The following is a 237,185-nucleotide window of genomic DNA, read 5'->3' as shown; positions in this document are numbered from 1 at the left end:
TTGATTCCATTCAAGAATGACAATAATCACGTTATCATTATGATTATGTTAAACGCAATATTTCGATCAAATCTCAAAGAAATGAAACTTCTGATATAGTTACGTTAGGTCTGTTGATAACCCCAGTGTATCAATGAGGCTCGATGAGAATGAATCTTTAGGACAAATGAAAAAAGGGATGATCTCATAATCCTAATGTTGATCTTTCCATTGTGATGTAGCACCATATCTGGGGGAACTGCATATGACGTATGTGTATCCCAGTTTCTACGATAATGTTTTGCTTGTGTTTATCATGATACCAGGATTGGTATTTTGTATTTGAGCCGGACGTGTTTTTCGTCTACAATAAGACTCATCAGTGGCGCTCGAATAAAAGTTTAAATAGGCCAAATAAAGTACGAAGTTGAAGAGCATTGAGGAGTCAAATATTGACTTCTAGCTGGAACTATTGAAGTACTAGTTTCAAGTGAAGATAACGTTGTTTCTGCGAAAGTTCTACGAATGCCATAACCAATTGGTTGACCGTTGTGGAATATCTGTCACAAATTACCATGGATTTCTTAGCATTATAGCAAGCACAATTCCGTGTTTCTTTCTACGATTTTAACACCACTGAATCGGTAAATCAAAGAATTTGTAATTGCAATGATCAACACCAGGGAAACAGGATCTGTGTAATCTTCCGGAACACATGATATCACTTAGAGTCTTTTGTGTGGTTTGAGTTTTTCAGTCCTTAGAGTTTATGCATTGTTTTGTTGAATTGTTCTCCTGTCGTCCATAGTTTTGTAAATTTATCTTCGACTTGAGAGTTATAAACGTTCCTTGGTATGCTTTGCCTCATTAAAAAAATTGACATAAGACTGTATAAGTAAGCATTTATTTATTAGTGTCAAATTGTATAGTTCTGCCGAACTGGTTACTAGGATAATCGTTCAATTTGTTAACCGGTTAACCGGTAGTTCAAGTCGGTGTTTGAAGGCCTTATTTATAGTACCCTACACATGTACGTTTTTATAGAACGATGAATTGAAGTTTGTTTCGTTGTCATTATAAGTAAACATGACGAAGATTGACTTTTAAGAATCCATTAAACCGTATAGATCTACTATGTCGTTCGTAATAACTTCTAATTGAAAACAAATCTTCCTTATCTGGTCGAATACAAAATATATGTGAAACCGATGATTTTTTTTTCTCATGATGTCTACAAAAATAATGTGGAGTGTTTCTATTCGAAATAATAAATAGGCCGGTGATCAAAGTCGGACTTATGAAATTTTAATCGTCAAAAAAGGTTAACGCCTATATCAAATATCATTGGATTCGGAAATATGTGTATGTGAAGTCAAATTTGCCGACGAAAAGTTGAAATAAAAAACCATACGACTTTTTAGCGATCAATCTTAAATGCAAGTAAAATCATTTTTCTAGGACTGTGCCAATTTTTAGTCGTATACCATAAAGTAAAAATAAACTCTTTTAATAATCGACTTTTTCCTATTCTGTCACCGCACAAAAAGGCCTGTTAAACGCATCATCATGTATACATTAATCACATTCACGTTGAGTTTGCATTTTACTATTTTGGAGCTGTCATTTTGTTTAAAGACAAAGCCTTACACGATGGAGGTTGTACATTCAGATGTAGATCTATGCTAGATTAGATAAAAATATAAGTTAATTGTAAAATTTATTCGGGCTACTGATTTAAAGTAGATGTTTAAAAAAAAACATGCATTCTAATTATGTTTTCTTAAGATGTTGCCCCGAGCTGATAGACAATTTGTTTATGTTTTTGGATTAACAATTATAGTTATCAACATACTGGACAGTTGACTCCAATTAATTACCACGACGATATTTTTTTTAAAAAGAACAAAATAAGTTAATGATGATTTCAGGTTGCATTTCTGTAAATATTGACAATGCAATTTCTCATAGGAACTCCTTTTACGGCTCAAACTGTACCACTTTTACTATGAAGTCTTTAAAAAAAATCTTATCCTTGAATTGAAATTTTATATGCATTACAATTGTTTTCAAAGGTTAAAATATAGGACTATGCGGCATATTTTCAACGTTTATATGCCCTGAACTTTTTAGAGTTTAAACTAATTCTAACTTTCTTAACTACCCCTACCTCGAATAAAGGGTTACCACAGATTTCAATGTAAACAATATGCACATGTATATTTACTGGTAACATTCCCGATTATGTTCCTTTGAGATGGAACACAGGGAGCATAACTGGAAACCAGTATGTAAACACAATTAATTTTCTATGAATATTCTAAATCTCCCCAAAAGAGGCGTGGATTAAGAAAAAGCTGTATTTACAAAGTGCAACCTTCGCTTCAATACACATTTATATTTAGTCTATTGAAAAAAGTACGGTTAACCGGTTAGCGGTTTTTTGGTATTCGGTTCATTCAACGGTTAACCGTTTACAACACTATTATTTATGCAAACAGTTATATTTTCCAAATGTTTGCAGTTTGACCGAACCATAATTTAAGTGATTTAAGTTGATAACATACCTATCATTATCTGCTCTTGTTCTGTACTTGCATTACTTGTGATTGAATCATCATAGCTTGTAAAAAGTCTGAATTTATAATTTCCTGAAGGAAGAACTTCCGGTGTTTTGAACTCAAAGACATCTTTTGGAATTTTTTCAACATTTTTGGTTTGCCATTCGCCACTTGTATATTCGATTCTGTAGTATTCGATTTCGTATAATGATTTTGCAGGCTTTGTCCAAGTTAGTACAAAGCATGTGTTTTCTACGACGACACTTATGTTTTGTGGAGGTTTAGGTTCTAGAAAATAACAATGACATTATTAATGACAACGCATACAATGTAGAGAAACTGTTAATTGTTTGCGGCTAGAAGTTAATCTTGATAAAACTTTTCAAATGATAACATGCCTGTACTAAGTCAGGAATTTTACAGTTGTTAATCAATTCGTTTGGTTTGGTTGAGCTTTTTATTTTTCCCACTTGATTAATAACTTTCCGCTTTTAATTTTTGTTTTTTGATACATACTTCGTTGTTTTAGTGTTTGATGTAGTTGCATCGTCAGTTTAAGTGTGTTCATGTAATCATTTTTGCATGCTAGTATAGTATACTTTATCCATTTCTTAAACAAATAAACTGTGTCTTAGTTTGCCATGATTTTTAATTAAACAATTTACTACTTATTTCTTTAAAATGTCTTTAAAATTAGAATAGCAACTATTAGTGTAATGATTAGAGAGACCAACATTCGATTTGGTTTTTTTTTATTTTCCTTGGAGTTCAGTATTTTTATGATTTTGCTCTCTATCGGGAACAATATCATATATGTCGAATTAGAATGATTGGGAGTATTAGCGTATGTTTAATCAAGTTTAGATTTTAAGTCGTTGAAATTGTGATAACGCAACACGTATTTTTTATTAAAAACCCAAGCATCAATATTTTTGGTTCAGGTTTGCTTTTGTTGTAAATCAACGTTTGTGTTGTTTCTCTGTTTCCATTTTATAATAGATAAGTTTTGATTGGTTTAAGTTTATTACCCGTAGATAAGTTGGCTGGATCAAATGATGGCAGTTGTCAACCTCATACGTATAGACCAATTTTCCCCGCATTGTTTTTTTTATTAGATTACGTAATAATGAATATTACTGTTATTGTGTAATAAAACATATTGCTGATTACTTATTTTGTAATAATGCGTATTGCATTTATTGCGTAATATTCTTACTTGACTTTTGCATAATAATACATAATATTAGTTTGATGAATTAGTTTAATATGATAGTTTTGAATTAAAAAGTAACTATTAACAATAATAATTTTAACATGTTAAACCTAATTTTATTTAACAGATCATTATCTTTACATGTTTATATTTCCTTTTAAGTATGATATTCTTCTTTCAAGATCTTTTAAATAAAGCAAACACGATCAAAGGTCGAGTAAAAAAAAAGGCATATATAATGTACTTATTACCCTAATTACTTTCCATACATATATAACATATTTATCCTACTAAAAAAGTACAGATGTACGTAAATCTTATCATATGCATTATTATGCAATAAGTCAATTATCAATATGTATTATCACAAATTACATCCCAGCTCCTTTGTTCTAACAAGGGTGATCTGAGCCGGATCACCACTACCAGATCACCCTAGTTTAAATGTCTGTGTTATGCATGCTTTCCTTTGTTCTGTAACATTTAGGCGGGAATTTCAAATCCACTAAAAAACTTATAATTAATTATAGGGTAAGGACTATCTATCAAAATTCACGTATAAAAAAATCCAGTGTATGCTGGGATTCGAACTTAATACCTTAACTATATCAAGCCACGACACATACCACTACAACAGGACAACTTTGATCCGAACTAACAAAAATTGAACATACTTAAAGGAATCAAGATCTTTTTATAAGTGGGGCGAGTTGGCAGACCTTTATTCAGTTGGGTTTAAACATTTTTTGTTAATAAGATTGTTCAATTTGATTTTACACTTTTGAAAAGTGAGCGAGTCGGTAAACAAGAGTCGGGCGATTTTTTGTAAGAGGCGATACAGTGTGGGCCGATTTGCATGAGGGGCGAATTGACATTGTTTGTTATCTACTCATCGTGTTCGGGGTCATAAAGGGTATACATTATATAATAATATATTAAGTATATTATAATGGTTGTATGGCGTTCTAAACTAGATTTTATGAATTGTAAATGTTTTTCGTCTAATCTTATACAGCTGGGATATAAAATAGTTATCCCACTCGGACTTGGTGTGTCAGTATGGGATAACTATTAAATAACAGTAACATGCATTATTACGTAATTGAAAAAAAACGCGGGGAAATGTGGCATATCCGTATGAGGTTGACTATTTATTCCAGATTAACAGCGGTATACTACTGTTTATATAAGATAATAAATTTATCTTGAGAGCAGGGGATGTGTTTTCGATTTCATTGTTTTTTATGAAGTGTAAAGCTATTGAAACGTATCTTGTGATTATTTCTTCGTTCAAACATTTGACCTCACGCGTGTATGTGAATATTTCGGTATCACGTTCATGGAAAATAGTTTCATACTTTTCTAGTTTATTATGCTTTCGGTGGTAGTAGTGTTGATACATGATTTTAGTGTATTGCAAACCTTGGTAGACCGTTGATAATTTTTCTGTTTGTTACTTTTATGGAAGAGTGTTAACCATGTTTGAATTATGGTGGTGATTGCTTTTTATTTAATTTAATTGATGATTCTCAAAAAACAATAGAAAGCACGAAATACGTGATGCGGGATACAAACTGTAATTGCTGATTAAAATTCTGCTAATATCACACATAATGATGTTTATTAAAGTAATAAGCATCAACAATATGTACTCTTATAAACAAAAACCTACTGTTCAACACTTTAAATGAAAAACCTTTGTGGAAGGTTTTTAAGCCACCCAATTTACCACTCTTTACAGGCTTTTCTATTGTTTCCCGTAAAATTGCTTCATCGTGATATCCATCAGAGGTTAAAATTACAACAGCAATAACAGAGCCCTTCCTGTAAATATAATAAAAAAAAACATGTTTTGCTACTTTTTTTAGGTATATTTGAGATATATTTCGGAACTTGTATATTTTCGGATTTCAAATGTTTGGTTTTGAGCGTTCCTGGTGAAATTAAATCTAGAAAAGCGCGTCGGACGCAAGAAATCATTAAACGTGTTGTTTTCAACTTTTAGTATATCAATCTATTGCAATAAATAGGTATATACAAGTTTCCATTGTTTGTTTGTTATTGCGAAGGTGATTACCTTTCTGCAGTTTAATACCAATAGTGTAATTTGTCAAAATTATATTATCTGTATGTGTTCCTGACACGAACGCTTCAATAGGATTATGGTTGCGCGCCCGTTCTCAATCCTTTTGGAGTACATGTGATTCCCTCAGATTGATGTGTTACCTCGATTTGTCTTCTTTACCGATTTGCATATTTGAATATCGACAAAGCACTGTTGTCCAAAGATAGTAGAAAAACAAACAATTTGTACCAAACATTTGGATGGATGCATTTATTTGTTCCAGCTTCAAGATTACTCATTTAAATTGAAAGTGATTTCAAAGCCATTACAACTTTTTGTTAGAGGGTGTTGTTCCTTTGATATATTTTATATCTTATATTTGGTTTGATATTTTGGCTGTACGGCATAGCAGATCTAAATGTTTACTGAGCCCTAAAATGTATATACTAGCTGGATAAACTAATCCGTGCCTTAAATAAACTTTTTCTTAAAGTTTACCATTTCGATATTTAGTTTTATCTTCAAATATTATTTTTTTGGTAGAAAGATTGATTATTAATCAGTAAAGTCAAACCAAACTAATATTTGTGATATATACAGATACACACAGACATTTACGGTTCAAAGATCTCTCGAAACCTGTCAAGAGGAAGCCGGAGTGCTAAGATAAAACTAGAGACATTCATCAGAAAAGCAGACAATGCTAGTCAAATAAATACAACAGAAGAAAACCGATTATCAAAGTCATAAATCGTTTGAAAAAAACTAATCCAAATTTCAAACTAAAACCGAAGACTACACATCAAAAGAGGAAAACAAGCTAACAGAAACACAGCAGTGCAACAAAATTAAAACCAATCGACAATGCAACATTCATAGAAACGAAATATTAGATAACAAATACCATATTCCTGACTTGGTAAAACACATTATAAGAAACAGTAAGATCTATACGTGTGAGGACGGCGCGTAGCTTCACACTTTTCTATAATTAGGATTCGACCAGCACAGTTTTCACTTTGATGCTTAAAAATGAAATGTTCTTGTTAATAATTGCATATACAAACTTATTGCTCCTAAGATTCTAGTTTTCACCACTATCCATTGATTTGATGTCATATTATTCTATTATTATTGTGAACTACATTTGTGTTATATCGTTTGAGTATAATGACACTACAATATATTGCCAATCAATATAAACTCACCCAAAACAAACATCTCTGACTCTTTGCAATCCCGGCAGTACTGTTTGGTATACCTTTTCTACTGTACTTTTTACGACATTGTACATTTTCTCATGGTCTTCACTTTCCTTGTTGTTTAGTTCTTCACTGTACTGTTGATGAATAGGTATATCTATTCTATAGCAAACTACAAAGGAACATCAAATGCTTATAATTTTATTGTCATCTTATTTTTTTTAATTTCAACGTTTATGTTGCATTTGAAAGCCTTGTTTTTTTTTAAAGACAATTGACCATCATATAGGAACCAGTCAGATTCGCTTCTTTTCATTCCTTATACAAATGGTTTGGCAAAACAACAAATCTTTTTCAAAGAACTTACCACCAGTAAAAAAGAATTCTTCAACTGGTTTGCTACAAATTTCAGGTGTTGCACAATTGTAAATTTTGAATCGATACATTTGTGACCTTTTTACGTTTTTCACAATACACTGTAATGTCTCGTTAGCTAACTGTAAATCGTCGTCTATTGTAGCCCATTCATCCTTTGTAACACGTATCTTGTAGTGATCAGTTGCGAACAATGTATCAGCAGGAGGTAACCAGAAAAGATGTAATTCACCATCTTTCCATACTGGTGACAATTTCATTGGTGGAGCAGGTTCTGTAATGTACGAAATTATATTAGTATATTATGTATTGTGATCTTTTATGACATTTGAAAGTTAGTTTAGTATTTGTGTGCATTATTGTTTCCATAAATATTTAATAATATTACCAGTAGATTTTTCCGTATGACACACAATTCTATATAACATGAATAAACCCTGTATGTTGGATAAGTAGATTAATGTACACAGTATACATAAATTGCACAAGCAATCTAATAGATGTACTGTATATGCATACATTGTTTGCTTTCATTGACCAAGAAAAAAATAAGAATATCAGTTTAGGAACTAAAAGTCCCTAGCGTTTATTCCAAATTAACATTTATGAGGAACGGTCAATGCCGAATATTTGAAAGACCAGAATAATAAAAACCGAAGAAGGCGAATACCCATATGACAAAAGCTGTGTAAGCTCATTAGAATCATAAATACAAATATGGATTCTCTCTGATAAAATGGAAGCCTTTAAACCTATGCATTCTTTTCTTCTCTATTTGCGGTAACATCACCATGTGTCTTATATTATTATAATGTATGTCTATGTATTTCTGTATACCATTGTATCAACATAGGTTCTTCAGAATAAAAAAAGAGAACATTGAAGTATTGTGGAAATTTGTTTCATAATCAATATACCACAACGCCTTTTCTTTATTTAAAATAATTTAGAATATTAAAATACCTACACTATAGTATACTGTTATTTAAGAGTCAATTCATTATAGTTAGTTCGTCAGAGTTATAAACACAAGTGCTACAGAATAACGATTACAGAAATTTCAACGGTATTCATAGATATAGGAAGATGTGGTGTGAGTGCCAATGAGACAACTCTCCATCCAAATAACAATTTAAAAATTAAACCATTATAGGTTAAAGTACGGCCTTCAACACGGAGCCTTGGCTCACACCGAACAACAAGCTATAAAGGGCCCCAAAATTACTAGTGTAAAACCATTCAAACGGAAAAACCAACGGTCTAATCTATATAAACAAAACGAGAAACGAGAAACACGTATATATTACATAAACAAACGACAACTACTGTAAATCAGATTCCTGACTTAGGACAGGTGCAAACATTTGCAGCGGGATTAAACGTTTTAATGGGCCCAAACCTTCTCCCTTTTTCTGAAACAATAGCATAACATCACAACATAGAAAAACATACGATAAAATATCAATTGGCAGACTTAACTCAATCAAAAAACGTATGATTACACAATGAACGAATAAATTTGATCTGCGATATCTGAATACAAATGCACAGTTAATTAAATATTAGAGACAAACATTCATGACCAAAAGGCTAACAAACAAATTCAAACACACTGAGAAATATTTAACCAATCAATGTTCACTTTAGAAAAAAAAACGTTTTTTTATAATCTTGAAGTTTATACAAATGTTGTAAGAATAAGTGAAAAATTGAAGATATTACAATTAATCCAAGCTGGTATACAGACAAGATCCATATAAATAAAAAATGACAAAAAAGCATTATAAACAGTATAAACAGGTCGAATTAACAAGAAAATACGATTTGAGAGTACTCGCAGTTACTGACAGCTAGTTAAAAGCCAAAACCAATTAATAGTAAAAAATCATGCATCAGAGACTAAAATCGACTAAAACACATCACAGGGATTTAGTATTTTAACGTCATTAATAGTCAAAGAAGACATGACTTGTGCAATGCCAAAAATAAATGTATCGACAGGTAGTAGTATAGTGAAGAGCGACTTCTATAGAAATAAAAGTTAACGTGGCTGTGTCCCCTATACATCTCGCCTCAAAAGATAATGAAATTTAGTTATGTTTTAATTTGCTAATGACAAAATCAATATTAGTGCCAATGTGAACTATATTCAGAGATCTAATTACAATATTGGTACGATAACCCTTACTTATAAGTTTGTTTAAAGGTTCGATGAGTTTACAAGGATCACATAGTGATTTCCTCGCTTTGAGTACAATATTACCATAAAATTTAGGATGAGAAATACCATTTTTAATAAGCTTTCTACAGGTATAGCCAAATTTACTAATCAAATCTTTGTATCTATGAAAGAATTTAGTAAACGTTTTAAGTAATTTATGGTATCGAAATCCCTGACACAACAATTTACCAGTGATGCATTGATTACGTTCGTTAAAATCTATGACATCAGAACACACACGGGCAAACCGAACGAGTTGCGATATATAAACACCGTATGATGGAGCCAAAGGCACATCGCCGTCTAAAAAAGGAAAATTAACAATAGGAAATGAAAAATCGTCTCTTTTGTCGTAAATTTTAGTGTGAAGTTTCCCGTTTGAAATTGAAATGTCTAAATCTAGAAAAGGACAACTGCTGCTGTTTATGTTAGATTTAGTTAAAGTAAGTTCGTTTGGGTAAATTTCTGAAGTATATTTAGAGAACTCTGGATTATTCAACGAAAAAATATCATCCAGATAACGGTAGGTATTTTTGAATGTATCAACCAAATGTAACAATGATGGGTCTTTACTGAGTTTGGTCATAAACTGAGATTCATAGCAATATAGAAATAGATCTTCTATTAAAGGGGCACAGTTGGTGCCCATAGGAATACCTACTACCTGACGATACACTTTATCGCCGAAACGTACATAAATGTTATCAAGCAGAAAGTTTAAAGCTTCAATCATATCCTCACATTTCCAGTAAGTGTATCTAGCATACTTTCCTTTTTCGTTACAGAAAAAGGCCTTAAACGAGTTACAGCAAATAAAATTACAATGAGATTTTTCGAAAGACCATTTTATCAAATACAAAAACTTTTTCTTTATAAGATTGTGTGGAAGTGTAGTGTACAGAGTAGGAAAATCATAACTGTCAACAGAATTGTAAGGACCATTGAAAGCATGTATTTTATCTAAAACCTCTAAAGAATTTTTAACACTCCAAAAATAATTAATACCATTATTTTCATAAGCTTTATTACAAAAGTTAATAACCAGTTCTTTGATAGTAGTAAGGGAGGTGGTTAGAAGCACTGATAGATTAATAGTAGAACACTTACTCGAAGCGGAGATGAAACGGAATTTAAATGTTTTTTTGTGTAATTTCGGTAACCAGTACATGGTAGGGACTTTCAAATGTTCGGAAGATGATTTAAGCTGGGCAGTGGCAGTGGTATGCTTGTTAACGATTTGACTCTCTGTGGTGCGCACTGACCTGAATGTATAATTTCGTTTTGAAGAACTTTCGTGTAGTATATGCGTCACACCACCACTACATTATTTGCTGCCTTGTCTGCCGGTACGAACACAAATCGCTCTGCGAGTACCTTGAGTTTGTTTTTTTTATTCTAGAAATGGGTATATCATGGTTCCTATTATTAATTTCAGAATTGTTTTCTAAATGAGATATTCGAATATCAACAGTATTCATAATTTTATTCAAATAACTGTCTAAAGATTTTTTATCGGATTTTTCACGTTTGCACCAATTTTATTTACTCGACAAATAGTTAGAAGATGTAAATGCGGACACTTAGTTTGTTAAAAGGTTGTTAGATACATATACTGACAATAATTAATGCATATTAAATATATTTAAGAAGGGAACTAAAGACTAATTAAGGCGTATTAGTTATTTATAATGTATAAGAAGGGAACTAAATACTATAATATTTTCATACTTTGAACGATAAATGTTATACCTGTGTGACGTTTACATTTTGACATCAAGCGCACGATTTTACGTTACAGTCGATGTTGGTCTAACCATTAGGTTCCAGTACTTTAAGACTTTTATTCGTTTATTGGTAGATTTGGTATACATGAATAAAATTCAAAAACGGGAAAGTGCTGGTTGAGGTTGTTAGATTTGATATATGCTTTTTGTGCTTCTTTATTAAATATGTGTTTGTTTTTGTTGTGTAATAATATGCTTGTCGTACTTGTACGTCCTGTCATTTGTGTTTGTGGTATTATGGCTCTGTGTTTATACATCCAGTTAGTGTGCAATTGTAAAACTAGTGTGTTTGGGTTTTTTTGCGTTGTGCTTTGTCAATATGCCTTTTTATGTTTCTTCGTTACATATATGGCATGGCTATGTTCTCATACATCGCTTCATTGGGTTATTGAACTAAGGCAAATGAATGCCATTTGGGCTTCTTTGTTACATATTTAGATTTTTTAGTGATTAAGATTATGAAACAGCGTTGACTGTTGTATATTTGACATATATACCCATTATGTCTGTTTGTTTGGTTCACGCATCGTTGTTAATATAATGGAATTTAATGCGACTGTCATACCCGTGAGACCTTTAGCTAGCTATAAACCCTGTTCAATCCAGCATTTTCTATAACAGAAAATGTCTGTTCCAAGTCAGGAATATGCAGTTGTTATCCAATCATTTGATGTATTTCAGCTTTTGGTTTTGCCATTTGATAAGGGAGTTTCCGTTTTGAATTTTCCTCGGATTTCAGTATTTTTGTGATTTAACTTTTTTCATCGTTTTCATTTCTATGTTTCCGTTGTACATTCTCAAAAAATACTATAACAAATCTGAAACAAAATACTAAGGAACATTTTTTTTACGTGACTGATATATATTTTTTGCAGACTACTGTTGTTAACATTTACAAAAAAAATGTAATTAGTATACAACAAGTTCATCTGATATATTAGTTATAAAGTATCCAGAGAAAATATTTTAAAATAGTAAATGGATATCACAATACGATATTACAATATTTTTAAGGAGTTCTATCTAACCGGAATATTCCATTTCTATCTGAAAATAGTTTACACCTTCATAATCTTTTGATGTTAATGCTCTTGATCTATTTCACTGAGAATTCGAATATTTCGGAATATAAAATTTAGACAAACTGTCCTTCCTGATTTTCGTATCGACGCAAAGTTTGCACTTAGTTGAACTTTGGGGTAGTTCTGAGTAAAATATACAAACTACTCACTAGGTAGACATAATTATTCACAGCACAAAATTACTAATACAAAAAAAAAAGAAAACCAAAAGTTTGTATTATACAATATATTAACATGTGTAAGGTATGAGATCGCGTCAAGTGACTACAGGGATATTTATTGGGTAGTATGTAAATATGTTTTGATATGTTTAAGATAGATAGGGTGTCTTCCTCCATGTTGGATTTTAAAATACCAGAAAACACGGTCTAGATATTTAATAGAATGTGCACATTTTTAGAGTAGTAGGTAGTTCAAGAAACTCTGCTTAAACTATTTACAATAAAGTATTTAGATAGTTTTTGCTGAATTTAACTGAAACAATTTACTTATCTGTTTTATATGTTTAAAAAAGATTGGCTTATACCACATTTTAGCATTGTTTGTTTACATTTCCTTGTTGTGATGATTTTCGGTTCCACTACCGTGTATGTTCCCGTAAAGTTCTTATATTCTTACGTCGTTGTTCTATGACGTCGGGGAGCTTATTCATAAAACAGCATATGGCGTGGGAGTGCGATAGGAATAACCCAGTAATTATATTCATATTTTACCACGTGTGTGTACTCAAAGCGTTTGAAGAACGTCATGTTAGAATTCCCTATATAAACTGTATATAAACTTATTTGCAGAAAGCCTTGCAGATATGTTGATGCAACCCCGGTAACTAAGTTTTTTAGTGAAATTCGGGTAAACTTTTGGAAATTGTTGGGTTTTTTTCTAAATCATTTACAATTTTTATATTAATTTAAAAAAATTTCAAAGTATTACCCAATTTATCTAAATAAAGTCTGACGATAACTGTCCAATTGCATGTACTTTTCAGAATCAAATAATTTTATTATTCAAAATGTGTGTATGAATTTTACAAACATAAAAGTGTGTATTATACAATAAAAAAAAGTGTGTATTATACAATAAAAAAAAGTGTGTATTATACAATATATTAACATGTGTAAGGTATGGGATCGCGTCAAGTGACTACAGGGATATTTATTGGGTATTATGTAAATATGTTTTGATATATTTAAGATAGATAGGGTGTCTTCCTCTATGTTGGATTTTAAAATACCAGAAAACATGGTATAGATATTTAATAGAATGTGCATATTTTTAGAGTAGTATGTAGTTCAAGAAACTATGCTTAAACTATTTACAATAACGTATTTCGATAGTTTTTTGTGAATTTAACTGTAAATTTACTTATCTGTTTTATATGTTTAAAAAAAATGGCTTATACCACATTTTAGCATCGTTTGCTTACGTTTCCTTGTTGTGATGATTTTCGGTTCCTCTACCGTGTATGTTCCCGTAAAGTTCTTATATTCTTACGTCATTGTTCTATGACGTCGGGGAGCTTATTCATAAAACAGCATATGGCGTGGGAGTGCGATAGGAATAACCCAGTAATTATATTCATATTTTACCACGTGTGTGTACTCAAAGCGTTTGAAAGACGTCATGTTAGAATTCCCTATATAAACTGTATATAAACTTATTTGCAGAAAGCCTTGCAGATATGTTGCTGCAACCCCGGTAACCAAGTTTCTTAGTGAAATTCGGGTAAATTTTTGGAAATTGTTTTTTTTTTTCTAAATCATTTACAATTTTTATATTAATTTTAAAAATTATCAAAGTATTACCCAATTGATCTAAATAAAGTCTGGCGATAATTGTCCAATTGCATGTACTTTTCAGAATCAATTAATTTTATTTTTCAAAATATGTGTATGAATTTTACAAACATATCAGTGTCTTACTTTTTAGTCCTCCTTTTTGTGTTGGCGATCATGCCACATCTCCTTTTTTTAATAAGTGTATATTGTAAGTTGTAGTACATTAGCTACCTAAACTCAAGAAATGAAATTAAAATATTTGCTCGCTCATATGTTCATGTACTTACCACCAGTATAGATTAACTGCTCTTTGCTTAGTTCACTATTGACGTTTTCTTCTTGGGATTCACAAGAACATAATATATAAAAGGCTTTGAATCTGTAATTTTTCTTTGGAAGTATTTCGTGTATTTGCAGTGATAGTTTCGATGGGTCTGCGTATTCCTCTTTGTTTGTTTTATATTCATCATACGTATATTGTATAACGTATCTCTGTATTTTCCAAATACCATCAAACAGTTGAGACCAAGTAAAGTCAATGCATTTATCATCAGTGTTGATCCTTGCATCAACGTCCATGACTGGAACTGTAATATAAAAGGAATACATACAGACTGTTGTTATTTTTTTTCTTCAAAACTGTTTAAAAACATTAGCGTCCAGTGCGTATACTTTCGTACATCGTTTAAAGTAAAATTTCGTCTTGTAAATTACTGCTATTTTCAATGATATTTTACTACTGCTGGTGATATTGCTGTCGAAAATTGATTATTGTAACCGTGCTCTCACTATTACCATAGGAATTCCGGTGTAGATGCACCAATGTGCTGTTTTAAATCAACATTTATATTTTCCATGAGATGTGTTCGATAACCTTGTTCAGAAACCCTATTTTCCTCAGTTTTAAATCCTTTTTTATACAATACAAAGAATTTCGTTGCACATTTGCCGTTTAAAATTCTATTGACATTAGTTTTAATATTGAATGTTTATGGAAAACTTATCCAAAATGAAGACGAAGTCACATTTTTCCATACTATGAATTTGAATGAAATGTTTACCGGAATACTTTCGTTTTTCTTTGTTTAGAACTATTGCAAAGTGAGATACAACATAGATTTAAATTAGTGTTCCCCTCTTGTACAAAATAACCGAATGCTAAGGAAAATTTATAACAAAAAGTCTCTTATCGAAAAGCAAATCAACAACGCAAACAAAATAGAAAAAAACAAATGTCAATTCATCTTACTTGGTATAAGCATTAGTAAAAAGACTTGTGGTTTATATCTGGTTTTATAGCCAGATGAACCTTATACTTGCACGAATGTTGCATATAATTTCATTACATTGAAACAATGGTTTATCAAAACAAACAGACATAAAAGGTAACAACTCGGATTTGCATTGGGTTATCATATTTATTACTAGAAAACAATAATAATGGCAACCAAGCAAAACAAAATTGCATAATCAAAGGTGAAGGAAAAATACAAAAAAAGCGACAAAGTATTATATCACATTACCGAGTTAGGTCAAAAGGATATACTCGATTTAGCTGTGTGAAAAACCAAAATTGATGAACGCAATAAATTAAGAGGAAACAAAAAGTTAAAAAATTAAAAACCCTGAAATTCTATAAAAACAAACGCCAACATACATCGACAAGGACTATGTGAAAATACAAGCCATATGCATGACTTTCTACTGATCAATTTTAAGAAAGAATTATTGCTTGAACTTGGTTCTTTTGCTAGCTTAACCTAACAATTATATAACAATGTTAAGAATATCGCTAAAATAATTACATTACATGACAGAAATACAGTACAAATACATTCCAGATAGAAAAATGCATAGAATCTGATGTACAGTAGTTGTCGTTTGTTTGTGTAACTTATACTTGTTTCTCGTCTCTTTTTTTTTAAACAGATTATACCGTTGGTTTTCCCGCCAAGGCTCTGTGTTGAAGGCCGTACATTGACCTATAACGGTTTATCTTTATAAATTGTTATTTGGATAGAGAGTTGTCTTATTGGCACTCACATCTCATCTTCCTATATCTAAAGATCTTAAATGAACTTTTACCAACTAAAGGTTTTAGTATGTAACCAGGATTAATTTTTCAGCATAAATTATGTTCATACTTAATATATCATAAAAAGTAAAATCACAACAATACTGAACTTAGAGGAAAATCTAAATGGAAAGTCCATAACCACATGGCAAAATCATATAACAAAACAGATAAAAAAAGAATGGAAATAAATGTCCTGACATGGTATAGGCATTTTCAACTGTAGAAAATTGTGGATTAAACCTGGTTTTATAGCGCCAACCCGCTCACTTTGATGACAGTCTCATCTAATTCCGTTATACTTACAATGATGAACTAAACAGACATAATAAATAAAATAGTCAAAATATTGGTACAGCAGTCGTCATCGTGTAACAGTTTAAAAAGGAGCTCGTTCGTCCTGTTCTAAAAAAAAAATAGCATTTACTTACTTTGTATTTTCAAATTAGTCTCATCGCTGGGAAGGCCTTGTCTCTTGCCATCTAGTGACGTGTATACAACTCTGAACGTGTACGTTTTAAACGGAATCGTATTAGACATTCTAAATTCAGATTGGTCCCCGCTAAGCATCATATCTAGGTCTGATTTCCAATCACCATTTGCGTTTTCTATCTTCATTTCTGGGTCTGATTGAAAATCAAAGTTTGCGTACTCTATCTTACAATATACCTTTTGAAAGTTCATTTTTGGTCTACTCCAACGCAAATTGACGCTACAGTCCTTATGTTGTTCGGCTTGTAGATGGTATGGACTCGGGTCTGTAAAATTATACGGCATTACATGATTATATTGTAGAATGGTTTCAAATCAGTATATCTAATTAAAAAGATATGTTTACTAAATACATGAATTATTAGTAACCAGTGCACCTTATTAGCCCTAAATGACGTACATGTATATACATATTTTTGATACGGTGACTCTTTTTTTCAAATTGAAATATGTCTTACTAATCGTTTTACCCAGTATTAAACTTATTTCTTATATTGATTGATTGATGGTTGGTTATCGTTCAGTTGCAAATATGTCATGTATATTCAGGACGAGAACAAGTTCGTAATAAATACAATAGGTAAGTCTTGTCACAATAGAGGCCATAAGGGATGATGGTCGAGGAAATTCCGAATGCCACTAAAAATGAGAGTATATTGGATAGGTACAGATATTTTGCCTTACAACAGGCCACCTACGAGCCCTCAAAGAGCTGTTGTAAGGGTTCTCAACGTGCAAAGAGCGAGGCACTCTCTTTACACGAGACATCGGAATCAACGTCTCCATTCTGACCGGACGTGACTGCGAACTTGAAACATTCCGCACAACCAAACGGACGCCCCACTCCGGCATGCGTTTAACTGCCGATCGGGAGAGGATATTTTGTGTTCTCTATCTTTAATTGGCCTTTCAAAGATGGTAATTTTCCTTCAGCCCCTCTTTCGATTCGTATATTGCAAAACTCGTTAGCATTAAGCGTATTTTGTTGTGACGCTCAATGTTTCAATTTATGACATTTAATCTTTCACAGATAGAGAAATTCTGTTTGAAGTTGTATTCCATATTGTTTTATTGGTGCTTACCTTTGTTTTTAATTATTCGCAAGGTAACACTTAATCTGCTGAATTATCATAGAATGTCTTAATGTTGTTGCTTTTTGTATTGAATTAGCTTTCAATAAGTGTGATTACTTACAAATTCTTACAATGATTCTTTTATATATAAAAAAAAAAGCAAAATTACAAAAATACTCAACTCAGAGGAGATTTTGTATATGTGTAAGTTGTTTTTTTAGTTTTTATTTTACATCGAACCAACTTTTAAAGCAAATATATGAACGGATTTTTCTTGGTTTTTTTCTGATATTGTGCTTTTACAACACTGTATCATGTTACGGGTGAGTTGAGTGCTCTCACACGTGTTTAACACTGCCTCATTATATATCTACTGGTTTCAAGTCATGAAGCTTTTTTTCAGAGAAACGGTGAACCATAGATGATCTCGTCTTTTTTTGTATTTGTTATTTTTTCTACAAAGTTATTTGATTACAGATATATTTACACTATAAATGTATTCCTCTTATATATTTCCCTTGAATGAACCAACTGTTGTATGTTATTACATGCCGCATTTGTTTTAGTCGATTCACATAGTTTGAAAAAACACAAATGACTCTCTGCGTTTTCTGTTCTGCATTTTTTACAAACTCAATCTTGATATTCAATAAATGATGTTTCCTGCACTGTCTGTAAACCAAATATCAATGTTACAGTATTCTTTTTCGGAAGGAATAACATTTTGCCCTGGATTTAAGTATAAAAATAAATGTAGGAATTGTAATTTTAAACTCCTTCGAAACATTCAAATGTGTATTGTTTTCATGGTCAATCAATCGAAAAGAATCGATCTATCATCAAAAATAATTGTTCCTGTGTCTTGTGTGTTTAGATGTTTCTTTTATATTGATATTCATCATATTTGTCAATGCAGTTAACTAAGAAATATTTAGTTAGGATTACTTACATGGTTGTTCCATGAACCAGTCTGACAGTTTACCAAAAAATATAAATGAACCTTGAAGTAGACATAGTGAAGCAAATTAAACTACAGTATTATACAGGAGGATGAGGCAATAATTTATCACTATTTAGAACAATGTTTTAACCACTACAAAAACCTTCATAAAAGTGTTTGTTTTATTTTTTTCTTGTATCATATTGTTTTCTGCAGAAAAAAGCACAATGCCAGATCTCCTTTTTTGATTTGACAAATGTTCAATGAAAATAATGTAAACAACTTTGACAAACACTCGATATAGGAATATCACATAATGTTTTGTCGTTTTTGGTTTGAATTCTATGTTTTCGGTAGATTTCACATATGTCTTATTTGTCAGTATAAAAGTGCCATGTTCCTTACTAACGTGTCATTTAGAAAAAAAAGTGGTATGACAACACAACATGACAGGAATTCAGAAAAATAACTGACACAGTTACGTATATTTGTGACGTTCAATTTATCTTGAAATTGAAACCATTTATGGAACGAAATTAACTATTATTTTTTCATTAAATCGATTTATGACTTTTGAACACCGTTATCCTTCTCTTGCCTTATTTTCAGAAATGTTCAAACATTTTACTTTCTTCTGAAAATGGTTCTGTCTTCCAAATATATGTCCCAATGCACTGACTTCGCAGAACTCCGTTTTTGTTCTAGCCTGAATAATAATAGCAGAATAATTTCTCCGCTCATATAACATGGTAATAATTATAAGATTAATTGTCTAACATTACTTTACCTATTATCAAAACACAGATAATGGTAAGAAGAATCGGTACTGTCTGAGCATTCCAATTCCATTTATCTGAAATGTTCAACTAATAATATCGAATTATGTATGGTGATGGATAGATTTTTATGTGCTTTTGAACACCGAAGATAGCAGGTTTATGATTAGATACTGCTTAGTCTTGAAAACAGCTCTTGATACCAAAACCCTTACGGGAGGGATTTTGCTTGATATTCATATGATGAAGACATAATTTTTTATTCAGGTTAATTGAGGTCTGGAGCTGGCATGTCAGTAAGTACATGCTAGTTTTCCTTTGTTAATTCATGTATCATTGTCATTTTATGGGCTTCTTTTGTTACCTATTCTGACATCGGACTCTGATTTCTTTAAATTGAGTTTTACTGGGAGTATTGGTATGTGTTCGTTTATCTACATTTGGCTAGAGGAATAGGGGGATATTTCAGATCTCCTAAAAAATGTTTAACACCGCGCTTATTTTTCGCCTGTCTCTATTAGGAAACACTTTCTTGTGTTAGTCTTGCATAATTTTTTTGTGGAGTTCGGTTGTTTTACGCTCTTTGGTCGGGTTGTTGTTTCTTTTACACATTCCCTATTTCAATTCTCGATTTAATCACTTGTATGGCAAGCCGTTTTACTATTTATTCGAATTTCAAGATATCTCCTATTATATATAAGATATCTCCTATAATATATAAGATATCTTATATAATTTCATTTTATAAGATATATCATATATTATATAAGTTATCTCCTAAAGTTTATAAGATATCTTATATAGTTTATAAGATATCTTATATATTTTATAAGATATCTCCTAAAGTTAATAAGATATCTTATAAAGTATATGAGATATCTTATGAACAACTTTTATCTAAGATATATTATATAATTTATAAGATATCTTATATAGTTTATAATATATCTTATATAGTTTATAAGATATCTTATATAGTTTATGAGATATCTTATATAGTTTATGAGATATCTTATAAACTACATAAGATATCTTATAAACTATATGAGATATCTTATAAACTATATAAAATATCTTATAAACTATATAGATTACTTATATAGTTTATGAGATATCTTGAAGTAAGAATAAATAGCAAAACGGCTTGCCATACACTTGACCCATTTTCTTATTTTCGCATCAAAACCAAAAATATAAACATACAAAGCGTTGTATCTCTTATATTTTTTTATACATCTATAGCGTGTGATAACATTTTGTTAGGGAATCTGATATTATAATGTACGAGATCGTAGGGTTCAATGAGTCTTGCATAAGATTATTGGACTTAAAGTAATATATATTGTATTCATCATTGTTGCTCATCTTCATTACTTGTCTTGGTGTTTTAAACTTCAGAGTTCTAACATCATCAACAAAAAATCCTTTCTGTTTACAAAAAATAAAGGAAAGATGAATTTAAAACAAGACCTGAATTGAGAGACTGACAAACGGATAGATAAATTACGAACATTTAATAAATACTAATAGTGTAAGAAGAAATTTGTATTACCTATAGTCAGTCTGTTGAATTCGGTATTCGACTGTTCTTGTGAAATGTTGTTTTTGTCTTTGTTCCTTTTAAAGCAAGTGAAAAAGTTATTTGTAAACGCTATATTTTATATTTCCTACCACAATTTGCAGTCTTATCCGTCTTTACACGACTGTCTAGGCTCATGCCCAGGTTAACCTAAAGCCTTTTAAATTGGTTTTGCTGCTTCTCTACAATGCACGCGGTATAAAGGAGTTAGGGGAAAAACTTGTTGGTCAGGATTTGAAAGTGTATGTTTAAATAAGTCTCCTTGATGATGTTACCAGAACGGCTTAATGTATAGATCTTGTGCAAATTAATTATCATATCAAAACTAAATGTAAATGTTAAAGTTCTATATATGAACTTGATTTGCATCTGTACATATAATAATATAGTGTTATCAACTGGCTGTTTCTGTATTGGCACTGGTATAGATTCAAAGTTTGCTTTATTGACCTCGGGACCCATAGGGTCGAGGGCCAATACAGCTGACCTATAATCTTTATCAGTGCCAACACAGAAACAGCCAATTCATAACACTTTTATTAAATAATCCAACTTTTTCAATACAGACTTGTTCTAAATGCTTTATTACATACATCAAATGCGAATATGGGGCTTATATTTCCATTTCGAACTGACAATGATGTGAATATAGGGCAATATTTCCTAAACGGACAGGCAATGAATCCTGAATTACATGCACAATATATGTTTACATGTTTACATGTAATTCAGGATTCATTGTCAGTCCGTATTGGAAGTATTGGAGCTTTGCTCTCACCCCATACGAATACTTTGGTGTTTGGTAGTTTTGTTATTTTATCCTTTTTGTGAACATACTACTTATTGTTTGTAAATGCTATGCAAATGTTATTGAGTTTATAAGATAATATTTATATTTTGTACAGTACCGGAATATTTTGATTAAACTATTTTGATCTGACCATAAAAGGTAATAGACCTTGGTACCATATGCATATTAAGATCAGAGTTTTCAATGTATTTGTAGTTAGCAGTGTTATCGGTGTTTGACTATTTACTCTTAGTTTATTACAGGTATGGTTTCTGTATTGTAAACAGATATATCATCGTTGTGTCGTTGTTCTCCTCTTATATTTAATGCGTTTCCCTCAGTTTTGGTTTGTTGCCCCGATTTTGTTTTTTGTCCATGGATTTATGAGTTTTGAACAGCGGTATACTACTGTTGCCTTTATATATCATGTTATGGAGGGGTATTTGCGAAAAATACTAGTCGAGAAAATGTTAAATTTCGCGAGCCGTAAGTCGAGGGAACTTCATTCTAAAGACTGGTATTTTTTGCAAATACCCCTCAAGAACATGTTATATCTGTTAAATTACGCCGAATGTTAATTTTTCAAAAACGCATTGATGATCGTGACGTTACAAGTGTCCAGTTGGATAGAGTATTTTTTGGCAAATACCACGGCAGAGAGGGTAAAAAAACATATTATCCTTTTTTACAAATAGCCTGGCTGATTTAAAAATGAACGATATTAATTTGAAAACAGTATATTGGTAAAAAATATACGGGCTATCAGCCAATCAAAACCCAAGATTCTCACATAAGGTGTAATTATAATTAATAGTTACCTGTATGTCGATAATAATATAAAAAAAAATAGTTACAGAAATTTAATTAATGACTGAAAACCGTAGTATTATAAAATAGAATGTAGCAGTTAATCCTGACCTGGTATATGATTGAGTTTAAATGCGTTTCTACATTTCAAATAAATACACTGTAATTATTTAGTAAGAACGGAGCCATTTGTCGTTTTTTAAACATATTATTTTTCGCTAAATGGATAAGAGTTATTTCCCTTTATACACCGTATGCAGTTATGTTTTGCAATGTATGTACTTTCAGGATTATATATGTCATATATGTAAGTCTTTTCGAATAAACAGCTATCACCCAGCAGAATGACAATAAAAGATTGCACGAACACGGTTACAAAGATATCTGCCATAGTTTTTGAATTTTATAATTGAACTTGCCGTATAATTTCTTGACTCCCCTTCAGCCAAATGTCTTTTTCCTCTACTAAAATCTCAATTGTGTACACTTCGCAGCACATAAGTTCACATTCCGATTTCGATTGAGGCTCGTGTGGGTCAATATCGAATGACCTTTGGTACAAGTTGTTAGTTGGTAGTTCGTAATAAAAACGAATTATGTCAATTTTTTTTTTATTATTGTACCGATGCTGGTGTCCATTTCTTACATTTCATACTTTTTTTTGATAGGTCACATCTTGCATATGAGTTAGAGGAAATTCAAAACCTGAAAGTAAGTCAATTTTACTCGAGACAAAAATGTAAGGTATACCACTTCGTATGTACTTGCATGTTCCGTTCACCTTTTAATGAACATTAAAAACAAATTCAATTCAAATTCCAACCTTGTGCATGTGAAAATATACTAGTGCATACAATAACTCATTTTACTTTTTTATGTCAATGCATATACTTCCCTTTGACTTAGAAATGGTGGACAAGTTGATCTTCCACCTTCGTCTTTTTTTCGACACACATATAATCTAGAATAAAAAAATAGTGAATAGTTGGATAAGGTCAGTTGTTGATTCACAAGATATGAATTACCGTCGCGAGTGCGCGATTCTTTTCGGATATAAAGCGCTACGATCGCACAGCGCTGCTACGTAGACCCTTGACGAATATTACATTTTCAACGTGATCGCACTACGCTCCTACTGCGACAATACAGCTTGTATAACACGCTGTTAGAGACAATAGTACAATTCCAGCACGTTTATGCCGTCCTCATAACGATTGTTTTACGATCTGACTACGTTCATATTACGACCATCTCGACCTAGGCATAGCCCTTGTCACATAAAAAATATATAAAAGCTTTTCGGGTTTTGTTTGAAACATTAATTGCAATAGAATCATGGAAAACAAGACTATTTAGATGTAGTAATATTTATATAACTATTAGCACAGATTCAAAATCCTAATGACCAGGCCATGACATTGTTATTGAGAGAGTGAAGAAGAAGTGTAAGAAGCAGTTTTAGACGACAAAGGTCCTGTTGAATTCGTCCGTAGTTATATACCGATGGTCATTACCGATTTGTTATTACGAGTAAATGGCAATATGTCGACTAAAAAATCAAATTCCAAAAATTTCTAAATGAACTTTTATATAAGCATTCACCTCAAAAGTAACATACTATTAGTTTATTTAAGTTGTGTTGTGACGATGGTGTATTGCAGTCATTTTACGATATTTGAGATCTAGAGCTCCTTAAAAACACCGTAGACATAAGAATGGCCAAAGACCTAGATATCACTGTACGCAGATGCAAAAAAGCTTGTTTTTCACTCGCAAACAAAATGTGTAGATGAAAAGGATCGTGCACAAATTTCTTGAAATGCAAAAAAGCCATGATACCTTGTGGAAGTGAATGTCATCAACGCCAACGTGCACGAATGTTACTAGCGATGAAAACTAACTATGGCCTACATTGGCTAGAGGTATAGGGGGAGGGTTGAGATCTCATTAAAATGTTTAACCCCGCCGCATTGTTGCGCCTGTCCCAAGTCAGGAGCCTCTGGTCTTTGCTAGTCTTGTATTATTTTAATTTTAGTTTCTTGTGTACAATTTGGAAATTAGTATGGCTTTCATTATCACTGAACTGGTATATATTTGTTTAGGGGCCAGCTGAAGGACACCTCCAGGTGCGGGAATTACTCGTTGCATTGCAGACCTGTTGGAGACCTTCCGCTGTTGTTTTTTCTATAGTCGGGTTGTTTTCTCTTTGATACATTCCCAATTTCCATTCTCAATTTTATCATCAATATTAAATTTTTACGTAGTTTTTGGATTATAAAACAAAAAAATTGTCATGTTTTAAACCATCCCTGTTGTTTTAGGTAAAGTTTTTGTATTATTGAAACGTCTATAATGTACTTTGAAAAAAATATATATCGATATGGTCCAAATACTAATATGGCCCGGCCCGCTAATAACCAAACGAGTATTATACTCATATGGTCCGACCATACGCATATGGTCGGACCATATGAGTATACGCATATGGCCATGAATATATTCGTATGGTCCAAATACTCATAATATTACATTGTTGAAACATCATTACTACAGTTTAGTAGATTTTATACCTTTTGAACTACTATATTCAGAATTGAAAACTACATTATTTATTTCACAGAAATGGTTATTATATATTATTTGCCAACCTACCTTGGGAAAGTTTTTTTCCTTCTGAACAGATTTTCAAATAGCACGAACAGTCTTCTTTTGAAGGTACACAGTAACATTTTTTGACTGGATTGGTTTTGAATGCAAACCCATTTATATAATCACACCGACATTTTGTATCCGTGTCAGTTGAACCATTATTGAAAATAATTTGTCCTTCTTCGCTCTTCGCTGCATTTTGATTTGACAAATTCACATTCATCGCTTGAGTTAGACCAAAATCGAAAAGGTTGATACGTGTTTGACGGACAATTAATGCCACGCCTACGTGAAGCAATAACATATTTCTGACCTTCAAAACAATTTCAATAGTATTTTTATTTATTTCTCTCAAATGGGAAATTTCACGGCTGTAATCTTTATATTTCATTAACTTATTTCCCTTGTTCGATATTAATGCTATTTCACTAAAAAAAAAGTAATGATTTTTGTTTATTTAAAAAACACATGAAATAAAACCATGCATTACAAATTCAATCCCAAATTAACATTCTTGTACGTGTTTATAAACAAACAAAATATGTTTTATTTTTGAAATGTATCTGTGATAATATAAAATAAACACAAAAATCTTTTTGTGATGAGTTTTGTGTACTGATGCGCTATAAATTCCTTGGAGGTGACTGTTGTCATTCTGCCATATGTATGTTTTTCTCTGTTCGAATGTTCATGTCTGTATTTGTTATATTATCCTTTCACGTAGTGTTCCTATTTAAGCGGTTTTTATAAAAGTGCCATATTAGCCGGAGGTTTGGCTACTTATTTTTTAAAATATCATTAACCAAGTCAGGAATATTGGAGACAAACCGTTTCTATAAATGTTAACGTTTACTTTTGTTGAAGTTCAGTGTTTCTGTCAATTCCATTGTTTCTTCTTTCACTTGATGTGGTATAGTTTGTTACCCGGATTTGTTTTTAATCGTTACTATAGAACAGCGCTATAGAAAATTAAGAAATTATTTAACAAAAATTACCTTGTTTCAAAAAATCTGCGTTTTCTGTACATAATTCTGTATAATGGTAATTCTTTACTGTATATTGACCTAATTCGTTAAATAAACATTGGTATCTGCTCGTAATTGATCCATTGCAAATTATTTGAGCTCGCAATCTCCATTCCGATGTGTGTGAATATGGACATTTAAAGACAAAACCCATACCGGTTCTCAAAAAAAGCAATAACTGAAAACAAAACCAATGCTTAAATTCCTTTTGAACGAATAAAGTACAAAAACCAACGCAACACTATAGTTAATGATTAATTGAATTGAATTCATTTTGTATTAAGTTGCATTTTCTTGTTTAGATACATTACATTACGACGTAAATAAGCTCAATGATTATTGAAACTTCATAATTATGAACGGTGGATATATATTTCTTTTGTGGCTACCAACTTCCGTTGATTGAGAATATATGATTTCTAGTTTTATAAAAATCAGCAAAACATATGGAAAATTAAACTGTCACAAAGATGTGTTTCCCTCGGTTTTGATTTGTTAACCGGATTTGTTTTCTACTTATCGATTTTTGGACTTTTGACTACTGTTACCTTTATTTATCTTTTCGAACGTAATCAACGGAAATTTGTACATGTTGTATATCACGAATTATAATGAAAATTATATAAGGTTAATGTAACTACATATAAATATGATCATTGTAATTCGTCAATTAACCAACAAATCCAAAAAAATACCTGTAAGGTATATTTGTATCAAATATATTTATTAAGCAATCCTTTGTCAAAAGCGTATTTGAACGAATAAAACGATCAAGCTAGGATTTAGTACGTTCTAAACTGTGAGAAATATTGGAAGATAAAGGTAACATGTCATTTCTATGTGTGTTGAAGTTTGTTTTGTTGATCTTTGTTGGACTTAGGGATTCCTGTTATTCCTTAGTTTTCTTCTAATAGTTGATGTGTTTCCACGGTTTCGAATTATGACCCGGATTTGTCATCTCTCGATCGATTAATGACTTTTGAACACCAGTATATTAATGTTGCCTTAGTTTCGTACACACTTTGAAATTATCTTAGTAAAGCTGTTTAAATACCAGAATGAATATAAGTCTTCCTGTAGATTTCTGGTCCATAGCCATACTTTGTTTGTAGAGCTTCTAGAATTGTTGATATCTACATAGCAAACAACATCAGATATAAATACATGTTAGACAAAATAACGTTAATAATTAAATTAATGACTATGGCTACTATTAATTATATCATAATAATGTATCATTGTTGACAGTTTTGTTCGTTGATTTGATTGAGTATAACTTTTCTAAAAACAAAATGTAATAATTGAACAAAAATCATAAGCGATTACCATTTTGAGACTTAGAAATTCTAGCGTACAATTATCAAATCATTCGTCAATTCTTAATTCGAATAACACAATGTTATTAAAATTTGTAAAATTTTATCTGATTATAATTTTATACATTTTTCCAATCTCTTATAACATGTATTTATAGTTTATGGTTGATCATCTCAATGAGGTTGGTTCTATCGCTTGCGCCTAACACGATTGAGATAACCAATGTATTTAACTATGACGATGTTGTTAATTTTATGTCAATTTCATTAGTAGCGCAACGTGCCTCCTTAGTTTCTAGCGATGATTTTCTTATCACTTCATTCCGTTTTCATATCACTTGACTCCGCTGGGAAAGGAAATTATCAGTTAGCAAGATCAAACGGAAAACCCGTAAAACAGCGATAGTATGGATTTTATAATATTTGTTATGCATTATAATATATCTGTTCTGATTTTTCATTTTAATTTCATTATAACACAGCAAAATTGACAAATTAATTGTAAAAAGTTCCATATTTGTCACGAAAATTGATTGTTTTTGTTGCACTTTCTGTATAGCGTTAGAACACCGGTATACTCATGTTGCCTTTATAATACATGTTCATGTAGATACGAGGTAAACCTATCGTTACGTGACCGAGGTACATTTAAAGGCAATAGTAGAATTCCGCTGTTCCAAAGTCATAAATAGATTGGGAGAAAACTTATCCGGGTATCAAACTAAAACCAAAGGAAACACATCAACTTTAAGAGAAAAACAACGAAAAAACAGAACACAGAAGTGCAACAAAAACATAAAACAATCCAACATTTATAGAAACGAACTATTAAATAATAACTGCCATATTCCTGAGTTGGTACAGGACATTTTATGGGAAAAGGGTGGGTTACCATACTATGGCAAGACAATATAACCTGTGATAATTCCCAAAAATTTAAAGTACGATATTTGTTCACAAATGCATTCACAAATGTACATAACAGATTAATTTACACAATGTAAACATATACATTGTACCCTTTTAATACAAGTCCTCCAAATATAGACTGGTTACGACTGCAACAAATCACACCATACAGTATCACAGCTGATACGTTAAATGTCAGTTTTTTGACCAGCTGACCTCAATTAAACAGTATCAATATAGACAAACAAATAGACATTGTCTGAAGATTTATTTGTATCTGACATGTTAAATTTAACGAAAGAAAATAAAACTTGCCATTCGTCAAATTAGGCTTGCGTTATTGATTTTCTATGTACACTAATAAACAGTCATAAAGTCAACTTAACTAGAGGTCAGTATTAACAAAACACTTAAATATTTATATCTGTGATTTTGCGCCTAATATACATCAATATGCTTTTAAAAAGATGAAAAAAGGACATCATATTATAAATTAAAGATTATTAATACATTTCTTATTATAACAAAAGGAGTTATAAGAAAACCAGTATTATTTAAATACTACCAAGAAAAAGGAAACCTTGTATATTTATTTCCAAAGCGATGAAAAGACATGCTCTTAAAATAAATTATTCCAGACTATATGTAGTTCTTATTTTTTAGGTAAGTAGAAACATTATATAATTGTTATTGATTTTACCGATATAGTAATTGAATAGTATAAATCATGTAATTGTTATGGTTTTAAACGTAAAATCTTTAAAAACCTGTATATAAAGGACTAAGATAGCATCAGTGTTTGCTATTCAAAATCAATAGGCAATATAAATTGTAGAAAAAAATCTACAGTGTCTGCATTATATACTGACAGACTATAGAAATGCAACATTAGATTATTAATTATTTTGATTGCAATTTTCAGATATGCAATTATCGTTACACATCTATAAACATCAGTTCCATTCATTAATTCATTGTTTAACAAAACGTTTACTGTTCGACAGTTAAATTGATTATGTTATTCTTAATATGCAAATCATGTGGTATGCATTGAAACGCTGGTTTTCCTTTATCAATGGATGTGTCATCTTCGTGGACAATGGCTTTCTGTAACCAACACCAAAATGATTTTCAGAAAAGGTCAACCAATTCTGTTGGATATATTTTGATTTCCGTGTTCCAGCTTCTATTTAGTCTTTATCACACGCATCTAAGTGCAATTTGGCAACTATGCTGCTTAAACTTTAGGGCTGTAAATGTTTGACTGCAACCGATTCTATGGCATTTAAGTTTATGTGAACCATTTTTGGCATGCATCTTACTGTCATCGCATTTGGCGAATTGATAAGCAGTTGACGTTGGGGACGTAAACATGTCGTGCAAATGACGTTGCGTAATCTCATTCTTTAGAATCGGCGTCGTCACTACATATTCATATGGTCATTGAAGGTCATCAACAAATTCCGTCTACCTTTATTGTTGTTGAAAACTAGTTTCTGACGTTACATTGCCTGATTGAGCAAGTTAACGTCGTCTTCCTGTTTGCAACATTTAAATCAGGTAATTCGGATTTTCGAGGCTCATTCACGGTAATATGGAGACTCAATATTTCTAAGTGATTTAAGTGAGGGTCTGGTTGAAAACTTGTTTTTGCGGGAAAAAAAACCCTTAACTAAATCATCGATGGGTTTAAAATGTCGCTTAACGAAATTTGGAGGACTTCAATTATTCTGCATGTCCAATAACAACCAGTAATTCAAATATTGATTTAACACTCACAAGCTCAGTGCTCACTGACTAGTGATTACAGTAGTAGACCACTTGACCACCTAAGCCCCCAGAAGACATATGAAGATTAATCATGATTTAGTTATAAAAAAATTACAAAATGTGTGATGCGTTTTAAAGTTCGTCAGTATATAAGAATAAGTAGTTTGATGCTTACAGTAGATATGAAAAAATGTTTGATCACTGTTTAAATAGCATTTGTAATATAAAAAACGCAAAAACAAATAATACTATAGAGTTGCCAGTTCCTGATTCACATGAGTCATCATATATTGATGTGTCAGACTATTGGTTTTGTTTGGAAAAGCGCTTCGGACGCAAGAAATTATTAACGTGTTGTTTTATTTTATTTTATTTTTTAGATATGATGCACTTAGCTTCGTCTTCGCTAATTACTACATGTCTTATTAAGTATTTGAAATACGTCAACAATATGTGTTTTATGGTACTGTTATATATTTTCGCCCATTTTTTATCAACGTCAGAAACATCACATTGGTTAAAATGCAATATTTTTTGTGACACTGTCTTTTAAAAACTAGAGGCTCTAAAGAGCCTGTGTCGCTTACCTTGGTCTGTGTGCATATTAAACAAAGGACACAGATGGACTCACGACAAAATTGTGGTTTGGTGTTGGTGATGTGTTTGTAGATCTTACTTTATTGAACAATATTTTTGCTTACAATTATCTGTCTATAATGAATCGGCCCAGAAGTGACAATGGAGAAAAAATAGTAAAAATTTAAAAAATTGTAAAAAATTGTAAAAAATTTACTATAAAGGGTTTCAATTGACCACTTTTGTCAAGTTGACTTATTTGTACCTTATATTTTGCTGTATATTATGGCAATTTAAAGTTTATCTCTATCTATGATAACATTCAAGATAAAAAACCAAAAGCTGCAAAAAGGAGTAGGTCCGGCAAGGACCGATTTGGCCTCAAATTTCAGGTTCATCTGTCGAAAGATTTTGTCCACTTTTTCAACACTTAAGTGTCTATTTTATTTGATTCTATTAGTTTATGTGAAAGATTTTAACTTATTTTGTCATTAAAAACGATCCGATTCAAGCTCAAATATGAAAAATCTACTAAATATGCCTAAAACTTACTTTTCAGATGGTTTTTGTCAAAAATGATAGTGGCCGCATCCGTGTTCATCCTCAATATATCCTTTATATATGTTATGTATTATCATCAAATACAATTTACATTTTAATATAAAGGATGAACACGAATGCGGCCACTTTCGTTTTACACTAAAACCGTTCAAAATTATACTAAAATGCTATAATTTTGAAGATTTCAGTGATTTAGCATGACTTCCTGGTGCTAGTTCCCGATATTTGTGTCAAAAACAGCCCGCATTTGTGTAGCAGAGCATTCTACTGTCCAAAAAATAACTAAAAGTTTACATTTTAACAATTTTGTAAAACCTCTATTTTTTGGGGCCAAAAGGGTGGATACCGGATCTTCTCCTTTCTTTAAATTACCTATTCAGGGACAGCAGCTCAACAACAAGTTGCCTGATTGATCTGACAAATTCAGGGCAGATAAATCTTGACCCTATGAACAATTTTATTCACAGCAGATTTTCTCTAAATGCTTTGGTTTCAGAATTATGAGTCAAAAAAAAAAGTTTGCCCTATGTACTATTTTCAGCCATGTAGGCCATCTTGGTTCACAGGCCGGGTCATCGGACACATGTTTTAAAACAACATTCCCTAATGGTAATTGTGGACAAGTTTGGTTAAATTTGTTTAGTATCTTCACAGAAGAAGATTTTTGTAAAAGGTTACAAAAATTTGCAAAAAATAGATAAGAAAAAAAAAAGATAATTATCAAAAACTATAAAATTTCCTTAAAATTAGAAATTAAGAGGCAGCAACCCAACAACGGGTTTTCCAATTCATCTTCAAATTTGAGGGCAGATAGAATTTGACCTGATAAACAAATTAACCACATTACTGATTTGCTCTTAATCTTTTAATTTCAGAGTTATAAGCCAAAATCTACATTTAACCCCTTTGCTCTATTTTTAGCCATGACGATCATCTTGATTGGTTGGCCGGGTCACGGGCATATTTTTTTAAACAAAATACCTCAATGATGATTCTGGCCACGTTTGGTTAAATTTGGTCTAGTAGTTTCAGAGGAGAAGATTTTTGGAAAAGTTAACAGACGACCGACGACGGACGACGACGACGACGACGACGACGACGACGACGATGGACACCAAGTGACGGGAAAAGCTCACTTAGGTCCAGTTGAACTAAAAGGGAATTGAAACCAAGTTTAATTTTCGTATTCTCTCGTTTCGGTCATTTGAAGTCACATCGTAAGAAAATATGATTATTTGTACATGTGTTTTTATGTTTGTGTTTTTGTCTATTGGTATCTGTATATATAAAGGAAATTGTGAAAATATCCAAACCCGTTTTGACACACTTATGATGTTCGTTGCAAACTCTGTGTGCAAAACGGGGGGTCGTTGTTATCAGTGCTCCATACACAAAATCGAAGAACTGAAATTGGTTTAAATAGGTCAAGAGTATATCAAGCTAAAATGAAAATAGTTTTAAAAACAATTCAAAATGCTTGTCCCGTAAATGCATTTCGTCTGATATTATGATTATATGACAGCCATCATAACTAAAGCTTTTTAAAATCAAAGTATCGTTTGTATCCCTTTGTTTCGGAGATGTTAAATAAACTTATCATGGTCGCTAGCTGGTACCTACGTATCTAAAGCCAGATCGTTTATAGATGCCTAGCAACAAACTACAACTTGTTGAGGACATTTATGCCATTAAATTATTCAAAATTTCATTTACTTAGTGTAGGCGATGAAAACATTATTTTTGTCCACATTTTTTTTACGTTTACAAACGTTTACAATGTTTTATGTCTTTTTTCAAAGTATAAATATATTCAATGAACTGTAATTTAACAACGGTACATGCATAGTTGTCTTTTTGCGATAAAAGATAATTTCTTTTAGAAATGACTATGAGCTGAGTTTGTGTTAAGTTTCATTTTGCCTGTTCGGTGTCATTGTCAAAATAAAATAGTATATAGTAAGTTGAGTTTTAGCTCCATTGTTGATACTTCATAGTGACATTGTTTTACAACGAAAGACATATTTATCTTTTGTTAAAGATAACACTAAATTAAATAAAATTAATATTTTACTTACCTGAAAGTACATATGACAGTTGCGTAGTTTTTTTAATTTCTCTTTATTTTTAAGGTTTGGTTAAACTTCACTTAATTTTCGTTATCTATACTGTATTCTTAAAGTGCAAAAAGTTGATTGTAAAACATCCAATAACTAGATTTATTATGAATATTACATATGACGATTTTGTTTCAACAGAGGTATACAGAATGGTATATGCACATAAAGGAAGTATTATACAAGAAAAACAAGAAATTAGTATATAATGGGGCAACAATAGGTTGAACACCGACCGTGCAAGGGCTTTATAGTCAGTCAAGGTCGTTAAAAACTTCCATTTGTTGTTGTTTAACATAAATAATTATCTTATAGCAATTGGATCTATTTATGGTGTTTAAATAAAATTCTACCTTTATTGATAATTCTATAATGGGGGCGAGACAACTCCATCATTTGTTATATTCCTCTACAGAGATGGGTTAATAAAAAAAAGTGTTTTTTTTCAAAATTCAAGTGCTTTTAGGGGAGGTTTGAGACCTCAAAAAACATGTTTAACCCCGCTGTATTTTTGCGCCTATCCCTAGTCAGGTGCCTCTGGCCTTTGTTATTCTTGTATGATTTTAATTTTAGTTTCTTGTGTATATTTCAGAGTTAAGTCTGACGTCTATTATCGCTGAACTAGTAAACATCTTTAGGGGCCAACTGAAGAACGCCTCTAGGTGAGGGAGTTTTTCCCATTGGTGGCCTTCGGCTGTTGTCTGCCCTTTGGTCGGGTTGTTGTCTTTTTCAAAATGTAAACGAAGTGTGTATTTTTACCAGTTAATACCAGTCATATTAAGGTGCACGTGGTTCTCCAATTTTCTTTTGCAGAATAAGTAATATATGTTTTATTCAATACTTTTGAAACCTTTTTTGATTCATAGAAAATGTTAATCTCAAAAGGGAGTATTGCTTGATTTTTCTCTCACTTACTTCAATATTGACCATGTTATACTACTCGTTAAGCGAGTGTGCTGTTCAATTTTAATATAAAACATTTTGTCTAAATTGATATAAATGTTGGAAATTTTTAAATGACATAAGTTTGCCCTGATGATCTAACAGGTCATGCACTGTCCGAATTCACGGTTTAGCCCTGTTTTTTTAGACACTTGATCCACCAATTTTAATGTTTTTCCCCTCCCATAAAGGATAATATAGAACTTTATCAAAACATCTTGGTTTTCTAATTTGATTAAGGATTGTCCAAGCATCAAAAACTGTTGCCAATTATGTAACACATTCTCCTCTGGACTAGGGGGTGAGATACTGTTTTTACCTATATTATCTAAGACTAGCCTATAATTGAAATTAATCCTTCTGTCGAGGTCAACTGAAAGAATAATTCCTAGTAGCTTAAATGTAATGGAGCCACATTTCAACCCCCACTTTTCACTTTTGATCTTTCCTTATCATTTGACGCTGGAAATTACATTTTCAAGCCGATATTTTATTATTTCATATCAAAATAGATCTTCACTTGTGAAAAGACCTTCAATTGTTCTCTGAGCTATTGGTTTTTAATTGTATTCTATATATAATTAACTGCTTACAAAACCTTACATTTTTGGAAAAATTAAGAAGCTTTACTGAAGGATATTTTGGATAGCGTTTCTCAATTTTGGGTTGTTATTGCTCTAAACTTTATTCTATATTTTGCTCTTAGATTTTTTCTTTTTTTTTATCTGAGCGTCAATAATGAGTAATTTGAAGACGAGTAGCGAGTCTAGCGTCTGGTATAAAAAAAGTGACATCTTGGTATCTTTGATGAGTTTGAAAAGATCTTTATAACACCATCTTTACATAAATGTATTGATTCTTTTTCTCAATTATCGCAAAAAAGGTCATACCACTTTATATTACATAGTATTTGAATGTTGTCTGGTGCAAATAGTTATCAAAGGTACCAGGAGTACAAACAATGTAATTTACGATCATTAATAGATATTTCCGGAAACTGTCATATTCCTACGATTATGATTCAATTACACTTACACGAAGCATTTAAATCTTGGGTTTTGTCAACGTTTAAAAAAAAACGCAGGGGTCGATTCAGCCATTATCAAAGGGGAATTCCAACCCAAGTTAAAAAGGCGGTGTGCGACCATATGTCCCTATTAAAAAGCATTGATCGGCAAGAAAAGGGGTGTTCCATCCCCCGGAATAGCCGGTGATCTCTCATTGCGACGTTGTTCATTTCAACACAAATATTATACGCAAATCTATTGGTCGTTGGGGATACAAAATGCAAAAGTGTAGCAGATGAGCGAAAATTGTTTAAAAAAAAACCAATCTATTTAAATCGGCAAGGCAACAGTTGCGGATACAAAGTTGTAATCGTGCATAACAAAAAAAGACTCCAACATTACTATTTCAAAAGAAACAGTTTGAAGAGTATCCTCTGAACAATATGTTTGATGGTTTTCTTATACTAACCATTGCATCAAAAATACCCTGTTTCGCGGGGAAAGTCTATTGATCCTGCTGATAATATATATATTATACATCTATTTACACCTTTATAAATTATTGTCTTCAAGTATTCGGCTTTGTGCGGTCCTGATTGTAAATCCAGAAAAGCGTTTCGGACACATACAATTATAATATGTTGCTTACATCTTCTTCTTTTCTAGGACACCACTTGCTATTTTGTATCTATATTATTGGTTTGTGTTTGTATTTTAGGATGACCCCTTCAAAATAGGGGTCTAAAAACAGCACAAACAGTATTTTCCAAAAGACTAAAAAAGTGAAAAAGTATATTTAAACAAAACGTATTTGACTAACAGGTCGAACAACTGATGTTCTTTAAACCCTACTGACTGCCATTGGCGATTGCCAAATAAAATTGATCACAAGATGTAACAAAATGGATCTTAATATAAATTTAATACTTAACAGATAAAAATTAATTTGTGGCCACAATGTTATGCCACAAAGATCCGAATTTCGACAATAAATGTCTCTTCAGTGATGTTAGGGATCGAAACGGTATTTGGAAGGCCATATTAAAAGTACCCTCATTTTTAGAAAAAGTACCTTCATTTTTTAGATAGACTCTTGAATTTTAAGAGTCAATATAGGATGGACATATCATATAAACCGGAGGGAAAATATGATACAAGCCCAAACGAAAAATATAAACGAGTCTAAATTGAAAACTACGTTCAAACCTATGACTGCGTTGGATAAAAACCGCAATTTTTATACGTGTGCATGAAAACAAATTTCGATGTAGAAGGGTCTAAAAACAGCACAAACAACATTTTCCAAAAGACCAAAAAAGTTACAAAGTATATTTAAACAAAACGCATTCGACTAACAGGTCGAACAACTGATGTTCTTTAACCCTGCTGACTACCATTGGTGATTGCCAAATAAAATGTATCACAAGGTATATATAATGTATTATTGCTTTTAAGATTTTTAAAAGATTTCGTATCTTTTTCCATATTGTAAGTTTTTAATTTCTGATCGGGCATTTATGCTTTATCAGTCTATACTATTTAGTGAACAGCCTGCAACTAATTGCAAAACAAAGTTTTTCTCTGAAAAACAAGTCTGTTACTATCTATGTACAACATACTAAATAAAGGCAACAGTAGTATACAGATGTTCATAAATCGATAGAAAAAAAACAAATCCGGGTCCCAAACCAAAACCGAGGGGAACGCATTAAATATAAGAGGAGAATGACGACACAACACTAAAAAGTGACACGCACAGAAACGAAATAAGCATTAGACAAAATCTGACGAGAATAAAAAGAAAACATCACACTCAAATATAAGAGGAAACAAACGACACCAAACAAAAGAAACGCAACGTTAAAATGTTACAAACACAGACACGAACTATAATATAATATATTCCTGACTTGGACAGGACATTATTTATAAAGAAAAAATGGTGGGTTGATCCTGGTTTTGTGGCATGCCAAACCTCCCGCTATAATGGTCATATTAAGTATAACATTAAAATGACAACACAAAATTACATGACTACAATTCAAATAAATAGGAGAATATATTTGACAAAGAAGCACACGAATAATAGCTAACATAAGAAACCAGATTTAAAATTTAATACGCCAGAAGTGTGTTTCGTCCACACAAGACTTATTAGTGACGCCAAGATAAAAAAAAGTTTGAAAGCTAAAATTAGTAGAAAGTAGAACAGCATCGAGGACCAAACGTTCAAATAAGTTGTGCCAAAAACGACCAGGTTCTTTTCCTGGTAGGGACCAGAAAATCCCTATTATTTAGAATAATTTATACGTTTGCAAACAATAAATTTTATAAAATGACATTATAAAAGATAAAATGATAAAACTGAAGTATTAAATAATAACAGAAAACAACCAGATAAACAAAAAACTATAAAAAAAATCTATTATGCGGGAAGTGGTTTAATTCAAGTAAATACTTTGCAGTAAAGTTAAGGTTATATGAGTTGCTTCCACTTATTTGCCATAATTATAAATAATTTATACAAAAAATATTCTGTACTTTTTAAAACAGTTGTAGTAAAAACAATACAATACATAATTATCTCTCAACTCCAAAGTATAATATTTTAAATGCATGACTTTCCTGTTTCAAAATTTGTATATTAGAATAAAAAATATAGACCGAGATGCTGTTCTGCTATTTCACACTGTCACAATTTAAGAATCTAATTCTCCACCAGAGAGTTTAAATGTAACCTATAAATAAATATCTGTACTGAGTTAAATTAGCAAACTTAGTCACCATCTTACTTTGTAAATAAAAGAATACTACCCCTGTCGTAAGGACCGGACAGTTTATTTGTAGCTGGGGGCGGGATTCTCGAAACCCATGTATTGTCCTTTATAAAAGACATATTATTGCAAGACTTAATTATTTAAATTCTGACTTATTTGTATTTTTTCCACAATTTTCTAAAGGAAACATTTGTATTAAATTTTCCATCTTGAACAAACATGTTAAGATTTAGAATTCAGCAATGTTTTTCATAAAAAAAAATGACGACTGTGATATGATTGTATGCTTAATATTTTTTCACAAATGAAAATGCAGGCTCCTTCAAGCAAATAGCTACTCATGTAATTAGCTTTCTTTCTACAGGTATAAATTGCCGTTCTACATAGGGGCACTCCTACATAGTAGGATGATTAATGCACTATATACAAGTACACCCCCCCGCACCCACTCTAAACTCATATTAACAGACAAAGGAACATGCCACCAATGTACTACAATCTCGTTACTCACACAACAGCTTTGGCTGTAAGACTGTCTTCAAAATGCGTTAGGTCTAAAATTGTAAACATAAATAACATTTTTTCTCTAAAAACACATTTTCCCCAAGTTATATCAAGTTATAATTTTAGTATGTTGTTAGTACAGGTCTATATTATAATGTGCAACCAAAAAAAATTTGTGTTGCAATTAGTTGGAGGTTGAGTGATTTTAGAGCTAAATTGACCAGGCTATAGGTACAGACCATTTATTTTTATAATTTGCTTGAAAAACCTTATAATATTCTTTATAGATGTGTATCATTGCAATCACGAGGGAAATCACATTGTATTAAACTTCATTTCTGCTTTTTAAGTACATCGTGACATATATAATAGATCAAATGTTACAAATATTATGACATTATTTTTGGTATTCAGGAAATATACAACGGAACCATTTATTATTTCCTTATGAAAGCACCGTAACGTATATTTGTAGGTATATTCATGCATCTTTTTACATATTATTAAAAAAAATGAATTCTGTAGCAACATTTTTCATCATGTGTTATGTTTCTAAAGTGTTGTCGAGTTCTGACTGCATTAATTTTGACAGGTATGTAGATTTTTTTACATTGCTTTGTTTCATTAATGTAAATATAGTTAAATGATATAAGATTAAAAGTTGATGGAATTATGTCAATAGTGAACAAGAAACGCATCAACGTCCAGGCATTAGTTTAATATAAGTGGCTAAAACATTGTGACTGATTAAAAATAATATGAACAGATATACCATAAAACAAACAAAAAATCAAAAATCATGTGAACTCTTAATAATATGTGAGACATACACGTTCGACAAGGTGAGAATATCCTTAAGATGAAGTGGACCAGTCTGAATAAATTCAATTGTTATAAATGATTGAAAAAATACATATCTAAGAAATTTGAATTGAAAAAAATGATATGGGATGTACATGTTTCTTAATTAATTATATTTTTTTAATCAGGAACAACTAATGGTAGATACCCAATCTTTTCACATTTTCTTCACAGAGTTGAGTTTTAGTACAATATTTTTAGAATTCGTTAATATTTCAACATGTTTTAAAAAATAATTCTAGAACAAGATTAATCGAGACTGAAATATCAGAAGAATATATTGGCAGTGACAAATAATTTTCTTTATAATTTTGCAGTGATGGAATAACATCTTATTGCTGCGATAATCGAGTGAGAAAGAATGATATGTGTGTTGGTACGTATATGAACGATATTTATAGTGTATATAGATATTTTATGAAAAGCATGAACCCTCTTTTTAGATTTGTTTTTATCGATTTCTATTGTACATACAACAAAATTAACATTTGCATTCAACATGACTATTCGTGTGCTATTTCTCAATGGTTAATTTATATTGGTGGAGGAATCTTGCCAGGACATAACCAATGCCACTCTTAATGACCACTCCAAATTCTTGTCAAATCCAAGTAATGTCGAGCGCACCTGCCGAACTTTAATCCTCAGTTTTACTAGCCATTAATACAGTAGTTCGACTATTTGGAAAATTCATCCAAAAAGACCCCTCTGAATGATAGAGAGAGGAACAATGTGACAACAGTCTGTTTATACAATTTAAGTATTTTCTTACTTTCTAGTGTCCAATCAATGCAACGGATTAGTAGAAAGTTGATATATTTATTCATGCATCATTTTATATGTGGCTGTCCTATAAAGTCTTTCAAGTAGCTCGCGTTTGTTGCTGCCTTGTCATATCTTTTTTAACTTTCTTCTGAGAATATAGTTTGTCTCATTTTGTTTCCATCGCACCTTTTAATGTGTACTTTACGGTTCCCAAATTAATTATTGAAGAAGACTGTGCATCGACCTGTTATTGTTTCCGTCTTTGCTCTTTTAATCTTCCCATATATTAAGATATGCTATACGAAACCAGTATACAATAGCTTAATATATAGCATGTTTTTGCCAAATTTCAAAGGACAAATGTACGTGACCTAGTCACTAGTAGTTCTTTAATCCAGTCAGTTCGTTTCTCGTTTTGTTTATATAGATTAGACCGTTGGTTTTCCCGTTTGAATGGTTTTACACTAGTAATTCTGGGGCCCTTTATAGCTTGTTGTTCGGTGTGAGCCAAGGCTCCGTGTTGAAGGCCGTACTTTAACCTATAATGGTTTAATTTTTAAATTGTTATTTGGATGGAGAGTTGTCTCATTGGCACTCACACCACATCTTCCTATATCTATTTTGTTGTCTGGTGGAAATTCCTCAAATATATAATCCCATCACAACTTCTTTTTTTACATAGCATTACCTGGTTTCAATTGTCGGAGACATTCCACAAGTAACACTAAATAAAGGCAACAGTAGTATACCGCTGTTCGAAATTCATAAATCAATAGAGAAAAAACAAACCGGGTTACAAACTAAAACTAAGGGAAACGTATCCAATACAAGAAAACCACGACACAACAGAAACACAACATTAAAATGTAACACACATGGAAACTATAATATAAATCAGTCCAGTATTACTGAGTGTGTGCTACTTTAAAGGGTGAAATAACCAGACATTCTACTTATTTCTATGGAGATGAATTGTATAATGACATCTACGAAACATAACATTAAAAACTAAAGACAGAACATCATAAACCTATTAAAACCAAAGGGTATTTCATCCGCCACAACGGCCACCTAACTCATGCTGGTGCGTAAAGTTTTCAAAAGGATGACAACTTTAACGACATGACTTGGGAACGAGATGTGAAAGATACCAAAGGAACATTCAAACTTATAAGTCGAAAATAAATAGTCCATGACATGCTTTAAAAAGAAAAGACAAACAGACATAAACATCACATAAAAAATTAAATACTAAGCAACAACCCCACCAAAAATTATGGAAATATTAAGCGTTTTCCAAAGGACAATAGATCCTGCTACATAAGTGGCACTTTTTTGTTTTTGACCTTTCTTGTTAGCAGCATACTTAATCAAGGAAATCATGATAGGTAATTCAAGCTACGGAAAATCAACTGGGATACATATATAGATTATATGCAGATGCCGCTAGGATATTGCTACATCGAAATGGACAGCTGACAATTGGGAATCATTAGTTTTGTCGCAAGTCCATTAATAGTTTTGTCCCGAAAAAGATGTGTCTGTTGAATATCAGAATAGACCCATATAAAGTGTTCGGAGAGTCTTTGTAGAGTACGTGAATTGAAGGCAGAAATTAATAAAAAATGACTTCAACAGAATCTTTACATCCATAGTAAAGTATAAAGTGTTCGTTACTGGTATATTCCCTTAGTACAATGAGTACAGCTTTGCTTTCAGAAAAAATAACTATGTAACAATATTAATCCCACTAACATGAATTAAAAAAATCCGTCGATGGATATATCAGCAAGCAGTGTTATATATGCAAGTATGAAATTGTATGCAATACAAACAGAAACATTAGTTTGACATTCTCAACTTAACTTTATAGGAAGTTATATTTTTGTCATTATGTGGACAAATTCCTTCATAAATATGAAAATTTAATTTTATGGTTTGATCTAGTAACGGTCTTTATCAGATGTGTTGGAACGACATGTTTAAATTTGCTGAGTCAAATAGGAAAATAGGAAAAGCATTCATTTACTCTTCAAAAATTTCTGCCACGGGAGATAATTTAAATTGAATTACGTAATATTGTAAAAAACGAAGCGGATCAACAGAGAATAGTAATATCAACGACGGATTGGAAAATACATTAATTCAACTTACTCATATCTACATTATACAAAAATTGTATAGTTGAAAAATATTGAAATACAATATTTATAAGATTTTAGGATTTTCGATTAATTGGTTGAACATTTATTTTGCAGCTAATTGGTCGTTTAAAATTGTGTATTTATGAATATTAATTGTTTTCATTTACACTACTGGGTCGATGTCACTGCTGGTGGACGTTTCGTCCCCGAGGGTGTCATCAGCCCAGTAGTCTACAATTCGTTGTTGACATTAATGTCAATTATATGGTAATTTTTGCACATTTCCTAATTTCAAAACTACAAATTTTCGAAAAACTAAGGATTTTCATATCCCATGCACACCTTTTGTGAATAAAGGGTCCTAAATGCTCTCCAACCTTTAACTTTTCTGATCTGAGCGTCACTGGTGAGGCTTATGTAGTCGAAACGCGCGTCTGGCATATAAAATTATAATACTTGCCCCTTTGATAACTTGTTTTCTAGAATGCAAAGATGGATATATTCCAAATGATAGAGACAGCAGCTGTAAGCCATGTGAGGATGGTTTTTATGGGCGTAAATGTGCATTACCTTGTGCATGCAATTCAGATATGAGGTGGGTTATTTTTGTGTTGAAAATTTAATAAATAAAAAAACAATTAAAATAAATGATTTGTAAACATGAAACATATGGATTGAAATATAGATTTAACTATCATTGGTGTATTCAAAATAAAAATAGGGGTGGAAGATAACAAGGCGATCGTAAAACAATCATGAGTCGAAGAAAGCCAACCAATTGCACGACCAAAAAAAAATAAAACGTCAACCAAGAAAACTTAACTAAACAAACTAAAGAATTTTCTACTTCAATGTGCTTACAATATTTATCTTATTTATCAACATTGGAGAGATTTCAAATTTCTGTGCATTTTGAGTACCGAAAAATAAATAATAAAAAATGTTGAAGAAAGAAAAACAATCCATCAGAAGTAAAAGTTACAATTTTCATAAAAAATTCAAATTGTTATCTTTAGCTCTTTTTTTTACTCTGTTATGGCATTGTTATCGTTTCAATGTCATTTATTGAAGGTGTGATAATGTACAAGGTTGTATTACAATGAAAGACTCAGAGTTGGTGACTGTATATCCAAGTAAGTAAAAAATTTTGAAAGGCTATCTAAGAATACAAATATATCTAATTGCAAGAATATATATACTGTGGATTCATTTATTTTCGTGGGTACCAATTTTCGTGGATTAAAAAAAACTTGCATATTCGTGGATATTAAATTTCGTGGTTTTGCTGAAGTCTGCATACAAGCCTAAAGAAAAGTTATCATTCGTTGAATATTTAATTTCGTGCTTTGATGCTTTGACTGTGTCCACGAAATCCACGAAAATTGGTATCCAACGAATAATAATGAATCCACAGTATGCACAGAAAGTTTGAAGATGAAAAAAGAGGGACGAAAGATACCAAAGGGACAGTCAAATTCATAAATCTAAAACAAACTGACAACGTCATGGCTTAAAATGAAAAAGACAAACAGAAAAACAATAGTTCACATGACACAACATAGAAAACTAAAGAATAAACAACACGAACCCCACCAAAAGCTAGGGGTGATCTCAGGTGCTTCGGAAGGGTAAGCAGATCCTGCTCCACATGTGGCACCCGTCGTGTTGCTTATGCGATTACAAATCCGGTAAATAGTCTAATTCGGTAGGTCACATTCATGAAAGGGAATGGGATTGTAGTTACGACGTAAGGAACATATCCGATATCATTTGTGAAACATATTTCATGCTTATTTAGAATTATTCATTGACAACTTATGTGTCTTGACGATTTCTTATTTTGTAATGTTTTAAAATTTAAACGATCACCACTTGGTCATTCACAGAGTTAAATTCTGCATCCACAAACGTAATACAACAAACTTCAAGGGACATTAACTCTACTGAATGGAATGAGACAGGTAATATTGCATATTCTACACAGCAAATATATAGATTGAACAATACAAAGCCGACTAATGTTACTTAAATCTATATAATAGCAGAATGATGAATGCCTCTCATCTTAACCGAAGTCTGTAATGTAAATGTCTATAACATGTTTAAACGGTTGGGTTAATTAAGATACGAGAGGAATCTTCGAACTCGTAAGACTAAAACGAACTGACAACGCTATGACATAAACCGAAACCCGATCAAAAGTCAAACAAATATTCCAAAAACAAAACATAATAAAATCAAGACGACTGAGAGTCGCGAACTCTACCAAACCTGGTGGTGATCCAAGATGCTCTGGATGGTTATGCATATCTTGCCCCACGTGTGAGACTCGTTGCTTATCTCATGTATGTCAAACCTGCTGGTATTTATAATTCAGTAGGTCACATTCGAGGAAAAAAGGAGCATATTTGTCTTTTAATTTGAAACAGATAATCCATAAGGGTCAACCACCTTGTGATTGCGTCCATTCAGTTTTTGACAAGATAATTTTCAACTTCGCCTCTTGAATTTCGTGGTTTAATAGCTCCAGTGTCAGAAGTCTTTTATCAAGGAAATCGTGATAGGAAATTCAAATAACTTTGACGCATCCAGATCTGTTAACTCTGAAGTTTCATTACAACCTGTCGGTATTGCTCATAATATTCAAAATAATAATGACATTACACAATGTTACAATCGAGAAAACGAGGTAAAAATTTTTATTTTCATTTTTTTTATGTAAATAACAAATATCGAATTCAAAATGAATTCAAAATAGAAAGTTCCTAATTAAATGGCAAAAAAACACACTAAACACATCAAACCATTGAAAAATCAACTGTCATATCCCTGACTTCATAAAGCTAATTATAATGTAGAAAATGGTGGTTTAAACCTGGTTTTATAGCTAGCTGAATCTCTCACCTGCATGACAGTCACATTATGTTTTATTATATTGACCATACTATGGAAGCAAAACGAAAAGACATAGGTAAAACTATCAAAATGTTGGAGTAAAACTCTCCAAAGCTAACGATTCCATTGTAGTTATGATAAACAGCAGTTGTGTTTTTCGTTTAAATCAAAAGATGGGCGAAAGATACCAGAGGGAAATTCAAACTTATTGAAAACAATTAAGTTTACAACGCCACGGATACAAAAGAAAATGACAAACTGAGAAACAGTGGTACACAAAACACATTAAAAATAAAGACGAAGCTTCACGAACCATACCAACAACGGGGTGATCTCATGTGCTCCGGGAGGGTAAGCAGATACTGTTGTGGCACCTGTTGTGTTACTCATGTTATTATAAACCCGATAAATAGTCTTATTTGGTTGGTCACATTCGGGTAGAGCGAACTGGATTGTAGTTACAACATTAGAAACATGTGTGATGGCGTCCGTGAAATTTACAAAGGGATGATTTCAACTTCACCATTCGGAACTATTGGTCTAATAGCTTCCTTGTGAGCAGCAACTCTTTGTCATAGATATGTTGTGTATGGCATTACCACGCAAGGCGTGCACATAATTCTAAACAACCGAGACAATAACCTATTGACCGATGAAATGCATTGTCAAATTTCTTTTTTTTATAGGATTATCCGACAGAGAAAGGATAATTTATTCAACAGGAATTACCATGTTTTTTGTTTTGTTCGCATTTTCGGCAGTGGTACTTGGATACTTATACAAACGCAGAACTGACCATTCGAAGGCCTATGCGGAGAAGTTAAAACCAAATAATAACGCTGATGAATTTGAAGATCAACAGAGCATTGAAGAGAATGTTTATAATGTTATAGATGAAAGTGAGATGTACGATGACAACATCTTACCAAATATGTGTTGTCGTGATAATCATTCTGTAGTTGTACCTGATACACAAGTAGATGAATGTAGTTCCGGATATCTAAAACCTATTGCTTTGACAAAACTAAAAAGAGGGCCAAGTTCCTGTATATCTAGTGTAAAAAGCAGAGACTCGGGATATTTGCATCCTTATCATTCCATTTTACCCCATCTAAGGGAAAACCCAGCCATTTATTCCACATTCGAAACAGATGTTTATTTGGAAGTACTACCTGATGTAGAGTCTGAACCAATGGAAGATGCAACACTTCAAAACAAGCTGAAATTAAAACCTATCGATTTTACTGCTGTACATGTAGCACATTAAGTTTATCATGAGATGTGTAACGTAGTCAGATCGATGGACTTTTGCAAAAATAAAACAACGTTTTACGGCGCTCGGAACGCCTTCCTGTTATTTCGATTTAAATGCAAAAAAAAGTCCTCCATGTTTGTCATTATTTTGGTTGGAAAAATCTTATTCTGTAAATCGAAAAACTGCGCGAACACCCTACCCCCAATATTCCCCTCTCCTTTTTACCTCTATTTTTTAAAATCCTTTCATGATTTATATACATTTCTATCCTCAGCCTTGGCTCAAACAGAACAGAAAGTCTAGCTATAAAGGGCCACAAGTTTGTTATGCGTCTTTATTACAAAATCATTGACAACAGACATTACTGTTGCATCATGAAATTACTTACTTCAGAAAAAAAATAGAATTATGTGTAGCTAATCTGTACAGGGCTAATATGAGCCAAAAACGTCTGACAATTTCTATATACAGTTCTTTAATTTTTTCAGAAGGTAACACAGATATCAAACAGTGAATCCACCCCATGACCTATACATGATATATTTATATTTTATATATACATAAAGATAAACAAAACAAAATGCTATTACATGTGTACAAGATTGCATAAATATAGTACAGATAGCCCAATACCACTGACATGTAAAAATATGACTACAGTAATAAAGACTTAGTAAAGGTCTGTTATAGTATTAAGTTCTTTTACCATAATTAGTTCCACATCGTTGAACGAATATATTATTTTGGGTAGATGATCTTATTTTCTGCTCTTTAACATTTTTTTTAGTGTTTTATTAAAATTTCTAAAATTTGCTCTAGCAATCGAACAGACAATATTTTTAAGATGTATTCATGACAAAAACTGTCATACCAAATGGTATCTAATCATAATTGTGAAGAAACATTTATATTTCTAAATACAACTTACAAATGATGCAATGTCAACAAAATTAACCGTTTGCAAGAGCCACCATACAATGATAACCGCTTGTTAATAAAATTATCCGTTTGCAAGAGCCACCATACAATGATAACCGCTTGTCAATAAGTTTAATGAGAAGGAAATGTTGGAGGAGTGAAAATCTGACTCTTTTGTCTTTGAAATAAAATTTAAAAAATGAGAATGACTAAATAAGTTCAATATTCTGTCGATGGATGGAGACTCACTGTTACATGATAGTTTAGTTATATTTTATAATTTATTTTTTAAATCAGTCCTGATAATAATATGCAAACATTTAATTAATGTGCTAGTTTATAACATGCAGCATATACGTACCAGTATAATCTACAGTGTAGCTGCGGAACCGTAGCTCTTATGTCCTTATGTTATTTTTTTTACTATTTGCGGATCTATGAACTGAATACCCAATTAAAATCATTACAACCTTTTATAAAAAAAAAAGACATGGAAGAGAAATCAATGAACAACTTGTTAGTGAATTTTAAAAGAACAAAATGTAAATGCAGATATCCTTTAAATCCTTTTTTTTTAATAGTAAAAATAAACACCCTATTCATATTATTACAATCTTTAACGAAAAACTAAAACATCCTTTTTAAAACTATAATTTGCTTATTATTTGAGAAAAAAATCTAAAGAGCTGTTGAATAACACATACGATACAGTGACAGGGGAGTTAATGACGTTGCTAGCGTAAATTGTTATTTTCGTGACGTTAAAGTTTTAAAATGATATTTGGTTTGATTATGTAAGAAGATTATGTGTGCCAATTTTCATGAAAACATAAAAAGTGCATTTTTTTTAATTTGATAAATATGCAGCAAAAAATGACTTGTTTTACTACATTCTTGAACATTTGATTATTTAAAAAAACAAATTGCACAAATTCATAGGAAATTTATATACAATAGAATTTACAAATAATTTAACAAAAAACAGCTTGTGTTTATCTTTTAAAACAAAAAAGTTATATATTTCTGTCGAAAGGAAAAATACGTCCACAAATCCGAATTTTTAGCAAATATATAAAATTTGGACCTCATTTTACTCAAAAAGTATCACATGAAGGTATATTTTTTTTTACATATTCAATTTAATCAGGCAAAAAACAGCCTATATGCAAATTGTTAGCAAAATTTCAATATGGGATCAAAACTGTATCGTATGCCCTTAAGGGATGACCATTTGATATTCTAGGGAGGTTTTTTTTTAATCCTGTTTCACATTTATATACACTCTGTTGCTACGCACGCTTTGTTTCATGAATTTTATGATGCATAATAATCATTTTTATTTTGACTTGTACTCAGTTCTTACCCGAATAAGTTATTTTTTTTTTCAAATTCTCCTGTCCCTCGAGAACATGAAATGGTCATTCCCAGTCTGATATCTATAAACGTTTTTCACAGATGTAACCGCCTCGCTTTGAGTAACATTCGCCGTCGTTCCACTGAAATGATTTTGAATACATCATCATGCATTTTTCGTTGTTATCATCTGGGTTACCAGGGGACCAGTTTTGGTAATTTAGCTCTGTGAAATCAGTACTCCACATCCATGTATTTCTTCCAGTTGGATCATTTCCACCTAACCAAATCTGTGTTTTACCTACAATTTCAAGGCAATATGTGTGTAAGTTGTGATGTATAAACAATATGATAACGTAGCTAAAGTAAAAAAAATGCCTAAAGGTAGTTACACTTAGATGATTGCTTAATGAAGAAGAAAATCTGGTTGGCAAACAAGAGGCTCTAAAGCGTCTGTGTCGCCGCTCCCCTGTATCTGCAACAATATCCAAGTTTTAGTAAAAAAAATATCATTAGAGGGGAATATCTCTATTTAAGGTAAACTATCAATGTTCAGTTATGTTGAGATATTTGTAGATCCTATGATATTTATTTTTAAAGTTTGGTAAGTGTTTTTAATATAGGATTTCGGTATATTTTTCTATAAATGAACCTTAAATTATGCTTGACAGAAAAATTAAAGAAAAAATGGGGTCAGCGTTCATTTAATAAAACTAATTGAGAAAGGAAATTGGGAATGTGTAAAAGCGACAACAACCCGACCATAGAGCAGACAACAGCCGAAGGCCACCAGTGAGTCTACAATGTAGCCAGAAATTCCCTCTCTTGGAGGTGTCCTTCAACTGGCCCCTTAAAAAATATGTATACTAGTTCAGTGATAATGGACGTCATATTAAACTCCGACTTATACACAAGAAACTTGGGACAGGCGCGAAATTGCGGCGGGGTTAAACATGTTTATGAGATCTCAACCCTTCCCTTATACCTCTAGCCAATGTAGAAAAGTAAACGCATAACAATACGGACATTAAAATTCAGTTCAAGAGAAGTTCCGAGTCCGATGTCAGAAGATGTAGGCAAGACTTGCGTAATACACGTAGTTCTATTTTAGCCAAGTCGGTAATTTTGGTTGGAAGACGCGCGGGGTCACCAGATAGATTTTTAACACTAGATACCCAGTGATCATTTAGAACATACGACGATGGACCATGACGAACAACTGACGCCAAGTGATGAGAAAAGTTCACTTGGTCTTTTAGGTAAGGTATGCCAAAAATATATCAGGATTAACCTAGGGTTCAAGTTGTCGGTAATGGTAAAACAAACATTTTTTAAACAAAGTATGTGCCCACAGAAACCGTCAATGGAAACAGGCATTACTATCAACCATACTCTCAATACGAATAATAGCAATATAAATGCTATTTTTTGCCATTTTGATATAATTTCATGGATGTGTTGTTTGAACATGCGTTGGAGTCACATGATCCAACACATCCATGAAATTATATCAAAATGGCAAAAAATAGCATTTCTATTGCTATTATTCGTATTGAGAGTATCTTGAATTCCTCAAAATTCAACAAATAAATCACAACTTTTAGTAAGATCAAGACGTAAATTAACAGGCCAGTAGGAAGAGATGCAATAAATACCAAAGGGACATTCAAACACCCAATTCCAAAACAAACTGACAATAGATATAAGAAGATGAGATATGGGTGCCAATGAGACAACTCTCCATCCAAGTCACGATTTAAAATAGTGAAACATTATAGGTCAAAGAACGGCCTTCAACATGGAGCTTTGGCTCACACCGAACAGCATTCCATTTAGAGGTAAAATACGGATAAAAAGGCAAACAATGTAAACAAAATTTCCTGGAGATACTACATTTTGATTTTTAATGTACTTCAAGATACTATCTTATGATCAAAAACAAGCTTCTGTCCAAGTTTGGTAGAAATCCAGGATAGTTTAAGAAAGTTATTTAAATTTAAAAAAAAACTTTAACCATGCAAAGAATGAGTATTTGTGGACGACGACGACGGAATGTAGGATCGCTATTTCTTGCTTTTCGACAAAAGTCGAAAGCTCAACAAAACTGACGAGATACGAGAAACACTGATGTCATGAACCACACTGTCAAACGACAACTACTGAACTTCAGATTCCTGAGTAAGGACATGTACAAACGCCATTTCTAAAGAAGAAAAATACCAACAATTTTAACAACAGTACACAAAATACAGCATAAAAACGAAAAACTAAGCAACGCGAAGTTGCGAACCCCACCAAAACTAAGTGTGGTCTCATAGAGGTGCTCCGGAAGGGTAAATATATATCCTGCTCTACATGTGACAACCATCGTTTTGTTCATTTTAGCGCAAAACCTAATTCTTATTCGATCGGCTAATTTGGGAAAAGAGATGTATTTGTAGTTAAGACAATTAGAACATATCCATCGTAACGTAGTAAACAGCCATAACGGTCAACCAACTCGTGATGTCGCCCGAAAACTAACCGAGGCATGATTATAACTTCACCCCTAGGAACTCTTTGTTTGATAGCTTCTTGTGAACATTAACACCTTATAATCCACCAGGAGAAGGAACGCCAAGCGTTATATTCAGTAGTTGTAGGCCAAAAGCTCTGCTGTAACCACCGCTGAAGTAATACCATCCACCGCCAGCGCAGACGATCTATACCATCAGACATAAGCCAGAACATCGCTAGAGGGAATCAAAGAGATAACACCCACCAAGACGAACCTTAGTGGATCCGATAGGTATATGAAAGTCTGCGATATCCTCTCGGATAGTCGGACTATTAAACCAAAGATAATAATAAAACAATCACTTATTGGATATCAAACTCACCTGCATTTGTAATGTTGGTGCCTACCCATCGATTTTCTTCTTCATCGTTTATTTTTACCAAGTTACCTTTCTTTGATTTACACATATCCTTTAAAACAGATTAAGTATTATTTACAACATTAGATTTGTTATCGAGGATTTTAATAAATATTGCCAGCATTTTTTTTTTTTTTTTTTTTTTTGTATTATTTTTTTTAAATCCTTAGTCACGAAAGATTTACAAAAATATCGACTATACAGCAGCTGTATTCTTGAAATTCAATACTGACGTTGAGGACTTTAATAAAACTTCACTGGTGTCATGCGGAGGACGCTCAGAAAACTTGACTGGCTCCCATGAAACATGACTGACGTCCAGTGGAGAACGTTACAGAATACGAAGTGAAATTATTTTGAAGAATTTTGTGTTCAGTATTCTTATCTTCGTCTCTCAGTTTTTCGAACTTCTTAGAATACATTTTACTAGCGAAAGGCTGTGAGACATTATACGAAAATATAATTTTCTTTACAATAAATTATGTATGGAGAATTGTTACCCTTGCATGGTCCCATGTCACGCTGGTGAATGTAAACAAATAGCAGTTATTCCTGAATTGGAACCATCCGTGATCACAATGCTTTTTGTTCGTATCTACATAAATACAGAAAAAAAAATATTGGGTAATTTTATTTATATACTAGTATGCTATAACCATTATAGGTTAAAGAACAGTCTTCACTCGAAGCCTTGGCTCACAGCGAACATGTAGCAAGCTATAAAGGCCCAAAAAAATACCTTTTTTTTTTTGCATCATCCCAAAATCTAAGATTTGTCTGTTAGGTCTGTAGTTGATGTTGATGATGATCTGACATTTATATTTGTAACAATGTTTTGAGGGTAAATGATAAAACACATCAAAAGAATGAATAACAACTGTCATATTCCTGACTTGGTACATGCATTCTCAAATGCAGAAAATTAGTTATAGCAAGGTCGTCCAAAACCAATGTTATATATGCTCTAACGTGCATACACTCGTTTCTTTTTTCATGATTCGGAAATTTTAAGATTTCTATGCGTCTAGTTCTGTAGGATGTTAACGATTATCTGACATTTATATTTGAAAGAAGATTTTGGTTATTCGCCATCTATGGCACAACATCACTACATGCACAGCAAATAAACAGAAAAAAATAGGAATTTACAGACCGAGTTCGTGGTTTGATGCGGGTGATTTATCATGCATGTTCACGATCCTTAGATAAAATTTCATTAAATTATTAGTGACATTTTTTACAATATGTCTGTTATTTATTATAAATTGCAAGAATTAAGCAGGGTATAAATGATTGCTTTAAGCTATAGCATGTGATTCTTCTCAAAACAATTGCAATTGCAATTCTATATAGTCGGGGTGTTCAGGTCAGTTTGTTTAGGTCATTTCACAATGTCCTTTCTTCCTGCATTTTAATGGCTTTACTTTGTGAAATAATCTATGATATACATATGGCACGCCGTTTTTATATTTATTCAAATTTGAAGATATCTTATTTTTTAACAAGATATCTTTTTAAGTATTAAAATATCTTTAATTTTTATAAATATCTTATTTAATTTGAAAGTAAATAAGATATCTTATTTAATTTGAAAGTAAATAAGATATCTCTATTCGTTTATAAGATATCTCTATAAGTTAATAAGATATCTCTATTAATTAATAAGATATCTCTATTAATTAATAAGATATCTTGTAAAGTATATAAGATATCTTACTTCTTTATATAGATATCTTTTAAATACATACTTTATAGGATATCTTATTAATTAATAGAGATATCTTATAAACTAATAGAGATATCTTATTAAATTATGGAGATATCTTATATATTAAATAAGATATCTTTATAACCAATTAAATAAGATATCTCTATAAGTTAATAAGATATCTCTAAAAGTTTATAAGATATCTCTATTAGTTTATAAGATATCTCTATACGTTAATAAGATATCTCTATAAGTTAATAAGATATCTCTAAAAGTTTATAAGATATCTCTATTAGTTTATAAGATATCTCTATTAATTAATAAGATATCTTATAAAGTATATAAGATATCTTACTTCTTTATAAAGATATCTTTTAAATACATACTTTATCAGATATCTCATTAATTAATAGAGATATCTTATAAACTAATAGAGATATCTTATTAATTAATAGAGATATCTTATTAACTTATGGAGATATCTTATTAAGTAAATAAGATATCTCTATTATTAACTATATAAAAGATATCTTATATAGTTAATAAGATATCTTATAAATTAATAGAGATATCTTATATTTTAAATAAGATATCTCATATATTTAATAAGATATCTTTATAAACATTTTAATAAGATATCTTATTTAATATATAAGATATCTTATTTAATAAATCAGATATCTCAATTAATATATAAGATATCTCATTTTGTTATTAAGATATCTCAATAAGTTTATAAGATATCTTATTTAACTAAATAAGATATCTCGAAATTGAATAGATATAATAACGGCGTGCCATATATACAGCAGTATAAGACGGCAACATATCATATTTAAAAACTGCATATACGACATAACAATATCATTTAATACTTTTGTTTGAAAGTTTTCATGTATATATTTGGTATCTATAATATCGTTACTTTATCTTTTAGTAAGCGTCCTGACATGTATCGGACTCGTATTTCTTTTGAACTGAGTTTTACTGTACGTATTATTGTTTTTTTGTTTTTCTACATTGACTAGAGGTATAAAGTAAGGGTAAAGATGAAAAAAAAAGTTTAACACAGCCGCATTGTTGCGCCTGTCCCAGGAGCCTCTGGCCTTTGTTAGTCTTGTTAGTTACGTATGTTTTTAATTTTAGTTTCTTGTGTATGCTTCGGAGTTTAGTATGACGCCCATTGTCACTGAAGTAGTATACATTTTTGTTAAGGGGCCAGCTGAAGCACGCCTCCAGATGTATGAGTTTCTTGCTGCATAGTAGACCCATAGATGCAGGGCCTACGGCTTTTGTCTGCTCTTTGGTCGAGTCGTTTTCTCTTTGACACATATCCCATTTCCATTCTAGCTCCAATTTATTTAAATTATCTTACCTTTCAAAAGTCTAACGTCTGTTTGTAAACCATTTAGTTTACTTTTAATTTCAGTATTCTCTAGTTGAATCTTATCTATTTTTGTGTCAAGTTTTTCTACTTTGTTAAGGAAGTACCATAGTAATTGGTTGCCACTTCCGGTATTCAATTGGCTACTTCTTTGTTTGACAGACATAGCAAAGACAACACAGAACACCTCCAGAAGTATTGTTACGATCTTCATTTTAGTCTTCCAAATGGCGCCAAATGATTTCGTCTGCACCTTCTTCTTTGGGATCTGTTTACGTGTCAGAAATCAATATCAATAATTTAAAAGTTGCGTGTTTGACTGGAAATTTTTACATACATGTTATATTTTATACCTTCAAAATATAATTGACAGTTTCTACGTTATTTGAAAAATATATTAAAGTAAGAGATGTGGTTTATTTGCCGATCAGACAACTTTCCACCTGAAACCGTTGAAAAGAGGTGTATAGAAGTCAGCAATATATATACAATACGAGTCGTCTAAACATCAACCCAACAATGTTATATCAGTAAATTTGCTTTTGCAATTATTTTTTTTGTTCTCCCCTCGCCGAGATTCGAACCCATTTAATAGATATCATGACACCAAATCGCCTGCACTGTAGCCGTCCCGCTTGACCACACGACCACCTGGGCTTCATAAAAATGTAGCTTTCGGTGGCCGGGTGTTACCTTTCCACGTCAGTTTTAATCTAGCGTCGTACTACAGTACCGTATATAATATAAAGCATGAAGATATATATATATATATATAATTGAGAAAGGAAATAGTGAATGTGTCAAAGCGACAACAACCCGACTATAGAGCAGACAACAGCCGCGAAGACCACCAATGAGAATCCTCGCACCCGTAGGTGTCCATCAGCTGGCCCCTAAAAATATGTATACTAGTACAGTGATAATGGACGTCATACAAAACTCCGAATTATACACAAGAAACTAAAATTAAAAATCTTACGACTAACAAAGGCCAGAGGCTCCTGACTTGGAGAGGCGCAAAATTGTGGCGGGGTTAAACATATTTATGAGATCTCAACCCTCCCCCTATACCTCTAGCCAATGTAGAAAAGTAAATATAAATATAAACGCCTTAAAGTGTACAAACACAACATCAATAGTTAAAAACAAACATCATAAGGCTTCCGCGGAACCAGTGTCACAGGCTTGCCGACTTTTGCTGATAATCGCAGGCTTAACAAAAATGAGAAAAAAAAAATAATAAAAATATTCCTCTTGATACTATCTTTTGATTGTAAAAAGCTTCTCTCCAAGTTTGATAAAATTGAATACTAGTAACTAAGGTTAGATTAACAACCTATAGCTATATGTGCATGTTTTGCTCTCAATATTCAGCTGTCCAGGATTATATTTTGTTCTATAGAATTGAGAATGGAAATGGGGAATGTGTCAAAGAGACAACAACTCGACCATAGAAAGAAACAACAACAGAAGGTCACCAACAGGTCTTCAATGTAGCGAGAAATTCCCGCACCCAGAGGCGTCCTTCAGCTGGCCCCTTAAAAAAATATATACTAGTTCAGTGATAATGAACGCCATACTCATTTCCAAATTGTACACAAGAAACTAAAATTAAAATGATACAAGACTAACAAAGGCCAGAGGCTCCTGACTCACCTATAGCCAATGTAGAAAAGTAAACGCATAACAATACGTACATTAAAATTCAGTTCAAGAGAAGTCCGAGTCTGTTGTCAGAAGATGTAACCAAAGAAAATAAACAAAATGACAATTATACATAAATAACAACAGACTACTAGCAGTTAACTGACATGCCAGCTCCAGACTTCAATTAAACTGAGTGGAAAATTATGATTTCATCATATACTATATTTTTACCCATATATATTTTATACAAAAAAATCCATACATTCATCTTTTCCACATCATTTTTGTTTGTGTATATTTCACAAGTGAGTGTTTCAACTTTCTCGAAAACACCTTCATGATGTTGACATGAATTTTATGTAGTATTGTAAATTATATAGACCTACTTGTATTGAAAAAGACGCCATGTGTGTAAAATTTCCCTATAACTGACGATTAATTTGAATTTATTATTTCGGGTCAATTTCGTGAATTGCAATTGTGGCCCCTAGAATATGTTTCTGAGGTAAATAAGTCATTAAGCATTATTTTACTAAATTTTAAAAGTCTATCTGAATAAATTTCTTAGGAAAAATACTAGTCCAAAGCTCATGCAGAAGAATTTTTTTTGAAAAATGTTCTTGAATTTATTGTTTACGGATAAAAGTACTCTAGTTGTCAAATTTTGTGTAACTTTACTAAGAATAATTACTAGAATCTACCTGTTACTTTTTTTAAAAGTTTTTTGACGTTCAGAAGATATCATTAATTCAAAGAATTTATACTTTTTTTAGAACTTAAAAAAGCGCGCGCTTTATTGGCTTTGGGTTATCTCCCTTTTATTCCGTTAGTTGCTTCTCAAACTTCTGTTCGTTTTACAAAAGAAAACAATATGCACTTTCTCGTTTCTTTAATTCTAGCTAAATTTCAATTGAGTTTCCACAAAATAAACCAGTTACCTTTTACGGATATACGTTTCTACGGGTAAAAGTTCAACAACCCGCGAGGTCAAAGTTCAATGAACTCTGGTTGTCAAAATCACCTGTATTCGTTTGACTTTGTTCGTTTATTTGTCGAAAAGATTTTTGGTTATAGGATGTGAAATTATCTACAAAGTTAATTTTTCTACAAGATAGCCGTTATTTTTAAGTATCAAGTTATAATTCTCAATGTTTACGGAAAAGTGTTCACGTGACCTCCGGACGAAGTAAACACAACAGATGTCTCGGACGAAACACGTCAAAAACCCTCGAAATATCGAAAATTTAGATGAATTAAAGACCCGTTTTCATGCAGATAAGGAAATGAAGGATAGAGCTATGAGATGATAAAAGTTTTTTGGTGATAAGGCGGAAGATGAAGCCTGAGACAGGTTTGTAACTCAACCCGGGGAGGGTCGTCATTTCCTGCATAACAAATGGGTCCGTACAAAACAGCTGTTTTTACAGCAATTAAAACCAATCAACCGGAAAAAGGTTTTTGTTCTATTTAAGCTATCTTTTTTGAAGAGTTAAACACTATGGTTTCAAAATATAATCACATTATAAACAAAAGAACACATATTTTGTCGGAAGACCCTGTTTTTCTGTGATTTAAAAAAATTGTGACTCAAAAGTGTACATGAGTCAGTTAACGACATGACAACTCAACTTGTATTGTACTATAATTAGAACTCTTTGTTTTTATCATCATTTCATGGCTGTATCCTGATTGTTATTTTATAATCAACAATGTTATTGGAAAAAAACAGGTGAGAACAAACTTCTAGTTTAGAGTAAGAAAAGTAAATAAGCTACATTTGTAAATTTATTTTATGAATGTATTCATGGTATTCAAGTGGTATCCACTGGGCCTTGTATTAAAAAAAATTAGCATGATGAGCATACACACTTAGACTAAGTAACTTAAAAATTATCCAGTATTTAACATGATGTCTTGTTACAAGTGATGCTTTTTCATTGATTAAGTTTTCAGATCTATTTGACGATTTATTTTTGACAAATGATAGGGTGATGCAGGGTTGTCTATTTTTCTATAAGCGTGACAAATGAAAGTAAAATTATTGTACCGTTAAAACTGGAAATGAAGTGTAGCAGGACACGACAGGAAATTACAGAACAATGAGAAATTATTACAGACATTGATAAGTGTAAGCAGTATACAGGAATCTGACAAAATAATAAGTGGGATCTGGGTTCACAACCCCCTATTACAGTGTACCTTAAAAAAGCTTCCGGTGAAATGTGCTAGCTTCTCTTCTTACATGTACATGAAGGAACAGAACCAGGTGAATTCAGAGGATAGCCCAAAAAATTAAAGAAGTGGTTCCTTAGACCAATTCATGTATTCATGTACAAAAATGTATGTCTCTAGGACACAGTTGCATTAATCCCGTTCTGATTCAACTTTACCATGTCTACACTTTATGTTTGCGTGTTTTTCCATGTAATACATACATGATATATTATCACAGTCATGACAGTACTCTTAACATGAAAAAATTAAGAAATGAATAGAAAGAGGGGTGAAGTTTTTGTCAATGATTATGACAGCAACACAATAGCCAAATTACATATTAATGCCTTTTGAATCAATTCAAACTAGAAAAAAATGCTATTAATGGTCTTGTTAATAATAAAACAAGTTTGTTAAGACATTTGTCTGTGCTCATCATTGTTGAATACTGTGTCTTGGCTGATCATGGAAATGTGTTAGGGATACATGTACATGTAGGTTTGTGGTCACATCAATTTTAAACACATCTTCACTAGCCAAGAGTTACGATCCACTTCCCTCCTCTCCACCCTTGGCAGATTAAGCCATCATTTGTGATGATGAGAGGCTGGAAGTGGATTGTAACCCTTGGCCAGCAAAGATGCATTAAACACTGAAACATGGAAATGTGATATTGTGAGTGTCATTTCATCTTGTATGACTAATGGACACATATATATACTTGCTTATATCTGGATCAATAAAACTATTAGCCCTCTTGCTGAAGGGGGAAACATGTGTCCTCTCTTGCTGAAGGGGGAAACATGTGTCCTCTCTTGCTGATGGGGGAAACATGTGTCTTCTCTTGCTGAAGGGCGAAACATGTGTCCTCTCTTGCTGATGGGGGAAACATGTGCCCTCTCTTGATGAAAGTGGAAACATGTGTCCTCTCTTGCTGAAGGGGGAAACATGTGTCCTCTCTTGCTGACGGGGAAAACATGTGTCCTCTCTTGCTGAAGGGGGAAACATGTGTCCTCTCTTGCTGACGGGGGAAACATGTGTCCTCTCTTGCTGAAGGGGGAAACATGTGTCCTCTCTTGCGGATGGGGGAAACATGTGTCCTCTCTTGCTGAAGGTGGAAACATGTGTCCTCTCTTACTGAAGGGGGAAACGTGTATCCTCTCTTGCTGAAGGGGGAAACATGTGTCCTCTCTTGCTGAAGGGGGAAACATGTGTCCTCTCTTGCTGAAGGGGGAAACATGTGTCCTCTCTTGCTGAAGGGGGAAGCATGTGTCCTCTCTTGCTGAAGGGGGAAACATGTGTCCTCTCTTGCTGAAGGGGGAAAAATGTGTCCTCTCTTGCTGACGGGGGAAACATGTGTCCTCTCTTGCTGAAGGGGGAAACATGTGTCCTCTCTTGCTGACGGGGAAAACATGTGTCCTCTCTTGCTGACAGGGGAAACATGTGTCCTCTCTTGCTGAAGGGGGAAACATGTGTCCTTACCTTTTTCAAATAAGAGACTGAAGATTAAGCAGTGTTATGTTTTTCTTCAATGTCATTGTTGGGCACTTGATGTCACAAACGTAGAGCAGTCATATTTTCTGGCACACAAAATGCAACCTTGAAAAATAACTCTCAGGAGTAAGAGGGTAAAAGGTTATCCATGCTGATTTATGGGACAGCCAAAAAGACCCATTGTATATTTTTTAAGTGTATTAGGATATATATATATTGTTAAATTTGAGTAAAAAGAAGAATATTCTATTTTCTGTTTCTATTTTTAGCATCAGAAGACATGGAAGACTGTGTTTGTGACCCGATTGATTTGTTTGTTGATATGGGAATGTTGATAACAGAAGGCAGGATACCAGATCTATCTCCTAAGAGGAGAGTTGAAGGTCCACATTGTCCTAGCCTTGATCAGAGCCACAGTTGTGATAGACATAGAGAGCAGGTAAGACTTTGTGATAACAGAAGGCAGGATACCAGATCTATCTCCTAAGAGGAGAGTTGAAGGTCCACATTGTCCTAGCCTTGATCAGAGCCACAGTTGTGATAGACATAGAGAGCAGGTAAGACCTCATGATGAAATTGTATCATGGTGTTTTGAGTTTGTGAATTAAGTCACTTATTTATACTCCACACACTTGGCACCATCTGTATATCCCGAAAAAATAGCCAACCTAAACCAAATGTCAACAGGACCAATGATATTTTCAAAAGAAGATCACCTGCACAGCTCCAAAGTTGTATTCCCACATTACTCTTCATATGCATGAGGTGAATTTTTTTCAATCAATAAGCCATGTGTGGACTCCCAAATTGATAAATGTGTAAGGTACATGGTGCTGTTTAAGCCTCATCAAAATGGATACTTACAAAGTTTACAACATAATTGTTTCTCTGTGTGTATTGCTGTGTTTTTCTTTATTTTATATGGCTAGAAATATAGGGGAGGGTTGAGATCTCAAAAAACATATTTAACCCTGCACCTCTGGCCTTTCATGGCTTTGTAGTCTTGGATATTTTTTTTAAATTTTTGTTCATTTATATGTTTTGGAGTTTAGTGTGATGTCCATCTTCACTGAACTATAACACATTTTTATTAAGGGGCCAGATGATGCCCAACTCTGGTTGCAGAATTTCCTCGCTGCGTTGAAGACCCATTGGTGGCCTACAGCTGTTTTCTGCTCTTAAGTAGAGTTGTTGCTGCTTTGACATATTCTCCATTTCCATTCTAAATTTTATCATCGTCAGTGTCAGGGCAGTGTGTGAAGCTAGGTTTATCATTAGCATGTTCAACCAGGTTAATTCCATTTATAAATATTTTAATCTTTTCAGTGTCGAAAAGCAGACCAGCTCAGGAAACAAATGCTGATGATGTGTAGAAACAAAATTCCAATGCGAGTGGATGTTTTACTACTCCCCAAATGTGATCATGGTCAGTTGGAGGCTTCAACAGTAGAGGGAGCCACTGTATCTTGCCAGGATACAGCAATGCTGCTAGAAAGATGGGATGTACAAATAATCTCTAAAAGGTATAAAAACTATTAGAGCTGTAACTATGAGGAAAATTGTGGGTATTATTACATTAGTTGCAATGAATTAAATTGATTTCCCAGTGAAATAAAAACCAAAATTTCACATGTTATTTCACTCCTCTGGTATCATACAACAAAAAGCATTAATCAACACAAATTGTAAATGCTTAGAAAAAAAGATAAAGCTCCTTACATTTTCTACTTTAAGTTCATGAAAAATGCATTTGCCAATATTATAAAAAGAATAACTAATCAAAGAATTCAAATATAAAAAAATATTCAACTTGTGACCAAACAACACTGATATTTAAGTCATGCGCTACGCACATTCATAAATTTATGTGTTTGTCGGTCATTTGTTGAATATTTTTTTATATATTTGAAAACTTTGATTAGTTATTCTATAATTATTGTCATTCCCATCACCTTTATTAATCTGCCAACCTTTTTCTCCTGTTAAGATGGTTAGTTCCATATGTTTACATTATAAATAGGCAGAAAACATGATTATCTAAATTTATATTTTAATTGAACAAACCATCTAAATAGGAGATTTGTTAATTGCAGCTGAAACAAAAAAGCACTTTTGAGACAAATTAAAAAACCAAAAACATTAAATGATTCAATTAAAATAATCTCAAAAGTTTCAATGTTGTGCAACTTCTACTGGTGTCCAGAGTAAAATATCAATTTAAAGTATTCCTCTATATGTTTCTCCTTTTAATGAATGCATATATCATGTATATATGGCAATTATAATGTGAAGAGTCAAAAATTAGTTTTATGGTTCAATAAAATCTAAATAAATTATTGCCATTCATTATAAATAAATTTTTATCAAAAATAAGGCTCAAAGAACTTTTTATATTATTTATATTAACAATAACAACGTACACACATGTTGTCGTATTAATAAACAATGTCAGAGTGGGCGTGTCGCCATCAAAATTTTGTTTGGTTAGGGGGGGGGGGGGGGGGGTAATAGTTTTGACTTGATGTTTTGGTGTATCACAAGCTAAAACGTCAAGACTGCATGACTACCATGAAATACTATTATTAGACTTGATATTTAGGTGTATCATAAGCCAAAGATCAAGACTTTATGACTACCATGAATTACTATTTCAAGACTTGATATACAGGTGTATCATAAGCCTGAGGTCAAGACTGCATGACTACTATGATGTACTATTTCAAGACTTGATATTTAGGTGTATCATAAGCCAAATATTAAGATCACATAACTACCATGAAATACTATTCCAAGACTTGATATTTAGGTGGATCATAAGCCAAAGATCAAGACTAAATGATTACTATGTACTTCTTAAATTATTAAAACACCCTTTATCCAATGCTAAAGCCCAAATATGGTTATATCATAAGGTCACATGTTTACCGTAACATGTCAAAAAGTTTACTGTAACATGAACATTAGCTAGATATAGATAATTGTAACCATGGAAAATCCCACTGGGATTTTTCACCGATTAACTCAACCGCCGGTTACCATATCTATATAAATAGGGTGCAAACATTAATCCACCATTCTGCCTCTGATGAAGGTCCTTTATGGACCGAAACCGGTCAGGCTATCAAACATCACCAGGCGCTGTTAATTATGTGTATTGGTATATATACTATATTTTTATGCTTTTAGATTTTTCTCACTGATACACATAGTTAATATGGCTTCTACTAACGAAAGCTCCATGGAGCTTATGTGTTTAGAGACTACTTATGTCAGTACACCTTTCCTATATTGCCTATTGATTTTTCACTGGCATAGGAGCACTAAGAGTAAGCCTAGCGATTACCTGAAATTGATGTATATATGTAATACCTACATTACAAACTTAAGGTGTTGAAAACTTTTTAACACCGAGGATTAATATTCATCTACCTTTGATCTTGAAAGGAGTACTAAAGGCTTAAATGAAGCATTCTCAATAAGAACCCCCCCCCCGAAACCAAATTTTGAGTTGAAAATAAAACTAATAATTTTAACCAATCAGAAGACAGTAATAACACCAAATTTATTTACCATTGAACAATCTTTGATTGAGAGCTATCATAGTCACAAACAACTGATATGATTATTTCTATTTATAGAATGGAGAAGACGGAATCTGGCTGTGTTACAGGAAGATTTCTACTACAGGCCATCAGATCGTATCTACATTTTTCACAGCTGAGTTCCTGGATGATTTCCAGTTTAGGTTGCCTCCCTTTTGAAGTTATTTACAGGTATAGGAGTTATTGCCCTTTAATGACAGATTTAAAAAATTGTATGCCCAGTCGTATCAGAGGATGAATTAAGTTGTCCGTCTGTACGTCCATTCTGGATTTCAGTTCTCTAAATAAGGTTTGCTTCAACCAAACATTATAAAACCTATACAAAATGTGTTCTACCATAAAACATAAATCAGGTGTGAATATTGGTGGCATCACTTTTACCATTCTAGAGATATACCCCTTAACAAATTAAAAAATTGCTGACTTTTTCTTTCCCATTTTCTAACTTAATATAAAAAAGAAGATGTGGTTTGATTGCCAATGAGACAACTATCCACAAAAGACCAAAATGACACAAGCATTAACAATTATAGGTAACCGTACAGCCTTCAACAAGGAGCAAAGCCCATACCGCATACTCAGCTATAAAAGGCCCTGATAAGACAATGTAAAACAATTCAAACGAAAAAAAACTAACGGCTAAACATTATGAATATCATGCACAAGGGTTATTAAAACATTGTGACTTGATCTGTAAACATGGTATATTTTTAGGTTGTATGCTCCTGGAGAGACTGTCAATTACAGCTTTAAAGTCATTCCAAATGTACACCACTTTCCACAATCAGACATGACGCATGCCACAATGAAAGTATCTGTGGCATCACTGCCACGCCCTCAGGATATTCCACATCTTACTTGTATAGAATGTGGTAAAGGTCGACAAAAGAAACAGGACAAGTTTACGAAAGCAAGAACCTCACATAGAACTTCAACAAATGTGCACCCGTCAGAAAGACCACACTCCTCAAAGTCTTTAGGATTAGATCAGTATAGCTTGAAATCATTGGAGAGTCATCACAGACGTAAAAAATCTGACCAATCAGATCACAGACATACAAAAATTGACCAATCAAGTAATGGACATACAAAATCTGACCAATCAGATCACAGACATGAAAAATCAGACCAATCAGATAATGGACATGCAAAATCTGACCAGTCAGATAACAGACATAAAAAATCTGACCAATCAGACCAAACGAAAAATAAAAAGTCTGACAAATTAGATAATAATTTGTGTCTGCCTTCTCGACCCAAATCTCCTAAAGTTTCCGATGAAGATGATGGATGTATAGAATCAATCCCAAGGTCAAAGTTAGGTCAGCAATCAAGTGAAGGACAAGTTGTTTCTGATCAAAAATTGTTTTATCACAAACCTCCGTCTGGAAGAAAACTGAAAACAAATGAAGATGACGGAACTTATAACTCTTCAGTTGCCATGGGAACAGATCTGAAGAAAGTGTCAAACATTTCTATGCAAACAGTCAGCCCCGGTGCTAGCAGTAACCAATCCCAGGGTGCTTCACATTTTTGTTATGCAAAAAAACTTTTGAAGGAGAGTCTGAAGGTCAAACCTCTTACATTTAAAGGAGACTCACATTCCAAACATTCTACTGATCCAGATACACTGATTAAACGTCTTCCAAGCCCTAAAGTCTTGTTCACAACAAATTCTAAAAGTCAAAACACAACTTACAAAAAACGTAAGATTGACCTCAGTGACCTTGCTGAGAATGTAGAAGATAAGATTATGTATTCTGATTTGTCAGATCTAATGAAACCCCTCCATTCGGAGGAGTTAGAGTCGTACCTCGCTAGTCTTTCTCACCGAGTACCAGACAAGGTCATCCATGACAGTATTGGTTCAATACCTCTAACCAAATGTAAATTCTTCATAGGTGAACATTTAAATGACATTGAGGCTAGTGATAGGAAAACAAGTTGTGATAGAATTGATAATCAAAAGGATGTTACTCAAGTTGAAAAAAGGGATTTTATTACAGACATTGATGACGGGATTATATCTGAAAAGGACAGAACTTGTGATAGTGGAGAAAATACAAATTCTTCAACATTCCACAAAACACAGGAAAAACAAAAAGTCTTTCAAGAAAAAGTTAGTCCGACATTACATGATGAAGTTATAAAATTATCAGTACAAAAATCTAGTCTAGATATTACAGACAAATGTGATAGACCTAAGTCAGGGTCTCGTGGTCGAGAAACTGTGGCAAAACGTTTGTTTAAAAGTTTTTCTGAACCCGGACCAGATTTTGAAAAACTTTCGCTATCTCTTGTTAATGATGGACACCAAAGTGGTATATCACATGATGGTAACCATGGTTGCAGGTCACATGATGGGTCTCCTAATGGTTTGTCATTGACAGACGATGAATCTAGTGATAACTCTACTCCAACCAATAGTCTTTCAGAATGTAATGCCAATCATTTTAAAAATGAAAAACAATTTACTCATAATGCATCACCATCAATAAAGGATTTTAAACCTACCTCAAATAGTGACGGAGATCTTAATGATTCTTTGGAAGAGGAAATAGCTAAGCTGCATCTTTCTGATAATAAATGTGTTGGGTTGGTACAGAATAACTCTGTCACAATGGTAACTTCAGAAAAGAAGAAAGAAGATAAACTAGCGCTCGGGAAGACATTGTGTAAACATTTAATGACGAAAGAACTCAACAAAATGGGACGGGTAAGTCATGTAAAACTTCTGTTTCCTAAATGTTCAATAGTTTGTCTGTCAATATAAAAAAGAAGATGTGGTATGATTGCCAATGAGACAACTCTCCACAAGATATCAAAATGACATAGAAATTAACAACTATAGGTCACTGTATGGCCTTCAACAATGAGCAAAGCCAATACCGCATAGTAAACTATAAAAGGCCACGAAATGACAATGTAAAACAATGCAAAAGAGAAAACTAACGGCCTAATTTATGTATAAAATATGAACAAAAACAAATATGTTACACATAAACAAACGACAATCATTGCATTTATACAGGCTCCTGACTTAGGACAGGCCCATACATAGAAAATGTGGCTGGGTTAAACATGTTAGCGGGATTCAACCCTTCCCTAACCTGGGACAGTTGTATAACAGTACAACATAAGAACGAACTATAAAAATCAGTTGAAAAAGCTTAACTCATCAGATAGATAAAAATACAAGTTTCAAGGCTATTTCAATAAATTACTTGAAGAAAGAAGAAATGTTGCAAAAAAAAGAAAGAAAGAAGTAATTAAGAACACATGTAGTTATTTTATTTAGAAAAGGTGTTTCTTTTATTACACAAGATTTCTTCGATTGTTGATGCTTATCACCACTTTCAGTACTCTCCCTATATATTGGCAGCCATTTTTACACAAGTAAATCTAAACATGAATTAGATAGATACATTTGTAAAAATTTAGCCACTGACCAAAAAAGTCTTTTGTTTTCCAGCCTGATGATATTTCTATGCCAAACCAAGAAGAAATCATGATATTCCAGAGAAATCTGGGAAAGAGCTCCAGTATGATGTTCAGCACAGCAACAGGGCTTCCAACAAGGTCTAGTCCGGTAAGTAGCCTGATGCTCTGTTCTAATTTCTGTATTTGTCATAATGATGGCACCTTCAAATTGTCTTGCTTTCTTTTGATTTGGCATTTTTTACAACTAGAAAATGGTGACCATGCCTTAAGATGTTGAATAAAAAGATTCTGCAGATCATTGAGAAAAAAAGGGTTTGCCATATATATCATGTATTAAAAAAGATTCAATAAATAAATTGAAAAAGAGAGTCAAAAATACCAATAGGACATTCAAACTCATTAGTCATAACAAATTGGCAATGCATGGCAAAAAATGTAAAAGGACCAAAAGGCAATGACATGGTATACAATACACAACTTAATATTAGAAAAGTGAAGACTGACCAACACAAACCACACATAAAACCAGGGATAACAACAACAATACAAACTAAGGTGCTCCAGTTGAATCAACCTTTGTCATGTTTGTATTATACATGTGCTTTAGAACTTTTTCCTATTCGCAATAGTTACATTTTTAATATTTAAAAAACTTGGTTCTCTTTGCCTTTTAAATTTGAAAATTGCATCTCACTTGATGATAAAAAGTAAAATCTCAAAAAAATACTGAAACTTCCGAAATTATTGCGATGTTTTTATTATTGCAAAAAATGCAACAGGATTATAATCGCAAATAATTTAAAGTCGCAATTTTGAATTTTTTTATATGAATTAAATAGGATTTTTCTCAATATCGCAAAAATTTAAATCGCATTTTAGTTGATAATGACAAAATCGCAATAATTTCTGAATTTACAGTACTGAACTTAACACTGAGGAAAATTCCACAAGGAAAGTCCCTAATCAAATAGCCAAATCAAAAGCTCAAACACATCAAATGAATAGATAACAACTGTCATATTCCTGACTTGGTCTAGGTATTTTCTTACATAAGAAAATGGTGGATTAAACCTGGGTTAAAGCTAGCTTAACCTCTCACTTGTATGACAGTCACATCAAATTGCATTATATTGACAATAATTTATATGTCTATTGTAATCTATATTTACCTTATGACATCAGAATAGCATTTACATATATGTTTTATGATGTTAATGCAAATAATATTTAATTTGATTTTAACAGGCACCGACAAAGAGAAAATCATCAGGTGGCAGATTTGATTATGATAATACTCTAATAAGTACCAAAGCTATCAAAAAGTAAGTTTATACCAAAAACACAGAAATAAAGGTATACAAGCCAGGGTTAAAATTAACATTCTTTCTAAGATATATGATCCATGTCTAAGATACTAGATGTTAAAGGTCCACACTGCTGGATATATACAATGATTGTCAGGTTTACATGTCCAAGAGGGGCGAAAGATACCACAGGGACAGTCAAACTTAAAGATTGAAAATAAACTGATAATGCCATGGCTAAAATAAAAAAAGACAAACAGACAAATAATAGTACAGAAGACACAACATAGAAAACTATAGACTAAGCAACACAAACCCCACCAATAACGAGGGATGATCTCAGGTGCTCCGGAAGACTTAATAACTTTTGATCATATATATATATTCATGTGTTTGTGTAAATATGCATCCTTAGTTTATAATGTTTGAGTTTGAGCATTCCTGAAAGGTAGATTCAGAAACCAACTTTATTAAGTGTTATTTTCATTAATCTTGTGTATTCTAACATTTAGAAGTATTGTTAAAGCTAATAATTTGTTTAATTGACTTGTATCTTTTCAGTGCTTTATCCTGCTCAAAATTAGCCTTGCAGTCTGAGAGCTCTACTGACCATGAAGAATCTCAGAAAGTTCTTAGTACAAGTGCACCTGCTTCAACAAATTGCCTTCTGGGAAATTTTGAGGTAACATTTCCAGACAATACTTAGCTTTTTAAAAATAAGATTTTTTTTGTGATTGTAAATACTGTGAAGCCTGTTTTAAGAGTACTTTTCAGGGAGAGCAAAAAGTACTCTCATAACTTTTTAAACAGGTTCAATCCATATGAAATGTACTATGGAGGTATCTGATATGAATGTTCTTAAAACACAGTTTTTTGCTTGATATGAATATCAATTATTCCATCATGTTTATTTTTTCATAACATTTTATGCAATAGACCACTTTCGAGTTCATCCGTCACCGGAAAAAACTCGTCAATTATACGCGCCTTTATGACATCATTTACCAGATAGAGGGGGTCGCCTGTATTCCTGCACTATTTACATTCATCAAGCGTCTTAGTGATCGTCTTTGTGCAGAATAAACTAGAAATAATGGTTGTTCTGTAGGTACTTAATGACAATTCCCTAATGACAGCAGTGCTGATTTTCAATTTTGAGAATTCAATTTGCAGAATAATTTGTACAATATAGAATTATAGTTTTCCAACCACTCACTCAACATTGGAATGGATGTGACGACGCCCCTAAACGCACAAACGACGTTCACTAAAACCAGAGTTTTTGACGGAAATGCATCAAACTCAAAAGTTGTCTATTGTATTTAACATTTTCATTATATTTGACTTTTTTCCAATTTTATAATAAATACACAGAACCATGTCATTTTTTTTTTTTTTTGCATGTTGTGGTTATAGTTCTTTTATATAACGTTATCGCTGTGATTTTAAAATGAATGGTGAATTTCTTAACTAACATGACTAAGATAAAATAATTCAGAATTTAATGCATGCAACTTTTTAAAATATCAAGAACTCATGAACTCTTCTTGGTGAAAAAACTGAATAAATTTTTTATAATGATAAAAACATCTAGAAAATTGAGATATTAACATTGCATCATATATATATATATATTACAAATAAAAACAACTTTGTATTAACAGTACATATATATAACATAATATGTTGTCATTTCAGGAATCTGTGTTGAATGGAAGAATAGAACCAATAGGAGTGGTTGAAGGATTCACTGCAGAGATTGGTGCAGGTGGAAGCTTTTGTCCAAAACATATCACACTGCCGGTCACAGCTTACTTCTTCCAGTTGTCTGACGACAATGCTCCCTCACCATATTTAGTAAGTTCATGTGCATTATCAGAGCACAGTATCATGGGTATTTCTTGACTCTGAAAATTAAATGTCAACTAGTGTAACTAGTTTCTATATACAACTTGAGATTGGTTTATTGGTTAATGTCCATGAGAAATATTAAATGGAAAATGAGGGGTCAGTATATGACTATTGTAGTGAAGCTGGATTCCTCCTTCTTTATCTAGTTCTTTTTTTATCTACAAAAATAAATAAATTACGTTGAGTATATTGATAAATTTGTATTAAATTTTCATATTTTTAGTACAGTAGACTCCCCCTATTAAAATAGATATTGTTATATTATTTCAAAACACTAGTTGAGGAACACCTCCAGATGAGGGATTTTCTTGCTGCGTTGAAGACTCATTGGTGGCCTTCGACTGTTATCTGTTCTTTGGTCGGGTTGTAGTCTCATTGACATATTCCCCATTTCCATTCTCAATTTTATTTACTAAACCCTTTACTTTTATGTTTAATGTAAATTTTTCAAGTAAACAAATATCTGATATAAAAATATATTGACAAAATGGAACATGGATATTAATGAAAATCCGTCATGCACAATAGGATATTGTTAATGTTTTTCACTGGCCAAAGAAAGTTACTACCAATAAAAATAAACAAGTCATAGAAAAATTGTATGCTGGTTTTTAAAGCAATTGCTTTCATGCCGTCGCGTATGGCCATCTTTGTGACCCAGATCAGAGACTCCGCCCAGATCAAGCCATAGTATTTTGTTAAACAGGCTCCTGGTCTGTCATTCTTAAACACCAATGTATGTTTTCTAATGCAATACATAGCTTGAAACTTTTGAAAAACGTTAGTGGATTTAAGAAGTTTCAGCATACGTTCTTGTAGATGTATTTATGTATTTAGGGGGACAACCGTTTGACTATCAAAAAACATAGACGTCCGAGTGAAAAAAATGCATTTTTATACCTGCGATTCCGTTTTCCGTTCGTACGATGTTTCAACAAAATATGGAATCATTTCAGTTGTTGATTTAGTATTGAAAATTTGACTGAATTATCTTTTATAATATACGGTTTTATATGTTTAATTGGTGTTTTTTAAAGGCAGTGCTTTAAGGCCTGACTTTTAAGTCATGAGGTTCATCTTTTCATACGCAATCCATGCTGGGGGTCTTTTGGCCAGAAATAGATCCGGAAATGTTCGAATTTCTCCTCTTCTTTTTATGGTATGATATGGTTTTTGTTTCTTTCATTTACATTGGGGACTAAAGAAACGATCAGTGTGTATTGTTCGTTTTATAGAACTTGTTATAAGTGTGTATTTTGCATTATAAGCAGTCAACCTGACTACAAACTATTATTATTTGTATATTCCGTGTGGAAAGAGGTCGGGTCAATTTCAAGTGTTATCTGACATCTAAAGATTCTTTAATTAGTTCAGACGTTGATATAACAATGAAAAGTCGACTGAACATGATTAATATTGCATCTTCTATAATTCAAAGCGGAATTCGGTTTATGAACGAGAAACCGTAAAGCGTTTTCAATTTCGGTATTAGTTATGTATGTTATCTACGTATTATCCTGGTTCCCGGTACTACGTTCCGGGTATTAGCTATTTGATATATTTGATGTGTAACATTACAATCGGGTACCAGCCAATCTACGTGTGTATGTGTACATGATTTACCGCCAAAATGACCGACTTAAAAAATAGTCCATAAACGTTCCGTATAATGTCATGATATGCAAATTCATAATTAATCGTAACTTTTTTTCATCTTTGTATAATTAATATAACAAAATGAATTCCACAAAATTGAAAATAGCATTATTTTACGAGGATTTCTCATATTTTTTTCACTTCCGGCGCAGTAATACGTATGTTTTGAAGAAGCTCGAAGAAATTGACAAAGTGAATTGAGAAGGAAACGGATAAATATCATATACGTTCTTGCTATCAGGTAAAACAATTTAAATGTACAGGACAAACACATTTACTTCACACAAATAGTACAGGCTTAAGCTTTTTATTGTCTAGCTTATGCACGACTGTAGTCAAGTGTTTAAACGACGGCGGTGACCTACAAGGTACGGGTCATACTGGGTCAAGTCTAAATATGTAAACATATCCACGTGCTATTAGGTAGAACGCATCGTAATGCAATATCTACAATTTTTCCTCCTTTATACATCGTTTAACCAGATATATTTCTCCTTTTTACATCGTTTAACCAGATTTATTTCTCTTTCAAATACACTTAAACACGGGTTGTATGTACGTATCTTTTCTAGTGTTTTCTTGTTGTTATTAAAGTTCATTTGTTGATGTTTAGAAATTTTTGAACGACTGAACACAGGAGTGAATGAATGCAACAATTATATATACTGAAGACTTGGGCTGTACAATGATAGTGTATGTATATCATACTGATAATCATTCTAGCAGTAATTATGTTAATTTAGGATGTAATGTCTAATGACAGGAATTCATGAGCTATGCCTCAGGCTTTCTGAAAAAATATCAATGACAATGTAAACAGGAACAAAACATTGACACGAATGATGCTCTCTTCTATGTTATATAGTTATTTAGGTATATGTGTTGCACAAGTTTAAATTAAACTTAAGTTGTAAAACTTTTTTTCAGTGCACAAACCCACTTTAAAGAGACTTGTCTACTGCAATACCCATCCTATTTTCATGCACCATTTGCAAGCAAGAGACTGAATGGTTTGCAAAATTAAAAATCTGGACAGTGTCCAATTAAAACAAAAGAACTAAACTGGATGAATATTGTAGGAGAAATCTAGACATGATAGAGGAAAGTTTTGATTTGTGAAATTGGTTTTCCTGAAAAGGCATTCATCCTAGCCTGCAAAAAGGAACTATAACTGTCCACCACCAACTGACGAGCTAATGTTGAGCTTCACATATGGAATTACTCAAATACCATCAATGTCTATGTTTTCAGCACAAATTTCACAATTTATGACACAGCTGTGCTTTTTTTTATACCGTTAAAGAGTTGTATACTAAATTTTATTTTTTATCAATAAATATATATTATATTAATTGTGTCATCTAAGAACAAAGTCTTGTATTTTGCCAAAAGATGCATACTAGTGAATGAAAGTGGTGCAGTTCATTTTGCTTTGGTATATAGAATTGAATTACAATTGTTCATGTTATTGGAATGCATATAAAGATAAGGAGATGTGGTACAATGTATATGATATTTAGTGAGTTTATCAAGCAAAAGTGAATAAGAAATAGGTATAAGCAGTTACAGGTACTACTGTACAATCTCAAACAATGAGAAAAACTCATACCGTAAAGAGAATTTCATATTTACAAGTAAGTTTTGTTTTTGCGTTGAATAATTTTCTTCTATTGTTTTAATTGCAAATATGGGAAGTGGTTAAAATGCTAATGAGACAGCTGTTATGGCCACAGAGCCTTAATTGAAAACTTCTTTTTCATTCATACCGGTAGATTTTGCCTGGAGTAAGAAACATATCTGCCAACTTTTTAAAATGCACATGGGGGTTTTACGTGAAAGATGGTTCATATAGTCATACAAAACCTTCAAGGGGGCCTTCAAATGGAAGCAGGACAAGTCGCCCCACTGGCTAATCGGCCCACTTTTTAAAAAAACACCACAAACTGATTTATCAAATCACCCCACATGTGAAATTGGTTAAATCATGTTTAATATTACTCCTGCCAACTCGCCCCACATGTGAAATTGGTTAAATCATTTTAAATCAGGGTTCTCACTAAGGATTTTTGAAGGCGAGTCCAGGGACTCGTCATTTTTGGCCACGGTGAGTCATGGTAACTGTGTTCAGTTTATACAAAATATTTCAATATTGATGTATTTGTGGACTCACCAGTTTTGATAATGGTGAGTCCAGACAGATTTTGTTGAGTCCAGGACTCATGGACTCGCCTTAGCGAGAACCCTGTTTAATATTACTCCTGCCAACTCGCCCTACTTATAAAAAAACGGTAATTTTTAGATTAATATATATGTATATATAATTAAAAATAAAAACTCGCACCACTTTAATGAAAACTAATCTACACAGAATACAAACAAACCGAAAATTAATTTAATTACTATTATTGATATACATGTATACTGAAGAATAAATGTAAGTTTTGAAGCTTAGTTATTTGCATAACAATTGAAAAGAAACCTGTTAATTGTATCATAATGCAATATAAGGAATTGAACTTATACATCTTTTTCCATACGTGGGGCGAGTTGGCATTACTAAATTCTTCCTGGTTAAAAATATATTTATCTAGATATTATCGTTTTCTATTAGGTGCGGCGAGTTGGCAGGAGTAATATTAACGGGATTTAACACAGTTCACAAGTGGGGCGATTTGGTAATCCAGGTTGGGTCAGGTTTTTTTTTTAAAGTGGGGCGAGTTAGTGAAAAAGTGGGGCTATTTGCTAATGGGGCGATTGTCATGGATTCCCTTCAAATATATTCTAATGTGGTTTTTGGCTTCTTCTTGCATTAACAAGCTTATAGCCATTGTTGAATTAATTGTTTTCTTTAAATAGTGGACAAAATTGCTCTTACAAAATTTCCATTTGGGAGCCTCGAGCTCGATGGGGGAAATACTCTGCAAATACTGACAGTTGGCAGGTATGGTCATAAAAAAAGTTGACATGTTACTATGTACATTTACCATTATGTTACTTGATGTTCTTGCTATACACACAGTACAGAGACTAGTCAATCTTTGTGAACTATTTTTTTATGGGAGTCATAGAATATGCGTATACAATCAATAATTAAAAATAGTCTATTTATATTGAAAAGGAAAAGTTCTTATATGTCTAAAGAAGAGGGACGAAAGACACCAAAGGGACAGTCAAACTCATAAATTTAAAGCAAACTGACAAGGCCATGGCTAAAAATGCATTTCATGGCGAGGCACAGAAAATATACTGTAAACAGTAGACTATAGATACATGTATAGGTGAACTAAGGTACAAAAGAACTCTAAATCTTAAATTCTACAAACCACCTCTGTTCTATGGAAGATAATGATATAACTGGACTAGAAATACACACAACCTGTAATTAACTGCCTTTACAGCGCTTTCACGCTTTGATTTAAGAAAGAGGTCAGGTGCTCTTGTTCATTCATAAAATTGTCGTTCATTCATAAATTTATCGTAAAATCAAAATCACTACACAGGTTATCAGGTTATACGTAGTGTCAAATGATTACCTGTAATCTAAAAATAGACAAAGTTAACTGACCTATTTTGTTGATTTGTTTGCGCAAATAATTTAGAGGAACGAAACCCTTGTTAAAAACACATAACAATAAGTTTGTTTTCCTTTTTTGTCATAACTCCGTAAGATTTATCGATCACCTTACTAATGAAATGTACCCATCCAAGATAGATGCCAATTAAGTCCAGATGAAGAGATATTTACAATTTGGAATTTTCTAGTTTCATAGATTAAAAAAAGTACATCCTTTTTGGATATCATATTCAAAACTGGGTATGCATGACAAATGATAAAACCATTATCCTCGTCTTTCCAATGGACGAGTCTACTACGTTTGTTGACCCTCGACGGTCCACCGTGTTTGCTATTTTATTTCACATGTTTTCGAAATATTGAAGATCATTTTCACAATGTTTCCTGAAAATTGGAAAAATATCAAAGCAACTTAGAGCTGTTTGTTCTTGTTCGTTTAATGACGATTTAATGTCATGTTTGTCTGTGATGGCCCCTCTTTTCGGGATTGCACGAGAATTATAGTTATCTCGTACCGCATGAGGATGACACATATCAACTGAGCAATAATGTTTGGGACTTAGTTTTTAAGAAATGATGACAAAGTAACATTATGAAAATATTTTTAGTCAGCTGAAATATATATTTATTTTTTACATGTTTATGTCTTGTAAAATATTTTGTTTCTTTCCCGTTTTTCAACATTTGCGTCTGGAAAGTTGAAATGTTTTTACTGAAGTGTTAAATTTAAATTAATTATGAAAATTAAATCAATAAAGGAAATTATTGCCCAGTTACAAACACTACTAGGGGATAATCCATTATAATTTCTCTTGGAGTTATATGTTTCAGCACATGTATATTTGACCCCAACTTTAGCCTGGTAAACGTGTTGTCTCCTTGTGAAATATAAAACATATTAAAAATGACTTTCTGCTAAAGACTTTAATTGATATAAAGTTAAAACCTTCTTAATTCTCACTAGACAACACTCCTGTCATGTTTAATTCTTAAATATATGTGGATGAAAAAAAAGTCCCCAAAACATAAACATTGCAGCAATTGCTTTTACAGCCTTTCAGGCTTTGATTTAGAAATTTATACAACACATTGAATTCAGATGTGTATTTGCAGTTATTATTAATCTAGAATCCATTGGAAAGGAAGGATATTAGATCCAAACCTAATTGTGTATGTTTTACAGAGTCACATTATCCTAGGAGAGGAAGGCTTTAAGATCCCATCCTAATTTTATGTTTGTTTTTCAGGGTCATCTTAACCTAGAATCGCTTGGAAAGAAAGGCTATAAGATCCCAACCTGTGGAACAGTACAAGTTGTAAGTTTTTACAGGATATGTTAAAGTAGATTTAGTTATTTTTGTTGTTACAGATTTTCATTGATAGAAGGAAATGTATTTCATGGGTATTACATTCTCCCTCGCCCTGCTCATCTGAATTTGAAGTATTTCTACTCTTAATTCAATAGGCTATAAACAAAACAAACACAGAAATAGGATAAGTTGCTGGCAGTAGCATCATATCTTCTCTTGTGATACAGTTAGTAGATAACTGTATTGTATTTTAAGCTCCGACGGCATCAATTGGGGATTTGATGGTGGCAAATAACCATTTACTGGCGACGCGTTTTAATTTGCGACCATCAAATCCCCAATTGATGCCGTCGGAGCTTAAAATACAATACAGTTATCTCCATTCTAATGAAATTGACAGAAAACAACCTTAAAACATGTAATTAAAATCTGTCATATGCTGTCTGCGCTTGCGCGTACGTCCCATAGCATCAATTGTCAATTGATGCCATGTAAAAGAGTGACGTTATCCAATCAAAATAAACGTTACAAACGTTGTTGCATTAGAATATTTGATTTAACTTTGTAATAGTTTTCTTTGGTTCAAACAACATATCAGCTGCGTCAGATAGAAATCAACCTTATGCAATTTAACAACAATACATCTTTTAACCAATTTCGGCTTTGAAAAAAAAATCAACAGAAAGTCTAGGACTGTTTGCAAGTTGCATTATTAATCGAATGCTACAAGACGGACTTAACTTCATCTTTTATTTCATTGTTTTTCGTATATAAATGTTCAAAAAATCAATCCGAGTCTTATACATGTACATATTTACATACACTTGCATAAGGTCGATTTTTATCCGACGCAGCTCATATATTAATACATGTAATAAACATAGCAGCCACTGTATATATACTTATGTGACTAACTTCGTGAAGATTCGACGGAACTGGGAGCACCTTCTATTTTTGCTACAGAATATAGACTTTTCCATAGCTGTACAAACAATTAAAAAAAAATTATTACAAACTCTGCTTAAATTTATTCTTGTTGCATGCATAAACACTATCTTTTCCTTTTATATTATTTTGTTTTTTCAAAACATTGTTCAATCCAAACAAGAAAGTGACTAAAATGTTTGTTGTTATTTTATAATGTGTTATTATATATATATTTCCAGACATTGTTCAATCCAAACAAGACAGTCGTTAAGATGTTTGTTGTTATGTATGATATGAGTGACATGCCAGCTAACTGTCAAACGTTTCTGAGACAAAGAACAGTTTATATGCCTGCAGACACAAACAGCACAGAACCAACTTTCCTACGTTATCTCATACATCTCAGGTAAAGTGCATTATGGGATATGTGAGGGATTAATCTAAAGGGCCAAATGATAAAGTTAAAACTGTTTACAGTCAATATTGCAAGAGGGAGTTGTAACCTTAACTCTCATATAAAAATAAGGTGTGATGTGATTGTCATTGAGATAATTATTCATGTATGAGACTGAAGTCCTTCCACAACGAGGAAAATCCAAATCGTATACTAACACCAGTCACCCAAAAAATGGGAAACAATACAAACAAGAAAACTTATTTTAACAGTTTAACTCTAACTAATAGATATGTCATGTTTTCCAAACTAATGGACCAAACTTCATGGTTCATACTTTAATGAATTGGAAATTTACAGATAAAAAACTAAAGTCCTATGCATTGGGTACTGTAATATCAGTTATTTAAGAAACCTTGAACTTTCTGTAACTGTCTTGAATAAATTCAGACACTTTGCTCTTTCGTTCAATCTTTCAGATTTTACTGGATCTGTTAAGCTCACACAATCCTATCTAAAACCTGTGTACCGATTTTTCTAGATTCTGGATAATAACTTGTGGATAAGTATTTCAATTGCTCTGAAATTGTACCACAATGTTTAATACTACAAGTAAAAGGTTTTGATTCATTTTGGGTGGTAAATTAGGTGCCAACAGTTTAGGAATTAAGGGCCAAAAAGAAACATGTTTGTAGTTTTCAGACAATAACTTGTGTGTAAATGTATGGATCTCTCTGAGATTGTACCTCAAGGTTCAATATTACAAAGGGAAGGCTGGAATTGAGTCTGGGGGTAATTGCCCCTAACATACAGGAATGGTGTATTACCTATCCCACAATATTTACATAATTAGAATCCTACAAATATTTGTTAATTCATATAATTATGTTTATCATGCATGAACCTTGACTGAAGTATTGTTCTTCTCATAGTCTTGTGTGAACTTTGACCTTTTTTCAGATTTGCCAGCAGTAGATCTGGTAAGATTTATCTCCACCTTGTATGAACTTTAACCTTGAATCTTACTTTCTGTTTTACAGATTTGCCAGCAGTAGATCTGGTAAGATTTATCTCCACACAGATATCAGACTCATCTTTGCCAGGGACAAATTTGAATTTGACCCCAGGGTTGCGAACTACGAACTTCGATCTTTTACAGAAGGACCACAAAACCCAAAGTTCTCCCCGAAAAGATGATGAAGATTTTATTTAGTTTTCCTAGAATTTTGTTGAATGGTTGTCAAAGAACTTACAGGAATGACAGAGTGAATATTTGTTGATTTTATTGAGTTTTTATTTATATTTATTTATTTTATGAGAATGATAAAGTTATTGTCAGAAATATTTATTATATATACATATGCATTCTTTTTATATTGATCTATAAAGGTCAAAGTTTAGTTAGAAAGGTCAAGGTCATGTTCAAAAGAAGTCATTCTCTTATTTTTTTTATCTCTTTGATAATACAGTCAAAATAGATATTTTGTAAAAATAGTGTTAACTATATTTTCATCCAAAAAATAATTGAAAGAAATTGGTAGTGTCTTCATAAAAGGCACAAATCTTCACACAGATAATGTAAATGTTTATTCACTTTTGAAAAATGAAAACCATTAGAGTGCCTTGTCTGTTGAATTGGAGTTTTTTGTTTGTGTACACTCAAGCAAGATAATCAGTAACTAGTCCAAATTTCAAAGAAGTTCTTAATCCGTAATTTTTGTTTTAAAAATCCATAATTATAGATTATCGTTGATCATCTCAACGAGATTGATTTTCTCGCTTGAGCTGGTACAGCGAAAGTGAGAAAAGCTATCGAGTTGAGATGACCAATGATAATCTATTTATCGCTATTTTACCTATGACGACGTTGTCAATTTCATGTCAATTTCGTTAGCAACGCCACGTGCATGCTTAGTTTCTAGTGATAATTTTTCCATCTCAAGCGAGAAGCATGATATGAAAATTATCACAAAAAAAGATTAAAGGAAAAATGCTCAAAATAGCGATAATAATTAATACAGATATACATGATAAGTTCTTATTATGGTAGTAAGGTCAAAAACCTTGTCAAAAAAGTTTTTACTAACAATTTAAAAAAATATTGTTATAAATGGAGAACTTGTGATTGGTAATGACCTTGACCTTTCACTTGACATTATATTTAATTTTCTGATAAATAGTATGGGAAATATGTTTCAGATGCTTGTTACTATGGTGATTGTTAATGAATACTTGTTAAGTTATTAGTGTGTTTTATTTTTGTTGACTGTTCAGAGTTATCCCCCTTGAATTATGGATGTGTTTTTTGTTGTTGAGGAAAATGCATTGATTTTTGTCAAGCCTGTGACTTTTGTCGCATAAGAGAGACAAAGTGATCCTGCATTCCGTTGGTGGCGACGGCGTCCACACATATTCATTCTATGGTGAGCTTTTTAAATTTAAATAACTTTCTTAAAACTATCGTGGATTTGTACCAAACTTAGACAGTAGTGTGTTTATGATAAAAAGCTAGTATCAAGAAGGAAATTTTGTAAATAATTATTCTTCTGTTTTACTGTATATTTCTGATAAATGGACTTCATGTTTCTTCAAGTTTACATTACATACATTCTGCATTTGATTTATTAAAAACATTTATAAGAATTTATAAACATTCTGGATTTTTACCAAATTTGAACAGAAGCTACTTACAATCAAATATATTATCTAAATGAAAGTTTGTATTTATTTTTGTTGAGTCTGCGACTACCAGCAAAAGTAGGCAAGACACTTCTTCATATTTGTGAAGAATTGGTTATGACCAATATTTTCAGTGTGCTTGTATAAGCATCTTAAAATATTTTTTATTAAAAATGTAAGACTTAAGGTGGTACCCAAAACCTGAACTAAAATTAATTTAGCTCGTTTAATTTTCTTTAAATTTTTGAAAAAAGTATTTGCTTTGACCCTTTGACAAAAATTCAAAAAAATTGAACCAACCGGTTAATCAGAAAAATTACACTGGTTATATAGCAGTTTGACAAACACTAATTTGATCATTGAGAAGATTAATATTCCTTTTACAACACAATGTAATTAAAATGTTTTGCTGATTTTACAGAGTTATCTCCCTGTAGTGTTAGGTACCACCTTAAGTCATTCTCCTCTAGATTTAATTATCTTCACTGTTGAAAGTAGATTATTTTCTTATGATCTAATTTTAAGTAGAGTTATGCAGGTGAACCATGCAGTATCGGCAAAGAGAATGAAACAAAAATTTATTAAGTGTATAAAATGATATCTTATATGCTGTCTACTATTCTAGTAAAGCGTCTTTAAACAAATTTAATTCAAAATTACTATTAAATACAGAATAAATGTTAAAAGCAATTTGTTTGAACACCTTTTAAAAATGTCTTTTTTTAAGAATTACCTATATATTTGAAGTGAACTAGAAAGACATTTTGAAAACACATTTTTTTATCTAAGGAAGATAACTCTTGTTTTGCTTTTTAAGGTGTGTAGTTATAATATACCATATATACAAATAAATGATATAAAGAAAACTTTTATTGTTGACATATTTTATCACATAGCATTTTATTGTTTACATTGGCTAAACATTATACAAACATTAGTAAATTTATCTGATTGATTTTAATAGATATAGGAAAATGTGGTGTGAGTGCCAATGAGACAACTCTCCATCCAAATAACAATTTAAAAAGTAAACCATTATAGGTAAAAGTACGGCCTTCAACACCGAGCCTTGGCTCACACCGAACAACAAGCTATAAAGGGCCCCAAAATTACTAGTGTAAAACCATTCAAACGGGAAAACCAACGGTCTAATCTATATAAACAAAACGAGAAACGAGAAACACGTATATATTACATAAACAAACGACAACTACTGTACATCAGATTCCTGACTTAGGACAGGTGCAAACATTTGCAGCGGGATTAAACGTTTTAAAGGATCAAAACCTTCTCCCTTTTTCTGAAACAATAGCATAACATCACAACATAGAAAAACATACAATAAAATATGTATTTAAGCATGTATTTAAGTTCAGTCATAAACAATAGATATAGGAAGATGTGGTATGAGTGCCAATGGGACAACTCTCCATCCAAATAACAATTTATGAAAGTAAACTATTATAGTTCAATGTACAGCCTTCAACATGGAGCCTTGACTCACACCCAAGAATAAGCTATAAAATAAAATTGAGAATGGAAATGGGGAATGTGTCAAAGAGACAACGACCTGACCATAGAAAAAACAACAACAGAAAGTCACCAACAGGTCTTCAATGTAGCGAGAAATTCCTGCAAAAATTATAAAATGTTCATTTCTGAATAAATATCAACTACAGACTTCACATGGGGTATGCACCAATGCCAAAAACCACAATGAAACAAAATACATCAAATACAGACACGAATAAAATGATAGAAGTTTCTACAACACCAATGAGACATTAACCTTACAACACAAATAACCAAAAGAGGGTAAAATATAATATTTAGCAAGCTGTCAAAATTAAAATAGCAAAATAACCAACTCTGAAGAAAATTCACTACGGAAAGTTCCAAAACAAATGACAAAATCATTAGCTCAAACACATCAAACAAATGGATAACAACTGTCATATTCCTAACCAACTATCAATGAATCGGTGAAGTCGTTTTCTTATGTAGAAAATGCTGGATGGAATCACAATGAGAAAAAACAATACTGTATAGTTGGCTCAAAAAGGCCCCAACATGAAAAATGTAAAATAAATCAATCAAGACTACAGGCCTTATTTATAACAAAACAAATACTACACAGACAGACAATCATGAACAAAAGGTTACAGGGGCGGATCCAGCCATTTTAAAAACAGTATGTCCCCATTCAAATGCATTGATCGTCCCAAAAAAGGAGGGTTCAGACCCCTGTAACCCTCCCTTGGATCTGCCACTGGGTTACTGGTTATAGGCATCAGACATATTAACTTCAATATATCAAACTTTTATGAAAAACAACAACTTCTGCATTTTATGGCTGTCTTTCCAAATATACATGAAGTGGTAACAGTGGGTCAGGGGAATGTGAAAAGTCGGAAACCTTTAAAAAATAATGGTGTTATCAATTTCACCTAGTAAAGTGACAAAGTTCAAATTAAGTGGATTTACTCCAACAATGAGGGGAAATAACATACCCTAAGGCCTGAAGAATATGAAACAATTCAAATCAGACAACTGACATTCTAATTTCTAACGAAACAATTAACTAAAAACAAATATGACAGACATGATTCAACAACAACCACTGAACTACAGGCTCCTTAAATAACAGAATAACTTGCATTATAAAATAATGAAAGGAAATGGGGAATGTGTCAAAGCGCAGACAACAGCCAAAGGCCACCAATATAGTCCATTCAACAAAATTTGCAATAATAAAGGCATACAATAATTCCTGAATTTACAGTACTCAGTATATTCTCCCTAAATAAACAGCCTTCCATTAATGCAGTGTGTTTCCAGCCATTTCAAAAAGGGGGTTCCAACTATATGTCCCCATTCAAATGCATTGATCGGCCAAAAAAAAAGGGGGTGTTCCAAATGTGGATTTGTCCCAAAGACAAGTGGTCATTCTACTGAAAATTGTAAAACAACTTTTTATGGCTTTGTTGTGGGTGCCATAGTTTTACCCTTGTCCGTAATTCCACAACAAAATACAGAGTTTTTTCTAAACGCCTTTAGATATTGGGCTAATTTTTGGTATGCGAGTAATCATGATTAAACTGTGAAGACAATCAGGTCCTTAATGCTGTTGGTAAATTTATTAAAGTTAATATGAGTTAGTAATTGTATTGTAACTGTATGTAAAATAATGTTTGTATCTATATATCTATCAAATTAATATTCTTTTTCCTTATTCATGTATGCTCTGTATGCCCCTTGTGGGCCCTTAATTGGAAATAAAATATGTTCTGTTCTGTTCTTCTGATGTCTTACAGGTCGAGTTTAAGTTTTGATCAGCTCAGCTAATTATATAATATTATTGCAGAAATTAAAGGATTTGGACTTTGATAAATTGTTGAAAATCACAATTTACATTTTTTTTCTCAACGCTTTAAGATATTGGTATGATTTTTGGCATGCTAGTAAACTAAGACAAGTTACAGATCATGTTTGAGTTTTGTTCCGCTTGGCTTATCGATGCCAAAATTACAGGCTATGGACTTAGATAAATTGTTGAAAATCACAGTTATACATTTTTCAAACGCTTTCAGATATTGGACTGATTTATGGTATGGAAGTTACTCATGATGCATTACAGATCAAGTAGAAGTTTCTTCGTTCCGCTAGTTTTTGCTGTTTTAGGTTAGGACTTTGGTAAATTTTTTTAAATCAGTTATTCAGACCTTTTTACTAAATGCTTTCAGATATTGGGCTGATTTTTGGTATGCAAGCTAACCAAGATGAGTTACAAGTTTAAGTTTCATTTGGCTTGGCTAATTTTTGCCAAAATTGCGGGGTTAATAACTTTTAAAATTATTTAAAACAGTTATACAGGCTTTTTCTATACGCCTCTAGATTTTGAGCTGATTTTTTATATGTGGGATCCATCAGGTTTGTGAAAACAATATTTTTTAAAAGTGGGATCCAATTATTTCAAGAATTCTTGCAATCAGTCATGTTTTAACAATATCAGGCGCGAATCCAGTGGGGGGGTTCCGGTGGTTGAAACCCCCCTTTTTTTAGGACGATCAATGCATTTGAATGGGGACATGTAGTTAGACCCCCCCTTTTTAAAATGTCTGACAATATTACAAATAATTATAACGCCTTGCAAGGACTTATAAAATTTTTGCTTTTGACCTGTAATACATTAATTAGCCTTTATTAAGACCTCATAATAATTTGGAATAGCCAGACAGATAAAATCCTTCAAAAAATAAATGTGTCTTATATTTGAACTAAAAAATTGATTTTACAAAAGAAATATTTTTATCACTTGAAATGTACCCACCATAAAAAGGGGAAAATCCTTACATTGAATGGTGGTTCCCAACCTGACGAAGGTCATAATCCATTCTAACCACAACTTTAAAACAAATATACAACATAACTGTACAACAAATCAGATTCTTTTTGTAAAATTTGGGTGGCCCTTAAAAGGGCCGGGATATTTTGATCCCACTCGTAACTACTCTCTAGTACTCCTGGGATTGGCTGGACTTTCCTGCTGCCTTGGCACCAGTCTTCTTGGGTAGAAGAACAGCTTGGATGTTTGGCAAAACACCTCCCTGTGCGATCGTCACTCCACCCAACAGTTTGTTCAACTCTTCGTCATTCCTGATGGCAAGCTGAAGATGACGTGGGACGATTCTGGCCTTCTTATTGTCACGTGCAGCATTACCTGCCAACTCCAATACTTCGGCTGCCAAGTATTCCAACACGGCGGCGAGGTAAACGGGAGCGCCAGCACCAACTCTTTCGGAATAGTTTCCTTTCCTCAACAGACGATGAATTCTGCCGACTGGGAACTGAAGTCCAGCTCTAGATGACCTGGTCTTTGCCTTTGCCTTGGATTTACCTTCTTTTCTTCGTATAAGCTTCCTCTGGTAGGAACACCCCTCTTTTGAGGGTAATATGGTTAAAAGTCTAACTATATACACACTCCAAGAATATATACACTTGCTTAAAATCTAAAATAGACTTTAAATAAAAAGTTTTTAAGATTGAGTGATAATTGTCAACCAGCCATTACACACTTATACTTATCAGTTTTAGCCTCGAGTTGTGCATCTTATAACACATATCTCTCGTGAGCATTTCTAGTTCCTCTATTTTGAGCTTACTTTCACTAAATATATATGAGAAGTTTGTACAGTCAATTATAAGGACTGTAATTTGATGTCTATCAAAGAATGTCTCTTTCCACTTCCTTTCTCCAATAAATTTCGTTACATAGTTTTTAATAGGGTTGAAAGTTTCTTTTCTTGTTTCACTTAATGCTGAGCAGGTAGTAAGCATATGAGTAAGGTCTTCTGGTTCTTGATTGCACATTTGACAAGTTGGAGCAATTTCATATCTGCTGAATTTGTGCCGATCAGCTTGTAGGGTGTACGTTCGTGTCATCATCCTACTTTTGATTATACCTTTTCGAACATCAAGAGTTGTAGGCTGCAATGTGGTGTAGGAGATATGCGGCTTTCCATTTTTAATTTGATTTATAGCTAAATATTTGAGTGATGTCTTTTGAATTGTATCAATTTGAAGAGTATTTTTCCAGTGGTTTGACATTTTGAGATTCACTAATGTTTTCCAACTATATTTAGTAGGCAGACTGCATTGAAGTTCCCATATATTTGGAAGATTATATAGTTGTAAGGTTTCCATCACACAAAAGAAGAAACTTTTTGGATTGTCAAAATTAATTGATGATTGTCTTTGAACAAGATCTTGAATAGTTTGGTTTTTGGCCGATAATAAAGAGTAGAGCATAGATAGTTGCCGCTTGTGAAGCTCTCCTTCAATTGGTATTGCACCTAAGAGTAGATATATTGCTGATGTAGCTGTTCTTTGCGGGAGAGATTGAATATGTCTCAAGGTATTTTTATGAAATTTTTCTAGTATTTCAATTTGCCCTTTGGTAAGTGGTAGTATTTCTAAACCATATAGAAGTCTCGGTAGAATGTATGTTTTATAGATGTTATATCCAGTAATTGGGTCAACCCCGTTTGTTCCATGAAGACCAGAGCTCATTAAGGAGTATTTTGTTCTTCTCGCTAGTTTAATGCGGTCATCGATGTTAATTTCATTTTCTCTTTTGTTTGTTCTTTGAAGACCTAAATGTGTTGTGGCATCTGTTGGTTCTATAGTTTTTCCTTTTAATACCCAACTATTGTCTTTTTCTTTCGTATTACACTGTACTATTTTAGTTTTTGTTGGATGGATGTTATATTGATGCTGATCAGCATATCTGCCTATAATATCAAGCATTAATTGCATTTCCGAAGAATCCGAGCTCAATAAGGCAATGTCATCTGCACAAGTAGGTGCACCAATATAAATATTTCCTAGTTGAAAGCCAATAGAGTTGTTTTTGAGTTCTTCAAGAAGATCTTGGACATACAATTTATAAAGATGTGTAGATAAGATGCCTCCTTGTCTTACCCCTTGTTTTATATTAAAACTATCACTGATATCCCCCATCCACTTTACTTTTGATTCTAAATCTGTGTACAGTCCCTTAATAAGTTGTAATAGATCTGGAGGAATATTTTGGTCTAGTAGTTTGTCCATTAGTATAATGTGTTTGACTACGTCAAACGCTGATTGTACATCAACTGTTGTTATAAATAATGGTATATTGTTTTTAAGTTTTTCACATTTTGCTTCTGTTATAAGTAAGCTTGCCATAAGGGGACATAATCCTTCGGTGAAGCCAAATTGTAAATCTGGTCCCGGTTGTAATTGAAGTTTCTTAAGAATACACAGTTCATGAACTTTTCCAATGATTGGAGTAACGGTAATTCCTCTGTAACTCTTGACATCTAAAGGGTTTTTGCCACTCTTTATAACAGGAGTGAGAATTCCTGTTTTAAAGGCTCTTGGAATAGAGATGGTCTCTTTTATTTTGTTGAATAAAGTTGTTAATACTGGTGTTAATACTGATTTGGCATTCTTGAGATGTTCGGCAGTGAGCCCATATTCGTCTGGTGATTTCCCTACATTTAAAGTTTCTATTGATTTTTGAATTTCTGTTTCTGTGTATGGGTCAGATGTAACTGGATTTTCTTTATAAAATTTTTCGATCAGGTTTTGACGTGTTTGGCAGAGATCTAAATAGGAGTTGTCATATTCAGAGTTTTTTGGCATACTTAAGTCTTCATAATAATTAGCAAATACTTTTCTTTGGTTTGAATGACAGTATTCCTTTTCACCATCTATTTCTATACAAGTTGTAGTACTAGTTCTGGAATTTCGATTTCTATTAATCAGTCTATAGAAAAGTTTTGTTGTTGGTTTTTCCATGATTTGTTGGTAGAGTTGTTTTCTAGCAACAGCTTGCTCTATTCTTTGGGAGTTTCTCAAAAGTTTCTTTGCTGTTTTTAATTCAGTATGTGACGGATGATTTTGTGGCCGACCTTGATTTTTCCATTGTGAATATAGCAGTTTACATGATTTCAGATGTTTTCGCACAGTTGGTGTTGCTTTCCATTTTGGCCCTTGTAATTTGATAGGTTTTGCTGGAACAGCTACCTTTGTTGCTTTCAGTAATTCCTTTGTGATTGTTTGAAGTTGGTCTGAAGTTGAATCCTCAGGTTTTATTTTAAGGAGACCCTCTGATAGATTTGAGTTATATATTTCAGTGTTTATTTCATCCCAAAGAAGTTTTTTGTATGAGGTTCCTTCAGATGGTTTTCTATTAGCAGCACTTGGAATTTTTACAGTGGTGTTTGTTTCTACTGGCACATGCGCTGAGCTGTTTGTTGCTGAACGGTCCCAAATTTTGTATTCTTTGAAGATTGATAAATTTCTTGTTAAAATGTAATCAATTTGAGATGACGATTGCCCAGAATGATGAAAGAAAGTCATTTTAGAGTTATAATTTCCAGCTGTTTGCAGGCCTACTTCCTGTACAAAGTTTTTCAGTAACCTCCTTTTCCTCGTCCAGACATGATTACCAGTTGTGAAAAATACGTTTACTAAGATGAAATGATTTTTGAGAATGAATGGGCAAACCGCGAAAACGTGGGTATTTAATCAGTTCGTTTATCCCTCGCTCATTTTTGATTGGTTGTTAAAATCTGTTACGACGTCGCTGATTAGTCAATTTACCAGTTTTCTCATTGGACATTTTTTACCGTAATTGATTGGTTTAGACTAGCGCACTTGTTAATCTATGATCTGAAGAATTCGCCACAACAATTATTATGTAATGGCTAAATAAAAAAGAAATCTGGGTTTAGAAGAACTATTTTGTCCTTTTCTGAAATTTATTCGACTATAAAAAACATCTAATAAATTTTAGATTTTAAAAACCAAAATGAATGATTTTTTTCCGAACGAACTGCATGGAAACTTGAAACTTTTTTTGTGCTTATGATGATGAAACATTTATAAGTTTTGACTGCGTTTAGTATTAAAAATTGGGAGACGTATTCCAAAAGTAATGCCTTATATAGAATAGAATAGAATAAAATAGAATAGAATATTTTTATTTCCCAAATTACAGGGCCCATAAAGGGCATAAAATCAGATACAATTGATTTACATAATTAGTAACAACAGCAATAATAGAGGCATATACATATATAATTGGAATATAAGCATTGGTCAGAATCAAGCTAAAACCCACATATATATTGTGAATAAAAGAATAATAAAATTACATTATACATGCATATGTATTTATTTTCAAATTATTTACTTGACTAAATGTCAGTGTTCATGCCTGATCTCCTTAATTCAAAACAGTCACAAATATAACAACCCAGTTTTTCCATAAGAGTAACATTTTCTTGGGTCAAGAGCCATAAAAATTGAGAAGATTTATTTAAGTTAATAAAATTATAACAATTGTTAGAAATGTCTTGAAAAAAATCGTCCCTTTGAATATCATAAAGAGGGCATTCTAATAAAAAATGAAGCTCATCTTCAACTTTACCAAGTGAGCAATTAGTACAAAGACGCTCAGATCTTTCTATATGCTTTTTTGAATATCTGTCTATATATATAGGCAAATGGAACTTTCATTCCATTATTTTTCAGTTTGTGTAATACTCTTCCCTGGTCGGTTTTCAAAATCTAATCTTGTATCGACCACTCAAACGGGACGAACAGATACAAAAATTTGTGTTCATGAAAACAGCAGCCTTTTGCTTATTATTACCAAATATTTAAGCAGTAATAAAACGCAGTAGTAAAATATAGATAATTTTGTCTGGAGTTCCAGACAAGAAAAATATAGTGATTTCACATTTTACTTTATATTCTAGATAGTGAATTGCAACTGGGCCATACAATTTGTTTTAACAGAGACGTAATGTTTATACATGTATACATGTATTTTTCAAAAACATGAAATCACTATATTTTTCTTGTCTGAAACTCCAGACAAAATTATTTATATTTTAGTGCAGCGTTTTATCACTGCTTAAATATTTGATATGCTTCATATACATGTATATATACATAAAAAAAGAAGGAGTGGTATGATTGCCAATGAGACACCTCTCCACAAGAGACCAAAATGACACAGAAATTAACAACTATAGCTAGGTCACCATACGGCCTTCAACAATGAACAAAGCCCATACCGCATAATCAGCTATAAAAGGCCCCGAATGACAATGTAAAATAATTCAAACTAGAAAACTAACGGCCTTATTTATAAAAAAAATATGTACGAAAAACAAATATGTAACACATAAACAAACGACAACCATTGAATTACAGGCTCCTGACTTGGGATAGACACATACATATTAATGTGGCAGGGTTAAACATGTTAGCGGGATCCCAACCCTCCCCCTAACCTGGGACAGTGGTATAACAGTACAACATAAGAACGAACTATAAAATCAGTTGAAAAAGGCTAAGATATGGGAAGATTTGGTGTAAGTGCAAATGATACAACTCTCATTCAAATAACAATTTATAAAAGTAAACCATTATAGGTCAATGTACGGCCTTCAACACGGAACACTGGCTCACACCGAACAAAAAGCTGTAAAGGGCCCCAAAATATTTATTACAATTGTAAAACCATCAAATGGACAAAAAAAAATAAGTTAGGTATAATTAAGGTTTATTAAAAATGCATGCAGTTCCCAATGGATATTCCTATTCTGTACTACAGCTGTGACTACTTTTATTACACATGCAATAATATGTAGCTAATGTATACCTAAACAATCAAGTTAATTGATATATTGATAAATAAAAAGTTTAAGAATACCCAGGCGCAATAAATATACAATTCCTTGATCAATACTAGAATTTTGTTGTTTGATATTTTTGATTTTTCTGTGTGTTTTTAATATTTGGTTTATTTTTACATGATCATTTCTTTTTTGTGTAAAAATTTCATAAATCATTTTCGGGGATCCAGCTGATTTCTTATAGACGTGGTGTAATAATCCTGGACAGTGTCTGAGTGTAATTAACAGTGTCACCTCCTGCGGTAGCTAATGACACGGATGTGTCATGTTAAGCCTCAGTGACGTAATGACCTTTTGTGGTTTGATATTACACAGAGACCGCCTGCCAGGAGTACTTTTATTATCACTTCACATGCCACCGGCATTAAGATACTCGTAACAATTAAGCCACCGATAATCTAAACGATTATGTAACCAATTAAAACGCAAAGGTCACTTAACTGACAAACAGGACCAACGGTGTCATATCCTTTTGAAATTTGTTTTTTATTATGATTTAGTACTTAATATAAAAATATATTTTTTCTTTGTTTAAAGTTTGTTTACCATCGCTATAAATGATGCTTTTAAAGGCATTTTGATAAATAAAAAATCGTATGTTTTGGAAAATTTTTGCATCGCAGAACGCTTTATTATTGGGCCTTTGAAACATTAGCAAATCCGTACGGATTTTTTTTTTTATAGATATCTTTATTTCTCAACAACCAAATTACATTGTCATTGGAATAGAGATACACACCATACTTATTTCATTATATATATGTACAGACATGCAAAAGTTTTAAGAAAGCAAAAGGGAGGCAAATATCATAAATTACATTATTTACATTTTTAACTAAATGATATCAAGTACATGAATTACCCAGAAGACAAAAAATCATCGTGGCATATTTACTAGTCTTATAAATTTGCACAACTAATGTCAACTTGTTAAAGATCAGAAAGTTTTTTGCTATTCATCAGTTAGTTCACTAAATTTCAATGACTGATTTCGTTAATTTGTATATCTTTTTTTTCAAAAACAGTTTCAATACAGAACACATAAGAATTTAAGGAAATCAATCTCCGATGTCGCCGGAGTTACAAAGTTAGCATTTTCTATTTTCTCTTGCAACACTTGCAATCTACCATGGCCAGTCGCAATAAGAATTTTAGAACACGTTGTTATGTGAGTTAGCACTTCCATGACAGAATCAATAAGTCACGAATATGTATAAAATATTTGCCACTGACCATTCAGTAAATGCTGATAAATCCATCATAATGTATGAGGGTCTGCGTGTGGCCGGTTGTTGGGTAGAAAATAATGGGCAAAATGTCCAGGGTAAACGGCTATAAAAAATATAAGAGAAAAATGGGCCAAAAATATGAAAAATAGAGAAAAAAAAACATTTGTCATATCAGAGACATATATACACATGTGTATATATGTCTCTGGTCATATATATCAATGAAGTTAAATATTAAGATAACAATGCCCTCAGGTAAGGATTCTATAAAAAAAAAAGAAGATGTGGTATGATTGCCAATGAGACAACTATCCACAAAAGACCAACAACATTAACAACTATAGGTCACCGTACGGCCTTCAACAATAAGCAAAGCCCATACCGCATAGTCAGCTATAAAAGGCCCCGATAAGACAATGTAAAACAATTCAAACGAGAAAACTAACGGCCTTATTTATGTAAAAAATGAACGAAAAACAAATATGTAACACATTAACAAACGACAACCACTGAATTACAGGTTCCTGACTTGGGACAGGCACATACATAACTAGTATGGCGGGGTTAAACACTTTAGCGGGATCCCGTGAAACCGTCCCCCTAACCTGGGACAGTGGTATAACAGTACAGCATAAGAACGAACTTAAAATCAGTTGAAAAAGGCTTAACTCATCAGATAGACAAAAATTACAAGTGGACATGGCCGGGTACTTATACATCCCGACACAAAAAGACACAATGAACAGATCTGAAAGTACTCGCAATCATCTGGAAGCTAGTTCAAAGATCTTCAAAGCCACAAACAACTAACAAAAAAAAAAAACATGCCTCTAAGACTAAACACTCAATGCGTACATATCCAACATACAATGGATTTAGTGTAAGGACGTCATAAACAGCCAGAGAACAACATGACCTTGTGCAATGCCAAGTTACAGGTAGCGACAGATTGTAGACCCATGAATTAATGTATGTATATAACATACTAGTAATATTTAGTTAGCTTTTAATCTACTGATAACAAAATCAATATTTATACCAATAAAAACAATATTCAATGATCTTACTACAGTGTTAAATAGGTAACCTTTTAGAATAAGTTTATTTAAAGGAGCAACAAGTTTACATGGATCATTTCTAAATTTCCGGGCACGGTTAACAATATGCATTTCCGTAAAAATGAGGATGTGCTATCCCGTTTGAAATAAGATTTCTACAGCTAGGTACAACCAAACTTCAAAACCAAATATTTATATCTAAAGACTATGGAAAAATTTAGTAAAGATTTTAAGTAATTTATGGTAACGATATCCCTGGTTTAATAATTTACCAGTAATACATAGGTTGCGATCGTTAAAATCAAAAACGTCACAACAGACACGGGCATAGCGAACAAGTTGTGAAATATAAACACCGTAAGATGGTGCCAAAGGAAGGAACATCAACATCTTAAAATGGAAAATTAACAATAGGGGACGAAAAATCGTCTCTTTGGCGTAAATTTTAGTGTGTAGTTTCCCGTTTTAAACCGAAATATCAGGAAAGGGCAGTTATTACCGAATACGTTTGTTTTTTGTGCATTGATACATTATACAAGGTTATGATAAACAAAATATATGAAAATTTAGGATAGGGTGATTGATGTCTCAGCTGCTCACCCCTACCCAAAAAAGTTTGAAGTCCCCCCGGCCAGTAACATATATATTGCTAGGTATACTGTTCCCAGCCCCGACATGGTCAACGGACAGAAAGTTACAGGACAACATATATGATTGGAAATCTTATTTCAAATTATTGAAAAGAAAACCCCTGATTAATTGCAGACTCAGTTGTTCCTGAAGCATAATATCATAGACCATGTAGACATATATATAAAACAATATAGAGCAATTGACCGGGAAAATGGTACAATTGTTTTTTGGCACATTTAAAAACCTCAGTAAAGATTAAATATATATATATTTATTTATATGAATTAAAGCAAATAACCTTTTAGGACCCTTTTAAGATATTTGTTATACTCATAAATAACTTGAAATTATAGACTTTAAAGAAATTTTAATTTCATACACTAATTAAACGATTTAGGCAATCAAAGCAATTGGTCCGTTAAATAATGATGGTCTTCGGTGATGACTTTGTCTTTTCACAAATATAACAAATTAATTTTCAAACCAAATGTTTTTAAAAAAAAAGGCACAAATAAATATAAATAAAGGGCACCTGTTTCAGCGTCATGTTGTTTGGCAACTAAATCACGTGACAACTTTCAATCAAGATGGCGGCATCATAGAAATGTGTATTGCATTGAAATGAAAACAAATCGATCAAAGCTATTGATATAAGACTGAATCAATTATCAGATCAAACAAACCTTTTGTTTGTAATGTGGTGTAAATTTGTAAGTAAAGACCCAATTATAGATTTCCAATTGTGACGTTTATTATGTGAAATACAATGTCAATGTGTTTATAAATCTGCACATCGATGTGCAATCTATAATTTGATCTACGAAAGATTGCATAATTTCAAACAAAAACTTCAAATTTAATAGAAAACAGTCTCAGACTTTCAGCAATGTACTAGAACTAATGTTAATGATAATTTCTGTAAAGTCCAAAAATAAATAAATAATGGAGTTATTTCCCTTGATTTTTACTTTTGAAAGAATTTGAAAGATGTCACTTTCTGTCACAGTTTCCTTTCAGATCTAAGGGTTTTCAAGAGTTGAAAATATATCAAGCACAATAAAGAAGCTAATCCTTATTTATACTAGGTGCGCATTATGGCATGTGTGGTGTGGCATCACATGCAGGCAACTTTGTCTCAGATTTGTTCTCTAAGGAGTACATGTATATATAAAAAAATATTTGAGACAAAGTGCCTGCAGGTCGCATAGTCCAACTCATACTCATTGTGTGAATAGGAAATTTTGGTCAGAAGTTCAGAGCTCACCAGGCATCGTCAGGAGGATTTTATTTTTTTTGGTCTTAAATGTAACCATTGTAACCAGGGTTTCTCCAGGGTCAATTATTTTTTTCGCCACCTCTTTCGCCAAAACAGTATATTTTTCGCCACTTTATTATTTTTTTCGCCAAGTAACATAAATATATTTTTTTTTTTAAATTTACCTTTTTTGTCACAACAACAGCTTTATCTTCTAAACTATCTTTTCAAAGAAAAGGAGACGTCAACAGTTTGCTTCATTCACTTGGGTCGCAAAGTTGTAAATGAATTTTGTATGTGACATTTAGCGGAAGCCATTTAACCATATCATTTTGTCAAACAATTCAATTAACACCTTTATTAATAAATCAACTGATTATTGATTTTCTGTCCAAATCTTAATGAGGTCAAGGTTAATTCCGAGTATTGTCTGATTGGGGTCTGAGAAACTCTAAAAAAAGTGATTAAACAAGATGGAGGAAAATAGATTGGTATATATATTTCTTTCGCCAAATTCTTTTGCAAATGACCAATTTTTATCGCCACAATTATTATTTTTTCGCAAATTGCGAAAAATGGCGACATCAAGCGGAAACCCTGATTGCAACTATCTGATTTAAAAAATAATCTTTTTTGTGTGTTTTTCTTCTATTCTACATCTGAATGTGTTTACCCGTGAAGACTCACTGTCTTTTTGAATGATATAAGTGTTATGAATATGTTTTTTGTTTTGTTTTTCAATGCTGAACATTGACTGCTCATGAAATATGGCTGTATGATTTTTCTCTGGCTTGCATTATCATAGACAAATTTTATATCATGTCTCTGGTATTTGTAACCAGTCTCTTCTTAAACAATAAATCTGTGATCTGTATAAGCCTTTCCTCCATCATGACACCTTTCCATGCCTGTGTAGTGCCTCAGACTCAGTTGAAACGTCTTGCCTATGAAAAATCTGTTCTTAAGATAAAATTTGTATCATATATAAATAGGATATTCATGAATTGGTGAGAATAACTAACTGAAATTTCATTGATAATAAATAAAAGATCAAAAATACCTTGAAATTTCATTGATGAATTATTCATTTTTAGCAATAAAATTGAGAATGGAAATAGGGAATGTGTCAAAGAGACAACAACCTGACCAAATAAAAAAAAAACAGCAGAAGGTCACCAACAGGTCTTCAATGTAGCGAGAAATTCCCGCACCCGGAGGCGTCCTTCAGCTGGCCCCGAAACAAATATATATACTAGTTCAGTGATAATGAACTCCATACTAATTTCCAAATTGTACACAAGAAACTAAAATTAAAATAATACAAGACTAACAAAGGCCAGAGGCTTCTGACTTGGGACAGGCACAAAAATGCGGCGGGGATAAACATGTTTGTCAGATCTCAACCCTCCCCCTAAACCTCTAACCAATGTAGAAAAGTAAACGCATAACAATACGCACATTAAAATTCAGTTCAAGAGAAGTCTGAGTCTGATGTCAGAAGATGTAACCAAAGAAAATAAACAAAATGACAATAATACATAAATAACAACAGACTACTAACAGTTAACTGACATGCCAGCTCCAGACTTCAATGCATTGATACTTTAAATCTGATATATTTTTTTTATTGATAATCCTTTGCGTATCAAGTATATGTAAATAAAAACTTCTATGATGGAAAGGGTAAATACCAGTATATACTGCCAGTCAAAGCACATCTATAGGATCTGGAGTAGGATCATTTTTATGCCCCACCTTTTATGCCTCACCTACGATAGAAGAGGGCAATTATGTTTTCTGGTCAGTGTGTCCATCCGTTTGTTTGTTTGTTTGTCTGTTTGTCCGTCTGTCCCGCTTCAGGTTTAAGTTTTTGGTCAAGGTAGTTTTTGATGAATCTGTTTGTCTGTTCGTCTGTCTGTTCATTCGTCTGTTGGTTTGTTTGTCTGTTCGTCCATCTGTCCCGCTTCAGGTTATAGTATTTGGTCAAGGTAGTTTTTTTGAAATCGAAGTCCAATCAACTTGAAACTTAGTACACATGTTCCTTATGGTAACATCTTTCAAATTAGACTTTTGTACCCAATTTCACGGTCAATTGAATATTGAAAATAATAGTGTGAGTGGGGCATCCCTGTACTTCTGACATATTCTTGTTTTATTCTGTATTTAAACTTTAGGATTGATTTTTTTGTCAACATTTCATTATTTACAATGTTGGGTTTTTACTTTGAGTCATCATGATCATTGGCCTGTGGAATAAAAAGATGCCATATTGAACAATAACTATCCTTTCAATTGTTGATTTTTTTCTATCAAATTATCACTGGTTTCTCCACTGTACTTAGCCTCAGGATCAAAGAATATGGGAAAAATTAATTAAAAGGATAAATAATTTTACTCAAAAATACATTGTGACTTTTTTTCATGTAATTTTTTTCCTAGGGATTTTGTGACTTTTGAATTTACCTGTATTGTTTTGTGGTAGTGTTTCCCCTTCAAGTACCAGAGCTTACAGCTGATACCTTCAATGTTTCCCCTGTTTCTCCACTATGAAAGATGTTAAAATGTTAATTTCCTGCTTCTATCTGATGTACAGTAGTTGTCGTTTGTTTATGTAATTATATACGTGTTTCTCGAATCTCATTTTTTTATATAGATTAGACCGTAGGTTTTCCCTTTCGAATGGTTACACTAGTAATTATGGGTCTCTTTATAGTTAGTTGTTAGGTGTGAGCCACGGTTATGTGTTGAAGGCTGTGCATTGACCTATAATGGTTTACTTTTTTAAAATTGTTATTTGGATGGAGAGTTGTCTCATTGGCACTCATACCACATCTTCCTATATCTATCTATGCTTTATATGAATGTGACATTATAAAATAAGAGCATGAACTTATTTGCTCAAGGTAAAAGACTAGTGTCTCCAAACAGAGTGCCATGTCTACTGTGCAAACTATCAATACTAGTGTATTGCACAAAAGCAAAAGAACAGGGTATTTTTTTGTATTGGGGGGTTGGGGAGGGGAGCCAATTTGCAACAGCATAGTGTATTGCACAAATGCAAAAAAATGAATATAGGTTCAAATCATATGACCAATTTGAAGTTCTTTGACTATAGTTATTCTGTGTCAAAAAGCTATTATGTGTAAAAAATTTAGTTACAATCCAAATTCAGACCTGTATCAAGCGTGAATATTTTGTCCATTTTGGCCCCAACTTTTCAGGGTTGGACTTCTGTGGTCTTATCCAGCTGTGCTCTGCAAAGCAATTAATTACTGTTGTGATTAGGGTTATACTCTGTTACAAATGGAAAAATTGCTGTTTTGTTCGTTCTTGTTCTGTAACTTATGTTTGCATCAACTTAAGGTCTTAAACAATTATTTTTTGCACTGTCTAAAAGACTTCAAAGGAGGAAGATAAAAAAAAAAGTTGTCATCTGCTCTTTGATCAGGTTGTTTTCTCTTTGACATATTCCCCATATCCATTCTCTATTTTATTTCAATGTTTATAAATCAGGTCATGAGTCCAGGACTTGGATTATTAGGGGCCCACATAATGTTGCCAGTCCTACCAACGCTGACCAAGGCAATATTTTATTTCTTACCCTCTTTACTTATGTCTATGCTTATTCTGTCACTTTGAAGGGATCTAATCATTTCTTTGATTAGTGAGCAAGATGCTGCTTTCGTGATCAAGTCCATATATCAGATATATAAGCAATAGGTTAAGTATATTTTGTGTATGGGTACATATCCAACCAACAGGTTTCATTTGAGCTTTTCATTATTTTAATGGTTCAATGTTTATATTTTTTTGTGGTTTGGTCTTTTAAAAACAGGAGGTTATGAAAATATTGCCAGTAAGGCAGTCTGATAATAATTTAATTCTTTATTTGCCAGTTGCAGTTGAGGGAAAGAAAATATTGCCAGTATGAATACTGTATGATAATAATTTTGTTTTTAATTTGCCAGTTGATGATGAGGAACAGAAAATATTGCCAGTATGATGATTTTAGTTTTTATTTGCCAGCTAAAGTTGAAGGACAAATAATCTTGCCAGTTGAAGTTGAGGGACAGAAAATAATGCCAGTATAATAAAAAATATTTTTTAATTTGCCAGTTGAAACTGAGTGTCAGATAGACTAGCCAGTTGAAGTTGAGGGACAGAAAATATTGCCAGTATATAAATAATTCTATTTTATAATTTTCCAGTTAAGCAGATGAACAGATAATCTTGCCAGTTGAAGTTGAGGACAGATAATCTTGCCAGTTGAAGTTGAAAACAGACAATCTTGCCAAGATGTCGATGAATTACGTGGGGAGTATCTCCCTGATGGACAAGGGAGATTATGACCGAGGAGATTCTCCAGCTCAGGCCGTCTTAGATAAAAATGCTCGGTCTGTCGCCCAACGAATCGCTGATGAAACCAGGGAAGAATTGGAGAAGGTTTTAGAACGAGTAGAACATGTAAGTACAGGTAGTGTTTAGCAAGCTACCAGTTGATTTTTGAGGGGCGGTGGAGGTGGGCTTGGATGAAACTTTTTTGGCTAGACAGGAGTTTTAAGTTTCAAAAGCAGGTAAGATGTCTGAGACACTTCGCCAAAAAATTAGGCTGGATAAACTAATAAAAAACCCAGACAGGATCGATAGAGACATACATAATAAATGTCAACACAGCTCGATCATGGTTGTAGCCTGGGATAATCGCTTGACAATCAATTGGAAGGGGAGATTAGGCAAGGATCCCAGGCTACTCATATGAGTTGATATCTTACATTTGACTGAGAAATCATGTTGGATAGTATTCATGGGAATATGAACCTGATGTACTTGTCTCGCCAAAATTATAGTCATGCATTCAGAAAGCTGACTCAAAATTATGCCACACCTGAGAATTGTAAATGTAGCGATTAACGAAAACAACAGGTGGTCAATTTGACTGATACCAATAAAAAAACAAACCATAGAGCTGCCAAAGGTTATCTAATGGGATTAATTGAGAATACTTTTAATCTGATTAATATTGGAGGCAGAATAGATTATGAATTTAATCTGGTTGATTCCTGACATGTGTACATGTTTACGTGGATTATAGATGGAAGCACACTGTGCCATTACTGGTATTACACCCTAATCTAACATTTGAACTTCATTTGACCAGAATACAGCAGTAGTTTAAAAACTACTTAATGATACAACTGTTTGGGTCAAATTGAGTACTAGTTCAGTGAAAATGGACTTCCCACTTAACTTTAAAACATATAAATGAACTAAAATTAAAAAACACAAAAGACTAGCAAAGGCCAGAGGCTCCTGACTTGGAAAAGGCACAAAAAATGCAGCGGGGTTAAACATTTTTTTTTAATCCTCCCCCTTTACCTCAAGCCAATGTAGAATAAAGAGGCACATAGCAATATGTACAGTGAAATTCAGTGTATTTTAAGAAGTCCCAATGTCAGAATGACAACAAAAGAAAATAAGCAAAATGACAATTGCAATGATACATCAATTTAAAAAGGACTACAATTAAACAGTTACTGACATGCCAGCTCCAGACCTCAATTTCATCTTTTACTTTATAAACTTTGTCAGCAGTAGAAAGTAAACTACACATGTACCACTAAAACTCTTTTTCTAAAATATGTGGTACAAAAAATAGTGGTGCCCTTATTCATCGAGGACTTTGGCCTGTACAGCAAATTTTGTCTGTCTTTGGGGCACTAGGTCACATCTTCCTTTAAATTATGCGCAAATTGTTGTCATGGGAAATATCTTCATGTTGAATGGCGTTCAAATCTATGGGTTCTGCCATCTTTAGATTCGTTGACTATTTGATATGGCGTTATTTCATTGTGACGCTATACACTGTTATATGTAACTTTTTACCCATAATCTGCCATAGATTTGGAGAAAACAAAAATCTCTTATAGATTCGAGTTGCTTGGCGTTTGCAACGTCACATATGCCATAGATTAGGAATATGCCATAGATTTGGAACCCGCCATAGATTTGAGTCCTACACATATGTAATGAAACAAATTATTATAAACATGAAATGAGCAAATATAGAATTGGAAAAATTGGAAATAAAATGTTGTTCATAATATTATGTGTTAGTGTTGGTGCACATATGCCATACTTATATAAAATATAATTTCTCTTTTCAGATCTATGATTCCTATGAGAACAGTATGGAGTTAATCTTCCAGACACAACACAGTGCTAATATGGAATATGTAAATGATATTGTAAGTTTACCATAGTACAATATTTACATAATTTGAGTACATAATCCCAAACTGTAGATGGACATCATCTTTGCTGAAAAGAAAAAGAAAACGGTCAACATAACACTTCAAAATAATATGAGAATAGACATACAAGAGGGGTGTAAAGGGGAGGGGGGAATGGAAGAAAGTGAAATAGAATTTTTTAATTTTTTAATGAATGAACAATTAAAAATATCTTGCACTTTGATCTTTTTACCAATTTCACGAAACACTGTGAATAACGTTAACGAAGCCTTTTCAAGGCTGCACATGAAATAAAAATGGCAAAACATGTTGTACTAAAATAACCCTTTACCACCATCATAAAAACATTACAAAAACATGAGTCAACTCATTTGTTCAGGAAGGGTAAAGAATTCCAGGTTCTTTAGAAACACCCTTCTTGTTGCCCATGACTAGAAATAATAAGTCACAACCAGTGATGTCAGAGAGGACTGGATTGTGACAAATGGAAGATATCTATGATCAACTTTGCGGTATGGGCTGTGCTCATTGTTAAAGGCCGTAAGGTGACCTATAGTTGTTAATGTCTGTGTCATTTTGGTCTCTTGTGGACAGTTGTCTCATTGGCAATCATACTACATCTCTTTTATATTTAACACAGACATTCAATAAGTCAGTGTCCGCATATAGGTAAATTGTATATGTTTTTGGCTTTTGCAGGTGCAGAAATGAACATTGTCTTCTTTGAAAATGTTAGGTCTTTTTAGTGTGAAAATCAGAAGTGTAGCCGTAGAATAGCTGCTATATAGAATAATGATAAAAATCATAAATAAGCAAATTTCAATATAGAAATAAAGATACAAGAAGATATAATCTTACCTGCTTTCTCAAGTTTTCAGCCAAATTCTTTTATAAAACATGATGATTTCATCCATCCAATTTCATATATAGTAAAATTTGTATCATTTTTTATGTAAATATCCACCGAAGGAAGTTTCCAAAGACACATAAATTTTAGATCCAAGACAAAAAAGATTGGAATATCTGAAAATTGGAAATTATTTATATTACCAGGTATCTTTTCAATCTTCAATTAAAGGGAAGTAATTTCATCAAGTGGTGCAAATCATATGAATAAAATACCTAGGATTTTGCCATATGCAGTTTTACCCTTTGAGTAAATATTTTGTCAATGTTTTCTGAATTTTTCTATAATGATTGTGTTTTATAGAATGAACTTGAAGAGATAATGAAAGATCAGATCAAGAAGAGAAAGGTATGTATGCTGTCTGTCTGTCATCTATTTCCAGGAGTTCTTAGAGATTAAAGGTCAAGGACTGTTTGGATTTATAAATTAATAGTCCATTTTGGAAGTCGATTATCAGGTTGTTGAATTCACTCTCAAACAACAACTAGAAGTTCCATGATATTTTTGTCCATTTTTGTCCGTTGGTTATTTTTACTCCATGCAACTTTGCAACAAAATTGCGTTAGGTATAACGTTTTTGACTTGTCTGTTGGTCGGTCGGTCAGTCTATCCATCAGTCTTGTTCTTGTTATTGCAAGTCCTCTGAAACCACACAACATAATTTCATAATAAATTGTAGATAATTAGGACATACTAGTAAGTAGATGTGCATATCAACAAGAAATTATGATTCAATTTTTATCTTTGAGTTATGCCCCTTTTGTACATTATTCTCTATTATCTTTTTTTTGCCTATAGATAATTGTTATAATTTCAGTATCAACAAGGACTGACGATATTTATTGTTGGTTATGAGAATGTTTGTGGCCAGAGGTTAAAACTTCTACAAAATGTGAATGAGGTAAACATTAGTTATTATCTATATAATTTATCTCAAAATGAATTCGTAATTTTCTATCTTGCCATGTTCAATTCTTTCACGAACTTGAAAGACATGTAGCTTCTTTGAACTTAAATGCATTAAAAGAATAGTTGTATGAAATATGAAATGTTGTATGATTTCTAATCAGACAAACCTCACCATAGACCAACTTATACTAATGACATAGAAGTTAATGTCTGGCTAGTATTTGAATTGTTTCAATTTTCTAAGAGATCTTCAAATTAGTAAAAAGACTTACAATTTTTACCTTTTAGGTCTTGTTTGTGTTTAGTTCATGATCCAGCATTTAATGAATATATTTTTTCTTAAGCATTATAGTTGTTTAAAGTTTACACCAAACACACACACATCATTGAGAAAGTGAAATGCAGTTTTCTATTTGGATGTCTACACAACAGCTCTTACCAGCTGTGATACAAGGAAGATAACTCAGTTTATTTTGATTATTGTGTTTTTTCTTCTTCTGATGAACACCACTTTTAACAACTAAAATTAAAAATGGAAAAACACTCTTTAAAAAAAACTGTAATGCCTTAATCAACCTTTAGATTTAAGTTTTCAACAAGGTACTTATTTTCTATAGGCTTGTATATATAAAAAAGAAGATGTGGTATGATTGCTAATGAGACAACTCTCCACAAGAGACCAAAATGATACAGAAATTAACAACTATAGGTCACCATACAGCCTTCAACAATGAGCAAATCCCATACCGCATAGTCAGCTATAAAAGGCCCCGAAATGACAAAGTAAAACAATTCAAACGAGAAAAACTAACGGCCTTATTTGTATAAAATATTGTATGTTAATGTTGACTAAAGCATATAATCAAATATCTACATTAATTGAATTTTTCCTTACGGTTTTACACCAAAATTAGCATGCACGAAAATCCACAGTAATAAACTTATTTTACAGTTCTTCATGGAGAATTCTAAAAGTGTTGAAGAGGAAGACTGGTTCCCTAAGACACCAGATCTAGATCTGGACGATGCTGCTGAGAATATAGACCAGTCTTTAAATAAAGCAGAAGATCTAGCCAATCGTCTGGGAGAGATTAACCAGGAAATGGTTAATTGGCTATCTAATTATGCAATAAACAAAGCATCAAGCAAGTAAGTTGGTTTTGTCTCTTTTTACTCAAATTAAGGAATAACGGTACTCTATTTGAAGAGTTGCCACTGTCAATTTGGGATTTGATAGTCACAAATATAGTTTAACTGTCAATGCTTAGCAGATTTCATAAAAAGGTTATTTTATAATGAACAATTTAAAATTGATGATGGCTGAATCAAATATAGTACTGTTATTACTATGAGTATACATCAGAATACTCTCAAATGTGCAAATTAAACATTCCAAATATCTTGTTAGCGTCGTCTGCAAATTGTGCAGCATTGTTGCCAATAACTCTTACTGTCAAGTTTGGAATTTATGGTTGTCTTCATCCAATTAAAAATGGTGTTTTATACCTTATGTCTCTAGAATTTTGCTTTGATCTCGTTTAATGATTTTTATCTATCTCAACGTACTTGAGTAATAATGTTTTTTTCTCAGTCGAGTAGAGTGATAACTTAAAAATGTTACACATTATAATTAGTACATTTTCTACTGTAATAGCCCATTGATTTTATTATTGCAATGCATGTTGTTAATATAAGCTGTTTTTCCCAACTAGAGCATTAGCATTTGTAGATGCAAAGTAAGTCGTGTGATCGTGTGACCTTGATTCACTTTGTCTCCTGATGCAGTCACATGACAAGTTCTGTCCTATCAATGGCTGAGTTAGTCATGTGATTGTTTGACCTTGATTCACCCTTGTCACCTGATCAGACTTATATCACCTTTGCTTTTTACACATATTTTACTTTTTGAAAAATACACCACGATTACTATGCATAAAACTAATTGTTGACAAAAGCTACAGTGTGTGTGACCCCTTTTCAGATTACAATTTCCAGGTGTAACAATATCTCAGGTTGCCTTTTTTATAAACAGTTCTAACTTATTTTTCAGCAAATTGGAGAAGTATGTTAATAAATTTTTTTTACTAAACAATTATTATTTCTTCAGATATTTTTCTCTAACATTTTTGGCCTTTTTCAAAGATTTTCTTCATCTCCAACAATAGCTTCCTCTGTGCACTTTTGAAAGAGCTTTTTTTTTGTATAAATTTACAATTGTACTGCAGGCATTTGTGAGGTAACATGTACACCAAAAAGCTTTAGTATGTTTGTATGGCATATGTGTATTTCATACTTATCTGTGGATTCAATGTTAATCATGGGATATCAATTTTTGTGGATTTCATTGGTACAGGGAAACCAGGAATTTAAATGTTCAACAGAGTTCAAAATTACTAAAAGTTTGTATTCAGCGAAAAACAACAAAATCAATTGCACTCTTCAACAATCTATTAAAATTGGTATCACTGAAATTGGAATCCACAGTATTCATACATTTGTGCTAGTTACTGTGGATACAAAAAAATCATTGGATACTAATTTCTTGAATTTTATGAATGCAGATAAACTTAAGGTGGTACCCAACACCTTAACTAAAATTGATTTGGCTCGTTTAATTTTCTTAAAATTTTGACAAAGTATTTACTTTGACCCTTTGACAAAAATTTCAAAATTTCAAAAAATTTGAACCAATCGTTTAATCAGAAAAATTACACTGGTTATATAGCAGTTTGACAAACACTTATTTTGAACATTGAAAAGCTTAATATTCCCTTGACAACACAACGTAATAAAACATTTTGCTGATTTTACAGAGTTATCTCCCTGTAGTGTTAGGTACCACCTTAAATGTTTAGCAAAGTTAAAAAAAATCAAAAGGCTTGTATGCAGACGTTTGCAAAACCAATAAATCAAATATCCACCAAAATTAGTACCCATGAAAAAATAAATGAATTCCCGATACATATTGTAGCAAGATGCCGACATTTGACACATGTTGATTGAGGTCATTTGTATCCCCCATGGTGACCCTCAATAGTAAGATTATATTATAGTTATGTATTTTGATATCATATTAAGCTTATTTATATTTTATAAATTTTCAAGGTTAAAAGAGTAAGTATCATCACAAACAGGATATAATATTGCATGATGGGAAATGATTTGCATATTTATTTAGAATGAAATAAAAAGTAAAATCACAAAAATACTGAACTTAGAGGAAAATCTAATTGGAATTGCATGCTGGGAACTTATTTGCATATTATACACTAGGCAGATATTAGAAAATATTGCATGATGGGAATTTATTTGAATAATATTTAGAATTAAATAAATAGATTGAAATTGCATGAGGGGACAATATTTTCATATAGTACTTAGGCAGAGATTAGAAAATATTGCATGATGGAAATTTATTAGGCATTATGTAACCTAGACTAGCTTCATTTTATTTAATGCTGTTGCTTTTAATTTAAGTTTTGATATTTGGTTTTGTCTATTGCCTTTTGAGTAATCATTTCTATTAAATGATATTTTAATTTATATATATATAGTAGATTTCTGTTCTGTAAGATAGGTTTGGGCTACTGTAGTTGTACTTTTTTTCGCAGGTACTTATTTTTCGCAAATTGTGTATTTCAAACAGATGTTTCAAAGTATGTGAATCAGGAACATATATACTGACAGGACTTGACACTACCTAACAATAGAGGATTGAATTGTCAGGTCAAAGTAAATAAATTACACAATATTGAAACGGACATGTGTAAAATATGCAATCGCTATTATCTTAATAATTTCTAATAATATCAATAAATGCCATTATAAGTGAGCCCAGTGTATAAACGGTGAGCGTAGTGTATAAACTGTGAGCCCAGTGTATAAACAGTGAGCTCAGTGTATAAACGGTGAGCTCAGTGTATAAACGGTGAGCCCAGTGTATAAACGGTGAGCCCAGTGTATAAATGGTGAGCCAAGTGTATAAACGGGGAGCCCAGTGTATAAACGGGGAGCCCAGTTTATAAATGTGGAGCCCAGTTTATAAACCATGAGCCCAGTGTATAAACGGTGAGCCTAGTGTATAAACGGTGAGCCCAGTTTATAAACCATGAGCCCAGTGTATAAACGGTGAGCCCAGTGTATAAACGGTGAGCCCAGTGTATAAACGGTGAGCCCAGTGTATAAACGGTGAGCCCAGTGTAAAAACGGTGAGCCCAGTGTATAAACAGTGAGCCCAGTGTAAAAACGGTGAGCCCAGTGTATCAAGCTTGATTTCTGTCACTTCAAATTTGTCATAATCCCAAGGGTACAGAATGCAAGCGGGATAATAGAGTAATGGCGATGATGGCATTCTCAGTCACCATGAATTTCACAAACCATAATAGAGAAATGGCGATGATGGCATTCTCAGTCACCATGAATTTCACAAACCATAATAGAGAAATGGCGATGATGGCATTCTCAGTCACCGTGAATTTCACAAACCAATATAATGGACTTTGCATCAAATTAATCACACTTATACTGGTAATTCAATATGATTAAGTATATCTACTTTAAAATAAAACTTTTATTTGTTAAATGTTTGTTATAATGTGGTTAATTTATTGAAAATTCTCAATGGTTTTGCAGTCAGACGCTTCTAAAATCTATCAATCTTGCGAAGTCTTGGGAAGTTAAGGATTTTATCAATTTTATACTGAAAAGCCTATCAGATTCATTTCCCGTTAGATATATTGTTACTAGTGTGAATGGTTTATCGATATAAACATATATATCTGTTTGTATATATATTTGTTGTATATCTTTTTCATATAATTTTATATAAAAGTTGGATAACCTTCAATATATCATTCTGAGGTCAAATTAGTTGGAACTATCTCCTTGTAGACACATATAACCTCTCATAAGGATTTAGCTTTCTCCACCTCTCCACTGTAGAGAGCAGACTCATGTCCACTCAAATTTCACATAACATTTAGTTGAAATATTGAATTGATCAAAAAAAGTTTTTCTTAATTTTTGAAAATATTGTGTTATCAAGTCTTATGATTAAAAAAAGAAATGGCAAATTTACGTTTTAAGGGCCTAAATTAATATATTATTTGTTTCCCCAATCCCAACCCTGCCAAGCTAGATGTGGGTAGGTAGGTAGGGAAATAATTTTATTTTTCCAAAAAGCTAGAATATTATCGGACAGTTGGGCAAACCTGAAAATCCAAAATGAATAAAATAATATTTGACTTAATTATAACAATAAAATTTTATGAGTAGGACCATTTTTGCAGGGTCGGTTGGGATTTGGGAAACAAACAATATTTTATTTGTAAGGTGGGACATGTGGGACATCACATAGTTTTGTCAGAAATAATAGAGTCAAATGGTTAGTCACTTTTTAAGATGGGACATCTCAAAGATTTTTCTGCCATGGATGTGTGAAATGGCAAATCCACTTTAAGGTGGGACATCTCAAAAGTTTTTTTTTCTGCCATGGACAACTAAAATAGCATAAAATCACTAGCTATACTATAGTACATATATATTTTCATACAGATGTTTGCAAAGATATCAATGCTATGATATATGAATATTTAACTCATATTGTATTAGAAGATTTAGTTTTATCAATGAAGATTATTGTTTTTAGGAGAAGTTTAAGTTTTATGAATGAGTAAGTCTGGATCACAGAAATGTTTTGTTGCATGTACAACTCACATGCTTGAATATACATCACATTTTACTATAGTTTTCAATAATTTTCCTTTACAGAAATCTTCACCATTATAACTACCTTACACAAGTTTAGATACATTATTCAATCATACAATCATTTTAATTTGTTCTTTACTTACTTCTTATTACTGATACAGTTATATTTTGTTATCAAGATTTATTTTCAGGCACCATATGAGAAGCAGACATGAAAGACTCATTCATGTTTGATATTTTTTTGCTGTTTTTTTGTTGTTGGATCATTGAAGTTTTTGAAATTTTGTAAACTTGACTCTTGTGGAATGCAACAGCTCATTGGCAATATTCTTATTTTCATGTTACATTTGTATTGGTTTTAATTTTCACAAATCCTAAGATTGTCAGAGTTATCTTTCTTACTAAAGTCTACTTTGACATTTCAGTGTACAAGAGTTATCCTTCTTACTTAAGTTAACTTTATCATTTCAGTGTACATGAGTTATTTTTCTTACTTAAGTTTATTTTGACATTTCAGTGTACATTTTCCATTGGTGTCCTTTAAACTGTAGGTTTACATCTTTGGTTTTACAGGTTTCAGGGCAAAGCACTCATAGCCTTTTTCATATTACCGACTTTTTCTTTGATTCAGGAGTTTTTAATTTTGACAGGTATAGCATTTCTGTGATAGGACAGTTTGTTTCTTGGTCAAGTGAAAGCAATTCAAAGAAATAAAATAATGCTTACAATAATTTGTTATTTTAAAGAATCACCGTTTTCACTGTAGATAATCCGCACTTACTGCACATTCCAACATGTACATAAAACAGTACAATAATACTCCCCTGGGAGGCCTGTACTATAAAGGAAGAAGAAGAAGAAGAATTTCAATTTGATGAAAAAATTAAATATTTTATGTTTTCTGTACACAATAAAATATAATTAAACAAGTAATTGTTTGCGTACAATGTATAAAGCTTGATTCTGTTTGTTGCTCTTACTTGACTAAGTAACAACATGTCATACCACAGAATAGATACCTTATCAAAAAATGATTTCTCCCAAATTTAAAGTCAGTAATATGAATATTGCCTAATGAACACTGAATTGATATACCCCATATATATTTTTTATTATTCTATGGAGGTGCTTGCTTTAGTTTTTTGGGAAAACACATGACACAAGTTTAAATGCACCTGTTTAATTTTAGTTGGAAATTTATTATTGTCCAAGATAATATAATTTCAGGTTTAGGACTATTTTTTAGGTGTAAGTTTACATTATTGTATGAGTGGTTTGTTTGGTGGTAGGTGTTCACAGACTTACCTCCCTTATAGGACATTTTTAAGTTATGTGTGCAATGATTTAATATTTGTTTTAATCTGTGTTCACCTAATTGCTAATTGACAACTTTACAGGCCCTGATGATGCATAGTGTAGAATTTTGCTGTCTTTTTTATTCAGATTTTTCACCTGCTCAATTTTGATAATAATAATTTTAGATGTGATTATTTTTTTATGCTTTTATCTCTATTTAAAAACCTTAAAACTTTACCTATTTTTACCTAGCTTAATGACTATCACAAAAGCAGAGCAAGAAGGAGGAGAGTTTCTAGATGTTCCAACCCTTTCATTTGAATTTTGTGTGTGGAGGATAAATATGCAATGCCATTTTGGAACTCCTAGAACCCCTCTTTAAAAATTTCTGTTCACCTTATCTTTTGGTAGTTATTCACCAATTTTCTAGTTTTCTAGAATTTCTGGTTAATTTTTTTTTTTAAACTCATTGAAATTTTGATAACATGCATACATACAAGATTTTGTATTGACAGGTTGCTTGAATGTTTATTATAAAACACAATTAAAACCTAGAATTTCAATAGAGCTGTTGTTGACATTTGAATGGACAGGATCAGATTCTGGTGTTCATGATTTTTTTTTTTTCATAAAATGTTTGTTCCTGTTTTTTCATGCACCTAGTTGTTTGTACATAAACTCAGGTGGACACACTGGTTTCATCATCTGTGGCTATGAATATAATGACAAGTTGTGTTAGGAACCCAATTAAGATTTGCAAACTGCACACAAGGATAAGTATTCCCCACAAAGGATTACCAATTTTTGCATCAGCAATGCATTACTGAGACATTTGTAGATGATTTGAATTTTTTAACATGTTTAATGAAAAGAAACAGTTTTTTGTCACATTACATTCACAGTTTCAAATACACTAAATTGCGAATGGAGGTATGCTTGCATTCTTGTATTAATTCTGTTATTCATCACCAGCAACCAAACAAAAATTGTCAGTAAAATTTATCAATATTGTCTTTTGAACATGTCACTATCTAATTAATGCAGATGATTTTGATTTCAGAGATAGAAATATATTACCTCATTGGCTTGAGCAATAGTCCATGATTAAATGATCTGTAGTTTTATTTTAATGCTATACTATATCATAAATGTGCTTGTCAATTTGAGAGAAGGTTGATTTGAATTTCTTTTTTTTTGCTAATCAACAAAATTACAACTTTTTTATTAAATTTATTAAATATTTATTTAATGATTAGTTTTCATAATGGCAAGGTCAATTGTGATGGATTTTTTTTGTTTAAAGTTGTAAAGAATATAACATTGATATTACTGCATAAATTGAGTTCAAAGAAATTTGCTGTTACTGTACAATGTGTAATTTGATTATGATGATTTTTACAGGGGAAAAAAGAAGTTAGAGAAAGCTCTAGAGAAGGCAAAGGAAGATCTGGGTTCTCTGTCGGAAAAACTCCATAACTTACAATTAGGTGAGTCTGAAATCTTCAGAGCCTGAAGTCTCTGAAAAACTCTATAACTTACAAGTAGGTGAGTCTGAAATCTTCAGAGCCTGAACTCTCTGAAAAACTCTATAACTTACAACTAGGTGAGTCTGGATTTAAGAGCCTGAACTCTCTGAAAAACTCCATAACTTACAGTTAGGTGAGCCCGAAATCTTCAGAGCCTGAACTCTCTGAAAAACTCTTTAACTTACAACTAGGTGAGTCTGAAATCTTCAGAGCCTGAACCCTCTGAAAAATTCTATAACTTACAACTAGGTGAGTCTGGATTTAAGAGCATGAACTCTCTGAAAAACTCCATAACTTACAGTTAGGTGAGTCCAAAATCTTCAGAGCTTGAACTCTCTGAAAAACTCTATAACTTACAACTAGGTGAGTCTGGATTTAAGAGCATGAACTCTCTGAAAAACTCCATAACTTACAGTAAGGTGAGTCCGAAATCTTCAGAGCCTGAACTCTTTGAAAACTCTATAACTTACAACTAGGTGAGTCTGGATTTAGAAAGCTAAGAACTGAATAATTAAAAAATAAAAAAAGAAGGCCAAAGCCATGTTTGTAAAAAATACTTACAAAAAAAATGATCAGATCTGTCTAAAAAATGTTTAAAGTTTGTAGTCAAGGCTTAAGAAAGATCAGTGTAAGCTCTATCTAAAGAACTTTTTTTTTATTACATTGAAACATCTTAAATATATTTGTGGGTTATGCCTTTCTCTCTCTCATTGTCAAAACCAGAAATAATCTATAAATATGACATTGGACAAATTTCTGTTTTATTTTCAGATTTGGAAGACAAAGAATCCAAATACCAGGATTTATTGAAAATGTTAGAGAATAAAAATCTGGAAACTCAAAAGTATAAAACTGCAGCAGAGATCGCTAAGGTAACAGAGTAGCCTGGTACTGGGTAATAATGAGTTGCCAAGGTAACAAAGTAACCAGGTACTAGGTAATAATGAGTTGCCAAGGTAACAAAGTAACCAGGTACTAGGTAATAATGAGTTGCCAAGGTAACAGAGTAACCTGGTACTCGGTAATAATGAGTTGCTAAGGTAACAGAGTAACCTGGTACTATAATAATAATAATAAATTCTTTATTTAAAGAGGGTAAACTCAGTTAGTTACAATAAACTAATCTTCCCTGAGGCCCTCAGGGAAGATTACTAGGAAATAATGAGTTGTCAAGGTATCAGATTAACCTGGTTCTAGGTAATATTCAGTTGCCAAGGTAACAGAGAAGGCTGGTATTGAGAGACGTTATTTTCTATCTCATTATAGAAAAGATTTTCCATCCAATCAAATCCATACCATATATTTATTCTTTGGCACAAAACCCAAAGCAGACATAGTCTTATATTTTACCATCCAATTATATATAGTTAAAGCATTTTTACATTATTTTTATAGACATTTTCACATGTGGTCATGTGTAATGGGTTATAAATACAGTTCTATATATACCCAGCAAAAGAAGTATTTTTCTAGTATAGCATAAAATTTATGCTTTCCCAATGTAAAAGCACAGCTTATATATATTTCTCATGTTATACTTTTGACTTTATATACACTTACAGTAGTCATGTAAAAAAAAGTAGATATTTATATATTAAATGTGTTTCTTCTCCCCCATGTTTTTTTTCAAAGCCATTTTTCATCTTTTATCTTTCTGCTTGCGGTTTACATATATAATATTTAATTTAATATTAATGAATAAGAAATGAGCCTAATTTTTAGCATGGTGTGTGATTTCTTGTGTAGCTTTCTTTCTTGAATTAGAATTTTCAAATTGTGTGTTTATTCTCTATCTTGTATTAGTGTGCACTTAATATATTTCATATATAATTTCACTTTTACAAATATACATATATGCCTTAATTCAGTAGATTTTCTTTTCAGGTTGAAGTTTGTTTGAATAGAAATATATTCTGTGCTGTACTAACAAATTATGTTATATATTCTATAATGGCAACTTTTAAAAAAATTACAGAAAGTTTTACTCTATAAAATGATGGGCAGTTACTCTGTTAGTCCTATATGTCTGTTTATATGACCATATGACAGTGAACTGTGCTTACTTACTATAGGAAATAGTTGCAAATTTTCATTTAACCTTTGTCATTATAACTTGACCTTTGCCATTATTATTTTACCTTTTACATTACCATTTGACCTTTGGCATTATAACTTGACCTTTGACATTATAATTTGACCTTTGCCATTGTTACTTGACCTTTGACATTATAATTTGACCTTTGCCATTATAATTTGACCTTTGCCATTTTTATTTGACCTTTGTTATTATAATTTGACCTTTGCCATTATTATTTGACGTTTTACATTATCATTTGACCTTTGCCATTATAATTTGACCTTTGCTATTATAATTTGATCTTTGCCATTATTATTTGACCTTTTACATTATAATTTAACCTTTACCAGTATAATTTGACCTTTGTCATTATTATTTTTGACCTTTTACATTACCATTTGACCTTTGACATTTATTAATTTGACCTTTGACATTTTAATTTGACCTTTGCCATTATCATTTGACCTTTTACATTATTTAACCTTTGCAATTATCATTGGAACTTGGCATTATAATTTGACCTTTGCCATTATAATTTGACCTTTTGTCTTTACAATATAACCTTTGGCATTATCATTTAACCTTTGCCATTATAGAATAAACAGATGTAATATTTGAATCTTTCTGTAGCTGCTTTTCTTTTCATGCTTTTCTTTACTAACAGAAAAATGTGACGGAATTAGAGATTGAAAATGCCGTCATGAAAGAGGACCTTGAGAAACGAAAGAATTTCATGAAAGATTTACAAAGAAAACTGAATAGAGCAGAAAATGAACTCTCCCAAAATGATATGTTGAAAGACATTCAAGCTAATCAAATATCTGATCAATATCAGGAGACTCAGGTTTGTATTGAAGTTATCTCCCCTTTAATACAAAAAATATCTCAACTTGATTACAAAATTATTATCTCCCCTTTAATAGAAAATTATTATCTCCTCTTTAATACAAATTATTTTCTCTTGTAAATGCAAAATTATTAGGTCTTTTTCATATTAAGTTTATTATTTCAAATTCCAAATCAATTATCTTCCTTCCATTAGTTTTGGCAATTGATTGTCTCCCTTTTGATGCCAAATCATTCTCTGTTGTTTGTACAAATTTAGGAAAACCCTTACACTCAAAATTACTGTTACATCCTATATTAAATATTATGATTCTCCAAATTGATATTGCAGTAAAACTTCCCAATTTGAATTGTCTCCCTTTGAAGTAATTTGAAAAGGATCTTTCTTTAATATTTAAATATAATTTGCACTGTCTGTTAAAGTTATTTTCATCATTGTCACAGCCAAAATGATGCCATTGTTTTCCCATTTACAATTGTGAACCTAAGGTAGCTAGTATAGAATGGGCCATAAATGATATACATTGTTTGATTGCTGATTTTGGTTAAGGGTATTTTGGGGTAAAAGATAGTATTTATGGAACCCAAACCCTTATGTGGCTGGCTTGATAACTTTATCTTCCAGAGTTTATCAGTACCAAATATAGAAACGGAAGACAACTCAATTTTGAAATACATGTTTGAGCTTTTAAAATGCCATACAATAATGCTGTAAACCAACTAATTTTCACAAGCAATTAATTTTTCGCAACTTTTACAAGAAAAAAAATAACGCAATTTATATAAAGCTTCATGAACATTTGCAACTTAGCGAATTGTGAAATTAAATCACAGTGAATTGGGCAAGAAAAAGCTATATGCAAAATAAAATGTCTGCAAAATAAGTTGGTTTACAGTATATTGTTAGTTCAAATCATAAAATGAAAGCAATCTTTACCCTTCAGTGCTAACAAGGCATTTTGATTAAATTTAATGAAGGATATGATTTCATGATAACATGTTATACATTTGTTACATTAATGCTAGTCAATGGAGGCACTCACAGCTAAGGTAAAGTATAAATTCTCCTAACCTAGAGCTTGCCCTAAAACATTGTGTACAGATTCTCCTTACCAGAAGCTTATCATAAGACATTAGTTAAGTACAAATTCTCCTAACTTAAAGCTTATCTTTATACATAAGTAAAGTACAGATTCTCCTAACTTTAAGCTTATCTAAATACACAACCCATATTTAAGTACAGATTCTCCTAACCTAAAGCTAATCTTAAGACATTAGTTAAGTACAGATCCCTAAATTAAAGCTAATCTTATTACAGTAGTTAAGTTCAAATTTTCCTAACTTATAGCTTATTTTGATACATTAGTTAAGCACAAATTCTCCTAACTTAAGGCTTATCTTAGGGTGTTAGTTAAATACAAATTCTCCCAACTTAAAGTTTATCTAAAGTTGATAGTTAGGAAATCTTCTCCTAACTTAAAGCTTATCTTAATAGTGTACATTAGTTAAGTACAATTTCTCCTAACTGAAAACTTATCTTAGGATGTTAGTTAAGAACAAATTCTCCTAACTTAAAGCTTATCTTAATACATTAGTTAAGTACAAATACTCCTAACTGAAGGCTTATCTTAAGAAGTTAGTTAAGTGCAAATTATCTAAAACCTGCCAGATTACCAAGATTTTAATGTTAAATCAAAGAGTTCTGAAACCAGGAATATTTGAATTTTAAATGATTTCCAAATTATCAGAACGTATGAGGATTCATTTTATAAAATACATTGTGCTCCTGTTTTATTGTTGTGGCTCAATTGCAGTGACTGAATTCAGATTGAATAGATTTTTTTAAATCAAAAATGCTTAATACGTGCATAGCTGGAGATTGCTAAGATGCCATGTTTTTTTAAAAAGGAAACATTAAAAATGTTAGAGGAATATAAATAAAAATAGCCATTAACAAGCTGCTTATCTGATACAAACTGCATGCCTGTATTCATTTACCTCCCTTTATTTATTTATTTGCTTCATTAGGATTCTCTAAGGTAACGCATGGCTTATTCTGATGTCAAACTGAGGCTTTACTCATTAATTTATCGGACATCAACTCTGCAACAAGACAAAAATATAGTCATGCTCATTGACTCCCCATTTATTTTCAACTTACTTAGTTCATTCTGTGGATTCTTTATCGTCAGAATGACAGATACCAACTTTGCTGGTTTTGTGGGTACAGGTCAACTGAAAGTTCAAATGCTGAAGAAATAACAAACTTTTCTAGAGGCTCTGAGGCGATAGACTTAACCACCAAAAAGGCTTTTTAAAAACAACTTTTACCTCAATCCAGGAAAATTGATACTTAAGAAAATGATTGAATCCAAAGTTATTACAAAAGGTAAGCCCAAGTGCTGCCACCTTTTCTTCATATATATTTTCTAGTGTTGCAGAGCTTGTTGTCATAGTAACAAAGCCTCTGTCTGAGAATTAGAATTCTGCTCAGACTGTCTTGTCTGTCTATATGTATGTTACTCCACTTTTCCGTAACATTTCTATGATTATTGTAACTCTTTGTCATGTATATAGTCAGAACAAATGTGTCGTAGATGTAGATTGCACCTAGTTATCTATGGTATAGTTCTTTTATTCAAAAATTCCAATAGGGATGTCTATGTTCCATGTTGTTGAGTAGAAAAATACAGAAACTGAAGAGGGCCAATGGCTGAAATGTCTTTAAAATTGGTTTATTTTAAAGATAAAATAGTCAAACTAAGCAATATGGAGTAATTGTTAGTACTTGTTGTAAATCATCACAGTTTAATTTAATCTGTTTTATGTGTAGTGTAAATGTACAAAGAACCCCATACCCTAAAACAAGATTAGATGATAACATCCTCCCCTCCCCCCCAAAAAATAAAAACAGTATAACAAGTTTGCAATAGCACCACTGACCAAAAAGAGATGTAAAAAACGTAAGTATATACTGAAATGCCAGTGTTAAGTACAAATGTAAAATATACATATATTCTTGCAGTATTAAGAAAAAAGTTTTGAATGCACAAAGTATATGTATTATTCTGGATTTATCACAGACTGATTTCGGGATAAACTTTTTAGGCCTAAATACTTTCACTTGTTAAGTATACTTTGTAGTCGTTTAGGAAGAATATATTTATACAAGCATTTGTGTATAAATAGTTATTGGGTATACATAATTCAAACAGAAAACAGATATATTACTACAAAAAAAAAAACATGTGGTCACCCTGGCATTTGTCCTAATTCTTAAGATCTGTGGTTACAAGATAGGGTGTTTTAAATTTTAAGAAATGTAAAGGATTGTGGGTTATTTCATATAAACTGACAAAATGAGGAGCAAACTGTGCAATTAGAAAATACATCCAAGAATACTATAATCTATGCAAAATGAAAGTCCAAGTTGTGAAAAATGAAGATAAAGTCATTCCATTGGTTGACTTTCCATTGTTGAGGATGATGTCACCCAATCAAAATGATTTTTAGTAACAAGATTTGATGTTCTTGATTTCCAGAAAAAGATACAGGAACTTCAAGAGACGGTTGACAAGAATAAATCTAAAACAGAAGAAGTTAAGAGGGGTAGGTTTTTATGCCCTGTCTATCTGACAAATAATGTCCCAAAGTTGGTTTCTGTATTGTATGTTTAGTTAGCCTCAACCAAATGTTTTAAAACTTGCACACACTTTTAACCAAAAAACGCAGATCACATTTTTATGGTGTCTCTTTAATCTTTCTAGAATTATCCCCCTATACAAGTGGATAAATCTCTAAATTTTTAGTTTCTGTTCTCTAAATTAAATTTACCTCAACCAAATTTTATGAAACTTGTACACAATGCTTATTACTACAAAACTCAGATCAAGTAAACATTTGAGTAGTGTCACTTTTACCGTTCTTCAGTTATGTCCCTTTATAACTTTATATGATATACAAGCAGGGGCATTATCTGTGTCCCATGGACACATTTCCCATTTATTTTTTAATCTCTTTAATGACTTATTTAAATATGTATGGTTTTGTTCTTTATTGACTTTTTTTACCCCTTTGTACCTTTTTTATTCAATGCAAAATGAAACATCACTATCATCATTGTTTTAAAACTTAGTCTGATTTTTGTCAGGTAATTCTACTGAATAAGATCCTATTAAATTCTTAGTAATAACTACTGATAATAAATTCTATAATAATAGGTAAAGCTTCTACTGCATGTGTACTGAGTTTGAGTTATTTATTCAATAGAAATAGAGAAATTTCATGAGACACAGATTGTAGCCATAACTCAAGCTCATGCTGCTGAAGTAGACGCAATGAAGAATGAATATGAGGAAGAACTGAAGAAAGCCAAGGTAAGTTGTCTCCCTTGCTGTATAAGATTATCTCCCTTGTTGTATTCAGTTTGAGAGTAGATTATCTTCCCTTTTTCTGGCATTAAAGTACTGTTGGTAAAGGTTGTCTTGCATGTTGTAGTTACTTTCTATCTTTTGTATGTATTAAATGTAATAGCCAGTTGTTACATATTTGTTAGCATGATTTATTTAATATTGGCTCTATGTAAAGTAGTAGTCAAATTAGTTTTATATGTTTGCATGACATGTTTCCCTGTGTCTGTATGACATGCTTTATTTACTGATGTCTAGATTATGTCCCCTTGTCTTTTAATGTTACGCTATTTTCATGTGCATGTTTGATATGTAGATTTTCTTTGTTTTCCTCACGTTAAGTTCCAAGTTAGGAGTATTTTGTCCTCATTAAATTTAGATTGTTTACTTTTGTAAGTTAGAGCCAGACTCTATTGTATTGCTAATGATAATTCATATGAACTCTGGATTTATTATAATTTGTTGTATACCAATTTTCTTGGACTTTGTGGGTCTAAGTGAAAAAATGATGAACAATATTCAATAAGCTTATATGCTCACTTGAGCAAAACAACGAAATTAAATATCCACGAAAATGTTAGTTTTCCTCACATTCACGAAAATTGGTATCCATAAAAATAAATGAGTCAACAGTATTTCTTATATGTCCTAATAGATGACAACAACATATCAGTGACCTCCCCTTAATGTTTTGTGACAGATATGTAATTATATGTTTATCTGTACAGATCTGAATTTCCTGTAATAATTTATAAATGTAAGCTGTCTGTGAACAAAATGTGAAGTTCATCACTCAACAACACATTAGTTATCTCCCTTTACTGTTTTGTGACACATATATATACCTAATCCTGTAACTATTTATAAAGTGAAAACTGTCTATAGACAAGACATCACTCATTACTTTGGTGCTTCAAAGAATAACCTCTACCTGTTCATGGTGTCATGCTAACTGTTTAACACTTGTACACTGGTAAATGAAAGTTCTTCACTGAATAGGGTGTGGACATTTTTTTTAAGTTCTTTACTGAATATAGTGTGGAAGAAAAATGTAAGTTTTTTGCTGAATATGGTGTGAAAAAAAACGGTAAATTCTTCACTGAATAAGGCGTGCAAAATAATGTAAGTTCTTCACTGAATATGGTGTGGAAAATGTAAGTTCTTCACTGAATTAAGTGTGGAAAAGACTGTAAGTTCTTCACTGAATATGACATGGAACAAAATGTAAGTTCTTCACTGAATTAAGTGTGGAAAAGACTGTAAGTTCTTCACTGAATATGACATGGAACAAAATGTAAGTTCTTCACTGAATATGGCATTGAACAAAATGTAAGTTCTTCACTGAATATGGTGTTGAACAAAATGTAAGTTCTTCACTGAATAAAGTGTGGAAAAGACTGTAAGTTCTTCACTGAATATGACATGGAACAAAATGTAAGTTCTTCACTGAATATGGCGTTGGGCAAAAAGCAAGTTCTTCACTGAATATAGCATGCAAAAAACGTAAAGTTCTTCACTGAATATAGCATGCAAAAAACGTAAAGTTCTTCACTGAATAAGGAGTGGAAAATAATGTAAGTTCTTCACTGAATATAGCGTGGAACAAAATTTAAGTTCTTCACTGAATATGGTGTGGAAAAATGTAAGTTCTTCACTGAATAAGGAGTGGAAAATAATGTAAGTTCTTCACTGAATATGGCGTGGAAAAATGTAAGTTCTTCCCTGAATATAGCATGGAAAAAACTAAGTTCTTCACTGAATAAGGAGTGGAAAAAACTTAAAATTCTTCACTTAATATTTGGGTGAACAAAATGTAAGTTCTTCACTGAATATGGTGAGGAAAAAAATAGTTGTAAAATAATGATATTTAAAAAACATAAATGTCATATTACAAAACGCATTAGATGAAAGTATACACATAATGCGTTAAAATTTTGAGTTTCATCATGTGATTTTTCTTAAAACAAAATAGAATATAAAAACTTGTTTACCTTCAATATGAATTTATTTGGTTGTAGGTCACATCAGATCAGATACCCATAGTTTAGCTTTCAAATGTTAGTTGATTGAATTATCGATTATATATTTTTTTCATTATTTTTTTTTGCGTTCAATATAAAATGGAATATTAAAGATTCCTTTATATTAGTGTTTTGAATTCCTTTATTTAAATTCAGTCCATCTTCAAAATGTTTATTTGGAATTCAAACCCAGGAGGTCTGTTTTAAATCTTTATTTGATAGAAATTCTCACTAAATCAATTGAAATGAACATCTTTATGTAAACATGCTACTTTCATTTTTAAACTGAAAGTAAACAATCTACTTCATATTTTGTTTAAGATTTGTTAAAAGTTTTAAGATTTGACACTTGCGTGTCATTAAGGATTTGTTGAAGAACTTTGATAAAGTGGAATTCTTTATGTCTTGGAATGAAAAGAGATTAGCAATGATTGACAAGGATTTTATTATTCAATGATGATATGGAAGAGAGATATAATGATCTTGCAAATTGTCTTTTTTGAAATACTGAGGCAGTAAGATTTTTCATTGACACGGAAAAGAATTATGAAGGAGAAAAGGAAAAAAAAGGGGGAGGGGGTAACCAGGAGGGGTGTCTCATTTTGAATTCTTAAGAACATATATGTATAATCCAAAGACCTGTAAAGTTAATAGTCTGTTCTCTTATCACAAATACAATTAAATTCTGAATTCATGAAATTTAACATTGATGTCAGACTTAAAAAAAACAACCTTATGTGGATATTTGCAAACTTATTTGATATCAGCTAGACATAAACTTCCACTTCATTTGGATTCTGGTGGATAGTTGCCTCTTTTGAAATCATACCACTTTTTTCTTATTTTTATATATATAGCAAGGGATTTGCATTCAGACAATAAATGTACAATATTATACCGTTCATTTCATTTATTGAGTACAAGAAAGTTAACAATTCAAAGAAGTATAAAAATGTAATTTGACCCTGTCAGTCATAGATTTAATTAAAACTGTAAGTTGATCTATAACCCCAGTGTATTGATGTGTTTCAGATCATTAAGTAATTATGAACCATAACAATTAATTAATAATCTAACAAAAAAAATATACAGAAATTACAATTGTGTCAAAATTTATAGGCCACTCTAAAGAAATGTTTGTTATTATAACAAGGAAACATGAAATTCTCTGGATGCTAATATAAAAAAGAAGATGTAGTATAATTGCCAATGAAACAACTGTTCACAAGAGACCAAAATGACACATTAACAACTATAGGTCACCGTCTTGAACAATGAGCAAAGCCCATACCGCATAGTCAGCTATAAAAGGCCCCGATATGACAATGTAAAACTATTCAAATGAGAAAACTAATGGCCTTTTTTGGTCATAAAATGGGTTGCTGTCTCCTGACTCAAAGTTCAAGTGTTGCAAAAAATAGTTAAAAAACTCTCAACAGATAAAAAAATTATTACTTTTTTTAAATCTCAACTTCGCAGCCCTCATTATAAATTAAAAGTGTAAAACATAGAAATACTATCTTCTTAGGGAGCTACCATTTGATTTTTATGGGGGGGGGGAAGGGGCTAGGATGAAATTTTAAAAAAATAGGCAGGACAGGAGTTTTGAAAAGGCAGGATGAGCAACTTGGTAAAAAAAATGGCAGGATGACAATTTGTGTAAAAAAGGCAGGACAAAATTGTTCATCCTAGCCCCCCCCCCCATAAAAATGAAATGGTAGCTCCCTTATGACTCAAAGTTCAAGTCTCGCCAAAAATAGCTAAATATGGTAAATGCTCTTAGCAGATTTTTTAAACTTGCTCTCATTATAAATTAAAAGTGTAAAACAAAGAAACACTATCGACTTGTCCTAATGATAAATTTTTAGAAAAACAAAGAAATACTATCTACTTGTCCTAATGATAACTTTGAGTGGTTTTTATTTAAACAGACATCGTGACAAATTGAAAGGCTTGGTTTGAAGTGAAATGTTTGTCTTTCTTGTAAAGTGGAGGATTTTCTTTTGGTAAACATAGGGGATTAAACTGCCAAAAAATTTGATAAAAATTAACGAAATTTTTGAATATCTTTATTGTGAATTTTTTGCAATGTATGATCTAAAAAACTGTCTTAAAGCGACAAAAATGAATTTCATGCTGATATTAACACTTGCAGAATCAAATTAAAGATGTGTTAAGAAAGAACTTGGATACATGTGATATTTATAAGAGAGTTAGGATCACACTGGATAGAAGGATTGAAAAAGTTGGAAAAAGAGGAATTCGATTGGAAAATATTTAAATTTTGAGATTTCTGTTGAAGGCATCGTATATTGGATACACATATAATTCATATTTCATTAGATTATTTATTTCAATCTGATTATATGTGAATTAATTATAAAAGTTTAAGAATGAAAATTTAGGAGGAACTTTAAAGAGATTTTCACTGGCAACTAGTAGATTCTCATTGATGCTTGTGAATGCTCCTTGATGCTTGTTATTGCCCTGTGATGCTCATTAATGCTCTGTGATGCTCAATGATGCTCATTAATGCTCTGTGATGCTCAATGATGCTCATTAATGCTCTGTGATGCCTGCAATAAAAGAAAAAACTTTCATTGAATACGTCAGGAAAAATTATTTAGTTACACTTTGCCTATCTGAATATGCATGAAATCACTGCCTCTGAACTTGATGCAAACAAAACTGTTGATCAATGAATCATTTTGATAAAATGGCATTGTTACTTTCATTTTCATTTTGTTTGGATGCCTTTTTAAACTGATTCCCTTTTTGACAGAACGTTTATATGAATCTGATTCGTATCAATGTTTAGATTTGTTTCAGCATTGACATTTGACATCTATAATTGAAAATATTTAATTATTTTACGGGAATAAAAGTAGCGAATAACAGAAAAATTCAATACCTTTATGAAATAATGACCCCCTTAAATAGTTAATTATTGTAATGTAGCTCGGTATAGTGTTGATTTTAGGTTGAATAGTTAATAATTGTAATACTGTCTAGGTATAGTGTTGACTTTGCATTTTAAGAGACATTTAAGTAAAATAACGTAGGAAACTGTAACGAATTATCAGCAAAACTCAATAATTACGAGAGTCAAATTAACGTTTGGATATGTCAGCCTTGTTGTCTTAAAGAAAATAACAATCAGTTTCCAAACGACGGTAGATAATTACTCACAATTAAAGAATATCTATTATTATATTCATAGTAACGGAACTATTTATATAGTGACGTCGTGAGGGTTAATATTAGAATTATTATACTTTCTCAGCGTCTCCCACAATTCTTTGTTGATAGGATTTTGTGCTATTTAGGAATCGGTGCTTTTTTAACTGACTATATTATTTTATGGGCAGGGGACAAAAAATCTTGACACAACTTGTATGTATTTTTATTGGAATTATTATACTTTAAAAGTGTTTCCCAGAATTCTTTGTTGATAGGATTTTCTGAAATTTCGAAAACTGTGCTTTTTTAACTGACTTTTTTATTTATAGGCAGGGAACAAAAACATCTTGACACAATTTAACTAGTATGTATTTTTAATAGAATTAAAAATTTTGAAGTCAATTTAAATAAATTGCTAAAAAACAAAAAGATTTGCCATTGATTTTATTTGTAATTTTTACATGGATTCTAAATTCAAACTTGACATGTGTGTTTGACAGGTGTTGTTAACTTTTTAGACAAAGCTGAAAACAAACTTCAACCAAAAGATTTTTTTTTTATATTGTTGAATATAATGGGAGAAAGATTTATTATGAAATAATCGTTAAACAATCTAAAACGATTTAACATTACAAATCTTATCTTAATTGTTCAAACTAGATTAATTAAGGCAAATGAAATTGATAAAGTTATAAATTTGAGAAACAATTTCAATTATTTGGTTACGTGTGGTCAATTTTTCAAAATCGACGTTAATCAAAAATTTATCTTGAAGTTATGTAATAGTGTTTTTTCCCTTACCATTGTTTTTATTTTTCCTTGAGGAAGAAAAAATATATAGTCGCCTATTTTTACACTGATTGAAGCCGATAAAAACTATTGTGTCAGAAATTTATTTGTTTTCAACCCTGTTAAATTACAAGCCTAAAAAGAAGTTATTTTGTGTATATGATTTCGTATATATGGATTAATTTGCTCTGAAAACTTCAGAAAAAGACAAATATGTTTGTTACGCATTCTGTGTCAGACAAATAGATAAAAGTGATTGTATTTGAATTGGACTTGCAGTAGAAACATAAATTTACTTGGATCTCTTTTCTATATTGTCAGAGCCAACTTATGCATTTTATGTCAGACAAATGGATAAAAAGTGATTGTATTTGAATTGGACTTGCAGTAGAAACATAAATTTACTTGGATCTTTTTTCTATATTGTCAGAGCCAACTTATGCATTTTATGTCAGACAAATGGATAAAAAGTGATTGTATTTGAATTGAACTGAAACTTGCAGAAGAAAGATAAATTAACTTGGATCTCTTTTCGATATTGTCAGAGCTAACAATATCCTTTGATACTAAATTTAGGATGTTAAAACGATGAACTATTTAATTACAACAATATTGCATTGATCAAAACTGTAAAACAGGAATGTTAAAAAAGTGACAATTTTTCAAAATGACAGATTTCATTTGTGGAAACTTTATATTGACACAGCAATATTTGTCGCTATTACAATTTGTTACATGAGAATTCAGCACTGAATTGTTATTTGTTCATGATTTTATACTGCAATGTACAGTGATTCAACATTGCAAAGTTTAGTGATTTGACATTGTAAAGTTAAGTGATTTGACATCAAATAGTTAAGTGAATCGACACAGAAAAAATAATGTTACTCAACATTGTAAAGTTAAGTGACTTGACACTGAATAGTTAAGTAATTCAACATTGCAAAGTTTAGTGATTTGACACTCAATCTTTAAGTGATTCAACACTGAATCGTTATCTGTTCAAGAAACAACACTGCAAAGATTCCTGATTGGACGCCATAAAGTTACATGATGAGCAGATTTGTAGATAACGAGAGGCTACAGGGTGTTCTGATGATAAACGAAAAGGTGAGAATATATTTATATGTCAAGGTCACTGGTTATACTTGTGACAGGGTCAATAGGTCATGAGCAGATTTGTAGATAACGAGAGATTACAGGGAGTTCTGATGATAAATGAAAAGGTGAGAATATATTTATATGTCAAGGTCACTGGTTATACTTAAGACAAGGTCAATAGGTCATGAGCAGATTTGTAGATTACGAGAGGCTACAGGGTGTTGTGATGATAAACGAAAAGGTGAGACTATATTTATATGTCAAGGTCACTGGTTATACTTAAGACAAGGTCAATAGGTCATGAGCAGATTTGTAGATAACGAGAGATTACAGGGAGTTCTGATGATAAATGAAAAGGTGAGAATTAATTTATATGTCAAGGTCACTGGTTTAACATAGACAAGGTCAATAGGTCATGAGCAGATTTGTGGTTAACAAGAGACTACAGGGTGTTGTGATGATAAATGAAAAGGTGAGAATGTATTTATATGTCAAGGTCACTGGTTTTACATAAGACAAGGTCAAAAGGTCATGAGTAGATTTGTTGATAATGACTTACTTTCAGGTGTTCTGATTATGAAAAGGTAAAAATGTATTTATATGTCAAGGTCACTGGTTTAACATAAGACAAGGTCAATAGGTCATGAGCAGATTTGTAGGTAAAGAGAGGCTACAGGGTGTTCTGATGATTAACGAAAAGGTTAGAATGTATTTATGTGTCAAGGTCACTGGTTTAACATAAACAAGGTCAATAGGTCATGAGCAGATTTGTAGATAATGAGAGACTTTAGGGTGTTCTGATGATAAACGAAAAGGTGAGAATATATTTATATGTCAAGGTCACTGGTTTAACTTAGAATAATATCTATATGTCACAGGTTATAAACAGCTTTTAACAAGATGGAGCCTAAGTTCTCAAGTTGGACTGTTGTAATGATCAGTCTGAGAATAGTTTTGCATGGCAACAGAGAAAATGTATAATCCTCTAGATTTCTTTGGAGATTTTCTCTAATTCTGTTGAGAGTCAAACATTTGTGGGTGCAATCAACAGTTTTTTTCTATGACGTCATGTTTTTAGGGACCATGCATATGTGACCCTTACTGGTGGACTGATCACTAAAGATACTTGTATAAAACTAGATATCACTGGAATCAGAATGTTCTCTAGTTTATAATGTTTCCCTCCATGGTTATTTTTAGTCGGGGGAATAACCCCTAGTTTTTAGTACGAAACTGTTTATAGCACCCTGTAGGAATGAAATTCATTAGATAAGTATGAGGTCCGAGACCACCATTGTCGTCCCTTGATTTTCGTTGTTCACAAATATAGTCCCTAGTGTTGACAGTGGGTTACTTGCCATTACTTTTTATACCTCTTCCAAATTTATTTCTCCATGTTTAATGCCTCAAATTGCAAGTAGGGGGATAAAATTACACTGTAAAAAAAATTGGGTCCAGAATTTTAAAGGAAAGTAGTGATTTGGTCCAGCTGAAAAAGGTTGAAAATGAGCACTTCGGAAGCTGTCAAAAGATTTCAAGACGCCCTAAACATAAAATTGTCCATATTTTGAGTTAGAGGCAATGAAGTTTTCTATAATTTTGATATAATTTGTCCCAAAAGTAGTACAACACACTGTAAAAGTTTCTTTGAGAAAGGGCTGGTGGGATTTTTTTTATTTTCATTTATGTTCTAAAAGAAATGCACTACGAATTAATTGTGTTCTCGGACCAGTATGATCAGAACATAACTTTCTAAGAAAAAGTACTTTGTAATCTGAAGCCATCATGTATAAAACAAGGGGAACAACTGAAAAAGCCAGTCATTATCAATTAGGTTTAATCAGAGTTGCCTCCTTTTCAACTTATTAAAATTTTAAAATATTACATGTAACAATCAGATCTTTCCAAGTTGTGAAGATATAGATATGTGTTGTTTAAATTTTTGTCCATTTTTGTGTTTCTCTAAATCTATCTTTATCTAACAGAAAGTATGGAACCGGAAAAATATTTAATTCAGTTCTTACAAAAGTAATCATCTTACAATAGACCAAATGATTTGTATTCTGTGTAATAAGCAACAAATGATTAATTACACAACAAAAAATAGAAATATCAGTTGGCAATATTAATATATTGCTTAAAAACATGAAAACATATATATTTGAAAGGAGTTGTTTCCCCTTACATATTTATGTACTAGGATTTTGTGTCCAATATTCGTGGTAATTCTTGTTATAGATTTTTAAATCCTAGTGAAAATAATTTGATAATTTACTAGTAAACACTTTCCTTATGGTCAATATTCATTTTAAATCTATTTAAAAAAATGAAAATAAGTAAATTATGAAGTGGACAGAGTTAAAGGAAATAATCATGTTTGTTGGAAGAGTAGCACTTCATATTCTTCTATTTCTTCTTCGTTAAATAAACTTGTTTCTTTTTAAAAATTTATAAAAATTGAGAATGGAAATAGGTACCATATATAAAATTGAGAATGGAAATGGGGAATGTATCAAAGAGACAACAACCCGACCATAGAAAAAACAACAGCAGAAGGTCACCAACAGGTCTTCAATGTAACGAGAATATCCCGCACCTGGAGGCGTCCTTCAGCTGGCCCCTAAACAAATATATCATATAGATAAAAAAGATATCTTGCTGTAGGGGTATTGCTCAATGTAGACAGCCGTAAGGTGACCTATAGTTGTTAATTTCTGTGTCATTTGGTCTTTGGTGGGGAGTTGTCTCATTGGCAATCATACCACATCTTCTTTTTTACAACTGACTGTGTTGTATGGGTTTTGCTCATTGTTTAAGTCAGTACGGTGACCTATAGAACTTTGTTAATTATTGTGTTGTTAGGTCTTTGGTAGAGAGTTGTTTCATTAGCAATCATTCCACATCTTCTCATTTAAATATTAACATTACACTGGACATATGGATCTTACAATAAAGTTTTTTGTCCACCTTAGTGGTCATTAGAAACCCCATTAGACTCGATGATGACATTTTCATTACTATCTTCCTTTTTATTGTATCATTAATGGGTCGCTATTCCAGGTTCCTTTTGTGCAAAGTATTGGAAAAATATAAGGAATAATTGAAAAACAGAATAACATATCTCAACTAAGTTTTATTTACTTATAAGTAAATAAAAAGAACAAAGAAAATATAGATTTTGATATTTACAACTTATATTAGGGAAGGAAATGGGTTATTGATTAGGAAATATTCATTATTTGGTAATTTAATTAGAATTAATAATTCATACAGGAAAATAGGTTTTAAAAAGGGTTATTTGTATAAAAAAAAATTTTTGTTGAACTTTTCTTGAAATATTTCAATGGATAAAAAGTTTTGAATATGTCTCTTAGAAATTCATGCAGTTTTGAAAGTTTACTTATGTATGAATCAGAAGTGCTCAGTAATGAAACACATTATTTCTAAGATATTACCATAATCATCGCAAACCAAGTGCGGTTAAATTGTTGATGTTGGTATAATTTTTAATTTTTAATGGAATATTTATGTCTCAACAAGTGATTCTTAAACAACTTGGTATATATTATTTAACATCGAGAACTTTGTAAGCAAGAAAGTGAATAAATCGAGAAATGAATAGTTATGGAAATAAAGTAAATGAAAAACGTTCTAGAGTTAAGCCTCATTTTGGATTACCCACAAAAAAGTACGGGAAAAAGTATAACAATAAGATGGATCCAACAGAAGAAAAGTTTAAACGAGAACTAACGGAAGAAAAGCTTATTGAAGAAAGGTTTAAACGAGAACTCACCGAAGAAAGATTAATGGAAGAAAGGTTGAAACAGGAGTTAAAGGAATTAAATTTCAAGAGGGAACATAGTGAAGAAAGATTTAACCCAGAATTATCATTAGAAAGATTTAAACGAGAGCCAACAGAAGAGACATTTATACCTTCAATTCCACGAGTCCGTGTGGTAGACTTCTCTAAAATGTTGATTGTAGAAGGAATGGAACTGAATAATAAGGTTGGTTCACAGTCACTTAATCATAGGGTTTCGTCTTTTACTGTTCAAGAGTCCCTGATATATTTGAAAAATTGAGCTTTATGTAGTTTCTGCGCAATGATTTATAATAATTTCAGTACTCATAATGCTTTTTGAATTTTAATTTGTTGTGACTGATGGCAAAATGGAGGTCAAGTTGTGTATTAAGATTTTTTATTTCGTCAATCAGAAGTTATGGTTCCTGATAGATTGGAAATAGGGAGAGTATTTTTACAATCAAACAAGGCTGTGATCGCCTTCAAAATATAGAACCGCAAGAGAAGATTGTTTCCAGTTTCATAGACTAAATTATTAGCTTTTAGCTGTTTTATAGACTATCAAACTTGTCCTTATAAATTAACTAATTGTTTACAAAATTTAGAATTTTTTGAAATACTACGGCTTTTCTACCTCAGGCATAGATTACCTTAGCTTTATTTGGCAACACTTTTATGAATTTTGGTCCTCAATGCTCTTCAACTTCGTACTTTATTGGGCCTATTTAACTGTTTTGGATTAGAGCGTCACTGATGAGTCTTTTGTAGACAAAAGATGAGTCTGGCGTATATACAAAATTTAGTCCTGGTATCTATTATGAGTTTATTGTACTATTCTATAGTCATTCTGACTACCATTTAAAACACACTGAACATCTTTTCTTTCAGCAGTGGGAGGACATTAAATCATGGGTAAACGTTAGGACACTTTTGTGTTAACTGTTTTATCGCTTATCATCAGCACAGAAGCTTAGGGCCACAAGCTGGGGTACACAAGATAGGGGGTAAAACTGTTGTATTTTCTTTATTTGATGTTTGATGGGAATTTAAAGTTAACAATAGATTACAGAAATATATAAAAGAAAAAGTAAAATTAGATGTCTGTGGAAAAAAGATTTACGAGATAAAAGTAGACTGTAGATTATTAATTTTAACATTCAATGGGAGATAACTCTTGCTTATTTAGGAAAACATGCTGCAAACTGCAATAGTTTCTACCGAAGCCAACAATAAGTTGTCAGTCTTAATATATTGGGTTTTTGAAATGAATATTTATTAGAATTAGAAATAAAATTAGGGGAATATTTTTAGACCAAAAACTCTAGGTTTGTTGTTGCTTTATGTCTGTTCACTGCCTATTAATGTTGCACTAGAAAATACATGCCTCATCACAATTTAGAAATGATTTCCAAGTTCCCTAATTAAGGCAGAGGAAAATATAATATTATGCCTCTGATAGATGGAATAATTTTATATGACTGTTTGATAGAGATCAGACCATGGGGCATAAGAGTGGACTAAATATGATGATACAGATTGGTCAAGGGCATTGTATTGGACTAATATCATAGTGTGCTTTATGAAATGATATCAGCCAAGGTCATTGAAGAGGGCGTATAATTTGATACCTGTTTGTTAAAAGAACTTTACCACAAATTGCACTTTTAAACTGTGCAGTGGTATAATAAATAAAAATTCTCTGAAAAGTATAGAAATCAATTAGTAACAGTGGTGTTTATTATGTTTAAAATATGACAAACTTGTTCAAATATAAGCATAAAAAGTACCTAAACTATGTGTTTAAACCAATTGAAACACTCATAGGATTTCAAATTACTTTTATGAAACAAATTAAAATGGTAAAAATAACTATTATTAAAATCGAACTAGAAATGAAAAAGATATATTGCACTTCTGTTTAATAACAACATGTCAAAATCTTTTGAAATTAAAAAAAAAAGTTATAAAAATTTGTAATATTATTGATAATATCATTCAGCTTGGATACTTACGTAATATTAACAATATGTAATTTAAATTGTATCATTGCAGAGCACTTGTGCACGCTATGTTATTAGAATCCCGTTATTAAGTCTGTGTTTTATATTAAATATCGGTAATCAATAAATGAAGGATGCCCGTAATCCCAATATTAGATAGATTCCTTAGTAGCAGCATATGATTGATATTTTTTTATATTAATCACGGGTATTAACCTTCATAGTGTGGATTCTGAAAAATGTTAATGTTAATTATTCGGTAAAGAAATGTCCCAAGTCAGGAGCCTCTGGCCTTTGTTAGTCTTGTATTATTTTGAATTTTAGTTTCGTGTGTACAATTTGGAAATTAGTATGGCGTTCATTATCACTGAACTAGTATATGTTTGTTTAGGGGCCAGCTGAAGGACGCCTCCGGGTGCGGGAATTTCTCGCTACATTGAAGACCTGTTGGTGACCTTCTGCTGTTGTTTTTTATTTGGTCGGGTTGTTGTCTCTTTGACACATTCCCCATTTCCATTCTCAATTTTATTGGTTAAATATGTCAATAAGACAGCAATTATACGCCAAAAAAAACCTAAAGATATAAAACGGAAGATGTGGTATGATTGCCAATGAGACAACTCTCCACAAGAGACCAAAATGACGTAGAAATTAAAAACAATATAGGTCACTGTACAGCCTTCAACAGTGAGCATAGCCAATACCACATAAAATCGAGTATGGAAATGGAGAATGTGTTAAAGAGACAACAACTGGACCATAGAAAAAACAACAGCAGAAGGTCACCAACAGGTCTTGCATAGAAACCTAGGTCACTTTTTTTATTACTTTAAATGTTTTCAGAAAATTTCATTTGCTGTTAACATAATGATTGTTTTTGTTTTTGTTATGTGATTTTAAAATATTTTTTCAGGATACTAAAAATTTGAATATAAAGTCATTATAAGGGGAGATAACTATATTTGGGAAAGATAATACTTAGTTAATCACATTAAATGTATGACCCTTTTGATATGATTTGAATGGATTTAATTGACTAAAGATTAATCTGTAACGGTCTATTTAAAAATCCTGAGGTATTTTATTCAGGGAAACTTTACATGTAGGTTTTCAGACATGTGATTCGGCAAGCACAAAGTTTAATAATCTTTCAAAGCTAGGGGAGCTTGGGGAGTATGCTGATACCCGATTGTAAATAAATTGTTAAGAAACATTTATGTAAAATATTTATTTTGTTTCTTTTGATTTACTCTTGAAATTTAAGAAAATATTTTTTGAAAATAGCATTATGCTTGTACACAAACAATTTCTATTCTCAAATAAACCATACATTATCTGTTTATTGTACAACAAAGATCTATACAATTAAATGAAATTAAGCAATTCTATTTGAATTATTTATAAGAGTACACCTTTTTGTGTACCCCAAACTAATAACAATGATTTTTTCCATTCAGTCAACAAAAGATGTCCTCCCCCTTTTTGTGTACCCCAAACTGTGATATCACAATGATGTATTCCATTCAGTCAATAAAAGTCGCCCTCCCTCTTTTTGTGTACCCCAGGCTATTATCACAATGATATATTCCATTCAGTAAATAATAGAAGCCCTCACCCTTTTTATGTACCCCAGGCTATTATTACAATGATATATTCCATTCAGTAAATAAAAGTCGCCCTCCCCCTTTTTGTGTACCCCACACTATTATCACAATAATATATTCCATTCAGTAAATAAAAGAAGCCCTCCCCCTTTTTGTGTACCCCAGGCTATTATCACAATGATATATTCCATTTAGTAAATAAAAGTCGCCCTCCCCCTTTTTGTGTACCCCAGGCTATTATCAAAATGATATATTCCATTCAGTAAATAAAAGTCGCCCTCCCCCTTGTTGTGTACCCCAGGCTATTATCACAATGATATATTCCATTCAGTAAATAAAAGTCGCCCTCCCCCTTTTTGTGTTCCCTAGGCTACATAATTCCATTCAGTAAATAAAAGTCACCCTCCCCCTTTTTGTGTTCCCTAGGCTATATAATTCCATTCAGTAAATAAAAGTCGCCCTCCCCCTTTTTGTGAACCCCTTGCTATCATCACAATTATATATTCCATTCAGGAAATAAAAGTCGCCTTCCCCCTTTTTGTGTACCAGGCTATTATCACAATGATATATCCCATTCAATAAGAAATCAGTACATGTTGTGTACCCCAAAATATCATAATGATATATACCCTTCAGTAAATTAAAGTCGCCCTCCCCCTTTTTGTGTACCCCAGGCTATTATCACAATGATATATTCCATTCAGTAAATAAAAGTCACCCTCCCCCTTTTTGTGTACCCCAGGCTATTATCACAATGATATATTCCATTCAGTAAATAAAAGTCTCCATCCCCCTTTTTGTGTACCCCAGGCTATTATCACAATGATATATTCCATTCAGTAAATAAAAGTCGCCCTCCCCCTTTTTGTGTACCACAGGCTATTATCACAATTATATATTCCATTCAGTAAATAAAAGTTGCCCTCCCCCTTTTTGTGTACCCTCAGGCTATTATCACAATGATATAATCCCATTGAATCCCATTCAGTAAATAAAAGTTGCCTCCCCCTTTTTGTGTACCCCAGGCTGTTATCAAAATGATATATTCCATTCAGTAAATTAAAGTCGCCCTCCTCCTTTTTGTGTACCCCAGGCTATTATTACAATTAGATAATCCCATTCAATCCCATTCAGTAAATTAAAGTCCTCTCCCTTTTTGTGTACCCAAGGCTATAATCAAAATGATATATTGCATTCAGTAAATAAAAGTCCACCTCCCCCTTTTTGTGTACCCAGGCTATTATCACAATGATATATTCCATTCAACCCCATACTCTTATAACAATGATATATATCCCATTCAATCCCATTCATTAAATAAAAATCGCCCTCCCCCTTTTTGTGTACCCCAGGCTATTATCACAATGATATATTCCATTCAGTAAGAAATCAATACATGTTGTATATGCCTTGACTGATTTGTGTTTTCTATAAGGTATCAAATATCTATTGTAACAAACAACAAATATTTAAAGAATAATTTGAATAAACCCTTACTGTATGTTTACATGTTAAATTAAATACTAATTTAAATAAGAATAAATCACAACCAAACTACAAGATAATTTGGGAGGACAATTTGAGTCGTAACGAGACAAGTTCAAGATAAATATTGGTGTTCAATCTTAAATTTAGAGTCCCAACATAGCCTAGGGGAAATAGGGTATATCTATAATTCTTACGGTGTACAATCTAAGTAAGGCCTTGAGGGAGGAGGATGTAAATAAATATCTGAGTGAGAAAAGAGATGCATAGACATATGTCTTTAAAGGGAAGACCAAATAAATAGAAGGTTCTATTAACCATGGGTAGATGTTCAGGATTGTAGCAAGGATACATTTGAATTTAATCTCTATCAGTGTTTATTTTATATCAAAAGTACTACTTGAACAATCCTTAAGAGTTATTGTAAGGAATTTGTAGTAAAATTGGAGATTTTGGAAATTAAGTGCAAAGCTTATAGAACTTAATGTGCAAAGTTTAAAGAATCATGTGCAGATATTATGGAATGAAGTATTCGCTAGTCCCAACATTGAAGACAGTGATTACCTTATATTATAAATGACACTATGCTGTAATAATCAGCCGTCTACATCAGACTCAGTGTTGAAGTTTACTTGGAATAATTCCTATATAAATTGTCCTTTCGTATGATTAATGCGCTTAGAGAGAGAAAGATTACCAAGCTATAAGGATATCTACAACTTTAATTTTAAATTTGCATAATCAGTTCAAAAACAAAAATCTGGCTGATAATGAATGTGTTTAATTCTTAACATGGATTTTAAAAATTGAGATTTGCATATGTGTTATAAGACAAAGAAGACTTAAATAGCGTGTCATTATCACCCCCCAGACTTTAGGATTACGATGTGTTGACACAGGGATTACCTCATGTTGGTTTAAGGTTTGTTATTGGATAATTTGTCAGCATTCATTGGAAATTGAACTATTTTTTTATAGATCTATTTTTTTTAAATTTCTGTTTAAATTTAAGAAAATTGGTTGATGGACTGACATTTTGTCATCGCCATAGTTACTGACTAATTAGTTTTTTAATAGACACTTATTAGGGACTCATTAAAAGGGTTTTCCTCACAGAAAAAGTGCTCAACAAATATTGCAGATTTGAAAATTTCGGTTGTTAAGTGAAACAGATTTTGATGCTAAAATTATCATTAGAAAGAAAAACATTCAGCAGAGTCTAAATATAGATCTTAATCTTTTACATGCTTGGTTGCTAAGAGCAGAAGTTATGGTTAAAGTCATTGAATGAATTCATCATTAATTGAACTTAAGTCATCAAATTAATTTCTGTAGAATTTCTCGGAGTAATTGACCGAGTCAGAATCAAGTTTATTAATGCAATAACAATATACAATAACGATTTTATATTTATGCAAATAAGTTCTCGTCTTTCCATTTGTACTTGTACTGTGATTGCTTAATCAATGAATCCTTCTCTCGTTACGTGATTGTAGCACATTTTAATTGGATTCGCCTCATTAACTTAGTTTTATTTAACCAAATCTTAAAAGTCTTGGTTTTTATCAATAGACGACAAACAAAAGCACTGATTCTGTGAAGATAATCCCATCACTGACACTTGACAACCAAATATTGAATTTACTTTATAGTTTGACCATTAGAAAACTTCATTGAATTTTATCGTTATTAATAAATAAAGTGAAATAGTATAGTCCGTTTAAATTTGATTTTTAGCCTTTAATAATCAATTTGAATTAACTTTAAAGATTTTTTTTTCATAATTTTAACAGTTATCGAAAAAGACATGAATGCAGCCAAGCATAAAAGATCTCAGAGTTGTTAATTAAGATCCTAGTATCAGCGGGTACTATTGTTTGTGGAACAGCTATTAATGGAAAGAGCAATTTGATCGCAGCAAGTTTGCATGTGACGGTGTCATCGATTAAATCATAGTTCCTTAATCCGATACAAAAACACATTAAGATTGTCCGTATGTTAAAATCTTTAGATCAATGAAGATTTACAATTTGTCAGTTATAAGTGGCTTTATACAAACATTCTTGTGACCAAGTCTTCTGTTTTAATCAGTGAATACTTGAACGATCTATTTTTAATAATATTATGAACGATCTGTTTGCATTTTTATGCAAAATTATTATCTTTTGTGAAAGATTGGAATTTTGACACGGATCAGATATTGGATTTCTATAGTGTACCTTTTGGCGTACTTTTGGAATATAAGATTTCCTTGTGGATTTAGAGAATAATTGGATTTTAGTTCCGATAAATGGATAAAATATTCATGGAAATTAGAGAATTGTGTATTGGATAGATAGGATTTTGTGTTCAGTGAAGTGCGACTGATACAGGGACAACAGGTAAAACAATAAGGTAAAGAAATGACCAAAGGTCAACTGTAGGACAAAATATCGGAAAATTTATTAAAATATAAAATGTAGGAAAAGTTATTCTCATAAAAACAAGAAATATTTGAATTGAAAAAAAGATAATGAAATTGATAATAAATTGTATTTATTTAAAATGTATTAATGAAGTAAATAACAATATGTTTAAAATTCAGGGATAGTTTTAAAAATCATAAATTTTACATTAAATAGGATGTGATTGTAATAAAGATAAATAACCTGACAGATTCAGTATATATAAAAACTCACAGATTCCGTAATAAATAGGTAAAAACTCACAGATTCAGTAATAAATAGGTAAAAACTCACAGATTCCGTATTAAAAAGGTAAAAACTCACAGATTCCGTAATAAATAGGTAAAAACTCACAGATTACGTAATAAATAGGTAAAAACTCACAGATTCCGTAATAAATAGGTAAAACCCTCACAGATTCCGTAATAAATAGGTAAAATCTCACAGATTCAGTAATAAATAGGTAAAAACTCACAGATTCCGTATAATAAATAGGTAAAAACTCACAGATTCAGTAATAAATAGGTAAAATCTCACAGATTCAGTAATAAATAGGTAAAAACTCACAGATTCCGTATTAAAAAGGTAAAAACTCACAGATTCCGTAATAAATAGGTAAAAACTCACAGATTACGTAATAAATAGGTAAAAACTCACAGATTCCGTAATAAATAGGTAAAAACTCACAGATTCCGTAATAAATAGGTAAAATCTCACAGATTCAGTAATAAATAGGTAAAAACTCACAGATTCCGTATAATAAATAGGTAAAAACTCACAGATTCAGTAATAAATAGGTAAAATCTCACAGATTCAGTAATAAATAGGTAAAAACTCACAGATTCCGTATAATAAATAGGTAAAAACTCACAGATTCAGTAATAAATAGGTAAAATCTCACAGAATCAGTTATAAATAGGTAAAAACTCACAGATTCCGTATAATAAATAGGTAAAAACTCACAGATTCAGTAATAAATAGGTAAAATCTCACAGATTCAGTAATAAATAGGTAAAATCTCACAGATTCAGTATGGTTGTAGTATAGTTAAACAAATGTTTGCTCATTGATATAGGTCATATAGTAATCTTTACTCCTATAATCTTTGTTCTTTATGAAAGTTGTCTGATATTTTAATGTTTTGAGATGTAGTTCGAAACAGAAAGTTTACTATAAAGAGGTGGATAGTTCCTCAAGGCCACTGTAGATTCAATTGTATTCATTGGATACTGATTTTCATTGGTTTCGTGTTAAAAGGTGAACCACACAATGAAATATCCACAAATATGCAAGTTTTCCTCCAACCAAGAAAAATTTTTACCCACGAAAAAATAAATGAATCTGATTTAGTTAGAAACCTTGAAATGTTAGAATATTTTAAATTAAGGAATGTATCTCCCTCATGCAAAGCTGTGATTCCTTTCACGGATTTGGCTATACTTTTTTGACCTTTTGTATTATAGCTCTTCATCTTTTATATAAGCTTTGGATTTTAAATGTTTTGGCCAAGAGCATCTGTTGTAGAAAAATTGGTACCGTTAATGTTATTGACCCATGTTATGGTCTTTTGTTTTGAATACAGCATACGCTTTTGATAATAATACAAGTTGGCATGGTGCTAATTTACAAATTAGAAGTGTGTTGAACCTTATAAGAAAATCATAATCAATTTAAAATGTCTATTGAAAGTTTTATTTTCTATTATTGACTTTAGATATATTTTTCTGACTTAGAATCTATGCTTTGTCCTTCGTCTATTGACAAGTTATACAAAGATACAAGCTTATAGTCTTGTTAGATCATTTCATAATATCAAACTTTAAATGGAGTAACCAAGTTGTCCTTGGTTAATAAAAGACAGAGGTATCAGCTTACAGAATAAAAAGATCACTTGGTATTATTATAGCATATGGTTGTCATGTCTTTGATAATCACATAGACTTAATATACTCAACAACCAAATGTTTCTAGCACCTGAAATGACCCTTGAAAATCATATACTGTAAACAAACTCATTTTCTTGAGCCATTGTTATGTCCCTGCTGTAGTGGAGGGGGCATTATGTGTGAAAAGTAATCCCTGTTCGTCCTTTCTGTCCCAACTTAATCATTTGAGCCACTTTTATGCCATAGTGGGGTGGAAGTGGGGGTGGGAGGGGGTGTTAATAATTAACCCCTGCGCGTCCTGTCTGTCCTAACTTAATTCCTTGCGCCACTTTTATGCCCCTGCTGTAGTGGATATAACCCTTGTCCATGCGTGAATCTGTCCCTACTCTCCACTTTCAATTTTCATGAGATATGCAGGATATGCTGAATATGCCTCTTTATAAACATACAAATTGCTGAATTTATCATTTCTGCATGGGCATTGTTGGATCATAGACGCATTCTCCATTTATTAAAACTGGCCCTTCATCAATATGATAAATTTAGGAGTTCAGAAAATAAAAAAGAGTAATTTCACATTTTACTAGGTAACCCCTGTAAGAATAATTATTTTGCTCAAGGGTATATTAACTAATGAAAAATCTATCTTCCCAAAATGATTTACAAACTTTTCACCTAGGAGTGCACCTCTCCTTGAAACAATCTTCACTCAATGGGTCATTTCCTTAGAGGCCTTTCAGAAACCCAGGTAAATAAAAAACTGACTTTAAAAGATGTTCATAACAGCTATAGGACTTAGTTTTTTCCAATAAATTTCACAAGACATTAGATCTGCCATGCCATTTTGATAAATCTAAAGTTTTCTTTAAATACCCCCCTATACCATCACTGTCCTACATTGTAGATCAAATGGTTAAGATGTAGGTGACTTTATGATTTCTCTATTGATAGTAGGATTCTTGTAATACTATCCAAGTTACCACTAAATAATCTGTCAAAAATCAGTGGGAAATCTTATCCCCCACACTACAGTTAATCTCTTCAAAATCTAAGGGGAGCTTTAATGTATAGGACAATAGTGGTATGTGGAGTATTTATATATCAATATTATATATGTTTTTAATTAGGGGTGAGTTTGTTGAGATTGCATTGCAATAAAATCAAAAAGGTCAGTTAGACTAGCAGTGACAGATCCAGGGAGGAGGGGGGGGGGGTCCTGAGTTGGTAACCCCTTTTTTAAATGGCTGAATCTGCCCCTGACAAGCTATATTGTGACCTACTGGAATTGTACTGTCACAATTATTTGCTCTTCATATAACAATATCATCATGGCAAACACTGAGTTAATTCTCAAAAAAAAATAATGAATTGCTTTCCATGGCGTAACATCATTTATATTTGTACCATAAATATGTCAATATTGATTACTAAAACAATAGGCATTTAAAGTTTATTGAAAATTGTAAATCTAATTTCTGCATTTATTACATTTTCTGTTATGAAACCAATTTATACAATTACATAAGTGCATTTTTTTTTATTATGTATTCAATAAAATGTAGACCCAGGTCTGGTTACTAAAATTATTTGTACTTATTCAAGAGCCCACTCTTACAAAAACTTTTTTGAGATTAATTGTTGCTTGAGAATATTTGAATGTACTCTCCTTTTCACCGATTATGTCATATAAATAAATGATTTCACCAAGGTGCTAGTCAATGGACATTTTTATTTATTATTTTTCTTTGATTATTTGTATAAGTTTTCAATGCAAATAAAATTTCCCAATACTCTAGATAAATGATTAATCTGATACAATGGTATTGAATCATTTACATGAGAGACATGAAAGTAGACCATACATATAATGCCGTTTTTTTACCATTAATTATATACGTAAAGAAAGAATAAGCTTTGACATATAATTTTATTTATAATGCTCATAATCTTTCCTATGAATTATATATGTAAAGAAAGAATACGCTTTGAGGGCATAATATAAATTATTAGAATTTTATAAAAGCAAACACATTTACAAAAAAGTTTTTTTCCTATTCTTTTACTCAGCGAACACTAAAAAAGTCCTAAAAAGAAAGTGATAAGTACAAAAGACAAAGATCAGTGGTCGTCATACTTCGTAATTATAATTTGTCATTTTCATGTTCTTTATTATTATTTAATCTGTTTTCGATGGGTTTTTTTCAAAAGTAAACTCAGAGAAAATTCTGTGACAATATAGTTTTTGTGTTGTTAATTATAGGCATAAAACCTGATGTGATAAACTGACATTGGCCTTATAAATATTCTTTACAATAATCCTGTCAAATGGTTGCAGTTCATTCTTCAAAGTGCATAATTGAAATTTATTTTAATCTCCATCATTTCATTTTTTGTAAAGCCTGTAAGAAGTGGCATTAATGATTACTGTAAATTCAGAAATTATTGCGTGAATCTATTTTTGCAATTTTGTCATTTTAAACTTGAATGCGATTTTAATTTTTACGATTTTGAGAAAAATCATGCTTAATTCAGTTAAAATATTACAAAATGCGAGTTTAAATTATTGCGTTTACAACTCTGTCGCAATTTTTCGCAGTAATGAAAACCTCGCATTAATTTCTGAATTTACAGTATTATGCATTTAATTGAAGTAAAGTTGTTCTCCAGAAATTTGGTATTTTCTGCTAGATCACACACTAACAAAAACTTGAACACGGAACCCTTTATTGTCAATACACATACAGTATATTTACATTATAGAGACATTTCCCCCTCCATTTAAATCATTAAATATTCCACTGTCTGATTTAATTACAATGGTAATTATTAGACCATAATGAAGTTACCCAGTAAAGAGGTTTTAAATGTCAAAGACAGATTTTAAATGCTAATTATATACACAGAACAAACACACCAGTTTAAGGCCCATTTAAAACTAATGAATAAATTATACATGTATTTAATTTTATTCCTGTTAAAAGAATATCAAATCATTTAAATGGTGACAGTTTAACTATTGACATAGGATTATTATTACCCCCTACTCTGTAAATTGTGGGGAGACAATTTCTATGGTTACCTTTGTCAGATGTAAGGGGGACAAAACTCATATATAAACTTTTTAACTATTGACATAGAAGTATTACCCCTGCTCCACTATTACCCCCTGCCCTTTAAACTGTAGGAGTCAATTTCTATGGTTACCTTTGTCAGATGTAAGGGGACATAACTCCTTTATTAACTAAACGTTCAATCAAAAAGAAATAAATTGATAGTTTAACCATTTAACCACTGATATGTTTTCTTGAAATCAAAGAATTATCAGAAAAAAGACATTAAAATGAAATTATAGTTAGTAATACCTTAGCAAGGTTGTTTATAGATATAGTTTCGTGATATTCCACACTCCTGTACCAGAGTCTTTCCCGTACTGAGATAGAAGAAGAAGATGTTGTATGAGTTCAAATAGACAGCTCTCCACCTATTCTGAAAAGCTTAGCTTAAGTTCTAGTTTAGATATTAGGTTATATAACTCTCTACAAATAGACAAAATCAATACTAAATGCACTTTATGGAAAGAAACCTTGGATTTGATCAAGAAAAAAATGCTGTTTTTCAATTAGTTAGAAATTATCAGTATTTCATCAAAGAAATCAATTAAAAGATATGAAAAGTAATTTCCCTTAGAACTACAGTACATAATACAGTACCATTTAGATCAGTATTTCAAATTTAAATTGTTTCACATTTCTCAAGTCTTGGCTCATTAAAACTGACTCTACAGTTTTTTGCTCATTGTTAAAGGCTGAAGGTGACATAATCTGTACCAGAGATCACAACCTGTTTTCTGTGGGTTATTTTTTTGCCATGGCATTGTCAATCTATTTTGAACTTATGAGTTTGTAAATCCCTTTGCCCATCCCCTTTGGTATCTTTCACCTCCAAGGCACTCTTATAGGGGTTCATATTAAAATCATTCATATCGGTTTGGATATTTTAAGAAAGAAACACAATTTGAGTTTTATAGTTCCACTGCAGTTAGAAACAGAAAATAAACACTTACTAGTATTTAGTTTAAACATGTATGGCTTAGTGACCTTTTGATTTGATTTTCATCATATTTCCACCATTTAACATTCAAGTTCTCACACCATTCAGTTGCCTCAGTCTTATAGAATTAATTTGATTTTAATTAGAGAGTATTAAAGGCATTTCAAAGTAAGCTAGTTGATGCTCGTAACCATGGAGGTATTATATTGGCTTATAATCACTGAACTAGTATATATTTGTTTAGGGGCCAGCTGAAGGACGCCTCCGGTGCGGGATTTTTTCGCTACATTGAAGACCTGTTGGTGACCTTCTGCTGTTGTTTTTTTATTTGGTCGGGTTGTTGTCTCTTTGACACATTCCCAATTTCCATTCTCAATTTTATTATAATGTTGGATTGTGGTTTCTTAATCTATTCTATTCTATTATGATTGAATAGACAGAAAGTCATAAATAAAATTTGGATTTAGATCCACTTAATTAACAAGTGAACCCTATACTTAGTCTGCTACTTGTTTATAGAAAATGTTATTAATGCTTTCAGTCCAGTAATTTTAGAGATCTTGACTGTTTTTTTTATATGTAGTGTCTGAGTGTTATCTGTAAGCCTAAGATTGAATCTTCAGGTGCAGATTCAGTCATTTTCAAAAAAGGGTTCCCAACCTGAAAAAGGGGGTTCCAACCATAAATCTCTATTCAAATGCATTAATTGTCCCCCCAAAAAGGTGGGTCCACGCCTAGAAAACCCCTCCCCTGGATCAATGTCTTTCATTGATTTTTGTATTGCCAGCTATCTGCCACCTGATTGCTGGTCAGTTAAGTACTGAATAAGATCTAGTTAGAAAATCAATCTCTTCGTCAATTATAGAATATTGTAAGTTCAACCATTTGTTAATGGACTTATTTAATTTTCTTTCCTGTATTAATCATAACATTGTGAAGACCAATTTACAATTACATACACCAAACAGTTTGCTGGGTTTGAATGATTTTCTATGAGAAAGTTCCAAGTTCAGTAATATTGATTTGACTGACTGTCTCAGTAACCTCCTTTTGATTCCCTACTGTATACATGTCAGGCCCGTAGCCAGGAACTTCCATGAGGGGGAGGGGGGGGGTGTTCATTGGACTCACAAACTTGAAATTTAACAGTCACAAGTTGAACAGAACATTGACTTTAATAGTGCTTATTTGTTTTCAAAGGGGGGGTTTGGTCCGAATCCCCTGAACCCCCCGAACCCCCTGGCTACAGGTATGCATGTTTGCAGGTCTTCAATGTATTTGTCCCTGGCCCTATATAAGGACTGATATGTAGGTCTATGATGTACCTGTCCCTAAGGATTTCCATGTAAGCTCTTTAAATGTTGATTTATTAGCCAGATCTTAAGTCTACAAATATTGTTTTTTAAAATTAAACTGTGATTTAAATAGTTATCTATTGACATAACACCTTACTCTACAAACTTCTGACGGTGAACTTTGTTGGGGAGAATTTCTAAGGTAGATTATGTCTCTCCATAAAATTTAGTTGAAATAGCACTTTAAATTGTGTTGATTTAAGATATGAAGAATAAAGACAGACTTGGTCTTATTATAATCATGGCAGTGAATTATTAACCGTTAGGGGTCAATTTGCTTGGAGTATATTTAGGCTGATAGAGTGCCCTATTTGAAAATGTATGGATAATTATATATGGGGGTGAATTGGTATGAATTTGTGTAATGAATTAAACGTAATATAGTTAGACGCCAAGGGTCAGCAACCCACGAATACAAAATAAAACTTGACCTAAGGTTTGTTAGTTATATACTTGATTTTATACAGTATATTGCTCTACTAATCACCAATAGTCGAATTACATATTATTAATAGATCTAACAGACTAAATCACAATATACATTGGAATTTGGAATCAAATTATAATTTGACAAATAAGATATAACAACTAGAATGACTGAGAAAGTGTTTATTTGAGGTTGGATATATTGAGCCAGTTTTTTTCAATATCAATGAATAACGAGATAAGCAAGTTTGCATGATCTTAATAAATATTTTGGATAAACTGTATTTGTATTCTTGTAAAATATTCTCAAGAATTCTTTATTTGAGCATGTGTGTGATGTAACAGCCATCTATCTTGATAAAAGTATGCTGTTCAAGATTACTAGATCTGAGAGTTTAAATGTCTATTAAAATACATGTACCACATTATATATACAAATGTTATGAAGTTCAAGATTACCAAATCTGTGAGTTTATTAAAATACCACATTAAGTATACAAATATTACCAAGTTTAAGATTACTGTCAATCTGTGAGTTAATCTAATAAAATACCACATTAAATATATATTTGTTATGTAGTTCAAGATTACTGAATCTGTAAGCGATCTAATAAAATAACTCGTTATAGAATACAAAAGTTTTCATCTCAAAAGTAGCATTCACTTTTCCTTATAATTTCTAAAATATTCTAAAATATAAGGAAAAGTGAATTTTAATTGAAGGACTTTTTGATGATTATAATTTTTATTATTGAACTTATAAATGACAGGGGTATAATGTGTGATATTAAAATATTTCAAACCAGATAAATTAAAAGAGTGCATACAATTTTTAAATTATAAAGAATATTTTTGAACAGCTACAAGATTTTAACATAAAAAAGGGTAGTTAAATTATAAGAAAATAATTGTTCTTGTGCTACACAATACAAAAATAAAATCCAAAATGTATCGATCACATTTAAAAATTAAATTTGAGAAGTCATATAAATTTTTAAAAAGGATTGATTATACTTCTAACTTTGTGAACTTTAACCCCATTTTTCCATTGTAGTGCTCTGTCCTTCAGAAGATAATAGAAACTTCTGATAAATGTGATTTTCTGTGATGATACATTGAAGAATTATGTTTAGATGACATTTTGAGATATTTAAATTATCTCAGACATAAACTCGAATATTGTACAACTTATTACTCATATATAAATTACATACTCAAAGCAGCTAGAAAAACAGAATTGTGCTCATTCTGTTGAATAAGTGTATAATATGACATGAAGGAGTTATAATAAACCAATTTATGCAAAAGAACAAATGAATTCTGTGTGTTGAATTTGATTGGATGATTGTTCGTTAAACTTGTGATTTGATTGGATAAGAATCTCAAAGTACAAAATGGCTGTGCAGTTAGTTCAGTATATGGATCTAAGGCAAGCCATTGATATAAACCCACCAAGTTACCACATCATACAGATACAGGTAAGACAACTGACCAATCATTATTCTTGGTTATTCAAATGGTGAGTAAATAAGCCAATGAGACCTTGGCTTATAATTTATGCTAACCAATCAGGGCTCAGAGTTTTGAAAGTGAAGGTTTGTAGTGGATATTCAAATTAGCTACTAAAAATGTGTTTTGCAACATCAACATGGTCCACAAGTTAATTTCCTTAATGGAGAACTGATGGGTTATCAGGCCTGTTAATGGTCCAGAAATAATTAAAAGATTGTAATCCATTGGAAAAGGAGAACAAACAGGTCTGAGAAACTTGTTGAAGCTATATAACAAATATTTGCTTTACTGCTTCTTGCTTATGCTTATCTTCCTCCAAATAATTGGATAACCACCAAAAATCAATTAGTTAATTCTTTGTACAGAGGAGATGTTTCTTTAAGACCAAAAAGCATCTGAAGCTATGAAATTAAAACAGTAATGGTGATGAGATTTACATTTTGTTACAACCATTTTTGTTTGATAAGGCTTTTTGACATGTGATTGGAATTTTTTTTTATTTCCATATTATACGTAGATCCTTATCTAAGTATTCAAAGTCCTTTCATAATGATATAATGATGAGGGTTTTTAACGACCTTGAATGGCTATATGGTTATTGCAGTCCTTCAAAATATTGGGATTTTTTTTTCTTCTTAAAAATGTTATGACAATAGTTCGTAAATTATTACACTCAAACGTCTACAATTTACGAGTTATTTTGTTATAACATTTTTGGTGAAATAATTCCCAGTGGTACTACTTGATGTGTTGTTGTCATAGAAATGAACCTTGAACCTGGTCATAAAGAACCTTGAACCTGGTCATAATGAACCTTGAACCTGGTCTTTAGAAGTGTAAGTTTCAGGAGATTACCTTAATTGTGTTTGTCTGATATAAAGGAAGCATAACTAACTTTGCTTTAACAGGCAGAAAGTGGCGAAATACAGAAAAAAATAGACGAAGCTGAGCAGGCTGCGAAAACAGCTGAGGAAGAGGCAGATAGCCTCCGTCATAATCTGATAGAATTACAGCTCCGAGTAGGTTATCTCCACCTGACAACTCCAAGCATTTAATTCTGTCAGACAACACCAAGCATTATTCATCCCCAGCACATCCCTCTACTAATTTGTTTAAGGTGGAACCCAACACCTGAACTAAAATTAATTTGGCTCGTTTAATTTTCTTAAAATTTTGATTAAGTATTTACTTTGACCCTTTGACAAAAATATAAAAGTTTCAAAAAAATTCAACTAACCGTTTAATCAGTAAAATTACACTTATGTTATATAGTTATTTAGCAGTTTGACAAAAATATATTTTGATCATTGAGAAGCTTAATATTATTCCCTTAACAACACAACATCATTTAAACGTTCTACTGATTTTACAGATTTATCTCCCTGTAGTGTTAGGTACCACCTTAAAGTCTGTCTACTAATTTGTATGAAAAGGGATAGAAAGATATAACATACTAATGGATCCATAATGAAAAGTTGGGTAACAATTTTAGTGGATTACATGTCTACCCAGGAACTACAAATTCTAATATCAAACAAATTACAAATTTTGAATAGAAAATGCAAACTTTGGCAAAAAAAGAAATCAAATATCCACCAATATGCAAGTTTTCCTCAATCCACGAAAATTTATCCCCATGAAAATAAATAAATCCCCAGTAATATAAGGAGACCACCACTCAGAATGAAGATTTTCTGTCTCCAAAGCCTGTAATTATAGAGAAATTAAGGATGTACACCTCTGAGGAGCCAAAAATTTCTAGAATTAAACTTTTTTTCTAAGCCTGATTTTTGGGTTTATAAGACTGTAACAAAATAATTGGTGAAGAACAAATCAAATGGTGGTGCACTTCTTTTTTTGCTACAGCCCTTTGAAAATGCCCAATTTTGATGATTTTCCCATTTTTCATTGATTTTTACCTATTTTTGGGCTATTATCGTGAAAAAAATCACAGTTCCACAATTAAACTTTTTTTCATACTTTCTATAAAGATGAAGTGGACCAATCTGAATAATTTTTACTTACAAAAACTATAGGTAAGTGTTAATATAAGAAAGTTTTATCATGTTTTGACGCTTTTTTGTGTAAAATTTACCTTGCCGTCAATTATTGATTTTTGTAATTTTTTTCAGTTTAAAGAACAAAATGCATATAATTTCAACTTTTTTGTTATAAATGATTGAAAAAATACATATCTAAGAAACTAGAAAAGACCAAAATGATATATTATGTACATGATTCTTGTAAAATCATTTTTTGTATCCCTCACCCATTTTCTCAAAATTTTGGCTAAAAATACTGTCTTGATTGGACCCAAAATTTGAACACTGGATTACTCAAAAACCATTCATTGTAAATACAAAAAAATTTCACAGATTTATGTTTGATTATAATATTTTTAAAATTCATTGATATTTTCCACTTCTATCACATGTTTTGGAAATAATTCAAGAACGAGATTTCAATGAGACTGAACGAGACTGAAAAGTCAGAAGAATACATCCTTAAGGGACATATTTTATTTAAAGACGTAGAAATGCAGAAAAACATATTTATTCCAGTTAAAGATTTAAAAATATTTATGGTATGATTTAATCTGGGAAGAACGTATCCTTATTTAAATATTTGAATAAGACAGTCAGCAGCGATCTGTTTTTGTATTCTATTTCAGTTTTATACCTTTTATATTTGAATTGCAAATTTGGATAAGTTCTAATAATCAACCAATCTTGTAAAAAAACCTTGATTGTAAATTTGCATTTGTAGATAGTAAATAAATGGGAAATGCATACTGCTGCAATATGTAAAATCCTAGTTATCTGCCCTTTATGTAAATAATTCAATTGATCTCATCTTATTGTACTTAGTGATAAAGTTTTACCAAAAAAAAAGTGAACTAAACTACATCATTATGGATACACAACATCAAATATAACTTGTCAATGGAGTAAAAATAATCTCTCAGTGATTTTTAACTACACTTCCCCATATTGGAAATCTGTCAGAATAATTGTTTGATATCGTTAAGTATTATATCAGGCGACATGTATTTTAGATTATTTATGGAAAGTGGATTTTAAGTATTAAGAATTTATCCTGTTTTACACCATGAATTGTAAAAAAAATGCAAATTTTAAGTGAGCTACAAGAAAAAGGCATGTCAATAGAATATTGATTTAAAATCTTATAAAAAAGAAGATGTGGTATGATTGCCCATGAGACAACTATCCACAAAAGACCAAAATGACACAAACATGCTTTAAAATAGGTATAATTTAGAATTAATTTATCATGCCACTCATATCACAGTAAGGGTCTGTGTACTGATGAAAAATAAAACAATTGCTACACAGAGGGGTGATAGGACCTTAATCGGGACTCCGGGATCGGGTGTTTTAAAGCTCGGGATTTCGGGATTGACCCTTTCGGGATCCAGGAATACTTCTTTTCGAATTTCGGGACGTCGGGATTTACTTTATTTAAATTCGGGATCTCGGGATTTCGTGTTTTTAAGCCCGGGATTTCGTGATCAGGACCCCTCCTAACCCCCCCCCCCCCTTCTACACAGAATTATTTTTTTCTGTTATACATTCATGTCAACAAAGTTTTTGGTTTGTACATAATCCTGATGTTGCTGGCTTCCAATCTTTTAGCAATTAAGGAATAATGGAAGTTACAATTGGTCCTTCATAGATATAGGAAGATGTGGTGTGAGTGCCAATGAGACAACTCTCCATCCAAATAACAATTTAAAAATTAAACCATTATAGGTTAAAGTACGGCCTTCAGGTCATTAATTTATATAAAACTCTGTCCACAAAGATGTTGGTTATATAAGATTTATGAAATAAAAAGAATTTTGATATAACTTGACATAGACAGTGAAAGTAATGCTTGGTGTTGTCCTAATCCAGAAGTGATTTATCTCCCCTTTCTACAAGCTAATCCAATCTGACTTACCTCCCCTTTTTATATGCTAACTGTTTGGTGTGAAACTTACTAGAATTGTTTTATTATTCTTTCAGCTTAAAACTATATATTATATCAAAACATGCAATTAATATTAGTTATTTTAGTAACTTTATCCAGAGAAAAAAAACTACATCCTCTAAGTATCAGTGTGTTATAGATCATTATTGATGTATTAGGCCAGTTCCCTCCATAAATATTTGGTATGCCTGCTGAATATAAAAAAAATTGAGATGTGGTATGATTCATTGACAATGAGACATTAACTCTCCACAGCACTAAAGAACAAATGATCTGTATGGCCAGTTATACTCTGGAGAGGACCCGTGACTAGGACATTGTAAAAATTTACATCTTTAAGTGTTTGTTTGGTGGGAAATTGTATCATGTTTTATGAACAATCCAGAAAAAAAACTAAGTAGAAAGGATTTTTTCTCCATATTATTGATGCTTTTTTCATTATAGTGCTTCCCAACTGTGGACTGAAATCAACCTTTCTACAATTCACCCTCTGGACCTTGAAGGCATCTTAACGGATATCTAAAAGTTGTGGGTTGAAAATGAATTGTCAGGAGAAATGCATTATTTGTGACATAATGGTTAACATTCTTGAAAATCATAGCATAAATGATTTCACAGAAATAACTAATTTTTCAGATCTTTATTTTGGGATGCAATTCAAAGTGCAAAAACATGCCTTATAATTGGAACACTTTTACTCTGCATTTTATTATTTTATATATCTTTTTCATGAATTTTTAATTGATTGTATCTTTAGAAGTATAATTATAAATGCTATATGTATAAAAAAAAATATTATATTGAGCTGGGTACACTTTTCATGAAAAATACCTGTATGAAATACTGACTTATAAATCACATTTATTCTTTGCATTTAAGTTTTTTTAATAAGTTATATCTATATGAAACAAGGACTCATTTTAATCTAGGATAATTTTGAATTGATGAAAAATTATAATATAAACTAAAGCAATTTAAATTAAGGTTAGCCATATATATGCATTGCTAAGATGGGTTATTTAGTTAAATATCAGTAAAAGTAAATTGAACCATGGCTAAATCCTCCATAGTTGGGTTGGTTTTTGTCATACATTTCTTGTCAATTTTTCAGAATTCAGAATGATTCCAGATTAAAATAATTCCTTGTTTTAATTACAAATACTACTAATAAAAGTCCAATATATGATATTTTATTTCAATTTTATATTATTTATGCTTATTTTATTTTTATATACTGTATATTTTGCAAATATTTATTATAAACTTAAGAATTTTTTTATTTTTCTGATACTATTTACTACTAAAGAAGGATAACTCTTGAAATAATTGTATATTTATTTCTCAGTAAATATAATAAATAAGAAAACTTGAAACATTATAACAATTGATAAAAGCAAATTTTCCTTATATTTAGCTATTTTATTTTTTTACATTTTCACTCTTTATGTACGCTGTTCTCAATGGTTATTTTAAAATTTCTTTGAATAATTTCAGGCTGCCTCTGCCGAGACAAGAAATAGTGAGTTAGCAGACTTAGATGAGGATCCTTCTAGGCTCAATTCACAGCAGGTTTGTAATATAGTTAGAAAATGTGTGTGTTGGGGTGACAGGGGGTGACTGGAAAAATGGGGAGGTTGTGGCATGATTTGAATGTCCACACTGAAACTTTCAGTGTGTTTTATAAGTCTGTATGAACTAGGTTTTCACAGATTACTTTATGAAACAATCTTGCTAAATAAAATTGAGAATGGAAGTATAGCTCTAAATTGAGATTTCAATATACTAATGTGTAACTATGTGGTTGTTAGTACTGTGCAAATTACTGCCTGGTGTACGTTTTTGTATGTTTAATCACCAAAATGGTAAGGAGTCTTAAAATGTCAAATTTGGCCTATATAGGTAGAATACTCGATCACTCTTCATATGTGTGATTGCCCTGAAATGAGGATTTTGTTTATTCTCTTTTGCTTTGGGCAAATCTAAAAGAAGATGGAGAAAGATGAAGATTTAAAATTAAGACCTTTGTCATTAGGTCTATTCTGACATCAATTTTGGAGAGTGTCCTTTATTCGATATGCAAGGTTTGTGACCTAGGTGATCAACCTGAGGCTCTTCAGAGGCTCAAGTTCTTATCCAAACACTATTGTGACACATAGCTGAAAATGAAAAAAAATATAGCCTGACTCCAGTCTCAGCAAAGCTATGTCCATCATGATCTACATCATAATAATTACAAATAAGAAAAAGGGAGACAACTCTAGTTTTTTTTTTATGCTTCTCAGTGGAGAGGGAGGAAAAGAGTAGGTATCCAATGTAAACAATGTGTTATTTTTGTTGATTATTGTAATTTTATTTATAAAGGATTTTTCGTTGTTTTAATGCTTACACTTATTTTCCCGCATTTTAAAAGTAGCATGTAAATGTTGATACATTGTAACATATTTTTTTTTATTAATTTAGAAATGTATAATTTTTACAGATTTTTTTCTTCTTTGACCACTGATCAATATCCTGAGCACTTGACAAAGAAATGCTAGATGAATGCATATTAAAGGGTCTAGAAATTTTATTGTAAATATTAGAGAAAAAAATAGAATTTTATAGCTAAAAATGTAACCAGAAAAAATTACACATCTATTTATGTGAAGTTTTGTATTGACTTGACAATTTTTCACCTTTGATTCTCATCAACTTTCAGAGATAAGTTTTATTATCAGTTTTTTTTTTTAAAGTAATTAACAATTACGCTATGCTCGTACAGACATGCTTGCATTTATTTTTGATGACCAAGATCATCCCAAAACTTTAGGGATTACTGCCCTTGAATGCTATTGGTGTGAAGGGTAGTAGGGATACAGTCTGATTCTTTATAACTGTCCATTGTTTATAAACCGATTTTAGGATTGTAAATTGATTTTGACCTTGAGCTCATAATCTTTTGATTTTGCCATGTGATTATGGACTTTCCAAATTGATTTTCCTCTGAGTTCAGTATTTTTCCTCTGAGTTCAGTATTTTTGTGATTTTACTTTTTATCATTTCATTTGTTGATTAATTGCAGTGACAAGACTCTCCTCCATGTCCATTTATTTATACAACCGTCAAAATTTTGACAGGACGTATTATGTATACAAATGTCCGGGGTCTGTCTGTCTGTCTGTCCAGCTTCCACAAGTTGCACCTTCACTTAAGAACCACTCATCCAAATTTCATGAAACTTTACATAGTTGTTTCTTATGATGGTCAAATGATCTGTATTCTTTTTGGGGAAAATAAATTCTAAACTTTTTGAGTTACGGGACTTTACAACTAAATCAGAGGTGTGTTTTTTTTAAATGTCGCGCCGTATCTCAGAAACTATTTATGATTATTTCTTGAAACTTCACACACTTGACGAAGGGTGTATCATGCACTTGTTGTGCAGCTGTTTATTGTCTCTTTGTTAGAAAGGTCCCAGTTAATTCCCTTGACTCAGTAAATTTAAAATAGCTCTTTATATGATTTCCTGGTCTCCCCAGTTATTCCCCTTTGACTGACAGTAATACTGAAACTCACTCTTGTTATGTTGGTTATAGGTTGCCCCAGTAATTGGTTTTATATCATGTTCTGTTCTCCATAGTTATTCCCCTTGACTGACAGGACTCTTTCTTTCTGTGACCAGTTTTTATGGTCGCCTTTGAGTTATTCCCCTTGACTGACAGTTACATTAAACAGACTCTTTCTTTCTGTGACCAGTTCTTATGGTCATCCATGAGTTATTCCCCTTGACTCACAGGACTCTATCTTTCTGTGACCAGTTCTAATGGTAACCCTTGAGTTATTCCCCTTGACTGACAGTTACATTAAACTGTCTCTTTCTTTCTGTGACCAGTTCTAATGGTCGCCCTTGAGTTATTCCCCTTGACTGACAGTTACATTAAACAGACTCTATCTTTCTGTGACCAGTTCTTATGGTCGCTCTTGAGTTATTCCCCTTGACTGATAGGACTCTATCTTTCTGTGACCAGTTCTAATGGTCACCCTTGAGTTATTCCCCTTGACTGACAGGACTCTATCGTTATGTGACCAGTTCTAATGGTCGCCCTTGAGTTATTCCCCTGGATTGACAGGACTCTATCTTTCTGTGACCAGTTCTAATGGTCACCCTTGAGTTATTCCCCTTGACTGACAGGACTCTATCTTTCTGTGACCAGTTCTAATGGTCGCCCTTGAGTTATTCCCCTTGACTGATAGGACTCTATCTTTCTGTGACCAGTTCTAATGGTCACCCTTGAGTTATTCCCCTTGACTGACAGGACTCTATCGTTATGTGACCAGTTCTAATGGTCGCCCTTGAGTTATTCCCCTTGACTGATAGGACTCTATCTTTCTGTGACCAGTTCTAATGGTCACCCTTGAGTTATTCCCCTTGACTGTCAGGACTCTATCTTTCTGTGACCAGTTCTTATGGTCACCCATGAGTTATTCCCCTTGACTGACAGGACTCTTTCTTTCTGTGACCAGTTCTAATGGTCGCCCATGAGTTATTCCCCTTGATGGACAGTTACATTAAACAGACTTTTTATACTGGTTTCAATCAAACAAATATTAATTAGAAAAGAGACAGAGTTAATATTTGATTAATTCAAGTTCGTGTAGAAAGGGCTTTTATCTCCTGACAATAGATTTAGTAACGTTTACTGATCGGTATTAAATCATTTCTCTCGACGAGTTCGATTATTGGACGGGAGGGAGATTCCAATGAATGTGGAAACAGTTTTAGTTTCATCACAAATTGAATTATTAAGTGACGATAATTAACAGGAAATGATTCGTTTAAAAAGCTTTTTGGAAGACAAATAAATATTGATGTTTGAGCATTCAATGTAACTTAGAAACCTCAATCATTGGACAGTAAAACAAAATCAGACAGAAATTTTATTAATTTTCTTGTAAAATGTGTTCTGTCAAATTGAAAATTTAGAATATGATATCAGAACAAATTATTGGAATGAAAAATCTGAAATTATATAAAGAACTGTGACTGGTCAGATCGTTGGAATGAACAGAAAACATATTTTTTCGTGAAGTTGACAATATGAATGGATTTTTAACAGCTTGCGTTTAAAATCTGAAATTCAAATTAAATATATTTAAAAAAAAACAAAAACATTATCTATAACCGAGGAGTGATAAGAATAAAGAAAATTCAAAACATATGGAAATTGTTCATTTTTTTTTTACAAGATTGAAATGATTTCCTTGTAATTACATTATCAATAAAAAGTTGTCATGAAGTTTTAAGAACAGTTGGAGGTGACATATAAACAGGAAACTGTTTGGAATATTGTGTTATGAGGAAATTCTTTTCCGTTAATCGTTGATATCGGAGAACATTATTAACTTGGTCATTGGAATCAGCAGGTCAATCAGGAAAAAAAATCGTGGAAAAAAATCTATAAATAGATTTATTGTAATAATTCAGAGTGGAGATTTTTTATTACTGACATTTTCCTTCGATTTTAAAAGAAAAAAATAATGTGAAATAATTAAAGGTTCAATCAACGATTGATTATTCAGGGAAATATTCTTTGATGTGAAGAAAGTTCGATTTTTAATTAAATCTGAGTACGATTTTATATTCATTGTAAATAAAGACTTGAGGAATTTAAGTTTTCGTGATTGGCGAACATTAGAATCTTAATTTGCCATTTTTTAATGTGATACATTACATCATTATGTAACATATTAGATCACCTACTTATTCAGGAAATAGATACTGATGGAAGAAATAGGGAACTTTTCACTCTCACAATGGGTTTTACGATAGATTTGTGTAAATTTCACTCTCACGATAGATTTTACGATAGATTTGTGTAAAACAATATTTTCATGATGATGATATAACCATATATATCTTGATAGACAAAACTTGTTGCATGATAAAATTCTTACATTTGAGAAGTATCATGCCTGACTTTGACCAAAAAGGAATCGTGACATTTATAAAATATCATTGTTATGGAATTAGGAGAAAAGCGACGTTTTAAGAGAATTTTTTATTTTGTGATGATAAAGTAACTGTGTTGAAAATATTAGACATTTTTGTGAAGAAGTCAGTTTTTGTTGGATAATCCATTTTTTCATGATCAATATTTTGAAAACTTGAATTAGAAAATGTTGAATTGATTACAAACATGTCATCTTTCAATTTGCCCTTATTTGTAAAAAATGGTCGACAATTTTTCATTAATTTGATATTAACAGAGACATTAATTTAAATCCGTGGAAAAATTATATGATCAAAATATTCTGAAAATATATTTTGTTTGGAATTACAAAGAAAAAAAACTTGTCAATAGAACTAAGTTTTTATCTAATACTATACAGAAGACAGGCTTATTCAGATCCTTGATAATATTTGATTCAGACAGTTTTAAAGGTGCTAAAAGACTCTCAATGCTGTTCTATTATCCTGAAATATTGACATGGATTATAACAATGAAGACAAAAATTACACCAGAACTAATTGGATATTAGTAGGAAACTTCTAGATCTAAATCGAACATAGATTTTATTTTTGTGCTTTCTAATTGCTCGACACAATGGAACTATAAGTTGTGTACCTTTTTCCGTTTGATATTTGTTATTGAAATATAAAACGACAGACAAATTCTGTTACCATGTCAACCCAAGGAAAGAAGGTCAAACTGACTGTTACCAAGATAAAGGTAGGGGTACCAGAATAATTTCATTGTTTGTTGTCAACAGAAAGTTCAGTAAAATGGCAAAATTTACATCAATTAAGCCTTTAGAAAATTTGTAATTCCTTCAACCTTCAAATTCATATTTCACCTGTTCTGACGAAATCCATGAGGAAAAAATGATCATCAAGAAAAGAATCTGCAAATAAGTCAAGATATTATAATAATGCAACACAAAATTAAAACAGTACATTCAAGAAATTGAAAAATTGTAAAAGTTTAAGATAAGATAAAATTCTACGAAATTTTATGAATAATTTGGGGCATTAAATGTCATGGCCAAACCTGATGTTATTGTAACAAATGAAAACACTCAGACCATTTTTTTTTTTTACTGGCACAATTTGGATTAGCATAAATTCTCAATGAAACTGTTTTTTTCGCAATATTATATTTAATTCAAAATAGTGATTCAAGTCGGGTCAATTGTGGACTTGATGATAAATTTTAGTCAATTAAGAGTTTTTACGTAAATATTTCAACTAAGAATTTATGATGATTTTATTCAAATTCAACCACAACTAATCTAATTATGTTTTTGACCCGTCTGTCCGTCCATTTGTCAGTCCGTCAGTTCATCAGTCCTGTTCTTAGCATTGCAACTCCCCTCAAACCACACAACAGAATTTCATGTGGATGTGCATATTGACAGGAAATTATGATTCAATTTTTTTCTAGGAGTTATGCCCCTTTGAACTTATTGACTTAAATATACTTCAGCAACAGTTGGTCATTGCAACTCCTCTGAAACCACACAACAGATTTTCATGAAACTTTATAGATAATAAGGACATATATACTATGTTGGCGTGCATATCGATAGGAAATTATGATTAAATTTTTTTTTCTTACATTTATTTTATTTGTCCATTTACAATGTGGGGATGTGGAGTAGCGGCACATAACCCTATAGGGAGATAACTCTGTAAAATCAGCTGAACATTTTAATCATGTTCTATTGTTAAGAAAATATTAGCTCCTCAATGATCAAAATTAATTTTTGTCAAACTACTATATATACAACCATTTGTTTTCGATTATGTGTTTGGTTTAAGTTTTTGAAATTTTGAAATTTTTGTCTGAGGGTCAGAGTAAATATTTTGCTAAAATTTTATGAAAACTAAACAAACCGAATTAATTTTAGTCAATGTGTTAGGAAGCATGTTAATGAAAGTTCAGATTGAAATTATCATTATAAAAGTCCAAATGTAAATACTTTTGACGATAAGTTCAGATTTAAATCATTGTATTAAAAGTCCAGACAGAAGTTAGAAATGAGATGAGAAATGAACGCCTGTTTTATGTTAATCAACAATTTCATTAATCATTGATTTCTACGTTAAAACAGACAAATAATTATTGTATTGATGCTGTTTTTACATTATCCATTCAAAATTAATGATTTTACCGTTATCCATTTAAAAGTAATGATTTTACCGCTGGGCCATTATTATCTTACATCAAAGAAACTTGTTTTATTTGGTAGAGATTGTGTACTTTACACCGGATTATTGAGAATCAATCCACGGAAAACAGCGCCATATTCTAGATTTCTGATTTAGGCTTAATTGGAAGACTGGGTTTTATTTTGAGATTTTTCAATTTTATTATAGAAGTTTTGTTCAGGATTTTGTTGAAATGAGCTTTATTGTAGGATGACTGGGGTTTATTCTAAAGTTGAACATTTTTACAATGGATTTTGTTTTCAATCCTTTCTCATTAAAAACAGTATGAAATAAGTTGTTCTGTTGGAGTTGTATTGCAGACTGGGGTTTATTTTAAAATTTCTCATTTTAATGACAAAATTTGTCAATTATTTATTCGTTTTCCATTAAAAATCAGTTTTAAATGAGGAACTCTGATCAAGGTTTATTTTAAAATGACTGGGGTTTATTCTTAAATTGATCAATTTTAAAAGGTTTTTTTTCCCGATCATTTATTCATTTTCCATTAAAACAGTTCAAATGTAGCTTCATTGTAGGATGAATGGGTTTTATTTTAAAATTGTTCAGTTTTATAATGTAAATTTGTTGATCATTTATTCATTTTCCATTAAAAATTGTTTGAAATGAGTATTTCTGATGGAGTTTATTGTAGAATGACTGGGGTTTATTGTAAAATTGATAATTTTATAACAGATTATGTCAATTATTTATTCATTTTCCATTAAAACAGTTTGAAATAAGTCTCAAGTTCTGCATGATGGAGGTTAATTCCAAAATTGATAATTTTTACAATATTTTTTTGCTCATTTATTCTTTCCATTTTAACAGTTTGAAATAAGTTGTTCTGTTGGATCTGTAAAATATAGGAAGACTGGGGTTTATTCTAAAAAATTTCAATTTTATTATGGAATTTTTGTTGGTCTTTATTCTTTTTCCATTATAAAACAGTTTGAAATAAGTATTTGTGATGAAGGTTTATTGTAGGAAGACTGTGAGCTAGGGGTTTATTTTAAAATTGATCATTTTTATTATAGAATGTTTGTCGATCATTTATTCATTATGTTCCATTAAAAACAGTTTCAAATGAGTATTTTTGTTGGAGGCTTTTTGCAGAATGACTGTGGTTTATTTAAAATTGATCATTTTTACAATGGAAATTTTGTCAATCATTTATTCATAATGTTCCATTAAAAATCATTTGAATTCTGTAAGAGGATGATGATTGCTGCAGGTACAATCGTTATTCTAAGTTTGGTCTTATTTAATTGAGAAAGTGTTGATAGCTGATAAATTATGCAAACAGTTTGTTTGGAAATTAATCAAAATAGATGTGTGGTATTAAATTAGTCAACAAGACAGCAATTCAATAATAAGAAGAGCTGTGTGGCATATGTGACTGAGACAGCAACCAATAAATGAAAGTAGGATAGGATAAACACATTGTGGCTTGGAGGGAGAGTTTTTTCATTGGCAGTCATACCACATCTTCTTGTATAGAGATTTAAACTTAGGAATGATTGGATTAAGGGCTATTACTGCTGTTCTTCATCAAACGTCATCAGGGTTCCTAACTTAGGACAGGTGCAAATAAATGTACCAATCTTCACCCTTACCCAAAACAATAGTGTAACATCACAACAAAGAAAGACACACTAATCTGTTTGTCCTTTTGGAACAATTAAAGAAGCTTCTTGCACAAATAAAGCAGATTTATTCCATAGATGTGAAAGTTGAAATAAAAAGATGTGGTATGAATGGCAAATTATGTGACAAATGATTTAACCAGCATCCAAACGACTTGCATGTATGCATTAATAGCTTATTTTATGAAGTCTAGATTTGGAATATAAACATTTCTAAGGGAATTTTATGATTTATCCTTTAAAATTTTAGTTTGAAGATGATGAGCGTTATTACTCGTGGACAGTATGCCATTGATTTATATTATAATCAAATTAGAAAGTAGTTTGTTTATAAAGGTTCTTGTGGATTTTTCTTAATTTTATTTTTGTATCTAGCATCATATGGACAGTTACGGACAGCATTTTCATATCATGGTCAAATCATACAGTAGTTGGTTTATAATTATATGTGGTGGATGTTCTCTCTATTATTATTATGTTCCAGTCTATGTAAGAATGAGGCAATTTAGGTATAAATCAAAACATGATCAGAAAAAACCCACCGAACTAATCATGTTATTTAATACTAACCGTCATCCTGAGTTAAAAAAAATAGTCTTTCGTTTGTGTGTGTCTGGTAATATCAAATAACTTGGTTAGAAAATTGGTTAAAATGATAGCAAATTGCAGAGTTATCTCCCCTTATTCTTTAATATCTAGTGCATTTCAACCAAATTGTATCTTCTATTACCATAACAGAAAATGGAAATGACTTTTATTTTTGTGCATAATTATATATTATGGACAAAAAATCAATGTCAAACTGGGTGGGTTTTTTTTGTCATGTTTTCAACACTGCCCGATTCTTAGGCAGACTGGCACTTAATATTAATGATAGCTAGATGATTTTAAATAATAAAAGACAAAAAAGGGAATAAGCAGTGGTTTTGGTTTAAAGTAAATTCTGTCAAAATATAACTGGTGATTCTGTTTAAAGATTAATTGTTATCACCTGGGTAACAAAGTTCTAGTTTAAGTGTTACTTGATTACATTATAAATCAGAAAAGAGATTTTACAATGAAAGTTTTAGTACACCTAATATTGTCAGAGTTCATGTTAGTGTAAATTCCAATTAGGACTGTTAATTAAGGTATAAATCTCATCATGAATCGATTCAATGAAGAGAAATAGTTATTCTCCACTGGAACTGAACAGATAAGAAAACAGAAAACAGTATGAGAGGCAGGAAAAACTCTTTTTTTTCTATATAGATAGTATGGCCTTCAACACGGAGCCTTGGCTCACACCGAACAACAAGCTATAAAGGGCCCCAAAATTACTAGTGTAAAACCATTCAAACGGGGAAAACCAACGGTCTAATCTATATAAACAAAACGAGAAACGAGAAACACGTATATATTACATAAACAAACGACAACTACTGTACATCAAATTCCTGACTTAGGACAGGTGCAAACAATTGCAGCGGGATTAAACGTTTTAATGGATCCAAACCTTCTCCCTTTTTCTGAAACAATAGCATAACATCACAACATAGAAAAACATACGATAAAATATCAATTGGCAGACTTAACTCAATCAAAAAACGTATGATTACACAATGAACGAATAAATTTGATCTGCGATATCTGAATACAAATGCATAGTTAATTAAATATTAGAGACTATGTCAGTATTAGGATCTTTTTGATAATTGAACTTTCTTTTTACTAAATGTCATTGGCACCCTTTAACTATTGTGCAAACATGTTTTTCGATCTCAATTAGAAAATATTCAACTGTATATTAAATTCTTGGTAAATTAGTAGTAAATGAAGTTAATATTTTAATTGTACTGTTATTATATGTGCATGTTCAAGGTTGCAGTTCAGTGTAAATAAATTCCTATATATATATTAAATGAAAAATATTTTTTGTCAAATTATTTGTTTGGCCATATAATAGGTCAGTTAATCGTTGTGATGTGATCCAAAATTTATGTATCAAAATAATCCACAAAATAGTTATTTGAAACCATTTAAATTTCCTGACTAACAATTCGTATATTTATTTATTTCAGGACAGTAGACCTAGCACAAAGAACAGTAGACAGTCTAGCAAGGGAAAGCCACTCCCTACAAAGTCTCCTAAACGGGATGTAAGTTCAGGAATTATATTTAAATCAATTTTACTTATGAAAAACATGAAGAATAATTTCCATGAAATCAATTTTATACAAATAAAAAAATTCAAATTTGAAAATTTAACTGTTTAATTTTGAATGGAGAAGGATACAATCTATTAGAATATATACAATATAAGGATCTACAACTTACTGCAGCTGATCAGTTATTTTTATGCCCCACCTACAATAGTAGAGGGGCATTATGTTTTCTGGTCTGTGCGTCTGTTCATCTGTTTGTCTGTCCTTTCGTCTGTGCGTCTGTTCATCTGTTTGTCTGTCCTTTCGTCTGTCCGTCTGTTCATTTACTCATCTGCCCAGCTTCAGGTTAAAGTTTTTGGTCAAGGTAGTTTTTGATGAAGTTGAAGTCCAATCAACCTGAAACTGAGTATACATGTAGGACTCAAATCTATGGCGGGTTCCAAATCTATGGCAGATTCCTAATCCATGGCAGATTCCTAATCTATGGCAAATGTGACCTTACAAACACCAAACAACTTAAATCTATGGCAGATTTTTGTTTACTCCAAATCTATGGTAGATCCTGAGGAGAGGGTACTGTATAATGCCACAATTGAATATAACACTATATTACATCTTCGCCGCTGCTAACGATGGTGGAACCCATAGATTTGAACACTATTCAAGATGAAGATATTTCCCTGACAAAAAATTGTGGGTGTTTTTTCAGAATCAAATATTTTAGAAAAAGTTTTTTTGGGGTATAGATTGGGAAATTACATAACTTGCCATAGATTTGGAAACAATATAAATTTGCCATAGATTGAGAAATTACAAAACTTGCCATAGATTTAGAAACAATATAAATCCGTCATAGATTGGGAAATTACAAAATTTGCCATAGATTTGGGATGGCATGAGTTCACATTTACCACAGATTAGGAATCTGTCATAGATTTGGAACCCACCATGGATTTTATGCCAAATTAGAGTTCTGACCCCAATTTCACAGTCCACTGAACATAGAAAATGATATTATATATAATATTATAAAATTCTTTATATCAATTTTTTCAAAAATGTATGAAACCTGAATTTCTTATGTTTGTTTATTTTTTCGGAAAATTTCTGGAAAAAATCTCAACAAAAAGCTTGTGAAGCGTTCAAAAATATACTAAACAGGTAATAATCCATGGTAATTTTTTGTTATTGTATGGCGAATATTGCATATTTTAATTTCCCACTTATTAAAATAACTAATTTGTTTCTAATTTTAGGGAAAATCCGGGAAAGGTGAGTATATATAAAAACATGATAAAAACTTTAAAAGATAAGTCATTGTAAAGTCAACAACAAAGGGCTTGGAGCCCAAAATAATATTTGAATGAAAATTATTTGCTATCAATTTAGTCAAAAAAAATCTTCTTTAAAAAAAGAACATATATTAATTGGTCTGATTAAACAGCAAAACTGGAAGAGAATCAACAGTAACAATTCTGTTCAACGAAAGAGAGATAACTCTTACCTGATTTTATCTGTAGATTTGGCCGATACTTCAATGCAGGATGAAGGTGGTGACCCTAATACAGCCCACGTAGAGACGAGACAGAGTAAGAAAAATAAATCATCCCTGGAACCATTACGTGAGGGAGAAGTTACAGAATTTACAGATCAGTATGATCTTAAGGATAATGATGCATGGGTAAGTCTGATGATACAGGGGGAGTGGGATAGGGGGGGTCTTAAGGATAATGATGCGTGGGTAAGTCTGATGATACAGGGGGAGTGGGAGAGGAGGGGTCTTAAGGATAATGATGCGTGGGTAAGTCTGATGATACAGGTGGAGTGGGAGAGGGGGGGTCTTAAGGATAATGATGCGTGGGTAAGTCTGATGATACAGGGGGAGTGGGAGAGGGGGGTCTTAAGGATAATGATGCGTGGGTAAGTCTAATGATACAGGGTGAGTGGGAGAGGGGGGTCTTAAGGATAATGATGCGTGGGTAAGGATACTGACACTTTGGTGGGGGTTAGAGGAGATGGATAACGTAACACACTGGTTGTAGTTGTAGAATGTTTATTTATCCTGCTATTAAATTAATGTATTGATGTATTGATGAAATTAATATATAACAAGCATTAAGAGATATTCATCTGCAAACACAATTATTCTGTATATGTGCATATATATTATGATTTTTTTTTAACTCATATACATATTCTCCTGGTATAAACCACCCATCAATGTAGACATAAAACTAATACTTGCACCAAATATCCAAGTATAATCAATACTTGTACAAAATATCCAAGTATAATCAATACTTGTACCAAATATCCAAGTATAACCAATACTTGTACCAAATATCCAAGTATATATATGTACACACTCTGCATATAAACGCCATAAAAGGCTATAATAAATACCAAAGACTTTGTAAAGTGGATAGTCGCACGACAACGCCGATGCTGAACCCAAAGAACGGGAAGCTATTTAGTACTATGTATGCAAAATTATATAGTCCAAATGTAAATAAAACAAAAAAGATATTCATTTCCCAAATTCTGAGAAACAATCCTACGTTTTGATAAATCTTCTTTCACATAGCCATCCTTTGAAGTTTCCGACTTCCAACGTCCATGACGTTTAAAAAGTCTATCTGAAAAACCAAACTTTGCAGCGGTAATAGCACCACAAGATCGTAAACTATATAATCCGTATGCTTTTATATCGGTAACAAATGGAGAAAATTGCATCAAAGTAAATTCCCTCATCCTTGTATAGTTTAAAGGCTAATTTGTTGAACGAAAAACAAAAAGTTCTTTCACTTGTGACAATTCCTCAATGAATACAAATTTTAATCAGTTTAAATGCTACTCTATGCATATATAATTCCAAATTAGGACTGGACGCAAATTTGTGCGTTTTTCACAATAATAAACCAGTTTCCATCTCTGTAAATATCCGTTCTTCCGATACAAATTGAAATGTGTATTGACTTGCAATTAATTGCATAATAACGCAGATTCAACAATTCTGGTACACTTAAAACATAGATATCCCAATATACACGCACCAATGGTACGTTGTGTAAAACGATTATATACACAAAATAACTAATTATACGCATCCTGTAATAACTCATCGGCTCTTCCTTCCAGATTTGTGGGCCTAATTTCTTTTCAACATCCTCAAAAACATATTTCACTAATTGAGAATCTGTTGTAGAATCTACACCAGTAATCGAGTGCACCCCTCTATACTATAGTATGCAGATACATACAGGACTAGACAAAGCAATATCGTTTCTGAACACCTGGAAAAAAACATATGAAATAACATAAATTTAAATTGATATGTGGTTCCTTCCAAGTTTTCAAATAGTTCATCAATACAATACATTATACACCAATAAAATGAAAAATTACAATAAAGCATATGCAATAAAAATTACCCCAATACATGAAAACTATCACCAAGTTAATACTAGTTAATTTAATGTCACCCTAAACTCCATTCTAATAGCCAACACCGTAAATGGTAAATCCATATACCAAAAGCCGATTTATTCCCTCTACCAAATAAAAAATTAGCTTTGTTAGTAGGTAATGTAAACCCAACACCTGATCAATAAATATATCTCCTTTGGGACATAAAAACGGCCAGTAAAACGCCGATCTCCACAAAGGTAAAAGTTCTATATGCCTTGTACATGTATACATAAGGACTTTCAATAATAGGCAAACTGGGGGAACATACCACCCATTTATACCTTCTGATCAATTAATCTATCTTCTTTGGGACATAAAAACGGCCAGTAAAACGCCGATATCCACAAAGGTAAAATAATAGTTCTATATGCCTTGTACATGTATACATAAGGACTTTCAATAATAGGCAAACTGGGGGAGCATACCACCCATTTATACCTTCTGATAAATTATTCTATCTCCTTTGATATATAAAAACGGCTAATAATACGCCGATCTCCTCAAATGGTAAAATAATAGTAAAATATGCCTTACACTGCTGCATGTATACATAAGGACTTTCAATAATAGGCAAACTGTGGGAACATACCACCCATTTAAAACCTTGCCAATAGATAGTAAACGCATCAATAAACATGAATGTACATTCCAATACCTGTAGTAAAATACAGGTAATCGATGGTTATGATCACTAACAAACCAATTAATTTCATGAGGACCCAAACAGGGAATCCAAATATTCAAAATTATGTACTGCAAAACGGCAGTCATCAGTATTTATGATACGACTTATATAGTCTGCAATTTTATCTATGCCCTAGGTATCCATTCAACCTCTAAGAACAAGACTTAATTGTGCTTCTAACAAGTCACAAAAATGACATACGCAATATCTGCAAATAAGGCTTCATACTGCCCTTATATAAACAATAACAAAAAGTTTTGGTTATCTGTAAACCATCAATGCGTTTATCTCTCATAAAATCCGTCCAAGAAGCCATATATATTTAACAGCCGTAAGTTCTTCCAAATAGAACTATGGTATACATCGTATTCATGACACATACCTTGAGCAATAATCTTACTGAACTGAAAGTCCAATACTAGATTCATATAGGCTGATATAACATCAAAACTAATGATTCAATCATAGTATAGCCACATTCCTATAACATATATACGAAATGGATATAATTTGACCAACGGAAGCTACAGTTCTCCCATAAAATTAACCTCAATATTCTGAAGATAGTTTAACTTGTTTTATGGTATCAAACAGTTATGAGTCTCTCAACCGGTTATGCTTATGATAGCTTTGTCTGTATCAATGAAATACTTAAGTAACCAAATATGTCAATGTATAACTGGGAGACCATGTGGTTACAACCACTTTGATCAATAAGGTCTTGTCTAACTCAGGTGGCAAAATCTGTACACACGTTAATATCAGAATGGGTGACAAATCCATAAATCTATATACATAAAATTTAAATTTCTTATCATTCACATCAATTTAATTAGTGGTCACGTAACTTCAGTAAATATATATTAAGCAAAACTTCATCCCAAAAAGGAGAACGAGAATACAAATATATATGAACTTCCATCCAAGGATTACTAGTAGTAGTCTTAACTATTATACCTCGTCATATGTTCAGTAAAAACCAAGATGATCAGAATGCAGATCGTATATATGCCTATCTGGCGATAAGCTGAATGTTAAACGTAAAACAATAAAAATATGTTTAATTAGATTGCATATCTACCAAGATATCTTCAAATTTCACAAAGGTGTTTTCCATAGATGTAAATGACATGACCTACAATATATATCTAAAATTAAAACTTTGATTACCATTGCTTAGAACAGAGGTAGCAAGTGGTGGCAAGTGAATAAGCAAACCAATGGTTTACATCAGTACATTCAATAATAAGTCCTCTAAACAAAAAGATCTTCAATAGTTTATAAAACAAAGTCACTGTATGTAATAGCAGAATAATGTTTTGTAAACAAACGGACAGCCGTGTAGTAAATTTTTTTATAAAAGAGTATTTATAAGCGTGTAAAATGGTATCGGTATTTAAATTGTCGGTAATGAAATCATGACAACCAATGTTATACCAAAAATCAATATATCTCTATAATCTATCTCTGACGATAATTTTAGACTGACCTTGTTCATATTCAATGTAGTCGTGTGTGAGAAAAGTGTGCACTCGATTGACTACTAATATAAATATTTAAATACTCATCTTATATAAATAATTCCTGATTTGGACCATAGACTGCTTTCGAGTTGAATAAGCATCTATTCCTCAAATATTGGTTATCCACAACCATAGCAGGCTCCTTCCTGAAACTTTAAGACTGACTTCCGCTCATGCTGGACATGTTGCAATATAACGGGAAAACGGCATATACAACCGGGATGAGGTTCTCGAAAGGGCTGCTGTTGAAACTTTAATTGTTGTTTACTAGTGTTGAAAATGTCCTGTTGTGAAACACCATGCAGGAGATTCCTCAAGTAATGGAGAATCTGGGTTCATTGTCAAATTCAAGAAAGGCAGCGTACCAAGAAAATTCGACTGCTCAGATTGACGATGTCGTGCTGAATGATAACATAGGCAATAAAATACCGCGAAAATAATTTTGAAGCGGGAAAACATTACGCCCTCTATGCTACATATGATGAAACACCCAGGAGAAATTAATTTCACTGTAATGCACTGCCCGTTTAAACGAATGAAATTATAATTACTCACGACAAAACATTTTAAAATTATTTATCTATGCCCTTAGTATTTTCATGAGTATTGATTGAAATAATATATTTGTAACAAGAAGTAAGGATTGAACCTGAAGATCGCAAGGTCATCCACTGTTAAACTGTATTGACAAAAATAATTCATTTTTATGCTCCACCTATGATAGTAGAGGGGCATTATGTTTTCTGGTCTGGCTCTGTTCGTTCGTCTGTCCGTCCGTCCATTCGTTTGTTCAAGGTAGTTTTTAATGAAGCTGAAGTCCAATCAACTAGAAACTTAGTACTCTTACTGCTTATGATATGATCTTTCTAATTTTAAAGCCAAATTAGACTTTTGAACCAATTTCACGGTCCATGGAGCATGGAAAATGATAGTGCCAGTGGGGCATCCATGTACGTTGGACACATTCTTGTTTCAATTGTTTATGGTTAACAATTTGTAGAAATAGATTAATGATTAATTGATTACTATTTTGCAGGCTACCCTTCCATTGGAGCAGATGCAGAGTAGATATATACAGTATAGAAAACTGGTACGTCTAAATACCACTCTTTCTTACAGCATAATCCTCAATTATCATTGACTGTCTTATGTCTGATTACAGTGATAAAATTCCAAAATTTGTTAAGTTATTCTCCGCGTTGAGAACTCAATTGGCTAAGCTCTCATAACACAGTCTTCATGATGAACCATTTAAAAATCTACAGACTCGGAGCTCAATTTTTTAAATTTTTCAGTTAAATTCTGTTGGCCTATAGATATGATTTTTGCAGGCACAAGAGCAATTTTACTATCCTGGGCTGCCACTCAGCGTGAAGACTTAATTTAATATTACGTTGGTTATCTCTGAATCTAAGGAACCAACACATTTTGTACAATCAGTCCAATTTTCAACCAATTCAATAATGAATCCAAGTGGTTAATTTTAGTATACTGTGATTATTAAATAAGATTTGAATAAGCACAAATTATTTATTGTATTTTCTGTGGGAGATTTATTTTAATGTTGAAACTTGATTATGCTGCAGTGCAGTAATACTGTGGATTCATAAATATTTGTTGGATACCAATTTTCGTGGATTTCGTGGGTACAGGAGAACCATGAATTCTAAAGTTCAAGGATAAAATTTTTTCTAAAGGAACGAGTGTAGACTTTGTTAAAACCACGAAATTAAATATCCACGAATATGTAAGTTTTCCTCAAACTACGAAAATTGGTACCCACGAAAATAAATGAATCCACAATAATCTTTTTTTCTGATTAAAGAGAGATAATTCTGTTATTATTTTGTAGACTAAGGAAAGATTGGAGGAACTTGAAGATCAGCTAGAAGTGACCGTGGCTAAAACACAGAGAAAGGTCAACAATCTAAAACATCAGTTCCAGGAACATAAAAATAAATGGGAATCTGTAAGTTAATGATTATAATTGTTTCAAAGGGAAATTACTTAAATTAATTTCTATTCAAAATTTTGAAGAGAATAAATACAACAATACCTTGGTAAATAAATTGATATATACTGCAGCTGTGCTATTTGAGCAGTCAAATTGCATTGACTGTATATTCATATGTCATATACAGTCCATGACCGTATATCACCTTGTTTATGACGTTGACGATGTGTTTCTGTAGAGTTTTATTTATGACGTCAATAAAACATACAGGTTCGCTGAAATTTAACGTCGTCCGCTTCAAATTAAAAAATGACATTTTTTACCCAAAATACTTCATTCAGAACATTTTTAAGAGTTGCAGTTTGTAAAGAATAACCATACATTGTCTCGAAATATCAATTTGTTATTTGTACTCGGCTCGAAACATGCCTCGCTTTCTACCTGTTTCTAAGCCTTGTACAAATAACATTGATATTTCGAGACAATGTATGGTTATTCTATATATAATAGTGTGAAAAAAATGTTTTGACTGCACTATTTCTCTTTTTTTAATTTCTGAGTTATCTCTCTTACAAATAGAATTCACTCAGAATATAATATTTTTCTTCAGGAGAGAAAACTTCTTATAGACCAAGTAGAACAGGCCCAGAAGTTACAGACTGAGGCTGAGAAAGAGGCTGATACTGCCATGGGTCAACTTGAGGAATTCATCAATGAACAGGAAAGATTGGTAAGTAGAGTTAACTCCCCTTAATGAGAAGACAACTGATAAACAAGATGGGGTAGGGGTTGTCAGAGGGGTCCTGATCCCGGAATCCTGGGCTTAAAAACATGAAATCCCAAGATCCAAAATTTAAGAAATTTAAATCCCAAACTCTTGAAAATCGAAAAAAGAATCACCCCTCCTCAATATAGTCACAAAAAGGTGGGATTTTTAACTAAGTGAAAAAATTGTGAGAAGTTATCTCCCTTGAAGTTAAAAGTGGTCTTCTAATGATAAATGTTTTACAATATATTGATGGCTTTTTAAATGAAGTCTAAAATTTCTTAGTTATCTCCCTTACCAATAGAAGGCATTCAGAAATAAAATGATAGAATTTATTAGGAAAAACAAAAAATTGATAAAATATCACCTTCAAAGTTCTATTTCTTGTATTTTGCTTAACAGTAGATATTGCAGAAAAAAAGTAGATAGTATAGAACAGAATTATATAATTTAAAATAGGGGACAACAAATAAATTAAATCAGATATGTCAGATATGATTGATGAAAGGAAACATTAAATCGGAATTTTATTTATCCCTAATGCAGATTTTAAGAAATTTGGCTGTAAGGATTTGCTTTTATATTAGCCATGTCTCGGACAAGTAAAAAAATCAGCGCCAATCACATATTTGTAAAAGAGTTATGAATTGGAAATATCATTGTATTTGCTCACAGGCCTTCATTTCTAAAAAATACTTGTAAAAAGAGTTAAGGAATAAGAAAAAAACTTTTAGTTATTACCCTTGGATATAAAAAATATGTTACCCATGGGACATTGGAACTCTGTTGTTTTATTGGATTTATTGTTGGGTTAGATTACTGTTGCAATTATGGTGCATCCCTAGTTCCTCTTTTACTCATATTTGTATAAATTGATAAATCATCTCTGTAAGATATTGGACAGACCCTTTGTCAGCAGGATAAAATACTATTTATTTAGCCAGGTCTAGATTATGATTGTATTGTCAGTTTAAATGTACACATATGTGTAATAATGTGTAACTTTGTTATGGATTATTGGATAACAAGATACCATTGTCAGTCAGAGCTCAGACATAAATAAGTCTGAATCTGCTTTTGACTCATAGAGGTCTAAATTTGTAAGTTTTAGGATTTGTCTCCCTTTAATGTAAGACAAAATACGACTTGAATAAGTCCAATATTGTTTAACAAGAAATAATTGAGCAGAATCAAAAAGTTGCAAATATCGACTCCTACAAGTCGAAAAGTGATCAAAATTGGTTAACTTCAAGACCCACGCATATTTATAAGGAGGTCATGCATCTAAATCAAATAATGACAACATTGAAAGCCAATGCTTTGTCTTCCAAAGAAAAATATGAATGAGAGTTTAAAAAATCGGAGATGATGTTAATTAACCTTACAATACAACCACCTGGAATCACACTTAATGAGGTAAAACATCTGTGTTTAGTAAATATGTTCAATTAGATAATTAAATATAGATAGCTCAAGTCCTTGTGAACTCTCATACAGGTTTTTGCTGTCATAGGTGGTGTAGTTAGGCCACAAAGTAACATTAAGTTTTTTCACCAACATAAATAGACCTAAACAAGTCTGTCATTTTCTGACTTAGATAAGTCTAAAATTGAAACTACATTTTTATAATAAATACATGTTTCGACTTATTTAAGTCAAAAACAAAAATCGACTTGTTTATGTCTGAGCTCTGACTGATTGTGTTATCAATTAAAGCTGTGAAAATATTACTTATTAGGAAGGGGTACAGAAAAGGGGCAATTAGAAAAGGAATGAACAAAAATTGTATAGTATTGGTTAACTGATATTGAAATTTGTAGTCATCAATGTTTGTGGCTCCCGCAGGGTTAAAAACGACCTGCGACCTGTGGGCTTTTTAGAGGTGACTTCCGACCTTAGGGCCTTCTAAAAACGACCTGCGATCTGTGAAATTAGGATAAAAACGACCTCCGACCGACATGCCGTACTTGGTGTTGAGAAAAACGACCTGCGACCTGTACATTTCCCTTAAAAACGACCACTCGACGAATTTATAAGCGACCTTGCGACCTGAGGGGGGTACCCTGTGGGAGCCTCATGTTTTACTCCTTGTTTAAATTTCTATTTCTATTATTACTGAAGTGATAAATAACCAAATTGGGATAATTTCATTGACAGTTGAACAAATGATAAAGTCTCTTAGGAGCCTTTATATTAAAAAATGAAGATCTGGTATGATTGCTAAAGAGACAACTCTCGACAACAGATCAAATTATGATAACAACTATAGGTCATTGTACAGCCTTTAACAATGAGCAAAACCAATACCACATATTCAGTTATAATAGGTCACTAAATGACAAATGTATAACAATTCAAACGAGAAAAAAAAGAAACTGAAATTTAGCTATAAAGACTTTTGTTCATCTCTGAATAAAAACTTTTAATTATATACTGTAGATTGATTATAATTTGTTGGATACCAACTTTGTTGGGATTTGTGGGTACAGTAATGAAACAGGAAAATAAATTTTCAAAGAATGACATATTTTCTCTAGACTTGTACTGTGGATTCATTATTATTCGTTGGATACCAATTTTCGTGGGTTTCGTGGGTACAGGTGAACCACGAATTCATATGTTCAACGAATTACAAATTTTCTATAGGCTTTGTACATAGAAATAGGCAAACCACGAATTAAAATATTCACGAAAATGTAAATTTTCTTTAATCCACGAAAATTGATATCCACGAAAATAAATGAATCCACAGTATGTAGATTTTGTCACAACCACAAAATTAATATCCAAGAACATGAATGTTTTCCCTAATCTGCAAAAATTGGTACCCACGGAAAAAAAATGACTCCACAGATATATGGTTATATTGTCAATGTGGGAATAAATCTATTAAAACTTTTGATGTATGCTAGACAGCATCGAGATTAGTATCAATATATAGTATGAAACAGTTGGTATATAGTTATTAAAGTGTTGAAAATAACTAAGGGTTTAAAACAGGGGAATTTATTTTAATGTTGGGAGATAAAATGTATAATGTAAAAAATAGAGGACAACTTTTATATTACAAAATTTTTTAAAATCAAGTATTTGTAGTTTTTTTTTATTTTTGATTAAATTCAAAACTTTTTATAAAATCCATATGAATAATTTAATAATAAAAGATTTAATATTCCCTTAATGTACCCCAATCAAGTTAGACAAGTTGATCACAACTAATTCAACAGTTTAATTTGTTTTTACAATAGAATAAAAGATATACAAAGTATTAAATGAATATTGTCTAAAATCTCCAGAGTCCTGTCTTATCACATATATATAAATATTGTGTTAAGGAAATTAATGGTCTGAATATATATTCTCATTTAATTATTTTTGTTTGGAAGGTGTTTTGAAAATATTTAATTTTCTTCAAAGTTATGTGATATATAGAGCCGATCTAAAATTCAACCATTTCAATATTTTGTCTGAACTATTCATTTGTTTGTGATAACAGGATTAAACATTGAAAAAAATATCAATGAAAAATTTATGTTTATATTCGTAACTTTTTCATGTTTAGTACCTCAAGCTGGAATGATTGATAAGTGTTTGTTTAATACAGAAACGCTGCATCAGCTTCAAATTTTAAATTTAATTTGATGTCAAAAAGTAGATATTCAGACTGAAGGTTGATCAGGATTTTAATTTAGGAAAAAATCAGGATTTCAAATTAGGAAAAATATTGTTGATTAATTTTATAGATTCATTGGATTATATATCAAAGAACTGTTGAGAAAAAGACAATTTCACGGTTCATTGGACGATTTAATATGTGTTAAATGTTTGTATGATCTAGGAATTAACAGTCTAAGAACAAAGTAAACCTGCACTCGGAATCTTTAGATCTCCAAAGAATGCCAGTGATATAATATAGGGAATATTATGTGTGGAGAAATATAAAATTTATTCCATTTCAATTCATCATATCTTTGATTTCGCTATCAGATTCAACAATATTTTCAACGTAACATTTTTTTTTCTCCGATTGAGATAATTTTCTTGGGCTTGTCTCTTGTATACTTGTCTTGAATTGGAGAATAAGACTTGCAGTGATAGTTTTGTTTCTTTTTAAAAAGTGATATGTTGTGAAGTTATTCCTGGACACCGATTAGTACAAAAAGAATATTGAAATTGATTTTTAAAACTCAATATCTAACATAAGTAACTATGCATCACTGATTCTTATAGCAGATGGAATATTGAAAGGGATTTATCTACAATTAGCTAAGTAACTATGTATCCTGCCATAAAGGATTCTAAATTTTTATTAAAGGGACAGAAAATTTCAAAGGTAATTCTAGCATACAAAACAAAAAATGCCATATATGCTATCAAATTTAACATTTGTATCAAATATTTGTTAATTTCATAAGGTTAATTTGGTTGAGAAAAATCAGTTATATGAATTCATTTATTTTGGGGGACGATTTTTCATTGATTTGAGGAACAATTGTATTTTCCTAGATTCTTGATTTTTGGTTTTGCCAAAAGAAAATATCTGTTATATATACATATTTACACTAGTAATTTTTGGGCCCTTTTTAGCTTTCTGTTCGGTTTATTGACTTAGCCATGGCTCTGTGTTGAAGACCATACCTTGACATATAATGGTTTACTTTTATAAATTGTTATTTGGATGAAGAGTTGTATCATTTATAGCATTTATTCATTATCTTTCTATATCTATTAGATGTATCCCATTATGCATTGTAATTTTTATTTCCCACATTTCTTTGCAGGAAGATGAGGAGGAGGGTAAGCGTACTGACATTGTCAAAGCTGTTACACGACCTTCAAGAAAGAAATCACCTGATGAAGCAGGTGACAGAAAGTCAGTTTCATCAGACACACAGACACAGAAAGAACCTGAAGCAGCAGAACCACAGTCTTCTACAGAACGTCCCTCAGAGGAACATACAGAACCAGAATTATCCAGACTGCTACAGCAGACAGATGACGCAAAGGTAATTAACCTGGACCTTTGTTGTTTCTCAGGTTTTTCCTATCTAGAACTGTAAAAAAAAATCTTCTTGCAGCATATTATTTTTTAAATCAGGTCTGTATATTTTTTTTAGAGGATTGCATTTTTTGGAACTCTTAATATGGTCCAAAATAGTGACATGGATATAGTTTTAAACAAAAATGAAAATATATATAATAGATATATATTGCAAAGTTTTCCAAATTATATGCAATAGCCAAAAGTGTTACATTTAACCATAGAATAAAGTGAGGTATGGCAACAATTATTGGTAGGTATTAAAAGAAAGTAATCTCCCTTGATAAGTAGCAGACGACACTTCCTTAATGTTGTACAAATTGTTTCATTACTAAGAGTTGTGATAAAAAGGCCATCATTTGTACACAATCTTAAGATTTTTCCCTAATTTTGATATTTATATATTTCTCCTTTGTTCAAAAGTCCCAGAGGCAAAATTCAGAATCTGTCAGTGAGCTGGACTCAGATATAGCTCCTTGGTTGAAGATGAGCAGCGAAGATACACGTAATAATACAGAGGTATTTGATAGTCCAGACCTTAAAATGAGGTCTAAACAGAGTTACAGATCACGTAGTGAACTAAGACGACCCGAGAGTGAGCGTACTCCAATGGAGAGGATTTCTTCGGAGCCGAGGAATAGGATCAAATCAGAGCAAAGTGATCAGATTGTCTCTGATGTTTCCCATGGCAATGACTTTGACGAAAGAGAAGAAGTTAACCTTGATGCAGATGTAGAAATATATACAGACGACCATAAATCATCACAGGAGGCATCAGTGTCACAGAAAAGCTTGAAGTCAAGGAATTCTAGAAATCGTTCATCTATGTCCAGAAAGAGTTTGTCTACAAGAGGGTCTTTAAATGAAGTGGAAAATCTTGAATCAAAAAAATCGTCAAGGTTTAGTTCTGAGGAAGCCATATTAAAATCTGGACAAAAAAGTAGGTCATCAACAAAGCACGGCTCAAATGCTAAATCCCGTAGAAGTTCACTGAAGGGCGATGACGGGAGAACAAATAGCAGTTCTTTAAAGGTGGAAGAGGCTGATGGATCAAAATCTCGTCGCAGTTCACTTAACCCCGGTGAGGTGGAAAGGGTCACTTCAGGTAAAAGTTCTGTTCTACCAGAAGGAGATCAACCAATACAGTCCAAATCACAACGAAACTCCCCTCTTAAAGAAGATGTAGAAAAATTGCCATTGATCGATTCAAGACGTGGCTCATTGGTATCAAGAACGTCGAACATCACTGACATTTTCCCTGCTGAAGATTCCGATGAAGATATTGGTGATGACTTTCATCGTCAAGTACAAAGTCGTGGAAAATCTCAAATATTAAAACGTAGTCGTATCGTTGATGATGAACCATTAAGTGGAAGAAAAACTGCCCCTCCTTATTCTAAACAGGTTTGAGTCAACAGATTGTGTAACTCTCACTGGAATTGTTTTACAGAATCACATACTAAAATTATCATTGGGCTAACCAAAAGTCACATGATTTTTAAAATGTCACATGATCATGCAAAGAATAGGTTTGAGACAACAGATTGTGTAACTCTCACTGGAATTGTTTTACAGAATCACATACTTAATTATCATTGGTCTAACCAAAAGTCACATGATTTTTAAAATGTCACATGATCATGCAAAGAATAGGTTTGAGACAACAGATTGTGTAACTCTCACTAGAATTGTTTTACAGAATCACATACTTAATTATCATTGGTCTAACCAAAAGTCACATGATTTTGAATATGTCACATGATCCAAGAACTTTAACTGTTTTATTTCAGCATTGTGTGTGTGTTATAATTCACTGTATTGATGTACATAACACACAAGTGTAATATATGTGTATAATTATTGCTGTAGATTTGTCTTAATTTTCCTTTTCACATTTAGTTTCATCTTAAATTCTGTAATTTGTCCAAGATTTTAAAGGTGAAAATGGACAAATACTTTTGACACATACGGGAAGGAGAGATGTCTCATTGGCATTCACTCATACCACTGCCTTCCTATTTATACAATTTAGAAATTCAGCTTTTGTCGTAGTGAATGATTTTCCCATCATTTTTGTGAATTGCATCAGGAACATCATGCAATATACTATAAGAATCGGTCTAGTCTCTGTTAAAAAACTTCTTTATTGTCCACAATTATTTTTGATGTGTATACATTTTTTTTGCTAGTACAAATGTATATAGATTGAATCAATAGATAACTGACAATTCGATGATATTAGTGAACTTTTGCACAACAGTTTAAATGTATGAAAAATTTAAAGAAATTGTAAAGATGTTCCCTTAACAATAATACTGAGGATTTGGAATCAGGATGGGGCTTAACAATAGACAAAATAAATCTAAAACTTAGAGAAAAAATGAGAGAAATTGAACAATCAATTAAAAGATAGAGAATAATGGGTCAAAATATTTTTAGAGTTAGGATAGAAAAAAGAATAATAGAAAAAACTTGACAAACAAAATGTAGAATAAAGAAATAAAGGGCAGAATCATATTTAAAAGACCGTATTTGTTCAGAAAAAAAGAACAGAGAATCATTTGCCAAACAAATACAGAATAACGAATAATGGGTAAAAATATTTAAAGAATACCCAAATGAAATTTGATCCTAAATATTCAGACCATCATAGCTTCTTTGTTTCTACATCTTATGTATCATTTGGAAATTCATTCAAAAAATAAATACAGTGTTATTTAAATATGATGAGCATTATATCCTCTTTGTATGAAAAAACAATGAAGATAGGGATTGCGATTATTATTTGTTTTAGTCAGTTCAATTTTGTTTGGATTTAAGTTCAGATGGCAGAACGAAGCACAAATATTATATATTCTCAGTGAGGAAATTTAACATGAGATGTAATGTCTGGAAAAAATATACATTATTTTTTAAAGAGTTATGCCCCTTTAGTTTATTTTACTGCTGTTATTTTTCTTTTATAAGTGTACTTTGATTTACTTTTGTTTCCTTAGAGCTTTTTACCAACTACATTTAAAAAATGTGTGTACATTGAAATTTCAATATATATATTCAATATTTTTCAGGTCCAAGAAATGAACTCGCGCATCACAGGAGCGATGTCAGCGCCACCTGCTGTAGAGGATGGCGTGGAAGTGACAGACAAGGTATAATTTTATTTCTTTCACTGTTTTTTGGAGAAAAATCTTTTTATTATAGTTAGAATTAATTTTAAGCTAAAAATGAGTTAGATGAAAACATAGTTTATATGATGTAAAACTTTAACATGTTTTTCATCGAATTTAAAAAAAAATGAGTTGTTTCAAATAAGATAATTATCTGTATCTTTGAAGTTTCAATCAAATTACTGTAATCAATATAACTGACTGATTTTTATCCCCTTTTTTGTTTGTAATGAAGTCGCAATTATACTTCAGAAATAATGAATTTTAAAAATCCAATCATATTACAATTTGGCTAATTAATATAAAATGGTTGGTTCATATTTTTTGAAATTTTTATATTTTTGTCAAAGGATCAAAGGGAATAATTTGTCAAAATTTGATGAAACTTAAACGAGACAAATTAATTTCAGTAAAAGTGTTGGGTACCACCTTAAATGATGATCTTGCTCCACGTGTTTACAGAAATTTTGCATATAGATATAATTGGTAATTATGCTATAAGTTTTATTTACCATTACAGACAACCCTTGTAGATCACCAGGTACATACTAAATGTTGTCATCATGTTTTTCTTGATTTATGTGTTGTCTACTCTTTGGTTGACGGGTTGATGTCTCTTTGACTCATTCTATTCTCAATTTTATTCAAGTGTTACCATTACAACAGCTATGCACATTTACTGGTGATCAAAGTACACTGATAAGGGAAAAAATTTGGTTCTAATTAAGTTTTTAACTTTAATAATAATGTAAGCTCAAATTGTCCACTTATTGGAAGATAGCCTACATGCCTTTATAAAAACATGCAATTGTTGGCTATATTGGAGTTTAGAACTCAATATATCTATAGGTATTTTTACCACCCATTTAACTGATTCAAATTAAATTTTAGAGTAACTTTCAAAATGAAGATTTGTTCTCAATTTACAAGGCCAAAAATCTAAAGGTCATATTTTATGGTCTGGAACTGTTGTAAATTGTTTTAGTTAAAGTATAAATCTCTATTTTGTACCTTTGAGGAATATTGACATTTCTGGGGATTTATTTATTTGTCATGGGTACCAAATTGCATTAAAAAAAAAAGAGAAATAGAACTCATGTGGTTTTGAAAATATCTGTCTTTAATCAGAAGTCTGTAGCAAATGTATGTTACCTAAGCTTTTAAAACTTATAATTTTTTCCCACAAAATTCATAAAAAAAAAATAGAATCCAACAAAACATTTACTGTGTTTCTACATGTTTGTGTTATAAATACCTGATCTTTAGTTTTGTTTTGGTCGATGGATGTTTTATGATTTTATTTTACACATTTTTGTACAGAAAGGGAGATCACTGGAGTTTTTCTTTAGTTGTTATTTCATATTTACAGAAACCAAGCCATGTATATTCCGTTTAGTATTCTTCACAGAATGTTTAATGATTTTGTTTTACACATTTTTGTATGGAAAGGGAGAGAACTGGAGTTTTTCGTCAGTTGTTATTACATATGGGTATATTTACACAAACCAAGCCATGTATATTCACTTTAGTATTCTTCACAGAATGTTTAATGATTTTATTTTACACATTTTTTGTATGGAAAGGGAGAGAACTGGAGTTTTTCTTCAGTTATTTTATACGGGTATATTTGTTAATTATTCTTCACAGAATGATGCTCTTCATAGACAGGTAGTGAGAGAGTGTGTGTGTCTGTGTTTGTTTGTTTGTGTTTATTTACTTGTTTGTTTGTTTGTAAGATTTTAAAATTTTGTCGATACAGTGCTTATTAGTTTACTCAGCTAATTATTAAGATACTGTGGATTCATTATTTTTCGTTGGATAACAATTTTCGTGGAATGACAAATTTTCTCGTGGCTTGTATGCAGACTTGAACAAAACCACGAAATCAATTAATATCCACGAACATGTAAGTTTTCCTCAATCCACGAAAATAAATGAATCCACAGTTTAACAAAATACAGCAAATTTTCTAAGGCAAAATCTGCAACAATGCTGAATTAGTTTAAATAACATTGGAATGCAACTAGAGACCTTAAGAGCTGAGGGCTGATATTAGTGAGTACTTTAAAAATGTGCTATCTAGCTCTGACCAAAACCAGAAATGTATATATTCTGTACTAGTTTAGAGACTTAATTGATAAGACAATCAATTTCTATAAGTTCCAAGATTTTATTTTTTTAATTATATTTCCTTTATTCAAACCAGATCCAGGTCAATTTCAGTAGACAGGTACATCCATGTGTTTGTTTTTGGGGGACAGCTTGGAGTCCAGAACTCTGAAACGGAGTAATGGACCTTTGGTATAGGTTATTCACTGTCACAGAGTTATCTCCCTTTATGGCAGAAAAGTAAAAATCTATTTCTTTTAAAGTTGCAGTTAAGGTGGTACCCAACACTTTCACTAAAATTAATTTGGCTCGTTTAATTTTCATAAAATTAAAACAAAGTATTTACTTTGACCCTTTTACAAAAATATAAAAAAATTCAAAAAATTTGAACCAAGCGTTTTGTCAGAAAAATTACACTGGTTATATAGCAGTTTGACAAACACTTATTTTGATCATTGAGAAGCTTTATATTGCCTTCACAACACAACATAATTAAAACGTTTAGCTGATATTACAGAGTTATCTCCCTGTAGTGTTAGGTACCACCTTAAGTTGATGCTTGCATACCTTCTTCATGATGTTTGTCTAATAAATTGCTAGAACAGAAATTTGGCTGCAGCAAGAAAATAGCTTACATGTCAACCAATTTAAATTGAGCAAAAAATAATGTCTATTCTATATACACTTATTTTTGCAAAAAGTACGGTAATATATTTCACTGTATTTGGAAAAAGTTAAGATATTGTAATTGTGATTAATCACATAAAAAGCTACTTCAAGGGGAGATAACTAATTTGTATGTAAGTAACACATGGAAAAAGGTTTATCAATTGTCAGTTTTAAATGCTTCAGTATACAATTTAAATTTTGTAAATGTTAGAAGTGATTGAGATTGGTATCAAAGAGAATATTATTGGTTTTTAGTGAGGCTTAAGCTTGCCTATAATGTTTGCACTGTATTTTTTGGACTTTTATAGGGTATTGGAAGGACATGATAACCATTAATAAGTGAATATTATTGCCAGTATAAAATCTCTGGATAAAAAAACACTAAGCCTGGTGGTCCTAAAAAAGATGTGACCGATTATCATGTTTGTATCAAACACATAATTTGACAGAAATCAACCAATGAAATTGGTGTTTCAAGCAAAGTTTTTTACAACTCAAGTGTACTGTTTTACTACTGAGAGCCTATGTCCTACACCATGTTATAAAACAACTAAGGTAATGACTTCCTCAGGCAAAGTTGACATGAAAACCATTTTGATTTTTCTGTTGTCTTTTTAAACTTTGGCCTTTTAAACTTTTAGTCTATGCTTACCTGATGAAGGATATTACAAAAACATGTCATAAATTTTTATTAAGAGAATTTGCAGTAAAAAGTTTTTTAAATATATCATCTTTATTTTGATTTGAATTAACTCAGGTTCAGAAGTTGCAGGTTTTCTTAAGTCAAAAGGTAGGATTGAGGCCCTGTAAGGGTTACCTCGGAAAGTTATACTTAATACAAATATAAAACTTAACATCCATGCAGTTATAAACATTAACTTATCAAAAATAGAATATTCCCTAAAAGTTATATCTATAAATCATATCAATTAATTTATATTTATGCATGTGCTTTAAAGTAAATGCTTGTTAAATTTTCCATCATGAATTGACCTTTTTTAACCTGAAGGTCATACCAACTGCTACCCAACATTAAACATTTAACAATGAATCAATCAAGTTAATAAAACCTGGCCAATACATTTTGTTTTTGACATAAACTTAAGACTTTAAAATGATACAAAATTTCGTCATTTTTGGGACTTTTACAGCTTACTGTGAAGGTTTTGCTCATTGATTTCATTCCCCCTTTTCGCTCCTTGAACATGAAAGCATTATAAATCATATCTTTACGTCTACATCATTTAGAAGATATTTGTCCTAATTACACTTTAAACATATCTTTTCTTTTTAATAATCAAGGAAATTTTAAATTTCACTATTACATATATATTGTTGTTTTAATTGATAGAAAGGTTTATTACGGACAAGGTCAGGAGGATCGAGGTCAAGGTCACCAAGACCAGGAAGTTCTGACAAGGTAGAAAATGCACAATCATTACACCCTCTGTCGTCAGCATATGCTATTGAGGAAATCTCTGAAGGTCATAGTTCAAATTCTGGGTCACCACTGTCAGATGGTAGTAGAAGTAATAATTCTAAGTCAAATCCAAGGTCAAATACAAGGTCACCACACATTAATACCAGATCATCACCTTCACAGCAAGATGGAGGTCATTCAAGGTCAGCATGGAATACTCCGAGAGGAGAAACACATTTGGCATCACGGGAAAGATCAGCTAAAAGTGATGCATCATCCAGGAAAGGAACATCTCCAAAGTATTATCAAATGTCACCTGATAATTTTGAGACACCCCCTAGAAGTGCTGATTCTATCAGAAAGGTTGCCTTATCCAGATCTGAATGGCTTGAAGAAGAAGAAGACGAAGAAGAAGAAACACCACAACAACCTTACACCTCTCCGGTGAAATCACTACCTCAACAGAAACCTTACACCTCCCCAGAGGTATCTGTCAAAACTCTACCTCAAAATCAGGCAGAGGCTTTAGACAATGTTAATCAGATGATTACACATGAAAAGTTATCCTCATACCAAACAAGGGCATTAGACTCCGTTAGAATGGCATTACAACAGATCAATGAAGATCAAGAAAATCTGTCCAATCAGCAGCTAGAAAGAACCCTTACTATGATTTCATTGGCTAGTCAGTTGACAGAGGAATCACTACACCTTGGTCTGTTACCAGATAGTATATTTGACACATTTGCTGTCCTGAATTCCCGAGCTATGTCTGATATGAGCCACGGGGAGGACGAGTATAGTTTGGATGATAATATGTCAGCGTATAATACAGGAGCCGAGTTCCTCAGACCTATAACCAAAATGTCCGTCGAAAACCAGGTTTGTTCAGAAATGACATCATTTCCTGTTGTTCTAATCATAATACTAAGAGGTTTTCATTGACATCACTTCCTGTTTGCATTGACACTTTTGTAACCATGACAACAGATTTTACATCCTGTTCTTGTTGACACTTTTTTCATCATTGATTCATAACCATCACTGTGATATCACTCCCTGTTTTCCATCATATCATGTTTATCACTTGTTGCCATCCTAAATATCGTAACTATTAGATTCATAATTCATATATAACATTTTCATCAAAAAAGATTAAAAAATGCATAAAAAGCCGTTTGGTTTCTGTTTCATCTCCTGTTATGATGTGGTTTTTCCTCAAATCCTAATCTGTAATATTCTGTTTACTAACAAGTTTTCATCCTTCATCCTAATTTTTGACCTGAAACATAAGCACACTGAATTTTTCATTTATATATAAATTGTACTCTTATTTCAACTTTTTTCTCTTTATTAGTCAAATAGGCAATAAACTTTAAATTAAAGATGTATGGAAATGTTATAACAATTGAAGAAAAAAAATCATGCACATTATTACTTTTAAGTATTATATCTTTCCAGTTATTGTTGTTCATACATTCATTGTATTCATTATCTATTCATCCTGTCATATTATTAGATAGAAAAAATCATAATCACTGAAAGTTATATGAAAAAAAACATTTCTTTTTAAAACTACTCTAGAATCACTAGTTTACAGTTGTTTTTCTCAATTTCTGTAGAATATGACAGCGTTCCTGCAAGAGTTATCTCACCATAGTTTGAAATCTCTGCCACCATTAGGTGGTGTTCTTACATCGTCTCAGTCACAACGACCATACATCGGAGAAGCTACCTTCTCTTCAATAGACAAATACAAACCACCGTCTGCTCCACAGCGAATGGTCTCCTACCTAGATGACAGGGACACGACCTTTGACACAGAGGCTACCATGGGAACTATGTCTCGAGTCAATACATTGACCTCTTTTTTACCAAAGATCAAACCAGATTCAAGGAAGCACACCAAAATTCTAAGGTCAAGGGGCGTTGATGTTCAAACCTTTGATTATCATGACATGGAGGTATTGGATGATGTTTGACCTTTGTCACATGAGTTTGACCTTCAATCTTCACCTTGAAAATAATGTTCTTTAAATTAAACTGCACAAGTATTGATAATGATTATTGTGTCTTGCAGTTGCAGATATTTGACCTTCACTGATAGTTTGAACCTAAGCTTACACTGTGAAATATTATTGAATGTGTTTAGTTTACAATGTTTTGATATTGAGATATTGGATGACCCTTTAACCTTCACAAGTTTGACTTTTAATTCTCACCTCACATTTATCTTTAACCTGTGATTGTCACCAAAAAATATCCAAATATTATTATTTATTAATTATAAATATTGTGTTAACTTTTTATACACCTGTCAAATTTTAGAGAGCGTATTATGGTTAACAAATGACCAGTGTCCATCTGTCCGTTTGGTGTCCACATGTTGCACCTAACTTGAGAACCACTTATCCAAATTTCATGAAACTTAATATAGTTGTTTCTTATGATGGTCAAATGATCTGTTAACTTTTTGGTGAAAATATGATTTAAACTTTTTGAGTTACAAGACTTTATAACTAAAACAGAGGGTGTTTTCTTTACATGATGCGCTGTATTTCAAAATAATTTATGAGTATTGCTCAAAACTTTGCACACTTTTAAGTAATATATATCTTTATACTTTTTGGTGATGATTTAAAATTTTATTTTAGAATTATTGAGTTTTTTGTAATAAAAAAAAGGGGGGTCACATGTCACATCGTATCTCTAAAACAATCAATGATTATTGCCTAAAACTTTACACGCTTTGTTATGTTAATCTGAAGATCTGTATAAGTTTTGGTGATGATTCAAAATTTTATTTTAGAGAACTTGAGTTTTTTGTAAAAAAAAAGGGCTGTATTCACATGTCACGCAGTATCTCAGAAACTATAAATATTTACACACACAAGACTACAGGAGTATCATGCGCTAGTGGCGCAGCTGTTTATTATATTCCTATTATTTGAGATCTCTTGACTTTTTATATTCCAAATTGACAAGGGTTCCTCCAGAGATCCAATGGTTGAATACCAAAAATATCTTGTAGTACTGTTTATTCAGAAATTATTGGGAGGGTTATATTAATGCCAATAATACGACTAGGAATTTATGAAAGCTAAAACCCTATTAGTATGTTTATCTAGGTATGGTAGGTTGTTTGTGAATTTTGTTTAAGAAAAATGAAAATCTTGATTATTTTTTTGCTTGTGATAACAAATATTACCTATTAATGTTTGATGAAGTGGTGTGTGCATGAACTAATATCTGTTATGATATAAAATATGTCATACAAGTGGCCTTGTGTGATGAAATGTTTGTATTTTATGCAATTTTTAGGTAATTTGTGAGTTAAACTCCAGAGGAAGTGAATAGCTTGATTATTTTGTTGCACTTTTGAAAATGTTGGCCATGAAAATCATTTACCTTGATTGATTAGATCTATAAGGATGTCAGAATTTTAGTTTTTGTTATTTTAGTCCTCTTTGAAAGAGTGAGATGTTACTATTAAATAGTGTCAAAATCCATTTAGTATTAATTTGAAATAGACAGTCTTTTAATTTAATGTTTTGTTAAAAAATAAACAAGATTTTTAACTTGATAATTAAAGCATCCTATAAATTCGCAAAGGAAAACGAAACCATGACAACAATATTTACATTTTAGACCCAGACCTCTCCACCTCCAGAACAACAACCACAGTCTGTACAAACAAAGCCAGAATCCCCCGAGTCTGTTAGAGAATCGTCAGCCCTCAGTCGAGCCTCTTTACGGAGTCAGTATAAAGCTAAATTAGAGGAAACTCGCCAGGCTGTTGAAGAAAGAAGGTCCAATACTCCTGCCATTTCTATACCTTCACCAAGGTCCCTGGAGGAAGATCAACTGATTGAGGATGAAGATGATGATGTGGCTCTGCCTGATGATTTTAAAGGTGAGTTGTCTACCTTTGAATTATTTAACTGCCTGATTATTTAAAAGTGAGTTGTCTCTCTTTGAATTATTTATCTGTCGGATGATTTAAAAGTGAGTTGTCTACCTTTGAATTATTTAACTCCGTAATTATTTAAAGGTGAGTTGTCTCCCTTTGCAAAAATTAACTGTACATAAATATATCAATTTTAATGGGTTCAAGTGAACCACAAATTCAAATTTTCTATAGACAATGAATGAAGAGATTGCAAAAAACAGGAAATAAAATGTCCAAAAAACCCGAGTTTTGCTTATTCCACAAAATATATTCCACACTAAATATTATCCTAAGCAGAAAAGCAGTAAATACAAATTTTAAAGTCTTTGGTTTTACAAGGCTGATAACTATTTGAAGACATCCTTCATTGGAGACAAGCATGTGGCCACAAGACAACTTTTACAGTAACAATTTTCTTACATGAATAACAAGTACAAAATTTGACTTATTCACTAAAAATACTGAATGACACCAAGACTACCAACTCTCAAAAGTCACTGAAGGGAAAACTAATTGAGTTTGATCTTGCTTTGGAATATCAAATATTAACACTGTATTAGGCCTTACAATGAATTGGAGATGTATTTGTTGTTTTGTCATCTCCAATTATGTATAAAGGAAGATAACTCTAGTTATAAATTTTACATTAACACTGAAGGTTGCATTTCTTTAAATATCAACATTTGTAATTTTCCAAGGGAACTCCTTTTCAAGCTAAAACTGTACTCTTATACTGTGAAGTTTTGTCAGAAACAAATTATATCCTATGGTTGAAAGTTCATATGTACTTCTATTTTTTCAAATGTCAAAATATAGTGCTATGGGACATATTTTCAACATTTCTATCCCCAAACTTTCTAAGAGATTAAAACTTGCACTTAAATTTTGAAATACCCTTACCTTGACTTTAAGTTTTCCACAGATTTCATATCTGGGAACATGTAATTAACCCGCCACATCATGTATGTATGTGCATGTATCGAGTCAGGAGCCTGTAATTCAGTGGTTGTTCTTTTTTCGTGTGTTACATTTTTTTATATAAATAAGGCTTAGTTTTCTGGATTGTTTTACATTGTCATTTCAGGTCTTTTATAGGTAGCTGTCTATGCGGTATGGTCTTTGCTCATTGTTGAAAGCTGTACAGTAACCTTTAGTTGTTAATTTCTGTTTCATTTTGGTCTCTTGTGAAGAGTTGTCTCTTTGAAAGTCATACCACATCTTCTTTTTTATAAAACATTTGTCTTTGACCCCAAAAGAGGCATGCTTTGTGAAACAACTGACGGCATTGATATTTTTGTCATTTTTGCAGCTAGAGTATTGGAGTATTGGAGTACATGTTTCATTTATATTTTTTTTGGATTTTCATACTTCAATATTAATAGGATGCTTAGGCAGCAACCATTTGATTTTCTGGGGGGGGGGGGGGGGGGGCTATGGTTTTTTTTGGAAAAAAAAGTTTATTTCCAGTTTTTGGAGAAAAAAAAAATGTTTGTTTCACCCTCAGCTGCCACTATATGTAATGCTAAAATTGAAATAAAAAAAATCGTTTTCAACTTGTCAGGATAAAAATAGATTGTTTTTTGTTTTTCGCTGTAGGCGAAAAAAAAAAAATTTGTCCAGAAAAAAAAACCATAGCCCCCCCCCCCCAGATAATCAAATGGTTGCTGCCTTAGTATTTTGTGCTCGGTGCACTATGTTGTGTGTATATTAAAACAAGTGTAATAAACTTTGGCCATACATTGACCTTAATTTAAATTGTTATTTGAATGGAGAGTTGTCTCATTGGCATTCACACCACATCTTCCTATATCTATTTGCTCTGTATGTCATTATTAAAATTATGTTGTAAATTAATTCTCCACTGTTCAAGGTGGTAATTACAAGAGAGAGATTTATCTAGTGATCAAATCGGGTTTAGTCCACTGTTTTCTATAAGAAAATAGAAAATATCTGAACCAAGTCAGGAGGGACGGTATTCAATTTGTTTAAGCTTTTGATATTGTCATTTACTTAGAGGCTTTCCGTTTTGAATTTTCATAAGAGTAACTTTTGTTATTTTTACCTACAAGTGCTTATTTGATTATTAAGGTCTTTCCTCTCCGTGAGGAAAGACCTTATTGTTTTTCTAATGTTTTTAAGGTCTTTCCTCTCCGTGAGGAAAGACCTTATTGTTTTTCGCATGTTTTTTTTTTTTTTTTTTTTTTTTTTTTTTTTTTTTTTTTTCATCCAGCATTTGTTTGACATGGCCTCCCCTCGTTTCTATTGGAGTTATCAAAACCAAATATGGACCATCGGTAGACCTCATTATGAAGTATTACCAGATGAACTTTTGTAGGATTTCATCATCCCCTTTAGAAGTTATCTCCCTTTTATTGATTTTTTTCAACATGACCCCCCCTCGTTGTTTTTAAAGATATCATGATCTTATTTTTACAATAGGTACATCTCATCATGATGTATTACCATATGAGGCTGCATAGAATTTCATCATCCCCTTTGAGAGTTATTTCCCCTTGAAACAATTTCTTTCCTTTGCTCATTTCTCAAAAAATGTTAGAGATAGAATCGATTGAAAACGGCAACATGTACAGGAACAGATGGCAATGTTAATGAACATATACAATCATTTTGTTATTAACCCTTATAAGGAGTTATTCCCCTTGAAAAATTGTATACAATTTTAGAAAAAATCTATTGCAAGAACTGGAAGTCGTAGAGACTTGGGACCTTCACCAATAATCTTTAATTCATGTGACCTTCAATATGCACCCAAGGTCAAAGGTCACAGAGTGCAAAAAAAAATTACGCTGCAATTTCAAGCTTACATATTAGGAAAACGATAAGACTTTGCTGCCTACATACAGCGTATAAAATGTTCCTCTCGACGAACTCTACAATTTATGTAATAAGCCCAAAAATGTCCGACCGTCTGTTCAAAAGTTACAACGGGATGATTATTAAAAGTATAGTATTTTGTGTATATCTTTTTAAAGGTAACAGATATCAACCTACTATAAACTTAAAAGATGATCAGTAGTTCAAGACCTTCAATTTGAGGTCAATGTCAGGTCATGATGAAATTTCACCTTGACCTTCACATTATACTATGACCTTGACCTTGTGATATTTAAAAGGTCAAGTGGTCCTGAGTTGAATGGTGATAGTCCCATGTCTTTACGACTTCCGGTTCTCAAGTTTTGTATTGCATCATATATTTGATGATTAATTGTGACCTTAGTGAACTTTAAAATTGTCTTAATTCTTTTTCTATAATGTTGTCCTTTAACTGTAGATCATTTATCATTTAACAGATTTGAGATATCTATTGTCGTTTTAGAGATAATGCAGTTTTAAGTTTTGCGAGCGGAGGCATGTATTTCTGAATCATCAAGAGCTTACCACTTAAAATGTTTAAGAAATTGAAGAGGTTGACATAGTTATATGTTTGACAAAATACCAAAAACATTCCATTTAAAAAAACACTAAAAAATTCAATTTGAAATTTTCATGTTTTGCATTGACTTTGTAAGTTTCATAATTTCTATTTATATAGTTGATATTGCATCATTATTTGCACTTTGTCAAATGGGGTCATCTGATATATCAAATTGAAGGTCTTAATAAACTCTACTTAAAAATGAAAATTTGAAACCCCCTTTTCATCCAAGGGAGACGGGTGGGGTCATTTAGTGCAAACATTCAAATTTCTCAGATGGTAAGGTTGTCGCATATCAAATGAAAGAACATAAAGCGAACATTTCAAATTTCAAATTGACGTCTCCCAAAAATGAGTTGGATGGGGTCATTGAGTGCAAAAAATAAATGTTCTTTTAAGGTAGGGTTGTTGTATATCAAATGAAAGGTCATTATGTGTACATTTCAAATAGCAAATTCCTGACCTTCAAAAATTAGTAAGATAGGGTTATTGAGTGCAAAAATCAAACTTTCTAGAATATGGCGTTGTCGCATATCAAATGAAAGCTCATCTACTCTATGTTACATATATTATAATTCCGATATCAAAAATGTAGGCGGATGAGGTCATTAAGTGATAAAAGTAAAAAGTTTCAGAAGGTATGCTTGTCGTATATCAAACGAAAGGTCGTACAAAGTACATTATGAAAGCATCACTTTTACAGGAAAGACCTTTCAATTGTTTTACAAACAATTGAGATACTAGTTTTTTCTTTTTTTTCTTCCAGCATTTGTTTGGCTCGCCCTCCTACCGCTTCTATTGGAGTTATCAATACCAAAATTAAACCATCAATAGACCTCAACATGAACTTTTACCAGATGAACTTTTGTAGGATTTCACCTTCCCCTTAAGAAGTTATCTCCCTTTTGTTGATTTTTTTCAACATGGTCCCCCCAAAATGTGTTAAAAGATATCACGACTTTATTTGGACAAAAGGTAGATCTCATCGTAATGTATTACCATATGAGGCTGCATAGGATTTCATCATCTACTTTGAGAGTTATATCCCCTTGAATCAATTTCTTTTATTTGCATTTTTTTCAAAAAGTATTAGAGATAGAATTTAATTGAAAATGACAGCATGTATTAGAACAGATGGCAATGTTTATAAACATAAACAATTTATTTGTTATTAACCCTTATAAGGAGTTATTTCCCTTTAGAAATTAAAAATATATTTTCAAAAATTTATATTCGAGAACCGGAAGTCATAGAGACTTGTAACCTTCACCAATAATCTTAAATTCATATGACCTTTAATATGCACCCAAGGTCAAAGGTCACCGAGTGCAAACAAAAATTACGCTGCAATTTCAAGCTTACATATTAGGAAAACGATAAGACTTTGCTGCATACATACAGCGTATGAAATGTTCTTCTCGACAAGCTCTACATTTTATACAATAAGCCCAAAAATGTCCGACCGTCTGTTCAAAAGTTACAACGGGATGATTCTTAAAAGTATAGTATTGTGTGAATATCTTTTTAAAGGTAACAGATATCAACCTACTATAAACTGCAAAGATGATCAGTAGTTCGAGACCTTCAATTTGAGGTCAATGTCAGGTCATGATGAAATTTCACCTTGACCTTCACAGTATACTATGACCTTGACCTTGTGATAGTTGAAAGGTTAAGTGGTCCTGAGTTGAATGGTGCTAGTCCCATGTTTCTACGACTTCCGGTTCTTAAGTTTAGTATTGCATCATATATTTGATGATAAATTGTGACCTTTATGAACTTTGAAATTGTCCCAATTCTTTTTCTATAATGTTGTTGTTCAACTGTATATCGTTTATCATTTAACATATTTGAAATATCTATAGTCCTTTTAGAGATAATGCAGTTTGAAGTTTTGCGAGCGGAGGCATGTATTTCTGAATCATCAAGAGTTTACCACTTAAAATGTCTTAGAAATTGAAGAGGTTGACATAGTTATATGTTTGACCAAATACCAAAAACATTCCATGGAAAAAAACACCAAAAAATCAATTTGAAATTTTCAAGTTTTGCATTGACTTTGTAAGTTTCATAACTTCTATTTATATAGTTGATATTGCATCATTATTTGCACTTTGTCAAATGGGGTCATCTGATATATCAAATTGAAGGTCTCAATAAACTCTACTTAAAAATGAAAATTTTAAACCTCCTTTTCATCCCAGGGGGACGGGTGGGGTCATTTAGTGCAAACATTCAAATTTCTCAGATGGTAAGGTTGTTGCATATCAAATGAAAGAACATAAAGCGTACATTTCAAATTTCAAATTGACGTCTCCAAAAAATTGGTTGGATGGGGTCATTGAGTGCAAAAAATAAATTTTCTTTTAAGGTAGGGTTGTTGTATATCAAATGAAAGGTCATGATGTGTACATTTGATATATCAAATTCCCGACCTCCAAAAATTAGTTGGATAGGGTTATTAAGTGCAAAAATCAAACTTTTTAGAACATGGTGTTGTCGCATATCAAAAGAAAGCTCATCTACTCTGTTCCATGTATCATAATTCCGATCTCAAAAATGTAGGCGGATGAGGTCATTAAGTGTAAAAAGCGAAAAGTTTCAGAAGGTATGCTGTCTTATATCAAACGAAAGGTCGTACAAATTACAATACGAAAACATCACTTTTACAGGAAAGACCTTTCAATTGTTTTACAAACAATTGAGATACTAGTCTTTTTCTTTTTTTTCTTCCAACATTTGTTTGACAAGGCCCCATCCCCTTTCTGTTGAAGTTATCAAGACCAAATATGGATCATTGATAGACCTCATCATGAACTTTTACCAGATGAACTTTTGTAGGATTTCATCATCCCCTTTAGAAGTTATCTCCCTTTAATTGATTTTTTTCAACATGGCCCCCCTTAAATGTTTTAAAAGATATCATGACCTTATTTGGACAAAAGTTAGATCTCATCATGATGTGTTACCATATGAGGCTGCTAAGGATTTCATCATTCCCTATGAGAGTTACGTCCCCTTGAAGTAATTTCTTTCTTTTACATTTTTCTCAAAAAGTATTCAAGATAGAATCGATTTGAAAACGGCAACATGTACAAGACCAAATGGCAATGATAATAAACATATACAATCATTTTGTTGTTAACCCTTATAAGGAGTTATTTCCCTTGAAAAAATATACACAATTTTTGAAAAATTGTATCTCGAGAACCGGAAGTCGTAAAGACTTGGGACCTACACCAATAATCTTAAGTTCATGTGACCTTTAATTTGCACCCAAGGTCAAAGGTCACCAAGTGCAAAAAAAAATTACGCTGCAATTTCAAGCTTGCATATTAAGAAAACGATAAGAGTTTGCTGCATACTTACAGTGTATAAAATGTTCCTCTCGACGAGCTCTACATTTTATACACTGAGCTCAAAAGATTCCGACTGTCTGTTCAAAAGTTACGACGGGATGATTCTTAAAAGTATAGTATTGTGTGTATATCTTTCTAAAGGTAACAGATATCAACCTACTATAAACTGCAAAGATGATCAGTAGTTCAAGACCTTCAATTTGAGGTCAATGTCAGGTCATGATTAAATTTCACCTTGACCTTCACATTATACTATGACCTTGACCTTGTGACATTTGAAAGGTCAAGTGGTCCTGAGTTGAATGGTGATAGTCCCATGTCTCTACGACTTCCGGTTCTCAAGTTTTGTATTGCATCATATATTTGATGATTAATTGTGACCTTGGTGAACTTTGAAATTGTCCACATTCTTTTTCTATAATGTTGTCCTTCAATTGAGATCATTTATCATTTAACAGATTTGAGATATCTATTGTCGTTTTAGAGATAATGCAGTTTGAAGTTTTGCGAGCGGAGGCATGTATTTCTGAATCATCAAGAGCTTACCACGAAAAATGTTTTAGAAATTGAAGAGGTTGACATAGTTATATGTTTGACCAAATACCAAAAACATTCCATAGAAAAAAACACCAAAAAATCAATTTGAAATTTTCATGTTTTGCATTGACTTTGTAAGTTTCATAACTTCTATTTATATAGTTGATATTGCATCATTATTTGCACTTTGTCAAATGGGGTCATCTGATATATCAAATTGAAGGTCTTAATAAACTCTACTTAAAAATGAAAATTTTAAACCCCCTTTTCATCCCAGGGGGACGGGTGGGGTCATTTAGTGCAAACATTCAAATTTCTCAGATGGTAAGGTTGTCGCATATCAAATGAAAGAACATAAAGCGTACATTTCAAATTTCAAATTGACGTCCCCCAAAAATTGGTTGGATGGGGTCATTGAGTGCAAAAAATAAATTTTCTTTTACGATAGGGTTGTTGTATATCAAATGAAAGGTCATGATGTATACATTTGAAATATCAAATTCCCAACCTCCAAAAATTGGTTGGATGAGGTTATTAAGTGCAAAAATCAAACTTTTTAAAACATGGCGTTGTCGCATATCAAATGAAAGCTCATCTACCCTGTGTTACATATATCATACATCCGATCTAAAAAAATGTAGGAGGATGAGGTCATTAAGTGTAAAAAGCGAAAAGTTACAGAAGGTATGCTTGTCGTATATCGAACGAAAGGTCGTACAAAGAACATTACGAAAACATCACTTTCACAGGAAAGACCTTTCAATTGTTTTACAAACAATTGAGATACTAGTTCTTTTTCTTTTTTTTCTTCCAACATTTGTTTGACAAGGCCTCCTCCCCTTTCTGTTGAAGTTATCAAGACCAAATATGGACCATCGATAGACCTCATCATGAACTTTTACAAGATGAACTTTTGTAGGATTTCATCATCCCCTTTAGAAGTTATCTCCCTTTTATTGATTTTTTTCAACATGGCCCCCCTTAAATGTTTTAAAAGATATCATGACCTTATTTGGACAATAGCTAGATCTTATCATGATATGTTACCATATGAGGCTGCTAAGGATTTCATCATCCCTTATGAGAGTTATGTCCCCTTGAAGCAATTTCTTTCTTTTACATTTTTAGCAAAAAGTATTTAAGACAGAATCGATTTGAAAACGGTAACATGTACAAGAACAGATGGCAATGTTATTGAACATATACAATCATTTTGTTATTAACCCTTATAAGGAGTTATTCCCCTTGAAAAATTGTGAACAGTTTTAGAATTTTTTTATTTTCAGAACCGGAAGTCGTAGAAACTTGGGACCTGCACCAATAATCTGTAATTCATGTGACCTTGAATATGCACCCAAGGTCAAAGGTCACTGAGTGCAAAAAAAAATTACGCTGCAATTTCAAGCTTACATATTAGGAAAACGATAAGACTTTGCTGCATACATACAGCGTATAAAATGTTCCTCTCGACGAGCTCTACATTTTATATTATTAACCGAAAAATGTCCGACTGTCTGTTCAAAAGTTACAACGGGATGATTCTTAAAAATCTAGTATTTTGTGTATATCTTTTTTAAGGTAACAGATATCAACCTACTATATACTGCAAAGATGATCAGTAATTCAAGACCTTCAATTTGAGGTCAATGTTACGTCATGATGCAATTTCACCTTGACCTTCACATTATACTATGACCTTGACATTGTGATCTCTGAAAGGTCAAGTGGTCCTGAGTTGAATGGTGATAGTCCCATGTCTCTATGACTTCCGGTTCTCAAGTTTGGTATTGCATCATATATTTGATGATTAATTGTGACCTTGGTGAACTTTGAAATTGTCCCAATTCTTTTTCTATAATGTTGTCCTTCAACTGTAGATCATTTATCATTTAACAGATTTGAGATATCTATTGTCGTTATAGAGATACTGCAGTTTAAAGTTTTGCGAGCGGAGGCATGTATTTCTGAATCAACAAGAGCTTACCACTTAAAATGTTTAAGAAATTGAAGAGGTTGACATAGTTATATGTTTGACCAAATACCAAAAACATTCCATGGAAAAATACACCAAAAAATCATTTTGAAATTTTCAAGTTTTGCATTGACTTTGTAAGTTTCATAACTTCTATTTATATAGTTGATATTGCATCATTATTTGTACTTTGTCAAATGGGGTCATCTGATATATCAAATTGAAGGTCTAAATAAACTCTACCTAAAAATGAAAATTTTGAACCCCCTTTTCATCCCAGTGGGCAGGGTGGGTTCATTTAGTGCAAACATTCAAATTTCTCAGATGGTAAGGTTGTCGCATATCAAATGAAAGAACATAAAGCGTACATTTCAAATTTCAAATTGACGTCTCCCAAAAATGGGTTGGATGGGGTCATTGAGTGCAAAATATAAATTTTCTTTAAAGATAGGGTTGTTGTATATCAAATGAAAGGTCATGATGTGTACATTTAAAATATCAAATTCCCGACCTCAAAAAATTAGTTGGATAGGGTTATTAAGTGCAAAAATCAAACTTTCTAGAAAATGACGTTGTCGCATATCAAATGAAAGCTCATCTACTCTGTATTACATATATCATACTTCCGATCTCAAAACTGTAGGCGGATGAGGTCATTAAGTGTTAAAAGCGAAAAGTTTGAAAAGGTATGCTTGTCGTATATCAAACGAAAGGTCGTACAAAGTACATAACGAAAACATCACTTTTACAGGAAAGACCTTTCAATTGTTTTACAAACAATTGAGATACTAGTTTATTTATTGTGTTGGTCTAGTTCACACATCATTGTAAATGTATTGGAATTTGATGAGACTGTTATCAAAGTGAGAGAGTAAGCGCTATAAAACTAGGTTTTATCTACCATTTTGTGCATTTGAAAATATCTGTACAAGTCAGAAATATGACAGTTCATGTCCATTCATTTTTGATGCGTTTTGCCATATGATTATAGACTATCCAAATTGATTTTTCTTTAAGTTCAGTATTTTTGTGATTTTACTTTTTACATTCATTCTATATTTCTTTATCATGGGATTTTACTGATTTAAGTAATTGAGTGCAGTGATTTAAGTTGTTCAAACATTGATCTATTTAGAGAGGTACAACTGTAGTACCTTTATACAAATCAATTTATTATAAAAAGTGAAATGTATAAGTAAGAAGGAAGTCGCATATAAAAAAGATGTTGTATGATTGCAAATGAGACAATTAACTCTCCACAAGAGAACAAAATGACACAGAAATTAACAACAATAGGTCACTGTACAGTGTTCAACAATTAGCAAAGCCCAATACTGCATTCTTAGCTATCATGATAATAGAATGAGACCCTCCTGTATTATAGTTTTGGTAACTTTCAAAACAGTGGATGCAATGTTCTACTCACTTGACAGTTATTTGTCCTTTGACCCAAACACATCTGATCGTGTTATTAACATGTGTACCAAGAGGGAGAAACAGTTGTGTATATTTCAGTCTAATAACCTGGCCATAAAAATAACAAGCATTATGTGAGACATTGCTATCAGTGAACCTACATGTACTGGTTGATAACATTGGAACAAAATTCTAGCTTGCCTTGGTGTAATATATAACAAACATCAATCTACCAGTTTTCAAGAACCATAACTCTGCAGACAGACAAGAACAAATTTAAATTTGGACTGCAATTTGTTTTGATGAAACAATACACCAAATATCAAATCAACAACTTGAGCAAAAAGTGTGAAAATTGTTTGCCCAACTAACAGAGTATAACCCTTAAGTCCTCCTCAACATGATACATGTAGGTAAAGGACAACCAAGTGGATAGTTCTCATTGGCAACCACACTTGTCAAACACGATTGATTTGTTGTGTGCATCAGTGGTATTTTTTGTTGTTGCAATTGTTAACATGTTTTATGTTGGTGAAGTTAAGGGTCCACATAATTGTGAATGATTTGCTTACTTGGAAGTCTCTCATTGGCATTCATACTACATAATTAATAAACTCAATCAATTGATAAAAAATAAAACATTTTAAAAATTTTATTTCGATAAAAACATAGATGATAGGAACTGCATTTGATTAATTGTCTATTATAACCTTCTTGTGTTCATTTACCCGTAAGGTTTGTTAAAATCACATTATTGTTCGATGACGAGTTTAAAATGAAATCCTGAATGTTTGATGAAAGTTCATGAAATATTGAGCACTGTCAATGAAATGTTTGTAAAAGCTGCCGTAAAAGTCATTGATATAAACACATTTATGCCTTTCCTTGTGGACCTTTCTTTCCGATAAGAGACTTGTGGATATGTGGGATGACACCACCTCCGGCAATGGTGGCTTTGATGAGGGAGTCTAATTCTTCATCTCCTCTGATGGCAAGCTGTAAATGACGGGGGGTGATTCTCTTTACTTTCAAATCTTTACTGGCGTTACCTGCCAACTCCAAAACTTCAGCGGTCAGGTATTCCAAGATGGCGGCACTGTAGACGGCGGCAGTGGCACCGACACGGCCATGACTGGTTGTTCTGTGTTTAAGATGTCTGTGGATACGACCAACGGGGAACTGTAGACCTGAAAAATATTAATTATTTTAATAATTCAGTTATTAAGTTGGTGCATTAAACATGCATAATATAATTTAGTACAAATTTAAACATCATTGCAATAAAACATGAAATTATATTCAAAGAATCTTTAAACTATAAGTTACTTGCACAAAAATAAAGTTAACACAATGTCACTGTTGTAATTCTTTCAATCTCTATTTAATTTACACATGAATTTAAAATATTTTATGAAAACAAATATTTTTTCTCTAAAATTTTAACCTTTTATTTCAAATTGTAGGTTTTTTTAATAACAAAAAGTTTATTCTTTATTTACACAAAAAAAAGTGTATCAGTTTGTACACAATAAAGTTCATTTTGTGTGACTTTTCACACACAAGTTATTTAGGTCAAATTTCATACTTTATTTGAAATGTTGACACCCTGGGGCATAAACATATAATATTATAATATATTCACAATGATTGTGTGTTTGGTTTACTTTATATCTGAGCACTTAAGAAAATTTTAATAAATTTACCGTGATACAGATGAACTCTATGACCTTTGCATAATAGTTTTTAGAAATTCAAAATAAAACAAAGGACTTAAAGTATAGGAAACGAATTGATGTCAAAATGATCCTTGACAGATAAATAATAAATTCTTTTACACACAATAATTTCTACATAAATAAAACAAATTTGCAATAGTGTGTAAACAACAAGCGTTAAATTTGTGCATCATGCGATTGTTTTGGCGGGAAAAGAAGCTTTTTTCTACGATAGTAGCTTGTGCTGGTTAAAGGACATAATTTTCATTCATAAAATGCAAGCAATTGCAGAAATTCTTTAATGAAAGCTAACCTGCTCTTTGAGATCTGGAGACGGCTTTAGCTTTAGCCTTTCCTGAGTCTTTCCCTGCTTTACCGCCAGCCATTGTTGTGTACTTGTTGTGCTTTTGTGTGTCCACTAAATTCTACACTGACCACACTGCGTAAATTTGGGTATTTATTATTACATCAGACACAACTCAGGTCAGTCCCATTTCGATGGATCAGTCTATTTTACTTTTTAGTCATTGGATAGATTTTAGATTAGGGGAGGAGTTTATGGAGTTGTTGACCAATTAAAAACTTGTCATACAAGCTTGAGTGATCTTGACATGGCATCTCTGTCAATTGTATGTAAATATAGTAATGACATTACCTAACTCAACCCCAGGAAATACCCAAGCCATAAAGCACTCAGGGGTCAAAGTTTGACAATTAACAGGTGCCCTGGTAATTGTTTAATTGTCCCACAGCTTGTCTTTGAAGCTTGGATTTAATCAATTTTAATCCTTTAATTAGTCTGTAATAAATACTTTTGTAAACCAGATGTAAAAAGAAAAAAGCAAACAAAATATTAACGTGTGAAAAATATTTTTCATCATCAATTTTTTTTAAATTTTCAAAAAAATATTTTCTTGATCAATATTTGCTTGTATTTTTCTCAATATTGGATATGGTAGTGAATAAAATAAATTAATTTCAATTATAAAAAAAAGTACTGATTTTTTTTTATCACATTAATTATATGGTTAAAATACAATTATTACATCGGTTGTAATAAATTATTTATCCCAGTTAGATAAAAACCGATAATTTCACAAGTGAAATAAAAGTGGTTATTTCTCTCTCTGACGTCATGTACAAAATAGGCGTTGTCAAGACGTCAATAACGTCGGATCAAAACAAATTGTGAATGCGTAGAAAAAACATATAGTTCCTTCCATTTACTACATTAATTTCATAAAAAAAAAAGCCATTAGCCAATGTAATAAAAAGTATACCTAATCGCCGTATTTGAATATAAAAAAATAAGACAACTTGTGACCGAACGACGCTATGGATTAAACTCGTGCTGCGCACTCGTTAAATCCATGCGTCGTTCGGTCACGCAAATACGCATTACGGCCATTAGTTATACTATAAATAATGAAATTTTACGCTTATCCAACAGTTATAATAAAATCCTCATTATACAATAAATTTATTGTTATAAATAAGCTTTGACAATTTTTAAGAAATTGTCTTTTAGTGTTGTCAAATTTAGGATCATATAAACATTTATTATATAAGTGGAAACATATTTTCAAACAAGAATTTAACCCAAAAAATTATGGAAATATCTAGTTCTTATTTGATAGTAAATATAATGAACTATTAAAAGTTTGTTGTTCATCAGAGAAGAGATCATCTAAATTTATTTCTCCATATTTAATGCCTCAAATTGCAAGAAGGGGGGGTGAAATTACACTGTAAAAAATTTGGGTCCAGAATTTTAAAGGAAAGTAGTGATTTGGTCCAGCTGAAAAAAGTTTTAAATTAGCACTTCGGAAGCTGTCAAAAGATTTGAAGACACCCTCAACATAAAATTGTCCATATTTTGAGTTACAGCTGATGAAGTTTTTTTTATAATTTTAATATAATTTGTCCCAAAAGTAGTACAACACTGTAGTTTCTTTGAGAAAGTGTAGCTGTAATTTTTTTTATTTTCATTTATGTTCTGAAAGAAATGCACTACGAAATAATTGTGGTCTCGGACTGGAGTGGCTTTCTATGGTACATAAACATGGTCACTGTTTTGAAAAATACATTCATGTCTCTTTTTCAAAAGAAGCAAATATTGAAAACTTACAACAAAGTTCGCATTCTGTTCTGCTCACATGAAATTCAAAATATTGGACCTGGCTTAATCGTTTTGGAAAAGAAATATGTGTCTCTTATTTAAGGTTTATGTACCCTTCTGTAGGCATTTTGTACAAATTTTCTGTGGCTGTGGATTTTCTATAAAAATCTTGATTTATTTGCCACAAAGTCCTCTTTTTCTATTAAATGCAATGGAACAGTAAAAAATAATGCTTTGCATCAAGTTTTTCCCCTTAGAATATGTACAAAATTGCCTATCTCTGTTATTCATTATATCTGTAGTTTTGATACAATTGAAGTTTGAAAAACTCGTACAAAAATGGCTACAAGATGGTACATAAACCTTAAAAGAAGAAAATAATTGACATTGAACAAAATGCAACTAAGATTAAGTCTGTCCTATAGCTACTTCTGCTCTCAGAGACATCTACTAAATTGTCTATGAATCTTTTTAGAATAAATTCATGTTTGTAATATATTAATTTAAGATAATTAAAATGAAGAAAAAAAACAAGTTTATTTTTTTGGGGTATAAATTTTTTGATAAACTAACAATTATATAAGAAATATTTTTGAATAAATATATTTATTTTATAGGCAAACATTTATATCAAATTTTTGGATGACCTATGCACAATATGTGCAAAAAAACATATTGACCTAGCAATTAGCATCATCCAGGATCAGACCTCCATACACCCTGCCCCACCTAAATTAAACTTTTTAATGTATATTTAAAATATGACTTTTTGTCCTATGAGTATTATTATAAAGACAATTTGAACTATGATTTGTTTGTCGTTTTATCCTTGTATCAATGATGTCACAACTTTTAACCTTAAAATATAGCACCAGTTAATATTAATGAATGATCATCCCTCCCTTCACCTATATCACCCTGCTCTGTCGTTCCATATTTCTCATTATCAAGGCTTCAAAACAAGACCAGGCATTATCAGCGATGTCACATTGTGAGAGGAGATGTTATCAATAGATATAGGAAGATGTGGTGTGAGTGCCAATGAGACAACTCTCCATCCAAATAACAATTTAAAAATTAAACCATTATAGGTTAAAGTACGGCCTTCAACACGGAGCCTTGGCTCACACCGAACAACAAGCTATAAAGGGCCCCAAAATTACTAGTGTAAAACCATTCAAACGGGAAAACCAACGGTCTAATCTATATAAACAAAACGAGAAACGAGAAACACGTATATATTACATAAACAAACGACAACTACTGTACATCAGATTCCTGACATAGGACAGGTGCAAACATTTGCAGCGGGATTAAACGTTTTAATGGGAATTCAAGCTTGCTTTCGTCAAGCATAAAACTGTCTTAGGAAGAGGGGAAAAAACAGTAATAAAATGATAAAAAGATAATAGACTTTTCTTCCTATAGATATCATAAAATATCAGACGTTCAACCCAATGTGAAACTCTCCAATAAGGTTTACATTGTGGCTCTTAAGTGATATTTTACGATATCAACAACAACAGATATTGTTGATGACGTTCAGTGGCGGAACCAGAAATTTTCTTAAGTGGGAGCCCACTGACTGACCTAAGAGGGGGACCACTTTAGTCACGCTTCAGTGATTCCCTATATAAGCAACCAACATTTTTTTCCAAAAAGGGGTGGGGCCTGGCCCCCCCCCCCTAAATCTGCCTCTGACCTTTATTTATTTAGTATTGTTAAGTTGCTATCTGATATATATGTTCCCTAACTATCTTATAATACAGGGATTTTCCAACCCTCTAATTTGGGTAAAAATATGGGCCCCTGTCCCAATGAGAAATATATATGCTCTTTTTTTTCCCAATTTTCAGCTCTAAAATTCCCGATTTATATAGACATCATTGTAAGGTATTGTTGATGTCGTAATGTGGTATTTTTTTTTAAAAACCTCTTGAACTTACAATTTATGCAATAATAACTTATTCTTTCTCAGAATGCAGAATTTTGCACTTAATTTTTCACAAAATTTTCTTGGGGACCAAGTTGCATGCGGCTGGTGTGAACTAATATATTTTTCGCAAATCTAACATTTCACGAACTTTAATTCCCAATTTCATGGGCCCTGGGCTCTTACACACTAGGCAAATCACTGAATATTAATATAGAAATGATAACAAGTTATATTGCAGTTTTTTTGTTTATTTTTAGATGGAAGAAGTCGAGAGGCAACAATGGATGTGGCTACTTCTCCTCCTCTAGACAAAAGAGATTCTATTACAAGGTAAGTTGAGGCATGATGAATTGTACAAACAACAAATGGAAGTTTTTAACAACCTTGACTGGCCATACAGCCCTTGCACTGTCAACCCTGGCAGGGGCGGATCCAGAACTTTTCCTAAGGGGGGGCCCTCTGACTGACCTAAGAGGGGGCCCGCTCCAGTCATGCTTCAATGATTCCCACGAAAGGGGGGGGCCCGGGCCACCCAGGCCCCCCTGGATCCGCCTATGCCTGGCTTGTGCCTTTTTGGGCATTAAATGTTTTATTTTTTACCATGTGGTAATTGACATGCATGATTTAAAATGATAAATAAAATTTAATAAAAATTTACAGTTAATTATAGTTTAATTGTTTTAATACAGTCCCCATTTTCTATTATAAAATCTTATATTTGAGGCCTCTCATTGGGCTGTCCATGAAATCACATAATCACTAGTTTTTGGTTAATATAATCACATACTCATTAAATTAATAATTTTTTTAAACAAGATTATCAAATGATATCCTAGCTGTATTTGGCAAAACTTAGGAACTTTTGTTCCTCAATGCTCTTTAACCTCATACTTTATTTGGCTATTTTAACTTTTTTTATTGCACATTTATGAGCATTATGTTTTCTGGTCTGTGCGTCCGTTTGTCCAACAGTTCACCCATTCCTTCCTTCCATCAACCATCTGTCCTGCTTCAGGTTAAAGTTTTTGGTCAAGGTAGTTTTTGATGAAGTTGAAGTCCAATCAATTTGAAACTTAGTACACATGTTCCCTATGATATGATCTTGTTAATTTTAATGCCAAATTAGGGTTTTACCCCAAAATCGCGGTCCACTGAACATAGAAAATGATAGTGTTGATGGGGCATCCATGTACTATGGACACATTCTTGATTATTCAAGCTTAACTGATGAGACTTGAAGACAAAACAAATGTCTTGGACAGATACAAAGTTTCAATCCTGGTATGAAATATCAGGATCTAAGGGGAAGTTCTAATTTTCAATAAGAAAAATGATTAAATGAGTTGTCTTTCTTTAGATGTAATCTTTTTCACAACAATAATGGAACAAGTGACATCAACATTTGAAAATTGAGGTTTCCTGGGTCTCAAAATTGACTGGTTAATGTAGTGAAACTTTTGCAAGCCAGAGTTGATTTTAGGATTTAAAGAAAAGATTTACTGCGAAATCATTATTGGTGTAGTACCAATTTTTGTTGATATTGGGTAAACAGGGTCGGATCCAGCCATTTTAAAAAGGGAGGTTCCCAACCCTGGACAAAGAGGGGTTCCAACTATATTTCCCCATTCAAATGCATTGATCGGCCAAAAAAAAGAGGGGTTCCACCCCTGGATCACCCCCTAAGGTCGCCACAAAAATACAATTTTTTCTCAATCCTCAAAATTGTAACGATTGTTTGTGATTTTATAAACCACTTTTATTTCAGTTACTGATTACGATTATAACAAACATGATGAAATTTTATTTCAGATATTCAACTAAACCTGATGACCCAGTTATACAAGAATATCTAAAGACTTACGATAGTATTATAAGCTTCAGGGATGCTCTTAGTAAAATATTACTGGATAAAGGTATGTGAGAGTAAGCTAAGAGTATAAGAAAAAAATTAGCAATTTATACACTATAAATCCTAAAGGACTATATTTATACACAACAAAAATCAAAGGCTTTTATTATAATTTTATTTTATTTGCATTAGACTGATCTCTTATTAATACATTAAAAAACTATTTGTATTGATGTCATTGTATATATTTTATTCTTATTTACATATGATTAAAGGGAAGTAACTTTTTTAAAGTCTATTTTAGATTTTAGCATGTGTATATATTTACGGAGTGTGTATATATTCATGGATTGTGTATATAGTTAAAGACTTTTAACCATATTGCCCTCAAAAGAGGGGTGTTTCTAACAGAGGAAGCTCACACGAAGAAAAGAAGAAGTAACTCCTATATATTTTTATGACTAGTTAAAGGGAGATAAATACTATATATATTTCCAGAAATGTTACAAGCTAGTCAAGTATTAACTGAATTAGAGACTGCTAGATTTGATAGAGATGACAAACTGGAACCACAAGTGGAGATGATGACATCAAATGCTTATTACTGTAAGTTTTTTTATAAGTGGGGAGGGGGAAGAGGAGGGGTAGATAGAAAACGACAAACTGAAACCACAAGTGGAGATGATGACTTTAATTGCCTATCACTGTAAGTTTTTTTTATAAGTGGGGAGGAGGGGTAAGATAACTGCAAATGGTGTCTGAATAAAATTCTATGCATACAATTGTTATTTTCTTAGAGGATGTACGGAGTAGTATAGAACCTCAGATAGAGAGATTTATATGAAATGCTGTGATATTTCTGAGAGGATATCTGGGAGTGTAGTCAACCAAAAGTTGAAACAAATGCATCACTTATCCACAGAAATGCAATTTCCATTAATCCTCAGAAATACTAATTTTTCATAAATCCACAGAAATACAAATTTTCATGAATCTAAAGAAATTCAAATTTGCATTAATCCACAGACATATAAATTTTCCACAATTCACAAAAATAAATGAAACCTCAGTATTCTTATATGTTACCAGTATTACTTATTGTAAATTATTCTTTTTCAGTATTTGAAGAGATAATAGCAGTTTTAGGCAGTATTTTATATACAGAAGAGAGGGTATGTTTTTATATATATTGACCTCAGCCCTTAACCTCTGTAAATACTTAGTTAAATATTTTATGAGAAAAAATTATCAAAACATAAAAAAAACTGTGAACATGGTGTAAGTGAATAAAATAAATACACAAATAACTACAAACAAGTTTTTATTGACATTTATTATGAAGATCTCCCACTTGAGTAAAAGAAGCCAGGGAAGCCATCGTCTCTCTGGGCAGCAATCGGTGAAAGGGTTAAAACATTTAAAGAAGAACTCAATATACTCTACAGCAAAGATAGATATTGCTTAGAGTTTGTTTAGATGTCCTTTGTGACTCTACAAAAAAGCATAATGTTTTTATAGCCCCGCAACAAAGTATATAGTTTTACCCTTGTCCGTCATTCCGTCATTACGCAACAAACCAAAATTGTTGAAAATCGCAGTATTACAGACTTTTTTTCGAAACGCCTTCAGATATTGGGCTGATTTTTGGAACGTGAGTTAATCATGATGAGTTACAGATCAAGTTAAAGTTTTTGTCCGCTCCTCTAATTTTTGCTGAAATTACGGGCCTTGGACTTTGATAAATTATTGAAAATCACAGTTAAACAGATTTTTTTTCTAAACACCTCCAGTTTTTGAGCTGATTTTTGATATTTGAGACTACCATCATGTTTGTATCCACATGTGTTATTGAAATTGCAGATTTTTTTACTTTTTGGGACAGGGACATTCATGTCACTTTGACACATCTAGTTTATTGTAAAAATTATGACGGACATATTTTGCTAAAAAAATAAGCCAGAAGAACTTCTATTTTGAAGTCTGATAGCATTTCAATAATTGAACTAGCACACCTATTTACAACAATCACTAACAAATTATACATACAACAATTTCTGTAGTTACAGTATTTAAGATAAAATAGTATGAAATTCTTTGATTAGATATCTTAATTCCGAATTTTCTTAAAATCCAAAAAATAATTTTTGAATCTATGAACCTAATCCTCAGTCATACTTTATTTTATTACAGGAGCCGGTAGTGTCCTCTATGATGATATCAAGAGAGGGAACAAAACCAATGACAAGAGAAAAATCAGGCGATTCCCTCAGAGGAGCATTACGTCAGAGTCGTGTATCTTCTGTCGCGAGTCAAGGGCTAGATAAAGGTCTTCTAAATGAATTACAAGATAATTATACAAAACTGTAAGTGAACCAATGTATGTAAATCTTGGTAAATAGTCAAAAATATTTTAGAAAATAAGAGAATCAAAATAAAGAAAGGTGCATATTATGTTTTCTCTTAGTTAAGGGGAAGAAACTCTTAAAATTTTACAAATATCTGACAGAAAAACTTTTTATGTCTATATGAAGTAAAATTTCTACATAGACTTTTATTGGTCTAGGGGATTTAATTTCGTAATTTTATTTTTTTCACTAAAAACAGTTTCAAAAAATGTAGACAAAAAATTGTCATTTAAAATATTATTTGTTCATGGGGAGATAACTTGCATGTAATTTTTGGCTCAAAAATTTGAGGTTTCTATATTATTGAAATATATCTGAACAGAAAAATAATAAAGTGGATGACATGAATGGGCTAACTCTTGTATTAAACATTTTCCTTGACAAAAACATTTGTTGTAATGTTAAAAAAATGTCTCCTCAAACAGGAACCACAAAGGGAGATAACTATTTTTTTTTTACTTTTTTCCCCAGACAAAAACAGTTTGAGGGCGAATCAAAGAAACATGAAGAACAGATCAGACATAACACAGTTGTTATGATGGAAATGCAGGATACCATTAATGAACTACAACGAGAACTCGGTAACCTGGGAAGGTCTGCTAGTCGTATACGACAAAGTTCTGACTTGGCCACACCCCAGGTAAGTCAAATGAAGGATATGATAATATGAAGAACAACAATTATTAACCTAGAAATGTCTATCCTATACAAAGAAGTTCTGAACTGGCCACATCCCATTGAATGAAATGCTTTGATACAACTAATGAGCTACAATCAGAACTTGGATCTTGGTATAGTTTGATTTTTATTATCCTCAAATATACATAGTTTCATGTAGATAAATAACCTTGAAAAGTTTCTTATTGTAGATTCATTATTTTTTGTTGGATACCAATTTTTGTGGATTTCGTGGGTACAAATGAACCACGAATTTAAATGATCAATGAATTACAAATTTTCGATAGCCTTGCATGCAGACTTTGGCAGAACCACAAAATTAAATATCCACAAAAGTCCAAGTTTTGTTTAATCCACGAAAATTTGTACCCATGAAAATAAATGAATCCACAGTATTAGATTTAGGTCTTGTCTTGTAGTCATAAAACTTTTAATACACATTTAAGACTTAGAAATAAACCATTTGGTGTAATGAGCACTATTTTTAACAAATAATCTTATATATGCTTATCTAAGCACAATACATCTCTGCTTTTTTGTTGAGAACCCTGAAAACACAGCAATTGTAGGAGCTGATCCAGAACTTATCCTGTTGCGATAATGAAAATATTACAAAACAAATCTGAATTTACAGTATTTGAAATATATTCTAAACTAAAGTTTTAAGCCAGATTTTGCTGATTATGAACATGAAGAAGTGATAGTGTGAGTGGAGCATGGCGTCCAATGTACAGATGTCTTTCTTCATTGTAATGAGGTGGATTTTGATGCCCTTATTATGGGAATTATTTTTTTGGGACTGTTCGTCTGTTCGTCCATCCATATGTCCATCTGTCCTGCTTAAGGTTAAAGATTTTTTTTATCAAGGTAATTTTTGAAGTCCAATCAAGTTGAAACTTAGCACACATGTTCCCTATGATATGATCTTTCTAATTTTAATGCCAAATTAGAGTTTTGACATCAATTTCACAGTCCACTGAACATTCAAAAATGATAGTACAATTGGGGCTTCATTCTTGTTTTGCCTGTGTTAGTAAAGTATTTTTTTTATTATTTCAGGGAGTAGCAGAGTCTGCTATCATGTTTACAAGACTGGATTCTGAAAGAAATGCCAAAATAATGAAGAGAGCTGTCAATGACGAGAAACTGGATCCAGATCAGTATAAAGTGAGTTATTGTCCCTTTGATGATAAACTCTTATTTTCAAACCTATGGCAAATAGATATTTGTAAAGTGATCTAACCATAATGCAGAATTTTTTTTCATTTTCATATTCATATCATAATTGGAATTTTCTTTAAAGCATATTTATATGCGTTTTGACTTTACTCAGTTTTGAATATTATTCTTTTCCCAGGATGCTGTGTCCAAAATGGAGGATTATGTCAGTATACCCGCCAAAAGATTAGCTCATCTTGTCAGAAAATATGTACATCATTGTAGAATGAAGGAAATAGAAGGTAAGGGAGACCACCAATGGAATGACTGGTTTACTAAAGCAAAGGCTATCAGGATAAGCACTCTGTACATGGGATCCCCTTCTATAGAGTAAATTTTAGAATTTCTCTATATTTTTACCAGACAAAACAGTTTTTAACACTCACTAAAGATTAAGAACTTGAAGTCCCTTATTCTTGGTTCTATATTTGTATTTATGAAACGGCACTAAATAATTAAAAGCCTGTTCAGTTGTTGTCCTTTGTTTGTGTGGTTCATAAGTGTTTTTTGCCTTCTTTTTTTTTAGATTAAACTTGTGTTTCCTGTTTGATTTTTTTACACTAGTTAATTTGGGGTCCTTTATAGCTAGCTGTTCGGTTTAAGCCAAAGTTTTGTGTTGAAGGCTGTGATTTGACCTGTAATTGTTAACTTTTTATACATTGTGACTTGGATGGAGAGTTGTCTGGCCCGAGAACACAGTTATTTCGTAGTGCATTTCTTTTAGACCATAAATTCAAATTAAAAAAACGCACCTGTTCTTTCTCAAAATCATTTTTACAGTGTAGTGTACTACCAGTGAGACAAATAATATTAAAATTATAGAAACTTCTACCTGCTCTTACTCAAAATATTAACAATTCTGTTTTAAGGGGTGTAAAATTCAGTTTGACAGCTTCAGACGTGATAAAATTTGACCTTTTTGAATTGGACCAAATCACTACTTAACATAAAGATTCAGCACCCAAATTTTTTTAAACATGTAATAACATCCACCTACTTAATGTTTCTTGTATTTAATATCAAGAAATAAATTGGGAAAGTGTATTAAATAAAACATGCAAGTTATACACTGTTTACACTAGGGACTATATTCGTAGACAACGAAAACCGAAGGACAATAACTGTGTCCTTGAACCGTCTGATGTGCACTCATATCACATCTTTTTGCATCTATTAACTCACTCATAGGTGTTTTTTTTTAGAGAAGTGTACTTATACATGTAATAGAAGGTTTGATTGAAAGTGTTGATTGATTATATAACTTCTATTGTATTTCATAACATACTGTTCTGATTATTTATTTCAGAAAATGTAAAGAAGAGTAAGAGTTTAGATGAGAATGTGTTTGAAGTTTTGGATAAGATGGAAAATTTTCAGAATAAGGTAAGATATGAGAGCAGATATTTATTCTGAAGAAATAATTCTTTCATACCCTGCTCTACCCATGTTAAAATGAGCATAGAGCATGACATAAAATAATTATTTCGATTCTACTAGGAATATTTTGAACTTTTGTACTTTAAAGAGGACCTGTTATACATGCTCGAAATGACGTTATTTTGATTTTAAAAACAAAAATGTTAAATAAAATAAACTGAATTTCCTAGCCAGCAGCACCAACTTAAAGGTCCATTTTGATCTCTGGCCTTTTTCAAAATTCATCTTGACACCCTCAATTTCAACTCAATCACATGCACATGCAGCCCATGTTTTATTGGAAAAAGAACATGGCTTTGTATCCAAAGCTCAAGAAGAACGTCCTATTAGAATATAAATCAAGGTAGTAGTTTCTCATTTTCACCAGTCCCGTTGGGATCAAGCACAGAATGGTAAAAAATTATATGCAGACAAGTTCTGAAAATTGGCTTCCATTCTCTAAATCAAGTGTGCCTCAAACAACTATTATTAAACTTATACACAATGCTTATTAATACAAAGCTCAGATCAAGTTTGAATTTAGGTGACATAACTTTTTCCTTTCTTGAGTTACATTGTATGTCCGTTTATAACGTTATATGCAAGCAGGGTCATCATTTGTGTCCCATTGACTCATTCTCCATTTTTTAGTGATACATGTATTTGAAAGCATTTAAACTGAAATATCATAATCTCAGATACCTTTTTTATGATTTCTTTTAACTTGTCTTGGTGCCAAATTCTTTATGCAGCTAATCCTAGTTGAACGCACCTTGCATGCATATGTACCTATTATACCAGCCTTTTAAATAAAATTTGGAATTAGTTTTTGTTTACATACATGAATACTGCTTTATCATTTATTAGTTTATAAACAAATATCTCTTAAGGATGTACTTAGGTGAGGTTTTGGAATGAGTGTCAAATGTTCAGACTCCTTGGTGTTTTTTCCATACAAATTACAAGGTAAAATATTTTGCCCCATAACACCTATTTATCTTTTAATATAAGACTTACTAGGTCATAAAAAGTCATTTTCTTTCTTTAGATTTCAGACCAAAATAATAACAATGCAAATAAAAGGTAAAAGTCTGAGACAGCCTTTTCCCGCCATATTTTAAAAATCAAATATCTCAAAAAGGAGCTCCGTGACTTATCAATATTTTTAGCTTATTTTGATCCTTAACTTATACTCTTCCAGCTTGAACTATCAATTTTGAATTCTTGATTTACCTAATTTTACCTTAGCTCACCTTAGTACATCCTTAAGGTCAGGGTTTCCCCTGGGACAATTATTTTTTTCGCCACCTCTCTCGCCAAAACAATATATTTTTCGCCACTTTATAATTTTTTTCGCCAAGTAACACAAATTTATATTCCTTTTAAAAGTTTCCTTTTTTTCAGCCCCCCCCCCTGTCCTAAATGAGAAGTGGTTTTTACAACAAAAAGAAGCATCTTATCACTTGAAATTGATCCCTCGTGTAAGGTGTAGTCATTACATTGAAGGGTAACTCTCATGTCACTCTTTTGAATAGACCACTTCATAACGACAGTTTTCTTTTCGAGACGATCGTAAATAAGTAAAACTATATGCTCGAAAAAGTTATCAAAAGTTATCTCGAAACATGTGTCACTGAAATGACTTTGAAGTACAAAATCAAATCAACGATCTATATGAAAATTAAATGATAAAGTTTTAAATCAGACCTTTCTTGCTTTTGAACATTTTTCGTCATAACAACAATTTTCTTTTCTTGACTATCATAAAAAGAAGGCGGAGAGGAAGCGTAAAAATTTTGCTTCAAACACGTTGTCGCAAAGTGATTAATAAATCCCTTTTGTGACATGTGACAGAAGCCATTTAACCATATCATTTTGTCATATCATACAATCAACACCTTTATTAATTAGTCCTTTGATGTCGATAGTTATGAATGCAATCAGCTGATTATTGATTTTCTGTCAAAATCTTAACGAGTTCAAGGTGAATTCCGAGTATTGTCTAATGGGTAAAGTCAGAGAAACCCGAAAAAAGTAAATAAACAAGATGGCTGAAAATAAATCGTTATATATATTTCTTTCGCCAATGACGAATTTTAATCGCCACAATTATTATTTTTTCGCAAAATGCGAAAATGGCGACCGCCAGCGGAAACCCTGCTTAAGGTGGTACCTAACACTACAGGGAGATAACTCTGTAAAATCAGCAGAACGTTTTAATGACATTGTGTTCTTAAAGGAATATTAAACTTCTCTATGATCAAAATAAGTATTTGTCAAACTGCAATATAACAAGTGTAATTTTTCTGACAAAACGGTTGGATCAAAATTTTTGATTTTTTTTTTTTTTTAAAGGGTCAAAGTAAATACTTTGACAAAATTTTATGAAAATTAAACGAGCCAAATTAATTTTAGTGAAAGTGTTGGGTACCACCTTAACTGGTATTTATTATTTATATTTTAGAGGGCCAAACAATGGGCTGATGGTATGGACCACATGGGCAATGATCGACTACGATTTGCTAACATATTAATGGAGACATTAGAGAATATAGAACAACAGTCCGGAATCTTCCTTATTAAACCCATGTACTCATTCAAGGGGAGGTAAGTCACACATCTTCTTTATTAAACCTGTGTACTCATTCAAAGGGAGGTAAGTCAGAAATCTTCTTTATTAAACCTGTGTACTCATTCAAGGGGAAGTAAGTCAGAAATCTTCTTTATTAAATACATGTACTCATTCAAAGGGAGGTAAGTCAGAAATCTTCTTTATTAAACCTCTGTACTCAATCAAGGGAAAGTAAGACAGAAATCTCTGTTATTAAACCCATGTACTCATTCAAGGGGAGGTAATTCTGGAATCTCTGTTATTAAACCCATGAACTTGTTCAAGGGGAAGTAAGTCAAGAATATTTCCCATTAAACTCATGTACTCAATCAAGGGTAAGTATAAAGTTTTGCGAGTATTGACATTCATGCTTAAGAGAGCATACTTTTCAAAGTGCAGACAGTTTCTAGAATTTCTGCACAGATGCAGATCTAGGATTTTTAAAAAGGGGAGTTTGGGACCCCCTAAATTAGACAACATTTGGAGTGGAATAGATTAAAAGTCTGCATTAGCCATAATTGTAGCTTCAAAAGGGGACTCAACCACCTCTACCTTAATCTGCCTCTGGTGCAAACAGTGTTTTATTTCAATATTCTCTTCTTCTTGTTTATATGTAACATCGCAAAAGCATAGGAGACCAGAATGGTATTTCCTGACTTCAATTTGGACCTGCTTTCCAGGGAGATAATTTACTATGTTTGTTATGTTTTCTTTTTGAAGGGATACAATAAACATTCCAGATTACTTACGGTAAAACCATAAATCACATTTAACACTAATAAATGTCAAGGTCACAAGAGGAAATAGAAATTTCTAATTGTGAAATCATAACATGTTTTTATTGTTGACTTGATGACAACAACTAATGAATATATTATCACAGTTAACAACTTTGGCATTATTTTGTTTGACCTTGAGTTACTCAGTTACATGTTTGACCTTTGTCACTGTTTGATCCAGTCACATCACAACTATGTTTTGATAAATTACTGTGTCCACTGTAGTCACAAACTTGTTTTAATCAATTCCTGCACTTAACAGTACAAGAATAATTTGAACATGATTTACAAACTTTTTTCTTTAACAAATAAAATTGTTTGTTATGAAGAATCTTTATGTTATCATTCTTGATATGACTTTGCGTTAGACATATTGTTTTATTAAAACTTGTCTTGTGTCTAGGGTCATATGGTTTTAAGTGGGTTAGTGTTGCTTAGTCTTTAAATTTTCCATAACAAGTTTTTGTCTCAACGGTGACAAAAGTCATGGAAAGCGAGACCTAGGGATTGCCTACAGGGAAGGCAACAATGATAACTGTATCAAACATTGAAGTTTTGTGATTTTAAAGTAAGATTGATATGAACGGCTTGTGATAGATTAATGATATAGTGTATGAAGTTGAATTACTATTAGAACATTTTAAGGCCCTGTCCCCTGGGCCATGGTCTAGTGACTTTTTATTAATTACCAATTTTCGATGTTAAGTATTCGTCTATAAGTTAGATTGATAGGAACTACATGTGATAGATCAATGATACTTTGGTTGAAGGTGCATAACTTTCAGTGCATATCAGATTGAAAAAATATTTTGAGGTCCTGTCTCCTTGGTCATGATCCAGTGACTGAATAGACCACTTTCGAGTTCATCCATCACCGGCAAAAACTCGTCAATTATGCACGCCTTTATGACGTCATTTACCAGATAGAGGGGCTCACCTGTATCCCTGCATTATTTACGTTCATCAAGCGTCTTAGTGATCGTCTTTGTACAGGGGAAAAACTAGAAATAATGGTTGCTCTGTAGGTACTTACTGACAATTCCCTAATGACAGCAGTGTTGATTGTCAATTTTGAGAATTCAATTTGCCGAATAATTCCTACAATATAAAATTATTTTTATAACCACTCGCTCAACATTGGAAGGGAAGTGACGACGCCCCTAAACGCACAAATGACGGTGATAAAAGCGCGTATAATTGACGAGTTTTTTCCGGTGACAGATGAACTCGAAAGTGGTCTATTGATTAGCAATTTTCAATGTAAAGCTTTCTGCTCAAGCTAGTTTTGTAGGAGTTACTTGTGATAGAGCAAGGATATTTTGTAATGTTAATGTTCATGATATTTATTTTTTTTCTGAATTTTCTGAATTTTATGCAGACAGTTAAGAGTGAGACATATGTCTGTGTCAACAGTTTTTTGTTCATCATTGTTTTTTCATAATTTTTTATTTTTTTTGTCATATAATTTGTAAGTGTAATGATTGAAGATTTTAATTTGAGAAAAATTACCTGCTAACCAGTTATGTTGATTGTGAAAACAATTTTATTTTTAGAGACATCAAAGAAAGATATGCAGGCAAACTTGCCCGGCCAATGAGACCACAGAGAAACATTTCGCCCGCAAGAGAGATCAGCTCGTTTGCCCCAGCACCAACTCCTGCATCTAATATCAGGGGCCTAACAAGGGGGCATGTTAGTTCTAGCCTAATGCAGGTAAAATAATTTAGCTATCCCTTATTTAAGCTTATGTCAACAGAGTATGACCAGGTTTGTCTCTTTATTTGGTCTTTTCCTTATGTAATCTCTTAATATTTTTGTTTTAGTATAAATTGCTTCTATTATTCTTTGATACTGTAAATTCAGAAATTATTGCGGGCATTTATTATTGCGATTTTGACATTTTCAACTTAAATGGGATTTTAATTTTTACGATTTTGAGAAATATTCTGTTTAATTTGTATAAGATATATTAAAACGTGAGTTTGAATTATTGCGTTTACAACTCAGTCACATTTTTTCGCATAAATAAAAACCTTGCAATGATTTCTGAATTTACAATAATCTACAAATTAAAATTCTTGAGCAAAGTAAGATAACTCCAACTCAGTTTATTTACTTGACCAGCTAAACCATATGTTCTATTAAAGTTTGACCATATTGCAAAATGAAAAACAAACTGATTGTTCAAAGGGTAACAGATTAATTATAACTCTAACAGTAATGATATAATTACATTTTAGGCACCTGAAGAAGAAGTCCGCCCGGAACCACTGCGTCCTCTAGTGGGAGACGATAGTGGTATAACAGGGGCAGGAATGGTTTGGGTTGGCTCTGTACCAAGGTCTACGTGGAATGTAGGTCTTAGATATTATAAATAAAGAAATCTAAGTCATGTCATAGTAAAATTAAACAATATATCTCTATTTCAAACCCTGAAGAAAGAGTATTAACAACGATTTTTTTTAACACATACTTGAGGAAACTATTTTTTGAGGGGATAAATGACTTTTTTCAGGACAAAAGTATTGGACCTTTTTTTTGTATGTATTCATGATTTAATTTTACCAGGACACATACTCTATCAGTTGTTTTCCAGGAATTTGGGATGAGATATACAGAAGTTCAACCTATAACTGAAAATCCAAAATATTTATCACTTTCAATATATAGAAATTAGAGGTTTCTTGATTTTATGACAAAATTTTTTTTGTCCATTTTGTGTGCCTTATTTAATTTATTTTTACAAATATTCACCTGTATGAAAGAATTCAATCAGTAATATTATACAATTACTGTCTTTAGATGAGGTAAATATGCGGTTTTATTGACTTTTGAAAAACTGATATTCACTGAGGCTGACGGCCGAAGCGAATATCAGTTTTTCAAAAGTCAATTAAACCCCATATTTACTGAAACAAAAGACAGTAATTGTTTTATTCCATATTCCGAGAGAAGAAAATGTATTTAATGACACACATATACCAAAACAAACCATAACGTTGCATGTAAAAGCGCTTGACGTTTAGCGCTGTGAATAACACTTTATCAGGTGAATATGCTTTTTTATTCAAAATCCAATTCATATAAACAAACCTACTAAAATAAAACTAATATGGAATAATTCATATGATTGCTTCAATGAACCATAGTTTCATGCATAGTTCTGCCAAAATCTATGACATGGCTCATTTACTGTAACTTGACCTTTAGCTGTATAATTTAAATCTGCAAGTTAAATCTACAACTATTAGTCCATTGTTTTAATTCTCCACCAGACTTGAGTCACACATGTAATTGATTGCATAACTTGTAAACAAAATTTTAAATCTTAATCCTGTCGGGATTTATAATTGTCTAATCTGGGGATTTATTCATAATAATCCATCTAATCCAATGGTATGTTATGAATATTGAAAAGAAAAGAAATAATACAACACACAGGTATGAATTGGTATTTATGTCACATATTTAGCCAGTTACACTGTTTGAATTGTATGCCATTGATGCCCCTCTATAACCAATAGCACAGACCCCTTATTGTGTATCTGAGTTTTAGACATAGCACATATCATTCAAAAGTATACAGACCCTTTATCGTGTACCCTTAAGACATAGCACATATCACTCAAAAGGGAGAACTGGGGTATACAGACCCCTTATCATGTACCGTTATGGCATAGTACATATCAATCAAAGATTGGATAAGTGGAGAGAAATAAAGTGACAAGGACTTCTCTTGCATTATCAGCAGTTAAACACTTGCTAATGTGGGTCATCTGTTTGGCGGTGCACTATGTATAAACATGCCATAATATTTGGTCAGAATGGGGATTTTTAACTGATGCCTTGTGTTTAGTGAGTTCCATTATCTCTGTATCTTAAATAAGACTTGCATCAACTTTCTTATAAGTTTGTCAGTGGCCTGTTGCAAAGCTAAAATACTGGCCTCCCTTTTCATCCGTCACACCCTTCTTTCCTGGGGATCTGAATTTGCTTTAAATAAAGAAAGGTCCAGGACCATTTGAAATTCAATCAATATCAGTCCTCAGGCTTTTGGTCCTCTGATTCAATTGTATTTAAAGAAGGTAATAACAGGCTATTATTTGAACTTGGAATCATTTCTAATTATGGAATTTGCATAATTTCTTGTGTTTAATTTTTTTTATAAATTCCACGTTTATTTGGTATCATAATCTTTTGAGCTGTTAGCGACACTTTCCATACAATGTATTTTGGTTAGATAGTGTTGTGCGCGGCACAGTACATTCTATTGAAAATATACTATTTTCTTTGTAATAGAAAGTGTTGTGTGCAGCAAAGAACATTTCAGTACAGAATAAACATGGAATTTATTAAAAATTTCAATAACAAGAAATCAAGCAAATTCCATAATTAAAGTCATAAGAAACGAGTGACCGGTGGAAAATTCTGTTCTTCCAATTCTTGAACCAATGCATACACACATCATAAACTTAGTCTTCTGTGCACGAATTTATCATTTTTTTCGTGTAAATTTCGTATAATCGTCAATTTTTTTTTCAATCGGTCAGTGTTATTGTGTAAATATGGCAGGTAATTAAAGTTCATGTTTTGAAGCCGAAGTTTAACGATGGTCACCTGTTTGTCAACAATCGACAAAAAATAAACAAAAAAGCATGGAAAGAGAGCACGTGTTTAACACGTGAATTCAGATAATAGTTTATTTTAAGGACATCCATGCGTATTGTGATCACCGGATTTTTACGAGATGGGTCACACTGAGGTCACTTTGCATACGGAAAATATGTCGGGGGAATTGGTTGTTGGAAGCAAGCAATTAGAATAAAGTAAACTTCTTCTAAATATGAATAAATTAAAGAATTTTCTTCAGAAAAAAGTATATGTACATAAGTTTTATAATGAAAACTATCCATTGAGTTATAAAAAACATATGCATTATTTTTTTTGATTTGAGGTTTCTTGTGACTTTAAAAATAAAGTTCAAATAATAGCCTGTTCAATACAGATGCCTTTTCATGAAACTGTAGTGGGTTACTTCCCCTTAGTACAGGTAGAACATATATAGCCAGTCTTAATCAACTGAGCTAGGGAATCGATTCTTTGGCTCAGTGGGTTAACACACTGACAGTCACGCAGGCGACTGGGGTTTGAATCCCGATGTTGACAATATAAATCTGTAGAGTAGATAAATGCTCTCTGGGTACAAAACATATAAAATTTCTTATTCGTCTTGTTTTTCAGATTGGTTCTTCCCAGGTACGGGCCATTGATGACCTTCAGAATCCAAATATGATGAACACACCTAGAATATTAGAATTAGATATAAATAGAATGATGATTGGTCAGAATAATATTAGGTAGGTTACTTAACTCGATGTTGATTGGTTATGATAAAATAGTTGGTATCTAAACAGGATACTGATTTGTCAGAATAAGATAAGGGGAGTTTCTGATATTTTATTTGTAAAGGTTGATGTTTTACTTTAGAAAATTAATGAAGAATATATATTTTTTTAAATAACTCACGAATGATAGGGGGTTAAATAACAATAAGACAGAACCCTTGCAACAAACAAAAGACATCTAGAGGACAACAGGTAGTCTTGGATAGGTTAAGCTCTCAAACGGTCTGAAATCTTAAAAAGATGTAGGACTGATTTTCTACTGTTGAAGTTGCAGTTGAAGTACTTGTAAAAAAAATCTGATTAATATAAAAAGAATTGATAATTATTTTTACCAGACAAAAACACATACCATGGGGTACAAACTGGTCAATAATTGCTGAAGGACAAACAAACCCCTTGGGGATAAACATAAGATAAACAAAATAATCCAAAGATTGAGTAACACATACCTACATACAAAAAATGAAGTGCCATACCTTGGACACTTAAAAGTATGAGAAAAAAATTAACAACAGTTATTTCCCTTATTATTTTCAGTACCAGAATTACCTCCCCTGGGGTGTCAGACGACAGACTTGTTAATGCATCACAGAACAATTTACGATCCTATGTAACGGTCAATCGTCCAGCACCAGCGCCAGGACAAGCTAGACCATCAACTTTCTCTAGTAAGTCATTATTTCAAAATCATAAGTTTTACCCTTGTCTGTCTGTACATAAGTACATCTGTCCCAAAGTTGGTGTCCATTCTCAAACATTAGTTTGCCATAACCAAATGGTACTTATACACAACGCTTATTACCACAAAATGCAGATCAAGTTAGAAATTGGTAGACATCGCTTTCACTGTTATTGAGTTATGCCCCTTTATAATCATAAAAAAAATGCTGAATTTTGTGTTTCCATATACTAACTTAAGTTTGCATCAACCAAATGATATGAAATTTATACACAATATATAAAAAAGAAGATGTAGTATGATTGCCAATGAGACAACTATCCACAAAAGACCAAAATGACACAAACATTAACAACTATAGGTCACCGTATGGCCTTCAACAATGAGTAAAGCCCATACCACATTGCTGATTACTACCTCATACAGATCAGGTATAAATTTTGGTGGCCTCACATAACTGTTCTTAAGTTATGGCTTTTAATAACAATAAAAAAGTGCTGAAATTTTCGTTTCTGTTCTCCTACTTCAGTTAGCCCCAACCAAATGTTACGCAATGTATACACAATACTTATAACCTCAAAACACAGATAAGTACAAAGTTTTAACATTTTATGATATACAAGCAGTGTGCATCGTACACATTTCCCATTTATTGATGAACTAAAGATGTATGTGAATGCAGGTTTGAGGGACAATTGAAAAGTTTTAACAGGCAGCAATAAGAGTTTATTTTTTTTGTGGGTACCAATTTATTAGATTAAGGAAAACTTGCACCATAGTGAATATTTTATTTCTGGTTTTGTAAGAGTCTGAATATTTCATTCATTTAAATTTGATTTGTTGTTCGCTTGTACCGATGAAATACTTGAAAAATGTTATGCAACAAATGATAATGAATCCACAGTAAAGTAACTTGGGACAGGCACATCTGTACTCTTATCAATAAATATGTGTGTTATAACAAACTTGTGTGTATTATTATAGGTGTTAAAGACAATGTTCCGCCATCATCACCAACAGCACATCAATACACACCATCACCGTCAGTACAGAAACGTGTACGTATGTCGGACGGAGATGTTGGTCGAGCAATAAACAGTACACCACCCCTGCCTCCAATATCTGGTGGCTCAAGAGGCAGACATTCACCAGAAGGTTGGTAGACACTTAGTAATTAGTCTGATACAAAACTTGTTAGTCTGGTTCCCTTCTTGTCTTATGGGTAACAGAACACCACCCCTGCCTCCAATATCTGGTGGCTCAAGAGGCAGACATTCACCAGAAGGTTGGTAGACACTTAGTAATTAGTCTGATACAAAACTTGTTAGTCTGGTTCCCTTCTTGTCTTATGGGTAACAGAACACCACCCCTGCCTCCAATATCTGGTGGCTCAAGAGGCAGACATTCACCAGAAGGTTGGTAGAAACTTAGTAATTAGTCTGATACAAAACTTGTTAGTCTGGTTCCCTTCTTGTCTTATGGGTAACAGTACACCACCCCTGCCTCCAATATCTGGTGGCTCAAGAGGCAGACATTCACCAGAAGGTTGGTAGACACTTAGTAATTAGTCTGATACAAAACTTGTTAGTCTGGTTCCCTTCTTGTCTTATGGGTAACAGAACACCACCCCTGCCTCCAATATCTGGTGGCTCAAGAGGCAGACATTCACCAGAAGGTTGGTAGTAACTTAGTAATTAGTCTGATACAAAACTTGTTAGTCTGGTTCCCTTCTTGTCTTATGGGTAACAGTACACCACCCCTGCCTCCAATATCTGGTGGCTCAAGAGGCAGACATTCACCAGAAGGTTGGTAGTAACTTAGTAATTAGTCTGATACAAAACTTGTTAGTCTGGTTCCCTTCTTGTCTTATGGGTAACAGTACACCACCCCTGCTTCCAATATCTGGTGGCTCAAGAGGCAGACATTCACCAGAAGGTTGGTAGCCACTTAGTAATTACACTTTTTAGCCTGATTCCCTTCTTTTCATAAATATACTAACGTTTTATTATGATTCAGTTCACATAAAATAATACAAAAAGAAAAGAAAAGGTATAAGACTACTTTCAGAGTAACTGTAAAACTTGTAACCCTTGAAAATCTGGTTTCTCACTTAAAAACTATGGCTATTTTCAACTGTTTAGTGTTAGCAGGTTTGTATGTACACTTAGTTTAAAAATGGAAATGGGATAAGCAGATCCTGCTCCACATGTGGCACCGTAAATCTCTCACTTGTATGACAGTTGCGTAAAATTCCATTTTTGACAATAATGTGTGAACTATATCAGTTATTGCGTATTCACAATTTGTTTTGATGTGACGTCAACAACAACACCAGATCTGTTTTTATTTCACAGGGAAATCACAGTAATTCATTGCAACTATTAATTTATGGTGATATAAGAAACAGCATAGATTTAGAAAAATACTTATTATTTTATTTTGTTTTATTTTTCAGAGACGAATATATCTACAGCCTCCCTCCAACCACAAGTGCTAGAAGTTGTCTCCCCTTTAAAATGAATTACTTCCCTTTGAACTGACTTGTATTAACAATTGTATAATGCATTTACAAATGTGAGATATATTGAATTATAAGCGAAATGATAAAAGAAGTAAATTTACTTTTTATATAAGTCTTAAGTTTATAAGCTCTAAATATTCAGTGCGTTATAACTACTTTCTTCAATTTCGATAAATTTTGTTTCTCATTATATATGCAGAATATTTGAAAATTGTATTGCGTCTTTTAAGAGATAATTTAAAAAGATTTGTTTCTATTAGATGTAAAAGTAAAAAACAGATTATTGTTAGAAACTTTGATAAAAAAGAATTGAAAGTGAAAGTAAGAAGCATAGGAGTGTTTATCCTTGTAATTACTTCCCTTTTCACTTCTTTACCTAATGGTAACTTTGGCTGTAAGCTATAAAAAGAACGCATATTTCCTCAATAGTAACATTATATATTCTTATTTATTATGATGCACTATAAAAAGACCAAGTAAAAACCTATATTTATTTTTGCATTATTTTATGAACAAACTCCCGTATTTTTTGTTAACTTTATGTTTATTGGTCAGAGTAGTGATATTTTATATTAAAAGAAGAATTAGATTATAAAAAATCCGTCCAGATTGAAGATATGTTTTATGATATCAAATGTTTTTTTGCTAGAATTTTATTTTAGAGAGTTATATATTTTAAGATTTTTTTTCATATATTTTAAGTGCTTTACTGAGGGTTCACTGGTACTTTTAAACTTAAGAATGTTGGTCATTTCAGATTATTTGCAATCTAATGAAAAGCATGTAAATCGACAACTTTCGAGTCCGTTGCATTTCCGTCAAAAACTTTAGTTTTAGTGAACACCATTCTTACGTTTAGGGTGAGATTTCACTTCTGTTCCTATGTTGAGCAATAGGTTGAAAAAATGATTATGCTACATTAGACAAATTATACGGCAAATTAAATTCTTATAATTAATTTTGAAAAAAAAGAATTTCTAGTATATCCTGATTAATGACCAGCGCAAAGACGCTTGATGAACTTTAATCATACATGCGATTCCCTTCATCTGGTAAATGATGTCATAAAGGTTCACAAATTTAACGAAATTTTTCCAATGATGGAAATAACACCAAGTTGTCTATTCTTAACCATGTCATTAAATTTATTAATCATAGTGACTCTGACGGGATGTCAAATTTAAACTAAAAAAATCATAACTTCAACTTTGATAATTTTTCTGATAACATGGAATACTGTTCTAATTGTCAAAAAAATGTAGAAAAACTTATGGAATCTTATGAAGAGTTATATAAATAAGGCCTAGATTGAGTTTACACAATGTAGAAAATGGATTTTAACAATAGAGAGAATTTTGATTGCTTTAAAAATGAAAACAGAAAAAATACCAAAAACATTAAAAATACCGATCAAGGGTATAAAAAAATTGCAGTAGTGAGGACCCCCTCGAATCAGAAATTTACCACACTTACATTATTCTTAAAACAATGGCATTCTTGACTTACAATCGCAAAGTACCAGTGGGCCTCTTGTTTTGTTTTGAGCTAAAACCTGTGATATTTTATTGAATATTTACCAATTTATTGTAAATAAAATCAGTAACATTTGTATACCTTTTGTCTTTTATGCCAATTTGACTGTGATTTAATTATACCTCAAATCATGGAGTAGTTGAAATAATTATTTTACAAAAGAGGGACGAAAGGTACCAAAGGGACAGTCAAACTCGTAAATCTAAAACAAACTGACAACGCCATGGCTAAAAATGAAAAAGACAAACAGAAAAACAATGTACACATGACACAACATAGAAAACTAAAGAATAAACAACACGAACCCCACCAAAAACTAGGGGTGATCTCAGGTGCTCCGGAAGAGTAAGCAGATCCTGCTCCACATGCGGCACCCGTCGTGTTGCTTATGTGATTACAAATCCGGTAAATAGTCTAATTCGGTAGGTCAAATTCATGAAAGGGTTGGTTGATTGTCTTGTTCCAAATATGTCATACCTGTTGGTTCATTTAATCAATTGTCCTATTTTAAGTGCTTGCATCTAAGAAAAGTTGTTACAGATTAGCCTCTGTTTTATTGAATGATTTGATATTTTCCCGTCATTTTCTTGGGAACTTTGAAATGACTTTATACATTAAACTGACAGCAGTTCAATAATGCTTCAAAACAATTAACAGTCAGGGGCGTTACTTAAACAAGTTATTTTTTTTAATTACTTGTAAAAGTAATTTTGTATTTTAAAAACAATAAAATTACTTACTCGAGTTATTTTAATTTTCAATAGAAACATAGACTAAATGTAATTTTCATGATTTTAAACAACATTTTATATCATAAAATAAAGAATTTATCTGATTTGAGAGGAGTATAGAGATAAAAGGTTGCTTTTAAAATAATGACAAAAATATAACTTGAATAAGTTATTTTAAACATTTTTGAAAAAAAAAGCAATTACACTTATCTTAGGCACATATGTAATTGATTTAGTTTACAAATTATAAATAACTTCAGGTCTTAATTAATTCACAAGTATATATCTATTTATATCAGTCTACCAAGATTTTAGAGGAAAATGATAATTTAATAGTCCCAAGATACCAATCTTTGAGCCAGAAGCGTGGATATAAAAGATAAGTGCGTCAGAAAGTTAATTAGATAAGTGTTTCTGAAAAATTAGTTTTTATATATCAAGGGAAAAATAACCTGATGACTGTGAAAAATATCTAAAGCTAGTAAAATCTGTTTTCTTGGACACCTATACAAATAATATTCAGAAAAATAACTTATATAAGTTATATTTAAATTAGCCTCGTTTTCAACATTACTTGTATAGGTAATTTTAATTGTTACTTGTTTAAGTAATGCCCCTGACTGATTAAGAAGTGACAAAACAAAGAGAAAAACAAACTGGCAACAAGCCTCAAAGTAGCAGGATTGGATACATGTCTCCAGCTCTGTATCCACTACCCACAACAAGCCTCAAAGTAGCAGGATTGGATACATGTCTCCAGCTCTGTATCCGCTACCCACATCAAGCCTCAAAGTAGCAGGATTGGATACATGTCTCCTGCTCTGTATCCGCTACCCACATCAAGCCTCAAAGTAGCAGGATTGGATACATGTCTCCTGATCTGTATCCGCTACCCACATCAAGCCTCAAAGTAGCAGGATTGGATACATGTCTCCAGCTCTGTATCCCCTACCCACATCAAGCCTCAAAGTAGCAGGATTGGATACATGTCTCCTGCTCTGTATCCGCTACCCACATCAAGCCTCAAAGTAGCAGGATTGGATACATGTCTCCAGCTCTGTATCCGACACCCACAACAAGCCTCAAAGTAGCAGGATTGGATACATGTCTCAAGCACTGTATCCACTACCCACAACAAGCCTCAAAGTAGCAGGATTGGATACATGTCTCCAGCTCTGTATCCACTACCCACAACAAGCCTCAAAGTAGCAGGATTGGATACATGTCTCCAGCTCTGTATCCCCTACCCACAACAAGCTTCAAAGTAGCAGGATTGGATACATGTCTCCTGCTCTGTATCCCCTACCCACAACAAGCCTCAAAGTAGCAGGATTGGATACATGTCTCCAGCTCTGTATCCGACACCCACATCAAGCCTCAAAGTAGCAGGATTGGATACATGTCTCCTGCTCTGTATTCCCTACCCACAACAAGCCTCAAAGTAGCAGGATTGGATACATGTCTCCAGCTCTGTATCCACTACCCACATCAAGCCTCAAAGTAGCAGGATTGGATACATGTCTTCAGCTCTGTATCCACTACCCACAACAAGCTTCAAAGTAGCAGGATTGGAAACATGTCTCCAGCTCTGTATCCGACACCCGCAACAAGCCTCAAAGTAGCAGGATTGGATACATGTCTCAAGCACTGTATCCACTACCCACAACAAGCCTCAAAGTAGCAGGATTGGATACATGTCTCCAGCTCTGTATCCACTACCCACATCAAGCCTCAAAGTAGCAGGATTGGATACATGTCTTCAGCTCTGTACCCATTACCCACAACAAGCTTCAAAGTAGCAGGATTGGAAACATGTCTCCTGCTCTGTATGCACAACCCACATCAAGCCTCAAAGTAGCAGGATTGGATACATGTCTCCAGCTCTGTATCCACTACCAACAACAAGCCTCAAAGTAGCAGGATTGGGTACATGTCTCCTGCTCTGTATCCGACACCCACAACAAGCCTCAAAGTAGCAGGATTGGATACATGTCTCCTGCTCTGTATGCACAACCCACATCAAGCCTCAAAGTAGCAGGATTGGATACATGTCTCCAGCTCTGTATCCGCTACCCACATCAAGCCTCAAAGTAGCAGGATTGGGTACATGTCTCCTGCTCTGTATCCGACACCCACAACAAGCCTCAAAGTAGCAGGATTGGATACATGTCTCCTGCTCTGTATCCACTACCCACAACAAGCCTCAAAGTAGCAGGATTGGATACATGTCTCCAGCTCTGTATCCACTACCCACAACAAGCCTCAAAGTAGCAGGATTGGATACATATCTTCAGCTCTGTATCCCCTACCCACATCAAGCCTCAAAGTGGCAGGATTGGATACATGTCTTCAGCTCTGTATCCCCTACCCACATCAAGCCTCAAAGTAGCAGGATTGGATACATGTCTTCAGCTCTGTATCCCCTACCCACATCAAGCCTCAAAGTGGCAGGATTGGATACATGTCTCCTGCTCTGTATCCCCTACCCACATCAAGCCTCAAAGTATCAGGATTGGATACATGTCTTCAGCTCTGTATCCCCTACCCACATCAAGCCTCAAAGTAGCAGGATTGGATACATGTCTTCAGCTCTGTATCCCCTACCCACATCAAGCCTCAAAGTAGCAGGATTGGATACATGTCTCCGGCTCTGTATCCACTACCCACAACAAGCCTCAAAGTTGCAGGATTGGATACATGTCTCCTGCTCTGTATCCACTACCCACGACAAGCCTCAAAGTAGCAAGATTGGATACATGTCTCCTGCTCTGTATCCACTACCCACAACAAGCCTCAAAGTTGCAGGATTGGATACATGTCTCCTGCTCTGTATCCACTACCCACAACAAGCCTCAAAGTAGCAGGATTGGGTACATGTCTCCTGCTCTGTATCCGACACCCACAACAAGCCTCAAAGTAGCAGGATTGGATACATGTCTCCTGCTCTGTATCCACTACCCACAACAAGCCTCAAAGTAGCAGGATTGGATACATGTCTCCAGCTCTGTATCCACTACCCACAACAAGCCTCAAAGTAGCAGGATTGGATACATGTCTCCGGCTCTGAATCCGCTACCCACATCAAGCCTCAAAGTAGCAGGATTGGATACATGTCTCCAGCTCTGTGTCCACTACCCACAACAAGCCTCAAAGTAGCAGGATTGGATACTTGTCTCCTGCTCTGTATCCACTACCCACAACAAGCCTCAAAGTAGCAGGATTGGATACATGTCTCCAGCTCTGTATCCACTACCCACAACAAGCCTCAAAGTAGCAGGATTGGATACATGTCTCCTGCTCTGTATCCACTACCCACAACAGCCTCAAAGTAGCAGGATTGGATACATGTCTCCTGCTCTGTATCCACAACCCACATCAAGCCTCAAAGTAGCAGAATTGGATACATGTCTCCAGCTCTGTATCCACTACCCACAACAAGCCTCAAAGTAGCAGGATTGGATACATGTCCCCTGCTCTGTATCCACTACCTACAACAAGCCTCAAAGTAGCAGGATTGGATACATGTCTCCTGCTCTGTATCCACAACCCACATCAAGCCTCAAAGTAGCAGGATTGGATACATGTCTCCTGCTCTGAATCTGCTACCCACAACAAGCCTCAAAGTAGCAGGATTGGATACATGTCTCCTGCTCTGTATCCACTACCCACAACAAGCCTCAAAGTAGCAGGATTGGATACATGTCTCCTGCTCTGTATCCACTACCCACAACAAGCCTCAAAGTAGCAGGATTGGATACATGTCTCCAGCTCTGTATCCGACACCCACATCAAGCAAGCCTCAAAGTAGCAGGATTGGATACATGTCTCCTGCTCTGTATCCCCTACCCACAACAAGCCTCAAAGTAGCAGGATTGGATACATGTCTCCAGCTCTGTATCCACTACCCACATCAAGCCTCAAAGTAGCAGGATTGGATACATGTCTTCAGCTCTGTATCCACTACCCACAACAAGCTTCAAAGTAGCAGGATTGGATACATGTCTCCAGCTCTGTGTCCCCTACCCACAACAAGCCTCAAAGTAGCAGGATTGGATACATGTCTTCAGCTCTGTATCCACTACCCACATCAAGCCTCAAAGTAGCAGGATTGGATACATGTCTTCAGCTCTGTATCCCCTACCCGCAACAAGCCTCAAAGTAGCAGGATTGGATACATGTCTTCAGCTCTGTATCCACTACCCACATCAAGCCTCAAAGTAGCAGGATTGGATACATGTCTTCAGTTCTGTATCCCCTACCCACATCAAGCCTCAAAGTAGCAGGATTGGATACATGTCTTCAGCTCTGTATCCCCTACTCACATCAAGCCTCAAAGTAGCAGGATTGGATACATGTCTCCGGCTCTGTATCCCCTACCCACGACAAGCCTCAAAGTAGCAAGATTGGATACATGTCTCCTGCTCTGTATCCGCTACCCACAACAAGCCTCAAAGTAGCAGGATTGGATACATGTCTCCTGCTCTGTATCCACTACCCACAACAAGCCTCAAAGTAGCAGGATTGGGTACATGTCTCCTGCTCTATCCGACACCAACAACAAGCCTCAAAGTAGCAGGATTGGCTACATGTCTCCTGCTCTGTATCCACTACCCACAACAAGCCTCAAAGTAGCAGGATTGGCTACATGTCTCCAGCTCTGTATCCACTACCCTCAACAAGCCTCAAAGTAGCAGGATTGGATACATGTCTCTGGCTCTGAATCCGCTACCCACATCAAGCCTCAAAGTAGCAGGATTGGAAACATGTCTCCTGCTCTGAATCCGCTTCCCACATCAAGCCTCAAAGTAGCAGGATTGGATACATGTCTCCAGCTCTGTATCCACTACCCACATCAAGCCTCAAAGTAGCAGGATTGGATACATGTCTTCAGCTCTGTATCCCCTACCCACAACAAGCCTCAAAGTAGCAGGATTGGATACATGTCTTCAGCTCTGTATCCACTACCCACATCAAGCCTCAAAGTAGCAGGATTGGATACATGTCTTCAGCTCTGTATCCCCTACCCACATCAAGCCTCAAAGTAGCAGGATTGGATACATGTCTTCAGCTCTGTATCCCCTACCCACATCAAGCCTCAAAGTAGCAGGATTGGATACATGTCTTCAGCTCTGTATCCCCTACCTACATCAAGCCTCAAAGTAGCAGGATTGGATACATGTCTTCAGCTCTGTATCCCCTACCCACATCAAGCCTCAAAGTAGCAGGATTGGATACATGTCTCCGGCTCTGTATCCCCTACCACGACAAGCCTCAAAGTAGCAAGATTGGATACATGTCTTCAGCTCTGTATCCCCTACCCACATCAAGCCTCAAAGTAGCAGGATTGGATACATGTCTTCAGCTCTGTATCCCCTACCCACATCAAGCCTCAAAGTAGCAGGATTTGATACATGTCTTCAGCTCTGTATCCCCTACCCACATCAAGCCTCAAAGTAGCAGGATTGGATACATGTCTTCAGCTCTGTATCCCCTACCCACATCAAGCCTCAAAGTAGCAGGATTGGATAAATGTCTCCGGCTCTGTATCCCCTACCCACGACAAGCCTCAAAGTAGCAAGATTGGATACATGTCTCCTACTCTGTATCCGCTACCCACAACAAGCCTCAAAGTAGCAGGATTGGATACATGTCTCCTGCTCTGTATCCACTACCCACAACAAGCCTCAAAGTAGCAGGATTGGGTACATGTCTTCTGCTCTATCCGACACCAACAACAAGCCTCAAAGTAGCAGGATTGGATACATGTCTCCTGCTCTGTATCCACTACCCACAACAAGCCTCAAAGTAGCAGGATTGGCTACATGTCTCCAGCTCTGTATCCACTACCCACAACAAGCCTCAAAGTAGCAGGATTGGATACATGTCTTCGGCTCTGAATCCGCTACCCACATCAAGCCTCAAAGTAGCCGGATTGGAAACATGTCTCCTGCTCTGAATCCGCTTCCCACATCAAGCCTCAAAGTAGCAGGATTGGATACATGTCTCCTGCTCTGTATCCGCTACCCACAACAAGCCTCAAAGTAGCAGGATTGGATACATGTCTCCTGCTCTGTATCCACTACCCACAACAAGCCTCAAAGTAGCAGGATTGGATACATGTCTCCAGCTCTGTATCTGACACCCACATCAAGCCTCAAAGTAGCAGGATTGGATACATGTCGCCTGCTCTGTATCCCCTACCCACAACAAGCCTCAAAGTAGCAGGATTGGATACATGTCTCCAGCTCTGTATCCACTACCCACATCAAGCCTCAAAGTAGCAGGATTGGATACATGTCTTCAGCTCTGTATCCACTACCCACAACAAGCTTCAAAGTAGCAGGATTGGATACATGTCTCCAGCTCTGTGTCCACTACCCACAACAAGCCTCAAAGTAGCAGGATTGGATACATGTCTTCAGCTCTGTATCCACTACCCACATCAAGCCTCAAAGTAGCAGGATTGGATACATGTCTTCAGCTCTGTATCCACTACCCACATCAAACCTCAAAGTAGCAGGATTGGATACATGTCTTCAGCTCTGTATCCCCTACCCACATCAAGCCTCAAAGAATAGGATTGGATACATGTCTTCAGCTCTGTATCCCCTACCCACAACAAGCCTCAAAGTAGCAGGATTGGATACATGTCTCCAGCTCTGTATCCACTACCCACAACAAGCCTCAAAGTAGCAGGATTGGATACATGTCTCCGGCTCTGAATCCGCTACCCACATCAAGCCTCAAAGTAGCAGGATTGGAAACATGTCTCCTGCTCTGAATCCGCTTCCCACATCAAGCCTCAAAGTAGCAGGATTGGATACTTGTCTCCTACTCTGTATCCGCTACCCACAACAAGCCTCAAAGTAGCAGGATTGGATACATGTCTCCAGCTCTGTATCCACTACCAACAACAAGCCTCAAAGTAGCAGGATTGGATACATGTCTCCTGCTCTGTATCCACTACCCACAACAAGCCTCAAAGTAGCAGGATTGGATACATGTCTCCTGCTCTGTATGCACAACCCACATCAAGCCTCAAAGTAGCAGGATTGGATACATGTCTCCTGCTCTGAATCCGCTACCCACAACAAGCCTCAAAGTAGCAGGATTGGATACATGTCTCCTGCTCTGTATCCACTACCCACAACAAGCCTCAAAGTAGCAGGATTGGATACATGTCTCCTGCTCTGTATCCACTACCCACAACAAGCCTCAAAGTAGCAGGATTGGATACATGTCTCCAGCTCTGTATCCGACACCCACATCAAGCCTCAAAGTAGCAGGATTGGATACATGTCTCCTGCTCTGTATCCCCTACCCACAACAAGCCTCAAAGTAGCAGGATTGGATACATGTCTCCAGCTCTGTATCCACTACCCACATCAAGCCTCAAAGTAGCAGGATTGGATTCATGTCTTTAGCTCTGTATCCACTACCCACAACAAGCTTCAAAGTAGCAGGATTGGATACATGTCTCCAGCTCTGTGTCCACTACCCACAACAAGCCTCAAAGTAGCAGGATTGGATACATGTCTTCAGCTCTGTATCCACTACCCACATCAAGCCTCAAAGTAGCAGGATTGGATACATGTCTTCAGCTCTGTATCCCTTACCCACAACAAGCCTCAAAGTAGCAGGATTGGATACATGTCTTCAGCTCTGTATCCCCTACCCACATCAAGCCTCAAAGTAGCAGGATTGGATACATGTCTCCGGCTCTGTATCCCCTACCCACGACAAGCCTCAAAGTAGCAAGATTGGATACATGTCTCCTGCTCTGTATCCGCTTCCCACAACAAGCCTCAAAGTAGCAGGATTGGATACATGTCTCCTGCTCTGTATCCACTACCCACAACAAGCCTCAAAGTAGCAGGATTGGGTACATGTCTCCTGCTCTATCCGACACCAACAACAAGCCTCAAAGTAGCAGGAATGGATACATGTCTCCTGCTCTGTATCCACTACCCACAACAAGCCTCAAAGTAGCAGGATTGGATACATGTCTCCAGCTCTGTATCCACTACCCACAACAAGCCTCAAAGTAGCAGGATTGGATACATGTCTCCGGCTCTGAATCCGCTACCCACATCAAGCCTCAAAGTAGCAGGATTGGAATCATGTCTCCTGCTCTGAATCCGCTTCCCACATCAAGCCTCAAAGTAGCAGGATTGGATACATGTCTCCTGCTCTGTATCCGCTACCCACAACAAGCCTCAAAGTAGCAGGATTGGATACATGTCTCCAGCTCTGTATCCACTTCCTACAACAAGCCTCAAAGTAGCAGGATTGGATACATGTCTCCTGCTCTGTATCCACTACCCATAACAAGCCTCAAAGTAGCAGGATTGGATACATGTCTCCTGCTCTGTATCCACTACCCACAACAAGCCTCAAAGTAGCAGGATTGGATACATGTCTTCAGCTCTGTATCCACTACCCACATCAAGCCTCAAAGTAGCAAAAGTAGCAGGATTGGATACATGTCTCCAGCTCTGTATCCGACACCCACATCAAGCCTCAAAGTAGCAGGATTGGATACATGTCTCCTGCTCTGTATCCCCTACCCACAACAAGCCTCAAAGTAGCAGGATTGGATACATGTCTCCAGCTCTGTATCCACTACCCACATCAAGCCTCAAAGTAGCAGTATTGGATACATGTCTTCAGCTCTGTATCCACTACCCACAACAAGCTTCAAAGTAGCAGGATTGGATACATGTCTCCAGCTCTGTGTCCACTACCCACAACAAGCCTCAAAGTAGCAGGGTTGGATACATGTCTTCAGCTCTGTATCCCCTACCCACAACAAGCCTCAAAGTAGCAGGATTGGATACATGTCTTCAGCTCTGTATCCACTACCCACATCAAACCTCAAAGTAGCAGGATTGGATACATGTCTTCAGCTCTGTATCCCCTACCCACATCAAGCCTCAAAGTAGCAGGATTGGATACATCTCTTCAGCTCTGTATCCCCTACCCACATCAAGCCTCAAAGTAGCAGGATTGGATACATGTCTTCAGCTCTGTTTCCCCTTCCCACATCAAGCCTCAAAGTAGCAGTATTTGATACATGTCTTCAGCTCTGTATCCCCTACCCACATCAAGCCTCAAAGTAGCAGGATTGGATACATGTCTCCGGCTCTGTATCCCCTACATACGACAAGCCTCAAAGTAGCAAGATTGGATACATGTCTCCTGCTCTGTATCCGCTACCCACAACAAGCCTCAAAGTAGCAGGATTGGATACATGTCTCCTGCTCTGTATCCACTACCCACAACAAGCCTCAAAGTAGCAGGATTGGGTACATGTCTCCTGCTCTGTATCCGACACCCACAACAAGCCTCAAAGTAGCAGGATTGGATACATGTCTCCTGCTCTGTATCCACTACCCACAACAAGCCTCAAAGTAGCAGGATTGGATACATGTCTCCAGCTCTGTATCCACTACCCACAACAAGCCTCAAAGTAGCAGGATTGGATACATGTCTCCGGCTCTGAATCCGCTACCCACATCAAGCCTCAAAGTAGCAGGATTGGAATCATGTCTCCTGCTCTGAATCCGCTTCCCACATCAAGCCTCAAAGTAGCAGGATTGGATACATGTCTCCTGCTCTGTATCCGCTACCCACAACAAGCCTCAAAGTAGCAGGATTGGATACATGTCTCCAGCTCTGTATCCACTTCCTACAACAAGCCTCAAAGTAGCAGGATTGGATACATGTCTCCTGCTCTGTATCCACTACCCATAACAAGCCTCAAAGTAGCAGGATTGGATACATGTCTCCTGCTCTGTATCCACTACCCACAACAAGCCTCAAAGTAGCAGGATTGGATACATGTCTTCAGCTCTGTATCCACTACCCACATCAAGCCTCAAAGTAGCAGGATTGGATACATGTCTTCAGCTCTGTATCCCCTACCCACATCAAGCCTCAAAGTAGCAGGATTGGATACATGTCTTCAGCTCTGTATCCCCTACCCACATCAAGCCTCAAAGTAGCAGGATTGGATACATGTCTTCAGCTCTGTATCCCCTACCTACATCAAGCCTCAAAGTAGCAGGATTGGATACATGTCTTCAGCTCTGTATCCCCTACCCACATCAAGCCTCAAAGTAGCAGGATTGGATACATGTCTCCGGCTCTGTATCCCCTACCACGACAAGCCTCAAAGTAGCAAGATTGGATACATGTCTTCAGCTCTGTATCCCCTACCCACATCAAGCCTCAAAGTAGCAGGATTGGATACATGTCTTCAGCTCTGTATCCCCTACCCACATCAAGCCTCAAAGTAGCAGGATTTGATACATGTCTTCAGCTCTGTATCCCCTACCCACATCAAGCCTCAAAGTAGCAGGATTGGATACATGTCTTCAGCTCTGTATCCCCTACCCACATCAAGCCTCAAAGTAGCAGGATTGGATACATGTCTCCGGCTCTGTATCCCCTACCCACGACAAGCCTCAAAGTAGCAAGATTGGATACATGTCTCCTACTCTGTATCCGCTACCCACAACAAGCCTCAAAGTAGCAGGATTGGATACATGTCTCCTGCTCTGTATCCACTACCCACAACAAGCCTCAAAGTAGCAGGATTGGGTACATGTCTTCTGCTCTATCCGACACCAACAACAAGCCTCAAAGTAGCAGGATTGGATACATGTCTCCTGCTCTGTATCCACTACCCACAACAAGCCTCAAAGTAGCAGGATTGGCTACATGTCTCCAGCTCTGTATCCACTACCCACAACAAGCCTCAAAGTAGCAGGATTGGATACATGTCTTCGGCTCTGAATCCGCTACCCACATCAAGCCTCAAAGTAGCCGGATTGGAAACATGTCTCCTGCTCTG

At 32.6% G+C, this 237,185-nt stretch overlaps 5 protein-coding genes across 20 annotated transcripts; 2 read left to right on the top strand and 3 right to left on the bottom strand.

Moving 5' to 3' along the window:
- Positions 1-48,768: 48,768 nt before the first annotated feature.
- Positions 48,769-55,390, bottom strand: LOC134719358 (asialoglycoprotein receptor 1-like). The gene is made up of 2 exons (XM_063582364.1): positions 55,125-55,390; positions 48,769-49,427 (listed from the first exon to the last, which is right to left on the bottom strand). The coding sequence occupies exons 1-2, from the start codon at positions 55,345-55,347 to the stop codon at positions 49,210-49,212; spliced, it is 441 nt and encodes a 146-aa protein (XP_063438434.1). The 5' UTR covers positions 55,348-55,390; the 3' UTR covers positions 48,769-49,209.
- A 2,382-nt stretch (positions 55,391-57,772) lies between these two features.
- On the top strand, positions 57,773-81,688 carry LOC134718460 (atos homolog protein A-like). 2 transcript variants are annotated; one of them, XM_063580999.1, is made up of 12 exons: positions 57,773-58,131; positions 60,758-60,927; positions 61,815-62,011; positions 64,127-64,261; positions 64,805-66,806; positions 67,563-67,679; positions 68,777-68,853; positions 69,397-69,517; positions 70,534-70,692; positions 77,224-77,292; positions 78,453-78,619; positions 79,648-81,688. In XM_063580999.1, the coding sequence occupies exons 1-12, from the start codon at positions 58,116-58,118 to the stop codon at positions 79,802-79,804; spliced, it is 3,387 nt and encodes a 1,128-aa protein (XP_063437069.1). In that variant the 5' UTR covers positions 57,773-58,115; the 3' UTR covers positions 79,805-81,688. The 2 variants fall into 2 exon arrangements, with proteins under 2 accessions (XP_063437069.1, XP_063437068.1); XM_063580998.1 differs by having other exon boundaries at positions 60,758-61,045.
- A 4,112-nt stretch (positions 81,689-85,800) lies between these two features.
- LOC134718459 (histone H2A-like) lies at positions 85,801-89,352 on the bottom strand. The gene is made up of 2 exons (XM_063580997.1): positions 89,253-89,352; positions 85,801-86,183 (listed from the first exon to the last, which is right to left on the bottom strand). The coding sequence occupies exons 1-2, from the start codon at positions 89,272-89,274 to the stop codon at positions 85,801-85,803; spliced, it is 405 nt and encodes a 134-aa protein (XP_063437067.1). The 5' UTR covers positions 89,275-89,352.
- A 5,679-nt stretch (positions 89,353-95,031) lies between these two features.
- Positions 95,032-225,435, top strand: LOC134718457 (myosin heavy chain, striated muscle-like). 15 transcript variants are annotated; one of them, XM_063580979.1, is made up of 44 exons: positions 95,032-95,169; positions 99,923-100,178; positions 101,879-101,959; positions 103,176-103,220; positions 103,690-103,773; positions 104,734-104,930; positions 105,494-105,517; positions 112,188-112,273; positions 113,084-113,184; positions 115,054-115,233; positions 116,262-116,285; positions 118,778-118,844; positions 119,505-119,611; positions 148,208-148,318; positions 152,784-152,858; positions 163,181-163,258; positions 164,521-164,536; positions 164,785-164,945; positions 169,977-170,030; positions 170,793-170,909; positions 171,505-171,624; positions 176,442-176,666; positions 177,125-178,105; positions 179,770-179,850; positions 183,998-184,948; positions 185,689-186,030; positions 187,715-187,979; positions 204,763-204,835; positions 206,315-206,418; positions 206,853-206,960; positions 207,474-207,526; positions 208,545-208,717; positions 209,231-209,399; positions 210,497-210,604; positions 210,795-210,897; positions 211,962-212,038; positions 214,536-214,678; positions 215,403-215,432; positions 217,015-217,174; positions 217,702-217,815; positions 220,703-220,818; positions 221,404-221,534; positions 222,530-222,700; positions 224,001-225,435. In XM_063580979.1, exons 2-44 carry the CDS (start codon positions 100,011-100,013, stop codon positions 224,063-224,065), a joined length of 6,639 nt encoding a protein of 2,212 aa, XP_063437049.1. In that variant the 5' UTR covers positions 95,032-95,169; positions 99,923-100,010; the 3' UTR covers positions 224,066-225,435. The 15 variants fall into 15 exon arrangements, with proteins under 15 accessions (XP_063437049.1, XP_063437048.1, XP_063437050.1 ...); XM_063580978.1 differs by having other exon boundaries at positions 95,038-95,169; positions 99,931-100,178; XM_063580980.1 differs by lacking the exon at positions 116,262-116,285 and having other exon boundaries at positions 95,038-95,169; positions 99,931-100,178.
- Positions 199,373-201,033, bottom strand: LOC134718458 (histone H2A.V-like). The gene is made up of 2 exons (XM_063580996.1): positions 200,764-201,033; positions 199,373-199,922 (listed from the first exon to the last, which is right to left on the bottom strand). The coding sequence occupies exons 1-2, from the start codon at positions 200,834-200,836 to the stop codon at positions 199,609-199,611; spliced, it is 387 nt and encodes a 128-aa protein (XP_063437066.1). The 5' UTR covers positions 200,837-201,033; the 3' UTR covers positions 199,373-199,608.
- Positions 225,436-237,185: the final 11,750 nt, after the last annotated feature.

Source organism: Mytilus trossulus, chromosome 5 (assembly GCF_036588685.1).
Source record: "Mytilus trossulus isolate FHL-02 chromosome 5, PNRI_Mtr1.1.1.hap1, whole genome shotgun sequence".
NCBI classification, from domain to species: Eukaryota; Metazoa; Mollusca; class Bivalvia; order Mytilida; family Mytilidae; genus Mytilus; species Mytilus trossulus.
The sequence above is the reverse complement of the archived record's forward strand: the minus strand, read 5'-3'. Positions and strand labels throughout refer to the sequence as shown.

Coding starts and splice junctions, on each gene's coding strand:
- LOC134719358 (XM_063582364.1), bottom strand. CDS start 55,347: ATGAAGATCGTAACAATACTTCTGGAGGTGTTCTGTGTTGTCTTTGCT. Junction 49,428..55,124: donor AGACGTTAGACTTTTGAAAG/GTAAGATAATTT, acceptor TTGAAATTGTAG/GTAAAACACAGATTTGGTTA.
- LOC134718460 (XM_063580999.1), top strand. Junction 60,928..61,814: donor GTGATAGACATAGAGAGCAG/GTAAGACTTTGT, acceptor TAATCTTTTCAG/TGTCGAAAAGCAGACCAGCT. Junction 78,620..79,647: donor CGTTATCTCATACATCTCAG/GTAAAGTGCATT, acceptor TCTGTTTTACAG/ATTTGCCAGCAGTAGATCTG.
- LOC134718459 (XM_063580997.1), bottom strand. CDS start 89,274: ATGTCTGGACGAGGAAAAGGAG. Junction 86,184..89,252: donor GTCTGGACGAGGAAAAGGAG/GTTACTGAAAAA, acceptor GAAGAAAAGAAG/GTAAATCCAAGGCAAAGGCA.
- LOC134718457 (XM_063580979.1), top strand. CDS start 100,011: ATGTCGATGAATTACGTGGGGAGTATCTCCCTGATGGACAAGGGAGAT. Junction 148,319..152,783: donor TGATAGAATTACAGCTCCGA/GTAGGTTATCTC, acceptor GAATAATTTCAG/GCTGCCTCTGCCGAGACAAG. Junction 214,679..215,402: donor ATGTACTCATTCAAGGGGAG/GTAAGTCACACA, acceptor TTCTTTTTGAAG/GGATACAATAAACATTCCAG.
- LOC134718458 (XM_063580996.1), bottom strand. CDS start 200,836: ATGGCTGGCGGTAAAGCAGGGAAAGACTCAGGAAAGGCTAAAGCTAAA. Junction 199,923..200,763: donor CTCCAGATCTCAAAGAGCAG/GTTAGCTTTCAT, acceptor AATATTTTTCAG/GTCTACAGTTCCCCGTTGGT.